At 42.7% G+C, this 288358-nt stretch overlaps 3 protein-coding genes across 4 annotated transcripts; 1 reads left to right on the top strand and 2 right to left on the bottom strand.

Annotated features, from left to right (window-relative positions):
• The first annotated feature begins 27058 nt into the window (after positions 1 to 27058).
• Positions 27059 to 29697, top strand: gal (galanin/GMAP prepropeptide). Of its 2 annotated transcripts, XM_039000539.1 has the most exons (6): positions 27059 to 27139; positions 27433 to 27487; positions 27881 to 27952; positions 28836 to 28922; positions 29078 to 29149; positions 29477 to 29697. In XM_039000539.1, the coding sequence occupies exons 1-6, from the start codon at positions 27059 to 27061 to the stop codon at positions 29536 to 29538; spliced, it is 429 nt and encodes a 142-aa protein (XP_038856467.1). In that variant the 3' UTR covers positions 29539 to 29697. The 2 variants fall into 2 exon arrangements, with proteins under 2 accessions (XP_038856467.1, XP_038856468.1); XM_039000540.1 differs by lacking the exon at positions 27881 to 27952.
• Positions 29266 to 31967, bottom strand: zgc:110339 (uncharacterized protein LOC550490 homolog). The gene is made up of 6 exons (XM_039000538.1): positions 31748 to 31967; positions 31542 to 31593; positions 30885 to 31072; positions 30547 to 30702; positions 30260 to 30370; positions 29266 to 30131 (listed from the first exon to the last, which is right to left on the bottom strand). Exons 1-6 carry the CDS (start codon positions 31892 to 31894, stop codon positions 30018 to 30020), a joined length of 768 nt encoding a protein of 255 aa, XP_038856466.1. The 5' UTR covers positions 31895 to 31967; the 3' UTR covers positions 29266 to 30017.
• Positions 31968 to 123217: 91250 nt separating this feature from the next.
• On the bottom strand, positions 123218 to 270947 carry LOC120053189 (A disintegrin and metalloproteinase with thrombospondin motifs 20-like). The gene is made up of 38 exons (XM_039000350.1): positions 270597 to 270947; positions 269987 to 270351; positions 258966 to 259137; positions 237802 to 238085; positions 234864 to 234947; positions 234345 to 234469; positions 234190 to 234230; positions 233685 to 233790; positions 218890 to 219036; positions 210051 to 210192; positions 209186 to 209290; positions 186546 to 186691; positions 178633 to 178814; positions 177218 to 177354; positions 176672 to 176789; positions 173378 to 173473; positions 168951 to 169117; positions 168670 to 168799; positions 165286 to 165412; positions 164986 to 165196; positions 164554 to 164718; positions 163789 to 163959; positions 161921 to 162148; positions 160979 to 161143; positions 160544 to 160807; positions 160034 to 160195; positions 159391 to 159567; positions 146816 to 146989; positions 142559 to 142732; positions 139205 to 139375; positions 138794 to 138997; positions 138470 to 138599; positions 128887 to 128981; positions 128695 to 128789; positions 125458 to 125591; positions 124257 to 124348; positions 123736 to 123840; positions 123218 to 123546 (listed from the first exon to the last, which is right to left on the bottom strand). The coding sequence occupies exons 1-38, from the start codon at positions 270685 to 270687 to the stop codon at positions 123457 to 123459; spliced, it is 5772 nt and encodes a 1923-aa protein (XP_038856278.1). The 5' UTR covers positions 270688 to 270947; the 3' UTR covers positions 123218 to 123456.
• Between the last annotated feature and the right edge of the window lie 17411 nt (positions 270948 to 288358).

The following is a 288358-nucleotide window of genomic DNA, read 5'->3' as shown; positions in this document are numbered from 1 at the left end:
TGAAAAGTTATTATGTGACTTGTTAAGCAAATTTTTAGTCTTGAACTTATTTAGGCATGCCATGACAAAGGGGTTGAATACTTGTTGACTCAGGACATTTCAGCTTTTAATTTTTAATACATTTGCAAAAAAGTAGAAATACATTATTCCACTTTGACATTAAGGGGTATGGTGTGTAGTGCCAAAACAATCAGTGCCAGTGCCAAAAAAAATCTAAATTGAACCCATTTTAAATTCAAACTGTAACACAACAAAATGTGGATAAAGTCAAGGGCTGTGAATACTTTCTGAAGGCACTGTACTTCATCTTTATTTCAATCATCTGCCAAAGGGAAACATTAAACATTCATTCATTTCTATAATAAAAATCACTCTCTGAATAGTCAGAAGTAACCAAGTATATATGTGGAAATTAGTTGTAGGTATTGCAAATAGCAGGTGAGGAGCAAACTGAAAGCACTTTCTCCAGTATTGATGCCTCTAAGTTGTCTAAGAGCCCCCCGGAGATGAGTGTATGGATGACGTCTCTCTCACTGTTCAGCATGGCTCATATGGCTTGTCTGGTCTTCACTGAGATGGCAATCTTTGGATTGGTCTCTGCAGCTAGCCTGAAAGGGATCCCACAGAGTCGTGTCCTTACTCACTTTCCTGGCAGTGGTAAACTTAGCACAGTTGTGCGTAAGCTTCCCCTCACATAACAACAAGAACTTTCCACTGGGTACAGACGTCAGTCTATTTTTGATTAACGTTTGGTTGAGGTGACAACTAATGTGACTTCAATGTGAAATCAACTAAATGTCACCATGACATTGGATTTAGGTAAAAATGTGGGAGAAAAAAATACAAAATTCCCTTATGTTGATATTCCCATGTTGATTTAGCATCATCGCATAAACATTTTTGTTGTTGAAATGATGTGGAAACAATGTTGATTCAACCACTTTTTCCCCAGTGGGTTGTGATGCACTAAGGGCTACATATTTCTATTTCACAAATATAAAATCAAGCTGTTTTACATACACTTGTAGTGTGTAATCCTGCTTTGTGTCTGTGATGACTCCCTAAGGTCACCACAGACTGCTTTTTCTAAATGCTAATGAGATGTGTTATATAGTTTCCAGAAAGACGCATCAATTTCCTCCAGCAGGAGAGCATGCAGGGAATCTGAGAAAATGGCTCCATGAGGCATTATTACCACACAGTACCCTACTGAGCCCTTGTACTCTCCCAGAACACATTTAGGTCCCCTACTTTGAGGAGTCACTTATATCCCTTCTCTGGCTTTTATGGGGTACAATGGAATGGTAGTTACACCCCATTCCTTTTTTTCCCCAATCATTAGTATTTGCTGATGTGTCCCATTTCCTTTGATGGTTCTATCTATGAAGATAGTTGCTCTAAAGGTACACAGCCTTGATCCCCCAGCCTGCTCCCTCTTTCTCCCTCTCAATTAAGCCTGGTCAGGACTTGAAATAGTGAGGTGTGTAGAACCACTACATGCGTAAGTTAAAATGATGGTACATCTTTAAAACATGATTGGCTAGCAGTGCATTTTCATCAATTGACCCAGGTACACAATTAGAATATCACACATTACACCTTCCACTCCAGAGCATCGACATCAGTCCATTGAAGGTTTCTGTCAATGTTTCATTGAATTATTTTTTCATCTATATCCATTTAGGGGAGATTCAATGTAGGATACTTGACATGTAAATAGGACTGAAGGATTGTTGCTGTCAAAACAGGCACAGTAAACTTATCACATTATGGTGAGTTAAAGCCAACTATACTATACTGGCGACCCCACAGTGACCCTAGTTAAAGTGATTGCCTTGATTTAAAGTGATTGCCTTGATTTAGCATGACTGATAAATACCAATCTCCCAGACAACCTGCTGGCGGTTTCTCTCCAGTATACTTCTCAATTCAGGGGTGGCAGGTAGCCTAGTGGTTAGAGCATTGGGCCGGTAACCAAAAGATTGTGAGATCAAATCCCCGAGCTGACCAGGTAAAAATCTGTTGTTCTGCCCTTGAACAAGACAGTTAACCCACTGTTCCTAGACCTTCATTGTAAATAAGAATTTGTTCTTAACTGACTTGCCTAGTTAAATGTAACATTTCTGCAACACAATATAGGGTTATAGAGTAGTTATTATTTGGCTAGACACATCTCTGTGTTGCAGAAACAGCAAGAAAATGTTACATTAGGGTTGTACCTGAGACTTATTCAATCAAATGTATTTATAAAGCCCTTCTTACATCAGCTGATGTCACAAAGTGCTGTACAGAAACCCAGTCTAAAACCACAAACAGCAAGCAATGCAGGTGTAGAACCACGGTGGCTAGGAAAAACTCCCTAGAAAGGCCAAAACCTAGGAAGAAACCTAGAGAGGAACCAGGCTATGAGGGGTGGCCAGTCCTCTTCTGGCTGTGCCGGGTGGAGATTATACAGAACATGGCCAAGATGTTCAAATGTTCATAGATGACCAGCAGGGACAAATAATAATAATCACAGTGGTTGTCGAGGGTGCAACAGGTCAGCACCTCAGGAGTAAATGTCAGTTGGCTTTTCATAACCGATCATTCAGAGTATAGGTTAGGTTTGATGTGATTCTCAAAGTCTCGAGCCTCCTTGGCAGTGGAGAACGTGTGTGTGTGTGTGTGTGTTCTGAAGGTAAAGATGAGGTCATACTTATTGAGTATGAGAGGTCTAAACATGATATCATGTTGTGAAAGATCAACAGCTCTTGTTGTGTACTGTATTGTAAATGTAATTTAAAAACACCTTAGATAAGCTTTTGCCATCAGAGATATGGTTAATAATCTTGCTTATGCGCTCCTCTCCGATGACATTGCCTTTCCCGATGTCATACCCAAAGCTGAGCTTCTTATGGATCTGACGGTTTATGATTTCTATGAGCCTGGGAATGATGATCTGAAAGACATACTGTATATTCAACAATTATTATGATTCATAACATTGATAACAGGTAACTGGATAACCCTAGAAAACGTTACTGTAAAGCTATTTCAAATCTATATAAAATCTGTCCCATCAAACCATAGCATACCTTCACCAAACGAAGAGCCCTGGTATCATATAAATATTGACAATATATTTTGTGATTCCAAAATATTGGTCCAGGTCCAGAAATATGTCAACACAAGCCAAGATGATGAAGAGGTCAAACTGGTTCCAGTGATTGAAGATATTTTGTAATGTTTCCCATAATGTTTCCCTAATGTTTGAGTATCCAGTTTTCAGTTAGTTAGAGGAACATTCTACGTTAGCAAAAATCTTCTGAGAACCTTTTTAGCATGTTTTGGCATAGAACATTCCCTTAATTTCAAACAGAAATTGTCCCACCAAACATTCACAGAACATGGTTACTGCACCTGTACATAGCCCATCTATAATTTAGCCCAAACAACTACCTCTTTCCCTACTGTATTTATTTATTTATTTATTTCGCTCCTTTGCACCCCATTATTTCTATCTCTACTTTGCACATTCTTCCACTGCAAATCAACCATTCCAGTGTTTTACTTGCTATATTGTATTTACTTCGCCACCATGGCCTTTTTCTGCCTTTACCTCCCTTATCTCACCTCACTTGCTCACATTGTATATAGACTTATTTTTCTACTGTATTATTGACTGTATGTTTGTTTTACTCCATGTGTAACTCTGTTGTTGTGTGTCGAACTGCTTTGCTTTATCTTGGCCAGGTCACAATTGTAAATGAGAACGTGTTCTCAACTTGCCTACCTGGTTAAATAAAGGTGAAATAAATAAAAATAAAAATGGTTGCCATGATCTCAGAACATAAGATATTAATGTTCTACACACGTTTCATGAAACATTGCAAGAACATTTCTGTGTATCAGTTGTCAGGACGTCGCCTGATGGTCCCAAAGAAACGTTCTCCCCAAAAAATATGTTTCATTACACATTACGCCTTATTACGGTTGCCAAACTAATCAAGGACCTGATTGGTGAACCACTGATCCATTCATAGTTATTTGTCTGTTGGCAAGGGATACTCACACACAGTGCTTTTAACATAGTGTTTTTGATCTACATATCATTGATTTGATTTAGGCCTAGTTATTCCAGCAATTTAAGGGCTTTTAGTATAATTGTCTAATGCTGATAGGAAATGTTAACCTGTTTTATTAATACTCCTGAATCCCTATGATCAATAAAGAAAGATATTGAGCGTACTTTGAAGTAAATCTCAGCTATGTTAAGTGCATACACCTGATGGTTTAGAGCCTTACACCTATCATGTTGTTTCAGATCTACACAAGTGCCTAGGGAGGAGGGGGTTAGGGTTTCTTCTAAACAGAACAGGGCCTAACGATACTGATCCTATACTTACATGTCCTATATATATCCCATATTGGGACAGTGTTTAGGGCATTTGTCATTGGTGCTGGTGGCCTGGGGTTGAGACCTGCTGGGGTAGTCACCCTACTCTCACATTCTTACAAAATATGTTCATGTAAAGTTTAAACACACCTATCTGATCTAATTAAAATTAGTTTCTCATTGAAAAATGGGAATCTGCAAGATTTCTCCTTGAGCATGAATTATTCTACTACCTCATAAATTATCAGTATTTATTAGTTCTATATAGCTGAGCGTCTCAAAGGGAACTCTATCATCTTTTTGAAATATACACCACATATGTGACCGACCTCGATTCAGTCTTATATAGCAAAATTTGAAATCGTTTTTTACATTGGATAAAAGTACAGACTCAGAGCTAGAAAATGGTATATCATACACTGCAGTTGAGGAACAAAAGGAAAGTGATTCTGCTTTGAAAGTTGATAAACTTCTAACCCCACTTTTGATAGAATGGCCCTTGAATGTTTTCGTACACCTACTGGAGAGCACTTCTTTGTCTACACCCATTAAGCATCGATCACACCCTCTTAAGCCTTAGGTGGGGCTATCTCTTTAAGGATTCACGAGGCCATGTGGTAAACACACGCTATTTCAAATAAAATCTATGTTTATTTGTCACATGCACAAGATACAGAAGGTGTAAACGGTACAAGCATTGTCATAGCTGTAGTATGAATCTGCAGGTAGCTAACGCTAACAAAGTAGGTAAACTTTTAGCTAGCTAACATTAGGCTATAACTAGCAATGCAAATGGATTTCTGATTTGATTTAATATTACTACACAGATCATACACGTAACGTTAGCTAGCGAGTCATCAAGATAACGTTTGCTAGCTAACTAAATAACAGTACGCTTTAAGTTGCAATAAAAACAACTTTCTGACAAAATTTGAAACATATATCTGAAAATGTTGCTAGACTCTTACCCATATACATGGATGAACACTTCACGGCAGACTGGAACAATTTAACTCCATTATGTTTGTAGCTACATCTTGTCTGGCCAGCGTTGTGTCAAGTCACTCCGGTTCACACTGACCGTGGCGTGTGCAGAAAGTAGCCCATCACTTTTTCCAACTGATCTGTCAATAGCGCCTACTAAATTCAGGGCTTCAATGTTGTTGAGAAAAGTAGCAAAACTTTTGTAGTTCTCGATGGCTAATGTTATATCTTTCAAAAACGGTAAGGTAGAAAGGACTGTCAACACATACTGAACAGCTCATGTTATAGACAGAAGCATGCTACATGGGAGACCAATCCAAAACTCATCTCCCTGCATGTACAGCCCATCCATTATCTCAGCCAATCATGGCTAGCGGGAAGGTTCCTGTCTATTTCCGTGGCTAAACCAACTAGGCTCATAATTTAATAATTTTACTCTTATTGATGGATGGAATACAAGTTTGTTATTAAGGCACATGAAAGTTCACATGTTCCGGAAGGCATTTCTGCCAAAAAAACGCATTTTGATAATAAATAAATGTTTACTTTCAAATGACGCTCCTGTGAAGTAGTGATGTGCGTCATTTGCCTAGTTTCCTGAAACAAGTCACATATACCATTTAGAACAAACGTGTAATTGAGAAAATCATTTAAATTAGAACAGATAGCTGTGTTGTAACTGTAACTAAATAATCCATTAACATACAGTATCAGTCAAAAGTTTTGACACCTACTCATTCAAGGGTTTTTCTTTATTTTTACTATTAGAATAATAGTGAAGACATCAAAACTATGAAATGGCATATGGAATCATGTAGTAACCAAAAAAGTGTTAAACAAATCAAAATATATTTTATATTTGAGATTCTTCAAAGTAGCCAACCTTTGCTTTGATGACAGCTTTGCACACTCTTGGCATTCTCTCAACCAGCTTCATGAGGTAGTCACCTGAAATGTATTTCAATTAACAGGGGTGGTATACAGAAGATAGCGCTATTTGGTAAAAGACAATGTCTATATTATGGCAATAACAGCTCAAATAACAAAAGACAAACGACAGTCCATCATTACTTTAAGACATGAAGGTCAGTCAATGCAGAAATGTCAAGAACTTTGAAAGTTTCTTCAAGTGCAGTCACAAAAACCATCAAGCACTATGATGAAACTGGCTCTCATGAGGACCGCCACAGGAAAGGAAGACCCAGAGTTACCTCTGCTGCAGAGGATAAGTTCATTAGAGTTAACTGCACCTCAGATTGCAGCCCAAATAAATGCTTCACAGAGTTCAAGTAACAGACACATCATAACATCAACTGTTTAGAGGAGACTGCGTGAATCAGGCCTTCATGGTCGAATTGCTGCAAAGGAACCACTACTAAAGGACACCAATAAGAAGAATAGACTTGCTTCTGCCAAGAAACACGAGCAATGTACATTAGACTGGTGGAAATCTGTCCTTTGCTCTGATGAGTCCAAATGTGACATTTTTGGTTCCAACCGCTGTGTCTTTGTGAGACGCAGAGTAGGTGAAGGGATGATCTCCGCATGTGTGGTTCCCACCATGAAGCATGGAGGAGGAGGTGTGATGGTGTGAGGGTGCTTTGCTGATGATACTGTCAGTTATGTATTTAGAATTCAAGGCACACAACCAGCATGGCTACCACAGCATTCTGCAGTGATACGCCATCCCATCTGGTTTGCGTTTAGTGGGACTATCATTTGTTTTTCAACAGGACAATGACCCAAAACAAATCTCCAGGCTGTGTAAGGGCTATTTGGCGGGTAAGAATGTCGAATTCCCCTGCCATATTGGCGGGTGGTCACACTCAGGGCTCTACACAGTGCAAGCATTTCATAAAAATAGTCAAAGTCAAGTATGGGCACATGTGCGAGTTGTGATTTATAGCTAAATAAATTCTGCAGTAGCTGTCCAAACAATAAAAATAATAATCAGTTTGTTTTCAGTGTAAACTTAAACGACTAAAACCAGATAAAAAGTATATAGAAAAGATAATGGACCTATATATTTTATAATAAGATCATCTTTGAGAACTAACAATGACTAACAATGACCAAAATAACAGTCAGGGAGAATTTAAAATTCCCCAAATTATGCATTCAGGAGTGTTTTGATTTTGTTATAGTCTTTGAGTCACTTAGATAGCATTATAACCATTATAAGCAAAATGTGTAGAATTACAGTAAATTAGCTTTAAAACGGCACATTTTCTCTCAGCCCCATGGCAACATGTGTAGAATTGCAGGAAATATGCTTTAAACTGCAAAATGTTATCGTCTCCACATGGCAAAATGTGTAGAATTGCAGGAAATTATATTTAAAACAGCAAACTTTTGCCACTGTGGCAAACAGGAGGGCCTCTAAAATGTCTGGTCGATGACTTCACCATTGGCCATGCCCATGGCCACACCCACCAGCTAGCTTCTCGACTTGGAGTTGGCGGGAGGCATTTGACCGCACTAACTAGGCATACGTCAATAAGTGGGCAGGGACCGGTCATATTATATGTAAATCACGTGACTTTTCAGACTTTGCTGTGAATGGAGGACTGTCGAACGTTAAAACAGAAAGAGATTATAGACATTGAGTTCCTGGCCATGTTTGTCACTGATCTCTGCCATAAACTCCATTATGATGGAGAAGATGTTGAGGAAAATCAACACATAAATTAAATACTCACAGGGCAGGCTGAAAACAACCCGACCTCCTGAAATAAAACATACCGTGGTGTATTCAATGTGTCATTAGTGCAGTCCTATTGTTATTTCACTGAGTAATCTGGTGGTCTAAATTCATTTATAGTAAATCTCAGCCGGTCGGCAGACCTGTGCTTCATTACCTTGATGGCTTGAGTTTATCAACTTTGACATTGTACAGACAGTCCTCCAGTCTCCTCCGAAGAAACACAAAAAAAAACTTTCAGCTCCCAGTATTTCATGATATCCTGAACACTCATGAACATAGATAAAGGCAGAAACATATGCATATACACTATATACAGTTCCTTCGGGAAGTATTCAGACCCCTTGACTTTAAAATTTTGTTATGTTACAGCCTTATTCTAAAATGAATTAAATAAATACAAATCGTCAGCAATCTACACACAATACCCCATAATGACAAAGCGAAACCAGATTTGGGGATTTTTTTTTTCAAATCGATAAAATAAAAAAAATGAAATACCTTATCTACATTAGTATTCAGACCCTTTGCTATGAGACTCGACATTTAGGTCAGGAGCATCCTGTTTCCATTAATCATCCTTGAGATGTTTCTACAACTTGATTGAAGTCCACCTGTGGTAAATTCAATTGATTGGACATGATTTGGAAAGGCACACACCTGTCTATATAAGGTCCCACAGTTGACAATGCATGTCAGAGCAAAAACCAAGCCATGAGGTCGAAGGAATTGTCCCTAGAGTTCCGAGACTGGATTGTGTTGAGGCACAGATCGGGGGGAAGGGTACCAAAACATTTCTGCATCATTGAAGGTCCCCAAGAACACAGTGGCCTCCATCATTCTTAAATGGAATAAGTTTGGAACCACCAAGACTCCCAGCCAAACTGAGCAATCGGGGAGGATGAGCCTTGGTCAGGGAGGTGAACAAGAACCCGATGGTCACTCTGAAAGAGCTCTACAGTTTCTCTGTGGAGATGGGAGAACCTTCCAGAAGGACAATCATCTCTGCAGCACTCCAGCAATCAGGCCTTTAAGGTAGAGTGGCCAGACGGAAGCCACTCCTCAGTAAAAGGCACATGACAGCCCGCTTGGAGTTTGCCAAAAGGCACCTAAAGACTCTCAGACCATGAGAAACAAGATTGTCTGCTCTGATGAAACCAAGATTGAAGTCTTTGGCCTGAATGCCAAGCGTCACGTCTGGAGGAAACCTGGCACTATCCCTACTGTGAAGCATGGTGGTGGCTGCATCATGCTGTGGGGATGTTTTTCAGCGGCAGGGACTGAGAGACTAGTCAGGATCGAGGCAAAGATGAACAGCGCAAAGTACAGAGAGATCCTTAATGAAAACCTGCTCCAGAGCGCTCATAACCTCAGACCGGGGTGAAGGTTCACCTTCCAGCAGGACAACGACAATAAGCACACAGCTGGAGAGACCAGAAATGCTCCCCATCCAACCTGACAGAGCTTGAGAGGATCTGCAGAGAAGAATGGGAGAAACTTCCCAAATACAGGTGTGCCAAGCATGTAGTGTCATACCCAAGAAGACTTGAGGCTGTAATCGCTACCAAAGGTGCTTCAGCAAAGTACTGAGTAAAGGGTCTGAATACTTATGTAAATGTGATATTTCAGTTTTTTTTATTATAAATAAGCAAACATTTCTGTTTTTGGATTGCCATTATCGGGTATTGAGTGTAGACTGATGAGGAAAAAAACAAATGAGGAAAAAGTCAAGGGGTCTGAATACTGTCCGAAAGCACTGTATACAAAAGTTTATGGACACCCATTCAAATTAGTGGATTCGGCTATTTCAGCCACACCCGTTGCTGACAGGTGTATAGAATTGAGCACACAGCCATGCAATCTCCATAGAAATCTCCATAGGGAAACATTGGCAGTAAAATGGCCTTCCTGAAGAGCTCAGTGACTTTCAACGTGGCACCATCATAGGATGCCATCTTTCCAACAAGACAGTTCGTCAAATGTCTGGCCTGCTAGAGTTTCCCCGGTCAACTGTAATTGATGTTATTGTGAAGTGGAAACGTCTAGGAGCCACAACGGCTCAGCCATGAAGTGGTAGGCCACACAAGCTCACAGAACGGGACCGCAGAGTGTTGAAGCATGTAGTGCGTAAAAATTGCCTGTGCTCGGTTGCAACACTCACCTCCGAGTTTCAAACTGCCTCTGGAAGCAACGTCAGCACAAGAACTGTTCGTCGGGAGCTTCATGAAATGGGTTTCCATGGACGAGCAGCCGCACACAAGCCTAAGATCACCATGCGCAATGCCAAGCATCGGCTGGAGTGGTGTAAAGCTTGCTGCCATTGGACTCTAGAGTAGTGGAAAAGCATTCTCTGGAGTGATGAATCCCCATCTGGCAGTCCAACAGATGAATCTGGGTTTGGCAGATGCCAGGAGAACGCTACCTGCCCAAATGTATAGTGCCAACCGTAAAGTTTGGTGGAGGAGCTACTTCATGGCTTGGGCTAGGCCCCTTAGTTCCAGTGAAGGGAAATCTTAACGCTACAGCTTACAATTACATACTAGACGATTCTGTGCTTCCAACTTTGTACCAACATTTTGGGGAAGGCCCTTTCCTGTTTCAGCATGACAATGCCCTGTGCACAAAGCGAGGTCCATACAGAAGTGCTTTGTCGAGATCGGTGTGGAAGAACTTGACTGGCCTGCACAGAGCCCTGACCTCAACCCCATCAAACACCTTTGGGATGAATTGGAACGCAGACTGCGAGCCAGGCCTAATCGCCCAACATCAGTGCTGACCTGACTGATACTCTTGTGGCTGAATGGAAGTCCCTGCAGCAATGTTTCAACATCTCGTGGAAAGCCTTCCCAGAAGAGTGGAGGCTGTTATAGCAGCAAAGGGGGGACCAACTCCATATTAATGCCCATGATTTTGGAATGAGATGTTCGACAAGCAGGTGTCCACATACTTTTCGTCATGTAGTGTACATTAAACAGTCCTCAATATATATCTGAACTCATATTTCCACTTTCTAAAAATAAACCATACATAGCTATATTACTTGGCGTATTAACATTGCCAGAGCCATATATACTAGAGCCATATATACTGAGTATACAAAACATTGACAACAGATGCTCTTTCCATGACATAGACTGACCAGGTGACTCCAGGTGAGAGCTATGATCCCTTATTGATATCACTTGTTAAATCCACTTCAATCAGTGTAGATGAAGGGAAGGAGACATGTTAAAGAAGGATGTAAGAAGGATAAGCCTTGAAACAATTGAGACATGGATTGTGTATGTCTGCCATTCAGAGGGTGGTAGTAGAACTGCAACATTTCTGGGCTTTTCACGCTCAACAGTTTTGTGTGTGTATCAAGAAGGGTCCACCTTCCAAATGACATCCAGCTAACATGGCACAACTGTGGAAAGCATGGGCCAGCATGACTTTAGAATGCTTTTGACACCTTGGAGAGTCCATGCCCCAACAAATTGAAGCTGTTCTAGGGGCTTTTATCCAAAGCAACTTAGTCATGCGTGCGTAGACTTTACATACAGTTGGTCCCGGGAATCAAACCCACTTCCCTGGCGTTACAAGTGCCATGCTCTACCAACTGAGCTACAAAGGACCACTTTCTCCTCCATAGCTGTTGCGAAGTGATAATTGACGCATCTGCATTTTTCTGTTTATTTCTTATAGTTTTCAAAACCTATGAAGATGTCCAGTGAAAGCAGGTATGTTGACACCACAACACAGTACAGACATGAATACATATTATCCCAAATGCTAACAAATAGTCTTAAATTAGCTGCTCTGTTTTGCTTGTTGACAGCGGGTCATTTCATAGGGAATTGTCTGAGGCGCTCTCGTATTGTTACATCACTAACATTTCAAGAAGAAAGGTGCTAACATGGAAGCGGTTCTAAAACCTGTCCGAACTCTCTCTCTATATGACTTTGAACATAGCCATAGGCCTCTAGGACTATGACATGAAAAATAATAGACTCAAGACCCTGAGATGTCAAATATTTAAAGGGTGGTTAAGCTAAGTACATAATAAGGTGCAATTACTGAGCTTAGATTCTTCCAAGTGGTGCCGCCTTTTCCAAAGTGTGCCCCACACTAGCACAATGACTATCAAAAAACAGAAGATGCTTGTCAATCATAGCCACCCATTCTAACCAAATTTCCTTCCTTTTTCAAATAATTATAAGCAGTATAGCTAGATCATTCAAAGAAAACATATTATGCATTACACCGGTGTTACTCAAGGGTTTGAAGTTGAACATGTAATCATCTAATCAGTTGCTGTCTTAGGTCAACATTTGCAATTATAAACACATCATAAACCCATACTGAACCAAGTGGTCCTAGGGCTGGGTGATATGGCAAGAAATTATGTTATTTTTTCACATTTTTGATGGTATGACGGTATTTAATGTTTTTCAATAATAAAAGTTATTAATTTGCTTTATGAGTTGTGCATGACACTAGGGTGGCAGCACATGAATTCTAAGTGATTTCCAAGGGTCTTTCTCCATTCTGATTGTTTCATTTGACATTTCCCCACTGCCACGTAGTGCTGCACGATATGGGCAAAAGAATTTAGGCCTTATTTTTAACCAAATATTGCAATTGTGATTTGACTTGTGATCTTGGAAATAGAATGATTATTCTAATTATGTAGTTAGAATGTAATAGTGGGCACTTAAAATACAGTGTTGTTCCTATATCTTTGAGTGAGTGCGGCAAGAGCAACACAACATTTCCTTGTGGTTCGTCATGTTCTCAGCTGTATTAATCAGGGTCCTGGCTGCCTCTCTGTTCAGAATTCCAGCACTATGCTGCTTCCAGTAGCTTGTCTGGTAGAAAACCAACACCAGTTCCCAGTTTAAACACCATTTATACTGGACTCTTAATGGTTCATCTGTCAACTTCATGCTAAACCTATTACATTCACCAAAGTCAATTGTTCCTTCCCTGTGGGCTAAAAGTTCATCATAATCTAATGCGTCATCCTAAACCCTAACCACATTATAGGAGTGTATCGACAAGGCTACAACTAAGTGAAGGAAAACAGAGGTACAGCCTGTGATTAAAGAAACAAAAACAACTTCTAACATAATATCCTATCGAACACATCGAACACACAAAAATCAACGTTCATCCTGATACTTATTTGAAGTGAGGAATGCTTTCCTTCCACATGTTCTACATTGAACAGGCTGAACGAGAAATCAGGCTCACCACTTTACGTGAGGTCAGGGTGAATATGATGGCATCATGAATATAGTTTTGAGTGTGATCCAGTGAAGTGACCCAGACCTGTGCCTTCAGGATGCACATGCGAGCCTCCTCCATCAGGTCCTCCTGCTCCTGTGTTGATGGTGGACACAGAATGTTCCTGTCAAAGTGTGGGCACTTGGTCATCCTGTGGGGGAAAACTCTTCAATGCTAACCTGGAAGGAAGAGCATGGGGGAAGATATATGTTTTTACTCATATGTGAAATACATGGCCATACGGTTGGGCAGACACGTCACATAGGTCTGGGAACACAAGACACAATGTGAGAGAGACAACCTCTTTCAGTGCTACTAAGTGCAGTTTAGTTGGCTTTGCATACATTCTGAACAACCTGTCCAATAAGAAAACTACTCAACACAGTACTTCTACTTACCTAGAAGTCTAAGGAACAAGGTAATTGATGTTGCATTAATAAGACGTGTTAGGACTGCCATTCCAGAAGACAGGACCAAAATCTGTATCAGAGATGATAACTTCAACTGTCAAGATTATGATTATATTAACAGAGGTCATAACATAAGAACACTGCTGTCATCATGGTACCCTGCTAAAGGGGTAGGAAAGTAAAAATAGAAAGTAGTAAATACATAAAAAAATCCCTACATTCTCTCTTACTTGCACTTCATCCAAATCATCTGATTTAAAATCCATGAGCTTAAGAAGTAGGGCTCTATTCAATCTGTATCGCGGAAGTTCGGCGTTACAGCATGACTGACATTTAAAGGAAATGTTCCTGCGTTAGTGGAGACTGCATTCACGGTAAACGCTGCATATGTCGGCTCAATCTGGAATTACTTTTACATTTCTAGCACATAATCTGTAATACTTCAGCGATAGGTATTGAATAGAGCCCATACACAAAAGGCCCCTTTGGTCCCTCCCTAGACACACACTGCTGCCCACCTCCAGCTGAAGCCACAGCCACATGCGTACCAATAAGGGTGACAGTGCAACTACAGTCACATGTCTGTAATAGAGAAGGAAGAGTCTCAAATAGATACCTCTGGTTCCTTGCCAATGATCATAAGAACAAACTGATACATAACATAATTATGCGGTAGAAAAACTGGTTAAATGCCTGATGTAAACTCAATAAAAAAGTGCTGTGATGTACATAGCAAAGTAGAGCACTATAATGTTGAAGAAATCATTGAGGCCCAAATGTTACCAAATAATACCAATGATGAAGACAATTAAGGTGTTGGCCAAATAGGTCAGTATTTCCCAGAACCTATGGAAAGCTGGGCCATGCCTAGCCATTCAGCTAAATGACATGAAATCTGTACTTAAAATGTGAATTAAACACATTCTACTTCTTTAAGATACAATAACCATCAATCGCTTGCTAAGTACCTGACAAAAACGTCTTACCTAAGTAAAATATAATGTATATCAAATCAAATCAAATTGTATTTGTCACACACGCCGAATACAACAGGTCTAATAGACCTTACAGTGAAATGCTTACTTACAAGCCCTTAATTAACCAACAATGCAGTTTTAAGAAAATACAACAAAAAAGTACAATTTAAGAATAACAAATAATTAAAGAGAAGCAGTAAATAACAATAGCGGGGCTATATACAGTGGGTACGGGTAAAGAGTCAATGTGGGGGGCACCGGTGTCGAGATGGGGGGGGGAAATGCAAATAGTCTGGGTTGCCATTTGATTAGCTGTTCAGGAGTCTTATGACTTGGGGGTAGAAGCTGTTTAGAAGCCTCTTGGACCTAGATTTGGCGCTCCGGTACCGCTTACCGTGCGGTAGCAGAGAGAACAGTCTATGACTAGGGTGGCTAGACAATTTCTAGGGCCTTCCTCTGACACCGCCTGGTATAGAGGTCCTGGATGGAAGGAAGCTTGGCCCCGGTGATGTACTGGGCCGTACGCACTACCCTCTGTAGTGCCTTGTAGAGGTCTGTCATTTTTATCATAGGTACACTTCAACTGTGAGAGACGGAATCTAAAACAAAAATCCAGAAAATCACATTGTATGATTTTTAAGTAATTAATTTGCATTTTATTGCATGACATAAGTATTTGATCACCTACCAACCAGTAATAATTCCGGCTCTCACAGACCTGTTAGTTTTTCTTTAAGAAGCCCTCCTGTTCTCCACTCATTACCTGTATTAACTGCACCTGTTTGAACTCGTTACCTGTATAAAAGACACCTGTCCACACACTCAATCAAACAGACTCCAACCTCTCCACAATGTTCAAGACCAGAGAGCTGTGTAAGGACATCAGGGATACAATTGTAGACCTGCACAAGGCTGGGATGGGCTGCAGGACAATAGGCAAGCAGCTTGGTGAGAAGGCAACAACTGTTGGCGCAATTATTAGAAAATGGAAGAAGTTCAAGATGACGGTCAATCACCCTCGGTCTGGGGCACCATGCAAGATCTCACCTCGTGGGGCATCAATGATCATGAGGAAGGTGAGGGATCAGCCCAGAACTACACGGCAGGACCTGGTCAATGACCTGAAGAGAGCTGGGACCACAGTCTCAAAGAAAACCATTAGTAACACACTACGCCGTCATGGATTAAAATCCTGCAGCGCACGCAAGGTCCCCCTGCTCAAACCAGCGCATGTCCAGGCCCGTCTGAAGTTTGCCAATGACCATCTGGATGATCCAGAGGAGGAATGGGAGAAGGTCATGTGGTCTGATGAGACAAAAATAGAGCTTGTTGGTCTAAACTCCACTTGCCGTGTTTGGAGGAAGAAGAAGGATGAGTACAACCCCAAGAACACCATCCCAACCGTGAAGCATGGAGGTGGAAACATCATTCTTTGGGGATGCTTTTCTGCAAAGGGGACAGGACGACTGCACCGTATTGAGGGGAGCATGGATGGGGCCATGTATCGCGAGATCTTGGCCAACAACCTCCTTCCCTCAGTAAGAGCATTGAAGAAGGGTCGTGGCTGGGTCTTCCAGCATGACAACGACCCGAAACACACAGCCAGGGCAACTAAGGAGTGGCTCCGTAAGAAGCATCTCAAGGTCCTGGAGTGGCCTAGCCAGTCTCCAGACCTGAACCCAATAGAAAATCTTTGGAGGGAGCTAAAAGTCCGTATTGCCCAGCGACAGCCCCGAAACCTGAAGGATCTGGAGAAGGTCTCTATGGAGGAGTGGGCCAAAATCCCTGCTGCAGTGTGTGCAAACCTGGTCAAGAACTACAGGAAACATATGATCTCTGTAATTGCAAACAAAGGTTTCTGTACCAAATATTAAGTTCTGCTTTTCTGATGTATCAAATACTTATGTCATGCAATAAAATGCAAATTAATTACTTAAAAATCATACAATGTGATTTTCTGGATTTTTGTTTTAGATTCCGTCTCTCACAGTTGAAGTGTACCTATGATAAAAATTACAGACCTCTACATGCTTTGTAAGTAGGAAAACCTGCAAAATCGGCACTGTATCAAATACTTGTTCTCCCCACTGTACCTTTGACTATTGGATGCTCTTATAGGCACTATAGTATTGCCTGCCTAATCTCGGGAGTTGATAGGCTTGGAGTCATAAACAGCGCTGTGCTTCAAGCATTGCAAAGAGCTGATGGCAAACACAGGAAAGTGCTGTTTGAATGAATGCTTATGATCCTGCTGCTGCCTACCACCGCTCAGTCAGACTCCTCTATCAAATATCAAATCAGACTTAATTATAATATAATAACACACAGAAATACGAGCCTCAGGTCATTAATATGGTCAAATCCGGAAACTAATTTAGATAACAAAACGTTTATTCTTTCAGTGAAATACGGAACCGTTCCGTATTTTATCTAATGGGTGGCACCCATAAGTCTAAATATTGCTGTTACGTTGCACAACCTTCAATGTTATGTCATAATTATGTAAAAATCTGGCAAATTAATTACGGTCTTTGTTAGGAAGAAATGGTCTTCACACAGTTCGCAACGAGTCAGACGGCCCAAACTGCTGCATATACCCTGACTCTGCTTGCACAGAACGCAAGAGAAGTGACACAATTTCCCTAGTTAATATTGCCTGCTAACATGAATTTATTTGAACTAAATATGCAGGTTTAAAAATATATACTTGTGTATTGATTTTAAGAAGGCATTGATGTTTATGGTTAGGTACATTGGTGCAACGACAGTGCTTTTTTGCGAATGCGCTTGTTAAATCATCACCAGTTTGGCGAAGTAGGCTGTGATTCGATGATAAATTAACAGGCACCGGATTGATTATTTGCAACGCAGGACAAGCTAGTTAAACTAGTAATATCATCAACCATGTGTAGTTAACTAGTGATTATGTTAAAGATTGATTGTTTTGTTATAAGATACGTTTAATGCTAGCTAGCAACTTACCTTGGCTCCTTGCTGCACTCGCGTAACAGGTGGTCAGCCTGCCATGCAGTCTCCTTGTGGAGTGCAATGTAATCCGCCATAATCGGCGTCCAAAAATGCTGATTACCGATTGTTATGAAAACTTTAAATCGTCCCTAATTAATCAGCCATGCCGATTAATCGTTCAACCTCTAGCTTGGACAATGTTAGTTTGTTGGTGATGTGGACACCAAGAAACTTGAAGCTCTCATCCTGCTCCACTGCAGCCCTGTCGATGAGAATGGGGGCGTGCTCAGACCTCCTTTTCCTGTTCCAGTCCACGAACATCTCCTTTGTCTTGATAACGTTGAGGGAGAGGTTGTTGTCCTTGAACCACACGGTCAGGTCTCTGACCTCCTCCCTATAGGCTGTCTCATCGTTGTCGGTGATCAGGCCTACCACTGTTGTGTCATCAGCAAACTTAATGATGGTGTTGGAGTGCCTGGCCGTGCAGTCATGCGTGAACAGGGAGTACAGGAGGGGACTGAGCACGCACCCCTGAGGGGCCCCCGTGTTGAGGATCAGCGTGGCAGATGTGTTGTTACCTATCCTTACCACCTGGGGCGGACCGTCAGGAAGTCCAGGATCCAGTTGCAGAAAGAGGTGTTTAGTCCCAGGGTCCTTAGCTTTGAGGGTACTATGGTGTTGAACGATGAGCTGTAGTCAATGAATAGCATTCTCACATAGGTGTTCCTTTTGTCCAGGTGTGAAAGGGCAGTGTGGAGTGCAAGACAGATTGCATCATCTGTGGAGCTTTTGGTGTGGTATGCAAATTGGAGTGGGTCTAGGGTTTCTGGGATAATGGTGATGTGAGCCATGACCAGCCTTTCAAAGCATTTCATGGCTACAGAGGTGAGTGCTACGGGTCGGTAGTCATTTAGGCAGGTTACCTTAATGTTCTTGGGCACAGAGACTATGGTGGTCTGCTTAAAACATGTTGGTATTACAGACTCAGACAGGGAGAGGTTGAAAATGTCAGTGAAGACACTTGCCAGTTGGTCAGCGCAGTCCTGGTAATCCGTCTGACCCTGCGGCCTTGTGAATGTTGATCTGTTTAAAGGTCTTACTCACATCGGCTGCGGAGAGCAGTCGTCCGGAACAGCTGATGCTCTCATGTATGCTTCACTGTTACTTGCCTCGAAGCGAGCATAGAAGTTATTTAGCTCATCTTGTAGGCTTGTGTCACTGGGCAGCTCTCGGCTGTGCTTCCCTTTGTAGTCTGTAATAGTTTGCAAGCCCTGCCACATCCGACGAGTGTCGAAGTCGGTGTAGTAGGATTCGATCTTAGTCCTGTATTGATGCTTTGCCTGTTTGATGGTTTGTCGGAGGGCATAGTGGGATTTCTTATAAGCTTCCGGGTTAGAGTCCAGCTCTTTGAAAGCAGCAGCTCTACCCTTTCGCTCAGTGCGAATGTTGCCTGTAATCCATGGCTTCTGGTTGGGGTATGTACGTACAGTCACTGTAGGGACGACGTCCTCGATGCCCTTATTGATGAAGTCGATGACTGAGGTGGTGTACTCTTTAATGCCACCGGAAGAATCCCAGAACATATGCCAGTCTGTGCTAGCAAAACAGTCCTGCAGTTTAGCATCTGCTTCCTCTGACCAGTTTTTTTATAGACCCAGTCACTGGTGCTTCCTGCTTTAATTTTTGCTTGTAAGCAGGAATCAGGAGGATAGAATTATGATAATATTTGCCAAATGGAGGGCATGGGAGAGCTTTGTATGCGTCTCTGTGTGTAGAGTAAATGTGGTCTAGAATTTCTTTCCCCTCTGGTTGCACATTTAACATGCTGATAGAAATTCGGTAAAACTGATTTAAGTTTCCCTGCATTAAAGTCCCCGGCCACTAGGAGCACCGCTGGATGAGTGTTTTCCTGTTTGCTTATGGCGGTATACAGCTCATTGAGTGCGGTTTTAGTGCCAGCATCGGTCTGTGGTGGTATGTAGACAGCTACGAAAAATACAGATGAAAACACTCTAGGTAGATAGTGTGGTCTACAGCTTATCATGAGAAAACCTTGAGACTTCCTTAGATATCGTCATTGCCAAGTTCATGGTTATTTCGATCAGTCCATCATTGAAGATGTATGACAGCCAAAACATTATGATTTTAGACATGATGAACCCTAAAAGAGGACTACCGAAGATTTTCAATATCTGCTTGATGGTGAAAGTTGTTGCTGTGGGACAAAAACATTCATATGATTACAGAATTTGCCTTCTTTGTACCCAAACATGGATACAACTGTAATTTGACAGATACTGTTCTATATACAATATAAAGACAATCAAGTTCAGCGGCAAGGTCTTTGAAAGTATCAAATGTAATGGAGGCACCATCACTGAATAATGACTCTCCCTCTAGAAGAGTGGTTTGGCGGTTCCTTAAGGAAACAAAGTGAGCTCCTACCTATAGTACAGCTGATATCATTAAATTGTATTATTGTACAGAAAGGTGTGCTCTTACGGCTGCATAACAAAGTCATCGATATGAAAGGGTCGATGGTGCTTACAATTGCTTCAAACATCATGCCAACATACCCGTCCCAGTTGTAAGCAAACACTTTCACAACTAGCAATGCAAAAATCCAGGTATTGCCAGCAGTAGTACCTGTTATAACACAAAGTTTAAATAATCTATTTATTTAATTTCTTTAGTCATTTTTAGTGACATGTTTTGGTGGTTAGCCTTTGTTTCTTTCAAAAATACAAATGTTATAGCAATCCATTCATAATAACGAAAGTGCAGTAAAAGCCTCACATTATGAGAGATTTAAAAAAAAAAATGTGTGATTCAATTTTGAAGGCACTAGCTGAATATCAACACTGGCATAAACATGTGAATCCACAGTTTGGGGCTGATGTCTGTGATCTCCATTGTGTAACAACTGACCTGAATAACAATAACAATCCATATCAGCAAATGTATCATCATTCTGATAATTATATGGCCTATGTTTAACATCAGAATTTGGTGCTGTAGCCAGTTCATAGAAGAAGGACCATATAGGGGTCTTATGGTGGAACAGACAAAATGGTCAAAGACAACTTTGCTCAACAGTACATTTAGACTTTTAGATATTAGATACTTTGATATTCTGTTGATAAATCTGATCGGTCCATGCCTCGATAATGAAAACTGAGTGTTCCCAGTAACATCCCAAAAAGGGCTGAAAGTACTTGGCAGACTCTGCAAGAGGGTTCTGAATTTCTAACAACAGCTGTAGAAACTAGAAAAAAAGGTAATTGTAGGGGGAGTGTATAAAGAAAGATGTTTTATATCTAACCAAAGATAGACCACAGCCTGTCGTTTAATCATAGTGAGCAGAATACGCAAAAAGTTGGGCAGACCGAAGCATGAGCTAGCGGGGGTCCTGTTGGCGTGTTCTAACATTTATTTGCATATTTCTGCTAGGGAACGCCTACTCTGTGAAGTGCGCATGTGCAGTAACCCAATTTACCCTTGCATTCCTTCTGAACAATGCCGTTTTTTGAAACTTTGTCAAATGGTAAAGTCTGCTAATCTTAGTCCATTCTGTTCATAACAGATTTTAGTTTTGGGAACAGAAAACTGTATTGAGATCAAATGTTTCATCGATAAGAAAATTAGCAGAATGTCCGACAAAAACCATCTCGCTCCATCTTCTCCCACTGCCAGTCACTGACCTTCCTCTCATCACCATATTTGGTGGTGAGTGGAAATGCCAACTGGATGCTTCAGATTTATACATCTGGTGAAACATCTGGCTCATTGTTCTATCTGTGGTATAACTGTACGGCACTGATATGGTTTGCATTGATTGACTACCTTTAGTTCTGGGCTGTGCACTAGTGACTACCCACTTGGCATACACTGGTTGAATCAAAGTTGTTTCCACGCCAGTCAAATTATATATATTGTAGCAACCCTCGCAGACAGCTGTGTGTTATGTGTTATGCTGTTAGTTGGTTGTGTTGTACTTACCAGTACCCAGTGTTCGCGGGTTCCGACATGACAATTAATCTGCTATCTGCCAATCACGGGAATGCCTGGAATGTTCTGATGCCAGGCATCCTGGTCGTTGGTGGAGTGTCGTGGGGGTGGGGGGGGGGTGGTGGCAGGGGGATGGAGCATTGCAAATTAAGACCATGTTTAGCCATTGTTCTCTCTCTTATGTCTGGTCTTCACAAGAGAAGATCACAGTTGTTTATATATTGAGGTTACGAATTCACGGTTTATTAACCCATCAATTGTCTGGACAATTGTTCCTTTACGATCGGGCCAGGTCATTACAATTATAAAGAGCTAACGTAAGCAAGCTAGCTCTTCACCTCCAAAGAGACATACTCCAAACACAGTGAGTATGATCCTTGGTTGATTCTGTAGACTGAAAAGGCCCCAGTGCATGTGGATGTTGTCACTGTCTCAGCCATATTTCTGATTCCTGAATGGGATTCGTTGTGTAGATAGGCTGGTAGGGAGAGAGAGGGAAAGGGTTATTGACAATGGCCGGGCATTTTCAGCCTGGCAAACTTAAATAAAAATAAATTAGGCTTCCTTTGGATATCTGGTGGTTAGACCGCAACTAACCACTGCAGCTAACAACAGCAGACTAGCAGTTACCTAGGAAAATATTTTTGCCCAAAATGTTATTATAACTACAAGCTATAGCTAGCTTTCTGTGTTTTTAGATAGCTACTACTCCTAACCTTAACCTAATTATCCTAACCTGCTACGAAAAAGTCACTTCCGGTCGTAGCTGTATCAAAGTGGCATGATTTTCCGGAATCTCGCGCCCGATCAACTTTTGTGGGCAAGCTAAGCTAGTTAACATTAGCTAGTTAGCTAAAAACACTACTCAATTAAATTTACCTCATGGAATTATTGTTGGCAATTCAGACACGTTTTTCTCAAGTTTATCCACATTCTGAAGAAGAGTACAAACGTTTCCATTCATTCGCTAACGTTGCTCAAAGCTAGTAGTTGATAGCTAGGCCAAATAGTTTTTCATTGTTCTATATGCGTTACAGGCTGACCACACGCAAGCGTTGCAAAATAAATGTAGAAATCTATGTTATTCAATTATTGCATGGGCTAAAATAGATCGCGCTGCAAGTCCTGCATCTCCCATCTCCTCATTGGTTTATAGAAGCAGGTACCCACGTGCCATCTCCTCATTGGTTATACCCACGAACGAGGTCAGTGGCGGTAATGCACCTAATTTATGAAAGTCGCCAATCGCAATATAAAGTCAAGAGAAGAAAAAGCCTGGAAGCCAGAGAGATGACTAGAAACGATTCGGTTGACTGTTTTATGTGTGGATTAGCAACAGCAAGCTAGCTAAATGGGACAAATTAGCTAGCAAGTGCAAGCTAACTAGCTAAATTGCCATAAATGTTTAATGCTTTTCGACCCGTCCCCAAATTAATATAATTGTTTCAGAGTTTGTTTTGATATTTTAACCTGTGTGTTGTGATCGCGTTTGGTGATGGGGGACAAAATAAATGTATGCACGATGGCGCACGCGCGCAGCCGGTTTGGGTTCCGTGTTAACCTCTAATTCCTCCCAAACCCGGATCCGGGAGCACCCCCATCAGTAAAAAAGCTGACTAGCATAGCCTAGCATAGCGTCACAAGTAAATACTAGCATCTAAATATCATTAAATCACAAGTCCAAGACACCAGATGAAAGATACACATCTTGTGAATCCAGCCATCATTTCTGATTTTTAAAATGTTTTACAGGGAAGACACAATATGTAAATCTATTAGCTAACCACGTTAGCAAAAGACACCACTTTTCTTACTCCACCATTTTTTTACTGCATCAGTAGCTATTACAAATTCGACCAAATAAAGATATAAATAGCCACTAACCAAGAAACAACTTCATCAGATGACAGTCTGATAACATATTTATTGTATAGCATATGTTTTGTTAGAAAAATGTGCATATTTCAGGTATAAATCATAGTTTACCATTGCAGCCACCATCACAACTCTCACCAAAGCGACTAGAATAACTACAGAGACCATCGTGTATTACCTAATTACTCATCATAAAACATTTCTTAAAAATACACAGCGTACAGCAAATGAAAGACACAGATCTTGTGAATCCAGCCAATATTTCAGATTTTCTAAGTGTTTTACAGCGAAAACACAATATAGCGTTATATTAGCTTACCACAATAGCAAACATCACAACAGCATTGATTCAAGCCAAAAATAGCGATAATGTATAAACCACCAAAATATATTAATTTTTTCACTAACCTTCTCAGAATTCTTCAGATGACAGTCCTATAACATCATATTACACAATGCATATAGAGTTTGTTCGAAAATGTGCATATTTAGCGGCACAAATCGTGGTTATACAATGTGATTAGTGGCCAAAACTTCAAGCAATCTGTCCGGCGCCATCTTGGAGAGGCACCTATTCTAATCGAAAACTATTCATAAACTTGACTAAAAAATACAAGTTGGACAGCAAATGAAAGACAAATTAGTTCTTAATGCAATCGCTGTGTTACATTTTTAAAATTAACGTTACTTCAGCATACAGCGTGCGCTAAAGCGAGACCGCACCGAAATTCATGGCGGAATTATTATTTGACATTTGTCAACATAAATACGAATTAACAACATAAAGATTGCTTACTATTTGCCGAGCTTCCATCAGAATCTTGGGCAAGGTGTCCTTTCTCCAGAACAATCGTCTTTTGGTTGAAAGATGTCCTCTTCTCATGTGGAAATAGCAGCTAACGATAGCCACCCACTGGAGAGGTGTCCAACTCGTGAAAGCGCATCACAAAGAAATCCAGGAAAATCGCAATAAACTGATATAAACTGCTATAAGTCGGTTTAAATTAACTACCTTATGATGTCTTTAACAACTATAATGAATAAAAACATGACCGGAGATATAGAACTGCTAAAACGAAAGCTTTGCAGGAGGCCATTGTTGTCACTGAGTGTCCTAGTGTCAAGATTAAACAGCAAAAGAACAAGAACGACGTTTCAGCGTCATGATCACGTGACGTCATCATATAATGATTGACAACCCTTGCACACTGGATGAACACCCAGTGCGCTGTGCGACTCTTCTCACAGCCTTTGTCTCCGACAAGCGAGACTAGCGCGCAGACATTTTCTACATCGGAAAACATCATTTTAGTCACTGCTATAATCTATAATAAGCAGTCTCACGTTCAGAATTTGTGTAATTCATTAAGCGCTTGCCAACATTGGAAAAATGTCTGATCATTGCAGACGCAGAGGACATGGGGTCTCAAAAAAAATAATAAGGGTTCGTGTAAATATCTGCAGATAATGTGTTTTCGGCCTACTTGACTTTATAAATCAATTACTTTTCTTAACTTCATCAATGATATTTAATCTTGCAGGAGGTGAGAAGAAAACTGTCAGGCTTCAATTGTCAACTTGCATTGGTTGAAACAATGTTGCCAACGGGATTGTTTGCCAAAAGAATGCATTGTGAACGACGAAGAAAGGCCTCTTCTGAGCAACAAAGCCCATTACCTGCATCGGAAGTTGCACCTTTCGCCATAGCACAGCCATGCAGAGTCCAGCTAAACAGTGACGGCAGATGTGGATGTGTTGCTATTACGAAGGATGGAATTATAGCCCTGTTCCTTCCAGACAAGAACCCCACCTGTGCAAGAGCCCTACCTGGCATCCAAGAGCTAAGCCGACCATGTTGTGATAGGCCTATACAATTAAATACAAGACAAGGACAAGAAATAGAATGCAGGTAGGCCTGGACTTAACTGGAATAGTGGTTGTAATGCATCTACTCTTTATTCACAATCAAGGTGTCCAAATAGAGCTGTCCTGTATGGTTGCTATACGATGCTTGTAGACTGTATAAAGGTGTTGAGTCAGGAGTGTTCATAAAAAAATGCATTATCTCTTCAGCAACCTCTCCCTGAAGAAAACTTCAACAAATGGATTGTGTGGTGGTGTGATCAACATTCGTGTCATCAATATGAAAGAAGGCAGCCATATATCTTCTGCATTGAGTTCTTCGGATGGAGTTCCTTTCCCATGTCATAATGGATCAGAACATTGCTCAATGTGTGATGTATGTTACAATGGAGGATTTTCCACACAGACCAATGACAAATGGACACAAGAACTTTTAGATCTGCCAGTGCCCCTTGCTGGATCAGACCGGACAGCTAAAGAAGGACAAACCATTTTACAAAGAGCCCAAAGGTTCCTTCCTTTGTTACACGCTGTTGGAATCCCATTTTGCTCTCTCTTGGTTGCTGCTGACCTGTACTTTCATTGGAATGGAAGTTCATGGTGCCCTGGGAGTGGCTTTTCTAGTGTACTCTTTGGTCCAGCCTGTAACTACCATCCTCCTCCAGTATGAATGGAAACTGTCAATGATAGGATGACATTTTCATATAATTCAGGCTCTTGTTATTTCTGATCTGTTAATTCAATAAAGAACTTAATTTAATGCTCTGTGAGTGAGTTGTTTTTCTCCTTTTATTGATCTCATGTCCATGTAACCTATTACCATATCTAAAAACAGTTTTTTTAATCTCCTTTTAGTCATATTTTAAGGCAACTGTTTCTTGATAAAGGCTACAGAAAAGTTCCAATGCATTGTTACGAAATAGATATCACCCTTCCATTATGGAATTCCTGCTTTTCTGACTATTAAAATTGACCTGTCCACAAACCCATGGAAATGTCTTCCTATGTGTTCTTTTATCTCTAGGCTATGTTTGTATGTAATGGTTTTGTATTTTTACATTTGAACCATTTTACCAGTCATAGAGGCTCTAAAATAAATATTTTAGATTTACTTATCTGATAGCACTGTTCGTTTTGACATGCATAATAAAATGTTTTCTACAAATGACATCACGTGAGATTCTATTAGTGATAAAATGTATCTGACTTTAAGAACTATTGTCCAACTCAATGTCTCATAAGGTTGCAAAAAGAACATGATGATGTTATTGTAATTTCATCGTGACATGACCACTACATGAGGGGGAAGGTAGTTGTGACGTCTGAATTTCAGGAGCAGGAATTTTTTTTCCGTGGGGGGTGTATTATAAAAGGCCATCAAAATCATTCTCTCCTAAACCAGAAGCACCACAGGGACATTGAAGCTCTCTTTGCTGTAATATTGCATTGTATTTTTGCTTATTCTATAAGCATACCTATTTTTAAGAAAGCCTTAAACTTTTAAATTATCTTTTATCTCTTGTACTGTTGAACACAACTTTAAAGGTAAGCCGCTTTAAGACTTATTGGAAATTTTTGTTTTGCGACTTTTTCGTTTTTCTACAACTAACACTTTTTTAATATCTTGATTTAGATGAAGAAGTCTTTTGGAGTAGTGTGCATATCACTAATTTTATGTGCAGCTCTGTCAGAAACAATTGGATTAGTGATTGCGGTAGGTCAACATTTTATTGTATTTGGCTAAATGTTGTTTTAAATGATCTTATTTTCTCGTTGTTTTAACTACAAGTAGGCTATTGCAAGCAACATTACAATTATATAAACGTTGTTGCCTATTATCTAGACATAACACCATAACAAGCATTGAGATAATTGAGTTCTTGCACTATAGTCAGGTCAAGCAATTCGCATTCAGAAAATTAGATAAATTGTTTAGAAAACTGATGATTGTACAATTCATTGTATAATGAATCTGATTTGTGTGTGTTTGTGTTTGTCTCATAACAGGGTAAAGAGAAGCGAGGGTGGACACTAAACAGTGCTGGCTACCTTTTGGGTCCCCGTAAGTGACTGTTATGTATTAAATTCATGTACTCTTTCACAACTGTCAAAATTCCACTATCAAGTACTTTTAACTAAACTATAATTTACACACCTGCCCTGTCTCCATTATCATGCTCTACTCATATTTGTTTATACTTTTATTATACTTTTTCACATTTCACCTGGCTGTGTAATGTGGCATGATGTATTCCAACAAACTTGTTCTGTGTAGTTATTGGACTTTTAATTTGTTATATCCTTTTAAATGACTATATTTTGACAAGCCTATTTGCACAGGAACACATTTATTCCCAAGGTTCATGGATTATTGTCAACACAGAATGAGGATGTATTCCATAACACAGGTCCTTGTTGTAAATTTAGGTAAAATGCCATCATCCCTGTGTTTCAGGTCGTATTGATCACCTAATACAGATAAAGGATAATCCAAGCGTAAGGGGGAGAGAAGAACTGCTAAGTCAATGTAAGATAGCTCCTGCAGGACATTGAAGTCAGCAGAGGAATTGCTCTGTGACGCCTTGCTCCTCTGTTTATTATTTGCGGACTTAACTCTTAATGCAACAACCAAGTGTTTATCACAGCCATGGCCACTTTATGTTTATTGGTTTGTTTTTCCACTTGTTTATGAATTATTAAACCATGATACAGGATCTTATAATCTCAGAGGCACTGTCAGAACAAAGTTGATCATTTCATTTTTGCATGTAATTATACTTGATGGGTGATGACTGTGGGAAACGCATCAAGGGCTAAGGGTTAACGTCAAAATTCAAGGATTACACTTCAGATAATTAGTGCTCTTACATGATTATTCAGTGCACTATTACTAGCCCTCTTGACTCAAACCTTTATTAAAGTTGTTGATGGGGTGAGGTATATTGTAATTTCAACCATTGTCTTTCCTGCTCCTTGCCCCTCTCACTATATAGATATATATATATATATATATATATGCAAAGAAGGGTAAAATAGTCATTTCAGATGGACATCGAATGAAATTACTATTTTACCCTTCTTCTTTGCATGTGGAGGGACCCTTCCTTAATATATATATTTTAAAAAACATTTCAGGTTCTGTTTCCATCAATGAATATGTGCCTTTCTTTCACGCATTTCATTGGTGAATATATGTTTTCCAGCAATTCAATGACTCAAGCCCTGCAGGTTGCTTTTCAGACTCTTGACAGATAAAAGGAAAAACACACCATCATAAAGGGTGCCTTATGTCGTCATGTGAGCTTTAGGCAGGGTTGCGGTGTTTGTGTGTAGTGTGCAATGAAGGGGATTTCATCTAGGGAATGGGTAAAAATCAGCTGTGCAAACTATGTTTTTGTTTTGTTGTTCAGACGGCATTGACGGTCACCGCACTCTCAGTGACAAGCATGGCCTTGCTGGAAAGAGAGACATGCCCCTGGACAATGACTTCAAAACAGGTGAAAAGCTAAAGCCTCGTAAAATCTTATAGCCTACATTTCATTGGCCTATGAGAGGGTAAATCAAATATGTTTAGAGTAGATGACGTACTGTACAGTAAGTCTGCTTTACTCAGTGTAGTCTCTACACCTCATGATGGTCTCTTATTTTGCAGGTGCCTTGAGAATAGCTGATGAGGATGTAATACACACTGTCATTGACTTCTTATCATACCTGAAACTTAAAGGTAAGTTCATGGTGTCTGTTATTAATGTTTAATTAATGTTCAACAATTAATTACAGCAAAAACACTGACAGCATTCTCTTGATTGTTATTTTTTTCATGAATAAAAATCAGGCGTTTCGACATGTTCCAAAAATAGTAAAATAATCATATTTTTCATATGGTCTGGTTATATTTGTATTTCAAATTTATTTACAGATTACATTTCTAGTCAAGATTCCTGGCTATATGTTGCTACAACATTTGGAACAGAACAAATACTAGCATAGTCCTAATCAGTTATAACCATCTAACTGTGCTCACTCAAATGTTTTGTCATCTACCTTACAGAAATCGGAGCTCTGGATACCATGCCTTCCTCTCTCACATCAGAAGAGATGGGTCAGCCCTAGTTCAACTGATCTCTTCTCTACGCCTCACCTGCCTACAAACAACAGTATCTGTACATTTCCCATTATACTGGATACTGGTGTCATCATAACAACAATATACTATACAGATTAATCACGTTCTTATTATAATTTGAAAGAAATGGATTGAATAAAACTTTTGAATGGCAAAACATTGTTGTTCCTATATATGTATTATACAGTATATATTTTGTATTCAAACAGTGAGATTACCTTTAGAAAGTGTAACAACAACCCAAACCACTCAGATGAAACAAAGTCTCCAATTTAAAATGTCAAATCTCCAAGTTCTCTCACACCAACTAGATACAACGGAATCCGAGATTGCTGAGCAACATAATAGCATGATGTTGCAGTTGTTTGTTCTATTCTGTGATCTCTGCTGTGTTTTGTCCCAGTGAACTGTTGGCAGAACAACTGCACATAACCCATTCCACAAGTTACTGTTTCCAAGTTGAGCTTCACCATTGTAGCTTGTTTCCAGAGTAGTCCAAGAATCCCCCATGATTCTTTTCTGTCAGATCAGTGATAACAGACAGCAAAGATGATATGCTCTCCTCCGCACTCAAATCCGCCTGATCCATAAGAGACAGGAAATGCAGCATATCAACTGTCAACTCATTGAAATACACAGCCATGTATTTTTATGTATTCTAAAGAACCCAACCATAAAATGCCTCAACCAAGATTATGGGACACTCACATGTGGGCCACCCATGTCAGTGCGCACCCAGCCAGGGTGAAGAGCCATGCACAGAATCCCTTCAGATTCCAGGTCAGTGGCCAGACACCTTGTCGTCATGTTCAAGGCAGCCTGCATATATATAAACAAAATGAGATGGACAGGACATGTAATGAATATGTACACATAAGAACAGTCAGATTAACTATCGCCACACCCAAACATTCTATGCCCAATATTGCAACCAGAGATGGTCTGTAATGTTAATATGGGCTTTGTTGAAACGGCTCATTATGGTTGCTGTTCACCTTTGAGGTTCTGTAGGCATAGCTTTTGAAGGCTGCTCCGGCTCCCCAGTTAACCTTAATGGAGCCGAGTATGGAAGAGATGTTGATCACAGCTGCTCTATGGATCCCCATTCCAGTGCCCCGTGCAGCAGCTGCCTGTAGCAATGGCAGAAATGTCTACAAGAAACAACAACATTATGTGATCTAGAGATAGTTGCGAGAATACAGGTTTCTTATGAAGTAGGGAACTTTTCATAAATGTGTGTGATTTGGGCATGAATAAAAATATCCTCTGTGCTACAACAAAATTAAGATATTTCTCATACATGCTCTTCTAGAGGTGCAACACATTGACTTACCTTGGTGACAAAAAGAGGGGCAACAGTATTACTCTCGAAAGTCTTCATCATGGCGTCAGGTGTCACTGTCTTCAGATCAGTGGATGGATTGATGGCTGCGTTGTTTATGAGGCAATTCAGCCCATCGCTTCCCAGTATAGATGACACCACTTGCAATGCTGAGTCTATACTTGACTGGCTGACAACATCTGATACGAAAGAGATCATAGGCTCATTACCATTCAAAAAGGAACTTCACAGGAAACAAACAGAATTTACTTTTCGTTTTTCTCCTTGGTTTTCTTTTACAGTATTGGTTTAATTTACTTTTACATGATTGGTTTACTTCAGTTTGGGATTTCATCATGTTCTGTTGAGTACTACAAACATATAATTCAGCGTGTAATATAAGTTTTAGTTGCTCCAATGAGTTTGAAGGGAGAAAATTCCTGAGAGGAACACACGGGGAAATACCAATACAGTGTTTCTTGCACATTCTGCTTCTATAACAGATCAGGCATATGGGGCATGTGTCCCAACTATGCATGGCACATGATGCACATGGGATCATATACTGATTACCCAACAAAATGTGGCAAACCAGAATCACACTGCACCCTAGTTCATGTGTCCAAGTTTTACAAATGATGTAGGCTATATGTAGGCTACGCAACTCACCAAGCTGTACAATATGAACACCTTTGCAGGACTTGGCAATATTTTGAAGATCCTGAAATGAAGATCAACTTTTATTATGTATCCCTAAGTTTACAGTAAAGGCGAATCCTCACACGTGTATTTCCATTACGTGGTAATTCACAAAACAAGTTGAACATGATGTTCAAACATTTCAAATAAAAAAGTTGAACATGATGTTCTCCTACCTGTGCTGCGGCTGGATTGCGAACAGTCGCTATTATTGTTTTGGGTCTCTCGGTGCTTCTCGCCAGGTCTTTCACCATTTGTAGACCGAGGCCTCTGCTCGCTCCAGTGATTAATACAGATTGACATTTTGTGAATTTTAGAGTCATAGTTAGTAGATGTCTGTTAACTTTGTTTAAGGAAGAAGTATGATCGGTCTCAGTGTCCAGACATAATTTTTGTAGCGATACAATCTGAAGGCGTGGTTTAAATTTCATAGCAACTCGAATGGACCAATGAGGGTAGGTACGCTTGATTTAGTGTCTGTGAACTGTTTCCGCTCCATTCTCCTTATTTTCTACTAGTCCAAAGTGCAACCCCAAAACACCACTCGGCGCATTTGGCGACCCAAATCAAACGTATACATTTTAAAAGAATGAGTGTGGCTCGCGCCGCGCTCAACCCCATCATCTAAATAAATGTTCTCAGACAATGGTCGCGAGCGGTGTGGTCAGCCTATTAGAAAAATATATTTTTTTCAGACGTTAGTCACTTCTCCTTAGAAAAGCTTCTTACACGACCAGGGTTGAAAGTAAGCACAGTGTCCCGGTGTTGTGCAAAAAATCTCCCCGTGCCAGAATGTTCCCCCTCCGCGTTCTTCAATGCTGCGACTTGCTTGCTAGTTGAGCTTTCTCAGTTTAGCCTACATTTCACAGATCTTAGTAGCAGAAAGCATTTTTGTCTGCAGTTTTCGGTTTGGCTATTTGTTTCAAGTGTATGTGGCGGTTCTAGCTTGTATGGCGCCCTGGGCGCCCCTTCGGCGACCTCCCGTGCCGCCCCCGGCAAGGAAGCCGCCCTGGACGGCTGCCCATGTCGCCCGTACCTAAATCCGCTACTGATTTTGTATTAGTCTATAAATAAATCTCTTTGCCAAAATTCGTCATCTCTCCCATGTCTTATTTGAGTAGTATTTTTGAAAGTGTAAGGATAATAATTCAGCCATAGTTGTTCTGAAATGTTTATTGCTGGCCAAAATTGTACTCCCTCCATGTTTAATATAACACACATACATTAATTATTAATTTCGGTTGCCTATCCTGACGTGAAATTTGTTCTATAGAAAGTAGTTGACTCTGATTTGTGTCACAGAAAATATTTGACTCTAGCCACAAAATTAAGGAAATTAATGACATGACAATCGCCAAGTGTAACAGATGTCTTTTTCCATTCACCACTGTCTGGAGGCTGAAAATATGTTGCGAGTGGATGAACATATCATGTATGACTGGTTGTGTTTATGGCACAATAAAATATAATACATTTGACTTCCTCTCAAATTAGTTCCACCCTGCCTATTCACTTAACACATCAAGCGACCCAAATCAAACGCACCCTATTTTGAAAGAATGGATGTGTCTGGCACCACACTCAACCCCTAATCTGAATATTACATGTTTTCAGACAACATTCACTTAGCCTACGAAAAGCTTCTTCCACAACAAAAACTGACTGTAAGGTAAAGTTATTGCCAGAGGGAGCGACGCTGTTTTGGAACACCTGGTTATTGTTATTTCTTGTGAACTTTCCAGATAGCTATTGGAAGAAGAGAGGCCAAGATACATCCCTCACAATATATGTATAAATAATGTTAGGGCTTGCAAAGTAAAATAAAAAAAATCTAAGTTGTATGTCAGATGTATTAGCTAGCTAGCTATTTTAGATGATTGAATGGTGAACTGACTGATTCTGTATATATACATCTGTTCTCTGGGCTTGTGTTTTACTACCCAGTCTAACAACACTCACTGGTTTGTTTTTCTATCAGGGAGGAGCCTTGCTTAGATAGAATGAGTTGCCTTAAAGAGCAAAACCACAGAACTCAGGACAATCAGAATGTTTCCGAAACCTCAGCTGTTTATTCCTCTGAGAATAATGGATGCCACCTAGGAACATGGGAAGTCAACATTGATTCAGGAGATCACACAGACAGTGTGCCAGTAGTGATTCCCCATGGTTCAGTTGGAGTGGTCAGGGTACAGCAGAGCAGCTGCATCGAGCAGGATGGACCATCACTGTACCAACTACAGATTCTACCCTCCACCACATGATGCTGAGCCCTCACTCCCTCCATGCCCACTTGCCACTCATGGAGATTATGTGCTCCCCCAGTCCATTCCATTTCCTGAACCTCAGTTTAGCAAATAACAGCCATCTCAGTTCAATTGGTGGCCAGAGGTCATCCGAGGGTCCAGTCTACTGCAATATGATGTCAGTAAGTGCTAATTGAAACCAACAAGAAGCTATAAAAATATTTTACCTCATGGCCGTTACAATCCTCAATATATGGTCGAGTTGGTTTTTCAACGCCTGGCGCTCTGAGTGGGTAGAGATTTAATAAAATGGTCTAAAAGGTGTAAACCCCGTCCACGGCACACAGCGATGCAAAATGAACTTGCCCAACACACTCCAGCGACTCCAGTTGTTTTCTGATACTTTACTGGATATCACTACCAATTATTTTAGTGGTACAGTATATTGCTCTAATTAAAGTTGCTGTTAAGTTACGTATACATATTATTTTGTTTTATCCAGGGTGAATTCTATGATGCTGTAGCGAGTATTTGCCCGGACAGCATGGATGACCATGAACAAGAGACTATGGCATAGCTAATGCCTCAGAATCAACAGAGCATCAGACTGTTTGTAAGAGCATTTCAAAATTACTGTTGGATGTTTACATAACTTAGCAGACACACAACTTACAGGAGCAATAAGTGCCTTGCTCCAGGGTATATCGACAGATTTTTCACAAAGTCGACTCGGGGATTCGAACCAGCGATAGTCCAGTTACAGGCCCAATGCTCTTTACCACTAGGCTACCTAGCAGTGTACGTGTAGTCTACATACTGTGCATGTTTGCAATAACACAGATAAATGGTTGTATAATACTGTTTAATGCAGGACCCTATACAACCTCTATCAGAGAACACATATTTGGATTCACATGATCAATGACAACGTTTCAACAGTGGGAAAAACAAAAGTGTCAGCATGACAATTCAAATATGCAGTCTTACATAAGAAGGAGAATAATATGATCTTATCTGGCCTTGGACATCTGATTTAGTGGTTATGATTAAGTCTGGCTCTCTGAGTCTAAAGATGACAATGGAGCAGTATTTTAAACATGTGTTCAATGACCTTACAAGAGTCAAATGGTATATTTGTTTGTGATAATAAGTAGTTCCTTTCACAACAACCATGACTCAAGACCATGACTGTGGATTCTCAGTGATATGCATCTTTAGCTGTTAATGTACATTCATGACTCAAAGAAAAAGTACAAGCTTGTGATTCTTAGCATTAGTCGAGTATGTGTTGTGTAGTATTGCCAGTAATCTCATTCTTCATGTACCACAGCCTCTCAGTCCTACCTGCCCTCTATGAGCCTGCCGCCCAACCACGGCCTCCTTTCCCCAAACCAGCTTGTCTCCCCTGGTCCTCCTGGCTCTGGATACAGCTACAACCACATGGCTGGATCCTACTCCTACCTTTCTAAGTGTCCTGATACGTCTAGCTTGGAGTTGTGTTTTTATGATAACATAGCTACAGTATTTCACTTTTTAATGTGTATAGTATTGCTTACTAGGTGTGTCCAATCAATGTTGTAACCACTCCCTCTTCTAATTAGGGCTAATTGGAAAACTGTTCAAAAAAGGACATTGTATTATTTTTTTGTACTCCCTGACGAAGGCCATGCAGCCGAAACGCGTCGGTTTTTTAATACTTTGTTTCTATTGAACATGCCATACTAATAAAGGCATTTTAATTAATTATATGAAGAGTGCCTTGGTCCACCTTCCTTTTTGATGGCCAATTTACCCCTTTTACCAAAGAGCACCTTCTGTCTACCAAAATGTACTATTGTGTACCTTAGTAGCTCTTCCCTTCCTCCTCTTTCTACTATGGTACAAATATTATTGGGTACAGACAGCAGCACAAAGAGCAAGAAGGTAGAGACAGCAATACATCACGTGAAGCAGCCACAACTGTCAGTAAGTGTCCATGATTGAGTCTTTGAATGAAGAGATGGAGATAAAATGGTCCGGTTTGAGTGTTTTTTGCAGCTCGTTCTAGTCGCTTCCTGCAGCGAACTGAAAGAGGAGCAGGGATGTGTGTGCTTTGGGGACCTTTAACAGAATGTGGCTGGCAGAATGGGTATTGTATGTGGGGGATGAGGGCTGCAGTAGGTATCTCAGATAGGGGGGAGTGAGGCCTAAGAGGGTTTTATAATAAGCATCAACCAATGGGTCTTGCGACAGGTAAACAGAGATGACTGGTTTACAAAGTAGTATAGAGTGCAGTGATGTGTCCTATAAGGGGCATTGGTGGCAAATCTGATTGCCAAATGATAAAGAACTTCTAGCCACTCGAGAGCACCCTTACCTGCCGATCTATAAATTATGTCTCCGTAATCTAGCATGGGTAGGATGGTCATCTGAATCAGGGTTAGTTTGGCTGGTGGGGTGAAAGAGGAGCAATTACGATAGAGGAAACCAAGTCTAGATTTAACCTTAGCCTGCAGCTTTGATATGTGCTGAGAGAAGGAAAGGGTACCGTCTAGCCATACTCGCAAGTACTTGTATGAAGTGACTACCTCAAGCTCTAAACCCTCAGAAGTAGCAATCACACCGGTGGGGAGAGGGTGGATCCTTTGATCCTTTGATTGGGTGGACAACATGTCAGTTCATGCAGCAAGAGCTCTGATAGTTTGGAGGACGTCCTCCGGAACTTGTCATAATTACGGTGTAAGTCTATGGAAGGGGGTGAGAAAAATTAGCCTCTTAGGTTTTGTATTGAAGTCAATGTACCCAGAGGAGGACGGAAACTAGCTTTCTTCTGGCTACACCATGGTACTACCCTACAGAGTGCTGTTGAGGCTACTGTAGACCTTCATTGCAAAACAGTGTGTTTTAATCAGTTATTTGGTGACTTGATAATATTTAGTATAGTTTTATCAAAAAAGGATAACATTTTAAATGTTTCACTATTTTTATTTTTATGAAATTCACTGAGGAGGATGGTCCTCCCCTTCCGCTGAGGAGCCTCCACTGGTGTACCGGAGCTTGTGTCCTCAAAAGTGACAACACCTCAGAAATGCATAACTATTTTTACCAGAAAGGTGAAATTTGAACTTTTTTCGGAGTATGCAGCATTGCTAGTTATTGTTTATGGCACTCTCAAGATAAATAATTACTTTTGGGGATTACATAGATTTTTGATTACATTTAGTTAAATTGTAAAAAAAAAAATATATATTTTTTACATTTTGGTTGGGGGTGTGTTACAGGCCCAATCAGAATGCATTCTAAGAAGGTCTCGAAATTGTGTTGTCAAACTGTAATAATTAGCTGGTGAAGGAAATACTTTTGTTAGGGGATTTCAATACTGATGTCTGCAAAAAGGATAGTCCAACCCACAATGTATTTATGCACTTCTGTAGATCATTTGCTCTGACACAAATTATATAAGGTCCCACCAGGATATGTGAAACAGTGCAAAGTACGATTGATTTAATATTGGTGTCTGATAAATCCAAAATATCGCAGAGTGGGGTAATAGTATATGGAATCAGTGATTATGTTATAACATTTTGCACAAGGAGGGTTTTTAAACATATATTTAAGTGTCATAAAACTGTTAGATTCAGAGGACTCAAAAAATACTGTGTTGACATGTTTGGGGACCAAGTGGGTAAAATTGACTGGTCACCTGTGCTGGAAAGCGTAGGGGTAGACAGTGCCTGGGAAGCCTTTCATTGTAGATTCCTTGATGTGGTGAATGTGATGGCTCCCATTAGACGGGTCAGAGTAAAGCCGAGATCTAGACCTTGGTTTTATCATGAAATTCTAGAATCTATCCACCCAAGGAATAAAGCCTTTAATACATTTAAAAGCTCTCAAGAGCAGCCTGATTTTCTCCTATATACAGTTGAAGTCGGAAGTTTACATACACTTCGGTTGGAGTCATTAAAACTTGTTTATCAACCACTCCACAAATTCCTTGTTAACAAACTATAGTTTTGGCAAGTCGGTTAGGACATCTACTTTGTGCATGACACAAGTAATTTTTCCAACAATTGTTTACAGACAGATTATTTCACTTATAATTCACTGTATCACAATTCCAGTGGGTCAGAAGTTTACATACACTAAGTTCACTGTGCCTCTTGAGCCTATGGGGGGTGCTATTTCGATCTTGGAAAAATTGGTCTCCAAATTAAACTGCCTCGTACTCAATTCTTGCTCGTACAATATGCATATTATTATTACTATTGGATAGAAAACAATCTCTAGTTTCTAAAACCGTTTGAATTATGTCTGTGGGTGAACCAGAACTCTTTCTGCAGCGAAATCCATGACAGGAACTGCGAAGGTCTGAAAATTAGGCTCTGTTCTCAGATCAGTTTAAAGCTCTGTATGTATCCTATGGGTCGACATGAACTGCACCCGCCTTCCCCTGGATGTCAGTAACCAATGAGAAGTGGAATGGAGTGTCTACGTAATTCTCAGAGTTTATAAAAGGCCAAGGAACGAGGGGAGCTCTCTTTTCGACGTTCGTCATTGCGCAAAGCAGGACCTCAGAATGGCATTTTGAAACGCTCAGTTATCGACCTTAGATATATCCGTCTGTAATTTAATTCGAAATAGGTGTTAGAAACATCATAACGAAGTTATTTTAAACCGAGTTATATCAGTTTATGCGAGTATATTGCTATTTTCAGAATTTCCTTAGTATTGCGTTTTGAGGATTTGGGCATGCTGTGGCCACATAGCTATTGTTAGCTGCTAATTCCGAAGTTGAAGACTACGTTTTACAACCAAGCAACGATTCTTTTGGACAACAGACCACTTGCCCAAGATTCTGATGGAAGCTCGTCCAAAAGTAAGAGCTATTTATGATGTTATTCCGTATTTATGTGGAAAAATGTAAACGGATTTGTCCGCCATTATTGCGGCACTAGTCTGGCTGTAACGCACACTGTATGTCTAGTAACGTTAATTTTAAAAATCTAACTCAGCGGTTGCATTAATAACTAATGCATCTTTCATTTGATGTCCAACCTGTATTTTTTAGTCAAGTTTACGATTATTTATTGATTAGATTAGGTGCCTTTCCAAGATGGCGCCGGCCAGAATGCATGACCTGTTGCCACTGATCACATTGTATAACCACGATTTGTGCTGCTAAATATTCACATTTTCGAACAAAACCTATATGGATTGTGTAATATGATGTTACAGGACTGTCATCTGAAGAATTCTGAGAAGGTTAGTGAAAAATTAATTTATTTTGGTGGTGAATACGTTATCGCTGTGTTTGGCTGGAATCAATGCTGTTGTCTGGTTTGCTATTGTGGTAAGCTAATATAACGATATATTGTGTTTTCGCTGTAAAACACTTAGAAAATCTGAAATATTGTCTTGATTCACAAGATCTGTGTCTTTCAATTGCTGTACGCTGTGTATTTTTAAGAAATGTTTTATGATGAGTAATTAGCTAATACACGATGGTCTCTGTAGTTATTCTAGTCATTTTAGTGAGAGTTGTGATGGGGGCTGCAATTGTAAACTATGATTTATACCTGAAATATGCACATTTTTCTAACAAAACATATGCTATACAATAAATATGTTATCAGACTGTCATCTGATGAAGTTTTTTCTTGGTTAGTGGCTATTTATATCTTTATTTGGTCGAATTGGTGATAGCTACTGGTGGAGTGAAAAAATAGTGGAGTAAGAAAAATGGTGTCTTTTGCTAACGTGGTTAGCTAATAGATTTACATATTGTGTCTTCCCTGTAAAACATTTTAAAAATCAGAAATGGTGGCTAGATTCACAAGAAGTGTATCTTTCATCTGGTGTCTTGGACTTGTGATTTAATGATATTTAGATGCTAGTATTTACTTGTGACGCTATGCTAGGCTATGCTAGTCAGCTTTTTTACTGGTGGGGGTGCTCCCGGATCCGGGTTTGGGAGGAACTAGAAGTTAAACAGCTTGGAAAATTCCAGAAACTATTTAATGGCTTTAGAAGCTTCTGATAGGCTAATTGACATAATTTGAGTCAATTTGAGGTATACCTGTGGATGTATTTCAAGGCCTACCCTCAAACTCAGTGCCTCTTTGCTTGACATCATGGGAAAATCTAAAGAAATCAGCCAAGACTTCAAAAAAAGTCTGGTTTATCCTTGGGAGCAATTTCCAAATGCCTGAAGATACCACGTTCATCTGTACAAACAATAGTACGCAAGTACAAACACCATGGGACCACGCAGCCGTTATACCGCTCAGGAAGGAGAGGCATTCTGTCTCCTAAAGATGAACATATTTTGGTGTGAAAAGTGCAAATCAATCCCAGAACAACAGCAAAGGAACATGTGAAGATGCTGGAGGAAACAGGTACAAAAGTATCTATATCCACAGTAAAGCAAGTCTTATATCGACATAACCTGATAGGCCGCTCAGCAAGGAAGAAGCCACTGCTCCAAAACCGCCATAAAAAAGCCAGACTACGGTTTGCAACTGCACATGGGGACAAAGATTGTAATTTTTGGAGAAATGTCCTCTGGTCTGATGAAACAAAAATAGAACTGTTTGGCCATAATGACCATCATTATGTTTGGAGGAAAAAGGGGGAGGCTTGCAAGCTGAAGAACACCATCCCAACCGTGAAGCACAGGGGTGGCAGCATTATGTTGTGGGGGTGCTTTGCTGCAGGAGGGACTGGTGCACTTCACAAAATAGATGGCATCATGAGGGAGGAAAATTGTGTGGATATAGTGAAGCAACATCTCAAGACGTCAGTCAGGAAGTTAACGCTTGGTCGCAAATGGGTCTTCCAAATGGACAGTGACCCCAAGCATACATTCAAAGTTGTGGCAAAATGGCTTAAGGACAATGAAGTCAAGGTATTGGAGTGGCCATCACAAAGCCCTGACCTCAGTCCTATAGAAAATTTGTGGACAGAACTGAAAAAGCGTGTGTGAGCAAGGGGGCCTACAAACCTGACAAAGTTACACCAGCTCTGTCAGGAGGAATGGGCCAAAATTCACCCAACCTATTGTGGGAAGCTTGTGGAAGGCTACCCTAAATGTTTGACCCAAGTTAAACAATTTAAAAGCAATGCTACCAAATACTAATTGAGTGTATGTAAACTTCTGACCCACTGGGAATGTGATGAAAGAAATCAAAGCTGAAATAAATCATTCTCTTTACTATTATTCTGACATTTCACATTCTTAAAATAAAGTGGTGATCCTAACTGACCTAAGACAGGGAATTTTTACTCTGATTAAATGTCAGGAATGGTGAAAAACTGAGTTTAAATGTATGTGGCTATGGTGTATGTGAACTTCTGACTTCAACTGTAAACGTCACAGAAATGAAGCACAGGGCAGGATGGATGTAGCTAAGAGGTGTTACTTTGCTGATAAAATCATTGAGATCAAAAATGATCCTAAAAAGCCTTGGAAATCATTTAAGGAACTAGGCTGTAGTAGTACTACCAAAAACAAACTAAATGGTATTGGACTGAACGTTAGGGAGGAGATGGTATATGAAAAAGCAGAGATTGCCAATGAATTCAACTCTTTTTTTTCTGTTGCCAGCAAGCTAGTTAGCAAGCTGCACACAATATTTTGTGTGGAATTTTGTGTGGAATTGGTTTGTATGGAAACAACCAATTCAAGAAGTACTATGCCGAGTTAGGGGTTCATCTAAACTCTTTTTCTTTTGCAAAGGTAGCAACAGCTAAAATAGCCAGTATGCTAGCAGAGCTTCAATGTTTCAAAGCCACAGGCCTGGATAATATTCCTGCAAGGTTTCTTATAGATTCAAATTGCCCCTTGTTTTACGCATATCGTTAATCTCTCTCTTGAACGAGGCATCTTTCCCAGGGACATGAAACACACTAAAGTTACACCTCTGTTTAAGAAGGGGATGAAGTCTGACCCTGGGCATTATTGGCCTGTATTTATCCTCAGTATAACATCAAAGATCCTGGAGAGAGTTGTACATGAGCAAATTTATAGATATGTCAACAAACAAAGTCTAATGTATGATTTTCAGTCGGGTTTAAAAAAAACATATTCCACTGATTCATGCCTACTTTTCTTGACTGACTTCATCAGGAAAGAGATTGATGAAGGAAATCTCTGTGGAATAGTACTGCTTGACCTATAGAAGGCCTTTGATACAGTTAACCACTGTCTCCTAATCTCCAAACTGGAGGCACTGGGGTTAAACAGTATCCCTCTGGGCTGGGTAAAGTCCTATTTATCAGGTAGGGAGCAAGTAGTAGGTTAATTGTTCACTGTCTCAGGCAAAACCAATGAGTTGTGGCAATCCGCAGGGGAGTGTGCTTGGGCCTCTACTGTATTTACTGTATATTAACGATATGAAAGATGCTTGTTCTTGCCGTCTTTTCCTTTAAGCACAGATGACTATACACTCCTCGTGTCTCACAAAAGTAAAACTATGCTGGAGAGCATACTTAGCACAGAGCTTACTAACATCAGCAAATGGCTTGGAGATAATAAGCTATCTCTGCACCTCGGTAAAACTGAGGCAATTATTTTTGGATCCAGACCTAAATTGAGTAGGTCCTCTGAAATCAGAGTGGAGTTAGGGGGTGAGTTGCTGACTACTAAAACCTCCGTGAGCTACCTGGGATGCATCCTTGATGGAAGCTTGGGAGGCGTGAGCATGGCCACTAAAGTGCTAGGGAAGGTTAATGCCAGTTTTTGGCTAGAAAGTCCAAGCTGCTTGATTAGGTCTCCATGAAAGTGCCTAGCCAATGCCCTCATTCAATGCCATTTAGACTACGCTAGTACTTCCTGGTTTGGTGGGTTATCTAAGCTCATGAAGGGGAGCTCCAGATAGCCCAGAATAAGCTGATCAGGGTAGTATTGAAGGTGAGTCCACGTACTTACATAGGCAGGAGCTGCTTTCAGGAACTAAACTGGCTGCCTGTTGAGGCTAGGGTGTCCCAGATTAGACTAGGTTTGGTTTACAGGAGTATTTATGGTCCTGTGCCCAGATATCTAACTGATTACTTTCCCCGTGTTCGGGATGCACACAATCACAGCACCAGATCAGGTGTTGCTGATGTGTGCTTATACAGGTTCAGGAGTAATGCTGGGAAAGGTACTTTCTTGTATACAGGAGCCTCAGAGTAGAATGAGTTGCCTCTGCCTATAAAAACAACGTCCTCTCTCGGCAGCTTTAAAAATAAAGTAAAAAACTGTTTGATGTCTTCTGTGCCCATATGAATGACCTCTATGATGTAACTGCAATGATGAGATTGATCTTCTTCTTAGTTTTTTGTTTTATTATCTCGCTGTCATACTGTGTTCAACCGTGTTCGATCTTGCCTAGCCATCTTGTTTTAAGAGGACCACAATGGAAATATGTCCCAGACTTTATTGTGTGTTGTCCTCGATGATTTTAATCATGTGCATGTATGGCTTTTTCAAGTTTTATGTGCGCTTGTTTTTTTAAATGATCCAATTACTAACTAAACTAAAAAGTGTGCTTAGGGTCACTGTCCTGTTGGAAGGTGAACCTTTGCCCCAGTCTGAGGTCCTGAGCGCTCTGGAGCAGGTTTTCATCAATGATCTCTCTGTACTTTGCTCCATTCATCTTTCCCTTGATCCTGACTAGTCTCCCAGTCCCTGCCGCTGAAAAACATCCCCACAGCATGATGCTGTCAAAACCATGCTTCACCGTAGGGATGGTATAGGTGGTCATGTGACAAGCGGTGCCTGGGTTCCTCCAGACGTGACGCTTGGCCTTCAGGCCAAAGAATTACATTTTGGTTTCATCAGACCAGAGAATCTTGTTTATCATGGTCTGAGAGGCCTTTAGGTGCCTTTTGGGAAACTCCGAGCAGGCTGTCATGTGCCTTTTACTGAGGAGCGGCTTCCGTCTGGCCACTCTACCTTAAAGGCCTGATTGCTGGAGTGCTGCAGAGATGGTTGTCCTTCTGGAAATTTCTCCAATCTCCACAGAGGAACTCTGGAGCTCTGTCAGAGTAACCATCGGGTTCTTGGTCACCTCCTTGACCAAGGGCGTTCTCTCCCAATTGCTCAGTTTGGCCAGGCGGCCAGCTCTAGGAAGAGTCTTCGTGGTTCCAAACTTCTTCCATTTAAGAATGATTTAGGCCACTGTGTTCTTGAGGACCTTAAATGCTGCAGAAATGTTTTGGTACCCTTCCCCAGATCTGTGCCTCGGAAACAATCCTGTCTCAGAGCTCTACTGACAATTCCTTCGACCTCATGGCTTGGTTTTTGCTCTGACATGCATTGTCAACTGTAGGACCTTATATAGACAGGTGTGTGCCTTCCAAATCATGTCCAATCAATTGAATTTACCACAGGTGGACTCCAATCAAGTTGTAGAAACATCTCAAGGATGATCAATGGAAACAGGATGCAGCTGAGCTCAATTTTGAGTCTCATAGCAAAGGGTCTGGATATGTTTGTAAATAAGCTATTTCTGTTTTTTATTTTCTATAAATTAGCAAAAAAATCAAAAAAACTGTCTTTGCTTTCTCATTATGGGGTATTGTGTGTAGATTGATGGATTTAAAAAAAAATCTATTTTTTAACTTAGCAGACACACAACTTACAGGAGCAATAAGTGCCTTGCTCCAGGGTATATCGACAGATTTTTCACAAAGTTGACTCGGGGATTCAAACCAGCGATAGTCCAGTTACAGGCCCAATGCTCTTTACCACTAGGCTACCTAGCAGTGTACGTGTAGTCTACATACTGTGCATGTTTGCAATAACACAGATAAATGGTTGTATAATACTGTTTAATGCAGGACCCTATACAACCTCTATCAGAGAACACACATTTGGATTCACATGATCAATGACAACGTTTCAACAGTGGGAAAAACAAAAGTGTCAGCATGACAATTCAAATATGCAGTCTTACATAAGAAGGAGAATAATATGATCTTATCTGGCCTTGGACATCTGATTTAGTGGTTATGATTAAGTCTGGCTCTCTGAGTCTAAAGATGGCAATGGAGCAGTATTTTAAACATGTGTTCAATGACCTTACAAGAGTCAAATGGTATATTTGTTTGTGATAATAAGTAGTTCCTTTCACAACAACCATGACTCAAGACCATGACTGTGGATTCTCAGTGATATGCATCTTTAGCTGTTAATGTACATTCATGACTCAAAGAAAAAGTACAAGCTTGTGATTCTTAGCATTAGTCGAGTATGTGTTGTGTAGTATTGCCAGTAATCTCATTCTTCATGTACCACAGCCTCTCAGTCCTACCTGCCCTCTATGAGCCTGCCGCCCAACCACGGCCTCCTTTCCCCAAACCAGCTTGTCTCCCCTGGTCCTCCTGGCTCTGGATACAGCTACAACCACATGGCTGGATCCTACTCCTCACAGATCAGCAGCATGTCAGTCTCAGCCTAAAGTCTCATGACCTGTATAAGATCAAATGTGTCTCTAACAATCTAGAAAATGTAGTCCAGAATGTTTTCTATAACTGCTGATAAATAACACCAATCAACCATCAAACTTGAAAAGCTTAATAACAATTGACCATGGAGTTGAAATGTGATATGGATAACGAATGTCCTGCCAGTACCACCAGACCCCCTGCCCCCTATACCCTCACTCTCCGGCTCTGGTCCCTGATGGTCAGTCCTCCGGTTCCAGTGTCGTACGGTAGGATCACACCACAACCATAACCATAGTCTGACCCTTATGTCACGTTATGTTGTCATTCTATAAAGTTATGTTAATTTATGTTATGACACTGCACATATTGTCAAGATATCATAATCATCTGATCATGGTAGTTACTGTGCATCTTCACTTTTCACTCTAATCTAGTCTCAGTGGATCTCTATGGGACTCCAAATCCAAGAAGTCACTCCTGGTCACTGCAACTGCACTAAATCCTATAAGTTGTATCTGTCATTTCTATTTTGGTTAAGTAAGATATACAGTAGTTTATTTCATACTCTGTTATCTGTTATGTAGAGTTTTGTGTTTTAAGTAATCTCACATCAAGTGAGAAGGTTTGTTCCATGACCAGGCAATGACTCAGCAATCATTGGGTGTTTTGTAATAAGTCCTTTCACTCCTTGTGTCATTTTCCATTGTATACCATCATGACTGCTTCATTGTGGCCTCATTGCTGCCGGGATGGGGGCTGGGATTAAAAATTAAAATATAGGACAAAACACACATCACGACAAGCGAGACACCACAACACTATATAAAGCACAACATGGTAGCAGCACAAAACATGGTACAAATATTCATCAAAAAGAAAGGTGGACCAAGGCACTCTTCATATAATTAATTAAAATGCCTTTATTAGTATGGCATGTTCAATAGAAACAAAGTATTAAAAAACCGACGCGTTTCGGTGCATGGCCTTCGTCAGGGAGTACAAAAAAATAATACAATGTCCTTTTTTGAACAGCTTTTCCAATTAGCCCTAATTAGAAGAGGGAGTGGTTACAACATTGATTGGACACACCTAGTAAGCAATACTATACACATTAAAAAGTGAAATACTGTAGCTATGTTATCATAAAAACACAACTCCAAGCTAGAAGTATCAGGACACTTAGAAAGGTAGTTCTAACCTTAAATATGACTGGGAGAAGTGTCAAGAATAAGAAAGCAATATATTCCATAGTACACTAGAACACAGCAAATCATTGACAACAACAGTCTAAAAATAGCTGAGGGCAATTGAGCAAAATGTCCACTAGATGACAGCAAATGGACCTATCACGACCCTACAGGAAGGGTGGGAAATCCATAACTTCATTTAAACCAGGGTATTTAGTAGCCTGTAGTTTGTAAATCCAAAAACTTTCCCTTTGGTTTAACTGTTTAAGACGGTCCGCTTTTCTAATAGAGGCCGGAATATGATCAATACCCATAGCTTGAACTTATTCCCTTCCACCAATACCTTAACAGCATTAACCCTAACATCAAACTAACTATGGAGTACAGCAAGGATAACATTCATTTTTTGGACCTCGACATTAGTAAAAATGACAAAGGTTGTTTGCACACATCAATCTTTAGGAAGCCTACAGATGGGAATACCATTCTGAGGGCAGACAGCTTTCACCCCAAAAGGTTAAAGAGAATATTCCATATGGCCAATTCCAAAGAGTCCGCAGAATTTGCGACCAGGAAACAGACTACAGTGTCAAATCTGATTCCCCAATTATTTTTTATGATTCTTTTAATGTTCTCTGCTTCAGTGCTGTATTTTGTAACAAAATACACTCTCTCTGATTTTGTAACCACTCCCTCTTCTAATTAGGGCTAATTGGAAAAGCTGTTCAAAAAAGGACATTGTATTATTTTTTTGTACTCCCTGACGAAGGCCATGCAGCCGAAACGCGTCGGTTTTTTAATACTTTGTTTCTATTGAACATGCCATACTAATAAAGGCATTTTAATTAATTATATGAAGAGTGCCTTGGTCCACCTTCCTTTTTGATGGCCAATTTACCCCTTTTACCAAAGAGCACCTTCTGTCTACCAAAATGTACTATTGTGTACCTTAGTAGCTCTTCCCTTCCTCCTCTTTCTACTATGGTACAAATATTATTGGGTACAGACAGCAGCACAAAGAGCAAGAAGGTAGAGACAGCAATACATCACGTGAAGCAGCCACAACTGTCAGTAAGTGTCCATGATTGAGTCTTTGAATGAAGAGATGGAGATAAAATGGTCCGGTTTGAGTGTTTTTTGCAGCTCGTTCTAGTCGCTTCCTGCAGCGAACTGAAAGAGGAGCAGGGATGTGTGTGCTTTGGGGACCTTTAACAGAATGTGGCTGGCAGAATGGGTATTGTATGTGGGGGATGAGGGCTGCAGTAGGTATCTCAGATAGGGGGGAGTGAGGCCTAAGAGGGTTTTATAATAAGCATCAACCAATGGGTCTTGCGACAGGTAAACAGAGATGACTGGTTTACAGAGTAGTATAGAGTGCAGTGATGTGTCCTATAAGGGGCATTGGTGGCAAATCTGATTGCCAAATGATAAAGAACTTCTAGCCACTCGAGAGCACCCTTACCTGCCGATCTATAAATTATGTCTCCGTAATCTAGCATGGGTAGGATGGTCATCTGAATCAGGGTTAGTTTGGCTGGTGGGGTGAAAGAGGAGCAATTACGATAGAGGAAACCAAGTCTAGATTTAACCTTAGCCTGCAGCTTTGATATGTGCTGAGAGAAGGAAAGGGTACCGTCTAGCCATACTCGCAAGTACTTGTATGAAGTGACTACCTCAAGCTCTAAACCCTCAGAAGTAGCAATCACACCGGTGGGGAGAGGGTGGATCCTTTGATCCTTTGATTGGGTGGACAACATGTCAGTTCATGCAGCAAAAGCTCTGATAGTTTGGAGGACGTCCTCCGGAACTTGTCATAATTACGGTGTAAGTCTATGGAAGGGGGTGAGAAAAATTAGCCTCTTAGGTTTTGTATTGAAGTCAATGTACCCAGAGGAGGACGGAAACTAGCTTTCTTCTGGCTACACCATGGTACTACCCTACAGAGTGCTGTTGAGGCTACTGTAGACCTTCATTGCAAAACAGTGTGTTTTAATCAGTTATTTGGTGACTTGATAATATTTAGTATAGTTTTATCAAAAAAGGATAACATTTTAAATGTTTCACTATTTTTATTTTTATGAAATTCACTGAGGAGGATGGTCCTCCCCTTCCGCTGAGGAGCCTCCACTGGTGTACCGGAGCTTGTGTCCTCAAAAGTGACAACACCTCAGAAATGCATAACTATTTTTACCAGAAAGGTGAAATTTGAACTTTTTTCGGAGTATGCAGCATTGCTAGTTATTGTTTATGGCACTCTCAAGATAAATAATTACTTTTGGGGATTACATAGATTTTTGATTACATTTAGTTAAATTGTAAAAAAAAAAAATATATTTTTTACATTTTGGTTGGGGGTGTGTTACAGGCCCAATCAGAATGCATTCTAAGAAGGTCTCGAAATTGTGTTGTCAAACTGTAATAATTAGCTGGTGAAGGAAATACTTTTGTTAGGGGATTTCAATACTGATGTCTGCAAAAAGGATAGTCCAACCCACAATGTATTTATGCACTTCTGTAGATCATTTGCTCTGACACAAATTATATAAGGTCCCACCAGGATATGTGAAACAGTGCAAAGTACGATTGATTTAATATTGGTGTCTGATAAATCCAAAATATCGCAGAGTGGGGTAATAGTATATGGAATCAGTGATTATGTTATAACATTTTGCACAAGGAGGGTTTTTAAACATATATTTAAGTGTCATAAAACTGTTAGATTCAGAGGACCTCAAAAAATACTGTGTTGACATGTTTGGGACCAAGTGGGTAAAATTGACTGGTCACCTGTGCTGGAAAGCGTAGGGGTAGACAGTGCCTGGGAAGCCTTTCATTGTAGATTCCTTGATGTGGTGAATGTGATGGCTCCCATTAGACGGGTCAGAGTAAAGCCGAGATCTAGACCTTGGTTTTATCATGAAATTCTAGAATCTATCCACCCAAGGAATAAAGCCTTTAATACATTTAAAAGCTCTCAAGAGCAGCCTGATTTTCTCCTATATACAGTTGAAGTCGGAAGTTTACATACACTTCGGTTGGATGTCATTAAAACTTGTTATCAACCACTCCACAAATTCCTTGTTAACAAACTATAGTTTGGCAAGTCGGTTAGGACATCTACTTTGTGCATGACACAAGTAATTTTTCCAACAATTGTTTACAAGACAGATTATTTCACTTATAATTCACTGTATCACAATTCCAGTGGGTCAGAAGTTACATACACTAAGTTTCACTGTGCCTCTTGAGCCTATGGGGGGTGCTATTTCGATCTTGGAAAAATTTGGTCTCCAAATTAAACTGCCTCGTACTCAATTCTTGCTCGTACAATATGCATATTATTATTACTATTGGATAGAAAACAATCTCTATTTCTAAAACCGTTTGAATTATGTCTGTGGGTGAACCAGAACTCTTTCTGCAGCGAAATCCATGACAGGAACTGCGAAGGTCTGAAAATTAGGCTCTGTTCTCAGATCAGTTTAAAGCTCTGTATGTATCCTATGGGTCGACATGAACTGCACCCGCCTTCCCCTGGATGTCAGTAACCAATGAGAAGTGAGAATGGAGTGTCTACGTAATTCTCAGAGTTTATAAAAGGCCAAGGAACGAGGGGAGCTCTCTTTTCGACGTTCGTCATTGCGCAAAGCAGGACCTCAGAATGGCATTTTGAAACGCCTCAGTTATCGACCTTAGATATATCCGTCTGTAATTTAATTCGAAATAGGTGTTAGAAACATCATAACGAAGTTATTTTAAACCGAGTTATATCAGTTTATGCGAGTATATTGCTATTTTCAGAATTTCCTTAGTATTGCGTTTTGAGGATTTGGGCATGCTGTGGCCACATAGCTATTGTTAGCTGCTAATTCCGAAGTTGAAGACTACGTTTTACAACCAAGCAACGATTCTTTTGGACAACGGACCACTTGCCCAAGATTCTGATGGAAGCTCGTCCAAAAGTAAGAGCTATTTATGATGTTATCCGTATTTATGTGGAAAAATGTAAACGGATTTGTCCGCCATTATTGCGGCACTAGTCTGGCTGTAACGCACACTGTATGTCTAGTAACGTTAATTTTAAAAATCTAACTCAGCGGTTGCATTAATAACTAATGCATCTTTCATTTGATGTCCAACCTGTATTTTTTAGTCAAGTTTACGATTATTTATTGATTAGATTAGGTGCCTTTCCAAGATGGCGCCGGCCAGAATGCATGACCTGTTGCCACTGATCACATTGTATAACCACGATTTGTGCTGCTAAATATTCACATTTTCGAACAAAACCTATATGGATTGTGTAATATGATGTTACAGGACTGTCATCTGAAGAATTCTGAGAAGGTTAGTGAAAAATTAATTTATTTTGGTGGTGAATACGTTATCGCTGTGTTGGCTGGAATCAATGCTGTTGTCTGGTTTGCTATTGTGGTAAGCTAATATAACGATATATTGTGTTTTCGCTGTAAAACACTTAGAAAATCTGAAATATTGTCTTGATTCACAAGATCTGTGTCTTTCAATTGCTGTACGCTGTGTATTTTTAAGAAATGTTTTATGATGAGTAATTAGCTAATACACGATGGTCTCTGTAGTTATTCTAGTCATTTTAGTGAGAGTTGTGATGGGGGCTGCAATTGTAAACTATGATTTATACCTGAAATATGCACATTTTTCTAACAAAACATATGCTATACAATAAATATGTTATCAGACTGTCATCTGATGAAGTTTTTTCTTGGTTAGTGGCTATTTATATCTTTATTTGGTCGAATTGGTGATAGCTACTGGTGGAGTGAAAAAATAGTGGAGTAAGAAAAATGGTGTCTTTTGCTAACGTGGTTAGCTAATAGATTTACATATTGTGTCTTCCCTGTAAAACATTTTAAAAATCAGAAATGGTGGCTAGATTCACAAGAAGTGTATCTTTCATCTGGTGTCTTGGACTTGTGATTTAATGATATTTAGATGCTAGTATTTACTTGTGACGCTATGCTAGGCTATGCTAGTCAGCTTTTTTACTGGGGGGGTGCTCCCGGATCCGGGTTTGGGAGGAACTAGAAGTTAAACAGCTTGGAAAATTCCAGAAACTATTTAATGGCTTTAGAAGCTTCTGATAGGCTAATTGACATAATTTGAGTCAATTTGAGGTATACCTGTGGATGTATTTCAAGGCCTACCCTCAAACTCAGTGCCTCTTTGCTTGACATCATGGGAAAATCTAAAGAAATCAGCCAAGACTTCAAAAAAAGTCTGGTTTATCCTTGGGAGCAATTTCCAAATGCCTGAAGATACCACGTTCATCTGTACAAACAATAGTACGCAAGTACAAACACCATGGGACCACGCAGCCGTTATACCGCTCAGGAAGGAGAGGCATTCTGTCTCCTAAAGATGAACATATTTTGGTGTGAAAAGTGCAAATCAATCCCAGAACAACAGCAAAGGAACATGTGAAGATGCTGGAGGAAACAGGTACAAAAGTATCTATATCCACAGTAAAGCAAGTCTTATATCGACATAACCTGATAGGCCGCTCAGCAAGGAAGAAGCCACTGCTCCAAAACCGCCATAAAAAAGCCAGACTACGGTTTGCAACTGCACATGGGGACAAAGATTGTAATTTTTGGAGAAATGTCCTCTGGTCTGATGAAACAAAAATAGAACTGTTTGGCCATAATGACCATCATTATGTTTGGAGGAAAAAGGGGGAGGCTTGCAAGCTGAAGAACACCATCCCAACCGTGAAGCACAGGGGTGGCAGCATTATGTTGTGGGGGTGCTTTGCTGCAGGAGGGACTGGTGCACTTCACAAAATAGATGGCATCATGAGGGAGGAAAATTGTGTGGATATAGTGAAGCAACATCTCAAGACGTCAGTCAGGAAGTTAACGCTTGGTCGCAAATGGGTCTTCCAAATGGACAGTGACCCCAAGCATACATTCAAAGTTGTGGCAAAATGGCTTAAGGACAATGAAGTCAAGGTATTGGAGTGGCCATCACAAAGCCCTGACCTCAGTCCTATAGAAAATTTGTGGACAGAACTGAAAAAGCGTGTGTGAGCAAGGGGGCCTACAAACCTGACAAAGTTACACCAGCTCTGTCAGGAGGAATGGGCCAAAATTCACCCAACCTATTGTGGGAAGCTTGTGGAAGGCTACCCTAAATGTTTGACCCAAGTTAAACAATTTAAAAGCAATGCTACCAAATACTAATTGAGTGTATGTAAACTTCTGACCCACTGGGAATGTGATGAAAGAAATCAAAGCTGAAATAAATCATTCTCTTTACTATTATTCTGACATTTCACATTCTTAAAATAAAGTGGTGATCCTAACTGACCTAAGACAGGGAATTTTTACTCTGATTAAATGTCAGGAATGGTGAAAAACTGAGTTTAAATGTATGTGGCTATGGTGTATGTGAACTTCTGACTTCAACTGTAAACGTCACAGAAATGAAGCACAGGGCAGGATGGATGTAGCTAAGAGGTGTTACTTTGCTGATAAAATCATTGAGATCAAAAATGATCCTAAAAAGCCTTGGAAATCATTTAAGGAACTAGGCTGTAGTAGTACTACCAAAAACAAACTAAATGGTATTGGACTGAACGTTAGGGAGGAGATGGTATATGAAAAAGCAGAGATTGCCAATGAATTCAACTCTTTTTTTTCTGTTGCCAGCAAGCTAGTTAGCAAGCTGCACACAATATTTTGTGTGGAATTTTGTGTGGAATTGGTTTGTATGGAAACAACCAATTCAAGAAGTACTATGCCGAGTTAGGGGTTCATCTAAACTCTTTTTCTTTTGCAAAGGTAGCAACAGCTAAAATAGCCAGTATGCTAGCAGAGCTTCAATGTTTCAAAGCCACAGGCCTGGATAATATTCCTGCAAGGTTTCTTATAGATTCAAATTGCCCCTTGTTTTACGCATATCGTTAATCTCTCTCTTGAACGAGGCATCTTTCCCAGGGACATGAAACACACTAAAGTTACACCTCTGTTTAAGAAGGGGATGAAGTCTGACCCTGGGCATTATTGGCCTGTATTTATCCTCAGTATAACATCAAAGATCCTGGAGAGAGTTGTACATGAGCAAATTTATAGATATGTCAACAAACAAAGTCTAATGTATGATTTTCAGTCGGGTTTAAAAAAAACATATTCCACTGATTCATGCCTACTTTTCTTGACTGACTTCATCAGGAAAGAGATTGATGAAGGAAATCTCTGTGGAATAGTACTGCTTGACCTATAGAAGGCCTTTGATACAGTTAACCACTGTCTCCTAATCTCCAAACTGGAGGCACTGGGGTTAAACAGTATCCCTCTGGGCTGGGTAAAGTCCTATTTATCAGGTAGGGAGCAAGTAGTAGGTTAATTGTTCACTGTCTCAGGCAAAACCAATGAGTTGTGGCAATCCGCAGGGGAGTGTGCTTGGGCCTCTACTGTATTTACTGTATATTAACGATATGAAAGATGCTTGTTCTTGCCGTCTTTTCCTTTAAGCACAGATGACTATACACTCCTCGTGTCTCACAAAAGTAAAACTATGCTGGAGAGCATACTTAGCACAGAGCTTACTAACATCAGCAAATGGCTTGGAGATAATAAGCTATCTCTGCACCTCGGTAAAACTGAGGCAATTATTTTTGGATCCAGACCTAAATTGAGTAGGTCCTCTGAAATCAGAGTGGAGTTAGGGGGTGAGTTGCTGACTACTAAAACCTCCGTGAGCTACCTGGGATGCATCCTTGATGGAAGCTTGGGAGGCGTGAGCATGGCCACTAAAGTGCTAGGAAGGAAGGTTTTTGGCTAGAAAGTCCAAGCTGCTTGATTAGGTCTCCATGAAAGTGCCTAGCCAATGCCCTCATTCAATGCCATTTAGACTACGCTAGTACTTCCTGGTTTGGTGGGTTATCTAAGCTCATGAAGGGGAGCTCCAGATAGCCCAGAATAAGCTGATCAGGGTAGTATTGAAGGTGAGTCCACGTACTTACATAGGCAGGAGCTGCTTTCAGGAACTAAACTGGCTGCCTGTTGAGGCTAGGGTGTCCCAGATTAGACTAGGTTTGGTTTACAGGAGTATTTATGGTCCTGTGCCCAGATATCTAACTGATTACTTTCCCCGTGTTCGGGATGCACACAATCACAGCACCAGATCAGGTGTTGCTGATGTGTGCTTATACAGGTTCAGGAGTAATGCTGGGAAAGGTACTTTCTTGTATACAGGAGCCTCAGAGTAGAATGAGTTGCCTCTGCCTATAAAAACAACGTCCTCTCTCGGCAGCTTTAAAAATAAAGTAAAAAACTGTTTGATGTCTTCTGTGCCCATATGAATGACCTCTATGATGTAACTGCAATGATGAGATTGATCTTCTTCTTAGTTTTTTGTTTTATTATCTCGCTGTCATACTGTGTTCAACCGTGTTCGATCTTGCCTAGCCATCTTGTTTTAAGAGGACCACAATGGAAATATGTCCCAGACTTTATTGTGTGTTGTCCTCGATGATTTTAATCATGTGCATGTATGGCTTTTTCAAGTTTTATGTGCGCTTGTTTTTTTAAATGATCCAATTACTAACTAAACTAAAAAGTGTGCTTAGGGTCACTGTCCTGTTGGAAGGTGAACCTTTGCCCCAGTCTGAGGTCCTGAGCGCTCTGGAGCAGGTTTTCATCAATGATCTCTCTGTACTTTGCTCCATTCATCTTTCCCTTGATCCTGACTAGTCTCCCAGTCCCTGCCGCTGAAAAACATCCCCACAGCATGATGCTGTCAAAACCATGCTTCACCGTAGGGATGGTATAGGTGGTCATGTGACAAGCGGTGCCTGGGTTCCTCCAGACGTGACGCTTGGCCTTCAGGCCAAAGAATTACATTTTGGTTTCATCAGACCAGAGAATCTTGTTTATCATGGTCTGAGAGGCCTTTAGGTGCCTTTTGGGAAACTCCGAGCAGGCTGTCATGTGCCTTTTACTGAGGAGCGGCTTCCGTCTGGCCACTCTACCTTAAAGGCCTGATTGCTGGAGTGCTGCAGAGATGGTTGTCCTTCTGGAAATTTCTCCAATCTCCACAGAGGAACTCTGGAGCTCTGTCAGAGTAACCATCGGGTTCTTGGTCACCTCCTTGACCAAGGGCGTTCTCTCCCAATTGCTCAGTTTGGCCAGGCGGCCAGCTCTAGGAAGAGTCTTCGTGGTTCCAAACTTCTTCCATTTAAGAATGATTTAGGCCACTGTGTTCTTGAGGACCTTAAATGCTGCAGAAATGTTTTGGTACCCTTCCCCAGATCTGTGCCTCGGAAACAATCCTGTCTCAGAGCTCTACTGACAATTCCTTCGACCTCATGGCTTGGTTTTTGCTCTGACATGCATTGTCAACTGTAGGACCTTATATAGACAGGTGTGTGCCTTCCAAATCATGTCCAATCAATTGAATTTACCACAGGTGGACTCCAATCAAGTTGTAGAAACATCTCAAGGATGATCAATGGAAACAGGATGCAGCTGAGCTCAATTTTGAGTCTCATAGCAAAGGGTCTGGATATGTTTGTAAATAAGCTATTTCTGTTTTTTATTTTCTATAAATTAGCAAAAAAATCAAAAAAACTGTCTTTGCTTTCTCATTATGGGGTATTGTGTGTAGATTGATGGATTTAAAAAAAAATCTATTTTTTAACTTAGCAGACACACAACTTACAGGAGCAATAAGTGCCTTGCTCCAGGGTATATCGACAGATTTTTCACAAAGTTGACTCGGGGATTCAAACCAGCGATAGTCCAGTTACAGGCCCAATGCTCTTTACCACTAGGCTACCTAGCAGTGTACGTGTAGTCTACATACTGTGCATGTTTGCAATAACACAGATAAATGGTTGTATAATACTGTTTAATGCAGGACCCTATACAACCTCTATCAGAGAACACACATTTGGATTCACATGATCAATGACAACGTTTCAACAGTGGGAAAAACAAAAGTGTCAGCATGACAATTCAAATATGCAGTCTTACATAAGAAGGAGAATAATATGATCTTATCTGGCCTTGGACATCTGATTTAGTGGTTATGATTAAGTCTGGCTCTCTGAGTCTAAAGATGGCAATGGAGCAGTATTTTAAACATGTGTTCAATGACCTTACAAGAGTCAAATGGTATATTTGTTTGTGATAATAAGTAGTTCCTTTCACAACAACCATGACTCAAGACCATGACTGTGGATTCTCAGTGATATGCATCTTTAGCTGTTAATGTACATTCATGACTCAAAGAAAAAGTACAAGCTTGTGATTCTTAGCATTAGTCGAGTATGTGTTGTGTAGTATTGCCAGTAATCTCATTCTTCATGTACCACAGCCTCTCAGTCCTACCTGCCCTCTATGAGCCTGCCGCCCAACCACGGCCTCCTTTCCCCAAACCAGCTTGTCTCCCCTGGTCCTCCTGGCTCTGGATACAGCTACAACCACATGGCTGGATCCTACTCCTCACAGATCAGCAGCATGTCAGTCTCAGCCTAAAGTCTCATGACCTGTATAAGATCAAATGTGTCTCTAACAATCTAGAAAATGTAGTCCAGAATGTTTTCTATAACTGCTGATAAATAACACCAATCAACCATCAAACTTGAAAAGCTTAATAACAATTGACCATGGAGTTGAAATGTGATATGGATAACGAATGTCCTGCCAGTACCACCAGACCCCCTGCCCCCTATACCCTCACTCTCCGGCTCTGGTCCCTGATGGTCAGTCCTCCGGTTCCAGTGTCGTACGGTAGGATCACACCACAACCATAACCATAGTCTGACCCTTATGTCACGTTATGTTGTCATTCTATAAAGTTATGTTAATTTATGTTATGACACTGCACATATTGTCAAGATATCATAATCATCTGATCATGGTAGTTACTGTGCATCTTCACTTTTCACTCTAATCTAGTCTCAGTGGATCTCTATGGGACTCCAAATCCAAGAAGTCACTCCTGGTCACTGCAACTGCACTAAATCCTATAAGTTGTATCTGTCATTTCTATTTTGGTTAAGTAAGATATACAGTAGTTTATTTCATACTCTGTTATCTGTTATGTAGAGTTTTGTGTTTTAAGTAATCTCACATCAAGTGAGAAGGTTTGTTCCATGACCAGGCAATGACTCAGCAATCATTGGGTGTTTTGTAATAAGTCCTTTCACTCCTTGTGTCATTTTCCATTGTATACCATCATGACTGCTTCATTGTGGCCTCATTGCTGCCGGGATGGGGGCTGGGATTAAAAATTAAAATATAGGACAAAACACACATCACGACAAGCGAGACACCACAACACTATATAAAGCACAACATGGTAGCAGCACAAAACATGGTACAAATATTCATCAAAAAGAAAGGTGGACCAAGGCACTCTTCATATAATTAATTAAAATGCCTTTATTAGTATGGCATGTTCAATAGAAACAAAGTATTAAAAAACCGACGCGTTTCGGTGCATGGCCTTCGTCAGGGAGTACAAAAAAATAATACAATGTCCTTTTTTGAACAGCTTTTCCAATTAGCCCTAATTAGAAGAGGGAGTGGTTACAACATTGATTGGACACACCTAGTAAGCAATACTATACACATTAAAAAGTGAAATACTGTAGCTATGTTATCATAAAAACACAACTCCAAGCTAGAAGTATCAGGACACTTAGAAAGGTAGTTCTAACCTTAAATATGACTGGGAGAAGTGTCAAGAATAAGAAAGCAATATATTCCATAGTACACTAGAACACAGCAAATCATTGACAACAACAGTCTAAAAATAGCTGAGGGCAATTGAGCAAAATGTCCACTAGATGACAGCAAATGGACCTATCACGACCCTACAGGAAGGGTGGGAAATCCATAACTTCATTTAAACCAGGGTATTTAGTAGCCTGTAGTTTGTAAATCCAAAAACTTTCCCTTTGGTTTAACTGTTTAAGACGGTCCGCTTTTCTAATAGAGGCCGGAATATGATCAATACCCATAGCTTGAACTTATTCCCTTCCACCAATACCTTAACAGCATTAACCCTAACATCAAACTAACTATGGAGTACAGCAAGGATAACATTCATTTTTTGGACCTCGACATTAGTAAAAATGACAAAGGTTGTTTGCACACATCAATCTTTAGGAAGCCTACAGATGGGAATACCATTCTGAGGGCAGACAGCTTTCACCCCAAAAGGTTAAAGAGAATATTCCATATGGCCAATTCCAAAGAGTCCGCAGAATTTGCGACCAGGAAACAGACTACAGTGTCAAATCTGATTCCCCAATTATTTTTTATGATTTTTTAATGTTCTCTGCTTCAGTGCTGTATTTTGTAACAAAATACACTCTCTCTGATTTTGTAACCACTCCCTCTTCTAATTAGGGCTAATTGGAAAAGCTGTTCAAAAAAGGACATTGTATTATTTTTTTGTACTCCCTGACGAAGGCCATGCAGCCGAAACGCGTCGGTTTTTTAATACTTTGTTTCTATTGAACATGCCATACTAATAAAGGCATTTTAATTAATTATATGAAAGTGCCTTGGTCCACCTTCCTTTTTGATGGCCCAATTTACCCCTTTTACCAAAGAGCACCTTCTGTCTACCAAAATGTACTATTGTGTACCTTAGTAGCTCTTCCCTTCCTCCTCTTTCTACTATGGTACAATATTATTGGGTACAGACAGCAGCACAAAGAGCAAGAAGGTAGAGACAGCAATACATCACGTGAAGCAGCCACAACTGTCAGTAAGTGTCCATGATTGAGTCTTTGAATGAAGAGATGGAGATAAAATGGTCCGGTTTGAGTGTTTTTTGCAGCTCGTTCTAGTCGCTTCCTGCAGCGAACTGAAAGAGGAGCAGGGATGTGTGTGCTTTGGGGACCTTTAACAAATGTGGCTGGCAGAATGGGTATTGTATGTGGGGGATGAGGGCTGCAGTAGGTATCTCAGATAGGGGGGAGTGAGGCCTAAGAGGGTTTTATAATAAGCATCAACCAATGGGTCTTGCGACAGGTAAACAGAGATGACTGGTTTACAAAGTAGTATAGAGTGCAGTGATGTGTCCTATAAGGGGCATTGGTGGCAAATCCTGATTGCCAAATGATAAAGAACTTCTAGCCACTCGAGAGCACCTTTACCTGCCGATCTTATAATTATGTCTCCGTAACTCGCATGGGTAGGATGGTCATCTGAATCAGGGTTAGTTTGGCTGGTGGGGTGTGAGGAGCAATTACGATAGAGGAAACCAAAGTCTAGATTTAACCTTAGCCTGCAGCTTTGATATGTGCTGAGAGAAGGAAAGGGTACCGTCTAGCCATACTCGCAAGTACTTGTATGAAGTGACTACCTCAAGCTCTAAACCCTCAGAAGTAGCAATCACCGGTGGGGAGAGGGTGGATCCTTTGATCCTTTGATTGGGTGGACAACATGTCAGTTCATGCAGCAAGAGCTCTGATAGTTTGGAGGACGTCCTCCGGAACTTGTCATAATTACGGTGTAAGTCTATGGAAGGGGGTGAGAAAAATTAGCCTCTTAGGTTTTGTATTGAAGTCAATGTACCCAGAGGAGGACGGAAACTAGCTTTCTTCTGGCTACACCATGGTGCTACCCTACAGAGTGCTTTTGATGCAAAACAGTGTGTTTTAATCAATTATTTGGTGACATGAATATATTTAGTATAGTTATATCTAAAAAGGGTCATTTTAAATAATTCAACATTTTAAATGTTTCACTATTTTTGTTTGTATAAAATTCACTAAGGATGGTCCTCCCCTTCCTCTGAGGAGCCTCCACTGGTGTACCAGCTTGTGTCCTCAAAAGTGACAACACCTCAGAAATGCATAACTATTTTTTACCAGAAAGGTGAAATTTGAACTTTTTTTCGGAGTATGCAGCATTGCTAGTTATTTTTGGCACTCTCAAGATAAATAATTACTTTTGGGGATTACATAGATTTTTGATTACATTTAGTTAAATTGTAAAAAAAAAATATATATTTTTTACATTTTGGTTGGGGGTGTGTTACAGGCCCAATCAGAATGCATTCTAAGAAGGTCTCGAAATTGTGTTGTCAAACTGTAATAATTAGCTGGTGAAGGAAATACTTTTGTTAGGGGATTTCAATACTGATGTCTGCAAAAAGGATAGTCCAACCCACAATGTATTTATGCACTTCTGTAGATCATTTGCTCTGACACAAATTATATAAGGTCCCACCAGGATATGTGAAACAGTGCAAAGTACGATTGATTTAATATTGGTGTCTGATAAATCCAAAATATCGCAGAGTGGGGTAATAGTATATGGAATCAGTGATTATGTTATAACATTTTGCACAAGGAGGGTTTTTAAACATATATTTAAGTGTCATAAAACTGTTAGATTCAGAGGACTCAAAAAATACTGTGTTGACATGTTTGGGGACCAAGTGGGTAAAATTGACTGGTCACCTGTGCTGGAAAGCGTAGGGGTAGACAGTGCCTGGGAAGCCTTTCATTGTAGATTCCTTGATGTGGTGAATGTGATGGCTCCCATTAGACGGGTCAGAGTAAAGCCGAGATCTAGACCTTGGTTTTATCATGAAATTCTAGAATCTATCCACCCAAGGAATAAAGCCTTTAATACATTTAAAAGCTCTCAAGAGCAGCCTGATTTTCTCCTATATACAGTTGAAGTCGGAAGTTTACATACACTTCGGTTGGAGTCCATTAAAACTTGTTTATCAACCACTCCACAAATTCCTTGTTAACAAACTATAGTTTTGGCAAGTCGGTTAGGACATCTACTTTGTGCATGACACAAGTAATTTTTCCAACAATTGTTTACAGACAGATTATTTCACTTATAATTCACTGTATCACAATTCCAGTGGGTCAGAAGTTTACATACACTAAGTTCACTGTGCCTCTTGAGCCTATGGGGGGTGCTATTTCGATCTTGGAAAAATTGGTCTCCAAATTAAACTGCCTCGTACTCAATTCTTGCTCGTACAATATGCATATTATTATTACTATTGGATAGAAAACAATCTCTAGTTTCTAAAACCGTTTGAATTATGTCTGTGGGTGAACCAGAACTCTTTCTGCAGCGAAATCCATGACAGGAACTGCGAAGGTCTGAAAATTAGGCTCTGTTCTCAGATCAGTTTAAAGCTCTGTATGTATCCTATGGGTCGACATGAACTGCACCCGCCTTCCCCTGGATGTCAGTAACCAATGAGAAGTGGAATGGAGTGTCTACGTAATTCTCAGAGTTTATAAAAGGCCAAGGAACGAGGGGAGCTCTCTTTTCGACGTTCGTCATTGCGCAAAGCAGGACCTCAGAATGGCATTTTGAAACGCTCAGTTATCGACCTTAGATATATCCGTCTGTAATTTAATTCGAAATAGGTGTTAGAAACATCATAACGAAGTTATTTTAAACCGAGTTATATCAGTTTATGCGAGTATATTGCTATTTTCAGAATTTCCTTAGTATTGCGTTTTTGAGGATTTGGGCATGCTGTGGCCACATAGCTATTGTTAGCTGCTAATTCCGAAGTTGAAGACTACGTTTTACAACCAAGCAACGATTCTTTTGGACAACAGACCACTTGCCCAAGATTCTGATGGAAGCTCGTCCAAAAGTAAGAGCTATTTATGATGTTATTCCGTATTTATGTGGAAAAATGTAAACGGATTTGTCCGCCAATTATTGCGGCACTAGTCTGGCTGTAACGCACACTGTATGTCTAGTAACGTTAATTTTAAAAATCTAACTCAGCGGTTGCATTAATAACTAATGCATCTTTCATTTGATGTCCAACCTGTATTTTTTAGTCAAGTTTACGATTATTTATTGATTAGATTAGGTGCCTTTCCAAGATGGCGCCGGCCAGAATGCATGACCTGTTGCCACTGATCACATTGTATAACCACGATTTGTGCTGCTAAATATTCACATTTTCGAACAAAACCTATATGGATTGTGTAATATGATGTTACAGGACTGTCATCTGAAGAATTCTGAGAAGGTTAGTGAAAAATTAATTTATTTTGGTGGTGAATACGTTATCGCTGTGTTTGGCTGGAATCAATGCTGTTGTCTGGTTTGCTATTGTGGTAAGCTAATATAACGATATATTGTGTTTTCGCTGTAAAACACTTAGAAAATCTGAAATATTGTCTTGATTCACAAGATCTGTGTCTTTCAATTGCTGTACGCTGTGTATTTTTAAGAAATGTTTTATGATGAGTAATTAGCTAATACACGATGGTCTCTGTAGTTATTCTAGTCATTTTAGTGAGAGTTGTGATGGGGGCTGCAATTGTAAACTATGATTTATACCTGAAATATGCACATTTTTCTAACAAAACATATGCTATACAATAAATATGTTATCAGACTGTCATCTGATGAAGTTTTTTCTTGGTTAGTGGCTATTTATATCTTTATTTGGTCGAATTGGTGATAGCTACTGGTGGAGTGAAAAAATAGTGGAGTAAGAAAAATGGTGTCTTTTGCTAACGTGGTTAGCTAATAGATTTACATATTGTGTCTTCCCTGTAAAACATTTTAAAAATCAGAAATGGTGGCTAGATTCACAAGAAGTGTATCTTTCATCTGGTGTCTTGGACTTGTGATTTAATGATATTTAGATGCTAGTATTTACTTGTGACGCTATGCTAGGCTATGCTAGTCAGCTTTTTTACTGGTGGGGGTGCTCCCGGATCCGGGTTTGGGAGGAACTAGAAGTTAAACAGCTTGGAAAATTCCAGAAACTATTTAATGGCTTTAGAAGCTTCTGATAGGCTAATTGACATAATTTGAGTCAATTTGAGGTATACCTGTGGATGTATTTCAAGGCCTACCCTCAAACTCAGTGCCTCTTTGCTTGACATCATGGGAAAATCTAAAGAAATCAGCCAAGACTTCAAAAAAGTCTGGTTTATCCTTGGGAGCAATTTCCAAATGCCTGAAGATACCACGTTCATCTGTACAAACAATAGTACGCAAGTACAAACACCATGGGACCACGCAGCCGTTATACCGCTCAGGAAGGAGAGGCATTCTGTCTCCTAAAGATGAACATATTTTGGTGTGAAAAGTGCAAATCAATCCCAGAACAACAGCAAAGGAACATGTGAAGATGCTGGAGGAAACAGGTACAAAAGTATCTATATCCACAGTAAAGCAAGTCTTATATCGACATAACCTGATAGGCCGCTCAGCAAGGAAGAAGCCACTGCTCCAAAACCGCCATAAAAAAGCCAGACTACGGTTTGCAACTGCACATGGGGACAAAGATTGTAATTTTTGGAGAAATGTCCTCTGGTCTGATGAAACAAAAATAGAACTGTTTGGCCATAATGACCATCATTATGTTTGGAGGAAAAAGGGGGAGGCTTGCAAGCTGAAGAACACCATCCCAACCGTGAAGCACAGGGGTGGCAGCATTATGTTGTGGGGGTGCTTTGCTGCAGGAGGGACTGGTGCACTTCACAAAATAGATGGCATCATGAGGGAGGAAAATTGTGTGGATATAGTGAAGCAACATCTCAAGACGTCAGTCAGGAAGTTAACGCTTGGTCGCAAATGGGTCTTCCAAATGGACAGTGACCCCAAGCATACATTCAAAGTTGTGGCAAAATGGCTTAAGGACAATGAAGTCAAGGTATTGGAGTGGCCATCACAAAGCCCTGACCTCAGTCCTATAGAAAATTTGTGGACAGAACTGAAAAAGCGTGTGTGAGCAAGGGGGCCTACAAACCTGACAAAGTTACACCAGCTCTGTCAGGAGGAATGGGCCAAAATTCACCCAACCTATTGTGGGAAGCTTGTGGAAGGCTACCCTAAATGTTTGACCCAAGTTAAACAATTTAAAAGCAATGCTACCAAATACTAATTGAGTGTATGTAAACTTCTGACCCACTGGGAATGTGATGAAAGAAATCAAAGCTGAAATAAATCATTCTCTTTACTATTATTCTGACATTTCACATTCTTAAAATAAAGTGGTGATCCTAACTGACCTAAGACAGGGAATTTTTACTCTGATTAAATGTCAGGAATGGTGAAAAACTGAGTTTAAATGTATGTGGCTATGGTGTATGTGAACTTCTGACTTCAACTGTAAACGTCACAGAAATGAAGCACAGGGCAGGATGGATGTAGCTAAGAGGTGTTACTTTGCTGATAAAATCATTGAGATCAAAAATGATCCTAAAAAGCCTTGGAAATCATTTAAGGAACTAGGCTGTAGTAGTACTACCAAAAACAAACTAAATGGTATTGGACTGAACGTTAGGGAGGAGATGGTATATGAAAAAGCAGAGATTGCCAATGAATTCAACTCTTTTTTTTCTGTTGCCAGCAAGCTAGTTAGCAAGCTGCACACAATATTTTGTGTGGAATTTTGTGTGGAATTGGTTTGTATGGAAACAACCAATTCAAGAAGTACTATGCCGAGTTAGGGGTTCATCTAAACTCTTTTTCTTTTGCAAAGGTAGCAACAGCTAAAATAGCCAGTATGCTAGCAGAGCTTCAATGTTTCAAAGCCACAGGCCTGGATAATATTCCTGCAAGGTTTCTTATAGATTCAAATTGCCCCTTGTTTTACGCATATCGTTAATCTCTCTCTTGAACGAGGCATCTTTCCCAGGGACATGAAACACACTAAAGTTACACCTCTGTTTAAGAAGGGGATGAAGTCTGACCCTGGGCATTATTGGCCTGTATTTATCCTCAGTATAACATCAAAGATCCTGGAGAGAGTTGTACATGAGCAAATTTATAGATATGTCAACAAACAAAGTCTAATGTATGATTTTCAGTCGGGTTTAAAAAAAACATATTCCACTGATTCATGCCTACTTTTCTTGACTGACTTCATCAGGAAAGAGATTGATGAAGGAAATCTCTGTGGAATAGTACTGCTTGACCTATAGAAGGCCTTTGATACAGTTAACCACTGTCTCCTAATCTCCAAACTGGAGGCACTGGGGTTAAACAGTATCCCTCTGGGCTGGGTAAAGTCCTATTTATCAGGTAGGGAGCAAGTAGTAGGTTAATTGTTCACTGTCTCAGGCAAAACCAATGAGTTGTGGCAATCCGCAGGGGAGTGTGCTTGGGCCTCTACTGTATTTACTGTATATTAACGATATGAAAGATGCTTGTTCTTGCCGTCTTTTCCTTTAAGCACAGATGACTATACACTCCTCGTGTCTCACAAAAGTAAAACTATGCTGGAGAGCATACTTAGCACAGAGCTTACTAACATCAGCAAATGGCTTGGAGATAATAAGCTATCTCTGCACCTCGGTAAAACTGAGGCAATTATTTTTGGATCCAGACCTAAATTGAGTAGGTCCTCTGAAATCAGAGTGGAGTTAGGGGGTGAGTTGCTGACTACTAAAACCTCCGTGAGCTACCTGGGATGCATCCTTGATGGAAGCTTGGGAGGCGTGAGCATGGCCACTAAAGTGCTAGGGAAGGTTAATGCCAGTTTTTGGCTAGAAAGTCCAAGCTGCTTGATTAGGTCTCCATGAAAGTGCCTAGCCAATGCCCTCATTCAATGCCATTTAGACTACGCTAGTACTTCCTGGTTTGGTGGGTTATCTAAGCTCATGAAGGGGAGCTCCAGATAGCCCAGAATAAGCTGATCAGGGTAGTATTGAAGGTGAGTCCACGTACTTACATAGGCAGGAGCTGCTTTCAGGAACTAAACTGGCTGCCTGTTGAGGCTAGGGTGTCCCAGATTAGACTAGGTTTGGTTTACAGGAGTATTTATGGTCCTGTGCCCAGATATCTAACTGATTACTTTCCCCGTGTTCGGGATGCACACAATCACAGCACCAGATCAGGTGTTGCTGATGTGTGCTTATACAGGTTCAGGAGTAATGCTGGGAAAGGTACTTTCTTGTATACAGGAGCCTCAGAGTAGAATGAGTTGCCTCTGCCTATAAAAACAACGTCCTCTCTCGGCAGCTTTAAAAATAAAGTAAAAAACTGTTTGATGTCTTCTGTGCCCATATGAATGACCTCTATGATGTAACTGCAATGATGAGATTGATCTTCTTCTTAGTTTTTTGTTTTATTATCTCGCTGTCATACTGTGTTCAACCGTGTTCGATCTTGCCTAGCCATCTTGTTTTAAGAGGACCACAATGGAAATATGTCCCAGACTTTATTGTGTGTTGTCCTCGATGATTTTAATCATGTGCATGTATGGCTTTTTCAAGTTTTATGTGCGCTTGTTTTTTTAAATGATCCAATTACTAACTAAACTAAAAAGTGTGCTTAGGGTCACTGTCCTGTTGGAAGGTGAACCTTTGCCCCAGTCTGAGGTCCTGAGCGCTCTGGAGCAGGTTTTCATCAATGATCTCTCTGTACTTTGCTCCATTCATCTTTCCCTTGATCCTGACTAGTCTCCCAGTCCCTGCCGCTGAAAAACATCCCCACAGCATGATGCTGTCAAAACCATGCTTCACCGTAGGGATGGTATAGGTGGTCATGTGACAAGCGGTGCCTGGGTTCCTCCAGACGTGACGCTTGGCCTTCAGGCCAAAGAATTACATTTTGGTTTCATCAGACCAGAGAATCTTGTTTATCATGGTCTGAGAGGCCTTTAGGTGCCTTTTGGGAAACTCCGAGCAGGCTGTCATGTGCCTTTTACTGAGGAGCGGCTTCCGTCTGGCCACTCTACCTTAAAGGCCTGATTGCTGGAGTGCTGCAGAGATGGTTGTCCTTCTGGAAATTTCTCCAATCTCCACAGAGGAACTCTGGAGCTCTGTCAGAGTAACCATCGGGTTCTTGGTCACCTCCTTGACCAAGGGCGTTCTCTCCCAATTGCTCAGTTTGGCCAGGCGGCCAGCTCTAGGAAGAGTCTTCGTGGTTCCAAACTTCTTCCATTTAAGAATGATTTAGGCCACTGTGTTCTTGAGGACCTTAAATGCTGCAGAAATGTTTTGGTACCCTTCCCCAGATCTGTGCCTCGGAAACAATCCTGTCTCAGAGCTCTACTGACAATTCCTTCGACCTCATGGCTTGGTTTTTGCTCTGACATGCATTGTCAACTGTAGGACCTTATATAGACAGGTGTGTGCCTTCCAAATCATGTCCAATCAATTGAATTTACCACAGGTGGACTCCAATCAAGTTGTAGAAACATCTCAAGGATGATCAATGGAAACAGGATGCAGCTGAGCTCAATTTTGAGTCTCATAGCAAAGGGTCTGGATATGTTTGTAAATAAGCTATTTCTGTTTTTTATTTTCTATAAATTAGCAAAAAAATCAAAAAAACTGTCTTTGCTTTCTCATTATGGGGTATTGTGTGTAGATTGATGGATTTAAAAAAAAATCTATTTTTTAACTTAGCAGACACACAACTTACAGGAGCAATAAGTGCCTTGCTCCAGGGTATATCGACAGATTTTTCACAAAGTTGACTCGGGGATTCAAACCAGCGATAGTCCAGTTACAGGCCCAATGCTCTTTACCACTAGGCTACCTAGCAGTGTACGTGTAGTCTACATACTGTGCATGTTTGCAATAACACAGATAAATGGTTGTATAATACTGTTTAATGCAGGACCCTATACAACCTCTATCAGAGAACACACATTTGGATTCACATGATCAATGACAACGTTTCAACAGTGGGAAAAACAAAAGTGTCAGCATGACAATTCAAATATGCAGTCTTACATAAGAAGGAGAATAATATGATCTTATCTGGCCTTGGACATCTGATTTAGTGGTTATGATTAAGTCTGGCTCTCTGAGTCTAAAGATGGCAATGGAGCAGTATTTTAAACATGTGTTCAATGACCTTACAAGAGTCAAATGGTATATTTGTTTGTGATAATAAGTAGTTCCTTTCACAACAACCATGACTCAAGACCATGACTGTGGATTCTCAGTGATATGCATCTTTAGCTGTTAATGTACATTCATGACTCAAAGAAAAAGTACAAGCTTGTGATTCTTAGCATTAGTCGAGTATGTGTTGTGTAGTATTGCCAGTAATCTCATTCTTCATGTACCACAGCCTCTCAGTCCTACCTGCCCTCTATGAGCCTGCCGCCCAACCACGGCCTCCTTTCCCCAAACCAGCTTGTCTCCCCTGGTCCTCCTGGCTCTGGATACAGCTACAACCACATGGCTGGATCCTACTCCTCACAGATCAGCAGCATGTCAGTCTCAGCCTAAAGTCTCATGACCTGTATAAGATCAAATGTGTCTCTAACAATCTAGAAAATGTAGTCCAGAATGTTTTCTATAACTGCTGATAAATAACACCAATCAACCATCAAACTTGAAAAGCTTAATAACAATTGACCATGGAGTTGAAATGTGATATGGATAACGAATGTCCTGCCAGTACCACCAGACCCCCTGCCCCCTATACCCTCACTCTCCGGCTCTGGTCCCTGATGGTCAGTCCTCCGGTTCCAGTGTCGTACGGTAGGATCACACCACAACCATAACCATAGTCTGACCCTTATGTCACGTTATGTTGTCATTCTATAAAGTTATGTTAATTTATGTTATGACACTGCACATATTGTCAAGATATCATAATCATCTGATCATGGTAGTTACTGTGCATCTTCACTTTTCACTCTAATCTAGTCTCAGTGGATCTCTATGGGACTCCAAATCCAAGAAGTCACTCCTGGTCACTGCAACTGCACTAAATCCTATAAGTTGTATCTGTCATTTCTATTTTGGTTAAGTAAGATATACAGTAGTTTATTTCATACTCTGTTATCTGTTATGTAGAGTTTTGTGTTTTAAGTAATCTCACATCAAGTGAGAAGGTTTGTTCCATGACCAGGCAATGACTCAGCAATCATTGGGTGTTTTGTAATAAGTCCTTTCACTCCTTGTGTCATTTTCCATTGTATACCATCATGACTGCTTCATTGTGGCCTCATTGCTGCCGGGATGGGGGCTGGGATTAAAAATTAAAATATAGGACAAAACACACATCACGACAAGCGAGACACCACAACACTATATAAAGCACAACATGGTAGCAGCACAAAACATGGTACAAATATTCATCAAAAAGAAAGGTGGACCAAGGCACTCTTCATATAATTAATTAAAATGCCTTTATTAGTATGGCATGTTCAATAGAAACAAAGTATTAAAAAACCGACGCGTTTCGGTGCATGGCCTTCGTCAGGGAGTACAAAAAAATAATACAATGTCCTTTTTTGAACAGCTTTTCCAATTAGCCCTAATTAGAAGAGGGAGTGGTTACAACATTGATTGGACACACCTAGTAAGCAATACTATACACATTAAAAAGTGAAATACTGTAGCTATGTTATCATAAAAACACAACTCCAAGCTAGAAGTATCAGGACACTTAGAAAGGTAGTTCTAACCTTAAATATGACTGGGAGAAGTGTCAAGAATAAGAAAGCAATATATTCCATAGTACACTAGAACACAGCAAATCATTGACAACAACAGTCTAAAAATAGCTGAGGGCAATTGAGCAAAATGTCCACTAGATGACAGCAAATGGACCTATCACGACCCTACAGGAAGGGTGGGAAATCCATAACTTCATTTAAACCAGGGTATTTAGTAGCCTGTAGTTTGTAAATCCAAAAACTTTCCCTTTGGTTTAACTGTTTAAGACGGTCCGCTTTTCTAATAGAGGCCGGAATATGATCAATACCCATAGCTTGAACTTATTCCCTTCCACCAATACCTTAACAGCATTAACCCTAACATCAAACTAACTATGGAGTACAGCAAGGATAACATTCATTTTTTGGACCTCGACATTAGTAAAAATGACAAAGGTTGTTTGCACACATCAATCTTTAGGAAGCCTACAGATGGGAATACCATTCTGAGGGCAGACAGCTTTCACCCCAAAAGGTTAAAGAGAATATTCCATATGGCCAATTCCAAAGAGTCCGCAGAATTTGCGACCAGGAAACAGACTACAGTGTCAAATCTGATTCCCCAATTATTTTTTATGATTCTTTTAATGTTCTCTGCTTCAGTGCTGTATTTTGTAACAAAATACACTCTCTCTGATTTTGTAACCACTCCCTCTTCTAATTAGGGCTAATTGGAAAAGCTGTTCAAAAAAGGACATTGTATTATTTTTTTGTACTCCCTGACGAAGGCCATGCAGCCGAAACGCGTCGGTTTTTTAATACTTTGTTTCTATTGAACATGCCATACTAATAAAGGCATTTTAATTAATTATATGAAGAGTGCCTTGGTCCACCTTCCTTTTTGATGGCCAATTTACCCCTTTTACCAAAGAGCACCTTCTGTCTACCAAAATGTACTATTGTGTACCTTAGTAGCTCTTCCCTTCCTCCTCTTTCTACTATGGTACAAATATTATTGGGTACAGACAGCAGCACAAAGAGCAAGAAGGTAGAGACAGCAATACATCACGTGAAGCAGCCACAACTGTCAGTAAGTGTCCATGATTGAGTCTTTGAATGAAGAGATGGAGATAAAATGGTCCGGTTTGAGTGTTTTTTGCAGCTCGTTCTAGTCGCTTCCTGCAGCGAACTGAAAGAGGAGCAGGGATGTGTGTGCTTTGGGGACCTTTAACAGAATGTGGCTGGCAGAATGGGTATTGTATGTGGGGGATGAGGGCTGCAGTAGGTATCTCAGATAGGGGGGAGTGAGGCCTAAGAGGGTTTTATAATAAGCATCAACCAATGGGTCTTGCGACAGGTAAACAGAGATGACTGGTTTACAGAGTAGTATAGAGTGCAGTGATGTGTCCTATAAGGGGCATTGGTGGCAAATCTGATTGCCAAATGATAAAGAACTTCTAGCCACTCGAGAGCACCCTTACCTGCCGATCTATAAATTATGTCTCCGTAATCTAGCATGGGTAGGATGGTCATCTGAATCAGGGTTAGTTTGGCTGGTGGGGTGAAAGAGGAGCAATTACGATAGAGGAAACCAAGTCTAGATTTAACCTTAGCCTGCAGCTTTGATATGTGCTGAGAGAAGGAAAGGGTACCGTCTAGCCATACTCGCAAGTACTTGTATGAAGTGACTACCTCAAGCTCTAAACCCTCAGAAGTAGCAATCACACCGGTGGGGAGAGGGTGGATCCTTTGATCCTTTGATTGGGTGGACAACATGTCAGTTCATGCAGCAAAAGCTCTGATAGTTTGGAGGACGTCCTCCGGAACTTGTCATAATTACGGTGTAAGTCTATGGAAGGGGGTGAGAAAAATTAGCCTCTTAGGTTTTGTATTGAAGTCAATGTACCCAGAGGAGGACGGAAACTAGCTTTCTTCTGGCTACACCATGGTACTACCCTACAGAGTGCTGTTGAGGCTACTGTAGACCTTCATTGCAAAACAGTGTGTTTTAATCAGTTATTTGGTGACTTGATAATATTTAGTATAGTTTTATCAAAAAAGGATAACATTTTAAATGTTTCACTATTTTTATTTTTATGAAATTCACTGAGGAGGATGGTCCTCCCCTTCCGCTGAGGAGCCTCCACTGGTGTACCGGAGCTTGTGTCCTCAAAAGTGACAACACCTCAGAAATGCATAACTATTTTTACCAGAAAGGTGAAATTTGAACTTTTTTCGGAGTATGCAGCATTGCTAGTTATTGTTTATGGCACTCTCAAGATAAATAATTACTTTTGGGGATTACATAGATTTTTGATTACATTTAGTTAAATTGTAAAAAAAAAAATATATTTTTTACATTTTGGTTGGGGGTGTGTTACAGGCCCAATCAGAATGCATTCTAAGAAGGTCTCGAAATTGTGTTGTCAAACTGTAATAATTAGCTGGTGAAGGAAATACTTTTGTTAGGGGATTTCAATACTGATGTCTGCAAAAAGGATAGTCCAACCCACAATGTATTTATGCACTTCTGTAGATCATTTGCTCTGACACAAATTATATAAGGTCCCACCAGGATATGTGAAACAGTGCAAAGTACGATTGATTTAATATTGGTGTCTGATAAATCCAAAATATCGCAGAGTGGGGTAATAGTATATGGAATCAGTGATTATGTTATAACATTTTGCACAAGGAGGGTTTTTAAACATATATTTAAGTGTCATAAAACTGTTAGATTCAGAGGACTCAAAAAATACTGTGTTGACATGTTTGGGGACCAAGTGGGTAAAATTGACTGGTCACCTGTGCTGGAAAGCGTAGGGGTAGACAGTGCCTGGGAAGCCTTTCATTGTAGATTCCTTGATGTGGTGAATGTGATGGCTCCCATTAGACGGGTCAGAGTAAAGCCGAGATCTAGACCTTGGTTTTATCATGAAATTCTAGAATCTATCCACCCAAGGAATAAAGCCTTTAATACATTTAAAAGCTCTCAAGAGCAGCCTGATTTTCTCCTATATACAGTTGAAGTCGGAAGTTTACATACACTTCGGTTGGAGTCATTAAAACTTGTTTATCAACCACTCCACAAATTCCTTGTTAACAAACTATAGTTTTGGCAAGTCGGTTAGGACATCTACTTTGTGCATGACACAAGTAATTTTTCCAACAATTGTTTACAGACAGATTATTTCACTTATAATTCACTGTATCACAATTCCAGTGGGTCAGAAGTTTACATACACTAAGTTCACTGTGCCTCTTGAGCCTATGGGGGGTGCTATTTCGATCTTGGAAAAATTGGTCTCCAAATTAAACTGCCTCGTACTCAATTCTTGCTCGTACAATATGCATATTATTATTACTATTGGATAGAAAACAATCTCTAGTTTCTAAAACCGTTTGAATTATGTCTGTGGGTGAACCAGAACTCTTTCTGCAGCGAAATCCATGACAGGAACTGCGAAGGTCTGAAAATTAGGCTCTGTTCTCAGATCAGTTTAAAGCTCTGTATGTATCCTATGGGTCGACATGAACTGCACCCGCCTTCCCCTGGATGTCAGTAACCAATGAGAAGTGGAATGGAGTGTCTACGTAATTCTCAGAGTTTATAAAAGGCCAAGGAACGAGGGGAGCTCTCTTTTCGACGTTCGTCATTGCGCAAAGCAGGACCTCAGAATGGCATTTTGAAACGCTCAGTTATCGACCTTAGATATATCCGTCTGTAATTTAATTCGAAATAGGTGTTAGAAACATCATAACGAAGTTATTTTAAACCGAGTTATATCAGTTTATGCGAGTATATTGCTATTTTCAGAATTTCCTTAGTATTGCGTTTTGAGGATTTGGGCATGCTGTGGCCACATAGCTATTGTTAGCTGCTAATTCCGAAGTTGAAGACTACGTTTTACAACCAAGCAACGATTCTTTTGGACAACGGACCACTTGCCCAAGATTCTGATGGAAGCTCGTCCAAAAGTAAGAGCTATTTATGATGTTATTCCGTATTTATGTGGAAAAATGTAAACGGATTTGTCCGCCATTATTGCGGCACTAGTCTGGCTGTAACGCACACTGTATGTCTAGTAACGTTAATTTTAAAAATCTAACTCAGCGGTTGCATTAATAACTAATGCATCTTTCATTTGATGTCCAACCTGTATTTTTTAGTCAAGTTTACGATTATTTATTGATTAGATTAGGTGCCTTTCCAAGATGGCGCCGGCCAGAATGCATGACCTGTTGCCACTGATCACATTGTATAACCACGATTTGTGCTGCTAAATATTCACATTTTCGAACAAAACCTATATGGATTGTGTAATATGATGTTACAGGACTGTCATCTGAAGAATTCTGAGAAGGTTAGTGAAAAATTAATTTATTTTGGTGGTGAATACGTTATCGCTGTGTTTGGCTGGAATCAATGCTGTTGTCTGGTTTGCTATTGTGGTAAGCTAATATAACGATATATTGTGTTTTCGCTGTAAAACACTTAGAAAATCTGAAATATTGTCTTGATTCACAAGATCTGTGTCTTTCAATTGCTGTACGCTGTGTATTTTTAAGAAATGTTTTATGATGAGTAATTAGCTAATACACGATGGTCTCTGTAGTTATTCTAGTCATTTTAGTGAGAGTTGTGATGGGGGCTGCAATTGTAAACTATGATTTATACCTGAAATATGCACATTTTTCTAACAAAACATATGCTATACAATAAATATGTTATCAGACTGTCATCTGATGAAGTTTTTTCTTGGTTAGTGGCTATTTATATCTTTATTTGGTCGAATTGGTGATAGCTACTGGTGGAGTGAAAAAATAGTGGAGTAAGAAAAATGGTGTCTTTTGCTAACGTGGTTAGCTAATAGATTTACATATTGTGTCTTCCCTGTAAAACATTTTAAAAATCAGAAATGGTGGCTAGATTCACAAGAAGTGTATCTTTCATCTGGTGTCTTGGACTTGTGATTTAATGATATTTAGATGCTAGTATTTACTTGTGACGCTATGCTAGGCTATGCTAGTCAGCTTTTTTACTGGTGGGGGTGCTCCCGGATCCGGGTTTGGGAGGAACTAGAAGTTAAACAGCTTGGAAAATTCCAGAAACTATTTAATGGCTTTAGAAGCTTCTGATAGGCTAATTGACATAATTTGAGTCAATTTGAGGTATACCTGTGGATGTATTTCAAGGCCTACCCTCAAACTCAGTGCCTCTTTGCTTGACATCATGGGAAAATCTAAAGAAATCAGCCAAGACTTCAAAAAAAGTCTGGTTTATCCTTGGGAGCAATTTCCAAATGCCTGAAGATACCACGTTCATCTGTACAAACAATAGTACGCAAGTACAAACACCATGGGACCACGCAGCCGTTATACCGCTCAGGAAGGAGAGGCATTCTGTCTCCTAAAGATGAACATATTTTGGTGTGAAAAGTGCAAATCAATCCCAGAACAACAGCAAAGGAACATGTGAAGATGCTGGAGGAAACAGGTACAAAAGTATCTATATCCACAGTAAAGCAAGTCTTATATCGACATAACCTGATAGGCCGCTCAGCAAGGAAGAAGCCACTGCTCCAAAACCGCCATAAAAAAGCCAGACTACGGTTTGCAACTGCACATGGGGACAAAGATTGTAATTTTTGGAGAAATGTCCTCTGGTCTGATGAAACAAAAATAGAACTGTTTGGCCATAATGACCATCATTATGTTTGGAGGAAAAAGGGGGAGGCTTGCAAGCTGAAGAACACCATCCCAACCGTGAAGCACAGGGGTGGCAGCATTATGTTGTGGGGGTGCTTTGCTGCAGGAGGGACTGGTGCACTTCACAAAATAGATGGCATCATGAGGGAGGAAAATTGTGTGGATATAGTGAAGCAACATCTCAAGACGTCAGTCAGGAAGTTAACGCTTGGTCGCAAATGGGTCTTCCAAATGGACAGTGACCCCAAGCATACATTCAAAGTTGTGGCAAAATGGCTTAAGGACAATGAAGTCAAGGTATTGGAGTGGCCATCACAAAGCCCTGACCTCAGTCCTATAGAAAATTTGTGGACAGAACTGAAAAAGCGTGTGTGAGCAAGGGGGCCTACAAACCTGACAAAGTTACACCAGCTCTGTCAGGAGGAATGGGCCAAAATTCACCCAACCTATTGTGGGAAGCTTGTGGAAGGCTACCCTAAATGTTTGACCCAAGTTAAACAATTTAAAAGCAATGCTACCAAATACTAATTGAGTGTATGTAAACTTCTGACCCACTGGGAATGTGATGAAAGAAATCAAAGCTGAAATAAATCATTCTCTTTACTATTATTCTGACATTTCACATTCTTAAAATAAAGTGGTGATCCTAACTGACCTAAGACAGGGAATTTTTACTCTGATTAAATGTCAGGAATGGTGAAAAACTGAGTTTAAATGTATGTGGCTATGGTGTATGTGAACTTCTGACTTCAACTGTAAACGTCACAGAAATGAAGCACAGGGCAGGATGGATGTAGCTAAGAGGTGTTACTTTGCTGATAAAATCATTGAGATCAAAAATGATCCTAAAAAGCCTTGGAAATCATTTAAGGAACTAGGCTGTAGTAGTACTACCAAAAACAAACTAAATGGTATTGGACTGAACGTTAGGGAGGAGATGGTATATGAAAAAGCAGAGATTGCCAATGAATTCAACTCTTTTTTTTCTGTTGCCAGCAAGCTGGTTAGCAAGCTGCACACAATATTTTGTGTGGAATTTTGTGTGGAATTGGTTTGTATGGAAACAACCAATTCAAGAAGTACTATGCCGAGTTAGGGGTTCATCTAAACTCTTTTTCTTTTGCAAAGGTAGCAACAGCTAAAATAGCCAGTATGCTAGCAGAGCTTCAATGTTTCAAAGCCACAGGCCTGGATAATATTCCTGCAAGGTTTCTTATAGATTCAAATTGCCCCTTGTTTTACGCATATCGTTAATCTCTCTCTTGAACGAGGCATCTTTCCCAGGGACATGAAACACACTAAAGTTACACCTCTGTTTAAGAAGGGGATGAAGTCTGACCCTGGGCATTATTGGCCTGTATTTATCCTCAGTATAACATCAAAGATCCTGGAGAGAGTTGTACATGAGCAAATTTATAGATATGTCAACAAACAAAGTCTAATGTATGATTTTCAGTCGGGTTTAAAAAAAACATATTCCACTGATTCATGCCTACTTTTCTTGACTGACTTCATCAGGAAAGAGATTGATGAAGGAAATCTCTGTGGAATAGTACTGCTTGACCTATAGAAGGCCTTTGATACAGTTAACCACTGTCTCCTAATCTCCAAACTGGAGGCACTGGGGTTAAACAGTATCCCTCTGGGCTGGGTAAAGTCCTATTTATCAGGTAGGGAGCAAGTAGTAGGTTAATTGTTCACTGTCTCAGGCAAAACCAATGAGTTGTGGCAATCCGCAGGGGAGTGTGCTTGGGCCTCTACTGTATTTACTGTATATTAACGATATGAAAGATGCTTGTTCTTGCCGTCTTTTCCTTTAAGCACAGATGACTATACACTCCTCGTGTCTCACAAAAGTAAAACTATGTTGGAGAGCATACTTAGCACAGAGCTGACTAACATCAGCAAATGGCTTGGAGATAATAAGCTATCTCTGCACCTCGGTAAAACTGAGGCAATTATTTTTGGATCCAGACCTAAATTGAGTAGGTCCTCTGAAATCAGAGTGGAGTTAGGGGGTGAGTTGCTGACTACTAAAACCTCCGTGAGCTACCTGGGATGCATCCTTGATGGAAGCTTGGGAGGCGTGAGCATGGCCACTAAAGTGCTAGGGAAGGTTAATGCCAGTTTTTGGCTAGAAAGTCCAAGCTGCTTGATTAGGTCTCCATGAAAGTGCCTAGCCAATGCCCTCATTCAATGCCATTTAGACTACGCTAGTACTTCCTGGTTTGGTGGGTTATCTAAGCTCATGAAGGGGAGCTCCAGATAGCCCAGAATAAGCTGATCAGGGTAGTATTGAAGGTGAGTCCACGTACTTACATAGGCAGGAGCTGCTTTCAGGAACTAAACTGGCTGCCTGTTGAGGCTAGGGTGTCCCAGATTAGACTAGGTTTGGTTTACAGGAGTATTTATGGTCCTGTGCCCAGATATCTAACTGATTACTTTCCCCGTGTTCGGGATGCACACAATCACAGCACCAGATCAGGTGTTGCTGATGTGTGCTTATACAGGTTCAGGAGTAATGCTGGGAAAGGTACTTTCTTGTATACAGGAGCCTCAGAGTAGAATGAGTTGCCTCTGCCTATAAAAACAACGTCCTCTCTCGGCAGCTTTAAAAATAAAGTAAAAAACTGTTTGATGTCTTCTGTGCCCATATGAATGACCTCTATGATGTAACTGCAATGATGAGATTGATCTTCTTCTTAGTTTTTTGTTTTATTATCTCGCTGTCATACTGTGTTCAACCGTGTTCGATCTTGCCTAGCCATCTTGTTTTAAGAGGACCACAATGGAAATATGTCCCAGACTTTATTGTGTGTTGTCCTCGATGATTTTAATCATGTGCATGTATGGCTTTTTCAAGTTTTATGTGCGCTTGTTTTTTTAAATGATCCAATTACTAACTAAACTAAAAAGTGTGCTTAGGGTCACTGTCCTGTTGGAAGGTGAACCTTTGCCCCAGTCTGAGGTCCTGAGCGCTCTGGAGCAGGTTTTCATCAATGATCTCTCTGTACTTTGCTCCATTCATCTTTCCCTTGATCCTGACTAGTCTCCCAGTCCCTGCCGCTGAAAAACATCCCCACAGCATGATGCTGTCAAAACCATGCTTCACCGTAGGGATGGTATAGGTGGTCATGTGACAAGCGGTGCCTGGGTTCCTCCAGACGTGACGCTTGGCCTTCAGGCCAAAGAATTACATTTTGGTTTCATCAGACCAGAGAATCTTGTTTATCATGGTCTGAGAGGCCTTTAGGTGCCTTTTGGGAAACTCCGAGCAGGCTGTCATGTGTCTTTTACTGAGGAGCGGCTTCCGTCTGGCCACTCTACCTTAAAGGCCTGATTGCTGGAGTGCTGCAGAGATGGTTGTCCTTCTGGAAATTTCTCCAATCTCCACAGAGGAACTCTGGAGCTCTGTCAGAGTAACCATCGGGTTCTTGGTCACCTCCTTGACCAAGGGCGTTCTCTCCCGATTGCTCAGTTTGGCCAGGCGGCCAGCTCTAGGAAGAGTCTTCGTGGTTCCAAACTTCTTCCATTTAAGAATGATTTAGGCCACTGTGTTCTTGAGGACCTTAAATGCTGCAGAAATGTTTTGGTACCCTTCCCCAGATCTGTGCCTCGGAAACAATCCTGTCTCAGAGCTCTACTGACAATTCCTTCGACCTCATGGCTTGGTTTTTGCTCTGACATGCATTGTCAACTGTAGGACCTTATATAGACAGGTGTGTGCCTTCCAAATCATGTCCAATCAATTGAATTTACCACAGGTGGACTCCAATCAAGTTGTAGAAACATCTCAAGGATGATCAATGGAAACAGGATGCAGCTGAGCTCAATTTTGAGTCTCATAGCAAAGGGTCTGGATATGTTTGTAAATAAGCTATTTCTGTTTTTTATTTTCTATAAATTAGCAAAAAAATCAAAAAAACTGTCTTTGCTTTCTCATTATGGGGTATTGTGTGTAGATTGATGGATTTAAAAAAAAATCTATTTTTTAACTTAGCAGACACACAACTTACAGGAGCAATAAGTGCCTTGCTCCAGGGTATATCGACAGATTTTTCACAAAGTTGACTCGGGGATTCAAACCAGCGATAGTCCAGTTACAGGCCCAATGCTCTTTACCACTAGGCTACCTAGCAGTGTACGTGTAGTCTACATACTGTGCATGTTTGCAATAACACAGATAAATGGTTGTATAATACTGTTTAATGCAGGACCCTATACAACCTCTATCAGAGAACACACATTTGGATTCACATGATCAATGACAACGTTTCAACAGTGGGAAAAACAAAAGTGTCAGCATGACAATTCAAATATGCAGTCTTACATAAGAAGGAGAATAATATGATCTTATCTGGCCTTGGACATCTGATTTAGTGGTTATGATTAAGTCTGGCTCTCTGAGTCTAAAGATGGCAATGGAGCAGTATTTTAAACATGTGTTCAATGACCTTACAAGAGTCAAATGGTATATTTGTTTGTGATAATAAGTAGTTCCTTTCACAACAACCATGACTCAAGACCATGACTGTGGATTCTCAGTGATATGCATCTTTAGCTGTTAATGTACATTCATGACTCAAAGAAAAAGTACAAGCTTGTGATTCTTAGCATTAGTCGAGTATGTGTTGTGTAGTATTGCCAGTAATCTCATTCTTCATGTACCACAGCCTCTCAGTCCTACCTGCCCTCTATGAGCCTGCCGCCCAACCACGGCCTCCTTTCCCCAAACCAGCTTGTCTCCCCTGGTCCTCCTGGCTCTGGATACAGCTACAACCACATGGCTGGATCCTACTCCTCACAGATCAGCAGCATGTCAGTCTCAGCCTAAAGTCTCATGACCTGTATAAGATCAAATGTGTCTCTAACAATCTAGAAAATGTAGTCCAGAATGTTTTCTATAACTGCTGATAAATAACACCAATCAACCATCAAACTTGAAAAGATTAATAACAATTGACCATGGAGTTGAAATGTGATATGGATAACGAATGTCCTGCCAGTACCACCAGACCCCCTGCCCCCTATACCCTCACTCTCCGGCTCTGGTCCCTGATGGTCAGTCCTCCGGTTCCAGTGTCGTACGGTAGGATCACACCACAACCATAACCATAGTCTGACCCTTATGTCACGTTATGTTGTCATTCTATAAAGTTATGTTAATTTATGTTATGACACTGCACATATTGTCAAGATATCATAATCATCTGATCATGGTAGTTACTGTGCATCTTCACTTTTCACTCTAATCTAGTCTCAGTGGATCTCTATGGGACTCCAAATCCAAGAAGTCACTCCTGGTCACTGCAACTGCACTAAATCCTATAAGTTGTATCTGTCATTTCTATTTTGGTTAAGTAAGATATACAGTAGTTTATTTCATACTCTGTTATCTGTTATGTAGAGTTTTGTGTTTTAAGTAATCTCACATCAAGTGAGAAGGTTTGTTCCATGACCAGGCAATGACTCAGCAATCATTGGGTGTTTTGTAATAAGTCCTTTCACTCCTTGTGTCATTTTCCATTGTATACCATCATGACTGCTTCATTGTGGCCTCATTGCTGCCGGGATGGGGGCTGGGATTAAAAATTAAAAATTAAAATATAGGACAAAACACACATCACGACAAGCGAGACACCACAACACTATATAAAGCACAACATGGTAGCAGCACAAAACATGGTACAAATATTCATCAAAAAGAAAGGTGGACCAAGGCACTCTTCATATAATTAATTAAAATGCCTTTATTAGTATGGCATGTTCAATAGAAACAAAGTATTAAAAAACCGACGCGTTTCGGTGCATGGCCTTCGTCAGGGAGTACAAAAAAATAATACAATGTCCTTTTTTGAACAGCTTTTCCAATTAGCCCTAATTAGAAGAGGGAGTGGTTACAACATTGATTGGACACACCTAGTAAGCAATACTATACACATTAAAAAGTGAAATACTGTAGCTATGTTATCATAAAAACACAACTCCAAGCTAGAAGTATCAGGACACTTAGAAAGGTAGTTCTAACCTTAAATATGACTGGGAGAAGTGTCAAGAATAAGAAAGCAATATATTCCATAGTACACTAGAACACAGCAAATCATTGACAACAACAGTCTAAAAATAGCTGAGGGCAATTGAGCAAAATGTCCACTAGATGACAGCAAATGGACCTATCACGACCCTACAGGAAGGGTGGGAAATCCATAACTTCATTTAAACCAGGGTATTTAGTAGCCTGTAGTTTGTAAATCCAAAAACTTTCCCTTTGGTTTAACTGTTTAAGACGGTCCGCTTTTCTAATAGAGGCCGGAATATGATCAATACCCATAGCTTGAACTTATTCCCTTCCACCAATACCTTAACAGCATTAACCCTAACATCAAACTAACTATGGAGTACAGCAAGGATAACATTCATTTTTTGGACCTCGACATTAGTAAAAATGACAAAGGTTGTTTGCACACATCAATCTTTAGGAAGCCTACAGATGGGAATACCATTCTGAGGGCAGACAGCTTTCACCCCAAAAGGTTAAAGAGAATATTCCATATGGCCAATTCCAAAGAGTCCGCAGAATTTGCGACCAGGAAACAGACTACAGTGTCAAATCTGATTCCCCAATTATTTTTTATGATTCTTTTAATGTTCTCTGCTTCAGTGCTGTATTTTGTAACAAAATACACTCTCTCTGATTTTGTAACCACTCCCTCTTCTAATTAGGGCTAATTGGAAAAGCTGTTCAAAAAAGGACATTGTATTATTTTTTTGTACTCCCTGACGAAGGCCATGCAGCCGAAACGCGTCGGTTTTTTAATACTTTGTTTCTATTGAACATGCCATACTAATAAAGGCATTTTAATTAATTATATGAAGAGTGCCTTGGTCCACCTTCCTTTTTGATGGCCAATTTACCCCTTTTACCAAAGAGCACCTTCTGTCTACCAAAATGTACTATTGTGTACCTTAGTAGCTCTTCCCTTCCTCCTCTTTCTACTATGGTACAAATATTATTGGGTACAGACAGCAGCACAAAGAGCAAGAAGGTAGAGACAGCAATACATCACGTGAAGCAGCCACAACTGTCAGTAAGTGTCCATGATTGAGTCTTTGAATGAAGAGATGGAGATAAAATGGTCCGGTTTGAGTGTTTTTTGCAGCTCGTTCTAGTCGCTTCCTGCAGCGAACTGAAAGAGGAGCAGGGATGTGTGTGCTTTGGGGACCTTTAACAGAATGTGGCTGGCAGAATGGGTATTGTATGTGGGGGATGAGGGCTGCAGTAGGTATCTCAGATAGGGGGGAGTGAGGCCTAAGAGAGTTTTATAATAAGCATCAACCAATGGGTCTTGCGACAGGTAAACAGAGATGACTGGTTTACAGAGTAGTATAGAGTGCAGTGATGTGTCCTATAAGGGGCATTGGTGGCAAATCTGATTGCCAAATGATAAAGAACTTCTAGCCACTCGAGAGCACCCTTACCTGCCGATCTATAAATTATGTCTCCGTAATCTAGCATGGGTAGGATGGTCATCTGAATCAGGGTTAGTTTGGCTGGTGGGGTGAAAAAGGAGCAATTACGATAGAGGAAACCAAGTCTAGATTTAACCTTAGCCTGCAGCTTTGATATGTGCTGAGAGAAGGAAAGGGTACCGTCTAGCCATACTCGCAAGTACTTGTATGAAGTGACTACCTCAAGCTCTAAACCCTCAGAAGTAGCAATCACACCGGTGGGGAGAGGGTGGATCCTTTGATCCTTTGATTGGGTGGACAACATGTCAGTTCATGCAGCAAGAGCTCTGATAGTTTGGAGGACGTCCTCCGGAACTTGTCATAATTACGGTGTAAGTCTATGGAAGGGGGTGAGAAAAATTAGCCTCTTAGGTTTTGTATTGAAGTCAATGTACCCAGAGGAGGACGGAAACTAGCTTTCTTCTGGCTACACCATGGTACTACCCTACAGAGTGCTGTTGAGGCTACTGTAGACCTTCATTGCAAAACAGTGTGTTTTAATCAGTTATTTGGTGACTTGATAATATTTAGTATAGTTTTATCAAAAAAGGATAACATTTTAAATGTTTCACTATTTTTATTTTTATGAAATTCACTGAGGAGGATGGTCCTCCCCTTCCGCTGAGGAGCCTCCACTGGTGTACCGGAGCTTGTGTCCTCAAAAGTGACAACACCTCAGAAATGCATAACTATTTTTACCAGAAAGGTGAAATTTGAACTTTTTTCGGAGTATGCAGCATTGCTAGTTATTGTTTATGGCACTCTCAAGATAAATAATTACTTTTGGGGATTACATAGATTTTTGATTACATTTAGTTAAATTGTAAAAAAAAAAAAAAATTTGGTTGGGGGTGTGTTACAGGCCCAATCAGAATGCATTCTAAGAAGGTCTCGAAATTGTGTTGTCAAACTGTAATAATTAGCTGGTGAAGGAAATACTTTTGTTAGGGGATTTCAATACTGATGTCTGCAAAAAGGATAGTCCAACCCACAATGTATTTATGCACTTCTGTAGATCATTTGCTCTGACACAAATTATATAAGGTCCCACCAGGATATGTGAAACAGTGCAAAGTACGATTGATTTAATATTGGTGTCTGATAAATCCAAAATATCGCAGAGTGGGGTAATAGTATATGGAATCAGTGATTATGTTATAACATTTTGCACAAGGAGGGTTTTTAAACATATATTTAAGTGTCATAAAACTGTTAGATTCAGAGGACTCAAAAAATACTGTGTTGACATGTTTGGGGACCAAGTGGGTAAAATTGACTGGTCACCTATGCTGGAAAGCGTAGGGGTAGACAGTGCCTGGGAAGCCTTTCATTGTAGATTCCTTGATGTGGTGAATGTGATGGCTCCCATTAGACGGGTCAGAGTAAAGCCGAGATCTAGACCTTGGTTTTATCATGAAATTCTAGAATCTATCCACCCAAGGAATAAAGCCTTTAATACATTTAAAAGCTCACAAGAGCAGCCTGATTTTCTCCTATATACAGTTGAAGTCGGAAGTTTACATACACTTCGGTTGGAGTCATTAAAACTTGTTTATCAACCACTCCACAAATTCCTTGTTAACAAACTATAGTTTTGGCAAGTCGGTTAGGACATCTACTTTGTGCATGACACAAGTAATTTTTCCAACAATTGTTTACAGACAGATTATTTCACTTATATAATCTGTATCACAATTCCAGTGGGTCAGAAGTTTACATACACTAAGTTCACTGTGCCTTTAAACAGCTTGGAAAATTCCAGAAACTATGTAATGGCTTTAGAAGCTTCTGATAGGCTAATTGACATAATTTGAGTCAATTTGAGGTATACCTGTGGATGTATTTCAAGGCCTACCCTCAAACTCAGTGCCTCTTTGCTTGACATCATGGGAAAATCTAAAGAAAATCAGCCAAGACTTCAAAAAAAGTCTGGTTTATCCTTGGGAGCAATTTCCAAATGCCTGAAGATACCACGTTCATCTGTACAAACAATAGTACGCAAGTACAAACACCATGGGACCACGCAGCCGTTATACCGCTCAGGAAGGAGAGGCATTCTGTCTCCTAAAGATGAACATATTTTGGTGTGAAAAGTGCAAATCAATCCCAGAACAACAGCAAAGGAACATGTGAAGATGCTGGAGGAAACAGGTACAAAAGTATCTATATCCACAGTAAAGCAAGTCTTATATCGACATAACCTGATAGGCCGCTCAGCAAGGAAGAAGCCACTGCTCCAAAACCGCCATAAAAAAGCCAGACTACGGTTTGCAACTGCACATGGGGACAAAGATTGTAATTTTTTGGAGAAATGTCCTCTGGTCTGATGAAACAAAAATAGAACTGTTTGGCCATAATGACCATCATTATGTTTGGAGGAAAAAGGGGGAGGCTTGCAAGCTGAAGAACACCATCCCAACCGTGAAGCACAGGGGTGGCAGCATTATGTTGTGGGGGTGCTTTTGCTGCAGGAGGGACTGGTGCACTTCACAAAATAGATGGCATCATGAGGGAGGAAAATTGTGTGGATATAGTGAAGCAACATCTCAAGACGTCAGTCAGGAAGTTAACGCTTGGTCGCAAATGGGTCTTCCAAATGGACAGTGACCCCAAGCATACATTCAAAGTTGTGGCAAAATGGCTTAAGGACAATGAAGTCAAGGTATTGGAGTGGCCATCACAAAGCCCTGACCTCAGTCCTATAGAAAATTTGTGGACAGAACTGAAAAAGCGTGTGTGAGCAAGGGGGGGGCCTACAAACCTGACAAAGTTACACCAGCTCTGTCAGGAGGAATGGGCCAAAATTCACCCAACCTATTGTGGGAAGCTTGTGGAAGGCTACCCTAAATGTTTGACCCAAGTTAAACAATTTAAAAGCAATGCTACCAAATACTAATTGAGTGTATGTAAACTTCTGACCCACTGGGAATGTGATGAAGAAATCAAAGCTGAAATAAATCATTCTCTTTACTATTATTCTGACATTTCACATTCTTAAAATAAAGTGGTGATCCTAACTGACCTAAGACAGGGAATTTTTACTCTGATTAAATGTCAGGAATGGTGAAAAACTGGAGTTTAAATGTATGTGGCTATGGTGTATGTGAACTTCTGACTTCAACTGTAAACGTCACAGAAATGAAGCACAGGGCAGGATGGATGTAGCTAAGAGGTGTTACTTTGCTGATAAAATCATTGAGATCAAAAATGATCCTAAAAAGCCTTGGAAATCATTTAAGGAACTAGGCTGTAGTAGTACTACCAAAAACAAACTAAATGGTATTGGACTGAACGTTAGGGAGAGATGGTATATGAAAAAGCAGAGATTGCCAATGAATTCAACTCTTTTTTTTCTGTTGCCAGCAAGCTAGTTAGCAAGCTGCACACAATATTTTGTGTGGAATTTTGTGTGGAATTGGTTTGTATGGAAACAACCAATTCAAGAAGTACTATGCCGAGTTAGGGGTTCATCTAAACTCTTTTTCTTTTGCAAAGGTAGCAACAGCTAAAATAGCCAGTATGCTAGCAGAGCTTCAATGTTTCAAAGCCACAGGCCTGGATAATATTCCTGCAAGGTTTCTTATAGATTCAAATTGCCCCTTGTTTTACGCATATCGTTAATCTCTCTCTTGAACGAGGCATCTTTCCCAGGGACATGAAACACACTAAAGTTACACCTCTGTTTAAGAAGGGGATGAAGTCTGACCCTGGGCATTATTGGCCTGTATTTATCCTCAGTATAACATCAAAGATCCTGGAGAGAGTTGTACATGAGCAAATTTATAGATATGTCAACAAACAAAGTCTAATGTATGATTTTCAGTCGGGTTTAAAAAAAACATATTCCACTGATTCATGCCTACTTTTCTTGACTGACTTCATCAGGAAAGAGATTGATGAAGGAAATCTCTGTGGAATAGTACTGCTTGACCTATAGAAGGCCTTTGATACAGTTAACCACTGTCTCCTAATCTCCAAACTGGAGGCACTGGGGTTAAACAGTATCCCTCTGGGCTGGGTAAAGTCCTATTTATCAGGTAGGGAGCAAGTAGTAGGTTAATTGTTCACTGTCTCAGGCAAAACCAATGAGTTGTGGCAATCCGCAGGGGAGTGTGCTTGGGCCTCTACTGTATTTACTGTATATTAACGATATGAAAGATGCTTGTTCTTGCCGTCTTTTCCTTTAAGCACAGATGACTATACACTCCTCGTGTCTCACAAAAGTAAAACTATGCTGGAGAGCATACTTAGCACAGAGCTTACTAACATCAGCAAATGGCTTGGAGATAATAAGCTATCTCTGCACCTCGGTAAAACTGAGGCAATTATTTTTGGATCCAGACCTAAATTGAGTAGGTCCTCTGAAATCAGAGTGGAGTTAGGGGGTGAGTTGCTGACTACTAAAACCTCCGTGAGCTACCTGGGATGCATCCTTGATGGAAGCTTGGGAGGCGTGAGCATGGCCACTAAAGTGCTAGGGAAGGTTAATGCCAGTTTTTGGCTAGAAAGTCCAAGCTGCTTGATTAGGTCTCCATGAAAGTGCCTAGCCAATGCCCTCATTCAATGCCATTTAGACTACGCTAGTACTTCCTGGTTTGGTGGGTTATCTAAGCTCATGAAGGGGAGCTCCAGATAGCCCAGAATAAGCTGATCAGGGTAGTATTGAAGGTGAGTCCACGTACTTACATAGGCAGGAGCTGCTTTCAGGAACTAAACTGGCTGCCTGTTGAGGCTAGGGTGTCCCAGATTAGACTAGGTTTGGTTTACAGGAGTATTTATGGTCCTGTGCCCAGATATCTAACTGATTACTTTCCCCGTGTTCGGGATGCACACAATCACAGCACCAGATCAGGTGTTGCTGATGTGTGCTTATACAGGTTCAGGAGTAATGCTGGGAAAGGTACTTTCTTGTATACAGGAGCCTCAGAGTAGAATGAGTTGCCTCTGCCTATAAAACAACGTCCTCTCTCGGCAGCTTTAAAAATAAAGTAAAAAACTGTTTGATGTCTTCTGTGCCCATATGAATGACCTCTATGATGTAACTGCAATGATGAGATTGATCTTCTTCTTAGTTTTTTGTTTTATTATCTCGCTGTCATACTGTGTTCAACCGTGTTCGATCTTGCCTAGCCATCTTGTTTTAAGAGGACCACAATGGAAATATGTCCCAGACTTTATTGTGTGTTGTCCTCGATGATTTTAATCATGTGCATGTATGGCTTTTTCAAGTTTTATGTGCGCTTGTTTTTTTAAATGATCCAATTACTAACTAAACTAAAAAGTGTGCTTAGGGTCACTGTCCTGTTGGAAGGTGAACCTTTGCCCCAGTCTGAGGTCCTGAGCGCTCTGGAGCAGGTTTTCATCAATGATCTCTCTGTACTTTGCTCCATTCATCTTTCCCTTGATCCTGACTAGTCTCCCAGTCCCTGCCGCTGAAAAACATCCCCACAGCATGATGCTGTCAAAACCATGCTTCACCGTAGGGATGGTATAGGTGGTCATGTGACAAGCGGTGCCTGGGTTCCTCCAGACGTGACGCTTGGCCTTCAGGCCAAAGAATTACATTTTGGTTTCATCAGACCAGAGAATCTTGTTTATCATGGTCTGAGAGGCCTTTAGGTGCCTTTTGGGAAACTCCGAGCAGGCTGTCATGTGCCTTTTACTGAGGAGCGGCTTCCGTCTGGCCACTCTACCTTAAAGGCCTGATTGCTGGAGTGCTGCAGAGATGGTTGTCCTTCTGGAAATTTCTCCAATCTCCACAGAGGAACTCTGGAGCTCTGTCAGAGTAACCATCGGGTTCTTGGTCACCTCCTTGACCAAGGGCGTTCTCTCCCATTGCTCAGTTTGGCCAGGCGGCCAGCTCTAGGAAGAGTCTTCGTGGTTCCAAACTTCTTCCATTTAAGAATGATTTAGGCCACTGTGTTCTTGAGGACCTTAAATGCTGCAGAAATGTTTTGGTACCCTTCCCCAGATCTGTGCCTCGGAAACAATCCTGTCTCAGAGCTCTACTGACAATTCCTTCGACCTCATGGCTTGGTTTTTGCTCTGACATGCATTGTCAACTGTAGGACCTTATATAGACAGGTGTGTGCCTTCCAAATCATGTCCAATCAATTGAATTTACCACAGGTGGACTCCAATCAAGTTGTAGAAACATCTCAAGGATGATCAATGGAAACAGGATGCAGCTGAGCTCAATTTTGAGTCTCATAGCAAAGGGTCTGGATATGTTTGTAAATAAGCTATTTCTGTTTTTTATTTTCTATAAATTAGCAAAAAAATCAAAAAAACTGTCTTTGCTTTCTCATTATGGGGTATTGTGTGTAGATTGATGGATTTAAAAAAAAATCTATTTTTTAACTTAGCAGACACACAACTTACAGGAGCAATAAGTGCCTTGCTCCAGGGTATATCGACAGATTTTTCACAAAGTTGACTCGGGGATTCAAACCAGCGATAGTCCAGTTACAGGCCCAATGCTCTTTACCACTAGGCTACCTAGCAGTGTACGTGTAGTCTACATACTGTGCATGTTTGCAATAACACAGATAAATGGTTGTATAATACTGTTTAATGCAGGACCCTATACAACCTCTATCAGAGAACACACATTTGGATTCACATGATCAATGACAACGTTTCAACAGTGGGAAAAACAAAAGTGTCAGCATGACAATTCAAATATGCAGTCTTACATAAGAAGGAGAATAATATGATCTTATCTGGCCTTGGACATCTGATTTAGTGGTTATGATTAAGTCTGGCTCTCTGAGTCTAAAGATGGCAATGGAGCAGTATTTTAAACATGTGTTCAATGACCTTACAAGAGTCAAATGGTATATTTGTTTGTGATAATAAGTAGTTCCTTTCACAACAACCATGACTCAAGACCATGACTGTGGATTCTCAGTGATATGCATCTTTAGCTGTTAATGTACATTCATGACTCAAAGAAAAAGTACAAGCTTGTGATTCTTAGCATTAGTCGAGTATGTGTTGTGTAGTATTGCCAGTAATCTCATTCTTCATGTACCACAGCCTCTCAGTCCTACCTGCCCTCTATGAGCCTGCCGCCCAACCACGGCCTCCTTTCCCCAAACCAGCTTGTCTCCCCTGGTCCTCCTGGCTCTGGATACAGCTACAACCACATGGCTGGATCCTACTCCTCACAGATCAGCAGCATGTCAGTCTCAGCCTAAAGTCTCATGACCTGTATAAGATCAAATGTGTCTCTAACAATCTAGAAAATGTAGTCCAGAATGTTTTCTATAACTGCTGATAAATAACACCAATCAACCATCAAACTTGAAAAGCTTAATAACAATTGACCATGGAGTTGAAATGTGATATGGATAACGAATGTCCTGCCAGTACCACCAGACCCCCTGCCCCCTATACCCTCACTCTCCGGCTCTGGTCCCTGATGGTCAGTCCTCCGGTTCCAGTGTCGTACGGTAGGATCACACCACAACCATAACCATAGTCTGACCCTTATGTCACGTTATGTTGTCATTCTATAAAGTTATGTTAATTTATGTTATGACACTGCACATATTGTCAAGATATCATAATCATCTGATCATGGTAGTTACTGTGCATCTTCACTTTTCACTCTAATCTAGTCTCAGTGGATCTCTATGGGACTCCAAATCCAAGAAGTCACTCCTGGTCACTGCAACTGCACTAAATCCTATAAGTTGTATCTGTCATTTCTATTTTGGTTAAGTAAGATATACAGTAGTTTATTTCATACTCTGTTATCTGTTATGTAGAGTTTTGTGTTTTAAGTAATCTCACATCAAGTGAGAAGGTTTGTTCCATGACCAGGCAATGACTCAGCAATCATTGGGTGTTTTGTAATAAGTCCTTTCACTCCTTGTGTCATTTTCCATTGTATACCATCATGACTGCTTCATTGTGGCCTCATTGCTGCCGGGATGGGGGCTGGGATTAAAAATTAAAATATAGGACAAAACACACATCACGACAAGCGAGACACCACAACACTATATAAAGCACAACATGGTAGCAGCACAAAACATGGTACAAATATTCATCAAAAAGAAAGGTGGACCAAGGCACTCTTCATATAATTAATTAAAATGCCTTTATTAGTATGGCATGTTCAATAGAAACAAAGTATTAAAAAACCGACGCGTTTCGGTGCATGGCCTTCGTCAGGGAGTACAAAAAAATAATACAATGTCCTTTTTTGAACAGCTTTTCCAATTAGCCCTAATTAGAAGAGGGAGTGGTTACAACATTGATTGGACACACCTAGTAAGCAATACTATACACATTAAAAAGTGAAATACTGTAGCTATGTTATCATAAAAACACAACTCCAAGCTAGAAGTATCAGGACACTTAGAAAGGTAGTTCTAACCTTAAATATGACTGGGAGAAGTGTCAAGAATAAGAAAGCAATATATTCCATAGTACACTAGAACACAGCAAATCATTGACAACAACAGTCTAAAAATAGCTGAGGGCAATTGAGCAAAATGTCCACTAGATGACAGCAAATGGACCTATCACGACCCTACAGGAAGGGTGGGAAATCCATAACTTCATTTAAACCAGGGTATTTAGTAGCCTGTAGTTTGTAAATCCAAAAACTTTCCCTTTGGTTTAACTGTTTAAGACGGTCCGCTTTTCTAATAGAGGCCGGAATATGATCAATACCCATAGCTTGAACTTATTCCCTTCCACCAATACCTTAACAGCATTAACCCTAACATCAAACTAACTATGGAGTACAGCAAGGATAACATTCATTTTTTGGACCTCGACATTAGTAAAAATGACAAAGGTTGTTTGCACACATCAATCTTTAGGAAGCCTACAGATGGGAATACCATTCTGAGGGCAGACAGCTTTCACCCCAAAAGGTTAAAGAGAATATTCCATATGGCCAATTCCAAAGAGTCCGCAGAATTTGCGACCAGGAAACAGACTACAGTGTCAAATCTGATTCCCCAATTATTTTTATGATTCTTTTAATGTTCTCTGCTTCAGTGCTGTATTTTGTAACAAAATACACTCTCTCTGATTTTGTAACCACTCCCTCTTCTAATTAGGGCTAATTGGAAAAGCTGTTCAAAAAAGGACATTGTATTATTTTTTTGTACTCCCTGACGAAGGCCATGCAGCCGAAACGCGTCGGTTTTTTAATACTTTGTTTCTATTGAACATGCCATACTAATAAAGGCATTTTAATTAATTATATGAAGAGTGCCTTGGTCCACCTTCCTTTTTGATGGCCAATTTACCCCTTTTACCAAAGAGCACCTTCTGTCTACCAAAATGTACTATTGTGTACCTTAGTAGCTCTTCCCTTCCTCCTCTTTCTACTATGGTACAAATATTATTGGGTACAGACAGCAGCACAAAGAGCAAGAAGGTAGAGACAGCAATACATCACGTGAAGCAGCCACAACTGTCAGTAAGTGTCCATGATTGAGTCTTTGAATGAAGAGATGGAGATAAAATGGTCCGGTTTGAGTGTTTTTTGCAGCTCGTTCTAGTCGCTTCCTGCAGCGAACTGAAAGAGGAGCAGGGATGTGTGTGCTTTGGGGACCTTTAACAGAATGTGGCTGGCAGAATGGGTATTGTATGTGGGGGATGAGGGCTGCAGTAGGTATCTCAGATAGGGGGGAGTGAGGCCTAAGAGGGTTTTATAATAAGCATCAACCAATGGGTCTTGCGACAGGTAAACAGAGATGACTGGTTTACAGAGTAGTATAGAGTGCAGTGATGTGTCCTATAAGGGGCATTGGTGGCAAATCTGATTGCCAAATGATAAAGAACTTCTAGCCACTCGAGAGCACCCTTACCTGCCGATCTATAAATTATGTCTCCGTAATCTAGCATGGGTAGGATGGTCATCTGAATCAGGGTTAGTTTGGCTGGTGGGGTGAAAGAGGAGCAATTACGATAGAGGAAACCAAGTCTAGATTTAACCTTAGCCTGCAGCTTTGATATGTGCTGAGAGAAGGAAAGGGTACCGTCTAGCCATACTCGCAAGTACTTGTATGAAGTGACTACCTCAAGCTCTAAACCCTCAGAAGTAGCAATCACACCGGTGGGGAGAGGGTGGATCCTTTGATCCTTTGATTGGGTGGACAACATGTCAGTTCATGCAGCAAGAGCTCTGATAGTTTGGAGGACGTCCTCCGGAACTTGTCATAATTACGGTGTAAGTCTATGGAAGGGGGTGAGAAAAATTAGCCTCTTAGGTTTTGTATTGAAGTCAATGTACCCAGAGGAGGACGGAAACTAGCTTTCTTCTGGCTACACCATGGTACTACCCTACAGAGTGCTGTTGAGGCTACTGTAGACCTTCATTGCAAAACAGTGTGTTTTAATCAGTTATTTGGTGACTTGATAATATTTAGTATAGTTTTATCAAAAAAGGATAACATTTTAAATGTTTCACTATTTTTATTTTTATGAAATTCACTGAGGAGGATGGTCCTCCCCTTCCGCTGAGGAGCCTCCACTGGTGTACCGGAGCTTGTGTCCTCAAAAGTGACAACACCTCAGAAATGCATAACTATTTTTACCAGAAAGGTGAAATTTGAACTTTTTTCGGAGTATGCAGCATTGCTAGTTATTGTTTATGGCACTCTCAAGATAAATAATTACTTTTGGGGATTACATAGATTTTTGATTACATTTAGTTAAATTGTAAAAAAAAAAATATATTTTTTACATTTTGGTTGGGGGTGTGTTACAGGCCCAATCAGAATGCATTCTAAGAAGGTCTCGAAATTGTGTTGTCAAAACTGTAATAATTAGCTGGTGAAGGAAATACTTTTGTTAGGGGATTCAATACTGATGTCTGCAAAAAAGGATAGTCCAACCCACAATGTATTTATGCACTTCTGTAGATCATTTGCTCTGACACAAATTATATAAGGTCCCACCAGGATATGTGAAACAGTGCAAAGTACGATTGATTTAATATTGGTGTCTGATAAATCCAAAATATCGCAGAGTGGGGTAATAGTATATGGAATCAGTGATTATGTTATAACATTTTGCACAAGGAGGGTTTTTAAACATATATTTAAGTGTCATAAAACTGTTAGATTCAGAGGACTCAAAAAATACTGTGTTGACATGTTTGGGGACCAAGTGGGTAAAATTGACTGGTCACCTGTGCTGGAAAGCGTAGGGGTAGACAGTGCCTGGGAAGCCTTTCATTGTAGATTCCTTGATGTGGTGAATGTGATGGCTCCCCATTAGACGGGTCAGAGTACAAGCCGAGATCTAGACCTTGGTTTTATCATGAAATTCTAGAATCTATCCACCCAAGGAATAAAGCCTTTAATACATTTAAAAGCTCTCAAGAGCAGCCTGATTTTCTCCTATATACAGTTGAAGTCGGAAGTTTACATACACTTCGGTTGGATCATTAAAACTTGTTTATCAACCACTCCACAAATTCCTTGTTAACAAACTATAGTTTTGCAAGTCGGTTAGGACATCTACTTTGTGCATGACACAAGTAATTTTTCCAACAATTGTTTACAGACAGATTATTTCACTTATAATTCACTGTATCACAATTCCAGTGGGTCAGAAGTTTACATACACTAAGTTCACTGTGCCTCTGAGCCTATGGGGGTGCTATTTCGATCTTGGAAAAATTGGTCTCCAAATTAAACTGCCTCGTACTCAATTCTTGCTCGTACAATATGCATATTATATTACTATTGGATAGAAAACAATCTCTAGTTTCTAAAACCGTTTGAATTATGTCTGTGGGTGAACCAGAACTCTTTCTGCAGCGAAATCCATGACAGGAACTGCGAAGGTCTGAAAATTAGGCTCTGTTCTCAGATCAGTTTAAAGCTCTGTATGTATCCTATGGGTCGACATGAACTGCACCCGCCTTCCCCTGGATGTCAGTAACCAATGAGAAGTGGAATGGAGTGTCTACGTAATTCTCAGAGTTTATAAAAGGCCAAGGAACGAGGGGAGCTCTCTTTTCGACGTTCGTCATTGCGCAAAGCAGGACCTCAGAATGGCATTTTGAACGCTCAGTTATCGACCTTAGATATATCCGTCTGTAATTTAATTCGAAATAGGTGTTAGAAACATCATAACGAAGTTATTTTAAACCGAGTTATATCAGTTTATGCGAGTATATTGCTATTTTCAGAATTTCCTTAGTATTGCGTTTTGAGGATTTGGGCATGCTGTGGCCACATAGCTATTGTTAGCTGCTAATTCCGAAGTTGAAGACTACGTTTTACAACCAAGCAACGATTCTTTTGGACAACGGACCACTTGCCCAAGATTCTGATGGAAGCTCGTCCAAAAGTAAGAGCTATTTATGATGTTATTCCGTATTTATGTGGAAAATGTAAACGGATTTGTCCGCCATTATTGCGGCACTAGTCTGGCTGTAACGCACACTGTATGTCTAGTAACGTTAATTTTAAAAATCTAACTCAGCGGTTGCATTAATAACTAATGCATCTTTCATTTGATGTCCAACCTGTATTTTTTAGTCAAGTTTACGATTATTTATTGATTAGATTAGGTGCCTTTCCAAGATGGCGCCGGCCAGAATGCATGACCTGTTGCCACTGATCACATTGTATAACCACGATTTGTGCTGCTAAATATTCACATTTTCGAACAAAACCTATATGGATTGTGTAATATGATTGTTACAGGACTGTCATCTGAAGAATTCTGAGAAGGTTAGTGAAAAATTAATTTATTTTGGTGGTGAATACGTTATCGCTGTGTTTTGGCTGGAATCAATGCTGTTGTCTGGTTTGCTATTGTGGTAAGCTAATATAACGATATATTGTGTTTTCGCTGTAAAACACTTAGAAAATCTGAAATATTGTCTTGATTCACAAGATCTGTGTCTTTCAATTGCTGTACGCTGTGTATTTTTAAGAAATGTTTTATGATGAGTAATTAGCTAATACACGATGGTCTCTGTAGTTATTCTAGTCATTTTAGTGAGAGTTGTGATGGGGGCTGCAATTGTAAACTATGATTTATACCTGAAATATGCACATTTTTCTAACAAAACATATGCTATACAATAAATATGTTATCAGACTGTCATCTGATGAAGTTTTTTCTTGGTTAGTGGCTATTTATATCTTTATTTGGTCGAATTGGTGATAGCTACTGGTGGAGTGAAAAAATAGTGGAGTAAGAAAAATGGTGTCTTTTGCTAACGTGGTTAGCTAATAGATTTACATATTGTGTCTTCCCTGTAAAACATTTTAAAAATCAGAAATGGTGGCTAGATTCACAAGAAGTGTATCTTTTCATCTGGTGTCTTGGACTTGTGATTTAATGATATTTAGATGCTAGTATTTACTTGTGACGCTATGCTAGGCTATGCTAGTCAGCTTTTTACTGGTGGGGGTGCTCCCGGATCCGGGTTTGGGAGGAACTAGAAGTTAAACAGCTTGGAAAATTCCAGAAACTATTTAATGGCTTTAGAAGCTTCTGATAGGCTAATTGACATAATTTGAGTCAATTTGAGGTATACCTGTGGATGTATTTCAAGGCCTACCCTCAAACTCCAGTGCCTCTTTGCTTGACATCATGGGAAAATCTAAAGAAATCAGCCAAGACTTCAAAAAAAGTCTGGTTTATCCTTGGGAGCAATTTCCAAATGCCTGAAGATACCACGTTCATCTGTACAAACAATAGTACGCAAGTACAAACACCATGGGACCACGCAGCCGTTATACCGCTCAGGAAGGAGAGGCATTCTGTCTCCTAAAGATGAACATATTTTGGTGTGAAAAGTGCAAATCAATCCCAGAACAACAGCAAAGGAACATGTGAAGATGCTGGAGGAAACAGGTACAAAGTATCTATATCCACAGTAAAGCAAGTCTTATATCGACATAACCTGATAGGCCGCTCAGCAAGGAAGAAGCCACTGCTCCAAAACCGCCATAAAAAAGCCAGACTACGGTTTGCAAGCTGCACATGGGGACAAAGATTGTAATTTTTGGAGAAATGTCCTCTGGTCTGATGAAACAAAAATAGAACTGTTTGGCCATAATGACCATCATTATGTTTGGAGGAAAAAGGGGGAGGCTTGCAAGCTGAAGAACACCATCCCAACCGTGAAGCACAGGGGTGGCAGCATTATGTTGTGGGGGTGCTTTGCTGCAGGAGGGACTGGTGCACTTCACAAAATAGATGGCATCATGAGGGAGGAAAATTGTGTGGATATAGTGAAGCAACATCTCAAGACGTCAGTCAGGAAGTTAACGCTTGGTCGCAAATGGGTCTTCCAAATGGACAGTGACCCCAAGCATACATTCAAAGTTGTGGCAAAATGGCTTAAGGACAATGAAGTCAAGGTATTGGAGTGGCCATCACAAAGCCCTGACCTCAGTCCTATAGAAAATTTGTGGACAGAACTGAAAAAGCGTGTGTGAGCAAGGGGGCCTACAAACCTGACAAAGTTACACCAGCTCTGTCAGGAGGAATGGGCCAAAATTCACCCAACCTATTGTGGGAAGCTTGTGGAAGGCTACCCTAAATGTTTGACCCAAGTTAAACAATTTAAAAGCAATGCTACCAAATACTAATTGAGTGTATGTAAACTTCTGACCCACTGGGAATGTGATGAAAGAAATCAAAGCTGAAATAAATCATTCTCTTTACTATTATTCTGACATTTCACATTCTTAAAATAAAGTGGTGATCCTAACTGACCTAAGACAGGGAATTTTTACTCTGATTAAATGTCAGGAATGGTGAAAAACTGAGTTTAAATGTATGTGGCTATGGTGTATGTGAACTTCTGACTTCAACTGTAAACGTCACAGAAATGAAGCACAGGGCAGGATGGATGTAGCTAAGAGGTGTTACTTTGCTGATAAAATCATTGAGATCAAAATGATCCTAAAAAGCCTTGGAAATCATTTAAGGAACTAGGCTGTAGTAGTACTACCAAAAACAAACTAAATGGTATTGGACTGAACGTTAGGGAGGAGATGGTATATGAAAAAGCAGAGATTGCCAATGAATTCAACTCTTTTTTTCTGTTGCCAGCAAGCTGGTTAGCAAGCTGCACACAATATTTTGTGTGGAATTTTGTGTGGAATTGGTTTGTATGGAAACAACCAATTCAAGAAGTACTATGCCGAGTTAGGGGTTCATCTAAACTCTTTTTCTTTTGCAAAGGTAGCAACAGCTAAAATAGCCAGTATGCTAGCAGAGCTTCAATGTTTCAAAGCCACAGGCCTGGATAATATTCCTGCAAGTTTCTTATAGATTCAAATTGCCCCTTGTTTTACGCATATCGTTAATCTCTCTCTTGAACGAGGCATCTTTCCCAGGGACATGAAACACACTAAAGTTACACCTCTGTTTAAGAAGGGGATGAAGTCTGACCCTGGGCATTATTGGCCTGTATTTATCCTCAGTATAACATCAAAGATCCTGGAGAGAGTTGTACATGAGCAAATTTATAGATATGTCAACAAACAAAGTCTAATGTATGATTTTCAGTCGGGTTTAAAAAAAACATATTCCACTGATTCATGCCTACTTTTCTTGACTGACTTCATCAGGAAAGAGATTGATGAAGGAAATCTCTGTGGAATAGTACTGCTTGACCTATAGAAGGCCTTTGATACAGTTAACCACTGTCTCCTAATCTCCAAACTGGAGGCACTGGGGTTAAACAGTATCCCTCTGGGCTGGGTAAAGTCCTATTTATCAGGTAGGGAGCAAGTAGTAGGTTAATTGTTCACTGTCTCAGGCAAAACCAATGAGTTGTGGCAATCCGCAGGGGAGTGTGCTTGGGCCTCTACTGTATTTACTGTATATTAACGATATGAAAGATGCTTGTTCTTGCCGTCTTTTCCTTTAAGCACAGATGACTATACACTCCTCGTGTCTCACAAAAGTAAAACTATGTTGGAGAGCATACTTAGCACAGAGCTGACTAACATCAGCAAATGGCTTGGAGATAATAAGCTATCTCTGCACCTCGGTAAAACTGAGGCAATTATTTTTGGATCCAGACCTAAATTGAGTAGGTCCTCTGAAATCAGAGTGGAGTTAGGGGGTGAGTTGCTGACTACTAAAACCTCCGTGAGCTACCTGGGATGCATCCTTGATGGAAGCTTGGGAGGCGTGAGCATGGCCACTAAAGTGCTAGGGAAGGTTAATGCCAGTTTTTGGCTAGAAAGTCCAAGCTGCTTGATTAGGTCTCCATGAAAGTGCCTAGCCAATGCCCTCATTCAATGCCATTTAGACTACGCTAGTACTTCCTGGTTTGGTGGGTTATCTAAGCTCATGAAGGGGAGCTCCAGATAGCCCAGAATAAGCTGATCAGGGTAGTATTGAAGGTGAGTCCACGTACTTACATAGGCAGGAGCTGCTTTCAGGAACTAAACTGGCTGCCTGTTGAGGCTAGGGTGTCCCAGATTAGACTAGGTTTGGTTTACAGGAGTATTTATGGTCCTGTGCCCAGATATCTAACTGATTACTTTCCCCGTGTTCGGGATGCACACAATCACAGCACCAGATCAGGTGTTGCTGATGTGTGCTTATACAGGTTCAGGAGTAATGCTGGGAAAGGTACTTTCTTGTATACAGGAGCCTCAGAGTAGAATGAGTTGCCTCTGCCTATAAAAACAACGTCCTCTCTCGGCAGCTTTAAAAATAAAGTAAAAAAACTGTTTGATGTCTTCTGTGCCCATATGAATGACCTCTATGATGTAACTGCAATGATGAGATTGATCTTCTTCTTAGTTTTTTGTTTTATTATCTCGCTGTCATACTGTGTTCAACCGTGTTCGATCTTGCCTAGCCATCTTGTTTTAAGAGGACCACAATGGAAATATGTCCCAGACTTTATTGTGTGTTGTCCTCGATGATTTTAATCATGTGCATGTATGGCTTTTTCAAGTTTTATGTGCGCTTGTTTTTTTAAATGATCCAATTACTAACTAAACTAAAAAGTGTGCTTAGGGTCACTGTCCTGTTGGAAGGTGAACCTTTGCCCCAGTCTGAGGTCCTGAGCGCTCTGGAGCAGGTTTTCATCAATGATCTCTCTGTACTTTGCTCCATTCATCTTTCCCTTGATCCTGACTAGTCTCCCAGTCCCTGCCGCTGAAAACATCCCCACAGCATGATGCTGTCAAAACCATGCTTCACCGTAGGGATGGTATAGGTGGTCATGTGACAAGCGGTGCCTGGGTTCCTCCAGACGTGACGCTTGGCCTTCAGGCCAAAGAATTACATTTTGGTTTCATCAGACCAGAGAATCTTGTTTATCATGGTCTGAGAGGCCTTTAGGTGCCTTTTGGGAAACTCCGAGCAGGCTGTCATGTGTCTTTTACTGAGGAGCGGCTTCCGTCTGGCCACTCTACCTTAAAGGCCTGATTGCTGGAGTGCTGCAGAGATGGTTGTCCTTCTGGAAATTTCTCCAATCTCCACAGAGGAACTCTGGAGCTCTGTCAGAGTAACCATCGGGTTCTTGGTCACCTCCTTGACCAAGGGCGTTCTCTCCCGATTGCTCAGTTTGGCCAGGCGGCCAGCTCTAGGAAGAGTCTTCGTGGTTCCAAACTTCTTCCATTTAAGAATGATTTAGGCCACTGTGTTCTTGAGGACCTTAAATGCTGCAGAAATGTTTTGGTACCCTTCCCCAGATCTGTGCCTCGGAAACAATCCTGTCTCAGAGCTCTACTGACAATTCCTTCGACCTCATGGCTTGGTTTTTGCTCTGACATGCATTGTCAACTGTAGGACCTTATATAGACAGGTGTGTGCCTTCCAAATCATGTCCAATCAATTGAATTTACCACAGGTGGACTCCAATCAAGTTGTAGAAACATCTCAAGGATGATCAATGGAAACAGGATGCAGCTGAGCTCAATTTTGAGTCTCATAGCAAAGGGTCTGGATATGTTTGTAAATAAGCTATTTCTGTTTTTTATTTTCTATAAATTAGCAAAAAAATCAAAAAAACTGTCTTTGCTTTCTCATTATGGGGTATTGTGTGTAGATTGATGGATTTAAAAAAAAATCTATTTTTTAACTTAGCAGACACACAACTTACAGGAGCAATAAGTGCCTTGCTCCAGGGTATATCGACAGATTTTTCACAAAGTTGACTCGGGGATTCAAACCAGCGATAGTCCAGTTACAGGCCCAATGCTCTTTACCACTAGGCTACCTAGCAGTGTACGTGTAGTCTACATACTGTGCATGTTTGCAATAACACAGATAAATGGTTGTATAATACTGTTTAATGCAGGACCCTATACAACCTCTATCAGAGAACACACATTTGGATTCACATGATCAATGACAACGTTTCAACAGTGGGAAAAACAAAAGTGTCAGCATGACAATTCAAATATGCAGTCTTACATAAGAAGGAGAATAATATGATCTTATCTGGCCTTGGACATCTGATTTAGTGGTTATGATTAAGTCTGGCTCTCTGAGTCTAAAGATGGCAATGGAGCAGTATTTTAAACATGTGTTCAATGACCTTACAAGAGTCAAATGGTATATTTGTTTGTGATAATAAGTAGTTCCTTTCACAACAACCATGACTCAAGACCATGACTGTGGATTCTCAGTGATATGCATCTTTAGCTGTTAATGTACATTCATGACTCAAAGAAAAAGTACAAGCTTGTGATTCTTAGCATTAGTCGAGTATGTGTTGTGTAGTATTGCCAGTAATCTCATTCTTCATGTACCACAGCCTCTCAGTCCTACCTGCCCTCTATGAGCCTGCCGCCCAACCACGGCCTCCTTTCCCCAAACCAGCTTGTCTCCCCTGGTCCTCCTGGCTCTGGATACAGCTACAACCACATGGCTGGATCCTACTCCTCACAGATCAGCAGCATGTCAGTCTCAGCCTAAAGTCTCATGACCTGTATAAGATCAAATGTGTCTCTAACAATCTAGAAAATGTAGTCCAGAATGTTTTCTATAACTGCTGATAAATAACACCAATCAACCATCAAACTTGAAAAGATTAATAACAATTGACCATGGAGTTGAAATGTGATATGGATAACGAATGTCCTGCCAGTACCACCAGACCCCCTGCCCCCTATACCCTCACTCTCCGGCTCTGGTCCCTGATGGTCAGTCCTCCGGTTCCAGTGTCGTACGGTAGGATCACACCACAACCATAACCATAGTCTGACCCTTATGTCACGTTATGTTGTCATTCTATAAAGTTATGTTAATTTATGTTATGACACTGCACATATTGTCAAGATATCATAATCATCTGATCATGGTAGTTACTGTGCATCTTCACTTTTCACTCTAATCTAGTCTCAGTGGATCTCTATGGGACTCCAAATCCAAGAAGTCACTCCTGGTCACTGCAACTGCACTAAATCCTATAAGTTGTATCTGTCATTTCTATTTTGGTTAAGTAAGATATACAGTAGTTTATTTCATACTCTGTTATCTGTTATGTAGAGTTTTGTGTTTTAAGTAATCTCACATCAAGTGAGAAGGTTTGTTCCATGACCAGGCAATGACTCAGCAATCATTGGGTGTTTTGTAATAAGTCCTTTCACTCCTTGTGTCATTTTCCATTGTATACCATCATGACTGCTTCATTGTGGCCTCATTGCTGCCGGGATGGGGGCTGGGATTAAAAATTAAAAATTAAAATATAGGACAAAACACACATCACGACAAGCGAGACACCACAACACTATATAAAGCACAACATGGTAGCAGCACAAAACATGGTACAAATATTCATCAAAAAGAAAGGTGGACCAAGGCACTCTTCATATAATTAATTAAAATGCCTTTATTAGTATGGCATGTTCAATAGAAACAAAGTATTAAAAAACCGACGCGTTTCGGTGCATGGCCTTCGTCAGGGAGTACAAAAAAATAATACAATGTCCTTTTTTGAACAGCTTTTCCAATTAGCCCTAATTAGAAGAGGGAGTGGTTACAACATTGATTGGACACACCTAGTAAGCAATACTATACACATTAAAAAGTGAAATACTGTAGCTATGTTATCATAAAAACACAACTCCAAGCTAGAAGTATCAGGACACTTAGAAAGGTAGTTCTAACCTTAAATATGACTGGGAGAAGTGTCAAGAATAAGAAAGCAATATATTCCATAGTACACTAGAACACAGCAAATCATTGACAACAACAGTCTAAAAATAGCTGAGGGCAATTGAGCAAAATGTCCACTAGATGACAGCAAATGGACCTATCACGACCCTACAGGAAGGGTGGGAAATCCATAACTTCATTTAAACCAGGGTATTTAGTAGCCTGTAGTTTGTAAATCCAAAAACTTTCCCTTTGGTTTAACTGTTTAAGACGGTCCGCTTTTCTAATAGAGGCCGGAATATGATCAATACCCATAGCTTGAACTTATTCCCTTCCACCAATACCTTAACAGCATTAACCCTAACATCAAACTAACTATGGAGTACAGCAAGGATAACATTCATTTTTTGGACCTCGACATTAGTAAAAATGACAAAGGTTGTTTGCACACATCAATCTTTAGGAAGCCTACAGATGGGAATACCATTCTGAGGGCAGACAGCTTTCACCCCAAAAGGTTAAAGAGAATATTCCATATGGCCAATTCCAAAGAGTCCGCAGAATTTGCGACCAGGAAACAGACTACAGTGTCAAATCTGATTCCCCAATTATTTTTTATGATTCTTTTAATGTTCTCTGCTTCAGTGCTGTATTTTGTAACAAAATACACTCTCTCTGATTTTGTAACCACTCCCTCTTCTAATTAGGGCTAATTGGAAAAGCTGTTCAAAAAAGGACATTGTATTATTTTTTTGTACTCCCTGACGAAGGCCATGCAGCCGAAACGCGTCGGTTTTTTAATACTTTGTTTCTATTGAACATGCCATACTAATAAAGGCATTTTAATTAATTATATGAAGAGTGCCTTGGTCCACCTTCCTTTTTGATGGCCAATTTACCCCTTTTACCAAAGAGCACCTTCTGTCTACCAAAATGTACTATTGTGTACCTTAGTAGCTCTTCCCTTCCTCCTCTTTCTACTATGGTACAAATATTATTGGGTACAGACAGCAGCACAAAGAGCAAGAAGGTAGAGACAGCAATACATCACGTGAAGCAGCCACAACTGTCAGTAAGTGTCCATGATTGAGTCTTTGAATGAAGAGATGGAGATAAAATGGTCCGGTTTGAGTGTTTTTTGCAGCTCGTTCTAGTCGCTTCCTGCAGCGAACTGAAAGAGGAGCAGGGATGTGTGTGCTTTGGGGACCTTTAACAGAATGTGGCTGGCAGAATGGGTATTGTATGTGGGGGATGAGGGCTGCAGTAGGTATCTCAGATAGGGGGGAGTGAGGCCTAAGAGAGTTTTATAATAAGCATCAACCAATGGGTCTTGCGACAGGTAAACAGAGATGACTGGTTTACAGAGTAGTATAGAGTGCAGTGATGTGTCCTATAAGGGGCATTGGTGGCAAATCTGATTGCCAAATGATAAAGAACTTCTAGCCACTCGAGAGCACCCTTACCTGCCGATCTATAAATTATGTCTCCGTAATCTAGCATGGGTAGGATGGTCATCTGAATCAGGGTTAGTTTGGCTGGTGGGGTGAAAAAGGAGCAATTACGATAGAGGAAACCAAGTCTAGATTTAACCTTAGCCTGCAGCTTTGATATGTGCTGAGAGAAGGAAAGGGTACCGTCTAGCCATACTCGCAAGTACTTGTATGAAGTGACTACCTCAAGCTCTAAACCCTCAGAAGTAGCAATCACACCGGTGGGGAGAGGGTGGATCCTTTGATCCTTTGATTGGGTGGACAACATGTCAGTTCATGCAGCAAGAGCTCTGATAGTTTGGAGGACGTCCTCCGGAACTTGTCATAATTACGGTGTAAGTCTATGGAAGGGGGTGAGAAAAATTAGCCTCTTAGGTTTTGTATTGAAGTCAATGTACCCAGAGGAGGACGGAAACTAGCTTTCTTCTGGCTACACCATGGTACTACCCTACAGAGTGCTGTTGAGGCTACTGTAGACCTTCATTGCAAAACAGTGTGTTTTAATCAGTTATTTGGTGACTTGATAATATTTAGTATAGTTTTATCAAAAAAGGATAACATTTTAAATGTTTCACTATTTTTATTTTTATGAAATTCACTGAGGAGGATGGTCCTCCCCTTCCGCTGAGGAGCCTCCACTGGTGTACCGGAGCTTGTGTCCTCAAAAGTGACAACACCTCAGAAATGCATAACTATTTTTACCAGAAAGGTGAAATTTGAACTTTTTTCGGAGTATGCAGCATTGCTAGTTATTGTTTATGGCACTCTCAAGATAAATAATTACTTTTGGGGATTACATAGATTTTTGATTACATTTAGTTAAATTGTAAAAAAAAAAAAAAATTTGGTTGGGGGTGTGTTACAGGCCCAATCAGAATGCATTCTAAGAAGGTCTCGAAATTGTGTTGTCAAACTGTAATAATTAGCTGGTGAAGGAAATACTTTTGTTAGGGGATTTCAATACTGATGTCTGCAAAAAGGATAGTCCAACCCACAATGTATTTATGCACTTCTGTAGATCATTTGCTCTGACACAAATTATATAAGGTCCCACCAGGATATGTGAAACAGTGCAAAGTACGATTGATTTAATATTGGTGTCTGATAAATCCAAAATATCGCAGAGTGGGGTAATAGTATATGGAATCAGTGATTATGTTATAACATTTTGCACAAGGAGGGTTTTTAAACATATATTTAAGTGTCATAAAACTGTTAGATTCAGAGGACTCAAAAAATACTGTGTTGACATGTTTGGGGACCAAGTGGGTAAAATTGACTGGTCACCTATGCTGGAAAGCGTAGGGGTAGACAGTGCCTGGGAAGCCTTTCATTGTAGATTCCTTGATGTGGTGAATGTGATGGCTCCCATTAGACGGGTCAGAGTAAAGCCGAGATCTAGACCTTGGTTTTATCATGAAATTCTAGAATCTATCCACCCAAGGAATAAAGCCTTTAATACATTTAAAAGCTCACAAGAGCAGCCTGATTTTCTCCTATATACAGTTGAAGTCGGAAGTTTACATACACTTCGGTTGGAGTCATTAAAACTTGTTTATCAACCACTCCACAAATTCCTTGTTAACAAACTATAGTTTTGGCAAGTCGGTTAGGACATCTACTTTGTGCATGACACAAGTAATTTTTCCAACAATTGTTTACAGACAGATTATTTCACTTATATAATCTGTATCACAATTCCAGTGGGTCAGAAGTTTACATACACTAAGTTCACTGTGCCTTTAAACAGCTTGGAAAATTCCAGAAACTATGTAATGGCTTTAGAAGCTTCTGATAGGCTAATTGACATAATTTGAGTCAATTTGAGGTATACCTGTGGATGTATTTCAAGGCCTACCCTCAAACTCAGTGCCTCTTTGCTTGACATCATGGGAAAATCTAAAGAAATCAGCCAAGACTTCAAAAAAAGTCTGGTTTATCCTTGGGAGCAATTTCCAAATGCCTGAAGATACCACGTTCATCTGTACAAACAATAGTACGCAAGTACAAACACCATGGGACCACGCAGCCGTTATACCGCTCAGGAAGGAGAGGCATTCTGTCTCCTAAAGATGAACATATTTTGGTGTGAAAAGTGCAAATCAATCCCAGAACAACAGCAAAGGAACATGTGAAGATGCTGGAGGAAACAGGTACAAAAGTATCTATATCCACAGTAAAGCAAGTCTTATATCGACATAACCTGATAGGCCGCTCAGCAAGGAAGAAGCCACTGCTCCAAAACCGCCATAAAAAAGCCAGACTACGGTTTGCAACTGCACATGGGGACAAAGATTGTAATTTTTGGAGAAATGTCCTCTGGTCTGATGAAACAAAAATAGAACTGTTTGGCCATAATGACCATCATTATGTTTGGAGGAAAAAGGGGGAGGCTTGCAAGCTGAAGAACACCATCCCAACCGTGAAGCACAGGGGTGGCAGCATTATGTTGTGGGGGTGCTTTGCTGCAGGAGGGACTGGTGCACTTCACAAAATAGATGGCATCATGAGGGAGGAAAATTGTGTGGATATAGTGAAGCAACATCTCAAGACGTCAGTCAGGAAGTTAACGCTTGGTCGCAAATGGGTCTTCCAAATGGACAGTGACCCCAAGCATACATTCAAAGTTGTGGCAAAATGGCTTAAGGACAATGAAGTCAAGGTATTGGAGTGGCCATCACAAAGCCCTGACCTCAGTCCTATAGAAAATTTGTGGACAGAACTGAAAAAGCGTGTGTGAGCAAGGGGGCCTACAAACCTGACAAAGTTACACCAGCTCTGTCAGGAGGAATGGGCCAAAATTCACCCAACCTATTGTGGGAAGCTTGTGGAAGGCTACCCTAAATGTTTGACCCAAGTTAAACAATTTAAAAGCAATGCTACCAAATACTAATTGAGTGTATGTAAACTTCTGACCCACTGGGAATGTGATGAAAGAAATCAAAGCTGAAATAAATCATTCTCTTTACTATTATTCTGACATTTCACATTCTTAAAATAAAGTGGTGATCCTAACTGACCTAAGACAGGGAATTTTTACTCTGATTAAATGTCAGGAATGGTGAAAAACTGAGTTTAAATGTATGTGGCTATGGTGTATGTGAACTTCTGACTTCAACTGTAAACGTCACAGAAATGAAGCACAGGGCAGGATGGATGTAGCTAAGAGGTGTTACTTTGCTGATAAAATCATTGAGATCAAAAATGATCCTAAAAAGCCTTGGAAATCATTTAAGGAACTAGGCTGTAGTAGTACTACCAAAAACAAACTAAATGGTATTGGACTGAACGTTAGGGAGGAGATGGTATATGAAAAAGCAGAGATTGCCAATGAATTCAACTCTTTTTTTTCTGTTGCCAGCAAGCTGGTTAGCAAGCTGCACACAATATTTTGTGTGGAATTTTGTGTGGAATTGGTTTGTATGGAAACAACCAATTCAAGAAGTACTATGCCGAGTTAGGGGTTCATCTAAACTCTTTTTCTTTTGCAAAGGTAGCAACAGCTAAAATAGCCAGTATGCTAGCAGAGCTTCAATGTTTCAAAGCCACAGGCCTGGATAATATTCCTGCAAGGTTTCTTATAGATTCAAATTGCCCCTTGTTTTACGCATATCGTTAATCTCTCTCTTGAACGAGGCATCTTTCCCAGGGACATGAAACACACTAAAGTTACACCTCTGTTTAAGAAGGGGATGAAGTCTGACCCTGGGCATTATTGGCCTGTATTTATCCTCAGTATAACATCAAAGATCCTGGAGAGAGTTGTACATGAGCAAATTTATAGATATGTCAACAAACAAAGTCTAATGTATGATTTTCAGTCGGGTTTAAAAAAAACATACTCCACTGATTCATGCCTACTTTTCTTGACTGACTTCATCAGGAAAGAGATTGATGAAGGAAATCTCTGTGGAATAGTACTGCTTGACCTATAGAAGGCCTTTGATACAGTTAACCACTGTCTCCTAATCTCCAAACTGGAGGCACTGGGGTTAAACAGTATCCCTCTGGGCTGGGTAAAGTCCTATTTATCAGGTAGGGAGCAAGTAGTAGGTTAATTGTTCACTGTCTCAGGCAAAACCAATGAGTTGTGGCAATCCGCAGGGGAGTGTGCTTGGGCCTCTACTGTATTTACTGTATATTAACGATATGAAAGATGCTTGTTCTTGCCGTCTTTTCCTTTAAGCACAGATGACTATACACTCCTCGTGTCTCACAAAAGTAAAACTATGTTGGAGAGCATACTTAGCACAGAGCTGACTAACATCAGCAAATGGCTTGGAGATAATAAGCTATCTCTGCACCTCGGTAAAACTGAGGCAATTATTTTTGGATCCAGACCTAAATTGAGTAGGTCCTCTGAAATCAGAGTGGAGTTAGGGGGTGAGTTGCTGACTACTAAAACCTCCGTGAGCTACCTGGGATGCATCCTTGATGGAAGCTTGGGAGGCGTGAGCATGGCCACTAAAGTGCTAGGGAAGGTTAATGCCAGTTTTTGGCTAGAAAGTCCAAGCTGCTTGATTAGGTCTCCATGAAAGTGCCTAGCCAATGCCCTCATTCAATGCCATTTAGACTACGCTAGTACTTCCTGGTTTGGTGGGTTATCTAAGCTCATGAAGGGGAGCTCCAGATAGCCCAGAATAAGCTGATCAGGGTAGTATTGAAGGTGAGTCCACGTACTTACATAGGCAGGAGCTGCTTTCAGGAACTAAACTGGCTGCCTGTTGAGGCTAGGGTGTCCCAGATTAGACTAGGTTTGGTTTACAGGAGTATTTATGGTCCTGTGCCCAGATATCTAACTGATTACTTTCCCCGTGTTCGGGATGCACACAATCACAGCACCAGATCAGGTGTTGCTGATGTGTGCTTATACAGGTTCAGGAGTAATGCTGGGAAAGGTACTTTCTTGTATACAGGAGCCTCAGAGTAGAATGAGTTGCCTCTGCCTATAAAAACAACGTCCTCTCTCGGCAGCTTTAAAAATAAAGTAAAAAACTGTTTGATGTCTTCTGTGCCCATATGAATGACCTCTATGATGTAACTGCAATGATGAGATTGATCTTCTTCTTAGTTTTTTGTTTTATTATCTCGCTGTCATACTGTGTTCAACCGTGTTCGATCTTGCCTAGCCATCTTGTTTTAAGAGGACCACAATGGAAATATGTCCCAGACTTTATTGTGTGTTGTCCTCGATGATTTTAATCATGTGCATGTATGGCTTTTTCAAGTTTTATGTGCGCTTGTTTTTTTAAATGATCCAATTACTAACTAAACTAAAAAGTGTGCTTAGGGTCACTGTCCTGTTGGAAGGTGAACCTTTGCCCCAGTCTGAGGTTGTCACACCCTGGCCTTAGTTATCTTTGTTTTCATTATTTTAGTTAGGTCAGGGTGTGACATGGGGAAGTTTGTGTGTTTTTGTATTGTCTAGGGTGTTGTATGGTTTAGGGGGTTAAATAGAGTAGATGGGTTAGTGTTCAGTGTAGGTGTCTAGGAAAGTCTATGGTTGCCTGAATTGGTTCTCAATCAGAGACAGCTGGTTATTGTTGTCTCTGATTGGGAGCCATATTTAAGGCAGCCATAGGCTTTAGCTGTTTGTGGGTAATTGTCTATGTCTAGTCTATGTTGCATGTTTGCACTTAGTCATTTATAGCTTCACGTTCGTCATTTTGTTGTTTTGTTTATTCTTCTTCAAAATAAAGAGAAGATGTATTTTGCACACGCTGCGCCTTGGTCCACTCTTTCTAAAGAAGACGATCGTGACAGAATTACCCACCAATCTAGGACCAAGCGGCGTGTCAAGTGGCAACAGGACCCACCTACACAGGATTCATGGACATGGGAGGAGATACTGGATGGTAAGGGACCTTGGGCACAACCGGGAGAATATCGCCTCCCTCGTGAAGAGCTGGAGGCAGCTAAAGCCGAGAGGAGGCGATATGAGGAGGCAGCACGGAAGCAAGGCTGGAAGCCCGTGAGTACAACCCAAAAATTTCTTGGGGGGGGCCTTAAAGGGAGTGTGGCGAAGTCAGGTAGGAGACCTGCGCCTACTCCCTGTACTTACCGTGGAGAGCGAGAGTACGGGCAGACACCGTGTTACGCAGTAGAGCGCATGGTGTCTCCTGTACGCGTGCATAGCCCGGTTCGGTACATTCCAGCTCCACGTATCGGCCGGGCTAGATTGAGCGTTGAGCCGGATGTCATGAAGCCGGCCCAATGCATCTGGCCACCAGTGCGTCTCCTCGGGCCGGCTTACATGGCACCAGCCTTACGCATGGTGTCCCCGGTTCGCCTACATAGCCCGGTGCGGGTTATTCCACCTCCCCGCACTGGTCGGGCGACGGGGAGCATACAACCAGGTAAGGTTGGACAGGCTCAGTGCTCAAGGGAGCCAGTACGCCTGCACGGTCCGGTATTTCCGGCGCCACCTCCCCGCTCCAGCCCAGTACCACCAGTGCCTACACCACGCACCAGGCTTCCTGTGCGTCTTCAGAGCCCTGTGCCTCCTCCACGCACTAGCTCTATGGTGCGTGTCTCCAGCCCTTTACCACCAGTGCCTACACCACGCACCAAGCCTCCTGTGTGTCCCCAGAGTCCTGTGCGTCCTGTTGCTGCTCCCCGCACTAGCCCTGAGATGCGTGTTCTCAGCCCGGTACCACCAGTTCGGGCACCACGCACTAGGCCTAATGTGCGTCCCCAGGGTCCAGCATGCCCTGTTCCTTCTCCCCGCACTAGCCCTGAGATGCGTGTCCTCAGCCCGGTACCTCCAGTTCCGGCACCACGCACCAGGCCTACAGTGCGTCTCAGCCGGCCAGAGTCTGCCGTCTGCCCAACGGCGCCTGAACTGCCCGTCTGTCCAACGGCGCCTGAACTGCCCGTCTGCCCAACGGCGCCTGAACTGCCCGTCTGCCCAACGCCGTCTGAACTGTCCGTCTGCCAAGCGCCGCATGAACTGCCCGTCTGTACTGAGTATTCAAAGCCGCCCGTCTGTACTGAGCCTGCAAAGCCGCCCGTCTGCCATGAGCCTTCAGAGCCGTCCGCCAGACAGGAGCCGCTAGAGCCTTCCGCCAGACAGGAGCCGCTAGAGCCTTCCGCCAGACAGGATCAGCCAGAGCCTTCCGCCAGACAGGATCAGCCAGAGCCTTCCACCAGACAGGATCAGCCAGAGCCTTCCGCCAGACAGGATCAGCCAGAGCCTTCCGCCAGACAGGATCAGCCAGAGCCTTCCGCCAGACAGGATCAGCCAGAGCCGTCAGCCAGCCATGAGCAGCCAGATCCGTCAGCCAGCCATGAGCAGCCAGATCCGTCAGCCAGCCATGAGCAGCCAGATCCGTCAGCCAGCCATGAGCAGCCAGATCCGTCAGCCAGCCACGAGCAGCCAGATCCGTCAGCCAGCCACGAGCAGCCAGATCCGTCAGCCAGCCACGAGCAGCCAGATCCGTCAGCCAGCCACGAGCAGCCAGATCCGTCAGCCAGCCACGAGCAGCCAGATCCGTCAGCCAGCCACGAGCAGTCAGATCCGTCAGCCAGCCACGAGCAGCCAGATCCGTCAGCCAGCCACGAGCAGCCAGATCCGTCAGCCAGCCATGAGCCGTCCAGCCAGGATCCACCAGAGCCGTCCAGCCAGGATCCGCCAGAGCCGTCATCCAGCCAGGATCCGCCAGAGCCAGCCAGCCAGGATCCGCCAGCCAGCCAGGATCCGCCAGAGCCAGCCAGCCAGGATCCGCCATCCAGCCAGGATCCGTCCCTCAGTCCGGAGCTGCCGTCCCTCAGTCCGGAGCTGCCCCTTATCCTGGTGCTGCCCCTTATCCTGGTGCTGCCCCTTATCCTGGTGCTGCCCCTTATCCTGGTGCTGCCCCTTATCCTGGTGCTGCCCCTTATCCTGGTGCTGCCCCTTATCCTGGTGCTGCCCCTTAGTCCGGTGCTGCCCCTTAGTCCGGTGCTGCCCCTTAGTCCGGTGCTGCCCCTTAGTCCGGTGCTGCCCCTTAGTCCGGTGCTGCCCCTTAGTCCGGTGCTGCCCCTTAGTCCGGTGCTGCCCCTTAATCCAGTGGGGTTAATGTGGAGGGTGGCCATTTGGAGGAGGCTACGAAAGCGGGTAGTGACTATGGTGGGGTGGGGACCACGACCAGTGCCAGAGCCGCCACCGTGGACAGACGCCCACCCAGACCCTCCCCTAGACTTTATGCTGGTGCGCCCGGAGTTCGCACCTTAAGGGGGGGGTTATGTCACACCCTGGCCTTAGTTATCTTTGTTTTCATTATTTTAGTTAGGTCAGGGTGTGACATGGGGAAGTTTGTGTGTTTTTGTATTGTCTAGGGTGTTGTATGGTTTAGGGGGTTAAATAGAGTAGATGGGTTAGTGTTCAGTGTAGGTGTCTAGGAAAGTCTATGGTTGCCTGAATTGGTTCTCAATCAGAGACAGCTGGTTATTGTTGTCTCTGATTGGGAGCCATATTTAAGGCAGCCATAGGCTTTAGCTGTTTGTGGGTAATTGTCTATGTCTAGTCTATGTTGCATGTTTGCACTTAGTCATTTATAGCTTCACGTTCGTCATTTTGTTGTTTTGTTTTGTTTATTCTTCTTCAAAATAAAGAGAAGATGTATTTTGCACACGCTGCGCCTTGGTCCACTCTTTCTAAAGAAGACGATCGTGACAGAGGTCCTGAGCGCTCTGGAGCAGGTTTTCATCAATGATCTCTCTGTACTTTGCTCCATTCATCTTTCCCTTGATCCTGACTAGTCTCCCAGTCCCTGCCGCTGAAAAACATCCCCACAGCATGATGCTGTCAAAACCATGCTTCACCGTAGGGATGGTATAGGTGGTCATGTGACGAGCGGTGCCTGGGTTCCTCCAGACGTGACGCTTGGCCTTCAGGCCAAAGAATTACATTTTGGTTTCATCAGACCAGAGAATCTTGTTTATCATGGTCTGAGAGGCCTTTAGGTGCCTTTTGGGAAACTCCGAGCAGGCTGTCATGTGCCTTTTACTGAGGAGCGGCTTCCGTCTGGCCACTCTACCTTAAAGGCCTGATTGCTGGAGTGCTGCAGAGATGGTTGTCCTTCTGGAAGTTTCTCCCATCTCCACAGAGGAACTCTGGAGCTCTGTCAGAGTAACCATCGGGTTCTTGGTCACCTCCTTGACCAAGGGCGTTCTCTCCCGATTGCTCAGTTTGGCCAGGCGGCCAGCTCTAGGAAGAGTCTTCGTGGTTCCAAACTTCTTCCATTTAAGAATGATTTAGGCCACTGTGTTCTTGAGGACCTTAAATGCTGCAGAAATGTTTTGGTACCCTTCCCCAGATCTGTGCCTCGGAAACAATCCTGTCTCAGAGCTCTACTGACAATTCCTTCGACCTCATGGCTTGGTTTTTGCTCTGACATGCATTGTCAACTGTAGGACCTTATATAGACAGGTGTGTGCCTTCCAAATCATGTCCAATCAATTGAATTTACCACAGGTGGACTCCAATCAAGTTGTAGAAACATCTCAAGGATGATCAATGGAAACAGGATGCAGCTGAGCTCAATTTTGAGTCTCATAGCAAAGGGTCTGGATATGTTTGTAAATAAGCTATTTCTGTTTTTTATTTTCTATAAATTAGCAAAAAAATAAAAAAAAATGTCTTTGCTTTCTCATTATGGGGTATTGTGTGTAGATTGATGGATTTAAAAAAAAATCTATTTTAGAATAAGGCTGTAACATAACAAAATGTGGAATAGGTCAAAGGGTATGAATACTTTCTGAAGACATTGTTTGTACTTATGCATCATTTTATGCATCTTATTCACTTACACACTTTATTCTTAGCCTCAGAATGGAGAACAATTCCATCAGCTCTGGTTCATGTTATTTGTTTGAAATATGAGTACAAATTTAGTATGCTTTTGAACTATTCTTTCCATTTGTTTCATTGTATGCAAATGTCCCTAATAACGCTCTGCTACAATACAACATCCAGAAAAACGCAAATGTACCAATGAGTACCTGTACTGATGAGCATTCTGTGGATTTTTTAAAATATACTGACAATATGATTTGTCTTAATGTTTCTAAACATCTGCAAATAAGAAATTATTTGGATAATGTTTAAAACAGATCTAAAGATCTACACCAATAGGCTACAACAGGATACTCTAATTGTGTTGACTTTCATTATGTCAATTGACGTCTTGATATTAGCTTTTTTGTTTTTGAGTTAACATGAACAGCCTTCCTAGGAGAGTCCAGAGTACCTGCAAAAGTTGTCTCACACAGGGGGGGTACTATTGAACTTGAGACCCTTTTTGATATTCCTGACAGTAAAAGGGGACAAGAACATTGACCAAATCACAGATGGTTTGGCTTGGCCGAAGACAATCAACTCTTTTAGTTGCAGACATGGTAAGTAGTATTGGATATGAAAATGTTGAGCATTTTCTAAAAATCCAAAAGAGAAGTAATGGGATGTATATTTGAATTTGCAGAGGTCTAAAGCAACAATTCAATAGACTTTCACAATCATTGTGATTTTGTTGTTTGTGGAGTCACATGCTCAAAAGGTAAAGTATTTTATTAATTTTCTATTCATGTGAAATGTATTTAAAGAAAATGTATTGATGCACTTGTACTGAATGCAGCAACTATTGCCATCTGATACCAAGTAGATGTTAATTTTAACAGATTAAACTTAATCTGAACTGCTGGGGTCCTCAGCCGATGATGTATCGCAAATGAAAATGTAAGTTTGCCTTCAGTCTTTGTGCTTCCAGTGTCATGAGGGCATTTTTTCTCCTCACATTCAAAATATAAATAATTACAGTGCCTTCAGAAAGTATTCATATCCCTTGACTTCTTCCACAGTTTGTTGTTACAGCCTGAATTCAAAATGGATTACATATTGTTTTTAATTCTCAATATCTACACACAATAGCCTATAATGACAAAGTGAAAACAGGTTTGTAGAAATGTTAACACATTTATTGAAAATTAAATACAGAAATATCTAATTTACCTAACTATTCACACCCCTGAGTCAATACATGCTAGAATAACCTTTGGCAGTGATTACAGCTTTATGGGTAAGTCTCTAAGACCTTGGCAGACCTGGATTGTGTAATATTTGCACATTATTATTATTTTAATTCTGCAAGCTCTGTCAAGTTAGTTGTTGATTATTGCTAGACGGCCATTTTCAAGGCTTGCCATAGATTTTCAAGCCGATGTAAGACAAAACCTTAACTAGACCACTCAGAAACATTCAATGTCGTCTTGGTAAGCAACTCCAGTTAGCTCTATTCTGTTTCCTTTTATCCCCAAGAACTCCCTAGTCCTTGCTGATGACAAGCATACCCATAATATGATGCAGCCACCACCATGCTTGAAAATATGAATGGTACTCAGTGATGTGTTGTGTTGGATTTGCCCCAAACATAATGCATTTTATTCAGGACAAAAATGTAATTTCTTTGCCACATTTTTTGCAGTTTACTTTAGTGCCTTATTGCAAACAGGATGCATGTTTTGGAATATTTGTATTCTGTACAAGCTTCCTTTTTTTCACTCTGTCATTTAGGCTAGTATTCTTGAGTAACTACAATGTTGTTGATCGATCCATCAGATTTTTATCCTATCACAGCCATTAAACTCTGTAAATGTTTTAAAGTCACCATTGGCATCATGGTGAAATCCCTGAGCGGTTTCCTTCCTCTCCGGCAACTGAGTTAGAAAGGATGCCTGTATCTTTGTAGTGATTGGGTGTATTGATACACCATCCAAAGTGTAATTTAATAACTTCACCATGCTCAAAGGGATATTCAGTGTCTGCTTTTTTTATCTACCAATCGGTAACCTTTTTTTGTGAGACATGCTTTTCATTAAAAAAAACATAATTACACTTTGACATTACAGGCTATTGTATGTAGGCCAGTGACACAATATCTCAATTTAATCCATTTTAAATTCAGGCTGTAACACAACAAAATGTGTAAAAGTCAAGGGGTGTGAATACTTTCCGAAGGCACTGTATATTGTATTTCATGACTTTCAGATGGCACAAGAGATGTTCCTGACTATCTTGACAGGTTTTACAAATCAGGGTGGAATGGCTGGTATACACTTATTAAAGGTATGTCTAAAGTAGTAAACCAACTGTGAAATGTTATTACAATGTCATAGACTACTATATTGAACATCATTGACAGAGGTGAGATTGACCACTCATTGGCATATCCGATTTGAACCATAGGGTTCCAAAGGTTGAGGTCACTGAATTTCAGAATACCCAGAAGACTTTAAACAACTGATCCACTACTTAGAATATTGAAGATTGATATTTTGAGGTTGAATTTTACCTCAAAGAATTGTCTGATAAAGATGATGATTATTTGTTTCCCAACTGATATTGTTGATATGTTCATTATATGATAAAATAGTAGCCATATGTGCAGTGTAAATATGTATGTTTTCTTTAAAAATGTATTATTGGAGAAATTCTACAGGAAATGCCTCTGAGTATTGTGATCAATGATTAAAATGGCTAAGATAATGATCTTAACATGTCTTTTGATGTTGCTCTGAGTGCTCACAACCGACAGTCACTTAGTATGCTTCTGTATGTCTAGCACATTATAAAGTGTGATAGAATATAGGCAGTCATGGTGATTCTATGAGTTATATTTTTTGTGTTGTGGATGAGCTTGGAGGGAGGTGTTGAAGGCTGAGCTATAGTCAATGAACATACGTCTCATGTCTGAGCAGTTGAATTGCGACTCCACTTTGTCTCTGTACTGATATTTTGCCTGTTTGATTGCATTATGGAGGGAATAACTACACTGTTTGTATTCAACCATATTCCCAGTCCACTTGCCGTGGTGAAATGCAGTGGTTCGTGCATTCAGTTTTGCGCGAATGATGCTATCTATCCACAGTTTTTGGTTTTGGTAGGTTTTAATAGTCACAGTGGGAACAACATCCCCTATACACTTCCTGATTAACTAGTCACCGTGTCTGTGTATATGTCAATGTTATTCTCAGAGGCAACCCGGAATATATCCCAGTCTGCGTGATCAAAACAATCTTGAAGCATGGATTCCGAGTCGTCAGAATAGCGTTGAATAGACCTTAGCACAGGTACTTCCTGTTTGAGTTTCTGCCTATAGGAAGGGAGGAGCAGAATGGAGACGTGATCTGATTTGCCGAAGGGAGGGCGGGGGAGGGCCTTTTAGCCATCCTGTAAGGTGGAGTAACAATGGTTGAGAGTTTTTGATGCGCGGGTACTACAGGCAATGTGTTGATAGGACTTTGGTAGCGTTTTCTTCAAATTTGCTTGGTTAAAAATCCCAGCTACAATAAATGCAGCCTCAGGATATGTGGTTTCCAGTTTGCACAAAGTCCAGTGTAGTTCCTTGAGGGCCATCGTGGTATTGGCTTGAAGGGTAATATACACTGCTGTGACTATAACCGAAGAGAAATCTCTTAGGAGGTAATACGGTCTGCATTTGATTGTGAGATATTCTAGGTCGGGTGAACAAAATAACTTGAGTTCCTGTACGTTATCACAATCACACCATGAGTATTTAATCATGAAACATACACCACCGCCTTTCTTCTTCCCAGAGAGTTCTTTATTCCTGTCTGCGTGATGTACTGAGAACCCAGATGGCTGTATGGAAGGGGACAGTATATCTGGAGAGAGCCATGATTCTGTGAAATAGAGTATGTTACAGGCCCTGATGTCTCTCTGGAAGGAGATCCTCACCCTGAGCTCGTCTACGTTATTGTCCAGGGACTGAACATTAGTGAGTAAAATACTCAGAAGCGGTGGATGGTGTGCACGCCTCCTGAGTCAAACTAGAAGTCCACTCCGAATACCTCTTCTCCGCCGGCGGCATCTTGAAGCAGCCTCTGGGATAAGTAAAATGCCCTGGGGGGTACGAACAAGGGATCCAATTCGGGAAAGTTGTATTTCTGGTCGTAATGCTGGTGAGTTACCGCCACTCTGATATCCAAAAGCTATTTCCGGCTGTATGTAATAACACAAAAAACATTGTGGGCTAATAATGTAAGAAATAACATACAAAAAAAACAAATACTGCAAAGTTGCTTAGGAGATAGAAGTGGAGCTGCCATGTCTGTTTTCGACCTACACCCATATCTAAACCCTTTACCCTTTGTTTTATGGACTTGTTAACAACTACATGTTGTTCTGTCAAAAGAAATTACTGCACAAAAAAAGACGCCAGTGACACTGAACCACCAACAGAGAGCAGTGTTTAGCCAAATCTGTCATGAACCAGGGGCCAATGTGATTTGATCAGATTAGAAGTTCTTATACACGCCTCGTTTTATGATAATGTTGTGGTTTTGATGTAGCGTTATATTAACCTGTAGGCTATCTTGGGCTACAGCTAGCATCCATGTAGATAGCAAGAAATACTCACAGGAGGCGCACGAACCCCACACAACGACATACTGTAGTAAATGGCACGAATCTCAGGTTCAATGCCCACTGTCGGTTGTACAGTATAGAGCTCTACCTACAGCACTGAGGGACATTATTGACCGCTATGCAGAGCCATATGGGAACCATTTTCACATCATACAACCAGAGATTTAACTCCCCAACGGACCGGATATGGATATGTGACCTATAACTGTAACAACAACTTTGACTGTTACTGCATGTAGCCCTACAGTACTGCATTTTGTTATTTAACCACTGCACTAAATTATGAATGCAGGGGAAGATCTTTCCATTGTTTACAGTACAAATACTCAGTGGAAACATTTGCAATGTATTTGTTTACACTTTAAAAACCCATCCAAGCATTGATCATGGGTTTGAAGAACAGACCCACAGTAAAATCGATTGCTGCGCGTTAAAAGTGATGGGGTAATGGAATGCAGAGTGAACAACAAGCCAGGCCGCTCCTTTAAGTATTATGTTTCTCATGGCTGACATCAATCATTAGTTGCTTTTATGGGGATCATTCATCAGTGCTGGTCTGTTTTTTAGGGATGTCTGGTTTCTCTGAGCAAAGAGCAGAGGAGCCCAGCACATCTCATCTGCCTTCTCTCTCTCTCTAGCCAGAAGACTCCATGTGGACTTCAGCACAGCTTGGCTTCCCTGGTAAACTGCTTTTGGGGAGTTGTTGTTGTGATACAACCCGCACTCTTCCAAATCATGAGATTAACTTTTTGGGGAACCAAGTTCGTTTTTTTCATTACCCTCTCCACTCTGCTGAGACAGAATCAAAGTAGTTATTCAGGGATTACGGTATCTGGTTTCATTTAATGTACAAAGCTATCCCTGGTGCAATGAGCCTTGCAAAAGTTCCTCACCCATTAACAGCTCGCCTTGCTAAAGTACCATTATCAAGTCCTCTTCAGTGACATAATTTTTGGGAATTTAGCTTTTTTAGTCAGGTTTTCAAAGAGAATTGGAAAACGGACCTCACTTTCTGATTTGACATAGTATTTTGGTGAGTCATTGGTAGGTTGACAGCCCCAGATGCAGAGTCCACACTGTGTGCCTGCCTGGTGTAGTGAGAAACTACAGCCAAAGTATTTGCTGTGTTTATGCGTCCGAGTGAAATTGAACACGTCATGTTGTGGAAATGCAATCTGCGCCAATAAGTGAATCCACATGGACCCACAAGCCAGCTAGCACAGCCACCTAACCAGCTCTGACTCTCTGCCATTCACGTCTAACCAAAGGCCTCCTCTGTTGAAGCACGCACCAGCATTGATGTGTTCCTTTACCCTTTCCAACCATTCACACTATAGCAAAATGAAGAGCGATTTTTACTCACAACATTGACTGTAATATGGAAGCATTCAAACTCACACCAATCAATTGAAAAGCATTACAATATTTAATTACTGCTTATTATACAGTGTTAGTATAGTAGCAAAACCTATGATGTTGATACAATTAAAATGAATGACCATAGCACCAGAATCATTCATTTTCATACTGTAGGTACATATGATTCTTAAAAACATCTTTGGATAATACATAGCAAACAAGCACCTTGTTCAATTCAGTACCAATGCCCATGTATTCGAGACACAGTTTACACTTCAAGTATGAATATTAAAAAAATACACACATATCATAAGTTACAAATCTTAACTGTTATTAAAAAAAAGAAATAAACAGGATTACCCTTCTACAAAATTTATGGCACATAGTGCATCAAGTATTCTTAACATTTCTGATACAGACCTCATCATAGTACAATTGCCTATCAAACAAGAATGATAGCCAAAGGTTTTCTAGCTGCATTATCTGACAAAAGTTATATTCTGCATCTATGAAACTTTGGTTAAAGCTTAACATCGGAGTACCAGCATGGCAGGGTTGCCAAAACCCAGTTATAGTGGTCACAGTGACATAATTTCACCTAAATGATGATAGGGTTCCTTCAGGCAGGTTTCCTTATGTATTTCGGCATATATCTAGCAACCCTCCAGCTTGGTCGTCAGCTACATTAATAAGAGGACCATGATATTTTCTGCAAAGCATTTTGGGCATTATGCTGTAATAAGTAGTACATTTACATTTACAGGCATGAAGGCCGAACGTATTCATTCAAAGGGTGTCGAGGTTGTGCTACAGCTAATGTCAGTTCCAATGGCACTATTATGTTCCTTCTCAAGATTAGAGGTAATTTCAGTAGTTATAAAAGCACCATTCAATGATCCTCTTTCAAGTTGGTGGTTACTTACACACACTACAATCTGTAATACCTTTTCAGCATCAAACAGTAAACCAAACAGTGGCTTCTCGGCTGTTAGTATTCTAATGTATCATTACATATCATTACAGAATAAATATGGTCAAACGTAAATATTTTACAATATAATGAAATTCTTCTCATGAGAATTGATTCTTGTGAGAGGTAGGGTCACATGCACCTATAGGACCTAGAAGAGACATGATCTGGAAAACAATATCACAAATGTACTGAGACAAACTAGCTACTGACTGGAGATGAGAGCTTGACCTTGACTTAGCACCTCTTACATGATGTAGACAACAGTTGCCACCATATTAATGAACTAAATATATATATAAATAACTGTTTTCCAGCTCACAACGCCAATGATTTAGTGTCTATTTGGTTGTCTCTCTATGACCTGCTAGATAAATCATTCTAATTACATGTCAGTCAGAGAGTAGTCAGTAAGTCATTGGGCTCTGAAAAGTTTTCAGTACTATTACACAACAGAACAGCGAGGATTAATCTGTGATGCAGGACTCCTCACCTACGACCTTTGACGTTTGAGATAAGGCAAGTCTGGGTGACCATTAGTAGAAGAATACACAACAACAGTTGTACACAAAGCCTAGCTAACTGATTGGCGAACGATTCTTTCCCGAAAAACCCATGTCTGGCGCAACTTTGGTTTTAGAAGTGGTGGGGACATCATTAATTCTTTGATCCTATCGGATAAACACTCCAAACAGCCTACCCAATCACTCGGAGGCATCTGCATGGTCCTAAAGCACACTGTTGCCTCGTTTTGTATCACATTCCAATGATAAAACTGGACAAAATGCAATTTCAGAATGTGGGAGGGACATGTCCCCCCATCCCCAGTGAAAGTTGCGGCCCTGTCTGGACGTATCTTCTGATCTGGAGAATTCTCCTTCCTTGATCTTTGTAACATTTTTAAGCTTATATCATTTTGGGTTATTACTAATCTAATCACAACAAAAACATAATTTATCAGAACATTTTTGCAGGAATTCATAATTACCCTTGTTCCATAACACTATAAGTTAATACAATTCAAATATTTATTGAGATGTTCCATTTACCCAACAAAAAGTTGTCTTTTTTGTATAAAAATGTAAATAGTTGTACCAGTTCTATAATGACTGTGTTTCCTTTCAGAGTTCCATAAAAACATTTTACCCTTATGAGATGAGTAAGCTCTTACTTGAAACCATGAGAGGATTCTTCCCTTAGCTCTGTACTGTGCATCTGTGTTGCTACTTCCGGCCCCAAAATATGATTGTGTCCCTTTATGCGAGACTCTACAATGCTGGAATATGTGAGATTGTCTGACAGTCTGCTTTCGATATTCCAATGCACAGAGGTATTTGGTTACCATTACAATTACAAAAACTAGTGAGGTCAGACGTAACAGACGTAGCTCATCTTCAGAGTTATTGGTTCTGCTGAAGGACCCTTTATAGCTATATATATCTATCTTGAAGATTATTATTTATTTTGCAATTTGAATGGAATTGAAGGAGAGAGAGACTGTTTACACATGCTTGGATTTAAATCAACGATATTCGAGTGATAGGCTGTTTTAAAACTCTGCAGCTGCAATAATAAAAACAATAAAAACAAATATGGTGACGCCCGAAAGCACAATGGTGATATGTAAATTAGATGCGCATTCGATCCTTATATTACTGTAGAATAGGCTATGCTGCAGAAAATGTAGGCCTACCTATCACAAGGAAAAAAGTTATCGTGATGAGATGATAGGTCTACACGCATTGTGAACTGTGCTCCATACTGAGATGGGCTGTTTGTCCCCACCATGAGCATTGATGATTGATCATGCAGAGAGAAGGCCGTAGAGAAACCAGATTTAGACATCGCATATAATTTAACAGTTCCATTTCACGCCATGCTGTTGATAAAAATAATTTATTATAATTTACCGGTTTCTCGCAGTTATTTTTCCCGGGAAAAGGGAGTGGTTTTGGGCGGTAAATCTTGGTAACTAGGTTCCTGTCATTAAACCCTAGTGATGAAGGGAGGAAAGGGATGGCAACCTTCACAAATGAAGTGCATTGGATCCCCAGACGCTCTGGTTTCACTTCCTGGTCTGATTTTGGGAGAACGTTGAGAGACCGTTGGGAGACCATTGGGAGATGGTTGGGTTGAGGTTTGGTCCCTGACCATCAATGGACATAAACCAGCAGGCTGTTGTGAGGCTGGGGAATGCACTTCCCACAGAACCCACCACAACGACCATAGATTCTTGCCCCATCCTACAGACAGAGGGAGAAATAAGAATGAAATGGAGTGGGACAGGACGAATAACTTTCCATAAAGAAATAGGATTTTACTAATGCTACTAGAAATTCCTAGACTAGAATCATAACAGGGGACAATTCAGATTAATAGGAGGGTTTAGAGTACAGTTATTCAGAACACCAGAATCCTAGAGTCCTCCTTACCTCTGATCTGTGGACTTTGACAGAGACATAGTTGCCCTGTGAGGTCCACTTGGTTGCCTCAGCCACCTTCAGACCAGTCCCTATGAGGTTGATGCTAAACTGGCCCTGTGGAAGAACACCACAGTGATTACAATAGACCTCAAACCAACTTCTCTTGAACAAACTGAAATTGTTTTAAAGTGGACCTGATCAGGATTCAAATACATTCAATTAGTCTGTATCTCATTTCCATTCCAGGGGCTGACAACGAAAGCAGCACCACGGTTCAGTGGACAGACACACTGAGCTACACTGGACGGTTAAATGTGATTATGTGGTTACTCCACTGGTGGAAACTGGGAACACGTCCGATTTTACTCCAGTTAACAGACTGGACATGTCAGGTCAATAAAACCCATTCAGACAGAACTGTATTTCAATACTTACCCAGGAAAGGTTGGCTCAAGGCCCCCATCAAAACATACAGGCATACAGATTACAGTCTATAAATTACAGACTCAAAAATGGTCTCTGTTTCCTACCTGAGGACACTTGGCAGCACTGTAGCAGTCTCCTGCTGTGGCGAAGGGGACGGGACGACCAAACAGGGTCTGAGAAAACTTCAGGTCTGTGGCTGATACATAACACCGAGACACAGAGCATATGGTTAAATCAATACACGATCAATAGACAGACAAAGAGCATATGCAGGTTACAATCAATACACAGAGACATGAGTTCCAGTAAGAGACAAGGCGCTCTAAGCAACTGCCCTGGCCTAAAGCACATCAGAGGTTAAACCACATGACGTTTAAGATGAGCTTAGTTACTCTGGGTATTTCTACTTTATTGTCAGACATGATGACCATGACCAGTGCTCCTCACTTTATCTGCCTCTGTCTCTCTTTCTCTGTCTCACTCACTCTCTCGCTGTCTCTCTCTTCCTATCTCTCTCTTTTTGTCTCTATCTGAAAAGGCGGTAAAGTTCATGAGAAACGCATTACACAGCTAGAGCAGCTCATAACCTTCTCTTCATCTTGAAACCATTATTATAGTCAAGCCGCCCCAAATCTAAATGAGTTCCATGCAGTGGGAGGGGAGGGCCTTGTGTGCTGGGAACATGTGCTGTCAGGACCAGAGTAGACAGGGGATGGGGTGGGAAGATGACTACATGTGTTCTGTGGAGTAGTGTAGTGGAGGGCAGTGGGCTCCCTCCTCCTAGCTGCACACAGATATAAATACCACTAATCCGGACCATGCCACATATGCACTAATCTAAGACATGCTCAGGGACAACTGGAGACGTGTGGCTGGATGTCGTAATGGGCAGAGGAATATCGCTGGAGATGTTGCATGTGTGTGTGTGTGTGCGAGAGAGTATGAGCGAGGGAGTATGCATGTGTGTGTCAGAGAACACAAGATATTTTGTGTGTTTACAAGCATTTGTGTGTATATGAGTATGCCTGTGTGTTACCATGTGTCTGTGTAAGTGTGTGTCTCAAGGTGCCCATGCGTTGTCAACTCTATGCCAGTGATCTGAACAAGGCCTGTTGAAAGGCATTATCATGATTTCTGTGCTGAGTCTGAGGGTGTGGCGAAAGGCGGTGAAAATTGTATTCGGTGAGCGAATCCGTTTTTTTATGAGGTGGGCGAGAGGATCGGGCTGTGTGCAGGGGTAAAACAACATGGATGTGTGGTCTCATTGTAGTGGAGTGGTCAGTCAATCACATGGTCATTACTCACTCATTATCCTCAGTGAGCTGATGTCCAGACGGACCTTATGGAAGAGAGTGTATCCCGCTGCAGAGTAATCGTTCCTGCAGTCACAGTCCTGCCTTCTGCTGTCGTTGTAGGGGCAATCAAAAGGATTCAGCAACCTAGACATAAAAAATTTGGTTTCATGTCACGCCTACTCCCGTTCCCTCTCTCCAGCGCTCAACGTCGCCGGTCTACTAACCACCGGTCCTGGCAACCCACATTACGCACACCTGGCAACCATCATTACGCACACCTGCTCCCTATTGTTATGCACACCTGGACTTCATTACCTTGATTACTTCCCCTTTATTTAGCCGTCAGTAGCCTCAGTCTTCAGGAAGTATTGGTTTTGTTCACGTTCAGTACGCTTCTTCTGTTCTGTTTATCTGCTTATTCTCATTATTAAACTCACCTTCTGCATTTGCTTCATGACTCCTAGCATATGCGTTACAGAATACTGCCTCTGAAAAAAATGGAAGCAGCAGAAGATAACCCCATCTTCATGATGGTCGAGGAACAGGGTCATCTACGCCACCAACACCACGACCAACTGGCTCTACTGGGTACAACCATGAAGGAGGTCCTCCCCGTTCTTCACCGCATCAACACCACCACGGAGGTTCTCCATACCTCTGATGGAGGGCCTCCTACCACGGGTCGTCACAGTGAGCCAGTCCCCCAGCCTTCCGCCCTGCCCGACGGTCCCTTCCGCAGATGTATGACGGTACTCCATCGAGATGCCGTGGCTTTCTTCTCCAGTGCTCCCTCTATTTCGCCTATCAGACGGGAGCCCCCACCATCGAGAAGACCAAGGTTACCACAGTCATTTCCCTGCTGACCGGACAGGCGTTGTAGTGGGCTACGGCCATCTGGGAGAGAGGGGGAGCTGGGTTCCTATGAGAGGTTCATGGCTCTGTTCAGGGCGGTCTTCGACCATCCTCCAAAGAGCAGAGAGGGATGTGAGCGACTTTTCCAACTCCAGCAGGGTGCTCAGACTGCTGCGGAGTACGAGGACGGGATGAGCCGGTGCTCCACACTCTATTCCACAGTGGACTGTGCGAGGAGGTCCAGACGGAGTTGGCATGTCGGGATGACAACATATCCTTGGACCTTTGGACTGTGGCAGCCTCCAGCGGACGGGATGAGCCAGTGCTCCACACTCTATTCCACAGTGGACTGTGTGAGGAGGTCCAGAAGTCCAGGAGTTGGCATGTCAACATATCCTTGGACGCTCTCATCGCGATGGCCATCCGTCTGGATAACCTTCTTCGGGAGCGGTGGTGTCCACCTCAACTCCCTCCTTTGGCTGTGCTGAGGCAGAGCCTGAACCCATGGAGGTAGGGGCCTCACACCTCTCTGCGGCAGAGCGGCGTCGCCGTAGACATCTGGGCCTCTGTCCCTTTTGAAGCCAGGAGGGGCACCAGCTTTAGCGGTGTCTGGTGCGTCCCAACCCGGGGTCCACTAGAGTAGAGGGGCGGCCCTGTGACCTTCCATCTCCCAGGGTAGGCATAAGTATTCCATTATCATCTTTTTCCGCCAAACCCTTTCTGGTTCCCATTTCACTGGTTGGCTGACCCTTAAGGTGCCGCTGGGAATTTCATCGACCAGGCCCTTGCCTCCTTCCTGAACGTAACTTCATACCCGCTCTCCTCTCCTTTTCCTGTCCAAGCGACCATTGGGATCCGGCCCAATTACGCACATTTTTTAACTATTTAACTAGGCAAGTCAGTTAAGAACAAATTCTTTTTTTCAATGACGGCCTAGGAACAGTGGTAACTGCCTGTTCAGGGGCAGAACGACAGATTTGTACCTTGTCAGCTCGGGGATTTGAACTTGCAACCTTTCGGTTACTAGTCCAACGCTCTAACCACTAGGCTACCCTGCCGCCACATCACAGCCCCCCTCACCCTGACCGTGGGACCCATGCACCAGGAAAGCCTTTTCTTCCTCATCACCACCGCACCTGTACACAAAGTCATCCTTGGCCTCCTGTTGCTCCAACTTCATAACCCCACCATTTTCTGGTCGAGGGTGAGAATCACTGCCTGGGGACCAGGATGCCAGAGGACCTGCTTTCCTGCACCCTGTGGTTCCACTTTGGTAGAGGGTCTTGTGAGTGGCTTCCAGCCTATCAATCTGTCCTCCCGAATAATTGGCCCCTTGTGTTGGGACATAGATGTGGACATCTGCCAGGCTCTGGAGAGGGAACCCGCTCCTGCTACCTGCCCTCCAGAACACATCTACGTCTCCACAGGGGTGAGAGATCGGATGTTGACCTGGGCACACACATCCCTCGCCACTGGACACCCAGGTATCACCCACACCATCCAATCCCTCTCTTTGATAAATACTGGTGGCCCACCTTGGCGCAGGACGTCACACACTATGTCAACTCATGCACCGTATGTATCCAATCCAAATCTCTCCGGCACGCTCCAGCAGGTAAACTACTTCCCCTTCCCGTGCCTCAGCGGCCTTGGTCAAATCTGTCCATAGACTTTGTAAGTGATGTCTTCCTTTCTGATGGTTATACCTACTGCTCTCCAGGTCGCTGAGGCACTATTCCAGCAGGTCTTCCGGCACTATGGCCTTCCAGAGGACATAGTTTCCGACCGTGGTCCCCATTTCACATCGCGGTTCTGGAAAGCCTTCATGGATAAGCTTGGTGCCACGGTCAGCCTCACATTCAGGTTCCAGCCTCAGTCCAACGGGCAGGTGGGGAGTTTCCTAAGGAGTCACTGCCAGGACCGGCAGGGGTAGTGGGCCCGGTTCCTTCCCTGGGCAGAATACACCCAGAACTCACTTCGTCGCTCCTCCACTCCCTTCCAGTGCATGCGCAGAGGACGTGTGGAATGCCGCCCATGTAAGGCTCCTGTCCTCAGTCAGAAGGATCAGGCGGACCGGCATCGCAGTGAGGCTCCCGTGTTCCATTCTGGTGATCGCGTCTGGCTCTCCACCAGGAACCTCTCATTCCCCCTCTGGTTTTGCTCATGTTCAGTACGCTTCTTCTGTTTTGTTTATCTGCTTATTATCATTATAAAACTCACCTTCTGCACCTGCTTCCTGACTCCTAGCATATACGTTACAATACATTGCTTACATGTAATGACTTTTTGAATGAATGTTCATATAGAATCATATACAGTATTATAGTGTATTCTGTCCATAAACAGAAAATGAATTCAGCACAGACACAGGGTAATCCGGTTTCAATGAGCACACCTGTATCCATAGACCTCTGAGTAGTTGTCTGTCTGACCACTCCGCAGCGTAACATATTCCTTAGGGAAATCAGTCTGCATCTCAGCACAGTAGATCTAGGAAGAAACACATTGAGACAACAATTGCTGAATCCTGGCCTGGAAATTATTAATGATGAAGTGATAGTCAGTGATTCTGACAGAGAGCACACACCTGTAGTATCCTGGACTTGACTTTCAGGTAGTACTCCCCATCCATCCTCACCCCCTGTATCATCTGGACTTCTCTGCAGGATGTCCACAACTGACCTAAAATCAGAAATAAGACGGAGCACCTTTAGGGCTGGATTCAATCCGTATCACCAAAGCATCGTGGAAGTTCAGCGCTATAGCTCGTTTGAAATCTAAAGACAATGTTCCTGCATTCGCGGGGACTGCATTCACGGTAAGCGCTGCTTATGTCGTTGGCTCAATCGGAAATTACCTTCACATTTTAATGAGGATCTTCTGTGATACTTCTGCAAAAACGATTGAATCCAGTCCTTAGTGTTACAGTTTTATAGGATGGTATGTAGGTCAATTTCAACATAACAATATACTTTACATCGCAAATGTACATGATCTACCATCATGTTTTTTCAGTAAAAATCGATTCTTTTAACTTCTTATGGCTGCAGGGGCAGTATTGAGTAGCTTGGATGAAAGGTGCACAGAGGTGCCCATAGTTAACTGCCTGCTCCTCAGTCCCAGTTGCTAATATATGCATATTATTACTCATATTGGATAGGAAACACTCTGAAGTTTCTAAAACTGTTTGAATGATGTCTGTGAGTATAACAGAACTCATATGGCAGGCAAAAACCTGAGAAAAAATCCAAACAGGAAGTGGGAAATCTGAGGTTGGTCGATTTTCAACCAAGACCCTATTGAATACACAGTGGGATATGGATAAGTTTGAACTTCCTACGGCTTCCACTAGATGTCAACAGTCTGTAGAACCTTGTTTGATGCCTCTACTGTGAAGGGGGGCCGAATGAGAGGGGATTGAGTAAGGTCTATCATGACCTGACCATGCTCTGACCATGCGCGTTCACATGAGAGGGAGCTCTGTTCCATCGCACATCTGAAGTCAGTGTAATTCTCCGGTTGGAACGTTACTGAAGATTTATGTTACAAACATTCTAAAGATTGATTCAATACATCGTTTGACATGTTTCTACTGACTGTTACGTCTGCTTTTAGTGAACGCGCTTCCTGACTTTGGATTTGTTTACCAAACACGCTAACTAAAATAGCTATTTGGACATAAATGATGGACATTACCGAACAAAACGAACATTTCTTGTGGAAGTGGGAGTCCTGGGAGTGCATTCCGACGAAGATCAGCAAAGGTAAGTGAAGATTTATACTGCTTTTTATGAGTTTTGTTGACTGCACAATTTGGCGGGTAACTGTATGGCTTCCTTTTGTGACTGAACCCTGTTCTCAGATTATTGAATATTGTGCTTTTGCCGTAAAGCTTTTTGAAATCTGACACAGCGGTTGCATTAAGAACAATTTATCTTTAATTCTATGTAAAACATGTATCTTTCATCAAAGTTTATGATGAGTATTTATGTTATTTGACGTGGCTCTCTGCAATTTCTCTGGATATTTTGGAGGCATTTCTGAACATTGCGCCAATGTAAACTGAGGTTTTTGGATATAAATATGAACTTAATCGAACAAAACATATATGTATTGTGTAACATAAAGTCCTATGAGTGTCATCTGATGAAGATGATCAAAGGTTAGTGATTCATTTTATCTCTATTTCTGCTTTTTGTGACTCCTGTCTTTGGCTGGAAAAATGACTGTGTATGTCTGTGATTTTGCGGTGACCTAACATAATCGTTTGTGGTGCTTTCGCTGTAAAGCCTATTTGAAATCAGACACTTTGGTGGGATTAACAACAAGATTACCGTTAAAATGGTATAAAATACATGTATGTTTGAGGAATTTTAATTATGAGATTTCTGTTGTTTGAATTTGGCGCCCTGCACTTTCACTGGCTGTTGTCATATCATCCAGTTAACGGGATTGCAGCCATACGAAGTTGGGGCAGTGCACTCAAAAACATAATTTATATATATATATGGTTGAAGTCGGAAGTTTACATACACTTAGGTTGGAGTCATTAAAACTCGTTTTTCAACCACTCCACAAACTTCTTGTTAACAAACTATAGTTTTGGCAAGTCGGTTAGGACATCTACTTTGTGCATGACACAAGTAATTTTTCCAACAATGGTTTACAGACAGATTATTTCACTTATAATTCACTGTATCACAATTCCAGTGGGTCAGAGGTTTACATACACTAAGTTCACTGTGCCTTTAAACAGCTTGGTAAATTCCAGAAAATTATGTAATGGCTTTAGAAGCTTCTGATAGGCTAATTGACATCATATGAGTCAATTGGAGGTGTACCTGTGGATGTATTTTAAGGCCTACCTTCAAACTCAGTGCCTCTTGACATTATGGGAAAATCAAAAGAAATCAGCCAAGACTTCATTGTAGACCTCCACAAGACCTCCACAAGTCTGGTTCATCCTTGGGAGCGCCTGAAGGTACCACGTTCATCTGTACAAACAATAGTACGCAAGTATAAACACCATGGGACCACGCAGCCGTCATACCGCTGAGGAAGGAGACGCGTTCTGTCTCCTAGAGATTAACGTACTTTAGTGTGAAAAGTGCAAATCAATCCCAGAACAACAGCAAAGGACCTTGTGAAGATGCTGGAGGAAACAGGTACAAAAGTATCTATATCCACAGTAAAACGAGTCCTATATCAACATAACCTGAAAGGCCGCTCAGCAAGGAAGAAGCCACTGCTCCAAAACTGCCATAAAAAAGCCAGACTACGGTTTGCAACTGCACATGTGGACAAAGATTGTACTTCTTGGAGAAATGTTCTCTGGTCTGATGAAACACAAATAGAACTGTTTGGCCATAATGACCATCGTTATGTTTGGAGGAAAAAGGGGGATGCTTGCAAGCCGAAGAACACCATCCCAACCGTGAAGCACAGGGGTGGCAGCATTATGTTGTGGGGGTGCTTTGCTGCAGGAGGGACTGGTGCACTTCACAAAATAGATGGCATCCTGAGGCAGGAAAATTATGTGGATGTATTGAAGCAACATCTCAAGACATCAGTCAGGAAGTTAAAGCTTGTTCGCAAATGGGTCTTTCAAATGGACAGTGACCCCAAGCATACTTCCAAAGTTGTGGCAAAATGGCTTAAGGACAACAAAGTCAAGGTATTGGAGTGGCCATCACAAAGCTCTGACCTCAATCTTATAGAAAATGTGTGGGCAGAACAGAAAAAAAGCGTGTGCGAGCAAGAAAGCCTACAAACCTGACTCAGTTACACCAGCTCTGTCAGGAGGAATGGGCCAAAATTCACCCAACTTATTGTGGGAAGCTTGTGGAAGGCTACCCGAAATGTTTGACCCAAGTTAAACAATTTAAAGGCAATGCTACCAAATACTAATTGAATGTATGTAAACTTCTGACCCACTGGGAATGTGATGAAAGAAATAAAAGCTGAAATAAATCATTCTCTCTACTATTATTCTGACATTTCACATTCTTAAAATAAAGTGGTGCTCCTAACTGACCTAAGACAGGGAATTTTTACTCGGATTAAATGTCAGGAATTGTGAAATATGTAGCTTAAATGTATTTGGCTAAGGTGTATGCCGCCGGGGCAGCAGGTAGTTTAGTGGTTATTGCGTTGGATTAGTAACCGAAATGTTGCAAGATCAAATCCCTGACCTGACAAGGTAAAAATCTGTCGTTCTGCCCCTGAACAAGGTAGTTAACCCACTGTTCCTAGGCCGTCATTGAAAAAAATAACTTGACTTGCCTAGTTAAATAAAGGTACAATATTTTTTTTTTTATATGTAAACTTCCAACTGTATATACACTGCTCAAAAAAATAAAGGGAACACTAAAATAACACATCCTAGATCTGAATGAATTAAATATTCTTATTAAATACTTTTTCTTTACATAGTTGAATGTGCTGACAACAAAATCACACAAAAATTATCAATGGAAATCAAATTTATCAACCCATGGAGGTCTGGATTTGGAGTCACACTCAAAATTAAAGTGGAAAACCACACTACAGGCTGATCCAACTTTGATGTAATGTCCTTAAAACAAGTCAAAATGAGGCTCAGTAGTGTGTGTGGCCTCCACGTGCCTGTATGACCTCCCTACAACGCCTGGGCATGCTCCTGATGAGGTGGCGGATGGTCTCCTGAGGGATCTCCTCCCAGACCTGGACTAAAGCATCCGCCAACTCCTGGACAGTCTGTGGTGCAACGTGGCGTTGGTGGATGGAGCGAGACATGATGTCCCAGATGTGCTCAATTGGATTCAGGTTTGGGGAACGGGCGGGCCAGTCCATAGCATCAATGCCTTCCTCTTGCAGGAACTGCTGACACACTCCAGCCACATGAGGTCTAGCATTGACTTGCATTAGGAGGAACCCAGGGCCAACCGCACCAGCATATGGTCTCACAAGGGGTCTGAGGATCTCATCTCGGTACCTAATGGCAGTCAGGCTACCTCTGGCGAGCACATGGAGGGCTGTGCGGCCCCCCAAAGAAATGCCACCCCACACCATGACTGACCCACCGCCAAACCGGTCATGTTGGAGGATGTTGCAGGCAGCAGAACGTTCTCCACGGCGTCTCCAGACTCTGTCACGTCTGTCACATGTGCTCATGTGCTTAGTGTGAACCTGCTTTCATCTGTGAAGAGCACAGGGCGCCAGTGGCGAATTTGCCAATCTTGGTGTTCTCTGGCAAATGCCAAACGTCCTGCACAGTGTTGGGCTGTAAGCACAACCCCCACCTGTGGACGTCGGGCCCTCATACCACCCTCATGGAGTCTGTTTCTGACCGTTTGAGCAGACACATGCACATTTGTGGCCTGCTGGAGGTCATTTTGCAGGGCTCTGGCAGTGCTCCTCCTTGCACAAAGGCGGAGGTAGCGGTCCTGCTGCTGGGTTGTTGCCCTCCTACGGCCTCCTCCACGTCTCCTGATGTACTGGCCTGTCTCCTGGTAGCGTCTCCATGCTCTGGACACTACGCTGACAGACACAGCAAACCTTCTTGCCACAGCTCGCATTGATGTGCCATCTTGGATGAGCTGCACTACCTGAGCCACTTGTGTGGGTTGTAGACTCCGTCTCATGCTACCACTAGAGTGAAAGCACCGCCAGCATTCAAAAGTGACCAAAACATCAGCCAGGAAGCATAGGAACTGAGAAGTGGTCTGTGGTCACCTGCAGAACCACTCCTTTATTGGGGGTGTCTTGCTAATTGCCTATAATTTCCACCTGTTGTCTATTCCATTTGCACAACAGCATGTGAAATTTATTGTCAATCAGTGTTGCTTCCTAAGTGGACAGTTTGATTTCACAGAAGTGTGATTGACTTGGAGTTACATTGTGTTGTGTAAGTGTTCCCTTTATTTTTTGAGCAGTGTATATATATATATATATATACACACACTATGAGGTTCAAATAACACTGTGAAATTGGGAAAATTATGATAATGCACTTTTAGTGTAAGAGCTGTTTGAAAAGACCACCTGAAATTTCAGCTTGTTTGGCTGGGTTGGGGAGACATCACTAGGCGGTATATTGTCAGTCAATTGACCAATAACATATTGTAAGTCAATTGACCAATATCAAAGAGAGTGTGCCCTCCTCTCTGCCAATAACAGCTAGTTTTCAGGTTGCACATCCCTCCCAATAGGCTTCTCCAATTACTGTGGGGGAGCTTTGCTGGTGACACTATCTGTGATTTATTTAGAATTCAAGGCACACTTAACCAACATGGCTACCACAGCATTCTGCAGCGATACACCATCCCATCTGGTTTGCACTTTGTTTTTCAACAGGACAATGACCCAACACACCTCCAGGCTGTGTAAGGGCTGTTTGACCAAGAAGGAGAGTGATGGAGTGCTGCATCAGATGACCTGGCCTCCACAATCACCCAACCTCAACCCAATTGAGATGGTTTGGGATGAGTTGGACAGCAGAGTGAAGGAAAAGCAGCCAACAAGTGTTCAGCATATGTGGGAACAACTTCCAAGACTGTTGGAAAAGCATTCCAGGTGAAGCTGGTTGAGAGAATGCCAAGAGTGTACAAAGCTGTCATCAAGGCAAAGGGTGGCTACTTTGAAGAATCTCAAATCTCAAATATATTTGATTTGTTTAACACTTTTTGCTTACTACATGATTCAATATGTGTTATTTCATAGTTTTGATGTCATCAGTATTATTCTACAATGCAGAAAATAGTACAAAATAATAAAAAACCCTGTAATAAGCTCTTCTGTTCAAACTTTTGACTGGTACTGCAGATGTAGCCTATAACTGAAGAAGAGTCTAAAGTAGACTTCACATAGTTCTTGTAAATAGGTCAAAAAATGAAAGTGCTCAACAACAAAACGCTGCAAGCGTTCCAATAAATAAACTCATAAATAAAAACTCATGAAGATGCTTGTTATTTGGCCAAGGTGCGAGTATGAGCTCAACACTGGGGGGCCTTGCTGAAAACAAGAACATCTATCTTTATTTATATTCTCTATTATTGTTCCTGTGTGGTTGGAGTCCAGTTCTCTCTTCTGATTAGCATTAATATTTGACTGGTGAACTGGCTGTCACCCGAGCATTTTAATTTTGCCTTGATGCATGACTTGGCAAGAGACAAGCGGCACAACGCTCCAGCACAATCCCCTGTGTGTAAACATCTGCAATGTGTGGAATGAACCTGCAAACCTTGGCCAGGAACCAACTCAGCTATCACACAGGGTCAAAAGTGAAGACCGCCACAGCCCCATCCTCAGCCTCAGCCCCAGCCTCAGCCCCAGTCTCAGCCTCAGCCTCAGCCCCAGCCTTAGCATCAGCACCAGCCTTAGCATCAGCCCCAGCCTCAGCCCCAGTCTCAGGCAAAGTCTCAGCTCCAGTCAGCCCTAGTCTCAACATCAGCATCAACCCAGCTCTAGCCTCAGCCCCAGCTCTAGCCTCAGCCCCAGTTCTAGCCTCAGCCCCAGTTCTAGCCTCAGCCCCAGTTCTAGCCTCAGCCCCAGTTCTAGCCTCAGCACCAGCTCTAGCCTCAGCTCCAGCCTAGCCTCAGCACACTGTCTGACTGCCTCTCTGTCACCAGCGTGAGTGGAGAACTCTGACTCACTATTTATTGTTTCAGAGACCAATTGCTCAGAGAAAGGCTTAAAGACAAGGTTAAAGTTATGCCCAATTTGTTAAAATAAAGAAATATGTTGACACTATCAGATATGGCAGTTGGCTGATATACAGCACAGTTGATTTCATTCCATTACTATACACTCCTGTTTTCCATTAATAAGCACTCCGTGGGTCAGGAAGGTTGTCAAGGAAACCACATCTAAGTTGTAGGCCTAATACTTCAGAGCGGCGCTGCAATAGCTGTAAGCACACTTTCTGAAAACCACTGTGTACAGTTCACAGGGAGAGGCTGTGTAGAAGTAGTGGAGAGGATTATTAGAGAAGTGTAGAAGTAGTGGAGAGGATTATTAGAGAAGTGTAGAAGTAGTGGAGACAAGCATTAGAGAGCCTGTGTAGAAGTAGTGGAGACAAGTATTAGAGAGGCTGTGTAGAAGTGTGTGCGTGTGTTTGTATGTACAGTGCATTCTGAAAGTATTCAGACCCCTTGACTTTCACCACATTATGTTCCATTACAGCCTTATTCTAAAATGGATTAAATTGTGTTTTTTTCTGCATCAATCTACACACAATACCCCATAATGATGAAGCAAAAACAGGTTTTGCAAATAAAGGATAAAGGCCACACGGCGTGCCGTGGATGACGCGATCCTTCAGCTGATAGTAGGCCATCGTCCCAGTAAACCGACAGAAGAGCTTGCACCGATCCTTCATTAGAACTACACAGGAAAAACACACCCATTGGAAGATGACTGTATGGTGAGATATACATCAGTGGAGGCTGCTGAGGGAAGGATGGCTCATAATAATGGCTGGAACGGAGTAAATGTAATGGCATAAACACATGGATTAAGGTGCCACTAACCTCCTGTGATACAGTGCCTTCGGAAAGTATTCAGACCCCTTGACTTTTTCCACATTTTGTTAGGTTACAGCCTTATTCTAAAATGTATTCAATAATTGTTTCCCCTCATTAATCTACACACAATTCCACATAATGACGAAGCAAAAACGGTTTATTTTAGATTTTTTGCTAATTTATAAAAAATTAAAAACTGAAATATCACATTTGCATAAGTATTCAGACCCTTTACTCAGCATTTTGTTGAAGCAGCGATTACAGCCTCGAGTCTTTTTGGGTATGATGCTACAAGCTTGGCACACCTGTCATTGTAAATAATAATTTGTTCTTAACTGACTTGCCTAGTTAAATAAAGGTTAAATGTAAAAAATATATTGGGAGTTTCTTCCATTCTTCTCTGCAGATCCTCTCAAGTTCTGTCAGGTTGGATGGGGAGCGTCGCTGCACAGCTATTTTCAAGTATCTCCAGAGATATTCGATCGGGTTCAAGTCCGGGCTCTAGCTGGGCAACTCAAGGACATTCAGAGACTTGTCCCAAAGCCACTCCTGTTGTCTTGGCTGTGTGCTTATGGTCGTTGTCCTGTTGGAAGGTGAACCTTCACCCCAGCCTGAGGTCCTGAGCACTCTGGAGCAGGTTTTCATCAAGGATCTCTCTGACTAGTCTCCCAGTCCCTGCCACAGAAAAACATCCCCACAGCATGTTGCTGCCACCACCATGCTTCAACGTAGGGATGGTGGCAGGTTTCCTCCAGACGTGACGCTTGGCAATCAGGCCAAATAGTTCAATTGTGGTTTCATCAGACCAGAGAATCTTGTTTCTCACGGTCTGAGAGTCCTTTAGGTGTCTTTGGCAAACTCCAAGCGGGCTGTCATGTGCCTTTTACTGAGGAGTGGCTTCCATCTGGCCACTCTACCATAAAGGCCACATTGGTGGAGTGCTGCAGAGACGGTTGTCCTTCTGGAAGTTTCTTTCATCTCCATAGAGGAACTTTGGAGCTCTGTCAGAGTGACCATCGGGTTCTTTGTCCCCTCCCTGACCAAGTCCCTTTTTCCCCGATTTCTCAGTTTGGCTGGGCAGCCAGCTCTAGGAAGAGTCTTGGTGGATCCAAGCTTTTTCCATTTAAGTATTATGGAGGCCACTCTCTCCTTGGGGACCTTCAATGCTGCAGACATTTTTTGGTAGCCTTCCACAGATCTGTGCCTTGACACAATCCTGTCTCGGAGCAATTCCTTCGACCTCATGGCTTGGTTTTTGCTCTGACATGCACTGTCAACTGTGGGACCTTATATAGACAGGTGTGTGCCTTTCCAAATCATGTCCAATCAATTGAATTTACCACAGGTGGACTCTAAACAAGTTGTAGAGACATCTCAAGGATGATCAATGGAAACAGGATGCACCTGAGCTCAGTTTCGAGTCTCATAACAAAGGGTCTGAATACTTATGTAAATAAGGTATTTCTTTTCATTTGCAAAAATGTCTAAAAAACTGTTTTTGCTTTGTCATTATGGGGTATTGTGTGTAGATTGATGAGGAAAATGTTTATTTAATCATTTTTAGAATAAGGCTGTAACGAAACGAAATGTGGAAAAAGTCAATGGGGCTGAATACTTTCCGAATGCACTGTATGTAGTAGTAGTAGTAGTAGTACTGTAGAGACTCACACTCTCTCTCTCGACAGGTGGCCTGTGACTCGGGCCTCTCGGCTGGACGGCAGTGTTTGGACGGTTGGCCTTTAGAGAACAGACACTCTACCCTGCGCTCCATTACCCCCGCTCCACACGTCTGGGAGCACTGAGGAGCACATAAAGGACATCAACACAGTGAATTACATGGAAACTACTGACATATTACATACTCAATTTACAAAACGTAACTGTTGTTTCAATACCATGATCTGATACCATTTACCACCCCTCTCTCTTTCTCTCCCTCTCACCATTCTCTCCATCCCCCTCTTTCTCTCTCTCAAACACACTGAAACACACCTTGCTCCATGGGCCAACTTTCCAGTAGGCAGCTTGTGGGCAGTCCCAAAGGAGGCACTGCCTGGTGCTAGGTGGGTGAGGCTCTGGACAGTGAGGGCGGGACAGGGCGGAGGACTGGGCATCATTAGGGTGCAGGGTGGAGGAGGGCTTCATGGAGCAGGACACTATACGCTGCTGGTAGCCCACGCCACAGCTAGCAGAGCACTGGAAATCACACACAATTGAAATCACCCCTCAGTGGATAAGGATATAGAGCAATTTGTGGAATAACACTTCAATATATAAATTTCTGTTTGACGACCTAGGCTAGTCAAATACTGTCGGTAAATTGTTACATCAAATGACACAAAGATAGGTGTATTTAAAGGTATGACCAGGCAGAGTGTTCCTAAACCAAGGTTCCTACTGTACCTGTGACCACTCTCCTGTTATCCACATGTGGTAGCAGGGTGCTCTGCTGCAGGGCTGGTGCAGGGCAGGGCAAGACGAGGGATCACAGAGGGTGTCCTGGACTGGGGTCAGCCCGGCCCCCACACACAGAACCTTCCTGTTCCTCATACCTTCTCCACAGGTGGCGTTACACTGCAGAGAACAGACACAGGCCAATATGAGGATCAGTCATCATGTCAACATCAAAAGGCATTAAAAGTAATACAACTGTAACCTTGTCCCCAGTCTCAATTGCTACCGCATATATGTTTGATACAAAAAGACCCAGCTGGTGGACGAGATTAATACGTATGTGTGGATCAAAGAGTAATGCCTTTAGATTGACATAGGGGGCAGTGTTGGACTGCTAACAGAGACACCCAATATAAGTTCTGACAGGCTTGGTTGTTTCCTTAGCTTTCCAGATGTCCATGCTCTACACTTTATCCAGGGGAGGAAAAGTGGGCATGATATGACATCTCACATTGCTTTCAAGGCCAACCCCAGACATAAAAGAAATGGCAAGTCATGGGTGGATACACAAATTGGTTTTGAGTGATATGGAATGATGGTTTAGAGAGGTAGTCAAAAGTTAAGACCAGTATTACAATGTGAGGAACACTAGGTTTTGAATGGCTAAAGCATATGTCCTATAAAAGCAAAAAGATATCAGTTTTGTTTATTAGAATATCTCATATTCTAAGCACAGTTATGAATGCTGAAATGGTTTTTGGGCCAGAAATGTCTGTTTTTGAGCCAGGAGGCTGTCAGCGGAATGCATCGCAACATAGACAGAATCTGAGTGCGTGCAAAGATTTCTGGAGGAAGCAGCACAAAGTCCTTACATGGTACTCGTCTTGTGTCCTGAAGTTTGGCGACGGAGTATGGGGGACATGAAAGGAAGAGCGTGGCCAAGAGGAAAAAAACACTAAGTTGAAGAGGACTGCTCAGTGCTCATGTCACACAGTGCAGTGCCACTCGACTAGACAAAAGACATGGATGTGATATGGATCAGTGCTTTGAGGTTTTGATGTGATTTATCATAGAGTGATGGTTATCGTTTAAACCCTCATGTCTGATGCAGGAGTGCTGGGTTACCTCAGTGACCTCACAAACACAGCTGGTCTAGTCCGCTAGCTCTGTGTGAGAGCACTGCCAATAACAATCTCCTGTATGATGATCTTATGTCTCTCACACACAAACATCCATGACTGCTGTGTGTTCATTAAACACACACGCTAGCAACTGGAATCTGTCTCTATTAACAAACCTATGTGAATACAATCTAATAAATCAACTGATGAAGTAGTATTTGAAAGCACATTGACTCTCCGAAGTTCTGTCTAGGACATTTTAAAAATGTGATTCTCTTTTCCTTGTGGAATTTTGGAGAAGCAATGCATTCTAAATAGAAGTTCCACTGGGACTTGGTGTTTTGTGGGCTTGTCCAGTCACCCATAAGACATTAACACATCCAATGGACAGCTCCACTCCATCACTGTGCATCACACATGGTGTCTCTGGGTATTCTGGAGGGTTTCGAGAGAGTGTCTGTGGGAAGGTGGAGAGTGAAGAGAGTATGTCTACGTTGGCTACAGTGTAAACCCCTTAAAACTTCTTATGGCTGCAATCCCGGTAACGGGAGGATATGACAACAGCCAGTGAAAGTGCAGGGCGCCAAATTCAAAACAACAGAAATCTCATAATTAAAATTCCTCAGACATACATGTGTCTTATACCATTTTAAAGGTAATCTTGTTGTTAATCCCACCAAAGTGACCGATTTCAAATATGCTTTTCAGCGAAAGCACTACAAACGATTATGTTAGGTCCCCACCAAACCACAATAAGCACAACCATTTTTCCAGCGAAAGATAGCAGTCAGAAAAAGCAGAAATAGAGATAAAATGAATCACTAACCTTTGATGATCTTCATCAGATGACACTCATAGGACTTCATGTTACACAATACATGCATGTTTTGTTTGATAAAGTTCATATTTATATAAAAAAATCTGAGTTTACATTGGCGCGTTATATTCATTAGTTCCAAAAACATCCAGTGATAGTGCATAGCCACATCGTTTCAACAGAAATACTCATCATAAATGTAGATGATAATACAAGTTATACACATGGAATTATAGATATACCTCTCCTTAATGCAACTGCTGTGTCAGATTTCAAAAAAACTTTACGGAAAAAGCAAACCATGCAATAATCTGAGACGGAGCTCAGAACAAGAGTCAAATTAGCCGCCATGTTGGAGTCAACAGAAACCAGAAATTACATGATAAATGTTTCCTTACCTTTGATGATCTTCATCAGAATGCACTCCCAGGACTCCCAGGTCCACAATAAATGCTTGATTTGTTCGATAATGTTCGTTATTTATGTCCAATTAGCTACTTTGGTTAGCGTGTTTGGTAAACAATTCCAAAGTCACAAATCGCGTTCACTAAAACGTGACGAAATGTCCAAAAGTTCCGTAACAGTCAGTAGAAACATGTCAAACGATGTACTGAATCAATCTTTAGAATGTTGTTAACATACATCTTGAATAACGTTCCAACCGGAGAATTACATTGACTTCAAATGAGCGATGGAACGGAGCTGCCTCTCACGTGAACGTGCGTGGTGAATGCATGGTCACCTCATGGCAGTGGTTACTCATTCCTGTCTCCTTCGGCCCCCCTTCACATTAGAGTCATCAGAAAAGGTTCTATTGACTGTTGACATCTAGTGGAAGCCGTAGGAAGTGAAAACTCATCCATATCTCGCTGTAATTTCAATGGGAGCTTGGTTGAAAATCTACCAGCCTCAGAAAAAATCCAAACAGGAAGTGGAACTTCTCAGGTTTTTGCCTGCCATATGAGTTCTGTTATACTCACAGACATAATTCAAACAGTGTTAGAAACTTCAGAGTATTTTCTATCCAATACTACTAATATTATATTAGCAACTATGACTGAGGAGCAGGCCGTTTACTCTGGGCACCTCTGTGCACCTTTCATCCAAGCTACTCAATACTGCCCCTGCAGCCATAAGAAGTTAACAGGACCTATGGCACAAAGGGGTGAATTTGAAGTTTGACAGGAGAAACCCATAACCTACAATAAGACAGTTATACAGAGAGGTGACGAGTCCTTGTTTGTGTCTGTGATGAAGTGTGTTGGGTAGAGATTGTGTGTCAAAGAGAGAGAGAGAGAGAGAGAGAGAGAGAGAGAGAGAGAGAGAGAGCGAGAGAGAGAGAGAGAAGAAGAAGAATACAGGGTAAGTGAGATAAAAAGAGAGGGATATAGACATAGAGCGAGCTAGATAGTGGTCTATACTTACATCTTGCCACTCTCCAGCTGCCCAGGTGTGATGGAGACACTCAGTAGCCTGGCAGGGCTGCGCAGCGGCCGGACGGTTGTGGGAACCACACAGCTCCTCTCTCACCCGCCCTGTACCCTTCAGTCTGCAGTACACATCTCTGTTCTGGACCCCCACTCCACAGGTGGCAGAGCACTACAAACACACACATTAGATTGACTGACACACAAGCTAGTCTGTTCACGATCAGGTTGTTGTCATTGCATTGCCAGCACAGATATCCTCATATGTCTGTCAGCTTACTACTGTAGCAACCAAGTCTGAAATTCACACAAAAACATTCATTTTCCCATCCTGTCCCCTTTCACTCTCTCTGACCTGGACTAAGCATCAATGTTTTGTAACATACAGTACATCCTTTTTTTTGTCTGCTGGGTCTGCGTCACAGGCTACGATGCCTTTACACAATGTCCTTGAATAATGCAGACAGAGACATATGTTTTCCTCTGAGCCTACGGTTGTTGTGTCTGTGTGAGCCGTATTGTCAGTTTCCCCAGAGGTCTATCACCTGGCCCATCTCTTTGATGTCATTGAGAATCCTACCTACATGCTAAGGAAGCTCTCCAGCACTAATAGAACTCCAGGATTTCATTAGAAAGAGGTTTCACGGACAAAGATGAAGTGTTATCCTGGACTAAGAACCATGTACAATGGAGACCCTCCATTCAAAGTGCTTTTTAGTCCAGGGCTAGGCTTAATCTAGGTCCGGAGACCAACCCCCAGGGTTCTAGAAGGAAGCTGTATAAATACTCACTATACAGCCACAATATCTTTAGAAACTGTAAGTTCCCAATTCATGTACAGTATACTGTATCATGTTGTATTAGAACTGTGTGTAGGCCTACATCATCATCTCTAGTGTGTGCCGTTTAAGTGACGTTTTTACTCCTTAACATTTTGGAAGGCGAACAAAAGGCATAAAGAGAAATCAGACCTCAGATGAAGGTTTAAGCAAAAGAACGAGGCCTCATTTAAAGGCTGTCTTTTGTAATATCCCAAAGTGGGACGTAATATAGCCTCCTATTACGATTTTAACAACTGATACGGCTTAAGAAATTTGATTCTAATCTCTTTCCAAAATACTTTTGGTTTTCATTGCCGAGGATTACACTTGTCATAGTTAAGCACACTATTTGATATTGGAGTTGAGTTCTCCAGAAACTGCTGCTCTCTACCCATCTACAGCATGTCGTTTTTGTTCATAAAAATATAATAATTTGTGTTAGAATACAATTAGAATTCAAATAGAATATAAGAAGAGCCTAGAAGTAGAACCTGTGATTCTAATTGTATGGGTTTTAAAGGAGAGAGGAGAGTGCAGCCGACCCACAGACATGCTTTTGCAAATTGGTTGATCACAGAGAGGCAGGAAATGCAGCTGTCACAGACCAATCAGTGAGCTTGCTTCTACACTTGCATTGCTTGCTGTTTGGGGTTTTAGGCTGGGTTTCTGTACAGCACTTCGAGATATTAGCTGATGTACGAAGGGCTATATAAAATAAACTTGATTGATTGAGCTTGCCGCCACACCAAGAGCTCCACAGGCGGTCCTTACCCTTTGCTCACGGATCTCCACACCCCCCTCCTCTCTCGTACCCCTTCACCAGACCCCCATTCAGAGGCGACTGAGGGGATTGAGTGGCTGGCTGCTGAAAAGCCCAAACGGTGGGTGCTGAGGTTTACAAAGTTGTCACAGGCATGAATGTTAAGATATAAAACATCTTTATGCTCTAGTTGTGGATTTCATGGTTTCTGGTGGTATGTGAAGGGAGATGATTGCTTCCAGACACCAGGGAGGGAAAGGGAGAGTGAGGCCCACAAAAGCTGGGAAGTGGCAGTGGTCTAATGGAGGAAGACAGCGATGGGCTCCCAATGGGGATTTCACAACCACACTTTGGGCGTGAGGAGCATACAGGACCTGAGGAGCTCTCTTTGCTCTCCATATTGTGTCCAACAGAAACATTACTTAAATAGAGTACATCTTCAGGGGGCCTGATAGAGTGAGAGAATTACGGCATTACCTCCCAAAATAATTTTCTTTGGGCATTGTCATGGCTGTGTATTTTCCCACCCAGGCAGACACAGGGACGGCTCTCAAGGAACTACACTGGACTTTGTGCAAACTGGAAACCGCATATCCTGAGGCTGCATTTATTGTAGCTGGGGCCTTTAATAAAGGAAATCTGAGGAAAACGCTATTGAAGTTCTATCAACACTCCCATCTCCTATGCTACTCGCACATCGAGCCCTCTTGACCATTGCTACTCTCCGACGGGAACGCAGTGGAGAGGGTGAAAAGCTTCAAGTTCCTCAGCTTGCACATCAATGACAAACTGAAATGGTCCATTCAAACAGACACTGTGGTGAAGAACGAGCAACAATTCCTCTTCAACCTCAGGAGGCTGAAGAAATTTGCCTTGGCCCCTAAGACCCTCACAAACTTCTACAGATGCACCATAGAGAGCATGCTGTCGGGCTGTATTACTGCCTGGTATGACAATTGCAATGTCCACAACTGCAAGGCTCTCCAGAGGGTGGTGCAGTCAGCCCAATGCATCACCGGGGGCACACTGCCCGCCTGTCAGGACATCTACATCACCTGGTGTCACAGGAAGGCCTGTTCATCTCGCTATCATCTAGAAGGCGGAGACAGTAAAGGCGCATCAAAGCTGGGACAGAGAGACTGATAAACAGCTTCTATCTCCAGGCCATCAGACTGTTAAACAGTCACCACTTATGGACAGACAACTACTCCTTCCTCTGCTCTGGACAACCTGTCAGAACATGACAAAGCTCCCTCCACCTCCATCTCCTTTACTCTCTGGTGGCCTTGTGATACATTTGGGCTTATGGATTTCCTCTCTGCTAGCACTGCTAAAGGACTAAATCAAATCAAACTTTAAATGCACTTTAAATAAAGTTTGATTTGATTTGGTCCTAATCTTTAATTTAGATTTTTGGTTGAAATGGAGATGTAAATCCAACATATTCATTATTAACTTGAAGATTAAATTTGACATCAACCAAAACTTGAAACCCTAGGCTTATATGTATTGTCTATTTTTAGTTGAACCCTGGTTTGAAATGAAACAATAGCTGTTGATGACTTTGCAAATGTTATATAGGCCTAAATAGTGTCATTGATGAAATATGATTTCTAGAGAGAGTATGGCTACATTACATTTGCTCTGTTAAACCTACCATGTGTAATGACTTTGATAGCTACAGTGAATCTATTTAGGTAAGAGAGCTCTCAATAATCATTGTCACAATAGCACATTGACAGTAGTCAGTGACAAATATCAAAGCTGGGCTGGACTTGATTAAATGGGATGGGAGACCAAATGGATAGCTGTAGATAGATCAACTCTCCAGTAGGAGGTGCTGCCCAGTCTATTGTTTTTTTTCTGATAGTGGATATAACGTTGAAGATCTGACGTTGTTTAAAGGTACAAATTCAACATATATAAGGTTTGTCTATGTTGAAAATGTGTTACCATGATGATATCATTCTGTGGTTGAAATTTGACTCTCAAAACAAAAATGACTTTTTGCAAATCCAATGTATTTTTCATATAGATTCCACGTTACAAACAGTTGACAAATGACATTTAAACAACGTTGATTCAACAAGTTTGTGCCCAGTGGGATCTGTCTGTCTGTAGAAAGTAGGTACCTTCTTGCATTTGTGATTTTTTTTTAGAAGTGTCAGTTGCATGTTAAAACTTTTGTCCAGCATGCTGCATTGGTGCAGTAAAATGCACCCAAAAGGCACTGGGCAACTAGCCACTGCTGTTTGAAAAGAGTGCAAGAAATGTAAAGGAACTGGCATGATAACTAGTCAAACCCAGGAGAGAGAGCGAAAGCACAGCACAAGCTTCACTGAATTCCCATAACATTTCCTCTCACAAGTATACAAGTATGGTGCATTGCATAAACAGTTATGTAAATGTAGCCTGTGGTGTTTAACTCACATCGGAAGGACATTTGGTACAAGAGTATATAAACTGCTCAGTGATTGGACAGGTGCTCAGTGTGTACAGTACTGTATATGTTCTACATCTGGGGACACTGGGAAGCCCTTGACTGTGTTTGCGTTGGCATCCCAGCTGCTAGAGGTGACTGTTAGCATTAGAGAGTGGCGGGTGGTGTGGTCCCCCCAAGGGGCCTGGGGGTATTTTGAGAGTGTGTGGGGACGGGGTGGTGAATGACACATACCTTGCTCCACCTGTTGGCCTTCCAGCTGGGGCATCCCTGGGCTCGGCAGGCCTTCTGTGTCCGGGGACGTGACAGATGAATGCAGTGCTCTTCCTCTATTTGGGTTTGGTTCTGGTTTTGGTAAACACAGGTTATCTCCCGCTGCTTGGTCCCCCGGCCACAGCTCACAGAACACTAGAGAGACAGAGAGGGAGATAAAACAAAATGGAGACAGTGAGTGCAGAGATTCTAGTGAATGCCTTTTCCAACAACACTTTTTGAAACCATGCTTATACCCGCTGCTCAAGTTCTGCGAAAGTACAACATGTCAATCAGTTTAGAACTTTATATGAATGAAGAGAGACAAAGTACTTAACCATCCAATGTGCTGTTTTGTGTTGCGCATTGAGAGCCTGCTTGTAATGATTTGATGGTTAATGGTTTCAATGGTCACGGTTAGCCCACTGCTTAGCTTACTCCTGAGGAGGTTCCCTCTGTACCACATGAAAGAGTAGTGAGCCAAATGAAATTGTCTAAAAGAGTATAAAAACCACAAGATTTATTTTAGACATACTGTATTGATTTCTAACAAAAGCTGGTACTTTTTTAGGTTTGGACAACAGGAGCTGTGGGCATAGGATGTGAAGAATGACTTCTTTTTCCACTAATGGAGGAGAAGCATTCAAGCACTCAGAGAGACACGTTTGTGCAACACTTGGTGAGTTCACTCTGCTAGAGTACCCATTTGAACCATTTAAACAGAGAGGCACCTCCTGCTATCTTCTCTTCTTTACTGTGGTGAGGGCAGTGCTTGAGTTGACACCGCACACAGATACAGTATATAATACACATTGTAATTACAAAGGCATTTTAAACACAGGGCTCAGCCCAGCTGACTAGGAGACTTCAAAGCTGCCCTGCGTTGACTGACTGATCCTAAACATGGCAGTTTCTTATACCCGCTGCACGCTCACTCAAAAATGATAACACTGCTCCCTCCACTTCAGACAGGAACGGAGACAGGCAGAAATTTACAGTAGGGGCGATAGAGGGGGTGTTAGCCCCTCCTTACTGCTGTCATTGAAGTAGAAAAAAATAGGAAAATAAAAAAGAGCAGGAGGAAGAAAGGAAACCACAGCCATACAGGCAGTGCTACGGGCTGTGCTACGGGCAGTGCTCCTCAGCTGAACTGTATCTGCTGCCTGTTTAACAGTGGGGAGAAGACATTATTAGGCGGCGTGCTCCTCCCTCTCCACAGCCAGGCAGCCTTATCTGTCAGCCATTAGTTAATCAAGGCTGGTAACGTAAAAGTAGAGCAGAAAACTGGCACAGCGCGTGGGGCCAAAGGACAACCTCTGAGAGCTGAGCTGAGCAGAGCAGGAGGAGGGCAAGGACCCGGGAACCGACCAACTCCTCCACTCTAAACTCTACTACCAGGCTAGGCTGCTGCCTCACTCTACTCAACACTGGATCAGGTAAGTCAACTCTCCTCTTACTACGCTTCAACTGCTCAATTGCCTTTCCCATGAATAGCTGCTGGTCTTCTAACTAACATACTGAGGACAAAAGATTATGATTTTCATTTGGAGAATTTAGTAAATGAGTAAATAAATGAGTAAATAAATATGACTAATGAAGGGTTACAGGCTGGTAATGCATGTTACTACAGTAAATACTACAGTGTGGGGATCTCTAACATAATATACATGGGGGGGAAAGACTCAAGGTCACATTCACAGAAAATGTATATGGGGATTACAAACACTTAGCCACTTAAATGTATCCATTTACTGTACTGTAAGTCACACTGGATAAAAGTATATTCTAAGTTGCATATACATGTATTATTACTATTAAAACTTTGTTGAAAAAATATATATATACAAGCCGCATGAAAAATGACTTTCTCTCGAGACAGATTTGCTCTCCCAAGTTGTAACAGCAATTCATTTAACATGATTAGGTGGGTTAATTCTAGTATCAGCCAGTGAATTTCATCTGGAAATAATATGGATTACTTTAGAAGATGGAAATAAATTGTTGCCTGAAAGCCACCCCAGTAACACGGTTTTGTTTAACAAAGTTGTTCAACCAGAACGGGAGATGTATTACAGTACACAGAAAGAGATAAGCGATGTTTGGCCGTTTACTGCATTGTGCTAACAGCTAAGCAGCTTGTGCTTTTTATTCTTCTTTCCACTGCATTCCTGCTTTGCTAGTGTTTCAGGGTTCTGGGACAGTTCACTTCATTTATTGCCAGACCAAATCCAGCTAATTCATGTTTATTCTCTGTGCTATAAAGACCATACTATAAAACAGCTTGTTGCGCTTGTAGGTAAATAGACATGGAGCTGGCTTTTTTCATTTAAATGATTACAAATATTGATACTTAAATGGACTTTGGTAGACTATACTGAAATGTGAGATGCATCAAGAATATTGACAGGTTATGTCTTTTTTCTATTTCCATGCTATTCATAAGATCATGTCTTTGTCTAGGCATGGCAGGCTGCAATTGTATGATGACAGCCGCCCATTCCATCGCAGAGAACAGGTAAGCCAATGGACACATGGAAGCGTTTAGGCATAGAGAGACCACGCTATTTGGTAACTTATGAGACCATGGAATGACCTGTAGTTCAGCCAATGCGACTACGCCTCAGCATATGCCACTTCAACAGAAAGAACACAGAAATCCCCATAGAACAACTCACTTTCAATTGATAGTTCACTTGGAATGTTTGTCAGATGTTTTCAAACCTTAAAAGGCACTGTCTTATTTCTTTAGTACCTATGTTTCTGGAGCAAGAACAAACTCACGATTGTGTGAAGGTTGTCCAGAATATTATACTCTGTACTAGCAAACTAATACTCATATACTATGTATAGAAATTGTCAACAGCTTCAAAAAAAGATGATCAAAGTCATATTGAAGATAATCTAGGTTTATGATCCTCCTAACAACTCAATATGTACTCATTTTCCAACGACCAAGTGATATTAGTGAACAAGATACACTGATAGATTTTATTATAGCTTATTACTCTGATGTTGTTCCACTGATATTATTTCAGTTCATTACACTGATTATTACACTGATGTTATTACACCTTTATCAGTGTCAATGAGGGGAAAACATGTAAGAAGATGTTTGCAAAGCTCAGAGAGTGAGGGAGGCTAAGACATATGGCCAGAGAGCGGGATACTGCCGTATCACGGGATGCTTTTTCTGTTCAAGGTCCTGTTTTGCAAGAACGTTTCAAAGGCAGAAGTCAAAACAACACATGCTGCCGACGTGGAAAAAGCTGGTAAGAGCAGAGCATCGTGGGGCGGAGGAATGTCAGAGTCATAGATCTTTCATCCTCAAGGCCAAAATAGCCACACACATGCCTGATCATCTCCATGCATGGGAAGAAACGATAAGCAACACCTCATATTAGCACTAATACAGTCCAGTCCAACCCTGGCCAACGTGGTCCAAATCTGGCATCCAGACATCAGTGGCCAAAGATATATCGTTAGACAATTACTACACGAGTAAGTAGGCGGTATTAACTGAAATTAATTGGTATTAACTCGCAAATAGGATTTCCTCACAAAAGAGTTGGTACAAACCAATGTCATAAGTATATTTAGGTACCGAAGGTAAAAAATAGGGACATTTCTTATTGGCGTCACCATGGAGTTTATTGTAAGGGTAATGATGATTGAAAAGGATATTGCAACGTCTAAATAATTATTGGTCTGTGTTAACAAAGTTGACAAAATGTTCACTACAAGAGCTTAAGGCTGCTTGTGATGGAAAATGAAAGCAGTCGACTAAACTCAACTGTGTAGTTGGTGCCAAACAATCCTAAAAGGGCATATTAAGTTTCCCCAACAGGATTCTCTTTTTAAGTCAACACCACTCAGAAAAGATGAACTGAGCAACCATAAGTCAACTTTCGGGAATGACAAAAACAACCAGTTTTTCTACCTGTCCAAACATTCAGCTGGAACCAAGATCCATTTCCATGTCCCACTCCAGAAAAACTCCATTGGTGCTTCATTGAGTACAATGCTGTTGTCTCATAAAGCTATGCCAGACCAGGAAAGTGAACCTGATCTAGAACAGCAGAACTAAAAAGACGGAACAATGCATGAGATTCTAAAGTGACCTTTTGGCCCAGGATTTCCAAGAGCTTCCAAGAGTCCCTATTCCTGGCAAATTCCATCCATCCAAATTCCATCTTCTTCTTACTCAACACCACTTCACTGTTAAGCTGTCAAGACCCAAACTCTAGTGTCATTTATCCTAGTGACGAGTTCACAACCAAAGCCAAAGACATGGTGTTCTTTAAAATAAATAAATAAAATCAAATGTTATTTGTCACATGCTTCGTAAACAACAAGTGTAGACTAACAGTGAAATGCTTACCTACGGGCCCTTCCCATCAATGCAGAGAAAAATGATAGAAAAAAATGATAACACGAGGAATAAATACACAACGAGTAACGATAACTTGGCTATATACATGGGGTACAGCTAATGTTTGTCTTTCGGCAATGTTCATCCTGGGTTCCCATAATAGAATTGCATCGTAAGACACCAACGACCTTGACCGTGGCCTTGTGATCCAACCAAAAAGCTACAGTGGACTCCAAAAGTGGTGTTAAACCTTGAGAATAACTGTGTCCTTAACAGTAGAAGTAGAAGGAAAACAAGTTATTAGGTAAAAGCATTGACTACAAAGTCAAAGGCAACTATAATTCCTTGGCTTCCAGCACATCAGATATAATATTTGCCCACCAATGACTGCCTCACGTAGCCACACTGTATATTTTCAGATCCTAGACGGGTGTCAAACATACGGGCCGGTTGAGTATATACTATATTTTTTAATAGGATTATATCATTATTCTATCATTATACTGAGTGGCGCAGCGGTTTAAGGCCCTGCATCGCAGTGCTAGAGGCGTCTCTACAGACCCAGGTTTGATCCCGGCTGTGATCCGGAGTCCCTTAGGGCGTTGCACAATTGGCCCAGTGTCGTCCAGGTTAGGGGAGGGTTTTGCCGGGGCAGGCCGTCATTGTAAATAAGAATTTGTTCTTAACTGACTTGCCTGGTTAAATATATACAGTATATAGTTTTTTAAATTTGATACTTTAAAATGACAAAAAGCAAATCCAAACTGTGTAGAAATAATACAGTTCCTTGACTGTGTCCAGCTCGCTAATAATAATAACCCAAATGAAAACAAGACAGTCAGGGAGCATAGAAAATTCAAAAAACAATGGATAGATTACAATAAAAAAAAATTGATGGCGAGGAAATATAACCAATATTCAGTGCGGCCCTCCAGACCTCATTGACAAAATGAGTTTGTGCTTGCAATTTACTCTGGCGGATCTGACACTGGAGGATGATATAAGAGGACTGAACATTGCGTGATGTAAACGGCGGTGTCGTTTAATCACAAAAGGATGGGAGGGAGACGTTGGGGCTGAATATGAGTACTGTAGGCTCAGACATTGACTTGCTGGAATGTCTTCACCATCTGTGAACCAGCGGCCCTAAAGCTCTGAGAGACAGATGCGCAAGTAGAAACAGACCTGTAGAAACAGACCTACCATTAGCCAGGTAGCTAATGTGGAACGTGCAATACAGGACCCACATCAGTAAAGGTAGAGCCTGGAAGTCTTCATATAAAGAGTAATATACTGACGTCTATTGCACTGCTAACTGACGCCACACCAGAAAGCAGCGGTGTAGGGTGTCTTGGTAAGATGTGAGGTAAAAAGTGATAAGCTCTACTTTCTAGGGAGATATGCTATTTTGAGTGGGTTATCACGTTCTTCTAGGGCATCCTCAAACTCTTTCCCACTGAACCAAGTTTGGGGATAATTTTTTTTTGAGACAAATATGAAGAGTTTGTACAGTCCAACTACCAAGGCACATCAACATGATAGCCACCAACAAGCCCCAACATGAATAATCTCCAGTAGAGACGAGGAGAGAGGAACATGCATTGAAGTCCCATTTCAGAGAGGATTCACCCCATAAGCTTTAGAGACCTTTCTCTCAGATGCGTTGCAATGCCAGTTGAGGACCTGTTCCCAATCATTGGACGAGCCAGGGAAAGCCTAGTTTAAACGCTTCCAGATCTCTACTTATTTTATCCCCCTGCATCCATCCCCAGCTGTAGCGCCGGCGAAACAAAAATCTGCCTAAACTAGTCTCTTCCCCTCTCTCAATCTTTTCCCCACTCTCTCTCCCCTTGCTCTGCTCTGTATCCAGTTTCTTTGTGGTCGCGAGTCAACTCCTGCCATTTTATGTCATCACCCTCTGTCACTGAGACTGCATTAGTGGCTATGTCTAAACGAGGCTTTAATGTACAGGACTAGGCCACAAAGAGCCAAATATATATCAAACTTTGAAGTTTGACATCAACCGTGCTTGATCGCAGATGTCTATATAGGCAGGAGGGTTCACTGGTTTAGATGAAAGACTCTCCATTGCTGACACTTAATATTTATGTTCCATATGTACTATATAAATATCTTGTCTAGTTCTCTCTCAGTCAAACGTTAAGAAATGTGTGTGTTTTGTTGGGCAATCTGGGATAAAAACAAATCAATCTTTGTATACAAGCCATGTCTTTTCTCTGTCATTTGTTTCTATTGAGGCATGGCAGCATTATTTCATTGCTCTCTAAATTGCAAGAAATTGCAAGAAATAAATCTTGGACACATCAATGTTGATGGAGAGCATGCTAATATTACAGTTGTTTTTTAATCAAATCCTGGGACAAAAACAAATTACTTTGATTTAAAACAGACAGGAAATGTAATAATGAAAAAAAAAGAGACTTATTTTGATATATGTTTTGGCTGTACTCCATGTTTTCCAACTGTTTGGCCTTTCGATACAGACTTTGTTGCTGCTGTCAAAGCTATACTTCTGTCCAAAGATGTTGATGCCTCAGATAACATCTCGAAGCAGAATCTGGTTTGGTGCCTCCAAAGGCTTAACCCTCCGAACATGCCAAACCTACAAGTATACTGACCAATACAACTCATCAATTGCATAATTTGGTTTGGTTTAACATTGAATAAACCACCACTAACAGGGACCAAATGTAACATTAGCATCCTGCTCTGGTTTCCAACCTATGACAAGAACCATGCTTGAAGAACTGAGACTGAGGGAACCTCCAAGTCTCCAAGTTCTAGCTAGCTCCAGTTGATCAGTGCTAGACCGGCATATGGGCTGGATCAGAAAACACAAGCTCAATGATGTTACTACCATCTGACCCCAGGGTGACAGGTTTAGGGAATTTGCCTCAGGCCAAAGTCAAATATGTTTATGTTGTGGATTTCATTTTAACAAATTGTTGGTTAGTGCTGCTTCACCCCAAAAATGTTTGCAGCTGTTTTTAAAGCAGTCATCATTACTTAATGATGTTACCATTGTTGCTATATCTATTTTGTGTGGAACTTTACTGCTCCCAAACTGTGTTTGTATAACAAAATCTGTGCAATAAATGTCAATTATTTTCTGTCTTTGGTGAGTTATTCTCTTTGGAATCAGTTAATGCTTACATAGCTTGATTGCTATATTGGACAAACCCTGACTGAAGAATGCCACAAGATACCCTAATCATCTCACCAGGTAAGTCCATGACACAAGATTCAACCCATATAACTGCCACTTGAGAAAGCAAATCCCTTTGTGAAACATGCCAACATACAGTACAGTGCATTAGGAAAGTATTCAGACCCCTTGACTTCTTGCACATTTTGTTACATTACAGCCTTATTCTAAAATTGATTAAAAAAAATCTTCATCAATCTACACACAATACCCCATAATGACAAAGCGAAAACAGGTTTTTAGACATTTTAGCAAATTTATTAAAGAAACAGAAATACCTTATTTACATAAGTATTCACTGACTAGGTAAACCCCTTTCCTTTCCTTTCCTTTCCTTTCCTTTCCTATTCAGACCCTTTGCTATGAGACTCGAAATTGAGCTCAGGTGCATCCGGTTTCCATTGATCATCCTTGAGATGTTTCTACAACTTGATTGGAGTCCACCTGTGTTAAATTCAATTGATTGGACATGATTTGGGAAAAGCACACACCTGTATATATAAGGTCCCACAGCAAAAACCAAGCCATGAGGTTGACGGAATTGTCAGTAGAGCTCCGAGACAGGATTGTTTCGAGGCACAGATCTGGGGAAGGGTACCAAAACATTTCTGCATCATTGAAGGTCCCCAAGAACACAGTGGCTTCCATCATTCTTAAATGGAATACGTTTGAAACCACTAAGACTCTTTCTAGAGCTAGCCGCCCGGCCAAACTGAGCAATCGGGAGAGAAGGGCCTTGGTCAGGGAGGTGACCAAGAACACGATGGTCCCTCTGACAGAGCTCCAGAGTTCCTCTGTGGAGATGGGAGAACCTTCCAGAAGGACAACCATCTCTGCAGCACTCCACCAATCAGGCCTTCATTGTAGAGTGACCAGACGGAAGCCACTCCTCAGTAAAAGGCACATGACAGCCTGCTTGTAGTTTGCCAAAAGGCACCTAAAGGACTCTCAGACCATTAGAAACAAGATTCTCTGGTCTGATGAAACCAAGATTGAACTCTTTGGCCTGAATGCCAAGCGTAATTTCTGGCGGAAACCTGGCACCATGCCTACAGTGAAGCAGGGGATGTTTTTCAGCAGCAGGGACTGGGAGACTAGTCAGGATCGAGGGAAAGATGAACGGAGCAAAGTACAGAGAGATCCTTGATGAAACCCTGCTCCAGAGCGCTCAGGACCTCAGACTAGAGCGAAGGTTCACCTTCCAACAGGACAACAACCCCAAGCACACAGCCAAAACAATGCAGGAGTGGCTTCAGGACAAGTCTCTGAATGTCCTTGAGTGGCCCAGCCAGAGCACGGACTTGAACCTGATCGAACATCTCTGGAGAGACCTGAAAATAGCTGCGCAGCGACGCTCCCCATCCAATCTGACAGAGCTTGAGAGGATCTGCAGAGAAGAATGGGAGAAACTCCCCAAATACAGGTGTGCCAAGCTTGTTGCTTCAACAAAGTACTGAGTCATTTATTTTTGGTATTGGCTCTGCTTATTTTATTTGTCCTGTTGAAATTATCTCCTCTATTTGGAAGCATGATATAATACAACAGAAAAGAGGCAGAAATGAATCCATCAACAATATTGTATGAACATAATTTTGGGGGATTTCGATTTGGGACCTCTTCAAATATAACAAACTTGCCAACATTGATTAATACCAATTATTCTTGTAATAAAACACAATACTCTGTTGGTTTCCAGCGAAAGGCATTACGGAGATAGCCCTATTACTACAATTGTAAACAGATGTATGTGCCAGCCTGTGCCAAAGTTGGAGTATGTTTTCTCTTGAGTGTTTGCAAAATAAAATGATTAAAAAAACATCATAACAATATGAAGAAAGCCTGCAGTCTGTTTTACATTATATTTTGTGTGGTTTTAATTTATGCTGTTTATGCTATTTTATAAAGCACACTTTTATGCTATTCTAAAATACTCAGATTGCTGGTTTTAGATTAGCTGGATAGAGACATGAGGAGTAACTGCAAGGGTATATATTTTTTCTGTATCAACAAATATTGCAGGTATTATATATTGTGTACCAAATTCTATAGGGATATAATTAAACCGAAACAGTTATCTTGAAGTTTGTGTCTGAAGTTAGTTTGACCTGTGTACAACTTTTGGGCGATGGTTCAGCATTTAGGATGTGGGCCTTTATGTCTCGATAACTTTTGCTCAGTGTAGTTTATATTTTAGACAGTATTTGGTATAAACCCCAAAAAATACAGAGCACATATGATGCTATTTCCTGTACTGTGATGAAAGTAAATGTTCAACAATATGACTTTGAAGTTATGGAGCAAATGTCATTGCCAAAGAATACAACACTTTCCAAATATTACAGCATGATGCCACATTGAAAAACAACACACATTTCACAATCTTTGTTTCTTTAATATTTTTTACAGTGGGAAAAGATATTTCAACATTCTTATGTATTTTTGAATGTGAACTAAATAAATAGAAAAAGATTAACATTTGAACAAAAAAACTTTAAGCAATGCACTGTTGCCCCACAGCACAATCACTGAGCACCTTGGGTAAAAAAGTTGGAGACGCGAAGGGCGACTGGGCTGGCGAGGCTAAGGAGGAGTCTTGGATGAAGTGAATGTCTTGGGACAGACGGAGACAAAGGAATGTGGAAGAGGAGGAAGAAGACAAGAGAGAGAGCCCAGAGTGGACCTCACAGGAGACCTTACGGTCAACACAAACAAAGAGCCATTTTGGTAACACTTCACCTGAACTATGTGTCAGGAAGACTGCACCTTGATGTCACACATGTCATGACACTTTGGGAAAGCATGTTTCACGTACTAGTGTTTTTCATGCTGTCGAAGGATATAATATAATATATGTTGACTGGCTTGCTATCCATCAAGCAAGATGTAGTAGTTAGTAATGAAATGTTTTGAAATGTATGGATCAGTTATGGGATGCCAGGTCAGGTTTTTGACAGGTCAGGTTTATGACAGGTCAGGTTTATGACAGCATTACGAAGGTTATGACAGATAGTTCAACCCAAGTGTTACATGTATCTAAACTGAAACAAATACAACATTCAAGCTGCAACAATGAATCAACTATTGTAAACAAAAAAAATACCTTTTATTTGAAAAAATCCTTCAGAAATATAGAAACTGGCCCAAGAAAAAAGTGAAACAGCAACAAATGACTACAGTATCATAAAAGAGAGGTATTTGTGTGCTTCAGTTGGTACGAGATTAGCGGATGCCAATTCAGTTTTATCTTCTGAGCAGACTTTCAGATGAAAAGCACATTGGAAGTAAATCTACTGTGAAATGGTAGAGCTTTAAAAATTGGATTGCATAATTTGACATTTGTACACCATATTAGACGGATTTATCTTGATTATACGGCATGTAACATAAGCTATACATCAGGTATGACCTGTGAATAAGTTCAATAATACAACTTTACAGTGCCTCTTGTACTTGACTGTTATGTCAATCTGTTTAGAGCACCTACAGCCAATTTATCAGAGGCAAAGACAAAAGGGCTCTAATTCGCTGACTTCTGAAAAAATGGCAGACTGGTGTTTCTATAGAAACCCCACTGTAAACATCATTTTGATGTAAACTTCTCTTGTACTATAGTGCAGTTTTACAGTAGAGACAAAGGGCCCACCATGCAAGACAAATATTGAAACCACTTGTGCCACTATGACCAACTAACACACTAACGACAAGACAGAAAAATTACAACACGTACTGGTGAGGATGAGAGTATATTGTGAGGTTGAATGTTTTGCCAAACAGTAATCCCTGTACAATGTTCAGTTCTGTGATACCAGAAGTGTAGAAGGTGTGTGCCTGGCCTTTGTAGCTACTACTGTACATGACTTTCTGCGCCCAATATTTGCCTTGCATAGGCATTATAGCTTTTTTCCTACAGTAACAGTATGTGTCTAAGCATTTCAAATATCTACCATTTCAAATTCAACCCTAAAATACAGTGTTATATCTAGACTATCTATAGTATTCTATAGTTACTGTTTTTTATTATTTTGTATTTATAATTCATTGGCAGTTATTTAAAACTTTAGAAGTCCACCTTGTTACATGAGGGCTACATAGGGATGATAGAACTGTGAAAAGATCTAGAATATAATATTCTAAGAGGGATGGCACCATTTTGAAAACTGCATTTAACGTTTAATTCATGAGTCTTAAAAAAAAAAATCATAATTTTAAAAATAGTAACAAAACATACTGTCGTTTTGAAAGTACTTTCCTCTGTACAAACTGTCATTATTCATGAGACGCAAGAGATCCAACCAAAAGCACCAGTAAAATATTAAATATCATATTCAGTTATGAAACCTAGCCGCTAAAAATAAAATCATACTGTACAAAGATACATACACAAAATACAGTAACAGTAATTTGTTGCTGTTTGATAAAGGTAACTCTTATACACAAATATACACTTGTGTACTTTCAGTTACAGGGAGAGACAGAAATCACAAAAAACGTTTACTTCACGCTTCACATATGAAATAAATATATTTTGAGTTACTCACTCGCCTCTGCAAATATATGGCATTGTTGGACAACATTGTCCTTCTAATTTATAGTTTTCATTTGGAGTCTAAGTTCCAAATGGGAACCGTGTGTTTCTGATGATTCCCAATGTGGAGCAGCATTCCTGTGTGTGCTCTTTTCCCCCTTGTTTCTAATCAGCACCATGCCACTCCAGGGCCCAGTGTGGGCGGGCCGGGGCTATCCTAACCTAGCGCTGACACTAGTGCTCCATTGACTCTCCTACAGATAGGCTAAAACAGTTAGCTAGCCGCTAGCCTCTAGCTGCTAGTGGATGGGCCAGAAGTACACTCCCTGTAATTTAAGCACACCCCCAAGTCTACTCACGGCTTATGGTGACACGCCCCAGTGAAGGAGGAAGTTAAGGAGGAGGAGAAGTTATGGGAAGAGGAAGTACTATCGTACCGGCTTCCATGGTCGGCGGTGCCAGGATGTGCTGCCCGGGCACAGGTACAGGCTGCACTGCTCCATGTCAGGAGGCTTATCCAGGACGTCACAGTTGTGGTCGTTGAGTCTCTGTCCGTTGGGCCGCTCGCACACCACCTGGCGCGTCCTCCTGCCTCCGCCACACGTCTGGGTGCACTGAGAGTGGAGAAGAGAAGAGGGGGTCACTTAGTATTTAGCAAGACTTTTGAGGTAAAGTCAGGCTACTTGGTACAGTATCTCAATAGTTCTTCTTTCAGTGCGGGAGTAGATGAACAAGAGGTGCAGAGGAAAGGAAGCCACTTTAGACTATTGAAATGCATGCCCAGGAGTCTGAAATGGGTATCTGTAGTTTAGTAGTGGACTATATTGTTGTAGCTTTAACAGAGGCAGATCTGTTTAAGGATGTGCATAGTCCCTGTAGTGCCTGTGTACTGACCTCTCGGGAGAGGCTATACAGACACGCCTGGTGCCCAAATTGATGATGTATGTCGCACAGCGAGAGTCGAGTGGAGACTCGGTTCAGTCAGATTCGGTTCAGTCAGTCGTCTCAACTCGTCTCTCAGATGCGCGACATACGTCATCAATTTGGGCACCAGGCGTGTCCGTATAGCCTCTCCCTCACCTCTCCCCAGATGCCGTAGTTCCACAGAGGGCAGGGTCCTGAGTCGCAGCTCTTGGACTCTGCAGGTTTGACCCTCTGGTCACAGTGGCTGGTGCTGCGACCCTCCGCATCCTGACACACAACCACCCTCCTCTGGAAGCCCCCTGCACACGTACTGGAGCACTACGGAGGGGCACAGAGTGTGTTACAGAGGGAAACACACACACACAACTCTGTACACAGCCTATACACTACCTTACCAGCTGCAATCTAGTCATATCCTTACTATCTGTCCGAGTGAATACAGTGAGAGATCACTATGTGAGGAACAGCAGAAATGCAGTCAGACAATTAGGTGAGGGAGAGAGCAGTGCATGGAGATGGTATCATAGTCCCAGAAGTTTTTCTTGACCACGTGGAACATCATGACCCCCCCCGAACCCCCCGGCCATATTGCCTACAACTAGGGGTCTAGGTGTTTTCCCTGGTCAGGTGAGTGTAAAATCTCTGGCACCATGGTACTGTACATACTCCTCCCCAGGGTCCCGTCCTCCACTGGTTGTCTGCCGAGGGAACGTTCCAACTGCTGTGGCCCGGGTGGCTGGCAGGGTTGTGGGGGCTGTAGGGCTGGTCATTGGGCCTCTGGTGGTACACGGAGGGGCAGGGGGTGGCTGTACACTCATGCTCTGTGCTGGGCCTCTCGTCCTGGTCGCAGAATGACTCATCCACCTGGTGGTGGTAGTTACTGCATTCCACCTGCCTGGTGGCCCGGCCCACACCACACGTCACTGAACACTGGGGAAAAAATAGACACAAGGTCATATCACTGAACACTGGGCAGAGAACATAGCAAAATAACTTTAATAAGTGATGCATTATTTTAGTAGTAATGGCATAATAGCTACTCATACATATTTATACTTATAAAAGTAATGGGGTTAAAAAATGACAACAACTGTAACATACAGGAGACCACTCCCAGGAACTCCACTGGCCACACGAGCTGAAGCAGGCTGAGGATTCTGGGGGCCGGGGCAGATGAGCACAGTAGGACTCGTCTGCCACTCCACCCTGGGCGTCCCGACAGCTGACATAGCGGGCACGCTTCCCCTTCCCACAGGAGACAGAGCACTGAGACAGACACACAGAGGAACCCACACACATTCAAGATTAGAGTTACAGTGTGTCACACTTACATATAAAGCACTTTACATGAACTCATACTGGCTGATGTGTTTCATTGAAGATGTGTGCATAACAACAGTCTATTTTCAATGAACTGATAAAGGTTACACTTTAAGCCACCAGCTCAGACACTCTGTGACAAATGCATTAAAATGAATAATTTGTACTCTCTGTCTCTATATGTTCTAACGAGACTCCTCCATGAGGTGAAATTCGAGCTGCACCCGGGCAAACTCAACAGGAGGACATAGTAAACTTTACCAAGGGGTGAATACCTACTGCGATCTAAAGGCACCATCTGAAACACACATGTAAATATCACAATCATATCAATTACACCAAATTGCCCATGACTTTACACGAGAGGATGGCAGTATCGCTCCTGAGTGGAATGTATGTGTGTTTTTTCAGAGGGACCACACTTGCGCTAGCCTCCTCTTTGACATGCGAACTCACAGCCTCTCTGACAGACATACAGACAAACTGAGATTCATGTTTGAAACCAAAGCCTCATGTTTAGACAGAGATCTGTTTTTTTCATTTGCACCGGGCAACAATGCAAAACACCAAGGCGAGGGAGTGTGTGTGTGTGTGAGGCTGAGCAGTGCTGCATTCTATAGACCAGTGAATCAGACAGAGGGGTAGTAATGGCGAGGCAGAGAGAGCTACTGTACGTGAGTGTTTATAAGCCTATTGGTGCGTGTGAGCGGTTGCAGTGCTCACTGTGGTCCAGGAGCCATATCTCCACTGTGTGAGGAGCTGACCAGAGGTGTCAGGGCGGACGGTGCTGTGTTGAGGAGAGGCCCAGGGACACGGTGCCACCTCACAGTCCTGGCTGTCCCTGGGTCTGGATGCTGCGTTACACTTCCTGTCATCCACAATGTCCCCATACAACCCTGACACACACCTCACAGCCCGCATCTGGTAACCATGGCCACACGTCACTGCACACTGCAACAACACACATAGGAGAGAAACACACAGGGTCAGATGATGGCCTGAGACTCCAAAAGGATTGACACTAAAACCTTGGCAGATCAGTGTTTACTTCAAGGAAGGATGCAATTTTAACTCAGCTCACATAGTCTAGCCCAGCCAAGCCCAGTCTAACTTAATGTAGTTGAACCCTACTACTTCCCAGACACCCACCCTCTCCCCCAGATCTCTGCTAACGGAGCGGCAGGTAGCCTAGTGGGGCGGCAGGTAGCCTAGTGGTTAATAGCGTTGGGTCTGTAACTAAAAGGTTTCTGGTTCAAATCCCTGAGCTGACAAGGTAAAACATCTGTGAATGTACCCTTGAGCAAGGCACTTAAACTCTCATTTCTTCTGTACATTGTTCTGGATAAGAGCATCTGCAAATTAATGCATTTGTCTTTATTATGGATCCCCACGGCAGCAGCTACTCATTCTGGGGTCTGGCAAAGTTAAGGCAGTTATAAAAAATGTAATTCCTTCACAACAGATTTTACAACATATTAAGTGTGTGCCCTCAGGCCCCTACTCTACTAGCACATATCTAGAATACAAAATCCATGTGTACGTGTGTGTATAGTGCATATGTTATCGTGTGTTTGTATGCATGCGTCTGTGCCTATGCTTGTGTTGCTTCACAGTCCCCGCTGTTCAATAAGGTGTATTTGTATCTATTTTTTAAATCTAATTTTACTGCTTGCATGAGTTACTTGATGTGTAATAGAGTTCCGTGTAGTCATGGCTCTATGTAGTACTGTGTGCCTCCCATAGTCTGTTCTGGACTGTGAAGAGACCTCTTGTGGCATGTCTTGTGGGGTATACATGTGTGTCCGAGCTGTGTGCCAGTCGTTCAAACAGACAGCTCGGTGGATTCAACATGTCAATACCTCTCCCAAATACAAGTGGTGATGAAGTCAATCTCTCCTCCATTTTGGGCCATGAGAGATGCATATTATTAATATTAGCTCTCTGTGTACATTCAAGGACCAGCCGTGCTGCCCTGTTCTGAGCCAATTGTAATGTACACACATTTGGTGGAGGAAGTGCTGCAGGATTTGGGCAGTAGATTGTGATTACACAGGAATTAACAGCCATATATACTGTATACCAGCTCTGTCAATGGAACTATCATGTTGAGTCAATGAATGGTCAAAGACATGAATTCATCCATTCAATCCTGCCATACTGGCTTGTGCACACCAGACAAGGTGCATGTATATAGGCTGAGGAAGTATTGGACTAGCAAACTTACAGGGTCTGTGTGTGTACGGCTCCGTCTAAGGCAGTGGGGGGACCTGATAGTGTGGTGAGTTATGGAGTGGTGTGCTCTGACTTGAGATGTCATTTCCTCCCCTAGCGCTCTCACTCTGCCCTCATATCCTGTTGGAGTAAATCTGACCCCACACACAGATACACACCACAGATACACACTGGGAAGGAAGGGGATGTATGTGCAAAGCACACGTGCAGCCAGACACATAAATAACACACACTACAATGTTACATACTTAAACATTCATTCCTGCACATTCATTCCTATTCAATCACAAAGATTCAACCACACGAGAACCTGAATCTGTCAGACACAGGCACATGCAGATCCATCCATCTGGACTCACCGGTCCCCAGACTCCGACCTGCCAGGAGGCACAATCTGGCAGCTCACAGCTCCCCACGGCTAGAGGCTTGGTGTTGGGGTCACAGAAGTGTTCACTCAGATTCTCCTCTCCTACCCCCACACTACAGGATACCTGCCTGTGTCTCATCCCCTTCCCACACGTCACCAAGCACTGGGAGGAGACAGAGGGAGAGATAGGGTCAGTGTGAGGGAGCAAGACTAATAAAGTATATGTGTTATGAAGGGTGTGTGTGTGGGGGAGGAAAATTGTGTGATTGTGTGTGTAAAATGTTATCCTCAAAGTGTGTGTGCATGTTAGAGCAAATGTGATGCGTTTACATCAATACACATATACTTTATAAAGTGTGTATATTTATGTGTTTTATTATGTGTTTACATCAATACGCATATACTTTATAAAGTGTGTATATTTATGTGTTTTATTATATGTGTACATTAATACGCATATAATTTATAGAGGGTGTATATATTTATGTGTTTTATTACGTGTGTACATCAATATGCATATACTTTATAAAGTGTGTATATTTATGTGTGTTTTATTATGTGTGTACATTAATATGCATATCATTTATAAAGTGTGTATATATTTACGTGTGTTTATAGAAGCGTTTATTGATGTGAATGTAACAGTGTGTGAATTTGTGTCATGTGTGTGTTTGCACTGTGTGTGTGTGTGTATGTGTGTGTGTGTACTGTGTGTGTGTGAAGTGTGTGTGAAGTGTGTGTGAAGTGTGACCCGTACCTCACTCCACTCGCTGACTGACCAGTCAGGGCAGTCCTGGTCGTTGCAGCTCTCCGCGATCATTCTCTGGTAGTCACTGCACTCCCTGTCCACCAGTCTCCTCCCCAAATTGTTCATACAGTAAGAGTCCCTGGTGCGGGCCCCACGACCACACGTCTTAGAACACTGAATGATGCACACAACACTCAGCATTAGATTCACCATTCAACATGTACTGCACAAAAGTCTAACAAAAACACTGCACCAAACATGTACAAAATACTCTCTACTACCTGTAATCTAAATCACATGTCCACTTATAATAACACCTGTCATGCATGAGAAGACTAAATAAATGGAAATGGGCTGCTTTTCAAGACAATGTGCAATAGCATCACATCATGAAAACAGGTATTGTAATGATGCGCGTCTTTGACTGTAGTTTCTACTGACCTGGGACCAGGCGCTGTACTGCCAGCTCTTGAGCAGACAGTCCCCGTGGCAGGCCTCTCTGGCCTGGGGTTTAGGTAGGTCAGAACAGGCCCTCCCCTCCACCCTCTCACTCTGCCTCTTCAGCAAGCTGTACCTCATACACTGCACGTCCATGGTCCGGTAGCCAGGGCCACACTTAGCAGAACATTCACTCTTCCCTGCTACATTCCACCTGCAAACAGGCTATATGGGTTAGTGTCTGTTTAACAGATATATAGTGACAGTGTGTGTGTGTGTGTGTTAAGTTGTGTGTGTATCTACCTGAGTTTACAGTCAGTGTTACATGGCTCAGTGGCAGCGTTGGGACGAGGTAGAGGCTCACAGCGCTGGTCAGAAACCCCCAGGTGGTCACTCTTCCTCACACATACCGCCTTGCGCTGTCGTTCACCTACACACACACACACACACACACACATGTAAGATTTGAATGTTTGAATTAGATCCGATCGGGCTAGGATCAACTGCCAAAGATCACATTTCCCCCTCCTTTAAATTGTTTTATTAACTCTCTGCGACTGGGTCCCAGTCCAAATGGGATTAGGGGTTCTGGGATGAAACTGCTTCAACTGGATCCTGCTAATGATGCTGAGTCCTGCGAGACACAGGAAGTTTTAACCCCTGGTCCTAGGAGAAACTTTCAGGAGAGATTTAGTGTGCTCAGAACAGGGGAGAACAACTGCCCCCTCTCATTGGCAGGTTGACTTTTAGTCTGAGTCTTGTCCTGGTGGCAGAACTGAGCGATTTGCCCTTAGATAGGCCAGCTGGGAAGTCAAAATTGGCTATAATGTAAAACTTCATGAACCAGAAAATAGCTTTTTGGTCTTAATTTAAGGTTAGGGTTAGGCATTAGGGTTAGGATTCAAATCAAATTGTATTACTTTGTGGCTGTGCCAGCTAGTGACCACACTACAGAGCTGCCTCCAGAACAAGATTCATGAAGAGAAACGCTACCCTGCCTCTCATCGAAGCCACGGAAGTTCAAAGCCGATTGTTTGCAGAAAACAGGATCCCCCATTATAGTGAATGAAAAAATGGCAATCTTTGTGGTCAATCTTTGTGTAAACCCCCCCCCCCCCCCCCCCCCCCCCCCAAAAAACAAAGACAATCATGGTACTAATAATTGCTTCTAATATACCAGATGTATGTCCTTGAACAGATTATTTAAAAATTGCACACAGGAAAAGTTACAAGGATAATTTAGTTGCTAATGGCAGCCTGCAATACCTTGGTCGGACTTCAACCTGAGTTACTCAATGAGAGGGGGCAGCACTGAGCTAGCCTGCAACGTTACTTCCTGTAGTAGCTCAAACTGCACATGTTATGTCTTATGAGACGCCATCTTAACCGACTTCATTTGGCTTCAATGCGCTATTGGATCTTCACATAGGAATGAATGGTGCGGCAGGTAGCCTAGTGGTTAGAGCGTTGGACTAGTAATCACAAAGGTTGCAAGTTCAAATCCTGAGCTGACCTTGTAAAAATCTGTCGTTCTGCCCCTGAACAAGGCAGGTAACCCACTGTTCCTAGGCCGTCATCGAAAATAAGATTTTGTTCGTAACTGACTTGCCTAGTTAATTTAAGGGAACCATTTTTTTTTAAATGGTGTCACGGGATTGATGGCTTTATCCATTCAAATATACATTAATTGGCTCAGTAAGGTTAGAGGGCAGGCTAAGGGGGAGGAAGGTGTACTGGGATGTGATCAACCAGGTCACAGCAGAGGGGCTGCCAGGAGAGGAGGTCGGTTGATTTATAGGGTGGGTTCGTACTCAGTACTCATGCTGTGGTGTGTGGGGGTCAAAATAGCATTGGGGGCTAAAGCCTGAAACACATGGGTAACAGGGTGGACAACTGTGACCTTACCCTGACACTTGGGTAACTGGGTGGATGACTATGACTTTACCCTGACACATGGGTAACTGGGTAGACAACTATGACTTTACCCTGCCACATGGGTAACTGGGTGGATGCCTATGACATTACCCTGACACATGGGTAACTAGTTGGACGACTATGACTTTATCCTGACACATGGGTAACTGGGTGGATGTCTATGACTTTACCCTGACACATGGGTAACTGGGTGGATGATTATGACTTTACCCTGACACATGGGTAACTGGGTGGATGACTTTACCCTGACACATGGGTAACTGGGTGGATGATTATGACTTTACCCTGACACATGGGTAACTGGGTGGATGATTATGACTTTACCCTGACACATGGGTAACTGGGTGGATGACTTTACCCTGACACATGGGTAACTGGGTGGATGATTATGACTTTACCCTGACACATGGGTAACTGGGTGGACGACTATGACTTTACCCTGACGCATGGGTAACTGGGTGGATGATTATGACTTTACCCTGACACATGGGTAACTGGGTGGACGACTATGACTTTACCCTGACACATGGGTAACTAGTTGGACGACTATAACCTTACCCTGATACATGGGTAACTGGGTGGATGATTATGACTTTACCCTGACACATGGGTAACTGGGTGGACGACTTTACCCTGATACATGGGTAACTGGGTGGACGACTATGACTTTACCCTGACACATGGGTAACTGGGTAGACGACTATGACTTTACCCTGATACATGGGTAACTGGGTGGACGACTATGACTTTACCCTGATACATGGGTAACTGGGTGGATGTCTATGACTTTACCCTGACACATGGGTAACTGGGTGGATGTCTATGACTTTACCCTGACACATGGGTAACTGGGTGGACGACTATGACTTTACCCTGACACATGGGTAACTGGGTGGATGTCTATGACTTTACCCTGATACATGGGTAACTGGGTGGATGTCTATGACTTTACCCTGACACATGGGTAACTGGGTGGACGACTATGACTTTACCCTGACACATGGGTAACTGGGTAGACGACTATGACTTTACCCTGACACATGGGTAACTGGGTGGACGACTATGACTTTACCCTGACACATGGGTAACTGGGTAGACGACTATGACTTTACCCTGATACATGGGTAACTGGGTGGACGACTATGACTTTACCCTGATACATGGGTAACTGGGTGGACGTCTATGACTTTACCCTGACACATGGGTAACTGGGTGGATGTCTATGACTTTACCCGGACACATGGGTAACTGGGTGGATGTCTATGACTTTACCCGGACACATGGGTAACTGGGTGGACGACTATAACCTTACCCTGACACATGGGTAACTGGGTGGATGTCTATGACTTTACCCTGATACATGGGCAACTGGGTGGATGTCTATGACTTTACCCTGACACATGGGTAACTGGGTGGACGACTATGACTTTACCCTGATACATGGGTAACTGGGTGGATGTCTATGACTTTACCCTGACACATGGGTAACTGGGTGGATGTCTATGACTTTACCCTGATACATGGGTAACTGGGTGGATGTCTATGACTTTACCCTGACACATGGGTAACTGGGTGGACGACTATGACTTTACCCTGATACATGGGTAACTGGGTGGATGTCTATGACTTTACCCTGACACATGGGTAACTGGGTGGATGTCTATGACTTTACCAGGACACATGGGTAACTGGGTGGATGTCTATGACTTTACCCTGACACATGGGTAACTGGGTGGACGACTATAACCTTACCCTGACACATGCGGCTACAATCCAGCCAGGAGCCTGAGGGGTCCCACACAAACTGTTCCCTGTGCTCCTCGATGGGGATGTTGAAGGAGTAGCGCACATCTGGGTTGTACAGGTTCCCCACACACAGGACCTAGGGCAACAATGATACGGGAAATACTTATATAGAAGTATAGATGGGGGAAGGGAGGAGAGGGGGACAGAGAGAAAGCAGAGAGAGATAAAGACAGAAACAAACAGAAGAGCGAGAGAGAGAGACAAAGAGACAGAGACATCAGCCTTGCCTGTAGGATGAGTTCCTCCTCAACACGTTCAGTGCAGTTGATGCGCTCCTCTTTGGTGTCTGAGCCGCTGTACTCAATGACGGTTCCCTTGAAGGGGATTTCCCTTTTGAACATGGCCACCACAAAGTTCCCATTCAGGAGAAAGTTAGAATGACTGTCAGATAAAGCTGAAAGGAAACAAACAAAAAGTGGAAAAATAAATAATAAAAAGAAAATATTGCCTCAAGACATTGGATAAAAACTGCTTTCTTTGCTAAATACTTTTTGAGTCTTGTGGGTTTCAGGTTTGGAAAATCGTTTGAGGGGGAAAGTAGCTTTGTCATTCCAAGCTGTATGTAAACATTCAATGACTTCAAACCAAAAATGTTCTGCAATGCCATTGTTGCAAGAGGGTATGTTGAAACATTGGTGGCACCAAATTGCAGTCATTTGGAGTTAGACTGCGTGACTCTCTTTACGACTGGCATTACAATGCTAACAAAGTAGCTCCACTGTCTTGAAATACAAACCAGTGCATAAAAACACACAAACACAAAAGACAAGCTCACACATGCTGAACAAACCCTTGTTTATACACTACCAACCAAACACCAACTACCCCCTTCAACACACACACATACACACAAGAAGTATGGTTCTGTGAAATATGCAGTAATTACAATGTGAGAGAGCCCATGTTGAAACAATGTGTGTGATTAGGTCTCTAGGCACAACTTTGTTCACATTCAAGTCTGTACACTACCAGAAGAGGACCCCAGCTAGTCCTCTTTAACCCCTGACTGCCTGTGTGTGTGGTGTGTGATGGCCAATGACAAAAACACCTCTTCTGGCAGTCATCACCTGCACCCTCCAGCAGTGAGAAAAATGCATTGGCTAACACACATACACAAACAAAGCCATTGCCCATCTCACCCAGCCCCTATCCACTTTCATCTGGCCTGGCTACACATGGCTCTAATTAACACCTTTTCTACACACATTCAGCTTCCTCTCATTCTGACACACTGTTTGCTTTCCCAGCTATCCCTTATCCTCTGGCCCATTTGGCTCCGGGCCCCGCCATGCTTCCTCCATATACAGTTGAAGTCGGAAGTTTACATACACCTTAGCCAAATACATAAAAACTCAGTTTTTCACAATTCCTGACATTTAATCCTAGTAAGAATGTAAAATGTCAGAATAACAGAAGAGAAAATTACTTTCATTACATTCCCAGTGGGTCAGAAGTTTACACTCAATTAGTATTTGGTAGCATTGCCTTTAAATTGTTCAACTGGGTCAAACATTTCGGGTAGCCTTCCACAAGCTTCCCACAATAAGTTGGGTGAATTTTGGCCCATTACTCCTGACATAGCTGGTGTAACTGAGTCAGGTTTGTAGGCCTCCTTGCTCGCACATGCTTTTTCAGTTCTGCCCACAACTTTTCTATAGGATTGGGGTCAGGGCTTTGTAATGGCCACTCCAATACCTTGACTTTGTTGTCCTTAAGCCATTTTGCCACAACTTTGGAAATATGCTTGGGGATCATTGTCCATTTGGAAGACCCATTTGCGACCAAGTTTCAACTTCCTGACTGATGTCTTGAGATGTTGCTTCAATATATCTACATAATTTTCCTCCCTCTTGATGCCATCTATTTTGTGAAGTGCACCAGTCCCTCCTGCAGCAAACCACCCCCACAACATGATGCTGCCACCCCCGTGCTTCACGGTTGGGATGGTGTTCTTCGGCTTGCAAGCCTCCCCCTTTTTCCTCCAAACATAACGATGGTCCTTGTGGCCAATAAGTTCTATTTTTGTTTCATCAGACCAGAGGACATTTCTCCAAGAAGTACGATCTTTTTTGTTGCAAACCGTAGTCTGTTTTTTTTTATGGCGGTTTTGGAGCAGTGGCTTCTTCCTTGCTGAGCGCCCTTTCAGGTTATGTCGATATAGGACTCGTTTTACTGTGGATATAGATACTTTTGTACTTGTTTCCTCCAGAATCTTCACAATGTCCTTTGCTGTTGTTCTGGGATTGATTTGCACTTTTCGCACGAAAGTACGTTCATCTCTAGGAGACAGAACGCGTCTCCTTCCTGAGCGGTATGACAGCTGCGTGGTCCCATGGTGTTTATACTTGCGTACTATTGTTTGTACAGATGAACGTGGTACCTTCAGGCGTTTGGAAATTGCTCCCAACCCAAGGATGAACCAGACTTGTGGAGGTCTACAATTTGTCTTCTGAAGTCTTGGCTGATTTCTTTTGATTTTCCCATGATGTCAAGCAAAGAGGCACTGAATTTGAAGGTAGGCCTTGACATAAATCCACAGGTACACCTCCAATGGACTCAAATGATGTCAATTAGTCTGTCAGAAGCTTCTAAAAACATGACATATTTTTCTGGAATTTTCCAAGCTGTTTAAAGGCACAGTCAATTTAGCCTATGTAAACTTCTGACCCACTGGAATTGTGATACAGTGAATTATAAGTGAAATAATCTGTCTGTAAACAATTGTTGGAAAAATTACTTGTGTCATGCACAAAGTAGATGTCCTAACTGATTTGCCAAAAAATTGAGTAGCTTGGATGAAAGGTGCACAGAGGTGCCCAGAGTAAACGGCCTGCTCCTCAGTCATAGTTGCTAATATTTGCATATTATTATTATTATTGGATAGAAAACACTCTGAAGTTTCTAAAACTGTTTGAATTATGTCTGTGAGTATAACAGAACTCATATGGCAGGCAAAAACCTGAGAAGTTCCACTTCCTGTTTGGATTTTTTCTGAGGTGGCAGATTTTCAACCAAGCTCTCATTGAAATTACAGCGAGATATTGATGAGTTTTCACTTCCTACAGCTTCCACTAGATGTCAACAGTCAATAGAACTTTGTCTGATGACTCTAATGTGAAGGGGGGCCGAAGGAGACAGGAATTAGTCACCACTGCCACGAGCTGACCATGCTTTGACCACGCGCGTTCACGTGATAGGCAGCTACGTTCCATTGCTCAACTGAAGTCAATCTAATTCTCCGGTTGGAACGTTATTCAAGATGTATGTTAACAACATTCTAAAGATTGATTCAGTACATCGTTTGACATGTTTCTACTGACTGTTATGGAACTTTTGGACATTTCATCACGTTATAGTGGACGCGCTTTGTGACTTTGGAATTGTTTACCAAACACGCTAACCAAAGTAGCTAATTGGACATAAATAACGGACATTATCGAACAAATCAAGCATTTATTGTGGACCTGGGATTCCTAGGACTGCATTCTGATGAAGTTCATCAAAGGTAAGGAAACATTTATCATGTATTTTCTGGTTTCTGTTGACTCCAACATGGCGGCTAATTTGGCTATTGTTCTGAGCGCCGTCTCAGATTATTGCATGATTTGCTTTTTCCGTAAAGTTTTTTTGAAATCTGACACAGCGGTTGCATTAAGGAGAGGTATATCTATAATTCCATGTGCATAACTTATATTATCATCTACATTTATGATGAGTATTTCTGTTGAAACGATGTGGCTATGCAAAATCACTTGATGTTTTTGCAACTAGTGAATGTAACGCGCCAATGTAAACTCAGATTTTTTGATATAAATATGAACTTTATCAAACAAAACATGCATGTATTGTGTAACATGAAGTCCTATGAGTGTCATCTGATGAAGATCATCAAAGGTTAGTGATTCATTTTATCTCTATTTCTGCTTTTTCTGACTGCTATCTTTCGCTGGAAAAATGGTTGTGCTTATTGTGGTTTGGTGGTGACCTAACATAATCGTTTGTAGTGCTTTCGCTGAAAAGCATATTTGAAATCGGTCACTTTGGTGGGATTAACAACAAGATTACCTTTAAAATGATATAAGACACATGTATGTTTGAGGAATTTTAATTATGAGATTTCTGTTGTTTGAATTTGGCGCCCTGCACTTTCACTGGCTGTTGTCATATCGATCCCGGTAGCGGGATGCAGCCATAAGAAGTTTAACAAGAAATTTGTGAAGTGGTTGAAAAACTAGTTTTAATGACTCCAACCTAAGTGTATGTAAACTTCCAACTTCAACTGTACATTCTGACTGGTATAAACGACTAGTGGTTTGGTATTAGTCCATACTTCCTCACCCCCTTTAACCCCACTTCCTAAACAACCTGTCCCTAAAGCTGGGGTCACTGGGTGGGTAACCATGTTCTGACCAATGGCTGCCCTTTGATAGAGGAGCGGGGGAAAACACATTGACCTATTGTATGGTGCCCACCATTTAAAGAGGCACCAATAAACATATTTAAAGCCTTTATAGCTAGAAAGAATTTGCCATAAACTGGCTGTGAGTGAGTTGGCCTGGTGTGAAGCACCATGGCTAAGCAGTGACAGCATCACTCATGCTCACACACACACACGCACGCACACGCACACGCACACACACACACAAAAACTCACCGAGGTAGTTGTCATCCTCCGACTTCCCAGAGTAGCTGACCTGTTTAATATCAATGTTGGTGGCTCCTGCAGGGATCCGCACCACTGTGTTGTAACCTGGATGGAGAGAGAGAGAGAGAGAGAGAGAGAGAGAGAGAGAGAGAGAGAGAGAGAGAGAGAGAGAGAGAGAGAGAGAGAGAGAGAGAGAGAGAGAGAGCGAGAGAGAGAGCGAGAGAGAGAGAGAGAGAGAGAGAGAGAGAGAGAGAGAGAGAGAGAGAGAGAGAGAGAGGCCCACCCATAAAATAATATGTAATTATTTCCCCGGCCCGGCGCTTGCCTTGTAATTTCCCTGGGTCTGTGTTCCATGACAGGCCGACATGGGTAGAGGAAAGAGGAGAGGAGAGACTGAGCAGGAGCGAGGGAAACGGTGAGAGAGAAGATGGAGGAAGACAGTAGAAACAAAACAGGAGATGAAAGAGAAGAGGTGAGAGGTGGAAAGAAGTGAGAGGAGAGGGTTAAGACAGAGATATTAGAACGAGGGGAGAGGAGAGGGTTAAAACAGAGATATTGGAGTGAAGAGAGGGTTAGAACAGAGATATTGGAGTGAGGGGAGAGGAGAGAGCCAGGGTTAGACCATAGATATTGGAGTGATGGGAGAGGAGAGGGTTAAAACAGAGATATTAGAGTGAGGGGAGAGGAGAGGGTTAAAACAGAGATATTGGAGTGAGGGGAGAGGAGATGGTTAAAACAGAGATATTGGAGTGAGGGGTGAGGAGAGGGTTAAAAATAGATATTGGAGTGAGGGGAGAGGATAGGGTTAGGGTTAAAACATAGATATTGGAGTGAGGGAAGAGGAGAGGGTTAGAACAGAGATATTGGAGTGAGAGGAGAGGAGAGGGTTAGAACAGAGATATTGGAGTGAGAGGAGAGGAGAGGGTTAGAACAGAGATATTGGAGTAGGGGGAGAGGAGAGGGTTAAAACAGAAATATTGGAGTGAGGGGAGAGGACAGGGTTAAACAGAGATATTGGAGTGAGGGCAGAGGAGAGGGTTAAAAGAGAGATATTGGAGTGAGGGGAGAAGAGAGGGTTAGAACAGAGATATTGGAGTGAGGGGTGAGGAGAGGGTTAAAAAAGAGATATGGGATTGAGGGGAAATGAGAGGGTTTGAACAGAGATGGGTTCCCGAGTGGCGCAGCGGTCTAAGGCACCGCCTCTCAGTGTTAGAAGCGTCACTACAGTCCCTGGTTTGATTCCAGGCTGTATCACATCCGGCCGTGATTGTGAGTCCCATAGGGCGGCACACAATTGGCCCAGCGTCGTCCGGGTTTGGCCGGGATAGGCCGTCATTGTTAAATAAAGGTTACATTATAAAAATATAAAAAATAGATATTGGAGTGAGGGGAGAGGGTCAGAACAGAGATATTGGAGGGAGGGGAGAGGAGAGTAGTCAGAGGAGAAAGTGGCTGGAGAGAACTGGATTAAAGAGAGGGGAGAGAGGAGGAGAAAATAGGGGATGAAAAGAGGGTGAGAGGGGGAAAGAGAAGGGGGTGAGTGGAGAAGGGAGAGAGAAGTGCCTGGGCCACTCGGGGGCAGCACTAGTAAAGGTTATGTCTTGTCACACCGACCGACCGGCCAACCACACACTTTATCACTCAATCTACGTTCGGTGGTCACTATTGTTGATTGAAGTGCATTTTCTTTGTAGTCAAAGGAATAAGCCCATAACCCTTATATTCTACAGTCACTCTGGTACCACAAGAAAAGGCTGCAGCTTCCAGTCTTACAGCATCAACAACAAAAAAATTGACTTTTTGCTCTAAATTCTAAAAGATAAACAACAATTGCTTAAGAATGTCCATAAGAAAACTCCAGTGATAAAAAACAGCAGCATAAATGTCTCTTCTGTGCTGTTAGGTTTTAAGTAGCATGTTAAATTCCCTCTCTAACCAGTGAAGACAGAATAAGCACATAAGTACAAGGAGTGGGTGAACTGTGTAAACCGCAGACCAGGTCCCCCTTAGAGAAAGCCACAGCTCATCCACAGACCCTCGAAGCCCCCAATGCAACCGTTCACCACACACACAATCTAAACGCAACCACAGGGAGACCGCGGAATGCAAACACAGTCCTCCAGGAGAGACACCCCTGGTGCACCCTGGGAAAGCTGAGGTCTACCTCATGACGGGCAGACAGACACACAGCACTGTACCGAGGGAGAAGAAGACTAGGAGACCACTGTTCTAAATGTTTTTTACTGTACATACGCTAATTTAGTTACACAGCAAAGGGTAAGCCATAGGTTACTTCAACTTTCAATGTGTCTAAGCGTTACAGCTTGGGATCTGGGTAAAGGAGCTAAATGAATAAAACAAATCATTATTATTATAAAAAGGAAGTGTGCTTTTATCAGGGTCCAGAGTCTCCTCAGCTCTGGGTGAGGTCCTCAAACCCCTGAGTTAGTGGCTCTCCTCTCCTCATTTAGCTGTTTACACTGTTAACTGGCTAAAGAGGGAGATGGACAGGGAGAGGAGGATGGAGAGGGAGAGGAAGGAGTCGAGGGAAAGGGAGAAAGAGAGAGGGAGAGGTGAGGGAGGGAGAAGGAGAGAGAAGAGAGAGAGAGGGAGAAGATGAAGAGAGGGAGAGGAGAGAGAGGAGTGGACCATGCTGGACCAGAGATATCCTGGCTGGGCTGAGTTCCCATTCATGTCATCCTGGTCTAAGCTTGGTCTGGCTGCACATGCTTGGCCTGGGACTCCTCAGTAGAAACACAAGCAGAGGAATGGACAGATAGAGGATGAGAGATGAAGAGAAGCAAATAGCAAAATAAATATTGAGTAAATATTGAGCCAAATTCACAACCATTTATGCTAATTTATTTTGTTATTTTGCAGCTCAGACTTGAAGGGGATTTGATGTAATCAGTGCTTGGCCCGGGAAGAGACATCATACTAATCATGAGTTCAAGGGGGTCACGCTGGGTCGGAGTTAAGTTTGAGAACTTCTAGAGTTTACTGAGGTTTTCAACAGGTTTTGGAGACTTATTCAGGATATCCATTATGCAAAGCATTGTCCCAAAGCAAAAGGAAAATGTTCACTCCCTTCACTAGCATCCAAAAGTTGTGTCATAATTCTGTTGTCATTTGTGCATTGTCCAAGTGTCAATTAGTTTAGCAAGTTTAGCATAGCACAAATCTTTATGTACTTTGTATATTGCATTTCAACTGTTCATAGACAGTTGTTGTTGTAAACAGTGTGCAATACCTGCTAACGTACTTTGGAATAGAGGGAAAGAAGAGAAAGGCAGCCAGGCTTACCATACTCAGCATCGTTGAAGGTCCCAGCAAGGGTTTTGCAGGAGGAGTTGTCCCCTCCACACACTCCACACTTGTCATTTTTCGCCTTGGAGTTCAACACATGATCACAGCCTGCTTGCTGTTAAAACAGACAGAGACACACCAATCAGACAAGGGGTCACACAGAGACACACCAATCAGACAGGGGGTCACACCAAGGGCTATGTCAATCATCAGTGGTCACAATCCTGCACTAAAAATAGACGTTTATATACTCAATCCAACACCGCAAAACTAAAGCTTTCTCTGTTTCTGTGTGTGTGTGTGTGTGTGTGTGTGTGTGTGTGTGTGTGTGTGTGTGTGTGTGTGTGTGTGTGTGTGTGTGTGTGTGTGTGTGTGTGTGTGTGTGTGTGTGTGTGTGTGTGTGTGTGTGTGTACATACTCTGATACAGTATGTCACAACATTGTTAGTGATATGCTGATATAGACACACATCTGAGAGAACATATATCAGTTTGTAAGTTAGCTGTGTTTGATACACAGTATGATGTTAGGGAGTACAGTTACCCGACAGAGGCCTTGAACACAGATATCGTAGGTGTCTGGGCCACACGGCGTGCCGTCGATGACACGATCCTTCAGCTGATAGTAGGCCATCGTCCCAGCAACCCGACAGAAGAGCTTGCACCGATCCTTCATTAGAACTACACAGGAAAAACACACCCATTGGAAGATGACTGTATGGTGAGATATACATCAGTGGAGGCTGCTGAGGGAAGGATGGCTCATAATAATGGCTGGAACAGAGTAAATGTGTTGGAAACCATTGGAAACCATGTGTTTGATGTATTTGATACCATTCCACCTATTCCACTCCAGCCATTACCACGAGCCCGTCCTCCCCAATTAAGGTGCCACCAACCTCCTGTGATATATATATACTGACAAAGCTATGGATGAATCATTTTACATGACATGATATAATGAATGTCAAATAACAACAAAAACAATAATAATGGCAACAACAACAACAATCTACAGTTAGCAAAAGGCCTCACAAAATAGGTCTACAAACTCAAAAATATGTAATTCTCTACAAAAGTACAGCTGTTAACATTTTTGCAAGGGTCAGCAGTTAGCTTTGCTGAAATAACTGCATTTGTATCAGTTGTTCAGAAAAATCCCCATTCTGTTTGACACCATTTTGGCCTCTGTGCTTGGTCAGTGTGCTTGGTCAGTGTGCTTGGTCAGTGTGCTTGGTCAGTGTGCTTGGTCAGTGTGCTTGGTCAGTGTGCTTGTATAACATTGTATTGTGATAGCTCGCGGTTACTTCTTCCAAATCTTAAACCCTGCGCTAAAGCCCTGTCTCCTTTGCCAAATGGCAACTCGTTCAACTGTGCAAGCCATCACTATAATTATTACAATGCGTGAGGTATAGAAGAGGGAAGCTATCCAGGAGCATATATTTTAGTACTGTATGCTTCTCAAGTGTTGATTACTCTGTACATTTTTCATGTCTGTTCCTATCATGACTATGCAGAGCATTGAGGGAAAACACACTGACAGAATTTGCCTGTACTGAGCCAAAAGCCAACAGTACAGTTATCTACCTACCAGGACACAATGGGGAGTGGGGTAAGGAGACAGAAGAACCAGAGCCATGTTTTACGTCATTCAAAATAATATTGACACCTTAACCCCACCTAGCCCTCAATTAGGCATGGTGGACATTCTGACAGTTGAAGTCTGGTTCTTTGAGCTCTGTGAGGGAGCATCAAGAGGTGTCTATAGGTGTAGTATAGGGTAGGGTATAGGGTAGTAGAATGCTATAATGTAATGTTATCAACTGTTATCATAGAGGCTTGGTGTTATCATGGTTTAACTACTAGTACAGTGAGTACTCCCACTAATAATACATGGAGTTTTATATATGGTAGCACTTTTAAAGGACTCAAAGACACTTTACAATAGAGGGTACTCACTACCACTGTACTTGGGCACCCAGCGGACGGTGGGAGGTAGACCGTTGATGTTGAAGTGCTTGCCGTCGAACTGAGAGCACTGCTCCTCGCGGAAGTCTCTCCGTCCTCGGGGACACGGCTCAGTGTTGCAGGACCGGAACTTCATCCTTCGACCCACGCAGAACTTTCCTCCATTCCGGGGCCTGAAGAAACATTACAGCAAAATAACTTGATTAAAACATGACTGACATTCACAGAGGCTTTGACTCTTTGATTGAAATGTGTTTTGCCAAGTATGTCCTCAGGCTTTGTTTGTTATTCTTTCTTACTCAGGTGTAGCATTGTTTTGACTGTTACTCAGGTGTTGTATTGTTTTGACTGTTACTCAGGTGTTGTATTGTTTTGACTGTTACTCAGGTGTAGCATTGTTTTGACTGTTACTCAAGTGTTGTATTGTTTTGACTGTTACTCAGGTGTAGCATTGTTTTGACTGTTACTCAGGTGTAGCATTGTTTTGACTGTTACTCAGGTGTTGTATTGTTTGACTGTTACTCAGGTGTTGTATTGTTTTGACTGTTACTCAGGTGTAGCATTGTTTTGACTGTTACTCAGGTGTTGTATTGTTTTGACTGTTACTCAGGTGTAGCATTGTTTTGACTGTTACTCAGGTGTTGTATTGTTTTGACTGTTACTCAGGTGTAGCATTGTTTTGACTGTTACTCAGGTGTTGTATTGTTTGACTGTTACTCAGGTGTTGTATTGTTTTGACTGTTACTCAGGTGTTGTATTGTTTTGACTGTTACTCAGGTGTTGTATTGTTTTGACTGTTACTCAGGTGTTGTATTGTTTTGACTGTTACTCAGGTGTAGCATTGTTTTGACTGTTACTCAGGTGTAGCATTGTTTTGACTGTTACTCAGGTGTAGCATTGTTTTGACTGTTACTCAGGTGTTGTATTGTTTTGACTGTTACTCAGGTGTTGTATTGTTTTGACTGTTACTCAGGTGTTGTATTGTTTTGACTGTTACTCAGGTGTAGCATTGTTTTGACTGTTACTCAGGTGTAGCATTGTTTTGACTGTTACTCAGGTGTAGCATTGTTTTGACTGTTACTCAGGTGTTGTATTGTTTTGACTGTTACTCAGGTGTAGCATTGTTTTGACTGTTACTCAGGTGTAGCATTGTTTTGACTGTTACTCAGGTGTTGTATTGTTTTGACTGTTACTCAGGTGTAGCATTATTTTGACTGTTACTCAGGTGTTGTATTGTTTTGACTGTTACTCAGGTGTAGCATTGTTTTGACTGTTACTCAGGTGTTGTATTGTTTTGACTGTTACTCAGGTGTTGTATTGTTTTGACTGTTACTCAGGTGTAGCATTGTTTTGACTGTTACTCAGGTGTAGCATTGTTTTGACTGTTACTCAGGTGTAGCATTGTTTTGACTGTTACTCAGGTGTTGTATTGTTTTGACTGTTACTCAGGTGTTGTATTGTTTGACTGTTACTCAGGTGTTGTATTGTTTGACTGTTACTCAGGTGTTGTATTGTTTTGACTGTTACTCAGGTGTAGCATTGTTTTGACTGTTACTCAGGTGTTGTATTGTTTTGACTGTTACTCAGGTGTTGTATTGTTTTGACTGTTACTCAGGTGTTGTATTGTTTGACTGTTACTCAGGTGTTGCATTGTTTTGACTGTTACTCAGGTGTTGTATAGTTTGACTGTTACTCAGGTGTTGTATTGTTTTGACTGTTACTCGGGTGTTGTATTGGTTGACTGTTACTCAGGTGTTGTATTGTTTGACTGTTACTCAGGTGTTGTATTGTTTTGACTGTTACTCAGGTGTAGCATTGTTTTGACTGTTACTCAGGTGTTGTATTGTTTTGACTCTTACTCAGGTGTTGCATTGTTTTGACTGTTACTCAGGTGTTGTATTGTTTTGACTGTTACTCAGGTGTTGCATTGTTTTGACTGTTACTCAGGTGTTGTATTGTTTTGACTGTTACTCAGGTGTTGTATTGTTTTGACTGTTACTCAGGTGTTGTATAGTTTTGACTGTTACTCAGGTGTTGTATTGTTTTGACTGTTACTCAGGTGTAGCATTGTTTTGACTGTTACTCAGGTGTAGCATTGTTTTGACTGTTACTCAGGTGTAGCATTGTTTTGACTGTTACTCAGGTGTAGCATTGTTTTGACTGTTACTCAGGTGTTGTATTGTTTGACTGTTACTCAGGTGTAGCATTGTTTTGACTGTTACTCAGGTGTTGTATTGTTTTGACTGTTACTCAGGTGTTGTATTGTTTTGACTGTTACTCAGGTGTTGTATTGTTTTGACTGTTACTCAGGTGTAGCATTGTTTTGACTGTTACTCAGGTGTTGTATTGTTTTGACTGTTACTCAGGTGTAGCATTGTTTTGACTGTTACTCAGGTGTAGCATTGTTTTGACTGTTACCCAGGTGTTGTATTGTTTTGACTGTTACTCAGGTGTAGCATTGCTTTGACTGTTACTCAGGTATAGCATTGTTTTGACTGTTACTCAGGTGTTGTATTGTTTTGACTGTTACTCAGGTGTAGCATTGTTTTGACTGTTACTCAGGTGTTGTATTGTTTTGACTGTTACTCAGGTGTAGCATTGTTTTGACTGTTACTCAGGTGTAGCATTGTTTTGACTGTTACTCAGCTGTAGCATTGTTTTGACTGCTACTCAGGTGTAGCATTGTTTTGACTGTTACTCAGGTGTAGCATTGTTTTGACTGTTACCCAGGTGTTGTATTGTTTTGACTGTTACTCAGGTGTTGTATTGTCTTGACTGTTACTCAGGGTTTTATTGTTTTGACTGTTACTCCGGTGTAACATTGTTTTGACTGTTATTCAGGTGTAGCATTGTTTTGACTGTTACTCAGGTGTTGTATTGTTTTGACTGTTACTCAGGTGTAGCATTGTTTTGACTGTTACTCACGTGTTGTATTGTTTTGACTGTTACTCAGGTGTTGTATTGTTTTGACTGTTACTCAGCTGTAGCATTGTTTTGACTGTTACTCAGGTGTTGTATTGTTTGACTGTTACTCAGGTATATCATTGTTTTGACTGTTACTCAGGTGTAGCATTGTTTTGACTGTTACTCAGGTGTTGTATTGTTTTGACTGTTACTCAGGTGTAGCATTGTGTCACGTTCCTGACCTGTTTTCTGTTAGTTTTGTATGTGTTAGTTGGTCAGGACGTGAGTTTGGGTGGGCAGTCTATGTTTTGTGTTTCTATGTTGGTTTAATGGGTACCTGATATGGTTCTCAATTAGAGGCAGGTGGTTTTCATCTCCTCTGATTGAGAATCATATTAAGGTAGGTGGTGTCACATTGTTTGTTTGTGGGTGGTTGTCTTCCGTGTCTGTGTATGTTGCGCCACACGGGACTGTTTCGGTATGTTTGTTCGTTCGGTTATTGTGTAGTCTATTTTCCTGTTCGTGCGTTCTTCGTGTCATGTAAGTTTGTTTGTTCAGGTCTGTTGACTGCGTTTGTTATTTTGTAAATTCTCAAGTGTTTCGTGTTTGTCTATCATTTAAATAAATTCATTATGACTGCATACCTCGATGCGTATTGGTCCGACCCATGCTTCTCCTCTTCAGACGAAGAGGAGGAGAGCAGCCGTTACAGAACCACCCACCAACAAAGGATCAAGCAACGAGGGAAAAAGCAGCAACTACAAACACAGGATTACAGGAATAAGGAGGATTTCTGGACATGGGAGGAAATACTGGACGGAAAGGGACCCTGGGCGCAAACTGGAGAATATCGCCACTCTCGTGAGTGGAAGGAGGCAGCCACAGCCCAGGAGCGGTGGTATGAGGAGGCAGCAAGGAGACGTGGCTGGAAGCCCGCGAAGAAACCCCAAAAATTTCTTGGGGGGGGGCTAAGAGGTAGTGGGCCAAGGGCAGGTAGGAGACCTGCGCCCACTTCCCAGGCTAACCGTGGAGAGCGGGAGTACGGGCAGACACCGTGTTACGCAGTAGAGCGCACGGTGTCTCCTGTACGTGTTCATAGCCCGGTGCGGGTTATTCCACCTCCCCGCACTGGTAGGGCTAGATTGAGCGTTGAGCCGGATGTCATGAAGCCGGCCCTACATATCTGGCCACCAGTACGTCTCCTCGGGCCGGCTTACATGGCACCAGCCTTACGCATGGTGTCCCCGGTTCGCCTACATAGCCCAGTGCGGGTTATTCCACCTCCCCGCACTGGTCGGGCGACGGGGAGCATTCAACCAGGTAAGGTTGGGCAGGCTCAATGCTCAAGGGAGCCAGTACGCCTGCACGGTCCGGTATTTCCGGCGCCACCTCCCCGCCCCAGCCTAGTACCACCAGTGCCTACACCACGCACCAGGCTTCCAGTGCGTTTCCAGAGCCCTGTTCCTCCTCCACGCACTCTCCCTATGGTGCGTGTCTCCAGCCCAGTGCCTCCAGTTCCGGCACCACGCACTAAGCCACCTGTGCGTCTCCAGAGCCCTGTACGCACTGTTCCTTCTCCCCGCACTCGCCCTGAGGTGCGTGCCCTTAGCCCGGTACCACCAGTGCCGGTACCACGCACCAGGCCTATAGTGCGCTTCGAGAGGTCAGTGTGCCCTGTCCCTGCTCCCCGCACTAGCCTGAAGGTGCGTGTCCTTAGCCCGGTGCCTCCAGTTCCGGCACCACGCACCAGGCCTACAGTGCGCCTCATCCGGCCAGAGCCATTCGTCTCCCCAGCGCCATCTGAGCCATCCGTCTCCCCAGCGCCATCTGAGCCATCCGTCTCCCCAGCGCCATCTGAGCCATCCGTCTCCCCAGCGCCATCTGAGCCATCCGTCTCCCCAGCGCTATCTGAGCCATCCGTCTGCCCAGTGCCGTCTGAGCCATCCGTCTGTCCCGAGCCATTAGAGCCGCCCGTCTGTCCCGAGCCGTCAGAGCCGTTAGTCAGTCAGGAGCCGCTAGAGCCATTCACCAGACAGGATCTGCCAGAGCCGCCAACCAGACAGGATCTGCCAGAGCCGCCAACCAGACAGGATCTGCCAGAGCCGCCAACCAGACAGGATCTGCCAGAGCCGCCAACCAGACAGGATCTGCCAGAGCCGCCAACCAGACAGGATCTGCCAGAGCCGCCAACCAGACAGGATCTGCCAGAGCCGCCAGCGAGCCATGAGCGTCCAGAGCCGTCAGCGAGCCATGAGCGTCCAGAGCCGTCAGCCAGCCATGAGCGTCCAGAGCCGTCAGCCAGCCATGAGCGTCCAGAGCCGTCAGCCAGCCATGAGCGTCCAGAGCCGTCAGCCAGCCATGAGCGTCCAGAGCCGTCAGCCAGCCATGAGCGTCCAGAGCCGTCAGCCAGCCATGAGCGTCCAGAGCCGTCAGCCAGCCATGAGCTGCCCCTCAGCCCAGAGCTGCCATTAATCCTGAACTGCCCCTCAGTCCAGAGCTGTCTCTCTGTCCGGAGCTGCCCTTCAGCCCGGAGTTGCCCCTCTATCCTGAGCTACCTCTCTATCCTGACCTACCTCTCTGTCCTGAGTTACCTTATCCCGGTGCTGCCCCTTGTCCCGGTGCTGCCCCTTATTTTGATGTTACCCTGTAAATTAAGTGGGTGTAATAGGAGGGTGGTCAATCGGAGGGGGAGACGTAAGATGGGATTGACTATGGTGGGGTGGGGACCTCGCCCAGAACCTGAGCCACCACCGTGGTCAGATGCCCACCCAGACCCTCCCCTAGACTTTGTGCTGGTGCGCCCGGAGTTCGCACCTTAAGGGGGGGGGTTATGTCACGTTCCTGACCTGTTTTCTGTTAGTTTTGTATGTGTTAGTTGGTCAGGACGTGAGTTTGGGTGGGCAGTCTATGTTTTGTGTTTCTATGTTGGTTTAATGGGTACCTGATATGGTTCTCAATTAGAGGCAGGTGGTTTTCATCTCCTCTGATTGAGAATCATATTAAGGTAGGTGGTGTCACATTGTTTGTTTGTGGGTGGTTGTCTTCCGTGTCTGTGTATGTTGCGCCACACGGGACTGTTTCGGTATGTTTGTTTGTTCGGTTTTTGTGTAGTCTATTTTCCTGTTCGTGCGTTCTTCGTGTCATGTAAGTTCGTTTGTTCAGGTCTGTTGACTGCGTTTGTTATTTTGTAAATTCTCAAGTGTTTCGTGTTTGTCTATCATTTAAATAAATTCATTATGACTGCATACCTCGATGCGTATTGGTCCGACCCATGCTTCTCCTCTTCAGACGAAGAGGAGGAGAGCAGCCGTTACACATTGTTTTGACTGTTACTCAGGTGTAGCATTGTTTTGACTGTTACTCAGGTGTTGTATTGTTTTGACTGTTACTCAGGTGTAGCATTGTTTTGACAGTTACTCAGCTGTAGCATTGTTTTGACTGTTACTCAGGTGTAGCATTGTTTTGACTGTTACTCAGGTATAGCATTGTTTTGACTGTTACTCAGGTGTTGTATTGTTTTGACTGTTACTCAGGTGTTGTATTGTCTTGACTGTTACTCAGGGGTTTATTGTTTTGACTGTTACTCCGGTGTAGCATTGTTTTGACTGTTACTCAGGTGTAGCATTGTTTTGACTGTTACTCAGGTGTAGCATTGTTTTGACTGTTACTCAGGTGTTGTATTGTTTTGACTGTTACTCACGTGTTGTATTGTTTTGACTGTTACTCAGGTGTAGCATTGTTTTGACTGTTACTCAGGTGTAGCATTGTTTTGACTGTTACTCAGGTGTTGTATTGTTTTGACTGTTACTCAGGTGTAGCATTGTTTTGACTGTTACTCACGTGTTGTATTGTTTTGACTGTTACTCAGGTGTAGCATTGTTTTGACTGTTACTCAGCTGTAGCATTGTTTTGACTGTTACTCAGCTGTAGCATTGTTTTGACTGTTACTCAGGTGTTGTATTGTTTGACTGTTACTCAGGTGTTGTATTGTTTTGACTGTTACTCAGGTGTTGTATTGTTTTGACTGTTACTCAGGTGTTGTATTGTTTTGACTGTTACTCAGGCGTAGCATTGTTTTGACTGTTACTCAGGTGTAGCATTGTTTTGACTGTTACTCAGGTGTTGTATTGTTTTGCCTGTTACTCAGGTGTAGCATTGTTTTGACTGTTACTCAGGTGTTGTATTGTTTTGACTGTTACTCAGGTGTAGCATTGTTTTGACTGTTACTCAGGTGTAGCATTGTTTTGACTGTTACTCAGGTGTTGTATTGTTTTGCCTGTTACTCAGGTGTAGCATTGTTTTGACTGTTACTCAGCTGTAGCATTGTTTTGACTGTTACTCAGGTGTAGCATTGTTTTGACTGTTACTCAGGTGTAGCATTGTTTTGACTGTTACTCAGGTGTAGGATTGTTTTGACTGTTACTCAGGTATATCATTGTTTTGACTGTTACTCAGGTGTAGCATTGTTTTGACTGTTACTCAGGTCTTGTATTGTTTTGACTGTTACTCAGGTGTAGCATTGTTTTGACTGTTACTCAGCTGTAGCATTGTTTTGACTGTTACTCAGGTATAGCATTGTTTTGACTGTTACTCAGGTGTAGCATTGTTTTGACTGTTACTCAGGTGTTGTATTGTTTTGACTGTTACTCAGGTGTAGCATTGTTTTGACTGTTACTCAGCTGTAGCATTGTTTTGACTGTTACTCAGGTGTAGGATTGTTTTGACTGTTACTCAGGTGTTGTATTGTTTTGACTGTTACTCATGTGTAGCATTGTTTTGACTGTTACTCCTGGTTTGTTTTGACTAATCAGAGCCCTTACTCAAGGTGTGTGTTATTGCTTTGACTGGCTACTCCTGGTGTGTTTTGACTTAATTTGGCTTAATTAGACTAAGACTTGATCTAACTCAGTTTTGTAGCAGTCTCCTGGTGTGTTTTGGCTGATTAGTTAGGTGTGTTGAAGTCTCCTGGTGTTTTGCACTAATCAGAATCAGAGTCTTACTCAGGGTTGTTGCAGTCTCTGGAGGTACTCCTGGTGCCTCCTCCACAGGTCCTGGAACAGACACTGTAGTGCCCCCAGGGGCCCCACTCCCCATGGACCTGCCGCAGGTCCAGCTCCTTGTTCACACACTTCCCATGTCTGCAGTGCTGCACAGAGAGACAGTTTAAGTGGTAATATTTCCAATGTATTCTAACGTATTCACGATGGAAAATAAAACTGAAACTTGAATTTCAAACTTGAAAACACATACACACACAGGGGATCCTCTTAAAGAGTGTGACATCATCACTCATCACAATCCCAACCAACACACCCCAGTTCAAGAGTGTCAACTCAGCTCCGGTTGGTGGAGTTTCCGATTTAGCGCAAGCAGCGATCACAGCTGGGAGTTTTGTCCCTCCTTCCCTAATCCTCTTTTTAAATGTAAGACTATCTCCTAAAAGTAAACAAGAGGATGCTAATCCGGCTATTATTTACCCCAGAGGAATGCTTCCAAGTTCCCCATGCAGCTGTAGGGATGGGGTCTGTTGGGCCCCCGCCCCGGACCAACGACTAGCCTACTGCATGGGGAGGGATGAAGGAAGAGGAGGAGATAATGGGATGACAGTGCCAGTTAGAGGAACCAGAGCCAATACATCTTCAAATACGTTTGGCTGTTTCCTCTCAATGAGCTAAGCTAGGTCCTCTCCTGTTGAATTCCTGCTCTGCTGGTGTCACACGCCCCCTCTTGTGTGGACAGCTAGTTATTCCGCCAAACTATGTAAGTGGGCACTCCAAATGGCACCCTATTCCCTTTAGTTCCCATAGGGCTCTGGTCAATAGTAGTGCACTATGTAGGGAATAGGGTGTCATTTAAGATGCCGCCTGAGCCTGTGATGACTAGGGCATTCTTTCATCAGCAGAGCTGGATCTTGAAAGTGACCCTATGGACCAATCTCAGAGGAAAGAGCTGCTTAATGAAAAGCATAGGGGAGGAAGAAACAGTCATCGGGTTTATCACACTACATTGCCATATATATGTTATCCATTCACGCTGATTCATAAGCTTTTTCGGATGAGCTAAGTGTGCATGAAGACAGTGTGGTATGAACGGAAGACACTCTGCATGTTACTGCCTAGGTATAGGACTTACCAACCAACCCCTGCCAAGAAGTGGTAGACCTAACAATGCTTTCATAAAGCAGGCATGGCAGACTATTTAGCTCTGTCTGTGTAACCAAATCTCTGCCTCCATGGAGAAGATAGCAGGAGGGTCCTTTTCAGAGAAAGAATGCGGGACAAGACGGCGTCTGTCTGGGTGCACAGCGGCAGGCAGGCAGCCCGTCGTCCGGGCACACAGACACGGGAAGCGGTGGCACGGTGGTGATAAAAGAAACCCTAGAGTTGTGATAACAGGATAACACAGCTCATTACTGGCTTGAAATCAGCAGAACTTTGCCTTTCTCCCCATTCAGACAGAAACCATGTGACCAAACCGCAGCACACTGGGCACACTCAGAAAGGAGGCTGTTACGCTGCTTTTATTGTACATGTCTTAACTATCTTCAGTGGTATGTAATATGTATGGATGCAGTTCCATCTGCATGTTCAGCCGTCACGCAGAAGGCCAAGTCTTTGCAATCTCCATTTTCCACTCAACTGTATTGGTATTTTTTAGGATCTCCATTAGCTGTTCCTGTGTTCCACACAAAACATGAAACATGACATAATACAGAACATTAATAGACAAGAACAGCTCAAGGACAGAACTACGTACATTTAAAATGTCACACATAGCCTACATATCAGCACATACTGTACACACAAAATATCTACGTCAAATAGGGGAGAGGCGTTGTGCCGTGAGGTGTTGCTTTATCTGTTTTTTTAAACCAGGTTTGCTGTTCACCTGAGCAATCGTACGTTTTCTTAAATTGAATTGTTTTCTTGAATTTGGGGACTGTGAAAAGACCCCTGGTGGCATGTCTGGGTGGGGTAATTGTGTGTGTCAGAGTTGTGTGTAAATCAAATCAAATCAAATCAAGTTTATTTTATATAGCCCTTCGTACATCAGCTAATATCTCGAAGTGCTGTACAGAAACCCAGCCTAAAACCCCAAACAGCAAGCAATGCAGGTGTAGAAGCACGGTGGCTAGGAAAAACTCCCTAGAAAGGCCAAAACCTAGGAAGAAACCTAGAGAGGAACCAGGCTATGAGGGGTGGCCAGTCCTCTTCTGGCTGTGCCGGGTGGAGATTATAACAGAACTATGCCAAGATGTTCAAAATGTTCATAAGTGACAAGCATGGTCAAATAATAATCATGAATAATTTTCAGTTGGCTTTTCATAGCCGATCATTAAGAGTTGAAAACAGCAGGTCTGGGACAGGTGGCGGTTCCATAACCGCAGGCAGAACAGTTGAAACTGGAATAGCAGCAAGGCCAGGTGGACTGGGGACAGCAAGGAGTCATCATGCCCGGTAGTCCTGACGTATGGTCCTAGGGCTCAGGTCCTCCGAGAGAGAGAGAGAGAGAGAGAGAGAGAGTGTAAGTTGACTATGCAAACAATTTGGAATTGAACACAATATTTCTTATAAAAAGAAGAAGTAATGCAGTCAGTTTCTCCTCAACTTTTAGCCAAGAGAGACTGGCATGCATAGTATTGATATTAGCCCCCTGATTATCGTGAAGAGCCATATGTGCCGCTCTGTTCTGGGCCAGCTGCAGTTTTTCTAGGTCTTTCTTTGCAGCACTTAACAATATGACTGGGCAATAATCAAGATAAGATAAAACTAGAGCCTGCAGGACTTTGTGTAGTGTGGTGTCAAAAAACAGAGCATCTCTTTATAATAGACAGACCTCTGCCCATATTTACAACCATTGAATCAATATGTTTTGATCATGACAGTTTACAATCCAAGGTAACACCAAGTAATTTAGTCTCCTCAACTTGCTCAACAGTCACATTATTCATTATGAGATTCAGCTGAGGTCTAGAACTTAGGGAATGATTGTACAAAATACAATGCTCTTAGTTTTAGAGCACCAGTTTATTACTGGCCACCCATTCTAAAACTGACCGCAACTCTTTGTTGAGGGTTGCAGTGACTTCTCTAGCTGTGGTTGCAGAAGCGTATAGGGTTGAATGATCAGCATACATAGACACACAGGCTTTGTTTAATGCCAGTGGCAGATCATTAGTACAAATAGAAAAGAGTAGAGGGCCAAGAAAGCTGTCCTGCAGTACACCACACTTTACATGTTTAACATTAGAGAAGCTTCCATTAAAGAAAACCCTATGTGCTCTATTAGATAGAGAGCTCTGAATCCACAGTATGGCAGAAGTTGAAAAGCCATAACACGTATGTTTTTTCAACAACAGGTTATGGTCAATAATATCAAAGGCTGCACTGAAATCTAACAGTACAGCTCCCACAATCTTCTTATCAATGTCTTTAAACCAATCATCAGTAATTTGTGTCAGTGCAGTACACGTTGAGCGCCCTTCTCTTTAATCATGCTGAAAGTCTGTTGTTCATTTGTTTACAAAGAAATAGCATTGTATCTGGTCAAACACAATGTTTTTCAAAAGTCTGCTAAGAGTCGGCAGCAAGCTGATTACTGGTTCTAACAGCCGACCAAAGGGTGTTTTACCATTCTTGGGTAGCAGAATGACTTTAGCTTCCCTCCAGGTCTGAGGACAAACATTATTCTCCAGACTCAGATTAAACATATGACAAATTGGAGTGACAATATAGCCACTACCATTCTCAGTAGCTTTCCATCTAATTTGTCAATACAAGGTGGTACTGACAACACCTCACCCACACCAACTTTACAGAATTCAAAATGACATGGCTTTCTTTCATAATTAGGTATTTTATGCAATAATATGACAGCTCACAGTTTGTTGTTGGTATTTCATGCCTAAGTTTGCCTATGTTGCCAATTAAATAGTGATTGGCAAAATTTAAAGACTTTGTGATAAATGAGACATCTGATTCAATGAAAGAAGTTGAATTAGTCTTTCTGCCCATCATTTCATTCAAAGCATTCCAAAGCTTTTTTCCATCATACTTTATGTCATTTATCTTGGTTTCATAATATGATTTCTTATTTTTGTTGTTCAGATTAGTCACATAATTTCTAAATAGACAGTAAATTTGCAGCCAGACTTATTCACTACACCTTTTGCCTCGTCCCTCTCAACCATACAGCTTTCCTTATCAATCCACGGGGCTTTAACAGTTCTAACAGTCAGTTTCTTAATACATGCATGCTTATCAATAACTGAAATAAACAATTTCATAAATGTATCAAGTCCAGCATCTGGATGCTCCTCATTACACGTTAGACCAACAAATATGTTTGGTATCTTCAACATACACTTAGTGTACAAACGAATTAGGAACGGCTTCCTAATATTGAGTTGCACCCCCTTTTGCCCTCAGAACAGCCTCAATTTGCCGGGGCATGACCTCTACAAGGTGTCGAAAGCGTTCCACAGGGTTGCTGGCCCATGTTGACTCCAATGCTTCCCACAGTTGTGTCAAGTTGGTTGGATGTCCTTTGGATGACAGACCATTGTTAATACACATGGGAAACTGTTGAGCATGAAAAACCCAGCAACGATGCAGTTCTTGACACAAACCGCTGCGCCTAGCATCTACTACCATACCCTGTTCAAAGGCACTTAAATATTTTGTCTTGCTCATTCACTCTCTGAATGGAACACATCTCAATTGTCTCAAGGCTTAAAAATCATTATTTAACCTGTCTCCTCCCCTTCATCTACACTGATTTAACAAGTGACATCAATAAGGGATCATAGCTTCACCTGGTCAGTTTATGTCATGATAAGAGCAGGTGTTTCTACTCAGTGTAGGAATCAGTACAGAACATTTTCAGGCCCAGAATTTAGAACTGGCTTTTCTAGAATGGCCACTATATTGTGGTCAGTACATCCAATGGGTATGGATACAGCTTTAAAGCAGAGTTCTGCAGGATTGGTAAACATGTGATCAACACACATGGATGATATAGTTCCTGTACTGTTTGTAAACACCCTGGTAGGTTGATTAATAACCTGAACCAGATTACAGGCACTGGTTACAATGAGCATCTTCCTTTTGAGCGGACAGCTTGATGAAAACCAGTTAATATTCAGGTCACCCAGAAAACTGACCTCTCTGTTAAAGCTGCAATAGGTAACTTTTTGGGGCGACCCGACCAAATTCAAATAGAAATGTGAGTTATAGATCTGTCATTCTCATTGAAAGCAAGTCTAAGAAGCGGTAGATCTGTTCTATGTGTGTTATTTCCATGATGCGTGTCTATTATCCAGATAATGAATGTTAGCACTTAGTGGCCTATAAGCACCCCCAAAAAAGGAGGCTTTAGATGAGGCAGGGGAACGTGCAATCACAACACTTCAACAGCATTAGACATGAGATCCTCTCTAAGCTTTAGAGGAATATGGCTCTGAACATACTGTATACAGCAACACCTCTCCCATAGGCATTCCTGTCTCTTTTGTGAATGTTATATCCCTGTATTCCTACTGCTGTATCATCAAAATAATAAAGTGAGTCTCAGAGATGGACAATATCATTTTAGCAAGTTATTGATTTCATAAACCTTATTTCTAAGGCTACATACAGTGCATTCGGAAAGTGTTCAGACCCCTTGACTTTTTCAACATTTTGTTACGTTACTACCATATTCCAAAATTGAATAAAACATTTTAGTTTATTAATTTACACACAATACCCCATAATGACAAAGCAAAAACAGGTTTTAGACATTTTTGCTCATATATAAAACATAAAAACTGAAATATCACATTTGTATAAGTATTCAGACCCTTTACTTAGTACTTTGTTGAAGCACTGTTGGCAGAGATTACAGCCTCAAATCTTCTTGGGTATGACGCTATAAGCTTGGCACACCTGTATTTTGGGAGTTTCTCCCATTCTTCTCTGCAGATCCTCTCAAGCTCTGTCAGGTTGGATGGGGAGCGTTGCTGAACAGCAATTTTCAGGTCTCTCCAGAGATGTTAGATCGGGTTCAATTCCAGGCTCTGGCTGGGCCACTCAAGGCATTCAGAGACTTGTCCCGAAGCCACTCCTGCGTTGTCTTGGCTGTGTGCTTAGGGTCGTTATCCTGTTGGAAGGTGAACCTTCGCCACAGTCTGAGCGCTCTGGAGCAGGTTTTCATCAAGGATCTCTCTGTACTTTGCTCCGTTCATCTTTCCCTTGATCCTGACTAGTCTCCCAGTCACTGCCGCTGAAAAACATCCCCACGGCATGATGCTGCCACCACCATGCTTCACCGTAGGGATGGTGGCAGGTTTCCTCCAGACGTGACACTTGGCATTCAGGCCAAATAGTTCAATCTTGGTTTCATCAGACCAGAGAATCTTGATTATCATGGTCTGAGAGTTCTTCATGTGCCTTTTACTGAGGAGTGACTTACGTCTGGCCACTCTACCATAAAGGCCTGATTGGTGGAGTGTTGCAGAGTTGGTTGTCCTTCGGGAAGGTTCTCACATCTCCACAGAGGAACTCTGGAGCTCTGTCAGAGTGACCAGCATTTTCTTGGTCACCTCCCTGACTGACCAAAGTCCTTCTCCCCCGATTGCTCAGTTTGGCCGGGCGGCCAGCTCTAGGAAGAGTCTTGGTGGTTCCAAACTTCTTAAGACTGATGGAGGCCACTGTGTTCTTGGGGACTTTCAATGTTGCAGAAATGTTTTGGTACCTTTCCCCAGATCTGTGCCTCGACACAATCCTGTCTCGGAGCTCTACGGACAGTTCCTTCGACCTCATGGCTTGGTTTTTGCTCTGACATGCACTGTCAACTGTGGGACCTTATATAGACAGGTGTGTGCCTTTCCAAATCATGTCCAATCAACTGAATTTACTACAGGTGGTCATGGACTCCAATCAAATTGTAGAAACAGCTCAAGGATGATCAATGGAAACAGGATGCACCTGAGCTCAATTTCAAGTGTCATAGCAAATGGTCTGAATACTTATGTAAAATAGGTATTTCTGCTTTATTTTTCTTTACATTTGCAAAAATTTCTAACAACCTGTTTTCTAGATTGAGGATTTAATTTTTAAAAATATATTTTAGAATAAGGCTGTAACATAAAATGTGGAAAAAGAGAACAGGTCTGAACACTTTCCGAATGCACTGTATATTAATATGGGTTATTTTTTTAGCTTTGGTAACTTATCAGAGATAGACATAATATAACAAATAATTTAAAAGCATGTTAAGAACATTGTTTGGCTAATAGTCAGTCAATCAGGCACTTGTGAGTGTCAGTTGGTTTATGTGTGTAATGTGGGGCTAAAGCTACTGACCCGGAAGCTAGGCTCTCTCACTCCTCCCAGTCTGGGCAGGAGGGTGGAGGGTAGAGAATGAGCGGGAGGGTGGAGAATGGGCGGGAGTGTGGAGAATGAGCCTATCGTAGCAGATGTAAGCAATGTCCCCACGCTCTATGGCAGCTTTCATGGCTGGGATAAGTTCTTTCCGCCTCTGGCGCATAGCTTCCGAGTAGTCCTCGTTAAGGAAGATGTTGGTTCATCTCAAGTTCTTTGCTCTCTCCAGAACAGCTATCTTGTCCCTAAACCATAGGAAGTTAACCACTATCGGCCTGGGTCTTTCATCTAGGCTGGTTCCAGGTTTTCCAGACCTGTGGAAGCGTTCCACCTCAATCTTTGTATGATCCATCAGCAGCTTTTCAGTGATATTTTTTAAAAACGTTCTCCTCAGACTCGGCCTAGTTCTCATGTGAAGACTCTATGCCATCCATAACGATGTTATTCCTCCTGGATTTTGTCCCTCTAGTCAGTTTTCCCAGTCATTGTTAATAATGATTCACAGACAGTGCTGATGTCATCACGCGTGGACTTACAGTTTGTTGTCATATTGCTGCATGTCTCAAGACATCCACCTCTCCTTGGGAGAACTGCAAACTGTTCTTAAGGTCCTGGACCTCTGGTCAGATCGTCCATTTTTTTGTTAGCTGAGTCCATCAGTATTTGGACAAAGCTCTTGAAGCTATTTTCTTGTTGTTGTAACAACTGCTTATAGAACCCTTTTTGTTTGTTAAAAATATCCTTCACCTGTGACTGAGAAAAACGATCCTCTCTGTTACTCCCACCAGCTTTGGTTTTGGATGTCATGGTAGCATCATAGGCCTCGTCAGAGGAACGTTGAGATTGAGGTGTCCCTGTGTATGCCTATGCATTAATGTGCTCTGAGCTAAGCCATGACCTGGGGTGGATACCTGTGGATCTCCCTTCCATACCGCAGACACACACATACGCTCGCACACAGACACATATATCTCTAATCTGGTATGGTTTTCCTGTCCAGGGCTAGTGTAATACACTCTAAAGAGCAATGATGGAGTATAAGGCCTGTACATGATGTCAGGAAGGTGTAAACAGCCCGGGGCCATGAACACACGGTGCTGAGCCAGGCCTTTGGGTTGAGAAAACACTGAACACCAAATACCCCCCCCCCCCCCTCACACACACACATTGAATATCCCCCTGGTGCCCTCCACCGCCCCCTGTTACAGGATTGTATGGGACAGAGGACAACCACTGCGGTGCTGCTGGGCGGTGAGACCTGAGCAAATGTCAAACACAAGGGGTTGGCTGTCAGATAGGACCAAAGCCCCTGTAAGCCTTTAAGGCATTCCCCTCGCTGCAGGCACTTGATGTTTAATACGTTTTTTTTTGCTTGAAAAGATTATGTGGGTTGAAAAAAAAGAGAAAGATTAAATCAGCCATGTGTGTGGGGTGTGTGGGGTGTGTGGTGTGTGTGTGTATGTAGGGGGGGGGGGGGGGGGGGGGGGGTTCTCTGCAGCATCTGGGGCCATGCTTAAGGCATTTGAAGGCCTGGTGAGATAAAATTGCCTAACTGTTGCTTCAATTTGTCATTTTCACACCACACATACACACACACGTTGTTGCTTAAAACTTCTTCAGGATTGGTGGGTCCACTGCGGGACGGTTGAGCTAATGTAGGCTAATGTAACAAGAACGATTCCCAGGACATAGACATATCTGATATTGGCAGAAAGCTTAAATACTTGTTAATCAAACTGCACTGTCCAATTTACAGTAGGTATTACAGTGAAAGAATACCAAGCTATTGTTTGAGGAGAGTGCACAATTTTGAACATGAAAAGTTATTAATAAACAAATTAGGCACATTTGGGCAGTCTTGATACAAATTTTGAACAGAAATGCAAAGGTTCATTGGATCAGACAATACATTTGCACAAACACTGCTGCCATCTAGTGGCCAATATCGAAACTGCACCTGGGCTGGAATAATACATTATGACCTTTCTCTTGCATTTTAGAGATGATGGTACAAAAAGATACAAAAAACAGTTGCTTTTTTCTTTGTATTATCTTTTACCAGATCTCATGTGTTATATTCTCCTACATTCCTTTCATATTTTCACAAACTTCAAAGTGTTTCCTTCCAAATGGTACCAAGATACAGTCCGGCGCCGACAGAGATGGCCACCTCGCATCGCGTTCTTAAGAAACTGTGCAGTATTTTGTTTTTTTATGTATTATTTCTTACACTGTTACATACAGCCGGGAGGAACTATTGGATATAAGAGCAACTTCAGCTTACCAACATTGCGACCAGGAATACGACTTTCCCGAAGCGGATCCTCTGTTTGGTCCACCACCCAGGACAATGGATCGGATCCCAGCAGGCGACCCAAAACAACGTGGTCTTCTGTGTGGTCTTCTGGTCAGGCTCCGTAGACGAGCACATCGCCTACCGCTCCCGAGTATACTACTAGCTAATGTCCAGTCTCTTGACAACAAGGTAGACGAAATCCGAGCAAGGGTTGCCTTCCAGAGAGACATCAGAGATTGTAACGTTCTCTGTTTCACGGAAACATGGCTCACTCGGGATATGTTATCAGAGTCGGCACAGCCACCTGGTTCCTTCCCGCATCACGCCGACAGAAACAAACATCTCTCTGGTAAGAAGAAGGGCGGGGGTGTATGCCTTATGATTAACGAGTCGTGGTGTGATCATAACAACATACAGGAACTCAAGTCATTTTGTTCACCTGACCTAGAATTCCTTACAATCAAATGCCGACCGCATTATCTACCAAGAGAATCCTCTTCGATTATAATCACAGTCGTGTACATCTCCCCCAAGCAGACACCTCGACGGCCCTGAAAGAACTTCATTGGACTCTATGTAAACTGGAAACCACATATCCTGAGGCAGCATTTATTGTAGCTGGGGATTTTAAAACAAACAATCTGAAAACAAGGCTCCCTAAATTTTATCAGCATATCGAATGCGCGACCCAGGCTGGAAAAATTCTGGATAATTGTTACTCTAACTTCCGCGACGCATACAAAGCCCTCCCTCACCCTCCTTTCGGCAAATCTGACCACGACTCCATTTTATTGCTCCCAGCCTATAGACAGAAACTAAAACAGGAAACGCCCGTGCTCAGGTCTGTTCAACGCTGGTCTGACCAATCTGATTCCATGCTTCAAGATTGCTTCAATCACGTGGACTGGGATATGTTCCGGATCGCGTCGAACAACAACAATGATGTATACGCTGATTCGGTGAGCGAGTTTATTAGCAAGTGCATCTGTGATGTTGTACCAACAGCGACTATTTAAACCTTCCCCAACCAGAAACCGTGGATCGATGGCAGCATTCGCGCAAAACTGAATGCGCGAACCACTGCTTTTAATCAGGGCAAGGCGACCGGAAACATGACCGAATACAAACAGTGTAGCTATTCCCTCCGCAAGGCAATCAAACAAGCTAAGCGTCAGCATAGAGACAAAGTAGAGTTGCAATTCAACGGCTCAGACACGAGAGGTATGTGGCAGGGTCTACAGTCAATTACAGACTACAAAAAGACAACCAGCCCCGTTGCGGACCCCGATGTCTTGCTCCCAGACAAACTAAACAACTTCTTTGCTCACTTTGAGGACAATACAGTGCCACCGACATGGCCCGCTACCAAAACCTGCGGCCTCTCCTTCACCGCAGCCAACGTGAGTAAAACATTTAAACGTGTTAACCCTCGCAAGACTGCCGGCCCAGGCGGCACTAGCCGCGTCCTCAGAGCATGTGTTTACGGACATATTCAATCAATCCCTATCCCAGTCTGCTGTTCCCACATGCTTCAAGAGGGCCACCATTGTTCCTGTTCCCAAGAAAGCTAAGGTAACTGAGCTAAACGACTATCGCCCCGTAGCACTCACTTCCGTCATCATGAGGTGCTTTGAGAGACTAGTCAAGGATCATATCACCTCCACCCTACCTGATACCCTAGACCCAATCCAATTTGCTTACCGCCCCAATAGGTCCACAGACGACGCAATCGCAATCACACTTCACACTGCACACTGCCCTAACCCATCTGGACAAGAGGAATACCTATGTAAGAATGCTGTTCATCGACTACAGCTCAGCATTTAACACCATAGTACCCTCCAAACTCGTCATTAAGCTTGAGACCCTGGGTCTCGACCCCGCCCTGTGCATCTGGGTCCTGGACTTTCTGATGGGCCGCCCCCAGGTGGTGAGGGTAGGTAACAACATCTCCACCCCGCTGATCCTCAACACTGGGGCCCCACAAGGGTGTGTTCTCAGCCCTCTCCTGTACTCCCTGTTCACCCATGACTGCGTGGCCATGCACGCCTCCAACTCAATCATCAAGTTTGCAGATGACACGACAGTGGTAGGCTTGATTACCAACAACGACGAGACATTGTAATACTTCTGACAGACATTTTCCTTACTCCGCCCATAACTTTTAGACTTCATAACATTGCCAGAAGGCATGGATTATTGAATCATTATTATTTTTAGACTTCAGACATGACTGACTTTGTGCTGTAGAATTTGTAACATAATTTTATGAGCGATAGAACAGCAGCATACTTGTATGGAATTAAAAATAATAATAATCACGATGCGCAATGCTCTCCAGCTCTGCTTCTTCAACAAAACAAAAACAATTACAAGGCCGCGGGGCGGACAGTGGCACTGTTTCACCCCATCTTTAAGGTTAGGAGCAGAGGTTGAGGTAGATGGTGTTTGCTATAGTGGTTTTATATTTGGGGTATGCATATGGTTTAAAAATCTATTTTTCAGTGAAATGTGAAACATCATGGGAAACGGTGTTCTTCCTCGTGTTCTAAGAGGTGAGAGTGGGGCTTAGAGGGATGATGCAACCACAAGCTGAGAGCCACCCCCTCAACCTCTCACACGATCCTCTCTACTCAGCAGTGGAAGGTTATCAGTAGTTTGAATTAGTGGTTTGGCCCGTAAGCTGTTCAATTCACCTGTACTTCAGATACTTTTACCTTTGGTGTTTATTCCTCTCTCATTTCACATAGACAGATTCAATCCTAGGTTGATGATAACAAAGGTTAAGACAATAGGATTCTAATATTCTAATCGGTTTATTTTCAAAAGCTTCCTCATGGAATTATTAAGATCCTAGCCTGGGTATCTTCAACCTTGAATCAAACTAGACTCTCTCCTCCTCTTTAGGTAGATATCTGCCTCTCCGGATTATTACTTATATTTGCTTTGTAATGTTCATTTCAGATAGTGATGTTCAGGTATTAAATTGTCTTAATATGTTGATTAAAATCAGAAAGTTAGCTAGGAAGAAATGTTATGATGTATTATAGAGCATGCTTAAAAAACCTTCCATTGTGAAGAAGGGCTTAGTATTTTATCGTCCCAATTTGTCACGTAGCAACCTCCTGCTACCTAATCAAAATTAAATCCATCCTGGGTCGCCGAAAGCTACCATCACTATTATACAATATTACACAGAGAAATTATATGTCAGAGAGAGCTAGCAAAACAATAATCCACTTGTTCAGCCAAAGCAACAGGTCTGTGATGATGGAAAGTGGAAACATCCCAGAGATTAGCAGAGAGTGACATTGATACGAGTGAGAGATTCCAGAGCCTCAGCTCACAGGCAGCATCGTACGACACTAGTCTGTATGGCTGCAAGGGGCCCAAGCCAACACTCGCCACCTCAGCCAACGTTCACTGTCTCAGCCAACACATTCTATTCTGCCTCAGCCTGGCTCTGCTTTTCAAGACTTCACTATCTCTCTCTAATCGGCTGAAACAAGAGGAGAGCAGCTTGTAGTTATGAGGAATGTTCTGACTGGAATATTAAAACCAGGACTTCCTCTCTAGCTTTTCACTGACACAAGTCATTCAAAACAACCTTACGAAAATAAGTCAGGAAACTTTATAGTTCAACTAAAATGGAGAACTCTGAAGAATTGATGGTCTTGAAATTGAACGCAATTGATAGTTCCATCCATCGCACCACGCAGAACAAATCACACAAAAAAACTTTCAACAGAGCTTTCCTTCAACCACACACTCAGACCTAAACACTGGGCAGGGTGCTTAATAATTGGTGGGCAACAACAACAGCACATTTGCTTCATTCAAGTTGGGCCACCCACCAAGCTGTTGTGAAGCTGCCTGCCCTGGTGATAAGAGAAGCAGAGAGGGAGGACAGGCTGTTTTCTTCAAAAAGAGGGCCTGTAGATTCAGGCAGGGCCAGGCTGGAGGCAGTGCTGCCTTTGGGCTGACAGGCCCTGATTGACCGTGTTAGTTGGCCCCAGAGCTACACAGGCAGGGCCCTTTCAAAGAAGATGTGAGGAGGAGGAGAGGAGGAGGGCAGATGACAGAGGCACCGCCGAGGGTCACATGACCGTATTACTCCAGCGCCCCGCAAGAAGAGAGAGTATGCCGCACACAGAGAGCATAGTGAGAGAGGAAGGGAGGGGAGGTAGCGATAAAGAGCATAGTGAGTAAGAGGGAGGGATGGGAGGTAGCGATAAAGAGCATAGTGAGTAAGAAGGAGGGAGGGATGGGAGGTAGCGATAAAGAGCATAGTGAGTAAGAGGGAGGGATGGGAGGTAGCGATAAAGAGCATAGTGAGTAAGAAGGAGGGAGGGATGGGAGGTAGCGATAAAGAGCATAGTGAGTAAGAGGGAGGGATGGGAGGTAGCGATAAAGAGCATAGTGAGTAAGAGGGAGGGATGGGAGGTAGCGATAAAGAGCATAGTGAGTAAGAGGGAGGGATGGGAGGTAGCGATAAAGAGCATAGTGAGTAAGAGGGAGGGATGGGAGGTAGCGATAAAGAGCATAGTGAGTAAGAGGAAGGGAGGGGAGGTAGCGATAAAGAGCATAGTGAGTAAGAGGAAGGGATGGGAGGTAGCGATAAAGAGCATAGTGAGTAAGAGGGAGGGAGGGGAGGTAGCGATAAAGAGCATAGTGAGTAAGAGGGAGGGATGGGAGGTAGCGATAAAGAGCATAGTGAGTAAGAAGGAGGGAGGGATGGGAGGTAGCGATAAAGAGCATAGTGAGTAAGAGGGAGGGATGGGAGGTAGCGATAAAGAGCATAGTGAGTAAGAGGGAGGGATGGGAGGTAGCGATAAAGAGCATAGTGAGTAAGAGGGAGGGATGGGAGGTAGCGATAAAGAGCATAGTGAGTAAGAGGGAGGGATGGGAGGTAGCGATAAAGAGCATAGTGAGTAAGAGGGAGGGATGGGAGGTAGCGATAAAGAGCATAGTGAGTAAGAGGGAGGGATGGGAGGTAGCGATAAAGAGCATAGTGAGTAAGAGGGAGGGATGGGAGGTAGCGATAAAGAGCATAGTGAGTAAGAGGAAGGGAGGGGAGGTAGCGATAAAGAGCATAGTGAGTAAGAGGGAGGGATGGGAGGTAGCGATAAAGAGCATAGTGAGTAAGAGGGAGGGAGGGGAGGTAGCGATAAAGAGCATAGTGAGTAAGAGGGAGGGATGGGAGGTAGCGATAAAGAGCATAGTGAGTAAGAAGGAGGGAGGGATGGGAGGTAGCGATAAAGAGCATAGTGAGTAAGAGGGAGGGATGGGAGGTAGCGATAAAGAGCATAGTGAGTAAGAGGGAGGGATGGGAGGTAGCGATAAAGAGCATAGTGAGTAAGAGGGAGGGATGGGAGGTAGCGATAAAGAGCATAGTGAGTAAGAGGGAGGGATGGGAGGTAGCGATAAAGAGCATAGTGAGTAAGAGGGAGGGATGGGAGGTAGCGATAAAGAGCATAGTGAGTAAGAGGAAGGGAGGGGAGGTAGCGATAAAGAACATAGTGAGTAAGAGGAAGGGAGGGGAGGTAGCGATAAAGAGCATAGTGAGTAAGAAGGAGGGATGGGAGGTAGCGATAAAGAGCATAGTGAGTAAGAGGAAGGGAGGGGAGGTAGCGATAAAGAGCATAGTGAGTAAGAAGGAGGGAGGGGAGGTAGCGATAAAGAGCATAGTGAGTAAGAGGGAGGGATGGGAGGTAGCGATAAAGAGCATAGTGAGTAAGAGGGAGGGATGGGAGGTAGCGATAAAGAGCATAGTGAGTAAGAGGGAGGGATGGGAGGTAGCGATAAAGAGCATAGTGAGTAAGAGGGAGGGATGGGAGGTAGCGATAAAGAGCATAGTGAGTAAGAGGGAGGGATGGGAGGTAGCGATAAAGAGCATAGTGAGTAAGAGGAAGGGATGGGAGGTAGCGATAAAGAGCATAGTGAGTAAGAGGGAGGGATGGGAGGTAGCGATAAAGAGCATAGTGAGTAAGAGGAAGGGAGGGGAGGTAGCGATAAAGAGCATAGTGAGTAAGAAGGAGGGATGGGAGGTAGCGATAAAGAGCATAGTGAGTAAGAGGGAGGGATGGGAGGTAGCGATAAAGAGCATAGTGAGTAAGAGGGAGGGAGGGGAGGTAGCTATTAAGAGCATAGTGAGTAAGAGGGAGGGAGGGGAGGTAGCGATAAAGAGCATTGTGAGTAAGAGGGAGGGAGGGATGGGAGGTAGCGATAAAGAGCATAGTGAGTAAGAGGGAGGGAGGGATGGGAGGTAGCGATAAAGAGCATAGTGAGTAAGAGGGAGGGAGGGATGGGAGGTAGCTATAAAGAGCATAGTGAGTAAGAGGGAGGGAGGGGAGGTAGCGATAAAGAGCATAGTGAGTAAGAGGGAGGGAGGGATGGGAGGTAGCTATAAAGAGCATAGTGAGTAAGAAGGAGGGAGGGGAGGTAGCTATAAAGAGCATTGTGAGTAAGAAGGAGGGAGGGGAGGGAGCTATTAAGATCATAGTGAGTAAGAGGGAGGGAGGGGAGGTAGCGATAAAGAGCATAGTGAGTAAGAAGGAGGGAGGGGAGGGAGCGATAAAGAGCATAGTGAGTAAGAGGGAGGGAGGGGAGGTAGCTATTAAGAGCATAGTGAGTAAGAGGGAGGGAGGGGAGGTAGCGATAAAGAGCATAGTGAGTAAGAAGGAGGGAGGGGAGGGAGCTATTAAGAGCATAGTGAGTAAGAGGGAGGGAGGGGAGGTAGCGATAAAGAGCATAGTGAGTAAGAGGGAGGGAGGGGAGGGAGGTAGCTATTAAGAGCATAGTGAGTAAGAGGGAGGGAGGGGAGGTAGCGATAAAGAGCATAGTGAGTAAGAGGGAGGGAGGGGAGGGAGCGATAAAGAGCATAGTGAGTAAGAGGGAGGGAGGGGAGGTAGCGATAAAGAGCATAGTGAGTAAGAAGGAGGGAGGGGAGGGCGCGATAAAGAGCATAGTGAGTAAGAGGGAGGGAGGGGAGGTAGCGATAAAGAGCATAGTGAGTAAGAGGGAGGGAGGGGAGGTAGCTATTAAGAGCATAGTGAGTAAGAGGGAGGGAGGGGAGGTAGCGATAAAGAGCATAGTGAGTAAGAGGGAGGGAGGGGAGGTAGCGATAAAGAGCATAGTGAGAGAGGAAGGGAGGGGAGGTAGCGATAAAGAGCATAGTGAGTAAGAAGGAGGGAGGGGAGGTAGCGATAAAGAGCATAGTGAGTAAGAAGGAGGGAGGGGAGGTAGCGATAAAGAGCATTGTGAGTAAGAAGGAGGGAGGGGAGGGAGCTATTAAGAGCATAGTGAGTAAGAGGGAGGGAGGGGAGGTAGCGATAAAGAGCATAGTGAGTAAGAAGGAGGGAGGGGAGGGAGCGATAAAGAGCATAGTGAGTAAGAGGGAGGGAGGGGAGGTAGCGATAAAGAGCATAGTGAGTAAGAGGGAGGGAGGGGAGGGAGGTAGCTATTAAGAGCATAGTGAGTAAGAGGGAGGGAGGGGAGGTAGCGATAAAGAGCATAGTGAGTAAGAGGGAGGGAGGGGAGGGAGGTAGCTATTAAGAGCATAGTGAGAGAGGAAGGGAGGGGAGGTAGCGATAAAGAGCATAGTGAGTAAGAAGGAGGGAGGGGAGGTAGCGATAAAGAGCATAGTGAGTAAGAAGGAGGGAGGGGAGGGGAGGTAGCGATAAAGAGCATAGTGAGTAAGAGGGAGGGAGGGGAGGTAGCGATAAAGAGCATAGTGAGTAAGAAGGAGGGAGGGGAGGTAGCGATAAAGAGCATAGTGAGTAAGAGGGAGGGATGGGAGGTAGCGATAAAGAGCATTGTGAGTAAGAAGGAGGGAGGGGAGGGAGGGAGCTATTAAGAGCATAGTGAGTAAGAGGGAGGGAGGGGAGGTAGCGATAAAGAGCATAGTGAGTAAGAGGGAGGGAGGGGAGGTAGCTATTAAGAGCATAGTGAGTAAGACGGAGGGAGGGGAGGTAGCGATAAAGAGCATTGTGAGTAAGAGGGAGGGAGGGGAGGGAGGGGAGGTAGCTATTAAGAGCATAGTGAGTAAGAGGGAGGGAGGGGAGGTAGCGATAAAGAGCATAGTGAGTAAGAGGGAGGGAGGGGAGGTAGCGATAAAGAGCATAGTGAGTAAGAGGGAGGGAGGGGAGGTAGCGATAAAGAGCATAGTGAGTAAGAGGGAGGGAGGGGAGGTAGCGATAAAGAGCATAGTGAGTAAGAAGGAGGGAGGGGAGGTAGCGATAAAGAGCATAGTGAGTAAGAGGGAGGGATGGGAGGTAGCTATTAAGAGCATAGTGAGTAAGAAGGAGGGAGGGGGGGTAGCGATAAAGAGCATAGTGAGTAAGAGGGAGGGAGGGGAGGTAGCGATAAAGAGCATAGTGAGTAAGAAGGAGGGAGGGGAGGTAGCGATAAAGAGCATAGTGAGTAAGAAGGAGGGAGGGGAGGTAGCGATAAAGAGCATTGTGAGTAAGAGGGAGGGAGGGGAGGTAGCGATAAAGAGCATTGTGAGTAAGAAGGAGGGAGGGGAGGGAGCTATTAAGAGCATAGTGAGTAAGAGGGAGGGAGGGGAGGTAGTGATAAAGAGCATTGTGAGTAAGAGGGAGGGAGGGATGGGAGGGGAGGTAGCTATTAAGAGCATAGTGAGTAAGAGGGAGGGAGGGGAGGTAGCGATAAAGAGCATTGTGAGTAAGAAGGAGGGAGGGGAGGGAGCTATTAAGAGCATAGTGAGTAAGAAGGAGGGAGGGGAGGTAGCGATAAAGAGCATAGTGAGTAAGAGGGAGGGAGGGGAGGTAGCGATAAAGAGCATAGTGAGTAAGAAGGAGGGAGGGGAGGTAGCGATAAAGAGCATAGTGAGTAAGAAGGAGGGAGGGGAGGTAGCGATAAAGAGCATTGTGAGTAAGAGGGAGGGAGGGGAGGTAGCGATAAAGAGCATTGTGAGTAAGAAGGAGGGAGGGGAGGGAGCTATTAAGAGCATAGTGAGTAAGAGGGAGGGAGGGGAGGTAGTGATAAAGAGCATTGTGAGTAAGAGGGAGGGAGGGATGGGAGGGGAGGTAGCTATTAAGAGCATAGTGAGTAAGAGGGAGGGAGGGGAGGTAGCGATAAAGAGCATAGTGAGTAAGAGGGAGGGAGGGGAGGTAGCGATAAAGAGCATAATGAGTAAGGGGGAGGGAGGGGAGGTAGCGATAAAGAGCATTGTAAGTAAGAGGGAGGGAGGGGAGGGAGGGGAGGTAGCTATTAAGAGCATAGTGAGTAAGAGGGAGGGAGGGGAGGTAGCGATAAAGAGCATAGTGAGTAAGAGGGAGGGAGGGGAGGTAGCGATAAAGAGCATAGTGAGTAAGGGGGAGGGAGGGGAGGGAGGTAGCTATTAAGAGCATAGTGGGAGAAAGAGGGAGGGAGGGAGCTATTAAGAGCATAGTGAGTAAGAGGGAGGGAGGGGAGGTAGCGATAAAGAGCATTGTGAGTAAGAGGGAGGGAGGGGAGGGAGCTATTAAGAGCATAGTGTGTAAGAGGGAGGGAGGGGAGGTAGCAATAAAGAGCATAGTGAGTAAGAGGGAGGGAGGGGAGGTAGCTATAAAGAGCATAGTGAGTAAGAGGGAGGGAGGGGAGGTAGCGATAAAGAGCATTGTGAGTAAGAGGGAGGGGAGGGAGGTAGCTATTAAGAGCATAGTGGGAGAAAGAGGGAGGGGAGGGAGGGGAGGTAGCGATAAAGAGCATAGTGAGAGATAGAGAGGGGGGAGGGAGGGAGGGGAGGTAGCTATAAAGAGCACAGTGAGAGAGAGGGGGAGGGGAGGGAGGGAGGGGAGGTAGCAATAAAGAGCATAGTGAGAGAGAGGGGGAGCGAGAGAGGAAAAGGGAGAAAAAGAGACAGTGTTTGGAAAGAAAGAGAGAGGGAGGTTAGAGATAGAGAGGGAGAGTACAGAAAGAGAGTACAGGATGTATGGTATGAAAGACCAGGAGAGGGTGAGGTGAGAAGGATGAGTCAGTGAAAGAGAGACAGAGAGAGAGAGGCCTTAGGACACACCTACTCATTCAGGGGTTTTTCTCTATTTTCTACATTGTAGAATAATAGTGAAGACATCAAAACTATGAAATAACACATATGGAATCATGTAGTGACCAAAAAAGTATTACAATTGATTATTTTTGAGATTCTTCAAAGAAGCCACCCTTTGCCTTGATGACAGCTTTGCACACTCTTGGCATTCTCTCAACCAGCTTCATGAGGTAGTCACCTGGAAACAAAATGATCTGGTCTGATGAAACCAAGATTTAAGTATTTGGCCTGAATGCCAAGCGTCACGTCTGGAGAAAACCTGGCACCATCCATACGGTGAAGCATGGTGGTGGCAGCATCATGTGGGGATGTTTTTCAGCAGCAGGGACTGGGAGACCAGTCAGGATCAAGGGAAAGATGAACGGAGCAAAGTAAAGTGAGATCCTTGACGAAAACCTGCTCCAGAGCGCTCAGGATCTCAGACTGGGGCGAAAGTTCACATTCCAACAGGAAAACGACCCTAAGCACACAGCCAAGACAACGTGGAAGTGGCTTCGGGACTAGTCTCTGAAAGTCCTTGAGTGGCCAAGCCAGAGCCTGGACTTGAACCCTATCAAACATCTCTGGAGAGACCTAAAAATAGCTGTTCAGCAACACTCCCTATCCAACCTGACAGAGCTTGAGAGTATCTGCAGAGAGGAATGGGAGAAACTCTCTAAATACAGGTGTGCCAAGCTTGTAGCGTCATACCCAAGAAGACTCGAGGCTGTAGTCGCTGCCAAAGTTGCTTCAAGAAAGTACTGAATAAAGGGTCAGAATACTTATGTAAATGTGATATAAAAAAAATATGTTTTTATACATTTGCAAAAATGTCTAATAACCTGTTTTTGCTTTGTCATTATGGGGTATTGTGTGTAGATTGATGAGGGGAAAAAACGATTTAATACATTTTAGAATAAGGCTGTAACGTAACACAATGTGGAAAAATACTGAAGCTGTTTTTATATATTTTTTTATACTGAATCTGTTTTTGTTGGGTTAAGATGTTAGTCATCCCAGTTAAATTATCTTTATTGATGTCTAGTAATCCAAGCCTTAACAGGATGGAACAGGGAACAAATACAGAGACATTATGGAACATATTGGGCTTACATGGGCACACACTGTGTTTTTTTTTGTTCTGGAAAGACTCCTGGGGGAGGGTCCTCTACCCCTCACCCCATCACCACCACCACATGCAAACAAATACTCGTAGCCCACCTCTCCCTCCTTTTCCTCCTCCTCCCCCAACTCCTCCTTTTTGGAATCATTGATGTGAGGTCTATTGTGTGAGCTGAGCAGAGCAGAGGGAGAGGAAGTGTGGCCCTGCGTGGTCTCAGCCTTGGACTCTGTTACGGCCTGACCACTGACCCACTCACCCGCCTTTTAAAGAGGTTTTAGGGTCACAGGTTCACAATAAGGTGACTCAACTGTGAACGACGGACGGCATCTCCTTTCAAAGGCCCGACCTTCACATCTACTTCTCCCCCTCCCTCTCTCTTCCTCTCTCCCTCTATCCCCCAGCCCCATCTTATCCCTCTTTCCACTAACCCCATCTAACCCCTCTCTTCTCCCCAGCCCCATTTCACCGCTCATTCCTCCGGCCCTGTCTAACCCCTCTCTCTCCTCCAGCCCCATCTCACCCCTCTTTCCCTCAGCCACATCCTCAGTGCCTGTCACTATGCACCCAACACCTACCCCGCCGCAACAGTGCTAATCAGCATAGCATCCCAAGGAGGTGAGAACATGAGGTTTGATGAGGGTTGGGGCCTCAGAGCACGGCTAACGCTAATGCTCATGCTTCAGGTTACTCACTGGGGATAAAACCTGACCACATTTCCATGAGCAGCTACAATAGGACTAACTGTGGCCAAGAAAAGTAATTTATACTGACTGCATAGACATCCAATAATTCACAGAGGGATTCAGACTGTATCAATAATCATAGCTGCATTTTAGCCAGACTGTTACATGCTAGCTGTCTAGTCTGTGTTTTATAAATGTGCAATGAGCATACAACTATGCCTTTAAATAAGGAATTGGCAACTCGTTCTCATTCTGAGAAATAAGCATGTTCTTAACCAGGTAGCCACTTGATTTCAAAACCTAAACAAAGTGAACAGGCCATGTTGTTCAAACAGTTGGAGACGGACAGAAGGCTGTATTCATAACAATTCAACTGTTCTACCTTGTAGAAAACAGATCCAAGTTTGCTAGACTTTAAATATAAAGATTAGCTGGCTACTCACGAGCAGGTGGGCTTGTGTTTGAGAGATTGTTTATGAGACCTGTGTTAATTTTCTATATTGCCTGTTACCAGAAGTTGGTCATTATTCCTGGATGTGCATTATGCATGGTTCTGGTTAAATTTGTAACAAAAATTGCATTTTCATAAAAATACTTGACGGCCAATGTTTTGCCCAAAAAAGCTATATTTAGCCTACTGTAGGTATAATTTTACAAGCCTTGAATTCATTAGATTATTCGCTACTGTTGCAAAGGCAGTGTATTGACCTTTATTTGTGCTACAAAGCTTAGTTTGAAAAAAATTGAGATATGATTTTTAGGCCATATCGCCCAGCCCTACAACCCCTACAAAAATGTCCATTAATTATAATGCACATAATAATTCACATTTCCTGTTGATGAAGGATTGTTTTCTTGCTGTAGCAAGCTGGCACATATTAAGATCCTACATCTGTAGTGAAGAAAGAGGACAAACAGTCCCTACTCAACATGAGAACTACTGTCAGTTCCAGACAAGGAGAATATCATGATCCATTTCATACAGAGTTTAACATTTTGTTTGAAATTTGCTCATTGATAACGGAAAGGCAAAACATCAACAGTGGATTTATTGTAAGAGCATCTACTACAGTAGATAATACACAGTGTTTGTCATTGTACCATCAATTTACACTTCAATGGAAGAAATACAGCATTCTGTCCTACCATTCCATGTCCACAGTCTGTCCCATCAGCCAAGGGCATGTGCTGTGTCCGACACCCTTTATGGCCCCCCTCAGCACTCGTACACCAAAGCCTCTTGCACTGTTTCTGTGTGGAAAGAGATAGCGAGAGAGGGAAGAAAGAGACATGCGGGAGAGAGGCGGAGAGACAGAGAGAGGAAGGGAGCGTTAAACACTGTTACAATACAACTGTTACAAACCCCCCACTGCAGGAGAATTATTTAACTGTTTCACCCCAAACTACAAATCCCTAATATTGACAGGCAGACAGAAGGCTCTATTGTGCTGCTCAGTAGTAAGTACTGTGGGATGTGTAACAGGCTTTATGGACAGTTCAGCCTCTAGAACCCCAGACAGTAACTTTTACAGCTACTTGGGCAGCTGTTACTATCACTATAGATTAGCCACACAGTATTGCAGAAGTCTCCAACCAGACCGGAGGGAGCATGAAATCTTAAAGCATGTTCAACATGAGAACGTATGCTCTGTTTGAAGGGAAAGCAGCTTCCCTCACAGCTGCCTATTAAACCCTAAACAAAGCTAATTGTCTCGTAAAACCACCAAAGCTGTGTGTCATACAGACAGCTCATTAAAAACAATGACTGGGGAAGGGGGGTACAGTACAGTGTTGTCTATACTGTATAAACTTATGACTTCATCATCTCAATACAAGTGCCTTATCATAGACAAGACACATTAGAACCTCAGAAGCATATGACATCATTATCCATAGGAGGTTTGGTTGAGGACACTTTTTTGGAGATAATAGAGACTGAGTTTACGTCCCAAATGCCATTCGGGACATCCCTTACGAGACACCTGGTTGTGAGGAATGAAACCTGGCTTACCATGTAAGGGCAGACCATGGATCCGGGACCAAACATGAGCTCACACTGTCGGTTGGCATTGTAGATTTGACCAGGGAGGTGGTTGGGTAGCTCGTACGTCCTGCTCACTGGCTCGTCCAACAGGCACTCTCCGTACCCTGTGCTGAAAGGTAACACATACACACATAAATTAGCACGTATGCACACACACACACACACACACACACACACACACACACACACACACACACACACACACACACACACACACACACACACACACACACACACACACACACACACACACACACACACACACACACACACACACACACCCCACAACCAGTAAATAAGCACACATAAAGCTGCATCAAAGCTGCATCAAAGTACTTCATCAGTCAAGATTCATACAGTACAACAGAGTAGTCAGGATAATGTCATCTTTGTTATCCATCCAGGACTGATAATATTCCAATGTAAACATTTTTGTCCCATGTGGGTGGTCTGGTCTGATGTGTGATGTTACGTAACAGTGAGACTGACACCACTTCCCCTCACTGAGACCTAATATTAGTTAATGCTGTCACTATGAAACTGGAGCCAGGCATCATACAGACGGAATAAAGCTGCATTTACATGCAGACACAAAGCTATCCCAAAGCTATCCCAACCACATGTTTATTCAAAAGACATTTCTCTGTGCACAAAGCAAATTTTGAAGATGGTGCAGGATTGAGATGGCTGCCGTTTTACGGGCTCCTAACCAATTGTGCTATTGTGTGTGTTTTTCGCGTTATTTGTAACTTATTTTGTACACAATGTTTCTGCCACCATCTCTTATGACCGAAAAGAGCTTCTGGATATCGGGACAGCGATTACTCACCTCGTACTGGACAAAGATGTTTTCTTTAACGAGTCGGATGTATAGGATTTACTTCAGACACCTGACAAGGCCCAAATCTCTGTTATTTGCATGAAAAAGAAACAGAAATCTGGGACGTAGGTCTGGGTGCCTTGTAAGGATCCAACGGCGAGTGAGTAATCCCCCTCTAACATCAGTCCTATTAGCCAACGTGCAATCATTGGATAACAAAACGGATTAGCTTTTTTTTCACCTTTATTTAACCAGGTAGGTTAAATAAAGGTTACTTTTTAAAAATAAAAGCGGAGCTCATCCATTTTGTTATCCAATGATTGCACGTCAAGACTATACTACCAACGGGACATTATAAACTGTAATATCTTATGTTTCCCCCGAGTCGTGGCTGAACGACGACGTGAATAACATACAACTGGTGGGATTTTCGATCCATCGGCAAAATAGAACAGCTGCCTCCGGTAAAACAAGAGGTGGCGGTTTGTGTCTATTTGAAAATAACAGGTTTTGCTCGCCTGAGGTAGAATATCTCAAGATACACTGTAGACCACACTATTTAACAAGAGAGTTTTCATCTATATTTTTCGTAGCTGTCTATTTACCATCACAAACTGATGCTGGCACTAAGACGGCACTCAACGAGCTGCATAAGGCTATAAACAAACAAGGAAATGCTCATCCAACAAGAAAATGCTCATCCAGGCCGCTCCTAGTGGCCAGGGACATTAATGCAGGGAAACGTACATCCATTTTACCTCATGCTAAATGTGCAACCAGAGGAAAAAAAACTCTAAACCACCTTTACTCCACACACAGAGACGCATACAAAGCTCTTCCTCGCCCTCCATTTGGCAAATTTGACCATAACTCTATCCACCTGATTCCAAAGCAAAAACTAAAGCAGGAAGTACCAGTGACTCGCTCAATAAGGTAGTGGTCAGATGACACAGATGCTAAGCTACAGGACTGTTTTGCTAGCACAGACTGGAAATGTTCCGGGATTCTTCCGATGGTATTGAGGAGTACACCACATCAGTCACTGGCTTCATCAATAAGTGCATCGATGACGTCGTCCCCACAGTGACTGTATGTACATACCCCAACCAGAAGCCATGGATTACAGGCAACATTTCCACTGAGCTAAAGGGTAGAGCTGCCGCTTTCAAGGAGCACGACTCTAACCCGGACGCTTATAAGAAATCCCGCTATGCCCTTCGACGAACCATCAAACAGGCAAAGCATCAATACAGGACTAAGATCAAATCATACTACACCGGCTCAGATGCTGGTCGGATGTGGCAGGGCTTGCAAACTATTACAGACTACAAAGGGAAGAACAGCCAAGAGCTGCCCAGTGATATGAGCCCACCAGATGAGCTAAATAACTTCTATGCTCGCTTCGAGGCAAGTAACACTGGAATATGCATGAGAGCATCAGCTGTTCCGGACGACTTTGTGATAAACAGGTCAACATTCACAAGGACGCAGGGCCAGACGGATTACCAGGACGTGTACTCCGAGCGTGCGCTGACCAACTGGCAAGTGTCTTCCCTGACCTTTTTTCTAACCTCTCCCTGTCTGAATCTGTAATACCAACATGTTTCAAGCAGACCACCATAGTCCCGGTGCCCAAGAACACTAAGGTAACCTGCCTAAATGACTACCGACCCGTAGCACTCACGTCTGTAGCCATGAAATGCTTTGAAAGGCTGGTCAAGGCTCACATCAACACCATTATCCCAGAAACCCTAGACCCACTCCAATTTGCATAATGCCCCAACAGATCCACAGAAGATGCAATCTCTATTGCACTCCACACTGCCCTTTCACACCTGGACAAAAGGAACACCTGTGTGAGAATGCTATTCATTGACTATAGCTCAGCGTCCAACACCATAGTGCCCTCAAAGCTCATCACTAAGCTAAGGACCATGGGACTAAACACCTCCCTCTACAACTAGATCCTGGACTTCCTGACGGGCCGCCCCCAGTTGATAAGGGTAGGTAACAACACATCCACCATCCATCCTCAACACGGGCCCCCCCCAAGGTGCGTGCTCAGTCCCCTCCTGTACTCCCTGTTCACTTATGACTGCAAGGCCAGGAACGACTCCAACACCATCATTAAGTTTGCTGATGACACAACAGTGGTAGGCCTGATCACCGACAACAATTTAGACAGCCTATAGGGATGAGGTCAGAGACCTGACTGTGTGGTGCCAGGACAACAACCTCTCCCTCAACGTGATCAAGACAAAGTAGATGATTGTGGACTACAGGAAAAGGAGGATCGAGCACGCCCCCATACTCATCGACGGGGCTGCAGTGGAGCAGGTTGAGACCGTCAAGTTCCTTGGCGTCCACATCACCAACAGACTAACATGGTCCAAGCACACCAAGACAGTCGTGAAGAGGGCACGACAAAACCTATCCCCCTTCAGGAGACTGAAAAGATTTGGCATGGGTCATCAGATCCTCAAAAGGAGAGCATCCTGACGGGTTGCATCACTACCTGGTATGGCAACTGCTCGGCCTCCGACCGCAAGGCACTACAGAGGGTAGTGCGTACGGCCCAGTACATCACCGGGGCCAAGCTTCCTGCCATCCAGGACCTCTATACCAGGCGGTGTCAGAGGAAGGCCCTAAAAATTGTCAAAGAATTCAGCCACCCTAGTCATAGACTGCTCTCTCTGCTACCGCACGGCAAGCGGTACCGAAGTGCCAAGTCCAGATCCAAGAGGCTCCTAAATAGCTTCTACCCCCAAGCTACCCAGACTATTTGCATTGCCCCCCCCTCTGGAACGATGATGCTACTCTCTGTTATTATCTATGCATAGTCACTTTAATAACTCTATCTACATGTACATATTACCTCAATTACCTCAACACAGGTGCACCTGCACATTGACTCTGTACTGGTACCCCCTGTATATAGCCCCGCTATTGTTATTTACTGCTGCTCTTTAATCATTTGTTATTCTTATCTCTTACTTTTTTTTAGGTATTTTCTTAAAACTGCATCGTTGGTTATGGGCTTGTAAGTAAGCATTTCACTGTAAGGTTGTATTCGGAAGCATGTGACAAATACAATTTGATTTGATTTGACATAGGCATAACCTTGGGAGCAAGATTGCAGTAGGACTTAACATCACTTTGGAGTCGCCAGGTGCGAACTCCAAACAGGAGGGATGTGCTGATAGCGCGTAGAGCTCCCCAACGCACTTAGTCGACACCAAGGCCATGACCAGGACAGTCTTGTAGGAAAGGACCTGCAGGTCCACAGACTCCAATGGTTCAAACAGATTCTCACAGAGCATCCAGGACCAAAGACAGGTCCTGTTTCGGTGCCATAGGCTTTGACATTGGTCTGAGCTGACGCACGCCTTTCAGGAACTGCACCACCAGAGGATGAGGCCCCGGGGTAGAGCCATCAATTCCTACATGAGACGCAGAGATGGCTGCCACATAAACTTTCAATGCAGAAAAAGAAAGGCCCTGCTCAAAAAGCTCTTCAAAGAAGATCAAAATGTACACCAAAGAGCTCTGAACAAGAGAAACTCCTTTAACCTGGCACAAAGCCTCAAACACTTATATGTATACAACTCACACGTAGAGGGTGCATGCACCAACTGTATAGTCGTAATCACATTCATGGGTGCCAAACTCTCCTGTGCGACCAGGACAATATATCCCCACTACACAGAACCCTCCACAGGCGGATGATCTCCGTGAACCAGGGTTGTCTGGGCCAACGGGGAGCCACCAGAATCAACAACAGACCCTCCTGACGGACTCTCTCAACGATGGCCTGAACCAGGTCCACCGGAGGAAACGCATAGACCACGGTCCAAGGCCACTGAGACGCCTAAGCATCCATTCCCAACAGAGCGCATGCATCCCTCATTGAGAAGAACAGATGACAATTTGTGTTTTCTCAGTAAGGATGCGTCTGTTGTGATCACCCTGTGGAATCAAACACCTTTTCTTGTGATTCCCTATGAACCCCAGAGTCTGAATATGGGAAACCAGTGTGGCAGTGTGGAGCTCCACCTGTTCTCTCGACTCTCTTGCTACGACCAGCCAATCATCCAGATAGGCCAATACTCTGATCCCCTGGCACGGCACCAGTGCCAAAGCCACCTCCACCACCATAGAAAAGGTGTGGAGCGATAGGGAGAGCCCAAAAGGCAGGACCAGAAACTCATAGAACACACCCTCGAAATGAAACCTCAGAAACTTTCTATGGGGAGGATTTGTAGCCACATGAATACATGCGTCCTTCAGATCTATGGACGAACCAAGAACCGGCACTGTTAATTCAGAAGCCCCGTGCTCAGATTAGCCCCCTTGTTAGCCTCTTGAGTTAACTCGCCAGCTTTCCATCCATCAGCAGGGTGAAAACGAGCCCCGCCTCCTCCATACTCTCTACACTCATGAACTCGCCATAACCTGACTGAATGAGGGGAACCACAGGTCGCCTTTAGCTCTTTGGCGAACTCTTTAAATATTTTACCTCCTGTCCCACCGCTGCAGGGACAGGAGGTAAATACCTTCCCCCAAAGTTGGAGGAACTCCGCTAAAGGGGAGAATACGGCCAATACACCCCAGGTGATCTGCCGCCCTACGTCACAGCTCCATCAAAAGCGCATTTACCACCAATGGTTCACTTCACACGCCGAATCCAAAGCCGGGGATTTAAGCTTTCCCGGAATGATGCCATCCGATTCACACTCTGAAAACCCTCCAGAGCCAACCAGGGATATTATATCAACCCTGGAATCCGGACCCTGAACAATGCCAGAAAAAACGGAAAGAGCCTCACTCAGCTGGGATGACGCCCGTATCAACTCTGACCAACACTACTACTGGTCCGAGCCAAAGTCTCCTGAGCGTGTTTCCACCCCAGGAAAACAAGACAGCACTGGTGAGTATCTTTAACTTTCATTGTGAAACCACATGCCCTAGGGCAGGGTCGGATGTTCCTTTTTGAACTTACTCTTACCACTGGCCATCTTACTCAAAGAAGCACTGGCTACACAAGCAGAGCAGAAAGTTGTGTTTTTTTAGCAAACACAAATCCTTCCCAAGGAAGGAAGCATTAGCTACACAAGCAGAGCAGAAAGTGGTAGCTTTTAGAAAACACAAAAACCGATACCAAGTCCCAAAACTCACAACATCTAGGGGGACGGGTACACTCTCCCTACTGACACCTAAGTCAGAGCCAAATTTCATAGTCTTCGTGCACTTGAAAAGCTAAATTGTGTGGCATGTTCTTCCTTCAGGCGAGCTGAAGAGCCCCCGTATTATAGCGAGGAAGGCAGGGCTTCCGAGGCCGCACTCGGAATCTATTGGCCCGTTGGGCGTGATTTCAGTTTTCAGGTGAATATTATTGGTCGTTGACTCCCCATAGTATGTTAGACCGAGTGACCGACTGAAAGGGAACCCTTTGTTTTGTATACCAAAAAGTCTACAAGTGCTTGGTGGAATGAGTTTGTCTAACATTGGGGAGAGACAAATGATGAAAGCTATGATGAGGTCAGTCAGTTCGTCAGGGAAATGAGAAGAAGAGAGAGGGAGAGATGCCCCATATTGAAGCTATAAGGTAGTGGTCTGTTTGTCTGTCAGAGTCCAGAAGAAGGAGAAGAGATGATGCCCCATATTGAAGCATCTTTCACCAGGTTGTCATCGTCTAATGAGAAAACCTATGGGCCTATGATTAAAAACAGGATGGAAAAGGGGTAAAAAACAGCAATTTTTTATTAGGCATGCAGTTTTTTTGGCAAAACAGAGGAGCCAGAGACAGGCGATGCGACTCCCCTCTGGCACCAACAGGGGTTCTACACCTGGCAACCATTGGAAGGCTTCTTTAAAGTGAGTTTATTTAGAAAATAACTTACAGTTATCTCTCAGTGTTTGTCATAAGAAACTACTCCGTAATGAGTTCCATAAAGGCAAACTGTGTTTCCCGTGAGATGGTAGCTGCTACGAGGTTGCTCATATATCAGATTTTATGACCGACACAGGGTATTGAATGATACAACACATCCCTGTTGCACAGTTGTAATAAACTAAATGCAAACAGCACTGTAGTGATTACGCTTTTCATAGGGAGATATACTGCAACCATTACTATTCTAATCCAGCAAATAACTAGAAAATAAGTAGTTATAAAAAGTTTATTTTCACAGATAATGCATCTTGAATTAATTGAGGACATAAAGATATCTTTTTTACCAAAACGTAAGAAAAAAGTTTTTAAATGGAACTGTTTAGGATAGCAAGACATCTGATGTTTGTGTGGTTAGGATAATTCCCAACGTGGGCACCTGGCATCGGAATGTAAAATTATAGGCTTTGCCGGTACTGTGGTCCCGTGTGGCTCAGTTGGTAGAGCATGGCGCTTGCAACGCCAGGGTTGTGGGTTCGATGCCCATGGGGGACCAGTACAAAAAAAGTATGAATGTATGTACTTGTAAGTCGCTCTGGATAAGAGCGTCTGCTAAATGACTTAAATGTAATGTAAATGTACTAATGATTATGTAGTATCAACACAAGTGTACACATCAATTAGTGGGTGGCAACACAGAGAGATTTGCATTTTACCTTTATATAGGTTTAATGGCTTAAACCGTTTGGAGGACTGCCAGGAGCAGAATGAATGGTGTCTATATCACGGCCTAAACATAAAAACACCAAGAACACCAAAGACACTTTTCACTCAGCTCTCAGGTGTGCAGCCAATGGGAGTTCACCATATTACACAGACACAGAAATGAGAACGAGGGGGGTTGGCTGCAGAAGAGGGGTTGAGAGTTAGTGGGTCCCTCTATATTTAAGTTGACAGGAGAGTGTTGTGCATTAGAGTGCTCTGAAAGAACAATTGGTAGTCAAAACAGTGATGTACTTGACCAGGTAAGCTAAGTGGAAAGTGGAGGTGCCGTTTGGATGAATACTCCTAATAATACTATTGTTGAAGTCCTGCAGACTTTGAAAGCAGTGGGCCTCGCTCTCAGCGGCCTGCCTTTCCCACCTCTGAGACTCCTTCACACTGAACCCTATGCTCCTGTCCACAGCCACACAGAACTGTTTATAAATATTACCACTGTTAAACAAATCAGCCATCCTCTTCATGCAGCATGGAACGTTTCGCTCACAACCATTGCCATTTACCTTTTCCAACCCAACCACTCAAAGCTGGATGGATGGATTCATCCGCTGGTAGGAAACTGTGCAGCACAGCAGCGGGACAGGCGTGTAACCTTACAGTCTCGATAGGAGGCGTTCGCCCGGGAGAGACCGCTTACTTCTCAAGATGCAACTCATCAACAAGGAGGCCTTTTGTGGCTGCTCACAATCAACAAAGCGGGAGGAGAGATCAAAGGGTCATGTCCAGAGAAAATCTAATTATAACTGACATTTCCCATCTTAAAGGGAAGCCCTTCAGAAGAGGTTGGTGGCCACCGCTTGGCTGTGGAGCCCGCTGAATGAGCCGCTGCCCCGCGTTACCGTTTTTGCGGAGAAAGCACGCCACTGACTAAATGACTGTTTGTCCAGCATCTCGAGAGCTGGTTCTGTCTGAGTGCAGAGACAGAGGAGGAGCAGGGGAGGATCAATCGCTCAGGTCACCCTAGGAAGACCCCTGCTTCAAACAGGAAATACTGTCTCACACCAGGGAATAACACAGTGGAGACAGTTTACACTGGCCTGCTCTACATTCTCCCTTTTGGAGAAGGTAGCAGAGTTTGCTTCCCAGATTATGTCCCAAGAATACAAACACTTTTTGCTTTGTTATTTATTTGTCTTGCATTTTCTATAAAAAGGAAGATATTAGAATGTTTTATTACAGTGATTAATGTATCTCTAAAAAACATTATATATTTATTTGTATAACAATCTGTATGTTTGTGAAAATGTGTACATTAGGACAATTACAGTGTCCGGAAGAGTATTCTTACATTACAGAAAAAGGGACGAGGTACCTACTCCAGAAACTCAGTGATGTACTTGCGGCTGCACTTGGACCAGGACCAGGGACTAGTGTCGTAGTTGAGGGTGGGCGCCATGACGTGATACTGGTGCTTTATGCCTGCCTCCCTGCATTTGGGGTTGTCATCATGGGGCATGTTGAACCTGCCGAGGAGGAGAACACACACACAGAGAGCGGTTAGGAAAAAGGGGTGATGGCTGCTCAATGGATCAGAAAGCCTAGTGGTTAGAGCGTTGAGCCAGTAACCAAAAGGTTGCTGGTTCAAATAACTGAGCTGAGAAGGGGAAAAATCTGTTGATGTGTCCTTGAGCAAGGCACTTAACCCTAACTTGCTCCAGGGGCACCGTACTATTAGGCTGACCCTGTAAAACACCACATTTTACTGCACCTATCCGTTGTATGTGACAACTAAACATTGTTTTTTTAAGCAATGGTCTTCATTGAACATGATCCGGCACTACGATGTAGAGATGTGGGCCTATGAAGCGTTACATCTCAATGAATTCTAGCAGCTAAATAGTGAACAGTCTAATAAAGTTGCTCATCTTTTTGATGTAGGGCTGTGGCGCTCATGACATTTTGTCAGACAGTTATTGTCATGCAAAAGACTACCGGTCTCATGGTAATTGACCGTTAATTAACATAAACATGTTTAGCATCTTCAGGCTTCCACACATACAAGCCGCTGATGGGCGCCTTTGGAACATCTACATTTAAAAGTCTAATTAACCAATTAAATACACACCATCACAATAAATCCGTTATTTATTTTAATCAGGTCTAAAGAAACATTATGATATGAAGAAAATGTATTTCCAGTTAACAATATGAGTTGGTCTACTGTATGTTATCTGGCTATGCTCCATGCAATGGGCTGTAGCAGAGCCGGGCGGGCCTATACGCTCACTACGCAAGGGCCCTGCCTCCCCCTCGTGTCAAAGCGGGTGTCAATGTTTACAACTTGGATGAGAGGATGAAGCGGAACTGTCCTTCTGGTCATGAAAAGAGGAAAAAAACACCATGTGAGTGAATTGCGGAACAGCAATCAGGTAAACTTGTGTTCTCTCCTCTCCAAGTTTGATGTCAGAAAATAACAGTAACGTTAAGTTGATGTGCTAGCTTGCAGTTCATCTCTCTAGTCTATCTTTCTTGCTAACCTAACTGGGCAGTGCATCTCTTGGTCTGTCTGTGTCTTGCTTGCTTGCCAGCCACTTCCAGGGCTGTGTTCTGTGACTTTGTGCCTGTCAAAAGTCAGAGTGAAATACAACTATTTATTACGTTTGATAAACGACAACGGGCAATGGTGTTTATAAACTGCAGCTCGGAAAAGATAACCGCGTCGCACGTGACCATGTTGTGGCAGATGGCAGGGAGAGGTGAAGGGGGTGGTAATTGAGGAGAGATATCTTGCAGGTAGCTCGCTCCACCCCCAAGCTTTATATGGACTTCCTGCCCCAATGAGGCAAGACTGGGATTCGTTAAGCCAGGGATTGCTTGGGGATAAAGGAGGAAGCAGCCTGTACAACAGGGCAGAGAAGGAGCGAACCAAGCAAGGTATGAGGAGTCAGAGCTGCGAGAGTCAGAGCTGCGAGAGTCAGAGCTGCGAGAGTCAGAGCTACCCCCCCTTGTGTACCGGACCGGATTGGGTGAGGACCCGAGTGTGAGGATTACCCCTGGGAAACGGAACGGACAACGAGAACGGCTTGTGGACTGTGGGGTGATTGGTGTATTTCCCCCTCTTCCCCAGTGTATGAAAATATCTAATAAACTTCCCCTTTGCATTCTATTTGTGCTACTGGTGCCTGTTTTGCTATTGAACTTGGTGACGTGGAAACCCCACACCCTTGATCCTGCTACATATGGTGGAGAAAGCAGGCAAACCAAACCAAGTTCAATAACTAAACAAACACAGAGCACAATGGAAGCATTGGTGAGACAAATGGTGGAAGCAAACATAGCACAGCAGGCTATGCAGTGGGAGCTGCTGGAAGAACGGCGTCAGCAGAACGCTCTCATGCGAGCTGAACTCAGCCAGCTGACAGCCGCCCAGGCCAGTATAGCGACAGGTGCAACAGTCTCTCGCCCCAAACCCAGTAGGTTTCTTCTGAAGCTGACAGAGGCTGACAACAATCTACAGAAGGGACTGCTACAGGAGGTGCAGGCCACAGTCCTCCAGGAGAGGGAGGCCAAGGAGGCACAGAAGTGAGGTGTCCCTCCATCAGCAGAGATCTGCAGAGCTCCAGCAGAGCCTGGAAGAGCAGAAGGTTGCTATGAGGGAGGATCTAGCCAAGCAGAAGGAGGAGAAGCTGGAGACCCTTATAGTGCTGAAGAAGCAGCTTGTCCAGCAGCAGGAGGACAGCTCCCTACAGAAGGTCGTGCAGGAGGCCCAGGCTGCAGCCCGCCAGTAGGAGGCGGTAGATGCGATGAGGGGAGGTGACCCTCGATCAGCAGAGAGCTGCAGCGCTACAGCAGAGCCTGGAGGCTGCTCTGAGGGAGCAGGAGGAGAAGAGCCAAGAGGAGGCCACTCTGAAGATGGAGTGTATGAAAATCCCAGTGTATGAATAAACTTCCCCTTTGCATTCTATTTGTGCTACTGGTGCCTGTTTTGTTATATGAAACCCGCGCTTTCCAGCAGCAACCTCTGTGGGGACCAGTCCAGACAATATATGGGCGTGATGGCACTCCTCATAGGCGCACATAATTTTAAAACAAGACAATGATTATCTAGTCTCTCAGTCATGGTTAGTTACAACTCTGGACTAATGCAAGATGGAAAGCAATGGATTGACATTGACTATTGATTTATATATTGCATTTCAAATGTTGATTAGCCTGGTACACGGAAGAGGTCGACCGATTAATTAGGAGCGATTTCAAGTTTTCATAACAATCAGAAATCGGTAATTTTGGATGCCGATTAAAAAAAATATATATTTGTATTTTTTTACACCTTTATTTAACTAGGCAAGTCAGTTAAGAACACATTCTTATTTACAATGACGGCCTTGGAACAGTGGGTTAACTGCCTTGTTCGGGGGCAGAACAACAGATTTTTTCCTTGTCAGCTCAGGGATTCAATCTTGCAACCTCACGGTTAACTAGTCCAACGCTCTAACCACCTACCTCACGAGGAGCCCGCCTGTTACGCGAATGCAGTAAGAAGCCAAGGTAAGTTTCTCGCTAGCATTAAACTTATCTTATAAAAAACAATCAATCAATCAATCATAATCACTAGTTATAACTACACATGGTTGATGATATTACTAGTTTATCTAGCGTGTCCTGCGATGCATATAATCGATGCAGTGCGCATTCGCGAAAAAGGACTGTCATTGCTCCAATGTGTACCTAACCATAAACATCAATGCCTTTCTTAAAATCAATACACAGAAGTATATATTTTTAAACCTGCAAATTTAGCTAAAAGAAATCCAGGTTAGCAGGCAATATTAACCAGGTGAAATTGTGTCACTTCTCTTGCGTCAGAGTCAGAGTTTATGCAACAGTTTGGGCCGCCTGGCTCGTTGCGAACTAATTTGCCAGAATTGTACGTAATTATGACATAACATTGAAGGTTGTGCAATGTAACAGGAATATTTAGACTTATGGATGCCACCCGTTAGATAAAATACGGAACGGTTCCATATTTCACTGAAAGAATAAACGTTTTGTTTTCGAGATGATAGTTTCCGGATTCGACCATATTAATGACCTAAGGCTCGTATTTCTGTGTGTTATTATGTTATAATTAAGTCTATGATTTGATAGAGCAGTCTGACTGAGCACCAGCAGGCTCGTAAGCATTCATTCAAACAGCACTTTACTGCGTTTTGCCAGCAGCTCTCCGCAATGCTTCAAGCATTGCGCTGTTTATGACTTCAAGCCTATCAACTCCCGAGATTAGGCTGGTGTAACCGATGTGAAATGGCTAGCTAGTTAGCGGGGTGCGCGCTAATAGCGTTTCAAACGTCACTCGCTCTGAGACTTGGAGTAGTTGTTCCCCTTGCTCTGCATGGGTAACGCTGCTTCGAGGGTGGCTGTTGTCGATGTGTTCCTGGTTCGAGCCCATGTAGTGGTGAGGAGAGGGATGGAAGCTATACTGTTACACTGGCAATACTAAAATGCCTATAAGAACATCCAATAGTCAAAGGTATATGAAATACAAATCGTATAGAGAGAAATAGTCCTATAATTCCTATAATAACTACAACCTAAAACTTCTTACCAGGGAATATTGAAGACTCATGTTAAAAGGAAACACCAGCTTTCATATGTTCTCATGTTCTGAGCAAGGAACTTAAACTTCTAGTTCCTCCCAAACCCGGATCCGGGAGCACCCCCATCAGTAAAAAAGCTGACTAGCATAGCCTAGCATAGCGTCACAAGTAAATACTAGCATCTAAATATCATTAAATCACAAGTCCAAGACACCAGATGAAAGATACACTTCTTGTGAATCCAGCCATCATTTCTGATTTTTAAAATGTTTTACAGGGAAGACACAATATGTAAATCTATTAGCTAACCACGTTAGCAAAAGACACCACTTTTCTTACTCCACCATTTTTTTACTCCATCAGTAGCTATCACAAATTCGACCAAATAAAGATATAAATAGCCACTAACCAAGAAACAACGTCATCAGATGACAGTCTGATAACATATTTATTGTATAGCATATGTTTTGTTAGAAAAATGTGCATATTTCAGGTATAAATCATAGTTTACCATTGCAGCCACCATCACAACTCTCCCCAAAGCGACTAGAATAACTACAGAGAGCAATGTGTATTACCTAATTACTCATCATAAAACATTTCTTAAAAATACACAGCGTACAGCAATTGAAAGACACAGATCTTGTGAATCCAGACAATATTTCAGATTTTCTAAGTGTTTTACAGCGAAAACACAATATAGCGTTATATTAGCATACCACAATAGCATACATTGATTCAAGGCAAAAAGAGCGATAACGTATAAACCACCAAAATATATTATTAAACGTTAGCTTTTTTACATGGCACATATTGCACTTTTACTTTCTTCTCCAACACTTTATTTTTGCATTATTTAAACCAAATTGAACATGTTTCATTATTTATTTGAGGCTAAAATGATTTTATTGATGTATTATATTAAGTTAAAATAAGTGTTCATTCAGTATTGTTGTAATTGTCATTATTACAAATACATTTTAAAAATCGGCCGATTAATCGGTATCGGCTTTTTTTGGTCCTCCAATAATCGGTATCGGTATCGGCGTTGAAAAATCATAATCGGTCGACCTCTAGTATACAGATGCACATCTCTCAGAAAATAATAACCGTCAAGTATTCAGCCAAGCCATAGTATAAATAGTATTTTATATTTGAAAATATATAAAAGGAAATCTAGGGGAGCCAGTTTGAATGGGCCTGATGCAGCTGATAAAATTAATAATAGTATTGTTATCTATAATTTACAGTTTGTCAGTAGAGGAGATGCTGGATCATCAGCCAGTACAAGCACAGACTCAGTTGATCCACATCCAGCCTCAGACAATACTAATACAGACCCAGTACAGCCGGCTTCAGATAATACTAACACAGACCCAGTCCTGGCAGCTTCAGCAAGTACTAACACAGACCCAGTACAGCCGGCTTCAGCAAGTACTAACAGACACAGTACTGGCAGCTTCAGCAAGTACTAACACAGACCCAGTACAGCTGGCTACAGAAAATACTAACACAGACCCAGGTGAAGTACAGGCAGCCTCAGCCAGTACCAGCACAACCAGAGGTGTACAGCCAGCATCAGATACAAGCAGCTTAGACTAGAGGTCGACCGATTAATCGGAATGGCCGATTAATTAGGGCCGATATCAAGTTTTCATAATAATCGGTAATCGGCCGACTTAAACGTAACTTAAACGTTAGCTTTTTTACATGGCACATATTGCACTTTTACTTTCTTCTCCAACACTTTGTTTTTGCATTATTTAAACCAAATTGAACATGTTTCATTATTTGAGGCTAAATTGATTTTATTGATGTATTATATTAAATTAAAATAAAAGTGTTCATTCAGTGTTGTTGTAATTGTCATTATTACAAATAAATAATTAATAAAAAAATTGGACGATTAATTGGTATTGGCTATTGGTCCTCCAATAATCGGTATCGGCGTTGAAAAATCATAATCGGTCGACCTCTAGCTCAGACCTTAATAGAACAGTTGCTGCTCTACCAAACGACCCAGCAGATTGGCCCCCAGTCTTAACAGACTTTATTTTTATTTATTTATTTATTTCACCTTTATTTAACCAGGTAAGCTAGTTGAGAACAAGTTCTCATTTACAACTGCGACCTGGCCAAGATAAAGCAAAGCAGTGCGACAAACAACAACACAAAGTTACATGGAATAAACAAGCATACAGTCAATAACACAATAGAAAAAAAAGAAAGTCTATATATAGTGTGTGCAAATAGCATGAGGAGGTATGGTAATAAATAGGCCATAGTAGCAAAGTAATACAAATTTGCAGATTAACACTGGAGTGATAAATCAACAGATGAGGTAGTTAGATTGGGTGGGCTATTTACAGATGGACTATGTACAGCTGCAGCGATCGGTCAGCTGCTCAGATAGCTGATATTTAAAGTTAGTGAGGGAAATGTAAGTCTCCAGCTTTAGCGATTTTTGCAATTCGTTCCAGTCACTGGCAGCAGAGAACTGGAAGGAAAGGCGGCCAAAGGAGGTGTTGGCTTTGGGGATGACCAGTGAGATATACCTGCTGGAGCGCGTGCTACGGGTGGGGGTTGTTATCGTGACCAGTGAGCTGAGATAAGGCAGAGCTTTACCTAGCATAGACTTGTAGATGACCTGGAGCCAGTGGGTCTGGTGACGAATATGTAGCGAGGGCCAGCCAAGTAGAGCATACAGGTCGCAGTGGTGGGTGGTATAAGGTGCTTTGGTAACAAAACGGATGGCACTGTGATAGACTGCATTCAGTTTGCTGAGTAGAGTATTGGAAGCTATTTTGTAGATGACATCGCCGAAGTCGAGGATTGGTAGGATAGTCAGTTTTACTAGGGTAAGTTTTGCGGCGTTAGTGAAGGAGGCTTTGTTGTGAAAAAGGAAGCCGATTCTAGATTTGATTTTGGATTGGAGATGTTTGATATGAGTCTGGAAGGAGAGTTTACAGTCTAGCTAGACACCTAGGTATTTGTAGTTGTCCACGTATTCTAGGTCAGAACCGTCCAGAGTAGTGATGCTAGTCGGGCGGGCGGGTGCGGGCAGCAAACGGTTGAAAAGCATGCATTTGGTTTTGCTAGCATTTAAGAGCAGTTGGAGGCTACGGAAGGAGTGTTGTATGGCATTGAAGCTCGTTTGGAGGTTAGTTAACAGTGTCCAAAGAAGGGCCAGATGTACACAGAATGGTGTCGTCTGCGTAGAGGGAATCACCCGCAGCAAGAGCGACATCGTTTATATATACAGAGAAAAGAGTCGGCCCGAGAATTGAACCCTGTGGTACCCCCATAGAGACTGCCAGAGGTCCGGACAACAGGCCCTCCGATTTTACACATTGAACTCTCTCTGCGAAGTAGTTGGTGAACCAGGCGAGGCAGTCATTTGAGAAACCAAGGCTATTGAGTCTGCCAATAAGAATACGGTGATTGACAGAGTCGAATGGGCGGTTATGATATCGTTTAGTATCTTGAGCGTGGCTGAGGTGCAACCATGACCAGCTCGGAAACCGGATTGCACAGCGGAGAAGGTACGGTGGGACTCGAAATGGTCAGTGATCTGTTTATTAACTTGGCTTTCAAAGACTTTAGAAAAGCAGGGCAGGAAGGATATAGGTCTGTGACAGTTTGGGTCTAGAGTGTCACCCCCTTTGAAGAGGGGGATGACCGCCGCAGCTTTCCAATCTTTAGGGATCTCGGACGATATGAAAGAGAGGTTGAACAGACTGGTAATAGGGGTTACAATAATGGCCGAGGATAATTTTAGAAAGAGAGGGTCCAGATTGTCTTGACCAGCTGATTTGTACGGGTCCTGGTTTTGCAGCTCTTTCAGAACATCTGCGATCTCGTTTTGGGTGAAGGAGAAGCTGGGGAGGCTCGGGCAAGTAGCTGCGAGGGGTGCGGAGCTGTTGGCCGGGGTTGGGGTAGCCAGGAGGAAAGCATGGCCAGCCGTAGAGAAATGCTTATTGACATTTTTGATTATCATGGATATATCGGTGGTGACCGCCTAGCCTCAGTGCAGTGGGCAGCTGGGAGGAGGTGCTCTTGTTCTCCATGGACTTTACAGTGACCCAAAACCTTTTGGAGTTAGAGCTACAGGATGCAACTTTCTGTTTGAAAAAGCTAGCCTTTGCTTTCCTGACTGACTGTGTGTATTGGTTCCTGACTTCCCTGAACAGTTGCATATCGCGGGGACTATTCGATGCTATTGCAGTCCGCCACAGGATGTTTTTGTGCTGGTCAAGGGCAGCCAGGTCTGGTGTGAACCAAGGGCTATATCTGTTCTTAGTTCTACATTTTTTGAAAGGGGCGTGCTTATTTAATATGGGGAGGAAATTACTTTTTAAGAACGACCAGGCATCCTCGACTGACGGGATGAGGTCAATATCCTTCCAGGATACCTGGGCCAGGTCGATTAGAAAGGCCTGCTCGCAGAAGTGTTTTAGGGAGCGTTTGACAGTGATGAGGGGTGGTCGTTTGACCGCGGACCCATAGCAGATGCAGGTAATGAGGCAGTGATCGCTGAGATCCTGATTGAAAACAGCCGAGGTGTATTTGGAGGGCAAGTTGGTCAGGATAATATCTATGAGGGTGCCCATGTTTATGGATTTAGGGTTGTACCTGGTGGTTTCCTTGATAATTTGTGTGAGATTGAGGGCATCTAGCTTAGATTGTAGGACTGCTGGGGTGTTAAGCATATCCCAGTTTAGGTCACCTAACAGAACGAACTCTGAAGATAGATGGGGGGCGATCAATTCACATATGGTGTCCAGGGCACAGCTGGGAGCTGAGGGGGGTCTATAACAGGCAGCAACAGTGAGAGACTTATTTCTGGAGAGATTCATTTTTAAAATTAGAAGCTCGAACTGTTTGGGCATAGACCTGGAAAGTATGACAGAACTTTGCAAGCTATCTCTGCAGTAGATTGCAACTCTAAGGCATATACAGTGGGACCAGGGGCTCCACAGTAAACTAAAACAATGATATTTATCCTAAACAACAGTATACAAGGCATATTGACATTTGAGAGACACATAAAGCGAGACATAAAGCAATCACAAATGTTGTTCGGGAGAGCTAGTTAAGTCAACAACGGGTAAGACAACAACAGCTAATCAGCTAAGTCAACAACAACAGGTAAAATGGCGATGAATGGGCATGGAGGGTCGGTTAACGACACACAGGGCCTGAGTTCGGGGCTAGGGCCGACAGATTAACAAAGGATAACAAAGTGGAGTACCGTGATAAATGAACAGTCCAGCAGGCATCAGCTATGTAGCCAAGTGATCATAGGGTCCAGTGTACAGCAATAGATGAAACAGGGAAACCGCTAGGTAGTCGTTAGTACGCTAGCACGCGGGAGACACGGCGTTTAAAGTTAGCAGTACGGGGTAAGTAGAAGCGCCTGCTCTGTCGTCCGGCAAAGGCCGGTTGAAGGCACAGCTGATGGAATTACGTATGAGGACCAGTCGTGGCCAGATGGCGAAAGAAGTATTGTAGTTGTGGGAATTTCGTTTGCTAGCCGGGAGATGCACCTGGCTCAGGGCTAGCTTCGGGGCTGGGTCACTCAGTTGAAGATAGCTAACTGTGATGAGCAATGGTCCAGGGGTTTACGGCAGGAATCTGGCGTTGTAGTGGAGAGAAACAGTCTGAGGCTGGCAGGTATTATCCAGGCAAAAAAAACGGCTGGTGCCTGAGCAGAGGGTAAAGGCCGCTAGCAGTGGCTAACAATGACTAAATGGCTAGTAACTTAGCTAATTAACGTAAACTCACGTAAACTCGTACATCGCCTTGGTCCGTACAATTGCCCTTATTTTAGCGCCCCAAAAACGTAATACTTCCAGATCAACTGTAATGTCAATACCATTGTAAAGCACAATTTCTCCCCTTTCCAACATTATCAATTACATGACCTAAACGCTGCCCGTTTCTGCATAATTCAAGCAGGCAATGAGCCCCGTCGGAGCTTTTTAAAAATGGCGGGTGGGGAAGCGAAACTAATGCGTGATAGTGAGAAGGAGAGATGTTATGTGGGAAAATTGCTTTTTTTCACTCGATCTGTCCAACTTATCACCTTATCGCCTCTAAAATGTAAATAAAACACTATAAAGAGTTTTTATAATGTGTCATTATATACCTATTTGAAGGTTTGTGTCGAATTTGAATCGTTTTTTTAGGACGGTGCTAAAGCGATCTTAGAAGTAAACAGCGGCTTTGAGAATGATGATCGCATGCAATGATGACGCAAAAAATGACTAGGTATCCCTCCTTACCCCCGTCACTGTCCATTTCTTGTTTTTAAACGATGAGGGAAGTGCTACACCTGGTGGAGAGAGATTGTAAGACAGAAATTGTTGCTTTATGCGTGCTGTACGTTACGACATGACACGTCACGATGTAACGGAGGGTCCGTTTTTTCAACTTTTCTCCAATACTATAGAGCCATCACCATGTCGATCAATGTTTGAATAGAAACCTAGTTCACACCCCAGATTTTGAAGTCAACACAGTCGCTACAATTCGTTTTCTTTGTAGCCTCGTTTGAATGTTGCGGTTGCGCACATTTGTACGGAATGGGGTGAGTTTACGTTAGCTGGCTACCTTCTGATGAAAGTTTTGGCTATAGGGTCTGAAAAGAAGTTAGCTGGCTACCTTCTGATGAAAGTTTTGGCTATAGGGTCTGAAAGAATAGCGGATCCGTGTCACATTGAGTGAGGCGGGTTACCGGAAGGTATATTTAATTTAAAAATGGAAAAAGAGATTGAAAAATAAATTGGAATATATACAAAAAAGACGAAAAATACAAAAAGTAAACGAGAGGACAACAAACCACATCTGCACTGCTACGCCATCTTGGATCACTATGAGGACTGAGTTAGTGCGCAGAGGTGCATTCAAACCAGGACTGGATTTTTCTTACCCTAAAGACAAGTCTAGAAGAGGTTTCCATTCAGGCGTATTACAGAGACAGCTGTCAAATGGGGAAAAGATTACCAGGAGCTGGCTTTCATACTCAATCAAAAACAATGCTGTGTATTGTTTTCGCTGTAAGCTCTTTTCTACAAAAGACTACAAAATAATAAAGGAAGGTGTGAATGACTGGTCAGATATCAACGCCATTCTGAAACACCATGAGGGTAGTCACACAACCAATATGATTAAGTGGAGAGAACTTGATCTTCGCCTATGTCGGGGACAAACTCTTGACCAGATACAAATGACAGTTTTGGAGGCTGAAAGAAAGAGATGGTGAGATGTCCTTACACGTTTAATAAGTATCACCCAGTCTCTTGCTGACAGAAACCTAGCATTCAGGGATTCATCAGACAAACTCTTCCAACCAGATAATGGAAACTTCCTAAAAGAAGTTGAATTACGGGCAAAATTTGACCCCGTTGTAGGGTCTCTGAGACCCAGACAACAGCCAAAAGCATTTGTGAAGAAATTAATGTGGAGGCTGTTCTGAAAGAGACGAGACTGAGAAACAGCAAGAGGCATTTCAGCTATGAGGCTCCTGATGAACCAGTGACTGATGCACTGAAAAACCGTGAAGTCAACTACTTCAACATTGTGGTCGACTCTGCTGTGACATCCATGGATGAGATATTTGAAATACTCAACCAGGTGAAAACCAAATATGGAGTGCTGCTGAAAAACCGACAGATGGAGCAAACTGTTTTAAAGGAGGGAGGATTGTAGTGGAAGCACTGGGGTGTCAGGTGTGACTGTGTGGCAATGGCAAATGGTTTACATGGCTCACGGGTCAGGTAGGAGGGCCCCTTAGTAGAATTTTGCATAGGGCTCCAGGGAGGTCAGGATCGGCTCTGGGCTGTAGGCTTGTTCATTTATCGGACAAGATATGCTTATAAGTCATGTGCCATTAGTATATATTATATAATTTTATAGTAAGAAGAAAATAATTTAACTTAGCTGAATAAAGTAGAAAGGATATTTTGCCCATTCCGTAGTGAGTGCGCATATGAAGTGGCTATGTTGAGTGTTAATGTGATCATTTGAAACCGTTCCTATACGCTAGATTTAGAGTTATTTGGTAACGTTAGTTGTGAATGATACAAACCTTAGAATGTCAAAAAATATAACATTTATGGGCTGCATGATGCGACTATAGACTATTGATGATTTGAGAAAGTCGCCAAAAAAGCTTGCGCTCTGTTCTTTGCCTCAGGCTGCACAGCTGTTCTCTCATCAAGTGATCATATTTTCACCCATCACACTTTTCTCAATTTAATCTTGTCTTCCTGCCGGTCCGTTTTCAATAATGCCTGGTAGGCTACTTGGGTTTTTTGCTGAGCTGTGCTTAATATAAGCAGCTGAGAAATAAATACACAAACACTTATTTCACTCCACGCATTAACCACTGTTTGAGGAGCATGCTCTCGCTGCGTAACAGGTGATATTCCTGTTTGAGGAGCATGCTCTCGCTGCGTAACAGGTGATATTCCTGTTTGAGGAGCATGCTCTCGCTGCGAAACAGGTGATATTCCTGTTTGAGGAGCATGCTCTCGCTGCGAAACAGGTGATATTCCTGTTTGAGGAGCATGCTCTCGCTGCGTAACAGGTGATATTCCTGTTTGAGGAGCATGCTCTCGCTGCGTAACAGGTGATATTCCACCCCAACTCTGTATGCCATGGGCTCTCCAATCCTGTTCCTGCAGCTACCCAGTGCTTCGTTTTGGATACCAAGTGAAATCTGTTCGGGAACATCGATAGTAACATGTTTTCGCAACGAAACATATTTCACTAAACTGTTGACAGCCCCTCTGCACGCTGAAGAAAGGAATACAGGAGAGAGAGGAGGAGATGGAGACGCACGGTGGTGAGATATTCTATATGGCTAAAGGTAATGTGCCACCCAATTAATAATGAACATTTAAAAAAATCCCTATTACTAGGCTTTGCAAAATAAATGTACACATACATGTTATTCAATCATTGCATCCACACTGCTCGCGAGCATCTAAGTGGCCAGGTGCTAAAATAGAAATTAGTTCTATTTGTGATGCTCAACACACTGCAAGTCCTGCCTCTCCGATCTCCTCATTGGTTTTTAGGAGCATATACCCACTTGCCATCTGCTCATTGGTTTTTAGGAGCATATACCCACGTGCCATCTTCTCATTGTTTTTAGGAGAATATACCCATGAATGAAAGATGAGTCCTGAGGTCCACTGAGGTCAACTGAGGTCCAGGCTCTAGTCAGTTGTTGTAATGTACCTAAAGTTGGATGCCAACCGCCATATGAAGTCCAAAATAAGAAGAAGCCTGAAGGAAGGAGGAGCGATTACAAGAAACAAATTCGGTTTACCGTTTTATCTTTGGATTAATTGGCGGAGTAGAGGACCTTCTGCATTTCAGGTAAAATAACAACCCAATGTTTATATCCCAGCACAAATCTAGCTAAATTGCCATAAATGTTTAATGCTTTTCAACCTGTCCCCAAATTAATATAATTGTTTCAGAGTTTGTTTTGATATTTCAACCTGCGTATCCTGATCGCGTCTGGTGTGGGTGGACAAAATCAACTTGGGGTCTGGTCAGCATGTTAGGCTTTGAAACAACATCCGCAATGACCATGTCCTACACTCAGTTTCAACCTGCTGTTGAACTTCTTTTTTCAAAATTGATCAATCACAGTGAGGTGAGTTTTAAAAGCACATACTGTTTTGATAAGTGTTTGATGTGATTTTCAAATTCAGTTGCATTGACATCAGAGTGGTTAGAGGGACAATAGAGCCCCGAATACCAGGCAATTAGCGACCTGGTGATTGTTAGCGAGTTGGGTACTACTAACACATGTCCAGAGTGTGTGCATAAGAGGAGATAACCGTTACTCGGTCAAGTGAAGTTTTACTGCGGTCATGACTCATGACTGCCGGTGTGGCGGTAATACGGTCACCGCAACAGCCTTAGCTGCTGTGCTGAGCTGAGTGGATGTCCTGTCTGTCCTCAACTGGCTGTGTGTGCTGTGTTAGTGGAGGGATGAGGTCGGCCTAAATCTGCACACACACACACACACACACACAGCTGCGTGGTGTTTCGCATTGTGATGAGCGCCGGTCTTTAGGGGTAATGTTTGGAACAGACTGGGGGATAAGTCAGCTCTGGAAAACTCACATTATTCAGCTTTTGATAATGAATTGTGCTCCGTCCTCACTAAATGACATACATTTGATATGACTTCCCTCCATCTCGACGTCAAGTTGAAAACAATGGGCGCCGCATGCAGAGGCCCCCGGTCCACCACATCTAAAGCCCAGGCAGTGGTGACTTTCAGCTGAGTCTCATACAGATCCCCCTGGCTGCCTGGCTTCCTCCTCAAAGCTGTAACATCTACAGGGTTAACTCAGGCCGCTACACTAGGGTATTAAGGTTGGCATGTTATTAAATCCCTTTTTTCCTTTATTATGCTTTGCACCTGCGTTTGAAACGAGGATAAGAGGGCTTTTGTTGTGCGGGACCGGGGCAGGCCCCAGGGGGCCCGTAAGGTAGGACCAGGAGGGGGCCAGGGATGCAGGGGAGAGGGGAGTGTAGAAGGTACTTACACATGGCCCAGCTCGTGAGCGATGGTGAAGGAGGCGCTGAGTCCGTTCTCTTCGCTGATGGAGCAGCTCCGGTACGGGTCACACATGGTCCCCAGCTCCGCCAGCCCTGGAAGGTCACATAGCTGCTTGAACGGACAGAGGAAAAAAATCCTTCCACCGCTCCACCACTAAAGGCGATTAAGCCATCAAACGTCTGTTCTGTAAGAGAGATTAGTACTGCCCTTCATCACCCTCTTCTACTAAACACTACACCATTCTGATCGGTCACTACAGTATATTAGCTGTCAGCTTCTGTTATAAACTCATTACTGTACATTAGATCTCAGTCTCCGAGGGTGTCTCAGGGAGAGTTGGGAAATGTAAAAAAACACATTTACAATTCACACATGCGTATAATACATTGTAAAAATGCAATCACCAACCAAATTATTTATGATTTAGATACTAGCCGATTGTGAAACATTCAAACAGAAATGTTTATCTTAAAGTGAAGCTGTTTGTTTACCCAATGTATCACACTTGTCTTTAGCTCGGCAGATGTCTTCCCTGTGAGAAGACACAAGCACAAACAACATATACCATTATTCATCATCTGTATAAAAGCAGCTGTATGTGTGTTAGGGTAGTAAGATAATGTAGATGGATAAGTAAATACTGTACCTGGTGATCAGGAGTGCAGTGTCATGGTGGGAAGGGTGACTGTCATCCTGGACATTTTGAGTCTGTTGCCAGACACAGAAGTTGTGGAGGGTAGTAGCAGCATTGACATTTATTGAGGGTCCATCCTGTGAGACATGACATAGAGACAGTGGTGAGAATTTGAACAGGTCTTCCTAGATAAAAGATGTTAAAAAAATATAACCAGATGTAAAAAAAATAAATAATAATAATTAACCATGTATCTGTCACAATTTAAAATATTTTCATCTGAGTTAGCTCTCTACCATTACAAGCCCATGTGCTGTGTGCCCTCAGTCCTAGACTAGTCAAATCACACAGTTGTGGTAGTAGCACATAACAGTAATATATTTTTCTCTGAGGAGATTTCACTTGAGGCTTTCCTCTGACAAGGAGTGCAGTGTCCTTCTGAAGGGCTACAGAGAGAGACAAGGTACACGTGTGGCTGACGCCAGCTGTCTCAGAGTACTCACTCACTGCAGCCCCAGTGTCTGTTCTTACCTGTTCATTGTGGATGACAACCAGCTTGACAATCATGATGTTGATGAGGTTTCCTACACTAGGGTCCCTGTAGACCGCAGCAACCTGTAACAAGATGAACACACAGACAAGAAATGCAAACCTCTACTAATCAGGGGTTGGAACCGGTTCAGGGAGCAGAACTGAAAACCAGAAAATAACACAATTATTCGAGGAACAGAATCAGAACCGGAAAAGAAAGTGATCTATACTGTTCCGGAACAGAACAGTTATTTTAAAAGCACGGGAACTGGTTAACAATGTTCTTTTACGTTCTGGGGATTTTTTTCCAGTGCTACAAAAATCACAACAAAGTGCTTATGCAAAGCCCTCACTTGAAACTTATTCCGGCATCTGCCTGCCAGCTGGAAATCTTTGCCAGTGTGTGTGTAGGCTACCTGCCTCTCCCCCTTACTGTTACTGTAGCCTACTGATGACGTTACTTGCGGAATTCAGAAATTAGGGAGAGATGCTTAATTAGAGAAGAATGGATTAACTTTTACAATGCTAGTATACTATAGTTATCACGTTTCACATTGGATTTATTAACTACAAAAAGGTAAAACGTGTTTTTAATTCTAGTGCACCTCTGCACACACAAGCTTGTTAGCTAGCTAACTAGCTAACTAATGTTCGCTCTGGTCCAACGTTAACCAACTCTCGGAATTTCAAAGACATTCAAAGTTACTCCATAGAAGCCACTCCTCAGTAGGTATAATTCTGTGGGCCTAATTCAGATAATGCATGTCATAACAAGATGCCCAGTGCTTCAAGCCAAACTTCCTCCTCCCTCTCTCGCTCTCTCCCCACCCGCAAAATTTCTGTCGCATCTCATGCCCTACACTGCCCTGTCCATAATGACTGGCAGCACAGTGTGTATGTGTTTGTCTTTCATTATGATTAAACCATGCTGTTACGGCAAAATACAATTTGCTCTGAATGACTTTCCTTTACAGATTGGTGCTTACACGCTCCATAGCAAGCTGCTCTATCCGCACTGATTGGTGAAGTAATTTAATGTTGAGCTAAATGTAAAAACAATGTCTATTTCAGAGGTTTAAAAAGGAACAGAAAGGAGCAATATAAACCCATATTTTTCGGGGGTTCGAACCGGTTCAGAACTTTATTTTGCTGGTCGGAACAGTGGAACAGAACAAAAAAAAGAATGGTTCTGTTCAGAACGAAACGTTTGGAAAATTATTTGGTTTCCAACCCCTGCTACTAATGGTACAAAAACAGACAATAGGTCCATTTGAACTAATGCAAATACAAGTATTACTTTGAATGAGAGTAGATCTAGAGACCACATTCTGAAGGCTTGACTGAAATAACAGGACAAGTTGAAGAAAAGAAGGAATGAATGCATATCTTTATTCCTTCAGGGTAAGTTTAATAGACAGTATATTATGATATTATTACATGCAATTACAATTTCTCTAAGGACCCTCTGGTGATGGGGGGGGGGGGGGGGGGGCTTGGCTTGTGTGTATCCCACCACTCCTTGGACAAAAGTTTTTTTGTGCCTTTCTTTTGGTTCAGCCCTATCAGTGTGGGTCACTATCCTCCTGGGGCTATCCTAACAGAGCTCTGACAGGAACTCATTAGCCCTCTATAAACATTTAGCTGGTCAGAGCATAGGGGGCTGCGTGAAGCAGATCCCTCCTCTGATAGACAGACATATAGACAGGCAGACAGACAGACAGACAGACAGGCAGGCAGGCAGGCAGGCAGGCAGAGACAGACAGACAGACAGACAGACAGACAGACAGACAGACAGACAGACAGACAGACAGACAGACAGACAGACAGACAGACAGACAGACAGACAGACAGACAGACAGACAGACAGACAGACAGACAGGGCACCCAGACTATGATGTAGCCTGGTAAATAGATGGACAGACAATCAAGACTCTGATACCCTGGAGGAATGCGTCTATGTGGTCAGTGTAAACACTATGACATCATATCAGAGGGCTAGCAGCCCACCCATTAGCCCCCTGCTCCACTAACAGGCACAACGTGCTGTCACCATGACGATGACGGATCAGTCTTGGCTGATTTCCTTATTCTTGTTTGAAATACAGGGTCTGGTTTCTGTTGGTTTGGCCGGAGAGTGCTAGGTCTTTTGATTGAGAGGCCCTGACAGGTTTTTCTTCGACATCTGTGTGCACGTGTGTGTATGTGGGAAAATAAGTGTGTATACCGTCAAAATATCCTTCCTATTGCCTTTAAAGGGCTGAGGCCCATATGTTTCCAAATAGGTACAGTATTTTACAGTGTTGTATTTTGGTTGAGGTAACACCAGCATATGGTAACGTTAACCAAACTAAAAGCCAATAAGATCGTAAAGAGCTGAGTCAGCCCAGTGAACCCCTTTATGAGTCACATCTCTAACTATGCAGGACAGGTTGCTATCAGAGTAACATTGGAAAGAGAAAACTGGCTATCAGCATTTCTGTCTTGCATGCTTAGGGATCCAACATACTGTCAGTTGCATCGTTTGGCAGGATTCATCAGGTAAAGGCTAACAGGGTGTTGTGTCACATACAATCATAACTGTTGTGTCTCCCAATTTGTTGAATATATATTGTATTACACTGTAATGGTCTGTTTGGATTTTGCTCATTAGTTTTCACCCATGTGGATAGCTTTTTTTATTCAAAGGAGATGCATACAGTATTGTTTAATGTCATACAGTATAGAGGGGAAAACTGTTAACCTTAGATACTGAAAATAGGGTACGGTAGAAAGTCAACTAAACTACCAACCAGATACCAATATTTTTAACCACTTTAACTTATATTAAAGTGAATGACTTTGTATCACAGAAAAGTTACACTTCCTGAAACCATAGTAACAAATCTAGATTCAACAATGTATTTTTCTTTATAATTTTTAAAAACAATATTTTACTTACTACTGACATGATTGTTAGGATGTAGTGCTCGAGGTTGTGTCCGTGGTGGCGCGCCATCTTGACGTCAGCAGTCAGCATCAGTTCCACGTAGCGGGGGTACGAGAGGAACCTCTTCTGCCTGGACGGGGCTCTATGACGGGGGTCTGAGGAGTTGGAGGTGGTGGAGTGGCGGTCTATCTCGTAGCCTGTGTGGTGGATGCCCATTCTGTCTCTCAGGGAATCCAGCTCTTCTACCATACTCCTGTTGCTCTGAAAATTGACAACTGGCCTTTCCGATCCTTCCCCTGTCAGGAAATAGAACGTCATTTAACAGAGTAGCATAATCTGGTTAAAGGTAATATGGTAATAGGAATGGACTTGGACCTGAGTGTAAATAGTGGAACACAATACATTCTTGTAGAAGACAAGAAAACCTCACACCTTTTATGTTACATCTACAAGCATTTCCTGCCGCAGTATGGAACGTCTAGAGCTAAAGAGAAAGGCCTCAGTTTAGCCACATTCCAAAGACCTAACCCCCAAATACTGGACTTTCAAGACAACCTTCCATAAATTACTGTGTCATTCCAAGGTTCTGAAGAACAGTTGTAACAATGACACAGGGTCAGTAACTGAGGTTTTAGGTTAAGAGTTTGAAGGTCAGACAAGCTGCACTCCTGTGCCTCAACTTCAACTTATACAAACACAGAAAACCATCTAATAAGTCTATTATTAACGACAGACTATTCCCACTGCTGCCTCTTCATTTACCAGGGGCTTGCCACAGTGTGTACTCCACATGGGAACATGAATTTAAACCACTTCATTTAAACCATCGCCCGTATATCACAGCAAATGAAAGGGTCACTGAGGGAGGACAAGTTTAACAGAACATTACAGCTGAAATGCAACAGATACCAGATTCCGACTTTCAGGCAAACACAGTTATATTCAGGCCAAAGGAGAAAGCACTTAACAACCTTAAAAGGTAAAAAGAGTACGGAAAGCAGCCATATTCTCTGGCTACACGTAGGCCACTGGCATCACTTCCAATCCTTCCCTCTGTTAGATGGACCTCAGATTAACTGCACGTGTAGCACAGCAGAGCTCAGTCATTGAGAGGTGAGAGATGGATTCCTTTACCATGATGACAGGGATGGGAAAAGAGGGAGGATAAGAGGAACTGAAGGGAGAGAAAGAAAGAGAGAGAGCGAGAAAGTGAATGACAGAGAGAGGGGGGAGAGTATGAGAGAGAAAGTGGATAAGATGAAGATGGGAAAGCACGCTGAAGCCAACTTGTGGAGGTGAAGGAAGGGAGAGGGATAACTATGTGTGTTTATGTTGTCTGTGCAGAAGGTCCTTTCTTTCCTGTGACACTATGCTGCTGAAGCACAACAGCACCAGGGAAGAGGAGCCAGGGTCAGGGCTGTGGGACTGGGGTAGGGAGGCCTCCACTTTCTGCTCAGGCAACCTCCTGGCAGCCCATAAGAGCTGCAGGTGGTCTTACACACTCCAACCCTACCCTACCCCTCACCTGGAATAACGGACTTTAACCATCTCTGTCAAAGAGATCATACTACAAAAGAGAATACTACTACATTATCAAAAAGCATTCAAAAGTAGAGAGATAAAAGAAAGCAAGCCTGACATGCCAGGTCACAGTTGTAAATGAGAACTTGTTCTCAACTGGCCTACCTGGTTAAATAAAGGTGAAAGAAATAAAACATACATAACAAATGCTTCAATGTGTTGGTCCAAGATCAACAATGTATCTGGATGGATTAGGTTTGGATATGGATATGCATGATGAAAAGTACACCATGCATCAGGCTGTCCGGATATGAGCTAATGTATAGCCACATGTGCTGAGATGTCCGACTCTTAACAGAAAGAAGGCTTATAATATTTCTGCTGCCTCACAGCTGAGGAAATATAGATCTCTATGGTCGGACAAACCATCCTATCCGTCCTAACCGTCCTATCAGTAGCTGTTGCTGGGAAGAGAGGGGAAGACTGCAGAAAACTGTGATCCAAGCAGCTGCCGGAATTACCAGTTAACCGTCAATACTAACTCTCTATCATACTGTTTTCCTGCACTTTACTGAGACTGCATCAAAATAAAGTGTATTTTTGTAAAGTGTCTGGAAGGCAGCCATGGCCATAGACAATATACTGCACAACACACATCATTTCCTACCAATTACCAACTTAATTTATTTAATATATTCTCTTTACCTCTGGGAATTATTTCTTACATTATTAGCCCAGAATTGTTTTGGTGTTATTACATACAGCCGGGAAGAACTATTGGATATCAGAGCGGCGGTAACTCACCAGCACTACCAGCATTACGACCAGGAATATGACTTCCCGAAGCGAATCCTTTGTTCGCAACCCCCAGGGCAATTGAACTGATTCTAGAGGCCAACCCAAAACAACGCTGGTGGAGGAGAGGTACTCGGAGTGGATTTCTAGTCTGACTTAGGAGGCGCACACACCCCCCACATCTTCCAAGTACACTGCTCAAAAAAATAAAGGGAACACTTAAACAACACAATGTAACTCCAAGTCAATCACACTTCTGTGAAATCAAACTGTCCACTTAGGAAGCAACACTGATTGACAATAAATTTCACATGCTGTTGTGCAAATGGAATAGACAAAAGGTGGAAATTATAGGCAATTAGCAAGACACCCCCAATAAAGGAATGGTTCTGCAGGTGGTGACCACAGACCACTTCTCAGTTCCTATGCTTCCTGGCTGATGTTTTGGTCACTTTTGAATGCTGGCGGTGCTTTCACTCTAGTGGTAGCATGAGACGGAGTCTACAACCCACACAAGTGGCTCAGGTAGTGCAGTTCATCCAGGATGGCACATCAATGCGAGCTGTGGCAAAAAGGTTTGCTGTGTCTGTCAGCGTAGTGTCCAGAGCATGGAGGCGCTACCAGGAGACAGGCCAGTACATCAGGAGACGTGGAGGAGGCCGTAGGAGGGCAACAACCCAGCAGCAGGACCGCTACCTCCGCCTTTGTGCAAGGAGGTGCACTGCCAGAGCCCTGCAAAATGACCTCCAGCAGGCCACAAATGTGCATGGATTGACTGACATACTGTATGTTATAAATTTGGCGTTGCGTGTTATTTTTAAAGTCTTGGACATTTCATAAGTGGGAAGAGGAAAGAGAAGAGAAAGTTGTAAAGTTTGGTTTTAATCTTACGATAACAGGTAAGACAAAATGTTGCTGGAGAGGGGTTATATTTTTTCCCACTGGAAAGAAAGAAAAATACGATATGTTAAACTGAAAGTGATTCAGGTGTGAGTAAGGAAACATTGTGATAATGTATTCTGATGGTTATTAAATCTTGGTTTGATTGTTTAGTTAACACCAGTGAATTTGAGCAGAAAGTTAATGTAGTCTAACATTGTAATCTGTTTCCATTACGTGGAACAATGTCAGGTCATTAAAGTTGATTGCAGTTTGAGTAGTTTTTATTTTTACAGGGACAGTGCATCATTAATCACAGTTGTGTGTGTCTAAAGGCAGGGTATTCCAGACATGGGAAGCTCTCACACTGAAAGCAGATTGACTAAAGGTACTTTTCCTTAAGGGAACTATACAGTCATTTCTCATGGCAGATCTTGTGGATCTGCTGCCATAAGGTTTGGGTTTTCTGTTCAATAAAAGTACTGAGTGAGAGGGAGCCTGGACATTTAGAATCTTGAATACAAGATAGGTGTCAGTGTATTGCATAAAGCAAGCCTACTCAGGAGCTTATGCTTTCTATAGCTATTGGGTTACCTAACAAGTACTTTGAGAGACGGTTTGCAGAAGACTGAATGGGTATTAATGTTGAAAAGCAAGCTTGGGCCAAACTAGTAAGGTACTATGTTAAGTGGGGGAGTATCATAGATTTTAATCATAGTTTGGTTACCTCTATAGTCAAAACAATTTCATATGTTTTGGGAAATTAGCTAGGTTGAATTTGGTTATTTGAGCTTTTCCCCTGATACATAGACATCTGTCTCAGGGGCATCAGTTGTTTTCTTTGTGAGGAACATGCAGACTGTGTTTTATTTTATTGAGATGCAAACATGAGTCTCTGAGCAATTTTGTAATCTGAACTATTATAGTAGTTTGTTCTTGTGTAGTTTGTTGTTTGGTATTTGCATGAATTTATCACTGTATCATCTGCATACATTGGAACTTCAGACCCTGTACAGACAGAAGGAAGATCATTAATGTACGAGCTGAACAGGATTGACCTTTGGGGAATGCAAACCTTGTGGAAAAAGTTAGTTTTGATTTTTACGCTGATGAGACAGCGCCAACTTTTGAAAGATGTTAGATTTGTTAATAATGAATTTATGGTCATTTGAAATACTGATTTCAAGGTAATTTGTGTAATTGAACAATATAGTTCTTAGCCATATTAACTAAGGCTGCTTTAATTCTATTTTCCGATGACCATATGGGTTAAATCAATTTTCGTTGTGGAGTTTTTCAGTTTAGTGATTTTATTTGGTTAGGTTATTTGAAATGTTGTTTTATCTTTTGTACCAGTAGTAGTTTTGTTTTATACATTACTCTCATACTGAGAGATATGTGTTAAAAAATGGGGGAGGATTCAGTTCTTTGAGGTTTTGGATTGAAGTTTATACACCTTGAGTGATATGTGAAGGAGTGTATTGTATTGTTGTGTTTGTTCTGTTCTATTCCCGAGGGGATATAGGTCTAACTTCCTGATCCTTGGCTCTACGATGGAGTTGACAGTGTGATGGGGAGTATAAGCCAATTTCAAAGAATAGTTTCAATAGAATGTGTGGATATTCTCTTTGAAATATGTTTAGAATTGTATTAAGAATAATTGGTAAGTACCAAGAACGAGAAGTAGAACCTCGCCCAAGAGACCAAACTGAACGATAATTTATAGCTAATGCTATCTGGCTATGGGATACTTCTCTTTCAAGTAAAAGGCCCTTTGTGAAGTTCCTAAGATCTGTGGTTCGTCATGTGAGTTGAGAGGGGTGTATCTTGGCTATAAAAGATACTAAGTATTCTTTTGTAAGGACTCTCAGAGAATTCATTTATAGACACTGAATTGATCTGAGAGTCAAAGGGCTATGTTGAAGCTCATATAATTAAAGATGGACTTTAAAGTATAACTCTGACTTGTGTGTGGTTTGTAAACTCTCATCATTTAGTAATACAGGAAATTACCACAACATAGTGCACATAGAACAACTCTACCTCTTCTTAGACTTGCTTTCAATGAGAATGGAAGATCTATAGCACACATTTCTATGTGAATTTGGTCGGTTTCCTCCAAAAAGTTACATATTTCAGCTTCAACACTATGTATTCTTCCAATAAGACTTTATTACCCACTCACACAAACACAATCGCACACAGGGCGTTTGACCACAATAACCACAAAAAATGTACCTATATATATTATTTTTTGTTTACAATCCAAGAAACATTCAAACAATAGTATATGTTTTTTTACAACAAATGTTTGTTGACATCATTCAAGCATGATGTCAACAAATATGACGTTGTCCTCCTCTTCAGCTGGATTAAAGTCAATTTATTTCATACTCCAATGCACTACGACCTCTTTTCAATCTCGTTCAGATGTATCAATGCCAAAAGCCCAACAATAGGGAACAATGATTTCATTGTTGAGCTAATTAACATTATTTTACAATAACCCACTGGGAGAGAAAGAGCTCTGTCACTTGGGTGCCAATTACGGAGACAGTTTAGTCCGCAGCATTGTATAGCTGTAGTGTACCTTACAGCAAGCATAGATCATGCCTGGGCCAATCAAGGGTCACGTTGGTATGGTCGTTTAACAAACAGTACAACATCCTCTAGACCCACACAGACCTACAATTAAGAGTAATTAAGTGGCTGCTGGCTAGACAGAGAGAATAGGGAACTAATTGTTGCTGTAGAATGAAAGCTTTTAAACATGGCTGCATGACTCTTGACCATTATAAAGAATGATAGCAGCATTCACACACTGTCTTCCCACAGTGGTGTCGGTGTTACTGTCCAGATCCATGTTAAAAGCTGTAGGGTGGCCAGGGGGTTAAGGGTTAGAGTTCAGGTACCAGACTTTCTCAACAGGGAATCACATCCCTCTGCTCTAGAGTTCAACAACAATGATGAAACAGCTAGGTTGTCCTTCAATGTAACCATCTCTACCTCACGCGATAAGAGCAGTGAAAGCTGCCAGACATTCCTTGTTTCTCTCGTGTTGAGGAGACAGAGAAGAGATGATGGTCGGTTAATTTCTGTCTGCTTTTTTCGTTGGGGAGAGTGAGCACCTCTCTGAGATGTACAGTAAAGATGGGCTGCAGAAAACCAAACTGTTATAATACCACGGCACTGAATCAATTACCCCAAAGCATTTGGCACGTACTTTCCCTTCAGTTTTTAATGAGGCCATGAGTGGTCTTAAAATGATTGAAATTGCATTATCCCCCTGTGTCTCAACTGTAAAACTACACTGAACAAAAATATAAACACAACATGCAACCATTTCAAAGATTTTACTGAGTTACAGTTCATATAAGGAAATCAGTCAATTGAAATAAATAAATTAGGCCCTAATCTATGGATTTCACGTGACACGGGAATACAGATATGTATCTGTTGGTCACAGATATGTAAATACATTTTTATTGGCAGGAACTGGAACACGCTGTCGTACACGTCGATCCAGAGCATCCCAAACATGCTCATTGGGTGACATATCTGGTGATTATGCAGGCCATGGAAGAACTGTGACATTTTCAGCTTCCAGGAATTGTGTACAGATCCTTGTGACATGGGGCTGTGCATTATCATGCTGAAACATGAGGTGATGGCAGAGGCCATTGAAGGTGAGCATTTCCCACTTAAGTCGGCTACGACGCCGAACTGCAGTCAGGTCAAGACCCTGGTAAGGATGACAAGCACGCAGATGAGCTTCCCTGAGATTATTTCTGACAGTTTGTGCAGAAATTCTTTGGTTATGCAAACCCACAGCTTCATCAGCTGTCCGGGTGGACGTACTGACAAATTCTTTAAAACGTCATTGGAGGTGGCTTATGGTAGAGAAATTAACATTAAATTATCTGGCTACAGCTCTAGTGGACATTCCTGCAGTCAGCATGCCAATTGCACGCTCCCTCAAAACTTGAGACATCTGTGGCATTGTGTTGTGTGACAAAACTGCATATTTTAAAGTGGCCTTTTATTGTCCCCAGCGCAAGGTGCACCTGTGTAACGATAATGCTGTTTTATTGGCTTCTTGATATGCCACACCTGTCAGGTGGATGCATTATCTTGGCAAAGGAGAACATTTTTGAGAAATAAGCTTTCTGCCATATGGAACATTTCTGGGATTTTTTATTTCAGCTCATGAAACATGGGACCAACACTTTACATGTTGCGTTTATAATTTTGTTCAAAGTACTGTAGATCACAGCAGCAACATCTTGGATTCCAAACTCCATCTACAGTGCCTTCGGAAAGTATTCAGACCCCTTGACTTTTCCCACATTTTGTTACATTACAGCCTTAATGTATCTACATTAATCTAAACACAATACCCCATAATAACAAAGCAAAAACAGGTTTTAGACATTTTTGCTAATTTATCAAATAGAAAAACCTGATATCCCAATACACATAAGTATTCAGACCCTTTACGCATTACTTTGTTGAAGCACCTTTGGCAGCGACTACAGCCTCGAGTCATCTTGTGTATGACGCTACAAGCTTGGCACACCTGTATTTGGGGAGTTTTTCCCCATTCTTCTCTGCAGATCCTCTCAAGCTATGTCAGGTTAGATGCGGACCATTGTTGCACAGCTATTTTCAGGTCTCTCCAGAGATGTTGAATCAGGTTCAAGTCCAGGCTCTGGCTGGGCCACTCAAGGACATTCTGAGACTTGTCTTGAAGCCACTCCTGCGTTGTCTTGGCTGTGTGCTTAGGGTCGTTGTCCTGTTGGAAGTTGAACCTTTACCCCAGTCTGAGGTCCTGAGCGCTCTGGAGCAGGTTTTCATCAACGATCTCTCTGTACTTTGCTCCATTCATCTTTCCCTTGATCCTGACTAGTCTCCCAGTCCCTCCCGCTGAAAAACATCCCCACAGCATGATGCTGCCACCACCACGCTTGGCATTCAGGCCAAAGAGTTCAATCAGACCAGAGCATCTTGTTTCTCATGGTCTGAGAGTCTTAGGTGCCTTATGGCAAACTCTAAGCGGGCTGTCATGTGCATTTTACTAAGGAGTTGCTTCCGTCTGGCCACTCTACCATAAAGGTCTGATTGGTGGAGTGCTGCCGAGATGGTTGTCCTTCTGGAAGGTTCTCCCATCTCCACAGACAAACTCTAGGGCTCTGTCAGAGTGACCATCGGGTTCTTGGTCACCTCCCTGACCAAGACCCTTCTCCCCCGATTGCTCAGTTTGGCCGGACGGCCAGCTCTAGGAAGAGTCTTGGTTGTTCCAAACTTCTTCCATTTAAGACTGATGAAGGGCATGGTGTTCTTGGGGACCTTCAATGTTGCAGAATTTTTTTGGTACCTTTCCCCAGATCTGTGCATCGACACAATCCTATCTTGGAGTTCTACGGACAATTCCTTTGACCTCATGGCTTGGTTTTTGCTGTGACATGCACTGCCAACTCTGGGACATTTTAAAGACAGTTATGTGCCTTTCCAAATCATGTTTAATCAATTGAATTGACCACAGGTGGACTCCAATCAAGTTGTATAAACATCTCGAGGATGATCAATTGAAACAGGATGCATCAGAGCTGAATTTTGAGTCTCATAGCAAAGGGTCTGAATACTTATGTAAATAAGGTATTTCTGTTTTCTATTTGTAAAATTTCTAAAACCCTGTTTTCACTTTGTCATGATGGGGTATTGTGTGTAGATTGCTGAGGATTTTTATTTATTTAATCAACTTTAGAATAAAGCTGTAACGTAACAAAATTAGGAAAAAGTCAAGGTGTCTGAATACTTTCCGAAGGCACTGTATATTCCATTGGTCTCAATTCCTTAAGATCAAATAACCTCCATATACGTTCCATACATAAGAGTAACATAATAATTTCAACAACTTGTTTTGGTGCCTATAAGTATTCAGATGGACATAGGAGCTCCAAGCAATGACACTGCACATCTCTGGCCTGCACATCTCTGGCCTGCACCTGTCCTCCCATCAGGGTCAATGGTGTCCCAGCCTGCCCATGTCCCTCACCTGTCAGCACCACACATCTGACTGATGTCACTATAACAGAACACTGCTGCCCATCTGTTCAGACAGAATACCCAGACAGACAGACAGTAGACCGCTGCATAAAATAGCCGTTGGAATTTGTCACTGGAACTCCGAGACAGAGACAACACACTGGGCTGGGTTCACTGGGGTTGTCCTGTCGCTATTGCCACATGACAACTATTAGACTGCTGTCTGTCTGTCTGTCTATCTTTCTATATCGGTCTGTCTAGTGTGTATAGCTGATCCAACACCCATTCAATCTGTTTTCGTCCAGTCAGTCAGATGACCATGAGGAAGAATGATGAGCTGCCTATGTCACTCTCTCCATAAAGAACATCAGAGCAATGAGTGCTCTATTATTTCTGAAGTGCAGAACTGGAGTTCATACTAACTATAAGTTACTAACATTAGGTTCACAATAACTATTGACTAGGTCGGAGAAGCATCATAGCACTTCATACCTCAATCGATTATAGACAAAGGCACAATTTTCACCAAATGTATCATTAACTATGTCTGATTTCTTTCTTTCCTGAGTGCCCCAGTTACTACACAGTCCAACTTCTCCTGTAAATTCATAGTTGGAGTTGAGTTTGAAAACTATAACGTGGATTGAGGGGCTACTACAGACAGAGACACGGTGTAGAGGGGAGGTAGGCAGAGAGAGCCTGAGAAACGTCCGGGGCCAGTGCCAGGGTTTAGAGCGAGACCGGCACATGCAGCGCAGACCAGGCTAGGCACACAGATGAAGACAGAAACTTGCTCCTCTCCTGTCCTCTTCTCGCTCAGCAATTCCAACTCCTCAGAGAGCTGTCTCTGTCACAGCAGCAGAGACAACAAACACTCACACACACACACACACACACACACACACACACACACACACACACACACACACACACACACACACACACACACACACACACACACACACACACACACACACACACACACACACACACACACACACACAGTCTGTACATGCGCACACACTTCACATGTACACGACACAAACAAAGCAAACATTTTAACACACTCACTCCCCCAGATACACATTTCAGGATGAGTAACAATATGGTGTGTTGGGGACCTAAGCCCTATGGAGCCAGATTACATCCCAAAGCCCCCACAACTTCGTGAGCCAGATCGTAAAGGTGATAGAGGTTGTCTGACCGATAACCATTCATCCATCGCACCATGCATACCTCTACTGAGCCCATTCCCAACACGGCATGAGAGACAAAAACAACTTCAACTGAGATCGTAAACAATTTAAATGGAGTTCTGAACACCACTAGGGAAGAGCCCGTGGTCAGATCCCATCCAATGAGTGACCCCAAACAAAAGGTGACACAAGCCAAAGTTACACACAACACACAATAAGCGCTTCCATTCACATACATGGGCACGCTAAAGAACAGGGAGCGATTGAAGTCGGCTAGTTCAATACCAGAACGCACGGAAGACAGCATGAGAGAGCATTTTCCATTTAAATTAATCCTTTGACAAAAAAAGCTGAAGCTTGCATTTGGACCCACGTCATTTTTACATTGTGGGCCACGCGATGGGTGATTCCCATAGAAATATTTGTGTTTAGAGGTCAGGGGCAAAGGGAAATGCTGCGATGCTTTGTGTCGGGGAGGGATAGCCACAGGCCCACAGCCAACCAACTCTGTGTACTCCAACAGAAGCAACTCGGACCTTCTCTATAATCACACTAATTATTCCATTCACTGCATCCCAGTCCTAGTACCAGGGACCAGTCAGGCCTGCAGTATAGTAAGTACATCATGAGAGAGAAACACACAACTACAACCTCTTATTACCTTCAAAGCTCTCATACATGTCAGCCCTGGAGAGACCTAGTGAGCAGAGTGAGAATAGTCTTCCCCTATCCTGGGCTACCCCCATCCTTCTGACTATCTCCATCTCAGGACAACTGACACAGAGATTCACATGCAAACTTTTGCCCACAGGCAGACAGACAGATAACCCCCAGAATGTTGCATTAAGGGACCGACACAGTCACAGTGTTGTTGTGATTTCAGTCTGACGAGCTCCTTTGGAGAAGCTTTTAAACCTATCCTGGCATAATGAGGAACATTCACCTTTTAAAACTTAAGAACACTCGCCTCTTAATCACCCACTCAACAGCTCCCAACTTCACAGTTATCAAAAACAGTGGCAAAACCACCCAAGATGGCTTAGTGTGCATATCGAGCTGTAGTCCTAGACATGGCTGCTCGGTGCCTAGTGAACAGTAGGGGGGAAGGCGATCTAGGTCATGTTAGTGTCAAGGAAAGTTATCTATCTGAACTTGAATTTACAAAAATATTATGCCTAAATTATATATTCAGTTTGAGAAATAGTAGCTCTTCAACTTGATCTTTGTTGACTTTAACTCAGTGTAAACATACTGTTCCGCTTCTACAGAATCAACACATTTTACCAAGGTGTGCAGAGATAGGACCACACCAACTATGGAAACCATCAGGACCACACCAACTATGGAAACCATCAGGACCACACCAACTATGGAAACCAACAGGACCACACCAACTATGGAAACCATCAGGACCACACCAACTATGGAAACCAACAGGACCACACCAACTATGGAAACCAACAGGACCACACCAACTGAGGAAACCATCAGGACCACACCAACTATGGAAACCAACAGGACTACACCAACTATGGAAACCAACAGGACTACACCAACTATGGAAACCAACAGGACTACACCAACTATGGAAACCAACAGGACTACACCAACTATGGAAACCATCATTACTTCACCAACTATGGAAACCAACAGGACTTCATCAACTATGGAAACCATCATTACTTCACCAACAGGACTATACCAACTATGGAAACCATCATTACTTCACCAACTATGGAAACCAACAGGACCACACCAACTATGGAAACCAACAGGACCACACCAACTATGGAAACCAACAGTACCTCACCAACTATGGAAACCAATAGGACATAACCAACTATGGAAACCAACAGGACAACACCAACTATGGAAACCAACAGTACCTCACCAACTATGGAAACCATCATTACTTTACCAACTATGGAAACCAACAGGACTATACCAACTATGGAAACCAACAGGACAACACCAACTATGGAAACCAACAGGACTACACCAACTATGGAAACCATCATTACTTTACCAACTATGGAAACCAACAGGACTATACCAACTATGGAAACCAACAGGACTTCACCAACTATGGAAACCAACAGGACATAACCAACTATGGAAGCCAACAGGACTACACCAACTATGGAAACCAACAGTACCTCACCAACTATGGAAACCAACAGGACTTCACCAACTATGGAAACCAACAGGACTTCACCAACTATGGAAACCAACAGGACTTCACCAACTATGGAAACCAACAGTACCTCACCAACTATGGAAACCATCATTACTTTACCAACTATGGAAACCAACAGGACTATACCAACTATGGAAACCAACAGGACTACACCAACTATGGAAACCAACAGTACCTCACCAACTATGGAAACCATCATTACTTTACCAACTATGGAAACCAACAGGACTATACCAACTATGGAAACCAACAGGACTTCACCAACTATGGAAACCAACAGGACCTCACCAACTATGGAAACCAACAGGACTTCACCAACTATGGAAACAAACATGAGTACACCAACTATGGAAACACGCAGGACTACACCAACTATGGAAACCAACATGAGTACACCAACTATGGAAACACGCAGGACTACACCAACTATGGAAACCAACATTACTTCACCAACTATGGAAACCAACAGGACTACACCAACTATGGAAACCAACATTACTTCACCAACTATGGAAACCAACATTACTTCACCAACTATGGAAACCAACATGAGTACACCAACTATGGAAACACGCAGGACTACACCAACTATGGAAACCAACATGAGTACACCAACTATGGAAACACACAGGACTACACCAACTATGGAAACCAACATTACTTCACCAACTATGGAAACAAACATGAGTACACCAACTATGGAAACACGCAGGACTACACCAACTATGGAAACCAACATTACTTCACCAACTATGGAAACCAACATGAGTACACCAACTATGGAAACCAACAGGACTACACCAACTATGGAAACAAACAGGACAACACCAACTATGGAAACCAACAGGACTACACCAACTATGGAAACAAACAGGACAACACCAACTATGGAAACCAACATTACTTCACCAACTATGGAAACCAACAGGACTACACCAACTATGGAAACCAACAGGACTACACCAACTATGGAAACCAACAGGACTACACCAACTATGGAAACAAACAGGACCACACCAACTATGGAAACAAACAGGACAACACCAACTATGGAAACCAACAGGACTACACCAACTATGGAAACCAACAGGACTACACCAACTATGGAAACCAACAGGACTACACCAACTGCGGAAACCAATATTACTTCACCAACTATGGAAACCAACAGGACTACACCAACTATGGAAACCAACAGGACTACACCAACTATGGAAACCAACACGACAACACCAACTATGGAAACCAACAGGACTACACCAACTATGGAAACCAACAGGACTACACCAACTATGGAAACCAACAGGACTTCACCAACTATGGAAACAAACATGAGTACACCAACTATGGAAACACGCAGGACTACACCAACTATGGAAACCAACATGAGTACACCAACTATGGAAACACGCAGGACTACACCAACTATGGAAACCAACATTACTTCACCAACTATGGAAACCAACAGGACTAAACCAACTATGGAAACCAACATTACTTCACCAACTATGGAAACCAACATTACTTCACCAACTATGGAAACCAACATGAGTACACCAACTATGGAAACACGCAGGACTACACCAACTTCTTAAACAACTGAAAGTAAACACTTGCAGTATACCATGATAGGCCTATAGTTTTCTTCTACAGCATTCCTGAACTTTCACGTGAGTCCCAAATGCAGCAACAATAGACAACACAGGCCTATCTGAATGTAAACCTTATCTTTTCGCTGATACACATTTTGTTTGTGTTCTGGAAGACCGCTTGACAAAACAGACAAAACCTTTAATCTTTGTCTGTTTTCAAAAATATGTGTCTCCCTGAAGAGCATAGCAGGAAAGGCAGGGGAAGAAAAAAACGACTGACTGAATGACTGAATGTATAGAGTGAAGAACGGCTGGCAGGATGGTTCATTATGAAGCGCCTGGCATTTCCATGTGTGTTCTGTTCTGACCAACCGGGATAGTTGGCAGGTTTTGATCCTCCTTGCATCTCTCCAACCCACCAAAGCCTCAAAAACCTTCAGCCCCCTCAGTAATCAAACTCCGACTAGCAACTTTGATTTAAGACAAGCCTCCTCTTTCACATATACATAAAGTGTGGAGAGAGAGGACCATGAGATCATTGACCCTCACAAAGAGTGCTTTTATACCTCCTCAGAAAGAGGAATAGAGGGATAGCAATAAAGGAATCTGCCCTCTAGTAGCAACAGGTTCTCTTTTCTTTCACTACTGTACAGGTGCGGACTAGGTCCAGAAATCGGCCGTCATTTCCAACACACAGGCCCATTTTTTACCTTGAGGCCCTCCACTTAAGGCCCCCACAAGTTTACTCTTGGTTTTGTAGCGCAATATCTTAATCACATCTATCTGCTTGTGCATTTAAAAGGAGCTATACCTACTTCATATTGTATACCCAGAGATTTTCCCACATACAGCTGCACTCTGCCTGGTGGTCCTGACTGTGTTGCTCAATGCAATTTGCTCTCAGCAATTACGCTGCAGTAAAGAGCTACATGTTTATGCAGCCTGTGATGGGATGGAGGGGGAGGGACGAGAAATAGAGAGAACATTTGTGAGGAGAGAGCCAGAGACGGAGAAAAATAGGGAGAGAGAGGGGGGGTGGAGTGCACCTAATTTATTAGGACCAGTTGTCCATTAAAACTTCTCTAGGATAGGGGGCAGCATTTTCACTTTTGGATAAATAGCGTGCCCAATTTCAACTTCCTTCTACTCATCCCCAGAATATAAGATATGCATATTTGGATAGAAAACACTCTGAAGTTTCTAAAACTGTTTGAATCATGTCTGTGAGTATCACAGAACTTATGTAGCAGGCAAAACCCCGAGGACTAACCATTCTGATTTATTTTTTTTGAGGTCACCGTCTGTTCAATGAGTTTTCATTGGGATACTAGATTTCTAATCAACCTGTTTGCAGTTCCTACCGCTTCCACTGGATGTCACCAGTCTTTGGAAATAGGTTGAGGTTATTCCTTTGTGCAATGAAGAAGAACGGCCATCTGGAATCAGTGTAACGTTATGTGTACTGTTTGAGAGTTGCGCAAGACTAGAAAAGTATCGTTAGTTATTTGTCCTCCTGTATTGAAAACAGATAGACCCGTCTTCAATTTGATCGATTATTAACGTTTACAAATACCTTCAGTTGTATTACAAAAGTAGTTTGAAATGTTTTGGCAAAGTTTAGAGGTAATTTTTGAGATATTTTGTAGTGACGTTGCGCAAATTGGAAGCTGTTTTTTTCTGGATCAAACGCGCCAAATAAATGGAAATTTTGGACATATATGGACGGAATTAATCGAACAAAAGGACCATTTGTGATGTTTATGGGACATATTGGAGTGCCAACAAAAGAAATTTGTCAAAGGTAAGGCATGATTTATATTTTATTTCTGCGTTTTGTGTTGCGCCTGCAGGGTTGAAATATGCTACACTCTCTTTGTTTACTGTTGTGCTATCATCAGATAATAGCATCTTATGCTTTCGCCGAAAAGCCTTTTTGAAATCTGACATGTTGGCTGGATTCACAACGAGTGTAGCTTTAATTTGGTATCTTATATGTGTGATTTAATGAAAGTTTGATTTTATATCATTTTTTTGAATTTGGCGCTCTACATTTTCCCTGGCTTATTGGCCAAGTGGGACGCAAGCGTCCCGCCTATCCCAGAGAGGTTAACTATATAAGAATGCCAGCCCCAATTTACAGGCAGCGAATAGATTGCTCTTCGACATCATCAAATCCAATGATCATCTAGCAAAGGAAGACAGTACAGGTGTATCAAAGCCGGGACCGAGAGATTGAAAAAGCTTCAATCTCCAGGCCATCAGACTATTGAACAGTCATCACTAGCCGGCCACTGCCTGGTACTCTGCCGGCACCTTAGACACTGTCACTAGCCGGATATCGCCTGGTACTCTGCCCTGCACCTTAGAGACTGCTGACCTATGTACATAGTCATTGAACATTGGTCACTTAACAATGTTAACATACTGTTTTACCCACTTCATGTGTACACTATATATATAAAATCATACGGACACCACTTCAAATTAGTGGATTTGGCTATTTCAGTCACACCCGTCGCTGACAGGTGTAGAAAATCAAGCACACAGCCATGCAATCTCCATAGACAAACATTGGCAGGAGAATGGCCTTACTGAAGAGCTCAGTGACTTTCAACGTGGCACCGTCATAGGATGCCACCTGTTTGTCTGTTTGTCAAATATCTGCGCAGGTAAAGCTGTAAGTGCTATTACTGTGAAGTGGAAACATCTAGGAGCAACAACGGCTCAGTCGCAAAGTGGTAGGCCACACAAGCTGACAGAATGCGACCACCGAGTGCTGAAGTGTGTAGCGCATAAATATCGCCTCTTCTCGGTTGCAACACTCACTACCGAGTTCCAAACTGCCTCTGGAAGCAACGTCAGCAGAAGAACTGTTGGTCGGGAGGTTCATGAAATGGGTTTCCATGGCCGAGCAGCCGCACAAAAGCCTAAGATCACCATGCGCAATGCCAAGTGTCGGCTGGAGTGGTGTAAAGCTAGCCGCCATGCCTTTGGACTCTGGAGCAGTGGAAATGGGTTCTCTGGAATGACGAATGACGCTTCACCATCTGGCAGTCCGACAGACGAATCTGGGTTTGGTGGATGCCAGGAGAACGCTACCTGCCCCAATGCATAGTGCCAACTGTAATGTTTGGTGGAGGAGGAATAATGGTCTGGGGCTGTTTTTCATGGTTCAGGCTAGGCACCTTAGTTCCATGGAAGGGAAATCTTAACTCTGCAGCATACAATAACATTCTAGACGATTCTGTGATTCCAACTTTGTGGCAACAGTTTGGGGAAGGCCCTTTCCTGTTTCAGCATGACAATGGACCCATGCACAAAGCGAGGTCCATACCATATAAGGTCCATATAAGGTCCAAATGGTTTGTCGAGATTGGTGTGGAAGAACTTGACTGGCCTGCACAGAGCCCTGACCTCAACCCCATCCAACACCTTTGGGATGAATTAGAACACCGACTGCAAGCCAGGCCTAATCGCCCAACATCAGTGCCCTACCTCACTAATGCTCTCATGGCTGAATGGAGGCAAGTCCCCGCAGCAATGTTCTAACATCTATTGGAAAGCCTTTCCAGAAGAGTGGAGGCTGTTATAGCAGCAAAGGGGAGACAAACTCCATATTAATGCCCATGATTTTGGAATGAGATGTTCGACAAGCAGGTGTCCACATACTTTTGGTCATGTAGTGTATATACTGTATTCTAATCATGGCTCATCCTATATAACTACTCCTGTACACACCTTTTCTATTAATATACTGTCCATACTGTATATACACACCATTTATATATATATATATATATATATATATATATATATATATAGATATATATATATATATACACATTTATATTCTGAACTCTGTCATTGCTCGTTCTGATATTTCTGATATTTTCTAGCCTTTTGGATTAAGTGTGTATTGTTATTGTATTGCTAGATATTACTGCACTGTTGGAGATGGACGTATATATCTTTTTTGGGGGGGTAATTTTTATACCTTTTTCTCCCCAATTTCGTGATCTCCAATTGGTAGTTCAGCTGGCGACCAAAGTCAGCGTGCATGCGCCCGGCCGCCACAAGGACTCGCTAGAGCGTGATGGGACAAGGACATCCCAGCCGGCCAAACCCTCCCCTAACCCGGACAATGCTGAGCCAATTGTGCACCAGCTCGTGGGTCCGGGATCGAACCCGGATCTGTAGTGACGCCTCTAGCACTGTGATGCACTGTCTTAGACCGCTGCGCCTCAGAAACAAAAGCATTTCGCTGCACCTGCGATAACATCTACAAATCTGTGTAAGCGACCAATAAACTTTGATTTGATACCTTTGCTGTGCTTTGAGAGCAGCCAACCAACACAGTGTTTACTCCTGACCTGATAGTAGCAGTCAGTGTGTGCACTGCACACATTCCCATAAAAAGAAATGAGGCCTACTAGCAGCCAGCCAGGCAGGCAGGCAGGCCTACTGTGGCCTTCAAAGAGAGGCATTTATCAGTGAATCTGGAGAGGAGCCTATCAGATAAGGGTGTGGAACCACAGCCCAGGACACCTCACAGTGCTCCTGTCCTAACCCGGCCCTGTGTCGTCTCTGTCCTTTAATCCTGCCTCATTGTGTGTCTGCTCTGCTGCCCTTTGATGAGGCATTCTGCAGGTGTCTTCTCTTTCTCCTGCTATATATCTATGTTATAACAAGACCCCATTGACGTATTAAAAAGTGAGGAGGAAGAATGTGTTTGCTTGGGTACTTTGAATAGAAAAACCTACTGTATCTAATCTGTGAGGTTCGAAAGATATTACATGGAGACTGGGTGGATAGACCCACAACTTGTGTGAGCTGCTACACCTTCATGTCAAACCAAGGCCTTTCAAGAGGCTCCCGCCTCCCACCCACTGTCTGACAGTGTCTACACAGAGAGAGAGCATATTTTAAAGTCCTCCAGTGCCTGGCTGAGAGTGAGACCCTCCAGATTTTGCCCCTCTGTGTTTGCCACACACAGACTGAAGGAGTGAAAGGCAATATTAAGGAGGTTTTGGCCTGGCCCCTCAGGTCACTCCAACTACTTTAAACCCAGCCACAGACAATGGCCACAACCAGCACACAATACCCGGGTCCAGACAACAAGCAAATCAAGTGTCCAGCACATAAAAGATTTATTGCATCAGCCAACAATGGGCGCCCACAAAGCTCCCCATGAGCCATCTTTTAAGGGCCTGCGTCAGGGTGAACTCTGCTGGGTCACTTTGCTTTTTGTGGGCCTCTCCACCACCTAAAGTCTGCAGCTATTAAAATTCTAATGAAATGGAGAACATTTAAAAGCGGCTTATAAAATGCAGTGCTCTCCAGTTTCAAAATGTATCTCCGACAGTGCAGCAAACTAAAAAGCAATTATTTCTTCCTCTGTTCTTCCGCAGTCTTGGGTGTGAACACTCCAGAAAGGAGAGTAAAAACCTCAGGAGGCGATGGCTAGCTGGAACACATTTTAGCTTAATTAAATAAAGAATGTCAATGACTCTCAAGACTCACATCTTCTCGCTAAACCCGCAGTCAAGAATCGTGACTAAGTATAATTTGCTGTTAGCGCAGCTATTACGGCTGTGACACAGAGTGAACTACAAAACAGAGCAGGTCATACTGGGGGTAAGTGTGAGGGGAACCCCAGTAACAATTAGACTGTGATTAGTATAGTAAAGTATAGTGTAGAGTAGTGTAGTGAAGTATAGTAAAGTGAAGTATAGTAAAGTGCAGTGTAGTGTAGTATAACGCAGGCAAGACTAAATACATGTTGTTCTCTAGTTCTCACAAGAATGTTTCAGATGGACTACATATTTATTCATTGGATGGTTCTCCCTTTGATCGGGACACCACCTACAAATATCTGGGCATTTGGATTGACAAAGACTTCATGTTTAAAGTTAAAAAGCTAAGATTTAAATCGGGCTTCGTTTTTAGAAATAGACCTTGCCTTTACCTAAATAGCAGGAAGCAGATTGTACCGTCAACTTTCCTGACAGTTCTTGATTATGGTGACACCATTTACCAGATTGCAGCAGCCACTACTCTTAGACCTTTGGATGCCGTCTACCATAGTGCTATTCGTTTTATCTCTCTCAACAGTTTCAATACTCAACGCTGCATCCTGTATCAAAAGGTTGGCTGGTCCTTGTTAAAGTCCAGTAGATCAATTCATTATTCCCTTTATGTTTACAAAGCCCTGCTACACAAGCTTCAAACTTACTTAACTTCGTTGCTAACATATAAAAGAATGAGCTACCAAACCTGCTCACAGGATTGGTTAACTCTTGAGGTCCCTCTGGTCTTGACCAATTTAGGTAAATCCTCCTTTAGTTTTAGTGCCCCCCACTGTTGAAATAACCTACACAATTCCTGCCGCTATAGTAGTTTAGGACTCGGCGTGTTGAATGAATTCATTGAGGATTGCAGATTTTTCTATTGATTGTAGTGGTTTATTTGCTAAAATTGTGGTGTTGTGGTTGTGCCTTGTGGTTATTTTTATTTGTCTTGTTTTAATTGTAATATAAATTGTTCTTCCTGTTCTGAGTAAATGTTTGTAATTAGGGCACCATTCGGAACGAGACCCTGGTCTCAATTGGGCTACCCTGAATAAATAAAAGTGAATACAAAAATAGTATAGTGTAGTGTGTAGTGTAGTGTAGTGTAGTGTAGTGTAGCATAGCGTAGTATAAGAGGGTTTCCAAAACTCGATTTCCCAAACTCACCCCGCTGATTCAAATTATCAAAGCTTGATGATGAGTTGGTTATTTGAATCAGCTGTATAGTGCTAGGGCAAAAAACTAAATGTGCACCTGGGGGGTTTGGGGGCAGGACCGAGTTTGGAAAACCCTCTAGTATAGTGTAATACAGTATAGTACAGTATAGGACAGGATTCAGACTATGATTAGTACAGGGGCAGACTGTGGTAGAAAGGTCTGTTACCTGAAGCTGAGCAGGGTTGTGTGGGTTCACTGGCAGGACTCTCTCTCCTCTTCCTGTCCTGTCTGTAGACGAGGTGAGGTTTGTTGTGCTCCTCGTCGTACTCCTCCCCCTCCTCCGCCTTCATCAGGGGCTCTAAGAAGTATTCACCATGCTGGGTGGTAAAAGTTCCCATCTGGCGGAGAAAGGGTAGATTGAGAGAGAAGAGTTGGTTAGAGGAGGTCTGTTAAGTGTGTATGGCAGCTATACATATGTAGGATCTTCATTAGAGCCAGTCTGCTACAGCAGGAAAATAATCCTGCAGAAACAGGAAATGTGAATTATTATGTGAATTATAATTAATGGACATTTTTTGTAGGAGTTAATACATTTTTCATTGGGAGAAATCAAGTCTGACATTTTAAAGTGGAAATTACAAACTTTAGAAGCCTTTTTCAACATCAAATACACTACAAGTTTGCATGTCCTGCTGTGCAGGAAAATTCTCAACAACAAAATTGTGATCAAATTAAGATCTTACATCTGTAGCATGATAGGACTGGTGTCTAGAGAACTCCTTTGAGTAGTCCCTACCAGTCAGCAAGTGCATGTCCTGTATTATCCCAGACATAGATCTAGAGACAACTCAATTCCTTGTGCTAATTATTACATTTGTTCATTCAGGACATAACGGTTATTGGCACCATGTATCAGTGATTGATGTGAGTGATGTACCTAGCTGTTATAGCATGTGTGCTGTTTCTCTGAGTAAATGTTGAGTACTAGTGAAGTACACAGTGTACTATGCATCATTAGTTCCATGACTAGTCCAAAGAACACAAGAATAACGCAAAAAGAAAATCTAAAAAATACAGTCTTCTTTAGCTGGTGGAAATGGGAACACCTTGGAAAATAGGCAAACAGAAAAAAACTACTTAGAAAGGTATCTGTCAATCCCCATTTATCACACTGGTAATCCCTCTTACTACAGATGTTTGATCTTAATTTGACCAGACTTGTAGTCGCAGTAACACGATCTTGCCGTGGCAGTATTTGAATGTCCGATCATGTTGCCGCGGTATATGGATAGGCCATCATGTAATATCCTATGTTTCTCAGAGTCGTGGCTGAACGAGGACAGGGATAATATACTGTACATGTAGCTGTTTTTTCTATGCATCGGCAGGACAGAACGGCAGCTTCGGGTAAGCTAAAGGGGGGATGTGTGTGTCTCTTTGTTAACAACAGCTAGTGCGTGATCTCTAATATTAAGGAGGTCTCAAGGTTCTGCTCGCCTGAGTTAGAATACCTCATGATAAGCTGTAGACCAAACTATTTACCTGTTTACCACCACAAACCGATGTTGGCACTAAGACCGCACTCAACAAGCTGTATAGGGCCATAAATAAACAAGAAAATGCTTATCCAGAGGCGGAGCTCCTTGTGGCCGTTGATTTTAATGCAGGGAAACTGAAATACGTTTTACCTCATTTCTACCAGCATGTCACCTGTGCAACTAGATGCGAAAAAACTCTCGATCACATTTACTCCACACACAGAAATGCATACAAAGCTCTCCCTTGCTCTCCATTTGGCAAATCTGACAATAACTCTATACTCCTGATTCCTGCTTACAAGCAAGAAACTCAAACAGTAAGTCCCATAGACGCGCCCAATATGGAAGTGGTCCGATGAAGCAGATGCTAAGCTACAGGACTGTTTTGCTAGCACAACCTGGAATATGCTACATACGATGGCATTGAGGAGTTTAACACATCAGTCACCAGCTCCATTATTAAGTGCATGATTGACGTCGTCCCCACAGTGACCGTATGTACATAAGCCATGGATTACAGGAAGCATCCACACTGAGCTAAAGGCTGGAGCTGCCGCTTTCAAGGAGCGGGATACTAATCCGGACGCTTATAAGAAATCCCGCTACGATCTCCGACGAGCCATCAAACAGGCAAAGTGTCAATACAGGACTAAGCTTGGATCCTACTATACCGGCTCTGATGCTAGTCTGATGTGGCAGGGCTTGCAAACTATCATGGATTACAAAGGGAAACCCAGCCGAGAACTGCCCAGAGATGCAAGCCTACCAGACCAGCTAAATGCCTTCTACACTCGCTTCGAGGTAAGCAGCACTGAACCATGCATGAGAACACCAGCTGTTCTGGACGACTGTGTGATCACGCTCTCCGTAGCCGTTGTGAGTAAGACTTTTAAACAGGTTAACATTCACAAGGCTGCAGGGCCATACGAATTACCAGGACGCGTACTCAGAACATGCGCTGACCAGCTGGCAAGTGTCGTCACTGACATTTTCAACCTCTCACTGACCCTGTCTGTAATACCTACATGTATCAAGTAGACCACCATAGTCCATGTGCCCAAAAACACCAAGGTAACCTGTCTAAATGACTATCGCCCCGTAGCACTCACACCTGTAGTAATGAAATGCTGGCCTCCCGAGTGGCTCAGTGGTATAAGGCTGTGCCACCAGAGATCCGGGTTCGAGTCCAGGCTCTGTCGCAGCCGGCGCGATTGGGAGACCCGTGGGGCGGCGCACAATTGGCCCAGCGTCGTCCGGGTTAGGGGAGGGTTTGGCCGGCAGGGATGTTCTTGTCCCATCGCGCACAAGCGACTCCTGTGGCGGGCCGGTCGCAATGCACACTGACACGGTCGCCAGGTGTATGGTGTTTCCTCCGACACATCGGTGCGGCTGGCTTCCGGCGTTGTGTCAAGAAGCAGTGCGGCTTGGCTGGGTTATGTTTCGGAGGACGTGCGGCTCTCGACCTTCACCGCTCCCAAGTCCGTACGGGAGTTGCAGCGATGTAACAAGACTGTAACTACCAGTTGGATACCATGAAAATTGGGAAATTTGTTTTTACAAAAAAAAATAAAAAAATAAAAAGCGAAATGCTTTGAAAGGCTGGTCATGGCTCACATCAACACCATCACCCCAGACACCCTGCACGCACTCCAATATGCATACCGCGCCAACAGATCTACAGATGATGCAATCTCTATTGCACTCCACACTGCCCTTTCCCACTAGGACAAAAGGAACACCTACGAGAGAATGCTGTTCATTGACTACAGCTATGTGTTCAACACCTAATTGCCCTCAAAGCTCATCACTAAGCTAAGGACCATGGGACTGAACACCTCCCTCTGCAATTGGATCCTGAACGTCCTGATGGGCCGCCCCCAGGTGGTGAGGGTAGGCAACAAGATATCCGCTGACCCTGAACACAGGAGCCCCTCAGGGATACTCCCTGTTCACCCATTACTGCATGGCCACGCATTACTCCAATACCATAATTAAGTTTGCTGACGACATGACAGTGGTAGGCCTGATCACCAACGATGATGACACAGCCTATAGGGAGGAGGCCAAAGACCTAGCAGTGTGGTGCCAGGACAGCAACCTCTCCCTCAACGTCGGCAAGACAAAGGAGCTGATCGTGGACTACAGGAAACGAAGGCCGAGAACATCCCCATTCACATCGACAGGCCTGTAGTGGGACGGGTCGAGAGCTTCAAGTTCCTCTGTGTCCACATCACTCAGGATCTATCATGGTCCACACACACCAACACAGTCGTGAAGAGGACACGACATCGCCTCTTACACCTCAGGATGCTGAAAAGATTTGGCATGGGCCCTCAGATACTCAAATACTTATACTGCTGCAACATTAAGAGCATCTTGACTGGCTGCATCACCACTTGGTATGGCTACTGCTTGGCATCCGACCGCATAGCGCTACAGTGGGTAGTGCGTACGGCCCAGTACATCACTGGGGCCGAGCTCCCTGCCACCCAGGATCTCTATACCAGGCAGTGTCAGGAAGGCCCAAATGTTTTTCAAAGACTCCAGCCACCCAAGTCATAGAGTGTTCTCTCTGCTACCGCACAGCAAGTGGTAACGATGCACCAAGTCTGGAACCAACAGGACTCTGAACAGCTTCTACCCCCAAGCCATAAGACTACTAAATAGTTAGTCCGGGTAGCTATTTGGTTAACTATTTAACTATCTGCATTGACCCTTTTCGCACAAACTTTTTTTGACTCATCACATATGCTGCTGCAACTGTTTATTATCTATCTTGTTGCCTAGTCACTTTATTCCTAGCTATATGTACATCTCTACTTAAATTACCTCGCACCCCTGCACATTGACTTGGTACTGGCACCCCATGTATATAACCAAGTTATCATTACTCATTGTGTATTTATTATTACTTTTATTATTACATGTTATTACTTTTTGATTATTTTTCTATTTTCTTTTTTCTGCATTGTTGGGAAGGGTTCGTAAGTAAGCATTTCAATGTTAGTCAACACCTGTTGTTTACGAAGCATGTGGCAAATAAAATTATTTTATTTGAATGCAAATTCCATAATTTGCATTCTGGAATGCCTGAAGAATTATTTAATTCTTTGAGTTGAGGACATTGTGTAATAAAGGGTCAGATGACAGCATCATCCTCAGGAAATCCGATGAGAAAAAATGGGCTTGATTGACACATATCTAATAGTGTCATTTCATATGACGGGCCTCCCGAGTGGCGCAGCAGTCTAAGGCACTGCATTGCAGTGCTTGAGATGTCACTACAGTTCCGGGTTCGATCCCGGGCTGTGTCGCAGCCGGCCGTGACCGGGAGACCCATGAGGCGGCGCACAATTGGCCCAGCGTTGTTCAGGTTAGGGAAGGGTTTGGCCGGCAGGGATGTCCTTGTCACATCGCGCTCTAGCGACTCCTGTGGCGGGCCGGGCACATGCACGCTTATGCGGTCGCCAGTTGTACGGTGTTTCCTCTGATACATTGGTGCGGCTGGCTTCCGGGTTAAGTGAACAGTGTGTCAAGAAGCGCGGCTTGGCAAGGTTGTGTTTCGGAGGACGCAAGGCTCTCGACCTTTGCCTCTCCCGAGTCCGTATGGGAGTTGCAGTGATGGGACAAGGCTGTAACTACCAATTGGATGTCACGAAATTGGGGAGAAAAAAGCCTAAATAATAATACATTTGTATTTTATTTATTTCATATCACACACCATTAGCATGTCACCTAAATACAGACTGTGGCTTTAAAACTGTTTTTTTTTAAATGGTATTTGAGAGTGCAATACTTTTAATCGTGACAGGATGAGGCGGCTGTCAGAGCAATACAAATATTGATGTGGCAGATGAGGGAGGCCCTCACAAAGCTGCTTAGTTCAACAGCCAGCCACTCGCTGGCTCACTCGTCTGTGAAGACAAAGGTGTTTGTATGGTAATTTCATACGCACACTTTAACAGGATATTGTGCAGTGGAATGTTATCTTTTGGGGGAAATTTCAATGACCATCTCCACAAGTGATCGGTGTTTGACAACGGAAAATATCCAGATAGGAAAATAATATCCATTACAACCAAAATAATAATGTACAGTTCCTCTTTTCGTTCACAATAGATGTTATAAACACTTGAACACACACACCCTTGCATCTTGGAAAGTCTAAGTGTTGCAGACCTAGCTATATGATGAGAGATCAACCTGAACCCAAGTACAATATAATGACTGGGTTGTAATAACATGACACAAAGCAGAGGAAACAAACTTCTGCAAGTTGGCAGACACTCTCTCTCTCTCTCTCTCACTCTCTCGCTTGTTCTCTCTCTCTCTCTCTCTCTCTCTCTCTCTCTCTCTCTCTCTCTCTCTCCTTGTATACTGTGTGTAAACTAAACTACCTTGAGGGCAGGAAGGCAGCCCCACTCTGCTCCTCTGAAGGCAGTACAGTAGACGAATGAATGTGAATGTACTGGCATTGAGCAGTTACACTGTATCATTAAGAGGCATGGTGCTGGCAGTTTGTGCTGGGGGGAAGTGTTTGAGCACAAGGCCATCAAGCAGAAGACATCTTGTAGCAGCCTATCCCATGCAGCAGAACATTATGTTTATGTCAAAGTGCAGACAGGCACTGTCAGCCTGAAGCACTTACTCAGGTACTGTGTACAGTAATGTCAAGGCTAATGTCAGCCTTTCACTCAGGTACTGTACAGTAATGTCAAGGCTAATGTCAGCCTAAGCCTAAGGTATTCACTCAGGTACTGTACAGTAATGCCAAGGACTGAGTGATTACTGAGTTGATGAACTAGACAGAGGCTGGGCACTAGGCACTTCCTACATGTGCTGTGTCCAATAGAGCATGGGGTCAAGACAGTAGTGATGCACAGACAGACAACGACCAATCTAACATTGTACATCTCTGTATGACATTTACCAAATTCTATCAGACCAAATGTGAAAATGAGGTAGTAGTACATTGTCAGAATGAGGAATAGACTTGATTGATTTAATTTATTGGATAATTAAAAGCAGAAGGCTGCTCCAGCCGGAGACAACATTCCATACATAACAAATGATCGAGGATAAAAACACAAAAAAGCCTGGAGGCTTATTTTCATTGTGGTCCTCAAATTTCCATTGTGGTCCTCAATTTCCATTGTGGTTCTCATTTCCATTGTGGTCCTCATTTCCGTTGTGGTCCTCATTTCCATTGTGGTCCTCATTTCCGTTGTGGTCCTCATTTCCATTGTGGTCCTCATTTCCGTTGTGGTCCTCATTTCCGTTGTGGTCCTCATTTCCGATGTGGTACTCATTTCCGTTGTGGTTCTCATTTCCGTTGTGGTACTCATTTCCGTTGTGGTCCTCATTTCCATTGTGGTCCTCAGTCCTTACACCTTCCCATATTCCCACGAAATGTTCCCACATGGCTAAACCCACACCAAGTGTCAAGTCTTTGCTTGCACAAACGAGGAAGCATGGTGTCAGGGGTCTAGTGTTAGTTCCTAGTCACTTGGAAATCTGAAAACGAGGTTCAGATGGACAGACAATGGTTGCTGTCAGGAATGGGTGCTGAAATGGGACTTTGGTGGAGGGGACTCCACAGAGTGCTTCAGGTCAAGGCCATGGTGCAGGGGACTCCACAGAGAGCTTCAGGTCAAGGCCATGGTGCAGGGGACTCCACAGAGAGCTTCAGGTCAAGGCCATGGTGCAGGGGACTCCACAGAGAGCTTCAGTAGAGTTTTTTCTGGATCAAAAAGGAGCTTAGGCTGTGGGCGTGGCAGTGGGGCATATCAATGAGCGTGGTCGGCCTGAAGGCACGGCTAATATTTTTGAGAATATTTTAGAGGCCCCCCGTCTTCAAATCAAATTTTATTTGTCACATACACATGGTTAGCAGATGTTAATGCGAGTGTAGCAAAATGCTTGTGCTTCTAGTTCCGACAATGCAGTAATAACCAACGAGTAATCTAACCTAACAATTTCACAACAACTACCTTATACACACAAGTGTAAAGGGATGAAGAATATGTACATAAAAATATATGAATGAGTGATGGTACAGAACGGCATAGGCAAGGTGCAGTAGATGGTATAGAGTACAGTATATACATATGAGATGAGTAATGTAGGGTATGTAAACATTATATTAAGTGGCATTGTTTAAAGTGGCTAGTGATACATGTATTACATAAAGATGGCAAGATGCAGTAGATGGTATAGAGTACAGTATATACATATGAGATGAGCAATGTAGGGTATGTAAACATTATATTAAGTGGCATTGTTTAAAGTGGCTAGTTAAAAAAAAATTATATACATTTTTCCATTATTAAAGTGGCTGGAGTGGGGTCAGTATGTTGGCAGCAGCCACTCAATGGTGGCTGTTTAACAGTCTGATGGCCTTGAGATAGAAGCTGTTTTTCAGTCTCTCGGTCCCTGCTTTGATGCACCTGTACTGACCTCGCCTTCTGGATGATAGCGGGGTGAACAGGCAGTGGATCGGGTGGTTGTTGTGGCCTTCCTGTGACATCGGGTGGTGTAGGTGTCTTGGAGGGCAGATAGTTTGCCCCCGGTGATGCATTGTGCAGACCTCACTACCCTCTGGAGAGCCTTACGGTTGTGGGCGGAGCAGTTGCCGTACCAGGCGGTGATACAGCCCGACAGGATGCTCTTGATTGTGCATCTGTAAAAGTTTGTGAGTGCTTTTGGTGACAAGCCGAATTTCTTCAGCCTCCTGAGGTTGAAGAGGCGCTGCTGCGCCTTCTTCGCCACGCTGTCTGTGTGGGTGGACCAATTCAGTTTGTCCGTGATGTGTACGCCGAGGAACTTAAAACGTACCCTCTCCACTACTGTCCCGTCGATGTGGATAGGGGGTGCTCCCTCTGCTGTTTCCTGAAGTCCACGATCATCTCCTTTGTTTTGTTGACGTTGATGGTGAGGTTATTTTCCTGACACCACACTCCGAGGGCCCTCACCTCCTCCCTGTAGGCCGTCTCGTCGTTGTTGGTAATCAAGTCTACCACTGTAGTGTCGTCTGCAAACTTGATGATTGAGTTGGAGGCGTGCATGGCCACGCAGTCGTGGGTGAACAGGGAGTACAGGAGAGGGCTCAGAACGCACCCTTGTGGGGCCCCAGTTTTGAGGATCAGCGGGGTGGAGATGTTGTTACCTACCCTCACCACCTGGGGGCGGCCTGTCAGGAAGTCCAGTACCCAGTTGCACAGGGCAGGGTCGAGACCCAGGGTCTCAAGCTTGATGACGAGGGTACTATGGTGGTGCAGAGAACATTTTTCAATTTTATGCCAATTTCCTGCAATTCTACAAATTTCTCCACTGAGCTGAGAGAAGTCTTAGCAGTTTAAAAGCAAATTTCCTACAATTCTATGCAAATTGCCAAGGCTAGTGCTGTGTTTTGCTCAAACATAATAACAAAATGAATACTGCTAAATTCATTGTTTTTGGAATTTTCTATTTCCCCTCACTGTCTAGCTTTTATTTTAGTGATTGTTAGTTCTCAGAGTTTATATTATGAAAAAATATATAGGTACATGATCTTTTCTACACACTTTATAAATGGTTTTAGTCATTTAAGTTTACACTGAAAGCGTTTTTTCCATTCCGAAAATGTACTGTATATATATAAAACAAATTAAGTAACCCCAAAAAGTGCTTAAGCAGCCGGCCCAAGGATTACAATGACAGAAAAATGTTAAGGCCATGGTGGAGGGGACTCCACAGAAAGCTTCAGTTCAAGGCAATGGTGGAGGGAACTCCACAAAGTCCAAGGTGAGGAATCTCTGTCTGTTGGCACACAGCTAGCAAAGACCACTGTCATGCCCTATAGGCTGACTCATCTAATGTGACGTACAGTAAAGACAGTCCATCTCTCAGGTTAAATAGACCGTTAAAGTGTCTAGCATCGGATCTTTACATAGACATCCATCACTTGGCAGTTGACTGTAGAAACAGAGAGAGGGACATATGGGATACATAGGGGGTATTCTGAATGTACCCCCATTATGTTCCTTTAAACAGAGAAAGTCCCAAGGACACACATTTCCCACGGTGTGAGTTGTCCTCTAGATTCCTCTCAGCACCTTCATTGGTAATTATCCACAGCCCAGGATCTTTCTCCCGTTTCCCACAAGTCACAGCACACTGTGAAAAGACACAAGGCCCCTAGCCTCCCCGGAGGGAAGCCATTGGGCACCAGAGACAAGGGAAACTTCCTTCTCAAAATGACTCTTTTGTTTTAGAGGCTTAATCATCCCTTAATGACCTCATCACACCAAAATGTGCTCGTCCAACGAAGCCCCAGCAGCCTCCACTCTCAGAGACTAGGCCAACACGTTTATGACCTAATAGCCTAGAGCCATGGGTGTACTGATGCTCTCTCTGTGCCTATTGTCCTGTCGTTCTCAATGACTGATGATATGACTAACGATTTGCACATTGTTACAACACTGTATATATACATATATACATAATATGACATTTGAAATGTCTTTATTATTGTGGAACTTTTAATTTTAATGTTTACTGTGCTTCTACACCTGCATTGCTTGCTGTTTGGGGTTTTAGGCTGGGTTTCTGTACAGCACTTTGAGATATCAGCTGATCTAAGAAGGGCTATATAAATACATTTGATTTGATTTACTGTTAATTTTTATTGTTTATTTCACTTTTGTATAATATCTACTTCACTTGCTTTGGCAATGTTAACATATGTTTCCCATGCCAATAAAGCGCCTTGAATTGAATTGAATTGACAACATCACAGAGGGTACTAATAAACTTTACAGATGCAAACACATTTGGAAAGGAGCTTGAAGTCATACATTAATGTTTGGAAAAGAGCTTGAATTCATACAGCACATCAAGTTGGGCAGGATGACAATCAAATCTCATAAATATTATATCTTATTTCTTCTTTTTCCAGAAGGTGAGGTACTGTCTGAAGTCATCCATTAAAGATGAAAGTACATAAATAAAAGAGGTAAGAGAAGGGTGTGATTCACTGAAAACACAATCAGTTGATGATGTTTTGTGCTAGTTAAGGTATACAGCCATGCAGAACATCTGATACATGGCCAGTGCCAGTTACCCCAGGCAAAACCCCTTTGAGGTCATACTTTGAAGAACCTCAATTATAAAATATATTTTGATTTGTTTAACACTTTTTGGTTACTACATGATTCCATATGTGTTATTTCTTAGTTTTGATGTCTTCACTATTATTCTACAATGTAGAAAATAGTAAAAATAAAGAAAAACCCTGGAATGAGTAGGTGTGTCCAAACCTTTGACTGGTACTGTATAGTCCAAGAGGCCTAGGCTATGTGTAATTCTGTAATTGGCACAATAAAAAAAAAGCATGTGTGTCCAAGGTGTTTCATAATTTAAAAACCACATGTATGTCACAGATACCCACTTTGTAAACAATATCCAGCAGAGGACATTATGCAAATCGTGTGTAATAGCAGCATCACCCCAGTGGTATTACTGCTGAATAGGCATAAGATGGGATGCTTCCCTGTCCCTGCTCACACTGTGGTCAATGACACATGTCAAGCCACACATGCTCATGTTACACATATGCACTTCACTAGTGTGTTATGGGGGATATGCTTGGAATCCGTTGAAATGGGAATTGCCCGGGAGACTTGTCAGCAATGTCTGATAAAAATGTATCTAAGTTTAGAGTCATACTCACAAGGCCACTGCATAGACTGAAGACAGCGGTAGATTCAATCTTGGCGTTGATGTGTCCGCGGAAAAAGCAGTGACGCATATCGCTGAGGTCTTGTTGGCGGGACTCGGTTGCATTGCTGTGTTCCGCTCCCAAATGTGTCACAGTGTATGTGGGGGCGATAAAACCGGAGTCGGCGGTTAGATTGAGATGAAAGCGTTGTCCGAATGCGTCAATTCTGTAGTGAGCACGTAAACCAGCCGAATAATCTGCATTTACACTTCTCCGTTTCCTTTTGTAGTGCAATTTGTGGGGGAATGATTCTCCGAAATCATTTATCCGCAACGGGGTGATAATTTCATAGGATGACAACTGTTTGATGAAACTTTCTAAAAGACAAGGAAAAGTGCATTAGAGTTTATAACGGTAATAAATGTAGCCAATAGAGATGTCAATGTAACAGTTTTGAACATTCAACTATTTTATATGAGAACATGTAGGCTACAATGTACTGTTACTCTACTGGAATATTTTCTCAGTGCCATTTAGCCTACTAAACATTTTAAACATACTCTCAGAAACTGCATTTTAACCGGGTGGATCCTACCATAAATCAACAAGATATGTAGGCTACCTTGTTTCGGATGCAATCGATATTCCAAGGAGTTGCGGACAAGTGCTGACAGATGACACATTAGTCCAACCAGCCAGATTGCAAACTGCATGATTTCCTCAGCGAAGAAACCACCGGCTCTCGTGTCCAAGGCAGTACTATCCTTCTTAAGCGCCTCTTCTCTCTCCTCCCGGATTCAGCAACAGGTCGTGGGATCTGCGGAGGCTCTCTGCAGCACAAGTCTTGCAAAGTGCATTGGCCTCATCGCATTATTGAATATGCATCCACTATCCTCTGCAAACACGCACTATTTACGATACATTACAGAGTATTTGATGCCTAACGTAAGCTACGTCTATATGGAAAGGAGGGATCAATGCCAACTAAGCTTTTCCTTAGCCATCCATAGAACACCCCTTGAACCCTAAAGGCTCGCCAACATCAGAAACAAGACCCGCCCCTAAGCCGGAGAGCCAATGGTGAGTGTGCCTCGACCACCACACAATTTGGAGCAGTCTGTAGCCTACTCTTTGTGAGTTGCCTATGCTATGGTAAAAGAGAACTGCAATAGTGATAATGCATTTATAAAACCTGCCTGTATGTCTTATTATCATCTCAAAATGAACCAGTCAGTTGGCATTTTGATACTTAGAGAGACATTACATACTCTATTATAAATCAAATCAAATCAAATTTGTCACATGCTCCGAATACAACAGGTAGACCTTACAGTGAAATGCTTACTTACAAGCACTTAACCATCAATGCTTCAAGAAGTTTTAAGAAAGAAAGTGTTAAGTAAAAAATTGAAAATAAAAGTAGCAAATAATTAAACAGCAGCAGTAAAATAACAATAGCAAGGCTATATACAGGGGGTAACGGTACAGAGTCAATGTGCGGGGACACCGGTTAGTCGAGGTAATTGAGGTAATATGTACATGTAGGTAGAGTTAAAGTCACTATGCATAGATAATAAACAGAGAGTAGCAGCAGCATAAAAGAGGGGTCTGGGTAGCCCTTTGATTAGCTGTTCAGGAGTCTTATGGCTTGGGGGTAGAAGCTGTTAAGAAGCCTTTTGGACCTAGACTTGGCACTCCTGTACCGCTTGACATGCGGTAGCAGAGAGAACAGTCCATGACTAGGGTGGATGGAGTCTTTGACAATTTTTAGGGGCTTCCTCTGACACCGCCTGGTATAGAGGTCCTGGATGGCAGGTGCCTTGCGGTCGGAGGCCGAACAGTTGCCATAGCAGGCAGTGATGCAACCATCTTTTCAGTCTCCTGAGGGGGAATAGGCTTTGTCGTGCCCTCTTCACGACTGTTTTAGTGTGTTTGGACCATGATTGTTTGTTGTTGATGTGGACATCACGGAACTTGATGCTCTCAACCTGCTCCACTACAGCCCCGTCGATGAGAATAGGGGCGTGCTCGGTACTCCTTTTCCTGTAGTCCACAATCATCTCCTTTGTCTTGATCACGTTGAGGGAGAGGTTGTTGTCCTGGCACCACACGGTCAGGTCTCTGACCTCCTCCCTATAGGCTGTCTCATCGTTGTTGGTGATCAGGCCTACCACTGTTGTGTCATTGGCAAACTTGTTGATGGTGTTGGAGTCGTGCCTGGCCATGCAGTCATGAGCCTTATTATATAAGCGTTATTATAAATGCTAAAACTTTCTTATGTCAAGTTACAAAGCATTATACCTGCAGACTTTAGTTATACAGTAGGCCTATAAGTAATGTGTTACCAAATGTGTTGCCGGACTATTACAGAGCCCACTGCAAACCTCTTATCCGAAATTGAAAGTATGTCAATCATCTATTCTCATTAATGTACCTATTACATACACTATTGTGAGTATTTAAAAAACCCACATAAAAGTAAGAAGGATTTTTTCTTTCTAATGAAACCTTGAAGCCGGAGCAATAAAACAGTTTGAGACAAAATAAGAATTTCATTATAACACCTATTAACATTACTAATTTCATGTGTTTAGAATACTTTGTGTCTCTAATTCATAAAAGCTCTGGTCAGTTCACTTCCTAGTTAGTCATTTGGGCATGTAATGTCTAGCACACACTTGATGGACATCTGAAAGAGACCATGTTTTTTCATCTTCTTTGGCCACAAATGTCACTTCATTGTGCATGATTATATTCGGTGGGTACCCCGGAATAGTTTTGGGATCTGGTCAGAATCAGAATAATCTTTATTCACCAAGTACATTTACACATAACCCAGAATTTGTCTTAGTGTGAAGATGCTGCCTGCAACAGACAATAAACAAACAGAATAGAGACACAAGTCCACATCATACAGAATATACAATATCGGTACAGTAAACATAAAACTCTGGAGTATAGGCTGATTACAGTAGGAAAACACAATTTACAGAGGGGATAAAGCTATACAAGCAGAGGGAGTGATGCTGCCATGGCAAATATATACAGTGCATACAGTTTACAGTGTTACAGTGAGGTCTTTTGCTCTGACTTTAAAATGAAAATAAAAACATTCAAGAAGACTCAACGATATGGCTTTTATCTATTCAGAAACCCTCTCTGTAGTTGCATTGCTTGTTGCATGCTATCCACTGCCACTGGAAAGGCGCAGTGCACTCAAAAAATTGTTTTATATATATTTCCACGCTATGAGATTGTAATAATACTGTGAAATTGTGAAAATTAATATAATGCCATTTTAGTTAAAGAACATTTTAGTGCCTGACATTCAGCCTGTTTTGGTGGGATGGAGTTTTGGCCTGCCTGTTGACATCACCAGGCGGTAAATTACTTAATAGACCAATAAAAAAGAGAGTTCCAAACCTCTCTGCTAATAACAGCTAGTTTTCAGTTTTCCCCTCCACCGTCCAGACATTTCTAGCAAAATTCATGCTTGAGAAATTGATCTTTGCTAAGAAGCTTCTTTTTTTAAACTATTTTAATTGAAACAATCATCGTAAGGTACTTAATTGTTACCCAGAAATTATTTGATATTGAGATCAAAACGGCTGCATTGGACCTTTAAAGTAATTCAAAGTGAGGCTCACTGCAGGAGCCACAAGATGAGGTAACTAAATAATTAATTTCACTGACTTCACTCTTTTAGGCCTATCATGGTGACAACGAGAGCATTCATCCATTCTGATAGAGTGAAGCCAATTTAACTGAGCACTTGGACGGCCAGTGTCTGTCCAAGCACCACAGTGTCTGTGCAAGCACCTAAGCTGCGTATGAATCTGAGGGGTCCTCGTAAGATGTGGTGATTGTTCAGTTGAAGTAAATCTTTCTACTGTAGCTCCTCAATCTGATGCTTCCCTGATGTTTATTCATTGATTTCCAAGCCTCCCGTGAAGCCATTGATTCCTAAACCACTCTCAGAGCTCTTTCACAATCAAGATCATACTGTGAATGTAGAAGAAGAATTGAATTTGACAAACAGTAACCAGTTACAGTCCAACTGCAGTCCAATTCACTCTCAACTGCTCTGCAGAATAACTCTATAAAGGTGATGAACCTACCGCTCCAGCTTTCCCCTATAGATACACTATGTTACAGTGAACTTTATGGACATTCTGATTTATTCCAGTGCTTTACAATAAGGGTACATGAGCACACAAAGGTCCAAAGGTCCAAGGTCCAACTCAATGTAGAACTCAGGGTTCTACATGGAACCCAAAAGGGTTCTACCTGGAACCAAAAAGGGTTCTCCTATGGGGACAGCCGAATAACCCTTTTGGAACCCTTTTTTCTAAGAGTGTAGGGATATAATCCTCCGCTGGCTTGCCAAACTGGTGCCTATAGCCCCCCTTCGGTCATCACTTTATTAACCCTCGTACCTACCCCCTCATTCCCACCCACCCCCAAACAAACATCATTCCCATCACCTACGGCACTCAGTGACTACTCCTTAAATGAGCCAAGTGCCTGTATGGGGTTGTCTGTATAACGACACACCTTTTAATTAAGCCTCCACAGATGCAACGGTTTGTTAATAAAAAGTGCAGCAGGCTTATTATTATGTTACTTAGTTATCCCATTACCAGATGTGCTGAGAGTCAGGCATTCTGTCACATGGTCATAACCCCTCCGCTTACTGCATCTGAAGCCCTTGTTTTCTTAACTAAAATTATCTCCACCAAGTGTGATTACTTGCCTAAATGTAGCCAATCACATCAATGTCTGTTGTGGAGGCAGAGCTGCCCTCAAAACAAGATTGAAAGAGGAAAACTCCAATCTGCCTCCTCTTCTGTTGGACATGCATCAGATACCTCATCATCGGACCATTTGAAGGACTTGTGGAATTATGGGATTTGGAGGATAATCACCTGATCTCGCAGTTGACCATAACTTACATTTGTTGCTCACATAGTTTAATGTAATATTACAAACAGCACTGAAATTCGCTCACTGTGTGGCCAATGGCTCTAGTTGAGTTCCTGCCTTTCCAGTCATGGACAGAACAGAAAGCATGCAGGCAGGAGGAAAAAGAGAAAGAGAAGTCATGCCCTTTGCAGCCACTAATTCTCTGCATATTGAGGTCATTCCTCCACATATCAGATGACAATGACATTAACAAAGTGCCGTTTAGTGCCTATGAGTTCCACATGTTGAGCAGGTTTGTCATCTAATGATGGAACACTCTTGAGTTTCCCCTCTTCTCCTCCTACTAAGTCCCTTGGCCTGGCTTGACCCTGTGGGGTTAGGGGAACAGGGTGGGGGTGGGGTGCTCTGAAGGGGTTACTTGATGCAATGCAGCAGCAGGGAGTGTGAAGAGGGAATTGTTCCCTCAGACTGCATGCAGTCCATTGTGTTTTGACACAACCCATCAATGGAGCATCATGGAACCAGAGGAATAGATGATTGCTGCTGACTACAGCAGATAGATCAGATAGAGCAGTATGCTGTTCTAAAACAAAGAGACTTCACATATGGAGAACAAATGTCTTTATTCCCATTATTTATAGAATATCATTGGAATATTTATTTGAATAATGTTTCACATTTTTGTCTTCAAATTATTTCTGTGGTATACTGTATTTTGGGGGGCCTTAATTGGCTTTGAGGAGAAGATATTTCATGCAGTATAACACATCTTGGTTCAATCTGGATTACTCTGAAAAGGGACATGTGTGCAGAACAATGTGTTGAGCTCAAGTTTTTTAGTCCTGTTTGATCTTTTTACTAGGGTTGATCATTTACTCAACTCAATAGTGCAAGTTTTGACCCAGATTTATGACATGCTAGCTGAGCGATATTGTTGCCATGTTTTCGGAAAGAAGTGGCCTTGTTTTAGATTCATAGCTCAATGAGAATGTGACACCTAGTGCATGCATCTTCCGCAAATAACCCAACCCCTTTGAATCAGAGAGGTGCGGGGGGCTGCCTTAATCGACATGCATGTCATCGCCGCCCAGGAAGCATTTTTTTTTTTTTAGGGCCTTCCTCTGACACCGCCAGGCAACCTGTCAGAATGCTCTCGATGGTGCAGCTGTAAAACCTTTTGAGGATCTGAGAACCCATGCCAAATCTTTTCAGTCTCCTGAGGGGGGATAGGTTTTGTCGTTCCCTCTTCACGACTGTCTTGGTGTGCTTGGACCATGTTAGTCTGTTGGTGATGTGGACGCCAAGGAACTTGACGCTCTCAACCTGCTCCACTATAGCCCCGTCGATGAGAATGGGGGCGTGCTCAATCCTCCTTTTCCTGTAGTCCACAATCATCTCCTTTGTTTTGATCACGTTGAGGGAGAGGTTGTTGTCATGGCACCACATGGTCAGGTCTCAGACTTCCTCCCTATAGGCTGTCTCATCGTTGTCGGTGATCATGCTCTTAACCATTAGACTACTTGACAGGATCAAGTAGCTCATGATTAATCTCATAATTCAAGAAAATGCAGCCTACTTGCCTTTCCAGTTCAGCAATCTGGGCCTCATTAACATTATCCATACAATAGCTGTTGCTATTCGATAAGAAGATGGCTTATTAAACACTTACATGCGCAGTATGTTGTACCAGTGTCCACCTTTGCCAGATGCGATGGCGTAAGGCTCCAAACCAAAACCATGAACCGCTGGCCTTGGTCAGTAACTCCTTCTTAACGCCTCGGCATTACTAAATGCAGCAGTGGCAGCCTTTCAACTAGCATCTCAGGTGCTAGCATGTCAGGATGACACCCCCCCCCAAACCTCCCATCACCCCTCCCTCCTCCCTGCCCTGCTCTCCCCCAGCTTGAGCAAAGCTTGGCCTTGAGTGTTCAAACAACCCCCCCTCCCCCACCAAGCATGGTTCAGTAAGTTTGAACACTCAGTCATAACAGTGATGTATACCTCCAGATCAGTGGGTAGGTAACCTTACTTGCTGCCACTCCTTGCAGTGTTGCAACGTTTAGTCTTTCTGACCTGCATTTGCACCTTTTAGAATACAAGATAATTAAACTCTATTTATCCCCGGGGGAAGTTAAGGTGTCACAGGTTTACAAGGTTTCCTTACAAGGTTCAGACACCACTGAGTATATGAGTATGACAGTTCTAAGAACTGTAATAGACAAGACTAACTGCTTAACTGAGTATGACACTGCACATTATTATACTCCTACTACAGTATTACTATATGTAGTAAGCCTACAATACTGACAATATTCTTAAATTAACCTAATGAGATATTCCAAATTCAAATTCCTTTCCAAAAATGATTTTTTTTTTAGTAGCACATAGTTGCACATAGTTCCATCAGTTTATAGAGCACCTTTCATGAAAAAAAAAGTTAATTGAAAACCAGATGTTTTAGGCTTAGTTATAGTGAAACACGTCAATTCTGGTCTTCATGTTGACAGTTTGTATCAAAAGTGATATACAGTGCATTCGGAAAGTATTAAGACCCCTTTATTTTTTCACATTTTGTTACGTTACAGCCGTATTTTAAAATGGATTAAATCATTTTTTCCCCTCATCAATCAACACACAATACCACATAATGACAAAGCGAAAACAGGTTTTTATACATTTTTGCACATTTATTAAAAATTAAAACAAAAATACCTTATTTACATACAGTTGAAGTCGGATGATTGCATACACCTTAGCCAAATACATTTAAACTCAGTTTTTCACAATTCATTTAAGACATTTAATCCTAGTAAAAATGCCCTAAATGCCCTTAGGTCATTTAGGAACACCACTTTATTTCAAGAATGTGAAATGTCCGAATAATAGTAGAGAGAATTATTTATTTCAGCTTTAATTTCTTTCATCACATTCCCAGTGGGTCAGAAGTGTACATACACTCAATTAGTATTTGGTAGCATTGCCTTTAAATTGTATGACTTGGGTCAAACTTTTCGGGAACCTTCATCAAGCTTCCCACAATAAGTTGGGTGAATTTTGGCCCATGCCTCATGACAGAGCTGGTGTAACTGAGTCAGGTTTGTAGGCCTCCTTGCTCGCACACGCTTTTTCAGTTCTGCCCACAAATGTTCTATGGGATTGAGGTCAGGGCTTTGTGATGGCCACTCCAATACCTTGACTTTGTTGTCCTTAAGCCATTTTGCCACAACTTTGGAAGTATGATTGGGGTCAATGTTCATTTGGAAGACGCATTTGGGAACAAGCTTTAACTTCCTGACTGATGTCTTGAGATGCTGCTTCAACATATCCACATAATTTTCCATCCTCATGATGCTATCTATTTTGTGAAGTGCACCAGTCCAAACTGAGCAGTCGGGTGAGAAGGGCCTTGGTCAGGGAGGTGACCAAGAACCCGATGGTCACTCTGAAAGAGCTCCAGAGTTCCTCTGTGGAGATGTGAGAACTTTTCAGAAGGACAACCATCTCTGCAGCACTCCAACAATCAGGCCTTTATGGTAGAGTGACCAGACGGAAGACACCCCTCAGTAAAAGGCACATGACTGCCCGCTTGGAGTTTTCCAAAAGGCAACTAAAGGACTCAGATCCTGAGAAACAAGATTAATCTGAAAGCATTTTTTTATAAAGGGGTTGGGCAAAAGCTGAAATTGGGGTTGAGAGTTACCCTTTAAAGCATCCTGAGGAGAATGAGAAGGCAGTGGGGTGTGGAAGGAGGGTTACTGTGTAACACATAAAATGGTGACCAGACCATGTCTTCCCTCCCTCTTTCCCTCTTTTTTCTTCAGCCCCGCCTTCCAGCCCTCACCTCCCCCACCAACCCTCCCCCACTGATTCCTAGTTCAGGTGGTTCTCATGGTGGATGATCAAGGAGCTGCGTAGTCAGCCACCTGAGACCTGTGTTGGCTTGCACTCTAGATTAAGACCCCCTGAGCTGAGGAGCTTCCGCCTCCACCGCTGCGCTGCTGCGCCGAGCCGAGTCCAACTTCATAAACTGCGAATTGACAGTGACCTGTCAGCTTCTTTCCTGCCAATTGAGTGAAGCATTGGTTAGTCTTAGCCCTGGAAACAGTTTTAAAATGCTGTCAAAACAGCTCTCTCAATTAGTCCTAACCCAACTCTCTCCATGCATTGTATAATCTTCCCCAATGACACATCATATTCTGGGAGAACGCCAGAAAGGAAAACAAATAAATAAATAAAAGATTTCCATGAACAAAAATGGAACCACAGATGGACAATATAGTGCTTTCATAGTATAGAGTACAGGTTTCATAGTATAGAGTACAGGTTTCATAGTATAGAGTACAGGTTTCATAGTATGTTTTGATGATTGTATTGAAAACAGTAGTATTCTCACATAATTGAATGGCACTTTTCAGAAATGGTTGTCTTGTATTTTAAAATCCCCACACAGCTTGACAGGACCAGTGTTTACTCTTGAGTGAGTCTTGAATGGCAGTGAGAGAAGGGCTAAGAAAGGCTTTTGATCAGCATTGTGGTGTTGGACCTACTGCATCACAGCCAAGCTGTCAACGAAAACACTCTTTGCAAAACAGAACTATCATTTCATTGGGATAACTTCATGCCCTAATAGTTGCTTTTTAGTTCTCAAATGCCTTCACACATCTGCAGTTGAACTATGCAAAACAACACAAAAAAAGCAGGTATGGTAAATCTTCATTGAAAAAGCTGTTTTTTAAAAGTGGAACTCTCCAAACCAATGGCAACATGCTACATGTGAGAAGATGTTCTGAACAACATGTACAGGTATTCTCCTGTCCTCTCTCCACTCCGCTGTCTTTTTAAAATAAATATATGAGCACAACCTGGCTATAAGGTGTTTGACCTGGAAAGAAAAGTTCCATTAATCTTGTCCTCTCTAAATTTGCCTTTTTACAAACCCCTGTCTCCAGGCTTTGATTTCTCCACTGATCCCCTCTCGGGGCAAACACCTACTTAGCTCTGTTTTCCATAGGCTACCACCACCACCTCCACCTCCACCACCTCTGTATACATTTTACTATGCTAATGGGGGACCAGGGGGCAAGATGGGCGAGGGAGCACTGGTAATGGGAACGTTCCGGTTGTAGATGGATACATTACTGAAAGGATCACGTGTGATATATTACATAGTTATACTGATTAGCCCACTGCTGATTGCGATAGGTGGAGGAAAAAATGGACCACACAGCACATTCAAACCCCTTCAAATGATATCATATTTAATTTAAATGAATTACAAACAATTAATGAAAGTCCTCCTTTAACAGAAATGGTATGGCATTGGTGTAAAGTTTGAGGTGTGAATATAAACCTTATGCAACTCCAGCATAAAACCCAAAACAGGAGCCATGGCTGCCTGGGTATATTAGGCCCAGACATGTCTCTACACCCAGAGTGATGCCTGCTATATGATCCATGTGAATGTCTCAGAGTTATCAGGTTTCATTGAGAAACATATTCCCTGCAACAGCTGTCTGATTTACTGGCAATCATGTTTCTATTTCCCATTCATGGCAGTGAGGCACAGGCCCCTAAACAGTCACATGAGGAACGGACACCGGCATGCCAGTGTACTTTTACCCTCCACTCACAACACATACTTGCCAAGAGAAGTTTGTTTGACCTAAATAAACAATTATTGGAAGGGTGTGGGACATGTAATCTGACATCAGTGTGAGTTCTTTGATATTTTATATCTAACCATCATTAAATGAATATAGTATGCATTACCTACAATCATTAAAACTCATTCCTTTTAGATCAAAGTATGACAAAATATAAAACACTGAGGGACACATTTGGAGAGCTTTGCATTTTCTACTGTCACATAGAGCACTAATCCGCTGGTGATAAGTGCCATGGTCCATGCCAGAGACAGGTGCCCAGTGTTTGGATTATTAACAGCTGTGAACTTTTAGCTGCACTGACTCATGAGATTTGATGACAGTCCAATAGGGGGTCCTCCATTTTCTTCCGCCTGTTTTTAGCACACAATATCCTGAAAACGGTCCATTGAAGATGACCTCATGGGTAAAGACAGCCCTGGTTTCGGTCCTGTTTCTCAGTTCTCTCTGTGAGGTAGTATAGCAGGATATTATGAATACGCTTTAATGGTCCTACATCTGGTGATGGGTTTAGGTATTAGAACCAGGTCCAGTAGCGGTCATGTTTCTTCTCTACCACATCAAAATGTCTCACTTTCTGTCTCTTCCTCTCTCTCTTTGTCCCCGTCCCCCCCCCCCCTCTTATTTCCGTCTGTCAATGTCTCTTTCTCCCATTTCTCATGTCTCTACTTCCACTCCCTCCCTCCCCCCGTCTCTCTCAGTAGGTCAGGATCAACAGGTGACGTTTAGATATCCCAGAGAGCAAAGCTCAGGGGAAATGAGCTTGCTGTGTGTACTTCCGACTGCCCGTGACCTGGTGCTTACAGACAACGTTCACCTCTCTCACACACATATCCTTTAATCTCCTCTTCTCTCTTCTCCTGCCCTATTAGTTACCCCATCTCCATGGGTACAAGGGTCACTTCTGATGCCCACATAGACAAAGATAAGAGCAGGACCAAGGTTAACTTTGGGAAATGTAAAGACTATCACAGTATGTTAAAATAAGTATATTATTGGCATACACCCATTTGAAAACTAAATGAAACCTCATCTCAGAAAGACCCCATAGCATGGATATGGATAGAGGTGGGAAAGCAGAGCAATGCCTGTTAAGCCCTGATGCCCACCGGCGAGACAACTGCAGCACTATTTGCGAACTGGAAACCAAAATAACAGGGGAGGGTATTGGGTGGGAATGGATTTGAGTATCCAGTGAGAGCTTGGAGTTTGGGTCCCCAGCAGTCCATTAAGGGGCCCTATGGATTGCCAGTTTAGACTGAATGACCCCTGGGCAAGGTTTTATCGTTTTGTGAATTAATATTAGTTTTTATTTATATTAGTTTTAGATTTTTATTTTGAATTTAGTATAGTTTCAGTTCATTTTCAGACTGGATTTGCTTGTTTTTATTAAGTTATAGTTGTATACAAATATTTATATTTCGTTTTTATATTATTTAGTTTCAGTTTTAGTTTAAGTGTTAGGGACAGAAAGCATATGTGGCTAGGAGCCGTTTGGGGGACAGTAATACATAAGGTGATTGGTCAGGTCATAGATTAGGTTAGCCCTACTCAGGATTGGAGTCATTCCACATCCCTTTTGATTAGTTGTGGTGATTTGGTCGTGAAACACTCTATCTAGAAACAATTGATGCTTGATTGCACTCAACTTAACTATAATCAAAAAATAACTTTACAAATACAAAAGATACACTTACTGTTTTACCAAAGATTTCCACAGAGGTTTTTTGTGTAACACAGCTTTGCACTGACAGGTATTTTTTGTTCCCTCCCGAGTTTCCATTAGCTCAGGAAGTGCAACACAAAACACCTCAGTGGGAATCTGTGTTATAAAGACGCACAGTAAGTGTATCTTTTGTATTTGTAAAATCATTTTGGGGTGATATGAATGTAGAATTTCAGAGATTTCCAAAACCGTTTTGCATGCAATAATTCTTAACGTGTAGACAGAGCATCTGTACAGTTGCACACATTGGCCCCGCTGTGATTAATTGTTCAAATGAGAACACTATGGTTTTATGGAATTGGGTTCTCGAGAGCTAAGGTTAGGTTAGGTTAAAATTATAAAGTCAATGTCAATGTGCCTGTGATTTAAAAGGAATAGTGCAGAGACTTGTTCAAAAAATATGTTGGAAGGAAACTCTCTCTTGCCCATGTTTACCCAAATCAAATGCTTTTTAACTTTAGTAGTACATGTAAGAGAAATCAAGTTAGCCACCTAGCCGTTTTTTTCCCTGTTAGCTGTAAGGATCGACGCTGGAGACAGGAAGCAGGTACAGGGAGAACATTTAATGCATAACGGACATGAAACAGGACAGGAACAGCGTCTGGACAGGGGACAAAGTAACGACATCAATGCAGACACAGGGATGAAACAGAGGAAACAGACAGATAAAGAGGAGGCAATCAAATAATGATGGAGTTCAGGTGGGTTCAATGAGGCGCAGGTGCGCGTAACGAAGGGGACAGGTGTGCGTAATGATAGGCAGTCTGGCGCCCTCGAGCGCAGTAGAGGGAGAGCGGGAGCAGGCATGACATTAGCTAGTGTATCTAGCGTCCTGCCTAGCCATCTCATTGCTCAGTGCACCTTGGAAGGAATCACTTACTAGCGACCACTCCGCAAAATACTGCTGACAGATCTTTTTATAAATAATTAGGATAAAACGTGGGGTTCAAAATTAAGTTTAGTAACTAATTTAGTAGCCGTGGGGAAAGATAGAAACCAACAGCTTTTTACATGGTGGACTAATTCAAAAAAGTAAAATTAACTGATGTGTGTGGGCACAAACGTCCCTTTTTCAGGACCCTGTTCGTAAAAATCCAAATAACTTCACAGATCTTCATTGTAAAGGGTTTTAACACTGTTTCCCATGCTTGTTCAATGAACCATAAACAATTAATGAACATGCACCTGTGGAACGGTCGTTAAGACACTAACAGCTTATAGACGGGAGGCAATTAAGGTCACAGTTAGGAAAAAACTTAGGACATGAAAGAGGCCTTTCTACTGACTCAGAAAAACACCAAAAGAAAGATGCCCAGGGTCTCTGCTCATCTGCGTGAACGTGCCTTAGGCATGCTGCAAGGAGGCATGAGGACTGCAGATGTGGCCAGTGCAATAAATTGCAATGTCCGTACTGTGAGACGCCTAAGACAGCGCTACAGGGAGACAGGATGGACAGCTGATCGTCCTCGCAGTGGCAGACCACGTGTAACAACACCTGCACAGGATCGGTACATCCGAACATCACAACTGCGGGACAGGTACAGGATGGCAACAACAACTGCCCGAGTTACACCAGGAACACACAATCCCTCCATCAGTGTTCAGACTGTCCGCAATAGGCAGAGAGGCTGGACTGAGGGCTTGTAGGCCTGTTGTAAGGCAGGTCCTCACCAGACATCACCGGCAACAATGTCGCCAATGGGCACAAACCCACCGTCGCTGGACCAGACAGGACTGGCAAAAAGTGCTCTTCATTGACGAGTTGCGGTTTTGTCTCACCAGGAGTGATTGTCGGATTCGTGTTTATCGTCGAACGAATGAGCGATACACTGGGGCCTGTACTCTGGAGCGGGATCGATTTGGGGGTGGAGAGTCCATCATGGTCTGGGGCGGTATGTCATAGCATCATCGGACTGAGCTTGTTGTCATTGCAGGCAATCTCAATGCTGTGCGTTACAGGGAAGACATCCTTCTCCCTCATGTGGTACCCTTCCTGCAGGCTCATCCTGACATGACCCTCCAGCATGACAATGCCACCAGCCATACTGCTCGTTCTGTGCGTGATTTCCTGCAAGACAGAAATGTTAGTGTTCTGCCATGGCAAGCGAAGAACATGAATCTCAATCCCATTGAGCACGTCTGGGACCTGTTGGATTGGAGGGTGAGGGCTTGAGCCATTCCCCCCAGAAATGTCTGGGAACTTGCAGGTGCCTTGGTGGAAGAGTGGGGTAACATCTCACAGCAAGAACTGGCAAATCTGGTGCAGTCCAGGAGGAGGAGATGCACTGCAGTACTTAATGCAGCTGGTGGCCACATCAGATACTGACTGTTACTTTTGATTTTGACCCCCCCTTTGTTCAGGGACACATTATTCCATTTCTGTTAGTCACATCATGTCTGTGGGACTTGTTCAGTTTATGTCTCAGTTGTTGAATCTTGTTATGTTCATAAAAATATTTACACATGTTAAGTTTGTTGAAAATAAACGCAGTTTACAGTGAGAGGACGTTTCTTTTTTGATGAGTTTAGTTAGTCTGATGATGCATTGTTTGATGAGAAAATGAAAAGTCTTTGAATCATATCAAGGTCCTAAAACAAAATAAGGTGATGATGAATCAGACTGCTCTGAATTGAGAACAAATCTCAATACATCATATGTCATCAGTATAATATAATAATATATAATATGTTATGGCCATTTTGTCCACTTCTCTTGATGAATCCCTAGTAGCTGCATGTCTCAGTGGATGTGGCAGTTCTCAGAACCTCCAGAAGGTTAACTCCCTGCTCCCAACTCCACAGATACTATAGTGCTAAAATTAAGGAGATAAAGCTGTTGGAGATTTCACACTGTATTATGGTAGTCACTTTGTTCAATCCCTCAGACCCAGTGTGATATCTCTTTCCTGGATGGCATTTTGAGAGATACTATACTACACTGCTCAAAAAAATAAAGGGAACACTTAAACAACACAATGTAACTCCAAGTCAATCACACTTCTGTGAAATCAAACTGTCCACTTAGGAAGCAACACTGATTGACAATAAATTTCACATGCTGTTGTGCAAATGGAATAGACAAAAGGTGGAAATTATAGGCAATTAGTAAGACACCCCCAAAAAAGGAATGGTTCTGCAGGTGGTGACCACACACCACTTCTCAGTTCCTATGCTTCCTGGCTGATGTTTTGGTCACTTTTGAATGCTGGCGGTGCTTTCACTCTAGTGGTAGCATGAGACGGAGTCTACAACCCACACAAGTGGCTCAGGTAGTGCAGTTCATCCAGGATGGCACATCAATGCGAGCTGTGGCAAAAAGGTTTGTTGTGTCTGTCAGCGTAGTGTCCAGAGCATGGAGGCGCTACCAGGAGACAGGCCAGTACATCAGGAGACGTGGAGGAGGCCGTAGGAGGGCAACAACCCAGCAGCAGGACCGCTACCTCCGCCTTTGTGCAAGGAGGTGCACTGCCAGAGCCCTGCAAAATGACCTCCAGCAGGCCACAAATGTGCCTGCTGGAGGTCAGATATCATCAGTAAAACAGATATCATTATTATTATTATTATCAAGCCACTTATACTGCTCAAAAAAGATATCAGCAAATCTGATCTGCATTAATTGCCGTCTATTGCCGTAATACGTCGTATTCTCATGATCTTTGGATAACTATTGGCACAAGCATTCGAAACAGCTGACTTGTAGATGGAACATGGCACAAATTTTAGAGAAGAAACAAAAATGTTATAATGTATGGGGCCAGGAGCTTTTCTTGACCGCTTGACTTTCCCAGGGAAAACTCCTAGCCATAATAATGAGCAGCTATTCCCACATGCAGGGTCTTAATCCACATACAGTATGTTCAAATGTTCATATACAGTATGTTCAAATTCAAAGCTACCCCCCTACCAACTGTAACGGCAGTCTAGCTCTTCCTCCTCCTCGGACGAGGAGAGGAGAGAAGGATCGGAGGACCAATGTGCAGCGTGGTAATTTTCCATGAATTTAATAAACACAAAGACAAGATACTGACAAACTAATACAAAACAACAAACGACCGTGAAGCTACAAACGAAAGTGCAATACACAAGCTACTAACGTTAGACATAGACACGATACAAAATAACAAACGAACTAACCGTCACAGTCCTGTGTGGCACAAACACTGACACAGGAAACAACCACCCACAATCCCCAACACAAAACAAGCCACCTATATATGATTCTCAATCAGGGACAACGATTGACAGCTGTCTCTGATTGAGAACCATATTAGGCTGAACACAGAAACAGACGAACTAGACACACAACATAGAATTCCCACCCAGCTCACGTCCTGACCAACACTAAACAAGCAAAACACATAAGAACTCTGGTCAGGACGTTACAGTACCCCCCCCCCCCCTGAGGTGCGGACTCCGAACGCACCCCTAAAACTCAAGGGGAGGGTCTGGGTGGGCATCTGTCCGCGGTGGCGGCTCCGGCGGTGGACGAGGACACCACTCCACCACTGTCTTTGTCCCCCTCCTTAGTGTCCTTTGAGTGGCGACCCTCGCCCACGACCTTGGCCTAAGAATCCTCCCCAAGGCCCCCACATGATTTAGGAGGTAGCTCAGGACAGAGAGGTAGCTCAGGACAGAGAGGTAGCTCAGGACAGAGAGGTAGCTCAGGACAGAGGGGCAGCTCAGGACAGAGGGGCAGCTCAGGACAGAGGGGCAGCTCAGGACAGAGGGGCAGCTCAGGACAGAGGGGCAGCTCCGGACTGAATGGCAGCTCCGGACTGAGTGGCAGCTCATGACTGAGTGGCAGCTCATGACTGGAGGGCAGCTCATGACTGGAGGGCAGCTCATGACTGGAGGGCAGCTCATGACTGGAGGGCAGCTCATGACTGGAGGGCAGCTCATGAGTGGAGGGCAGCTCTGGCAGCTCCTGACTGGCTGGCGGCTCTGGCAGCTCCTGACTGGCTGGCGGCTCTGGCAGCTCCTGACTGGCTGGCGGCTCTGGCAGCTCCTGACTGGCTGGCGGCTCTGGCAGCTCCTGACTGGCTGGCGGCTCTGGCAGCTCCTGACTGACGGACGGCTCTAATGGCTCGGGACAGACGGGCGGCTCTAATGGCTCGTGGCAGACGGATGGCTCAGATGGCGCTGGGCAGACGGATGGCTCAGACGGCGCTGGGCAGACGGATGGCTCAGACGGCGCTGGGCAGACGGATGGCTCAGACGGCGCTGGGCAGACGGATGGCTCAGACGGCGCTGGGCAGACGGATGGCTCAGACGGCGCTGGGCAGACGAGCAGTGCAGGCGGCGTTGAGCAGACGAGCAGTGCAGGCGGCGTTGGGCAGACGGCAGACTCTGACCTGCTGAGGCGCACAGTAGGCCTGGTGCGTGGTGCCGCAACTGGTGGTACCGGACTGGAGACACGCACCTCAAGGCTAGTGCGGGGAGCAGGAACAGGGCACACTGGTTACTCAAAGCGCACTATAGGCCTGGTGCGTGGTGCCGGAACTGGTGGTACCGGACTGAGGGCACGCACCTCAAGGCTAGTGTGGGGAGAAGGAACAGTGCGTACAGGGCTCTGGAGACGCACAGGAGGCTTGATGCGTGGTGCCGGAACTGGAGGCACTGGGCTGGAGACACGCACCACAGGGAGAGTGCGTGGAGGAGGAACAGGGCTCTGGAGACGCACTAGAAGCCTGGTGCGTGGTGTAGGCACTGGTGGTACTGGGCTGGGGCGGGAAAGTGGCGCCGGATATACCGGACCGTGCAGGCGTACTGGCTCCCTTGAGCACCGAGCCTGCCCAACCTTACCTGGTTGAATGCTCCCCGTAGCCCGTCCAGTGCGGGGAGGTGGAATAACCCGCACTGGGCTGTGTTGGCGAACCGGGGACACCATACGTAAGGCTGGTGCCATGTACACCGGCCCGAGGAGACGTACTGGAGGCCAGATATGTTGAGCCGGCTTCATGGCACAATGCTCAATCTAGCCCGCCCAGTGCGGGGAGGTGGAATAACCCGCACCGGGCTATGCACACGTACAGGAGACACCGTGCGCTCTTCCGCATAACACGGTGTCTGCCC

The sequence above is a fragment of the Salvelinus namaycush genome, chromosome 9 (assembly GCF_016432855.1).
Source record: "Salvelinus namaycush isolate Seneca chromosome 9, SaNama_1.0, whole genome shotgun sequence".
Classification (NCBI taxonomy): domain Eukaryota; kingdom Metazoa; phylum Chordata; class Actinopteri; order Salmoniformes; family Salmonidae; genus Salvelinus; species Salvelinus namaycush.
The sequence above is the reverse complement of the archived record's forward strand: the minus strand, read 5'-3'. Positions and strand labels throughout refer to the sequence as shown.

Excerpts from the sequence above, each read along its gene's own strand:
- zgc:110339 (XM_039000538.1), bottom strand. The coding sequence starts at position 31,894 with ATGACTCTAAAATTCACAAAATGTCAATCTGTATTAATCACTGGAGCG. Across the intron at positions 31,594-31,747 it reads GCAATCCAGCCGCAGCACAG|GATCTTCAAAATATTGCCAA; the intron begins GTAGGAGAACAT and ends TCTTCATTTCAG. Across the intron at positions 31,073-31,541 it reads TGTTCATATTGTACAGCTTG|ATGTTGTCAGCCAGTCAAGT; the intron begins GTGAGTTGCGTA and ends CTTTCGTATCAG.
- LOC120053189 (XM_039000350.1), bottom strand. The coding sequence starts at position 270,687 with ATGCAGTTTGCAATCTGGCTGGTTGGACTAATGTGTCATCTGTCAGCA. Across the intron at positions 219,037-233,684 it reads GCTCACGAGCTGGGCCATGT|GTTCAACATGCCCCATGATG; the intron begins GTAAGTACCTTC and ends CCTCCTCGGCAG. Across the intron at positions 169,118-173,377 it reads GGAGGATGACAACTACCTCG|CTTTATCTGACAGTCATTCT; the intron begins GTGAGTTTTTGT and ends GTTTCCTTTCAG.
- gal (XM_039000539.1), top strand. The coding sequence starts at position 27,059 with ATGAAGAAGTCTTTTGGAGTAGTGTGCATATCACTAATTTTATGTGCA. Across the intron at positions 28,923-29,077 it reads GGACAATGACTTCAAAACAG|GTGCCTTGAGAATAGCTGAT; the intron begins GTGAAAAGCTAA and ends CTTATTTTGCAG. Across the intron at positions 29,150-29,476 it reads ATCATACCTGAAACTTAAAG|AAATCGGAGCTCTGGATACC; the intron begins GTAAGTTCATGG and ends TCTACCTTACAG.